General features: G+C 41.3%; 2 protein-coding genes and 1 non-coding gene across 6 annotated transcripts; 1 reads left to right on the top strand and 2 right to left on the bottom strand.

Moving 5' to 3' along the window:
- The first annotated feature begins 38456 nt into the window (after positions 1 to 38456).
- On the top strand, positions 38457 to 71181 carry DDIAS (DNA damage induced apoptosis suppressor). Its single transcript, XM_066253986.1, is given in 14 exon segments — positions 38457 to 38513; positions 44514 to 44592; positions 44595 to 44828; positions 44831 to 45109; positions 45634 to 45773; positions 45775 to 45838; positions 45841 to 46120; positions 46122 to 46174; positions 46177 to 46401; positions 46404 to 46517; positions 46520 to 46891; positions 46998 to 47108; positions 47111 to 47443; positions 71051 to 71181. Coding segments are annotated over 14 exon segments (2472 nt in total).
- RAB30 (RAB30, member RAS oncogene family) lies at positions 66470 to 179395 on the bottom strand. 4 transcript variants are annotated; one of them, XM_066249264.1, is made up of 6 exons: positions 179178 to 179395; positions 175964 to 175989; positions 87241 to 87341; positions 82679 to 82762; positions 77506 to 77689; positions 66470 to 71457 (listed from the first exon to the last, which is right to left on the bottom strand). In XM_066249264.1, the coding sequence occupies exons 3-6, from the start codon at positions 87331 to 87333 to the stop codon at positions 71207 to 71209; spliced, it is 612 nt and encodes a 203-aa protein (XP_066105361.1). In that variant the 5' UTR covers positions 87334 to 87341; positions 175964 to 175989; positions 179178 to 179395; the 3' UTR covers positions 66470 to 71206. The 4 variants fall into 4 exon arrangements, with proteins under 4 accessions (XP_066105361.1, XP_066105345.1, XP_066105371.1 ...); XM_066249248.1 differs by lacking the exon at positions 175964 to 175989 and having other exon boundaries at positions 179178 to 179394; XM_066249274.1 differs by lacking the exons at positions 175964 to 175989; positions 179178 to 179395 and adding an exon at positions 178839 to 178855.
- Positions 120199 to 120336, bottom strand: LOC136321256 (small nucleolar RNA SNORA29). Its single transcript, XR_010728530.1, has one exon. It is a non-coding gene; the product is annotated as a small nucleolar RNA SNORA29 (small nucleolar RNA).
- Positions 179396 to 248966: the final 69571 nt, after the last annotated feature.

The raw sequence follows: 248966 nt of genomic DNA, 5'->3' as shown, positions 1-248966 counted from the left end.
TAGCCAGAGCTTCCAACGATACAGAATGTGTTTTTGAGTTCAACTGCACCATCCTCCCTCACCTGCAGTTAGTGATTCATTCTGCAGACAATTTTTAATTGCTTTCCTCCTCTGCCAAAAACTACGAGGTAGTGGAATTACAATTGTTAACAAGAGGTACTGGAATTACAATTGTTAACAAGATAGATTCCCATCCTAATGGAACTTAAAACTTATGGATGGACTAAAGAGGAAAAACAAGGGAACCTATTGGAATTAGATTGGTCTGGGAGGAGCACTCTTGAGAAGATGACACTTAAATTGAGGCCTAAGAGATGAGAACGATCCAGCCACTCAACAGAGGAAAGAAAGAACATTCCACAGTGAATGGGTTATTCAAAGGCCCTGAGGCAGGAAAGAACTTGGTATCCTCAGGTTCAAGAACCAATGAAAAAAAACTATATTTCTGGAATATGTTCAGAAAGAATAGTTGTATGAGGTGAGTCTGGAGAGATCTGCAGGGACCAACCACACAGGAGGCTAATGCAGTAACGTGAGCAGGAGATAATGGTAGTTTGCATTAAGGTGGTGGCAGTATTTGGGGCGTAGTGGTTGGTGAGTGAATGATGGTTTTTAGATATGAGAATAGACGCAAGCATTTACCTATGGGTGTGATAGAGGAATGAAGGAAAGATGCCTCTGGGACATCCAAATACAGTTGACTCTCAGTTAAGCAGTTGAGATATGAAAGTCTGGAGCTTGCAAATATTGTACATACCTTTGTGTCACTTCATTGGCAATTATATATAGCCTTAGCCAATAGATTATAAATTCCTTGAACACAAGAGCCTGTTTGTTTTTTTTTCTGTCTGTAACCCTGTCACCTGCTCCTTCCCTAGAAGAGAACTGTACCTATCATAAATGCAATGGACAAACTATGTGTTGTACTCACTAAGATTTTCCTGGCTAATGTTGCAAAAATATTTTTCACCAATATTTCTTCAGATTAAAGAGGTTTTGTCTCTTTCTTTTTGTTTATTTAATTTTCTGTTTCCTGCTTGCCTCTCTCTTCCCTTTCTAGAATTTTCATATAAAGTTAGTAAATCTTTTTCAGGGACTTATTATGACTGCCTTTAGAAAAATTAGACAAATTATGTGTCCCTGAAGGAGACCATCAGAAAACACTTTAATTCTTATTTGTAGTTTATAGGTTAGATGTTTATTCTATAAAACACTTTTATGTAATTTCTCTCTTTTGGTCATCTTTAAAAATAGTTGTAAATCACTATTTGTAAAGTTATCGGACTTTCTACTCTCAGGTGTCACCCTGTTGGGCAGATAAAATGTATTATGCTCACTTTGTTAAAGAGGCCGTTGCCCAGGTGATATTAATGTGTGTTGAGAATTGTAGCCTGGGGCTTGGTTTTGGGATTAAGCCTTTCCCACCCTTTTTTGATGTAGGGTGGTACAATCCAATCATGCCTCAGAGGTGACTTTGTATTAGAGACTTCCCTACTTTGTATATTGGATTAGAGGTTGTGAAGCTACAGTATAAAGTGGGGGCAAAACCGGAGTTGGCTCTCTTGGTTCCTGAGGTTAGCATGAGAGGGCAGAGAGAGTAGAGCCAGCAGCGGAAGGAGGCCACGTGGAGGAGGCCAGGAGAAGCAGCCAAGATGGCGGAGTGCTGAGTGAGATGCCAGTTTGTGTAGAGTTTGTATCTGGGATAAGGAAGGAGATGGGGAACTGAGGAGAATAAGGCTGGTGAGCTAGAAACCTTTGATTCTAGGAAACTCGGATAAGTCAGTGGCTTTGTGAGCACTGAGTGTGATTGGGTTTTGGAGCCCACTGTGTATTTTTACTTGCCCGCTGGGTGCAAGGTAGGATTAAAGGCTATGGCCCATCAGTTTTTGGTTCCATGGTTTCTTTACCGACTGTCCGAATCCAATGCGAACCTGCATGGGCCAGGCGGTGGCTGTGATAGTGGCTCTGGCCGTGCCTGCTGGCTTTACACACCCATACTACCATCACAGGATCCAGAGTTGAAGTGACTGGACCTTCTGCCATCACAGGGAAAGAACCCTCCTCCCCTCACAAGAACCAAAGGTGATGTGACATGATCCCCAAATCTCACACTTTGCCTCACACTCACAGAACACAGAGCTGATATGACAGGACACCCTGATTTTACTGGATGAGACCCAATGCAACACTCATAGCACCAAGAGCTGTAGTGACTGGACACTCCATTCTCTCATATATAACCCTCTCCATGCTCACAGGACTCAGGGCTACCATGACAGGATCCCACACTCACAGGATCCAGAGGTAATGTCAGAGGACCCCATACTCTGTCAGGTGGAGCCACATTCCATACTAAATAAATCCGGAGATGATGTGAAAGGATCCCTAACTCTTTCATGAGAGAACTTACCCCACATTCAGAGGACTCAGAGCCGACATGACAGGACCCCCTACTTTCTCTAGAACTTCTCCCAACACTCAGAGAATCCAGAGCTGCTGTGACAGCATCCTCTATGCTCTCAGAGTGGAAGATCTTCACACGCTCAGAGCACACTTACAGGAAATGCATTTTTCTTCTGTCATCTAGTGTACTTCTTGGAAATAGCACCTATTTATTAAGCATCTGCTCTTAACATTTACCAGAGATCCCGTGAATCCCCCAAGGCCCAAGGCATCTTACATCATCCCTAGCTCAGGAGGTCTTATATACCCATAGCAGCCTAGCAGTGGGGCCCACTACTCTCTTAGGCAGGACTCCTCCCCATAGTGAGAGGATCCAAAGCTCATGTGACAGAACCCAGTATTCTCTCAAGTGGTACTTCTCTCCAAATTAATAGGGCTAAGAGCTGACCCTTGACTTTCACAGGAAGGCACTTTTCTCCACAGTCAGAGAACCCAGAGGCTATTGTCTCTGGTGGAACCATTTCCCACCCTCAGTAACATAGAGCCAATGTGACAGGACCACCCATTGTCAGATGGGAACACTAGGGCGGTTGTCAGGCCACCCTAATTTCACAGGTAGAGACCCCTCTTACACTCACAAGACCCAGTGCTGTAGTGACAGGACACTCCAGTCTGTCATCTCTGATCTTCCATACTCACATGATCCAGACCTGATGTCACAAGATCCCTCCCCTTGCTCAGAAGACCCAGAGCTGACATGACATGACCCTTGACTCTCTCTGGTGAGGAGCCAGAGCTCATGTTATAGGACCTCATAATCTCTGAGGTACTAATTCCAACACTCAGAGTACTTAGAGCTGCTGTGAGTGGACCCTCTGTCAGAATGGGACCTTTTCAACACTCTGGTGCACACTGTCATCTAGTGAACTTGTTTGGAATAACACCTGAGTTGAGGCCACCTGGAAATGTTCTGTTTTTGCTGCCATCTAATCTATTGTACATTTTGGGAATAGCACGTTTTAACTAGGCATTTGCTCTTGCCATTTTGCAAGGACACTTTGAAGGCACTATATATTATCCCTACCTCAGGAGGTCTAATATACCCATGATTTGTTTTTATCTCTGAGTCTCTCCTGCATGTGGGGTCTCTGACTCTTATGTATGTGAGATTCTCACACAGATGTATATCTTAAGTTTGGTTATTTTCCATTGCTAACCTGACTCATATCTATTTGATAATTAGACCCGGCACTAGAACCTTGAGGTTAGGTGGAAGTTTGTTTTTTCCCCTCTGTAATACTCATGGCAGAGGTCAGGAAGGTCCACACTGGATTCAGGCAGATGGTAGAGAAACTTCAGAGCCAGAAAGCATTGGGCCATTCCGATTTAGTAGAGTGTCATAACAGCAGACAAGCAAAGCAGCAGGGGAAAACATCTTCTCACGGCAGAAAGGAAACAAACAGCAAAAAATTTCCCCTCACAGTGGCAGGCAGGCAATCTGTCATCTATCCTGAGGGCAGGCACCCTCAGGTTAATGGATCTTAGCCTTACATAGACTATACACACTTGGCACTGACACGTGCTCAGGCACTAATCAGGCAAAGTATAAGCGAGCAATCCTAACACAGCTGTTCTCCCAACATTCCTCTTCTTTAGGGTTGCTCTCCTCACACTCTACATGACAGGTATCTTCCGTGATGGTCCCTGTGCAAGGCATGAGGTACATTACAGAAACAAACAGACTACAGCAACAGCACCTTATACAAGAACTATAATAATTACAAAGGTGCCCTTCACAGTATCTCCTTGAGCACTCTTCCCAGGGAATTAACTAGAGGCCCACCTCTAGCCCCGTACCCCACAGTAGGTGAGAGGGCCTGTATAGTCCAGGGCTATGTCCATTGAAACCACAAAGTGTCCTTGGTGCATCTCTGCATCTGGATGGGAACAGCTTCCCGGTGCAGGAGGGCCTCCACAAGTGCCGCAGTTCAACTGTCAAGGTTTCTTACAGTACTTTCCACAAGTGGCATGTCCATCCAGCAAGGGAGCCAGTGACCCCTCTGATCACAGTTCAGGAGTCCATTATACTGCTCAATGATCATTCCGTGATAGCCCAGCTGTCTGTGCAAATCACCAAGGTAAATGTCCATTACAGGCAACTAGTTATACAGCTCTTTATTAATGGATCTCAGCATCTTTTCCTAAGTGCTCTGTCCATTGCTGCAAGCCCCATCAAAACCCCTAAGTAGCCCTGGCCGGTTGGCTCAGTGGTAGAGCGTCGGCCTGGTGTGCAGAAGTCCCGGGTTCGATTCCCGGCCAGGGCACACAGGAGAAGCGCCCATTTGCTTCTCCACCCCTCCCCCTCTCCTTCCTCTCTGTCTCTCTCTTCCCCTCCCGCAGCCAAGGCTCCATTGGAGCAAAGATGGCCTGGGCACTGGGGATGGCTCTGTGGCCTCTGCCTCAGGCGCTAGAGTGGCTCTGGTAGCAACATAGCGACGCCCCGGGTGGGCAGAGCGTCGCCCCTTGGTGGGCGTGCTGAGTGGATCCCAATCGGGCACATGCAGGAGTCTGTCTGACTGTCTCTCCCCGTTTCCAGCTTCAGAAAACAAAAACAAACAAACAAAAAAAACCCTAAGTAAGCTTACATGGCCTGGTGGGGTCAAACACATCCAAGGCCTGTGCCACCTTGACAGTTCTTTTAGCTGCTACTGCTCAAAAAAAGCTCCTATTCTAATGCCAACATCTGCTTCACATTAGAAGGGGATCAATGAATTGCCAGTTTCACATGGGGCCTCTGTCCCCCTCAACCCATCCCCGTTTGATGTTCCCTCAGCTTTCCCTCTATTCAAACTGAAACAACAGGTCTTGGGTGGGGAATCCTCCTCTCCCTCAGCTGTCTTCAACAAGTAATCTTGCTACCATGCAACCTGAATGCCAGCCATTTTGGGGGGAGCTGCCAAGGCCACCCTCTTTCCCACTTTTTCAGTGGCTGAAACTTCTGTTTCCAGCTCAAGCTGTTGCCAAACCTCTAAAACAGGGGTCCCCAAACATTTTACACAGGGGGCCAGTTTACTGTCCCACTGACCACCAATGAAAGAGGTGCCCCTTCCGGAAGTGTGGCGGGGGCCAGATAAATGGCCTCAGGGGGCTGCATGTGGCCCACGGGCCCTAGTTTGGGGATGCCTGCTCTAAAAGGATATCATTAGACCTGCCATCTAATTTCTCTTTATCTGCCCCAGCTGCAATAAAATCTACCCATATTTGTGTTTAGGTAACCTTTACAGGCTCATTTCTCTTGTTACTTGAGGAGGCAGCACAGGCAGCTGCCTGCAGAACCTTACAGTCCTATTCTATCTCCAGCTCCTCCAAATCTGCCACTATCTGTGTGACTGCATTGATGGGCTGCCCCACATAGGGGCTCAAGATAGCCACTAGTGACCCGGAAAGGGCTGACAGGGTGCTACATAGAATAAGGTCCCTCATCTGGCCCACAGGACCTCAGGTTGAAAGCAGCATTCCTCATACCCAGTTCCCAGATGACCTTCTTCAGCTCAGTATGTGTCTGCCACTAACTCACTGCCCCCAGAAAGTCTTTAGCATTCTTCCAGACTGTACAGCCATTACCCATTCTAATAGGGTATGATTTCCTGGGTTGTCATGGCAGTTCTGAAGAAGCTGCCTCATGGAGGAGTGTGTGGTAATGGTGGCCAATTTCTCTCTGTTCCAGAGAGCATGATACCATGTCCCACAACCACAGCAACCAGGCTGCCAGAGGCTGGGTGGGTTTCTGCCTGAATTTTGCCCCCCACTCCATCAGGTTGCCTGGGTGTAGGGCTGGACCAGAGTGCTCCACTACCAGTGGAGGGGGTTGTGCCTGCCCCTGAGGCAATCTTGGCTGCTGAGTTTTTACCTTCTGGGCGACCACCAGCCGGGCTCTGAGTCTTCAGATGGCAGTTTCAGCCCAAACCTCCTCCTCAGAAGAGGAGAAGTTGGAAACGCCTGCTCCTGCTGACGCAGACACTTCACCAGCAGGGATGCTGCTCCTTCCTCAGCACTCACTTCAGCTCTTAAGGCTGCCAGCTCTCAGCCTGAAGCTGAAACTTGAGCTCTTGGATCCAAAATCCTTTCTCCAACAACTATTGCTGCCAATGTTCTGCTTCCAGGGGAAATTGCAGCTCACAAACCTGCAATTCCTTTCTCAGTGACCATTCTAATTCCAGGAGCTGTTGGTGTTCAGCCTTGAATTTCACACTGCAGTTCTTGAAAGCAGTCAGCCTTTATTCCAGCAACTGTTGTAGTTGACTCTGCTGTCAGTGCTCAATCTATAGCTCATCCAGGCAGTAGAACTTGGGCAGTCTCTCGCACAGAGCTTTCAGTTTCTGCTCACAGGGCTGTAAAAAAAACCCAACCCCCAACAGTAGCCAAAGGGAACAGCCACTCCTCTATCTCACCCTTCAAGGGTGTCAGCAGCTCCATACTGATGTGATCTGAATCCTGCCAACTATGCCAGATGTAATGTCATGGGCCAAGGCCAGGCAGATCCACATTGGATTCTGGCAGATGGTAGAGAAACTGTGGAGCCAGAAAGCATTGGGCCATACCCATTTAATAGCATCTCACATCTGTGGATGAGCAAACAAGCAGAGGAAAACCTCTCAGCAGCAAAAAATGTCCCCTCACAGTGGCAGGCAGGCAATCCACAATCCACCATCTGCCCTGAGGGCAAGCACCCATAGCCTACGTAGACTATACACACTTGTGCACTAATCAAGCAAAGTACAAGTGAGCAAGCCTAACACTACTCTTTTCTGAACACCTATGTAAGCAAGTAATTAGATATTTAATAGGAGGTACATTTTGTAAGTACATTAATGTCAGAGTTTTCTGAAAGATTTAACAATATTTTTTTTGTGACAGATACAGAAGGAGACAGAGGGACAAATAGGGACAGACAGACAAGGAGAGAGAGATGAGAAGCATCAATTCTTTGTTGTAGCACCTTAATTTCTCATTGATTGCTTTCTGATATGTGCCTTGACCAGGGGGCTGCAGCAGACCGAGTGACCCCTCCTTGCTCAAGCCAATGACCTTGGGCTCAAGCTAGCTGGTGAGCCTTGCTCAAAACAGATGAGCCCACGCTCATGCTGCTGACCTCAGGGTTTTGAACCTGGATCCTCCACATCCCAGTCCAATGCTCTATCCACTATGCCACTGCCTGGTCAGGCAACAATTTTTTTTTTTTTAAATGAGAGGAAGGAGATAGTGTGACAAACTCCTGTATGTGCCCCAACCGGGATCCACCCAGCAACCCCTGTCTGGGGCCAATGCTCTAATCAACTACATTATTCTTAGCATCTGAGGCTGATGTGCTCAGACCAACCAAGCTATCCTCAGCACCCAGGGTTGAAGCTAGAACTAATTGAGGAACTGGTTGCAGGAGGGGAAGAGAGAAGCAGATGGCTGCTTCTATTGTGTGCCATGACCAGGAATCGAACCTGGGAGATCCATACGCCAGGCTGACACTCTATCTTTGCCAAGGCCAAAATTTAATAATCTAACTAAACTAACTTATTCTTAGGACTGAATGAATGAATATATCAATGAAATATGGAACAATCTACTAATTTAGCTTGTGAGTGTAAAACTTTTATTTAAAACTTCAAAGGTGGCCCTGGCCTGTTGGCTCAGTGGTGGAGTGTCTGCCTGGCGTGCAGGAGTCCTGGGTTCGATTCCTGGTGAGGGCACACAGGAGAAGTGCCCATCTGCTTCTCCACCCCTCCCCCTCTCCTTCCTCTCTGTCTCTCCCTTCCCCTCCCGCAGCTGAGGCTCCATTGGAGCAAAGTTGGCCCGGGCACTGAGGATGGCTCTGTGGCCTCTGCCTCAGGCGCTAGAATGGCTCCGGTTGCAACAGAGCAACACCCCAGATGGGCAGAGCATCGCGCCCTAGTGGGCATGCTGGGTGGATCCCGGTCGGGTGCATGTGGGAGTCTGTCTGACTGCCTCCCCGTTTCCAACTTCAGAAAAATACAAAAACAAACAACCAAAAAAAAAAAAAAAAAAAAAAAACTTCAAAGGTGAAGATGAAGAGGGCCAAAGTTTTGTGCTTGACATGTGTTTAAGCTGGTTGTTAAGAAACAAAAGACTGGCCTTGGCTGGTTGGCTCAGCGGTAGAGCGTCGGCCTGGCGTGCGGGGAACCCGGGTTCGATTCCCGGCCAGGGCACACAGGAGAAGCGCCCATTTGCTTCTCCACCCCCCCCCCTCCTTCCTCTCTGTCTCTCTCTTCCCCTCCGGCAGCCAAGGCTGTATTGGAGCAAAGATGGCCCGGGCACTGGGGATGGCTCCTTGGCCTCTGCCCCAGGCGCTAGAGTGGCTCTGGTTGCAGCAGAGCGACGCCCCGGAGGGGCAGAGCATCGCCCCCTGGTGGGCAGAGCGCAGAGCATTGCCCCTGGTGGGCGTACCGGGTGGATCCCGGTTGGGCGCATGCGGGAGTCTGTCTGACTGTCTCTCCCCATTTCCAGCTTCAGAAAAATACAAAAAAAAAAAAAAAAGAAAGAAAGAAACAAAAGACTAAGGAAGACCTGTGATTTTTATCTGGTTTCTTCCTAAGATATTTCATTAGAAAAACTTGGTTTAGGAAGAGACTTTACCATAATTACCTTAGAAATTCAGACTCCAAGCAGGAGTTTGTTGACCCCCTTACCTTATCCATCATGTCCTGTGGTTTTTGGAGTTGCCTAACAAAAAAGTAACATTCCATATATGCTTCACTTTTTAAAAATCACCTACATATCACCCATTTCACCTCAAAGCTGTAAAAGCCTATTCTCCAATTATCCAAAATGTCTTATATACCCAGTATTACCTCATTGTCTTTGCTATTCTCTTGTTTATGAATTCCCCTTCCCATGTATTAAATTTTGAATATCTTCTCTTAATCTCATTATGTTGATTTGATGATTAGCTCCCACAGTATTGATCAGCCGACCATGTGAAATCACTGATTGGGGCACTGCTAGCTAATGGAAACTGCTGCAGCTTAGAGATCATGAACAACTGCCAGCAAAGGTAAGCATTATTTCTGTTCACTCTGACCTCCTTCCTGGTCTATTTCTGCAGGGTTTGGTAGAATTTAGAAGTGCTGTGACTTATTTTCCTGTCTTCTACATTTACAGTGGCATGGAAAAAAAATACTTTGAAGCTAGCTCCTTAGACTTAGAGTGTCTTGAGTTTTCTTTATTGAGTCATGAGTCTGTTTATGTTGTAAGAATCTAGTTCAGCTTCTGCACCTATCAATAGTATCTGGCAACTTGGGGTCTGCGGCCAGCTCCAGCTCCAGCTCTAGAGTCTGGGTATGGAGTCTTAGTTATGGATCTGGGTTCCATCTCCAAGGTCTGTAGTCTAGGCTTGAATCCTCATTCAGCTGTGGGTAATGAGTCTGGGGTCTCTTTGGGTGGTATGGCTTTATGTACTGGGTCCTGTGTTGGGTCCACATGTAGCTCAGGCTCCAGGGTCTCTTGTTTAGAATCTGGCATCTGGTTCCATCAGTCTCTGGCATTTGATGTCTGGCATTCTGGATTTAGGGTCTGGCTTTGGATTTGGGAACAGATTTATGTTTGGGGACCAAGGTCTGGTGTCTAGCTTTTGGTTAAGTGCCTATGTCCAGGATCCTAAGTTTGGCGCTGGTCTTTGGTTTCTACCAATCAATGGTTATTGTCTCCAATTCAATGCCAATAAGAGTCCCCAAATTTGGGTGCGGTAAATGTAGGAAACTTTATGCAGAGCAAATAGGTCATTTGTTTTAGGGCATGACTGTGAGAACAGCACAGCTATTGAGACGCTCAATATTGTTACAGGTTAATTATGAAGCGCTGTGGAACAGCTTAGCAGTGCTACCTCTCATTTATGAAGCATCTTGGCTGTGAGGAGTCCCTGGGGTGTGGCAACCCTGGGGCAAATTCTTTTTCAGCCTAGACAGCTCAGCTGTGCTTTTCTCTGCTCTGCCCTACGAGTTCCATTCTGGATTTATCATTTCTTCTTTGCTCTGTTTTGTCTAGACTTCACCAGTCAGTTCAACGCTAGAAGAACTTTGCAGGTCAGTGCAAACTTCTCCCTAATGTGAGGTTTGTGTAAGAAGCCTCTGTGTAGAATTGGCTATTAGACTCTTTATTTTTTGAAACCAGTTCTCCACCAGGAGCCCTTCTTAGTAGTTATCTTTTTTTCTTGGGATCTATATATCAGGTAAGTTTTACAGGGGTCTTGAGGTATGAGGTTAGGAGAGACCGGGAGGCATATTTTTCTATCTCAGCTCCAACGAGCTATTGAGGAGTAGAGGGGATTCCTGGGGAAGGAGGTATTAGAGACCTGGGGCAAAATATCCATTCAGGCTTGAGACCAGTGTGTAAGGGGCAGAAAGGGTCTTCCGGTAAGGGGCAAGGAAAGACCTTGAGGTGAATTATTTTTCCCTCCTGTCCCAGTAGAGCCCAAGCTCTATGTCAATCAGGCGTCCCTGATTCGACTTCCCTGTGCAGTGGGACACTCCTGCTTACCAGCAGGGCTGGCAGCCCCTTCGAGACTACTCTTGAGGCAGCTATGAGGATGCTACTGATAAGTGTCGACACTAACCGCCACCAGAGAAAAAGCCCGAGACCAACACACACAGGGTTAGTTGCAATAATCACACAGGCAATTTATTACTCACAGATCCTTTTGGTGTGCCTGGGTACAGCATAAGGGGGCCCCATCAGCGTGCACCTCTCGGCTGTCTTTGGTCAGAGCTCAAAGCGGCGTGGAGACAGTTCACGTTCACATTGGAGTCTGGGCCACTACCACAGCAGGGGGCCCCTCAACTTTAGTACCTTTTCTGGCCAACGTCTTCTAACAGGTGTCAATCTACAGGATTATCACCTCAAACCACCTTTTTGGGAGTTCCTTGCAGGGAACCCCCTTTTATGTTAATCTACTGAAATGTTTACATCAAGCCACTTTTTAAGATTTTCTTATTTACGTTAACTTACAAAGTTATGACACCAAGCCATTTCTCATCTATGTATAACTTCTCACACACATACTAACTGGGCCCTGCTCAAAAAAGTCATCTGTTTATCAAATTACAGAGATATCACACCAAGCCACTTCTTATCTTTTTTTTTTTTCTAATTTTTTTTTATTAAGATTTTTTTTTTCCCTGAAGTTGGAAACGGGGAGGCAGTCAGACAGACTCCTGCATGCGCCCGACTGGGATCCACCCAGCGTGCCCACCAGGGGGCGATGCTCTGCCCATCTGGGGCGTTGCTCTGTGGCGACCAGAGCCATTCTAGCACCTGAGGCAGAGACCATGGAGCCATCCTCAGCGCCTGGGCCAACTTTGCTCCAGTGGAGCCTTGGCTGCGGGAGGGGAAGAGAGAGACAGAGAGGAAGGATAGGGGGAGGGGTGGAGAAGCAAATGGGCGCTTCTCCTGTGTGCCCTGGCCAGGAATCGAACCTGGGACTCTTGCACACCAGGCTGACGCTCTACCACTGAGCCAACCGGCCAGGGCCCACTTCTTATCTATGTATAACTTCACACACATACACTAACTGGGCCCTGCTTGAAAGTCAGAGTCTGTTTATCACATCTACACCCACTATATTAATTCCTGTCCAATACATGGTATAACTTTATTTAATTTCTTTAATTATTTTTAATATTATATTTTAATTACTTTTATATATCTTTCATATTTTTGTTTTTTATATTTCTATATATTTAACTACTATAACATTATATTACTACAACATCTCCCCATACAGCTTGTAAGGGACTGAGGAGGTCATTGGTAAACAGGCAAGGAGAAACATGAAGGCAAATTCTCCCTCCTGGTGCCATCTGGAGTGTGAAGAACAGCATGGGTCTTGAGGTAACTGGCTAGCAGGGAGCTGGGTCTGCAGCACCACTTCTTGGCTTCACACTAGTGTGTGAGGACAGACTGGTCCCCCCTGAGGGTTGCTGAGAGATAAGGGGACTAACTTTTTTACAATGAAAAGAAGGACAAAAAAAATTGAAGAAAACAATATCTAAATAAAAGAAACATTTGTAATTATGCTTATTTGCCTATTAATTTTTAATAATAATTGTAAGAAAAAAGTACTCATTTAGATACAACAAATATGTCACATTACACGCAATGGATCAACTCTGCATCGATCGAATACAGACATTTACAGATTAGTCTTCCAATATCAAAAAGGAGGACATGTAGGAGGACACTTTTTGAGGGAGGACGGAACTTACAAAAGAAAGATTATCCTCCCTAAAGGAGGATGATTGGTAACCTTATAAGAGACCTAGATGCAAAATTTTTTATTACTGCTTTTGCCAGTGTTTGAGGAGTAGAGGGGGTCCCTGGGGTAGAGTGTGCAATTCAGCCAGCTGATGTGCTGTGACCACTTTGCCCAGGCTGGTTTCTTCCAAGCATTTCCTCTAGAGCAGTGGTCCCCAACCCCTGGGCCGCGGACTACGACCGGTCCGTGGGCCATTTGGTACTGGTCCGCAGAGAAAAAATAAATAACTTACATTATTTCTGTTTTATTTATATTTAAGTCTGAACAATGTTTTATTTTTTTTAAATGACCAGATTCCCTCTGTTATATCTGTCTAAGACTCATTCTTGACGCTTATCTCGTAAGTTCGACAATTATATTTAAAAACACCACAGTTTTTACGCTGGTCGTATAATTTTATTTTGTGTATTTATCTGTCCCACCCTAAAGGCTGGTCCATGAAAATATTTTCTAACATTAAACCAGTCCATGGCCCAAAAAAGGTTGGGGACCACTGCTCTAGAACGTTCCTGAGGCACACGTCCTCACTGCCAAATTTAAGTGAGCACTTCGGGTAGGAACCATTATCATGAGCGCTTCTTCAGGACAGGTTTGCCAGGGACACCTTTTTGGGGGGCCAATTTAAATGAGCACTTTCTACGCCTGCTAGCATCGTATTCAGGAGTATACTAGTTCCGGTCCCAGGTTATGGGAGCAGTTAGAGCAGAGAGTGACTACCTATGCAGCCTCAGAGTGTGTTGCAGCACCTGTTCTGAGAAAATTTTGTTCAGCTTAATAGCCACGTTGGCTCTGGGGGACGTGAGCCCGCACTTGTGTTTGGTTTACCTCGGTGCCCTCCCCCGCGCTTCCTAGGCATTGCCCAGGGCAAAAGGTGAGCAGAAGCTTCCTGTGTGCCAGGGCTGCTGCAGGATGGAGGCCAGGTTGTCAACCCTCCCATGACCCAGCAGAGAGGGTTTGATGTAAAAAATTGTTGGTTTTTCAGTTAGTTTTTAGTGTCATTTTGCCTGTGGTTGTCCAGCGTTTTCACCGCCATTTACACAGGTTAATTTTGGGGTTCTACATTCTGTTCCGTTGATCTCTGTGTCTGTTTTTATGCTAATACCAGCCTCTTATAGTCACTGTGGTGTTTTATTGGCATTATGATATACAATAGAAAATTGGAATTAAAAAATTCCATGATATCTACCACTCCTAGTGATCCAGGATACCCAAAACATAGTGGCTATTAAGTCTTCCCATCCCACCTTTTAATGTCATATGAACTTCCCTAAGGGTGACTAACTTCACCACTTTCGGTGAACTGGGTCTGTGTAGGATTTGCTCTGTAATGATTTTGGATGTCTTTTCTGCTTTTCCAACCTGGTATTGGCATGGTTGTTTCAAATAGTGATTTACTTCACAGTATCAGTATTCACTTAGCATAATACCCTCTAGGTCACAAAAGGTGAGATTTTGTTCTTTTTTGTGGCCACGTGATATGCCGTTGTATATATGTGCCACAGCATTTTATCTACTTGTCTATTGATGGGCACTTGCTTCCATAGCTTGGCTATTGTAAATAATGCTGCAGTGCACATAGGGAAGCAAATGTTCTTTTGAATTAGTGTTTTGGATTTCTTTGGATATCTACCCAGATATAGAATCACTGTGTCTTAAGGCAGTTCTATTTTAAACTTCTTGATGAATCTCCATACCATTTTCTACAGTGGCTTCACCAATCTCCATTCCCACCAACAGTGCACGAGGGTCCCCTTTTCTCTACATCCTTGCCAACACTTGTTGATTGATTGATGACAGCTTTCTGACAAGTGTGATGTGAGTTTTAATTTGCACTTTTCTGTTGATTAGTGATATTCAACATCATTTCATGTTCCAGGGTTTGGAACCGGCGACCTCAATGTTCCAGGTCGATGCTTTATCCATTGTGCCACCACAGGTCAGACCTAATATTTTTGCATGTATCTGTCTACTTTTCCCAATACCATTTATTGAATAGATTGGGGGGGGGGGTTGTTGTTGTTGTTTTTTACAGAGACAGGGAGAGAGAGAGAGAAGGGTAGACAGGGACAGACAGGAATGGAGAGATGAGAAACATCAATCATTAGTTTTTCGTTGAGCATTGCGACACCTTAGTTGATCACTGATTGCTTTCTCATATGTGCCTTGTCCACGGGCCTTCAGCAGACCGAGTAACCCTTTGCTCGAGCCAGTAACCTTGGGTCCAAGCTGGTGAGCTTTTTGCTCAAATCAGATGAGCCCACGCTCAAGGTGGCGACCCCGGAGTCTCGAACCTGGGTCCTCCGAATCCCAGTCTGATGCTCTATCCACTGTGCCACTGCCTGGTCAGCCTGAATAGATTGTGTTTACCCCATTGTATGTTCTTGACTCCTTTGTCAAATATTAATTAACCATAAAGATGTGGGTTTATTTCTGGGTTATCTATTCTGTTCCATTTATCTATATTTCTGTTTTTATACCAGAACCATGCTGTTTTGATTACTGTTGCCTTGTATTATAATTTGATATCAGGTAGCATAATTCCTCCAACTTTTTTCTTCTTTCTCAAGATTGTTGTGGCTATTTGGGATCTTTTGTAGTTCCATATAAATTTTTGGGTTATTTATTCTAGTTGTGTGAAATACATCATTGGCATTTTGATAGGAATTGTATAGAATCTATAGATTACTTTGAGTAGTATGGACATTTTAACATTAATTCTTTCTAATGAGCATAGTATATGCTTCCATTTATTTGTATGATCTATGTTTTTAAAGTGTTACATTAGTTGCTTGAGTTTAGGGAGGAAAGAGGAGAAGGAGAATAGTTAAAAGCCTACTGCCAGGACCCAGGTGACAGACTTTATGCCTTATAGCATGTGGTGGTAGTAGAGATGAAGATGAAAGATTGTATTCTGTGTACAGGGGATCCTCGGGTTATTTCACAGTTCCCATCTTACAACAGTGACATAACCCGAATTTTGGTATAAATCGAAACACACCCTAGCCTAAGTCACTTACCTATCCTAACACAGTTGTAAAATCATAATCTACAACATAAAAACACAACTAAGCTACAGAAAAAGGTAAAAGACATAAATATACTATACTGTACACTGTACTGCGTATTCTTCCGCTGCACACAACCAAACTAATTCACCCACATAGTCCATAAGTACGATGCTGATGGCGTAGGTTGAAACACTCATGTCTCAATTTTTTAAAGTTTTTATGGGAGTGAGCATTGTAAACTTGAAACATCATATGTCGAGACTGCCGTAATGCAAGGACCCTCTGTGTATTTCAAAAGGAAAGCAGAGAGGATGTGCTTACAGATAGGATGTGTATTTCTGTGAAAGAAAGGAAATTATGGACAACTCTAAGGTTTTTGGGGAATGGTGATAATGTTTATAATGATGGGGGAAATTGGGCATGGTATTTTGATGGGAATTGTGTTGACTCTATAGATTACTTTGAGCAGTATGGACATTTTAACAATGTTAATTCCACCTAGAAGGAGGAATTTTTAGGGTTTTTTTTTAAGGTTTTATTTATTCATTTTATTTTTTTATTTTTTAAAAAAAATTTTATTTATTTTTTATTTATTCATTTTAGAGAGGAGAGGGAGAGACAGAGAGAGTGAGAGAGAGGAGAGACAGAGAGAGAAGGGGGGAGGAGCTGGAAGCATCAACTCCCATATGTACCTTGACCAGACAAGCCTAGGGTTTCAAACCGGCGACCTCAGCATTTCCAGGTTGATGCTTTATCCACTGCACCACCACAGGTCAGGCCTATTTATTCATTTTAGAGAGAGGAGTGAGAGAGAGAAAGAGAGAGAGAGAGAGCAGGGTATAGGGAGAGAGAAGCAAGAAGCATCAACTTCCATATGTACCTTGACCAGACAGGCCCAGGGTTTTGAACCGGTGACCTCAGTGTTCCAGGTCTACATTTTATCCACTGTGCCACCACATGTCAAGCCAAAGGAGATTTTTTTTTTAAAGATTTTTACTTATTGATTTCACAGAAAGAGGAGGGGTTACGTGGGAAGTATCAATTCATAGTTACTTCACCTTAGTTGTTCATTGACACCCTGGCCTTGGTGAGGTAGCAGGGACTAAGGGAATGTTAGCTTCTGTATAATGAATAGCTAACTATGCTGCAGCACTGATATATGATTCTAACTTACATGGATAGAAACATGGAATCTTTTGCTATCTTCACTACCCATCACAACCTCCAGAGAAAGAAAACTGAAGACAAGAGGAACTAAGGTGATTTTACCTAGAGACTGGCCAGTAAAACTTTACATAAGGAGAGAAGTTACAGGTTGTGGCTGTTGGGAAGATATGTGGATTAGGTTTCTCTTGCAAGTCGCTCCTCTTCCATCTAACCAGTGTAGGATCTAAAAGATTGACTTAAGTGACTGCAGCTGTCTACAAAACAGGGAGGCACCGACATGAGCTCTGTGGTACCCTCTCTTAGTGCATCTCAGTGGGGCCAAACAAGCTGGGATTCTATCCAGATGTCATGGGAAGGACCTGAGCTCACATAGTCCCTAGCTAGAGCTCCCACGAGCCTATTTCAGCCAGCACTTTCTTCTACAGCATGTTTCTATGGATACAAAGCCTGGCCAATAAACACTTCACACAAATACAAACGTTTCAAGAAAAAATGCCTTTCAAATGGTTGGGGATTGTGTGTGTATGCATGTGTGCATGCCTGGCTGGTGAAGAGGGAAAATTGTGTTGGACAGTGTGGAAGAGTTGTATATTATACAGTAGAGTCACCTTCTGGAGAGTCAGGTTTAATTAGAGATAATATGATAAAGTAAAATAGAAAATAAAGAACAAGATAGTTTTTTGTTTTTTAAAAAATTCATTTTAGAGAGGAGAGAGAGTAAGAGAGAGAGAAAGGGGGGAGGAGCAGGAAGCATCAACTCCCATATGTGCCTGACCAGACAAGTGCAGGGTTTCAAACCAGCGACCTCAGCGTTCCAGGTCAGTGCTTTATCCACTGCGCCACCACAGGTCAGGCCAAGATGGTTTTGGTAAGGGACTCTTAGAGGGTACATTCATTTGTGTGACTTACAGTTTTATAGTTTTTGTATAAGCATACTTTTAAAGATATTTATGGCATAAATTAATTTTTTCGTTACCAATCAGGATTGCTCTTTGAATTGTTCAGTGAGAATGGAGGCTCCTCCCCAACTGTACAAATTCTTTTGGCTTTGGATGTGATCAGGTGAGGGGGTGGGCCCAGGAGCCTCATCGCACAGCTTTACTTGGAATCCAAAATTTCAACTTGTCTCATGTCACCGTTCCCCCCAAATTTAGCACAATTTATATATCTATTTATTTATTTTAGGTGAGAGGAGGGGAGATAGTGAGACAGACTCCCTCAAGCACTCAAGATCCACCTGGCAACCCCCATCTTGGGCCAATGCTTGAATCAACTAGCTATTTTTAGCACCTGAGGCTAACTCACTTGGACCAGCTGAGTTATCCTCAGTGCCCTGGCTGAGGCTCCCAAGGCTTTTGAGGCTCTTACCAGTCAAGCCACTGGCTGCAGGAGGAGAAGAGGAAGAGAAAGGGAAAGGGAAGGGAAGAGAAGCAGATGGTCACTTCTCTTATGTGCCCTGACCAGGAATCAAACCTAGGACATCCATGCACTGGACCAGCACTCTATCCACTGAGCCAACCAGCCAGGCCAGCACAATAATTTAAAATCTTCTTTTCCTTCTCCTCCCCTTTCTCCCTCATTAACACAATTTAATGATGTGTCCTTGTCTCTTCTCTGGGGAAATTCTTGATCTTCACTAGGGCTGCAGGTTTCCACGTTATCCTGTCTCTTCTCATTACTTACTCTGGTCTAGTAAGCTGAATTGTTTTTTCTTTCATGGACAGCTTTTTTGATATTTATCCATGGCACTTCTCAAAACTCACTTTAATAGGACAGCAATAAAAGTCAGGCTATACAAAAATAATTGCATCCTTCAGTCTCTGAGTTCGATATGCTTCCCCTCTTGTGACAAAGAGTTTCAAAGAACAACAGTAAGAAAGGAGGAAACAAAGGAAGGAAAGACAAGATAACACCCAGCCAGGAGAATCTCAGACTAGGGACTACTCATATATATTTCATTATTCAGACACTCCCTAATAGAACTCAGAAAAGAAGTTACAGGTGGAGTGAGCATACATGCCACGTTGCCTGGGCCATCCTGGTTTATATTATACTTACTATTCTCACATCCAACCCAGTTAGCATCATCTTTTATCCTCCAAAATGTCTAGATTTTTTTCACCCATAGAAAATAAGAGTTTTTTCACATCCAAATTGAATTGTACATTCTGAGAAATAATCACAGAATATGTGAAATTCAAGATTGTTTCTGTCTTTGGGAGATCTGACACTCAAACATCCAAGCTCAGAAACATTTATCAAGGAAATGTGTTTCAAACAGAGAACATTCACTCATCTTCAGGTAGGCATCTCATCTTGGTTTCCAGAGAAGTTACTAGACAGCTAGAATTTAGAAACTAAACCAAGCTCAGAGAAGAGACAATTTCTACTTAGAAGGACATTTGTGTGTTTGAGGATGGATGGGTGAGAAAGTGGGGATTTGAATGCCAATGAAGTTAATGCAATGCAGTGAAAAATAGAAGGACTTTGGAATCAGGCACGTTTTCAACCCATTTCTACTACTATCAGTTATAATGTAACCTCCCCAAGCCTCAGTTTCCTGATCTATACAATTAGGGTAATGAAATGGAGACCATACATGTGTAACTTAGGGGAGTTGCAATAATTAACCATAAAGTATAATGACTTGAACAGAATAGTAATGATACCTGATAGTTTAAAAAGTTTGTGTACCTAGTAGTCCTTCATATAAATTCATTCTAAGAACTTCATATTAATTTAATTTTCATGAGAATTTTACTCTTTTTTTTTTTTTTTTTTAATACAGAGAGAGAGTCAGATAGGGACAGACAGACAGGAACGGAGAGAGATGAGAAGCATCCATCATCAGTTTTTCATTGTGACACTTTAGTTATTCATTGATTGCTCTCTCACATGTGCCTTGACCAGGGGGCTACAGCAGACCGAGTGACCCCCTGCTCAAGCCAGTGACCCTGGGCTCAAGCTGGTGACCCTTGCCCAAACCAGATGAGCCTGCGCTCAAGCTGGCAACATTGGAGTCCCGAACCTGGGCCCTCTGCATCCCAGTCCGACACTACATCCACTGTGCCACCACCCTGTCAGGCGAGAACTTTACTCTTATCATTAGCATTTTACAGATAATGTATCTGACACTTTGAATGACTAAGGGCCCAAGAATGATGCAATCTAGATTTGACCCAGACAGGCTGGTTTTAGGGTTGTTCTTGGTATACATGTTAAGCATTACCTTAGTAGCTATTTTCTTTTCTTTTTTTTCTTTGACAGAGAGAGTCAGAAATAGGGACATATAGAGACAGACAGACAGGAAGGGAGAAAGATGAGAATCATCAATTTTTTGTTGCAACACCTTAGTTATTCAATGATTATCTTCTCATATGTGCCTTGACTGGGGGCTACAGCAGAGCGCTTGACCCCTTGTTCAAGCCAGTGACCTTGGGCTTCAAGCCAGTGACCTTTAGACTCAAGCCATTGACCGTGGGGTCATGTCTGTGATCCCACGCTCAAGCCAGCAACCCTGTGCACAAGCTGGTGAGCCTGCACTCAAGTCGGATGAGCCCGTGCTCAAGCTGGAGACCTCATGGTTTCAAATCTGGGTCCTCCATATCCCAGTTTGAAGCTCTATCCACTGTGCCACCACCTGGTAAGGCCTTAGTCACTACTTTCAATAGCTGTTTTCTGCCAAGCAAGCAACAGGTGTTATTAATATGAGCAAGGAAAAGAAAATAATTAATTGTAGTGAAATTTAAAAATGTACACAAATGAAAATACTTTAATTCGAAACATCCTATGTGGAGTATGTTTATGAAGCTGTAAGTTGGACTTCCATGTTCCTTACACATAAAAATATTTACATACATTAGTACATTTTATGTTACTTCTGATGGTAATACCATTTTAACTTATTTTTCTCTTTTGAAACTCTTGCAAAATACATTCATATGAGACAGGAACTCTTAAAATAGATATATATCACTGGATTCAACTATAACAAACACTACCTTAATTTAGGATCAGTAGAAAATATTGCAAATATGCTTTTCTCCCAGGACACTAGATTATCACTTCTTTGTTTGTAGACCCTAGGTTATAGTGGATGAACAGGACAGACCTTCCATTGGACTTTGTAAAAGGACATCATCCTGATGATCATTCAGCAGTGCCTCACCTGCCCTTCGGGAGAACTAGGGCCAATTAGCAAACACTTAGGCACCTAAGCTCTGTGCTTTCTGTTTACCTACTCTGAAACCCAAGGTTTAAGCTGACTTCCCACATGTATCAGTTTCACCAAGGAAGAGGGAACTTGTTGTTTTTCTAGTTCAAACCCCAATAAATTTAGTACTCCCTGCAGCAATCACCATCCATTTTTACTTGTAATAACAATATCTTCCTAACTCTTCCTTAGTTTTATTTATCAGTTCTCTGTCCTCTCTTATCTTTTCATGTCTCCTTTCTCCCTCCCTATTTCCACAAAGCTAATAATTATTACTAGTCTTAAATAGAGGCTTTTGAGCAAGAAAATTTGCAAGTTCTTCTCCTGTTGCCTGGGCCCCAGTCTCACTGATGATGACACTGTATAGGCTCACTGGACTATATAATAAAGTGTATTCTTGTTCTTTCTGTTTTCATTCTCTGTACTCTTCAAGCCATTATGATATACATCATCATAATCAACTTGATGGAAGCCATTTGAGGTATACAGATGATACAAAGATTTTCCTTTTTTAAAAAAGATATTGATTTTAGAGAGAGAGGAAGGGAGAGAGAGATAGACACAGAGAGAACATCAGTTTGTTATTCTACTTATTTATGCATTCATTGTTTGGTTCTTGTGTGTGCTCTGACTGGGGATTAAACCCACAACCTTGGTGTGTTGGGACGATACTACCAACTGAGCTACCCAGTGAAGGCAACAAAGATTTCTCTTTACTGGCCTCTGAAGATTAATACTCAGAGTTTGGTACAGCTTCTGGCATCAACTCAATTATGAATAAGTGATTATGAATGAATGATGCCGGAGAAATTTGTCCCAAATAGTTCCCAAGTCAGATGCATCCCCTATCTTCTAGTTCATTGTTTTTCCAGAACATTAGGTTAGAGGGTTTGTTCAAATATATCTCAATCATATAACAATTCTGCTGCTGACTAGAGTTGTCACTTAGAAGCTTTAATAAATCATTTTATCTTTGTGTGTATAACGTAACTAAGTCATGTAATTTTGCTCATTCTATTCAAGATGGTCTTGGTTAGATGTAATTGAGGAATTTGAGTTTGGCTAGTTTGGTAATCTCCTTTCACTAGAAAACAGGAACCAAAAAGCCAGGCAGCCTGTAATTAGAAAGCAGGCAACTATAGTTTATGGTCTGGGATTCTTATGTTTGATAACCACAGGTCAAAGCCCAGACATGTGGATCACCATCTGCCTGACTCATGAGTTTCCTGCAGCATCTCTGGTCATTTAGTTTAATTAACAAGGTATTTATTGCATGTTTACCAAGGCAACTCATTGTATTAAGTAGTTGGAGATACCAGCAAAAGATAAGACATGGCTTTTGATCAAAAGACAAGATAGGAATCTACTTGTAAACACATTTACAAGCAAATGGTAGAGGCAAAAGCACCAAGAATTCACTTTCTAATAGCAAAATTTACAAAAACCATCCAATAGAGAATCTCTCACTAGGCTGTTGACTAGAATATATTGTAATTATTCCAGTCTAACATCTCTCCAGCGTCCTATGGATAGTAACACTCTTTACTAAAGCAGCATAGCATTAGCATAGTGATTAGGAACATGGGCTTTGGCTATGTTCCTTGTTGATTGATGAAGTTTGAACAAGTTACCTGAGAAATGGAGAAAATATTAAAATTTACAAGATTTGGCAAGATAATGACAGTAACGAGTTTTACACAGTGTCAGCACATAGTAAGCACTCAATAGATGTTAGCTGTTTTAAAAATAAACAGAGGGGCCCTGGCCAGTTGGCTCAGTGGTAGAGCATCAGCCTGGCTTGCAGGAGTCCCGGGTTCAATTCCCGGCCAGGGCACACAGGAGAGGTGCCCATCTGCTTCTCCACCCCTCCCCCTCTCCTTCCTCTCTGTCTCTCTCTTCCCCTCCCGCAGCCCAGGCTCCATTGGAGCAAAGTTGGCTCGAGTACAGAGGATGGCTCCATGGCCTCTGCCTCAGGTACTAGAATGGCTCTGGTCGCAACATAGCAACACCCCAGATGGGCAGAGCATCGCCCCCTGGTGGGCATGCCGGGTGGATCCTGGTCAGGCGCATGCAGGAGTCTGTCTGACTGCCTCCCCGTTTCCAACTTCAGAAAAATACAAATAAATAAATAAATAAACAAACAGAGGATGAGCTAGCAGAACTGTTGCAGGATGTCATGTGTCACTTCCATAGGGTAGGATTTGTGTGAAAACAGAAATATGAAATGACAAATGCCCACCGTGAGGTTAAGACGCACCCACATCATTGGCATGTTCTTCATCCCCTAAAGGGTTTGTGCTGGCCAAGCTGTTTCTGTTTGAAAAGGCAGCAGGAACACCAAGCTTTCTTGGGATAACTCAGTTCCTTTTAGATGTTTCCCCATCCAGAAGCAATCAGATCTCAGAGCCATGTCATTACCAACTAGAGAAAGATACATGATGGAGCCAAATTCATGAACAAAGGATGATTTCTATTCATAAGTAGTGACAGACTCCTGAGGCTGGATGTTACATAAAATGAGTACAAGCGTTTCTTCCTGTGTTTGGTTCACTGGGAAGTATGAGTCTCATAACATAAGACATTAAGCAACATTTACTAATGGTATATTATATATTGAGAACTTCATTAAAAATTTACTGAGAATTAATTAAGAGCAGGTAATTTGCAGAAAGATCCATCCAGAATAAGGCAAAAACACTATTACTTTGTAATTTTATATGTAAAGATGTTCTTCAAATATTTTTGTATATATGCTTAATAATTCATATTTTTATTATTCCATTTCCCTATGGGGAGTGACTGTACAACTTGGTAGGATAGAAAGTGAAAGCTTTAATTAAAAATTACTTTCAAAGTAAGTGCTGACACATTCTGTATGTTCTGGAGCAAAAGTCTTAATTTACTTGATTCTCAGTGATCTCATTATAAAATGGGAAAATAATGCCTGATTCATTCACTTGTTCTGAAGATTGAGTTATAACCATTGGCTAGCACTCCATTTTCATCCTTGTATTAGGGTTCCAAGATTTCATTTGCATTCATGATGGGTATAAAGATGAAGACACATACACATACAAATATAGAAAATATATGTATAGAAAGTTTTTGATTGTTCATATAAGATTATCATGTTCACATACATGAGTGTACACCTATTTATGTACATAAATGTGAATATGATAATAATTTCATATGAAGGACCAAATTAATTTTATTTTTATGTGTTTGTGTGTGTGTGCTCTCCCAAAAATTATGAGCAAGGGAGGAGACTTATCCAGATAAGCTATCCATTGTTCTTTTGATTCCACATGTATGTGAAAGCACATGGTATTTGTCCTTCTCTGACTTATTTATTTCACTTAGCACAATAACCTCTGGGTCCATTCATGCTGTTGCAAATAGTAAGATTTTATTTATTTTTTTTTGTGACAGAGACAGAGAGAGGGACAGATAGGAACAAACAAACAGAAAGGGAGAGAGATGAGAACCATCAATTCTTTGTTGTGGCTCCTTAGTTGTTCATTGATTGCTTTCTCATATGTGCCTTGACTGGGGGGCTACAGCAGACCGAGTGACCCCTTTCTCAAGCCAGCAACCTTGGGCTCAAGCTGGTGAGCCTTGTTCACACCAGATGAGCCTGTGCTCAAGCCGGCAACCGCAGGGTTTCGAACCTGGGTCCTCCGTGTCCCAGTTCAACACTATCCACTGCGCCGATTTCATTCTTTTTTTCTGACTGAGTAGGGGCCATTATACAGGGTCCTCGGATTACAACACAGTTCTGTTCCTTCGACAGTAGTGTAACCGGAATTTTGGTGTAAGTCAAAACACACCCTAGCCTAACGCAGTGGAACACTTGTGCTTTTAACACAAAATGGTATATATAGGTAAGCGTACTGGGGGATGCCAACTCCCTCACTTATATGCCACATTACTGTGTATTCTTCCACCACGCACAGCCATACTAGTTCACCCATGTAGTCTGTAACTACAATGCTAACAGTGTAAGCCAAAACACTCACGTCTCAATTTTTTTAAGTTTTCATGGAATGAGCATTGTAAACTAAAAACGTTGTATGTAGAGACTGTCATAACCCAGGACCCTCTGTACAGTGATTGCAAATGTAGGTTTACAGTTATAAGTACATGAAACAGTTTGTTCTTATATTATTGTTTATTAATAATTGTATTACTTATTTGTATTACAACTGTAAACCTACTTGGGCCCACCCCAAATATATGCACCACAGCTTCTTTATACACTCCTCTATTGATGGGCTCTTAGGTTGCTTCCATTAAGTATACATTTTCTTAAGTATTCTTTATTATATTGTATGCATTGAACTTAATATGGGACTATAAATTTGGAAGGGACATTATATAATCATCTAGTCTAGGTATTCTTAACCTGAGGTCTATGAATATAGAATGTAGATGTATATGAATCTTCTAGTCCTGAAAATATATAAAGTATTGTGTGGTTGTGGTTACATGTGTGTTTTTCTAGGAGAGACTTCATTGGTTTCATCAGATTTCAGAACTTCATGACCAAGGAAACACTAAGAATCAATCATCTCACCACTTCTACTTCAGGGATATATATATAGATATACCAGAAAAATAAACAGGTGAAACCTGCTGTTTTAATTGGTATAAAAAAATAATAGGTAACAAATTTCAGTTATTATTTTAGATATTTTCAGAGGCTTTGTGAGATCAATACTATGTTTATAATTCTAAGATATTATTTCCCTTTTCACTCTCATTCTTTTACAAGTGCATAAAGGAGTTTTTTTTGTGTGTTTTTTTTTTAATTTATTTATTCATTTTATAGAGGAGAGGGAGAGACAGAGAGGGGGGGGGGGAGGAGCTGGAAGCATCAACTCCCATATGTGCCTTGACCAGGCAAGCCTAGGGTTTCAAACTGGCGACCTCAGCATTTCCAGGTCGACTCTTTATCCACTGCGCCACCACAGGTCAGGCCATAAAGGAGTTTTTGAGAGACTACATGACATGTGATATCACAACAGACTGAGCAGAAAAAGAGATAAAGTCAACCGTCTTTATTAAACCAAACATTAAAGAGATTTGCAAAACCTAAAACAATGCGACTCTTCTCATTAATTTATATTTTGGAACACATAGTTATTCTTCATAAAACTATGTTCTCCTTGTTAACCATGCAGTGGGTCTGTTATTTTTAATTAATTAATAAGTACTTTTTAAATTTATTAACTTTAATTTCTCTTTCATTTAATTTTTCATAATCAGTTTAAAATACCAGTAGATATTACTCACATAAACAAAAGCTCTTTAGTTTCCTCAATAATCTTAAGCATATAAAGTTTGAAAACTTCTATTTCATAACAAATGACATTTTGGAAATAGGAGTATATCTAGAAGTTAAATGAGGGGATTATAATTTGAGTGTGTTGTCTGTACCCTTGCTTCCCAAAGTGTGGATAGGGGAACAGCTGCATCCTAGGTATTGCCTAGGAGCTTGTTAGAAATGCAGGATCTTGGGCCTTGACCCAGACTTACTGAATCAGAATCTTCATTTTAATAAGATCCCAAGGTTATGTATATGCATATTAAAGTTCAAGCTCTGCCCTGGCCGGTTGGCTCAGCGGTAGAGCGTCGGCCTGGCGTGCGGGGGACCCGGGTTCGATTCCCGACCAGGGCACATAGGAGAAGCGCCCATTTGCTTCTCCACCCCCCCCTCCTCCCTCTCTGTTTCTCTCTTCCCCTCCCGCAGCCAAGGCTCCATTGGAGCAAAGATGGCTCCATTGGAGCAAAGATGGCCCGGGCGCTGGGGATGGCTCCTTGGCCTCTGCCCCAGGCACTAGAGTGGCTCTGGTCTCGGCAGAGCGACGCCCTGGAGGGGCAGAGCATCGCCCCCTGGTGGGCAGAGCGTCGCCCCTGGTGGGCTTGCCGGGTGGATCCCGGTTGGGCGCATGCGGGAGTCTGTCTGACTGTCTCTCCCCGTTTCCAGCTTCAGAAAAATACAAAAAAAAATGAAGTTCAAGCTCTGATGTGTTTTATTCCATACTAACATTTATTTATTTCAATTGAGCCTTATTTCTCAAGGATTAAAGGAAACTATAGACATAAATATCTGCATTATACATATATAAAACTACTGTATATGTAATTTAGTGTTTATATGCATTCATATTAGAAAACCTAGGTTTTGTTAGGCTATCATTGATATTCTATTTTTGAGATAGTTCATTATTAACCATATTTTTCTTAAGTTATCATAAGACATCAAACAAGAAAAATCTCCAGACTAGAAATCCCAAGCTTTGGATTTGGGTCACAAAATTTATTAACTTTGTCACTTTGGACAAAAATTCACTCCAATTACCCCATACATAAATGAGAATAAATGGCCTTGTTTACCTATCAGAATAAAATAACATATTTTACAAACATGTATTAACTCCCAAATGCTGATGTCTATTAACTATTCTAAGATTTGCTAAGAATTTTACATAAGACTTGAATAAATTATTAATATATATATATATATATATATCATTTAAAGAAATTATATTTATGGCCAAACTACAGCACAATCTCCAGATTTGGCGAAGATTATATAACTGGATTGGCATAGTCTATCCTCAGTGTAGCTGATAGTAATAATAACAACAAAAATAAGAATTAGCACCTATTTAATGATGACTCAATAACTTCTTTTAGGAAGGATTAACTTGTCTTTAAAATAGTCACTTTGGTAGCTATGGAGTTTAGGCTCCACCTAGCGGCTATCTGATAGCAATCAAATTTTTACAATTCTCTTTATTTTCTATTTGCATTTGCCATTCTTTTTTAAGCTAGATCAGCGATTTTCAGTGTGCCACAAGAATTTTTGAACTATGTTAATGCCTGACTATACATCTCTGTTTCCACACCACCACCCCCACACACAGTTTTTTAGTTAATTTTGGTGTTACTTAATTTAAATCAGTGAAGGCAGCTGTTATGAATAAAGAAATTCAAAAGAGATTGATCTGAAATAGTTTAAGAAGACTGTAAGTGGTATAGGAACATTTGTGAATATTTCTAGAATTTTTTTTTCACTGTTTCAGGTCTCATTGTCCAAAATGTGGTTCTATTGGTGAACCTGAAAATGCCAATTACAGAGAGAAACTTCCCTAAAAGTTGCAGAATCAAACAAATTATTTGGTGTTAACTGTTTTTTGAAGCTCCATTGATGAATTTTTTTTGGTCTTACAGCCACTGATTTCCAGAAGTAAGATTATTTAAAGCATTCTTTTTCCTAATTACTCCTTTAGTATATTAATAGAATTTGAAGATATGTGTTTTAAAGGTAATATGCATTTAGTAAAAGGATGATCACTCAACCTCAGATCATCAGTTCCTTTAAAATATTATCAAGATATAGATGTTCATTTCCTGAATACATATTGTGATATTAAACCAGGTTCCTTTTATTCAGGCCAACTAAGCTGTAACTACAATATTAAATTACAAAACTCTAATCTACCCCGGCCAGTTTTCTCAGTTGGCTAGACCATTATCTGGAAGCACAGAGGTTGCCAGTTCGATCCCCAGTCAGAGCACTTACAGGAACAGATTAATATGCCTGTCTCTTTCTCTCTCTCTCTCTCCCTTCGTCTCTCACTAAAATCAATAAATAAAATTAAAACAAAAGAAGAACACACCCTCTAATCCAAGTTAGAGAACATAGAACAAGAAAAGAAAATTGTTTCAAACTGAAGGATTATCCGAATTGTAGTTACCACTCAAGTTGCTAAAGTCCCTTGAGGGAGAAGAAGCATTTGTGGAAATAGTTGCATATCAGAAGTTGAAATTTTGTCATTTCTCTCATTTGCATTACAACTTTACTGCATAGTTTGACCTATTATGTTGTACTGAATATGCAAGGACATATATTGTTGTAAAGTACTGTACCTCACTTCCACAGGTTTATGTAGAGACATCAAGTCCAGATGAATTTTGAAGGATTTTATTGAAAGGAGGAAATTTATTAAAATGCCGGAAGCATATGACTAACACAGGACATTGCAGACCCAAATCATGCACGCCAAATACGTCTCAGAGGCTGATTATATACCCTTTGACCACATACAGGTTGGGGGGAGCATGACATCATAACACAAGCTTATAACATTTGTTTAGGGGATCCATAGAAACATTAAAACTTTTAAGGTAATACAATCAAAGACCTTTACACATCTTTTAGTGTCTTTCTCTCCTCCTTTGCCTAAAGGTATGTTACTCTCAGGATTCCAGGAATGGAAGAAGAGCCAAAATCAATGTAGGGTGGTATGTAAATTCTGTCTATTATTATAAGAGAAAAGAAGTTTCTCAGACAACCTTTATTTTATAGTTAAAACTAAATGACCCATTGTCCTTGTAAGTCAGGAAGCTTCTACATTCTTCTCCCTCCCCTCCCCAAGGAAAAGACAGGACAGAAAGCGTGACCTTTCCTTCTAAAATATCAATATACAATACGACATATCAGAATCTATGGCATGCAGCAAAAGCAGTGATAAGAGGGAAGTTCATATCACTTCAGGCATATATGAACAAACAAGAGAGAGCCCAAGTGAACCACTTAACTTCCCACCTTAAGGAACTAGAAAAAGAAGAACAAAGAAAACCCAAAACCAGCCAAAGAAAGGAGATAATAAAAATCAGAGCAGAAATAAATGAATTAGAGAACAGAAAAGCTATAGAAAAAATTAATAGAACAAGGAGCTGGTTCTTCGAAAAGATCAACAAAATTGACAAACCCTTGGCAAGACTTACCAAGGAAAAAAGAGAAAGAACTCATATAAACAAAATCCAAAATGAAAGAGGAGAAATCACCACGGACACCGTAGATATACAAAGAATTATTGTAGAATACTATGAAAAACTTTATGCCACTAAATTCAACAACCTAGAAGAAATGGATAAATTCCTAGAACAATACAACCTTCCTAGACTGAGTCAAGAAGAAGCAGAAAGCCTAAACAGACCTATCAGTAGAGAAGAAATAGAAAAAAAAACATTAAAAACCTCCCCAAAAATAAAAGTCCAGGACCTGACGGCTATACCAGCGAATTTTATCAAACATTCAAAGAAGACTTAGTTTCTATTCTACTCAAAGTCTTCCAAAAAATTGAAGAAGAAGCAATACTTCCAAACACATTTTATGAGGCCAACATAACCCTCATACCAAAACCAGGCAAGGATGGCACAAAAAAAGAAAATTACAGCCCAATATCTCTAATGAATACAGATGCTAAAATACTAAACAAAATACTAGCAAATCGAATACAACAACATATTAAAAAAAATAATACATCATGATCAAGTGGGATTCATCCCAGAATCTCAAGGATGGTTCAACATACGTAAAACGGTTAACGTAATACACCATATCAACAAAACAAAGAACAAAAACCACATGATCTTATCAATAGATGCAGAAAAGGCTTTCGATAAAATACAACACAATTTTATGTTTAAGACTCAACAAAATGGGTATAGAAGGAAAATATCTCAACATGATAAAGGCCATATATGATAAACCATCAGCTAACATCATATTAAATAGCACTAAACTGAAGGCTTTCCCCCTTAAATCAGGAACAAGACAGGGTTGTCCACTCTCTCCACTCTTATTTAATGTGGTACTAGAGGTTCTAGCCAGAGCAATCAGACAAGACAAAGAAATAAAAGGCATCCATATCGGAAAAGAAGAAGTAAAGGTATCACTTTTTGCAGATGATATGATCCTATACATCGAAAACCCCAAAGAATCCACAAAAAGACTACTAGAAACAATAAGCCAATACAGTAAGGTCGCAGGATACAAAATTAACATACGGAAGTCAATAGCCTTTCTATATGCCAACAATGAAACAATTGAGAACGAACTCAAAAGAATAATCCCCTTCACGATTGCAACAAAAAAAATAAAATACTTAGGAATAAACATAACAAAGAATGTAAAGGACTTATATAATGAAAACTATAAACCATTGTTAAGGGAAATCAAAAAAGATATAATGAGATGGAAGAATATACCTTGTTCTTGGCTAGGAAGAATAAATATAATCAAGATGGCTATATTACCCAAAGCAATATACAAATTTAATGCAATTCCCATCAAACTTCCAATGACGTTTTTTAAAGAAATAGAGCAAAAAATCATCAGATTTATATGGAACTATAAAAAACCCCAAATAGCCAAAGCAATCCTAAGGAAAAAGAATGAAGCTGGGGGCATTACAATACCTGACTTCAAACTATATTATAGGGCCACGACAATCAAAACAGCATGGTATTGGCAGAAAAATAGACACTCAGACCAATGGAACAGAATAGAAAGTCCAGAAATAAAACCACATATATATAGTCAAATAATTTTTGATAAAGGGGCCAACAACACACAATGGAGAAAAGAAAGCCTCTTCAATAAATGGTGCTGGGAAAACTGGAAAGCCACATGCAAAAGAATGAAACTGGACTACAGTCTCTCCCCCTGTACAAAAATTAACTCAAAATGGATCAAAGATCTAAACATAAGACCTGAAACAATTAAGTACATAGAAGAAGACATAGGTACTCAACTCATGGACCTGGGTTTTAAAGAGCATTTTATGAATTTGACTCCACAGGCAAGAGAAGTGAAGGCAAAAATTAATGAATGGGACTACATCAGACTAAGAAGTTTTTGCTCAACAAGAGAAACTGATAACAAAATAAACAGAAAGCTAACTAAATGGGAAATGATATTTTCAAACAACAGCTCAGATAAGGGCCTAATATCCAAAATATACAAAGAACTCATAAAACTCAACAACAAACAAACAATCCAATAAAAAATGGGAAGAGGATATGAATAGACACTTCTCCCAGGAAGAAATACAAATGGCCAACAGATATATGAAAAGATGCTCATCTTCTTTAGCTATTAGAGAAATGCAAATCAAAACTGCAATAAGATACCACCTCACATCTGTTCGATTAGCTATTATTAGCAAGACAGGTAATAGCAAATGTTGGAGAGGCTGTGGAGAAAAAGGAACCCTCATACACTGTTGGTGGGAATGTAAAGTAGTACAACCATTATGGAAGAAAGTATGGTGGTTCCTCAAAAAACTGAAAATAGAACTACCTTATGACCCAGCAATCCCTCTACTGGGTATATATCCCAAAAACTCAGAAACATTGATACGTAAAGACACATGCAGCCCCAGGTTCATTGCAGCATTGTTCACAGTGGCCAGGACATGGAAACAACCAAAAAGCCCATCAATAGATGACTGGATAAAGAAGATGTGGCACATATACACTATGGAATACTACTCAGCCATAAGAAATGATGACATCGGAACATTTACAGCAAAATGGTGGGATCTTGATAACATGATACGAAGCGAAATAAGTAAATCAGAAAAAAACAGGAACTGCATTATTCCATACGTAGGTGGGACATAAAAGTGAAACTAAGAGACATTGATAAGAGTGTGGTGGTTACGGGGGGGAGGGAGGAATGGGAGAGGGAAAGGGGGTGGGGAGGGGCACAAAGAAAACAAGATAGAAGGTGACAGAGGACAATCTGACTTTGGGTGGTGGGTATGCAACATAATTGAACGACAAGATAACCTGGACTTGTTATCTTTGAATATATGTATCCTGATTTATTGATGTCACCCCATTAAAAAATAAAATTATTAAAAAAAAATCAATATTAATTTTGCAGCTTTTTGGTACCTTACCACATTCCCCACTGGTTTTATAGCCTAAGTAAAATCTTTGACTTAATTTAATGGTAGAGCATGAGGCTGTTGAGTAAGAATATTAGCTTATAACACTAACAGATATTTAACAGACAGCATTAATAGCAATATAGTTTATTAACAAATGAATGTTACTGATTAATTTTTTATAAACTCTACAGACCTTCTGTAACTTATATAAAATTAACTGACTTTTTAAATTATCCCTTTCCTATTGGCAAAATCTTTTTCTAATTGGTTGCTAATAAAGCTTTAGTAACAAGGGTTTTAGTGAAGTTATTAAAATTTCCTAAAAACCCCACTAGTTTTATGTATCACCTTTATACTCATTTGAATTCCTATGTTCTGATTCTGAGGCATACTGAAAAAATATAAAAGAAACAACAAAATTAAAAGAGCCAGTGCTAACAGATACTATAACAAGTGTCCTAATACAACGAAGTGATTAAAGCCTATTATATTATCAAGCAAAGTCTTAATACAATGGAATCTAAAATAAAATTTTTACACTCTTAAGTGTTTTTAACATGTTAATGTAATTTCACCAAATCCATGTTGATATTATCATTGCTTCATATTATTTGTAAATGTAACCTAACCCCACTTCAGTCTGAGAACTGTCCCAAGGAGCAGGAGTTACACAGATTCAGGAAAAGTTCACAAGGCACTCGAGTTGTGGTCACATTTCCACACTTTGCAGCTAGAGTCTAAGTCCCAATAACCACTGCTTCTAGCTGGCAATGATTCAGGTAGACTGGAAAAGCCATCTGCAGCACATATGGAGGCAGAGCTTTCGTTTTCTTTAAACTGGAGAGATGAACCCAGGGGGCCTTTCCCTAGGGCTCTGCAACCATGGCATGGTGAAGAGAACCTTGGGATACACTATGCTGGGTGGCAGAGGTAGATTCATCTAAATTAGGAGCAGGTCCCAGCCTAAAATAGGCATGGGGCATTGAGACAAGAGGAATAAAGGAGATACTATACATTAAACAAAGCAGAAAATAGGATTATCAATATCCACAACAGAGATCTTCAAGGGATAAATAAAACCCAAATATTCAGGCTAGGTATAGTAAGTGGCCCTCATGTCCATAAGAAACAAGATCACTTTACATGCTACTAGGAAAAAATACCCTTGGGTCATCTGGTGTCTCAAGATGGGGACAACGGCCCTGGGCACCTTTAGCCTTCCATGGTAAGTTCCAGTAGGCTGGGCAAGGTCAGGTCACAGGTGGCTGGAGCAGGGCTGGAAGAGACTGAACCCTCCCTTAGAGGAGTGAGGGAGCAGCTTACCTTCTAGTGTCCCTTTCTCCTACAGCAAAGGCATGTCCCTGGTGAGGGACCGAGAAGCCTGGCCTTAGCTCAATGACCTTCTTTTCCATTCTTGAAGCAGGGCCCTGATGAGTCCTATGAATCCCTTTTGGGGGATTGGAGCCTTTAAGGGCATATGCCAAGAGCTGGTATTTTACCTGATCTCTTTTTGGGCTCTATTTTCCTTTTCTGTCCCTCTCTTGGTCAATATAGACCAGGGGTCGGGAACCTATGGCTCGCGAGCCAGATGTGGCTCTTTTGATGGCTGCATCTGGCTCGCAGACAAATCTTTAATTAAAAAAATGTTAAAAATATAAAACGGGGAGGGGGAGGAGCACAAAGAAAACTAGATAGAAGGTGACAGAGGACAATCTGACTTTGGGTGATGGGTATGCAGCACAATTGAATGGCAAGATAACCTGGACATGTTTTCTTTGAATATATGTGCCCTGATTTACCGATGTCACCCCATTAAAATTAATAAAAATTTATTTATAAAAAATGTATAAAACATTCTCATGTATTACAATCCATTCATTTCCTACAACTCATATTCATGGTTGTGGGTGGATGGAGCCAATCACAGCTGTCCTCTGGGACAACACCAAATTTTTATTGGATAATGCGTAATGTACACAGGTCATTGTATGGCTCTCATGGAATTACATTTTAAAATATGTGGCGTTCATGTCTCTCTCAGCCAAAAAGTTTCCTGACCCCTGTTATAGACCTTAAAAGCCATGCTCAGAAGATCTTGCTGAGGGGTTTGAGGGTCCTTATCTGCCTATATAAACTTTTTCTGTATATCTGGAACTGATTGGAAAAAGACAAAAACAGCATTATTAGCTGGATCAAATAAAAGAGGGTAGAAGTTTGCAGGAGAAACAAGGTTGGCACCTCCCGTAGGATTCCAGAGTCTCCCCGCTGCTGAATAACTCAGTACATTAGCATTCAAAAGAAATTTTTAAGTAAAAAGCATAATAAAAATAGATTTGCAGGAGTTCCAGGATATGACTTCCCCCTTTTTTATATTATTTACAATTGACCTTTAAGCATTTGTTGAGTACATTTTATTTATGCTGTAACTTTATTGTTAGGCTAATCAATAGTAATATTTGTCCCTCTGGGTTTTGGTAATTTAACACTGAACAATACTGCTTCAAAAATGATAATAAATTAAACATTATATAAAAAGACATTATTAATAATTATTACATATTCCCCAAATATCTAAACCAAGATTTCAATATCACAGGGCTATGAAACAGCAAATAAAAAGGAGAATTAACAAAAGGCTTTTGGAATAACATATACATTTCTAACATGGAAAATACTTTTTATACAATAAGGGATCCTTGGTACAAAAAGGAAGTCTTTGGATTTGGTAGGCTATACAATTTTATATGCCTTATTATTAATACAAGTTTAGTATAGTTTACAATAAGAGGATTGTAAACTACTATCCCAATGAACTATTGATTTACTGAGAAAAATAAGGAATGGTCAAAATGCACTATTTCATAACTAACCAGCTGGCAAAGAGAAATTAATCCTCTTTTTGACCTACAGTGCTTTACACTATTAAGTCAATATAAGGGTCGGGGAGCCTGGGATTCCTGGAGCAGGCTCCGGGAGCTGTGAGTGGAGCCTGCTGCTTCTATTTTTTTTTTTTTCTTTTCTCGCTATTTTTCCTGCAGTCAAGCAGGTTTCCTGCAGTCAACAATGGTTTTTCCTAAACATGAACTTAATCTAACCTGCTACCTGCAACTAACTGCCTTGTTCTGAGCAGCTTCCCAGTGCTATTTTCCCACAACAGAAGCAGCAAATTAAAAATATAAATTTTTACAAATTTACCTTCCCAACAGTGGGCTGCTTTAGCCTATATGAGGTTTTTAATTTCCCCACAATTTCCTGAAAATTCCTTTTACAATTTCTACTACTATGGTTAAAGCAGTAGGTCTCCCCTGTGAACCCCATGCCTTCCATGTCAGACAACAACCATGCCATACAAAGGAACTGAGAGACTTGGAAGGGACCCAACACCAGCCTTGGCCTCACGGGAGAGAGTTGGAACCCTTCTCCCAGTGCTAGTTTTGTACATTTTACATTTATTTTTTTTAATCCATCTTTTTTTTTTTTTTTTTTTTTTGTATTTTTCCGAAGCCAGAAACAGGGAGGCAGTCAGATAGACTCCCTGCATGCGCCCAACCGGGATCCACCCAGCACACCCACCAGGGGGCGATGCTCTGCCTACCCAGGGCATCGCTCTGTCACGACCAGAGCCATTCTAGCACCTGAGGCAGAGGCCACAGAGCCATCCTCAGTGCCCGGGCCATCTTTGCTCCAATGGAGCCTTGGCTGCGGGAGGGGGAGAGAGAGACAGAGGAAGGAGAGGGGGAAGGGTAGAGAAGCAGATGGGCGCTTCTCCTGTGTGCCCTGGCCGGGAATCAAACCCGGGACTCCTGCACGCCAGGGTGACGCTCTACCACTGAGCCAACCGGCCAGGGCCATTTATTTTTTTTATATAATTTTTTACACCAGTGGAGGGCAACAAGCCACCACGCCCAACCCATGGAGGGCCCACACTACCCTTATGTCTAGGGAGGGGAAGGGGAGATGCAGCTGGAGGCCCTGTTCCTGATAATTCTATTTCCTATAATCCTATTACTCATTCTAGAGTTTCAATTTATTTCAAGAAACTGATTACCAGCAAGGTCCACACCTCTGGTTTGTTAATTTTTAAATTTTTTAATTGGCCCTATTTTCATTTTTTAAGATTTTTCTAAAGCAAAGTTCTAATTTTTAATACTATTCCTACCCTGTATTTTCCAAATGGGCAAAACCTCTTCTGGTCAGTAGGTGGATATTTGAATATCTGAAACTAGTTTCTATTCTATATTTCCTCCAGTCACCTCACCCTTAACTGTCCCTGCCATTTTATTCCAGCGCCCTTCCCCTGCCACTCCGCACACAGCACGTCCAGGCCCTGCTTTCCACTTTTCTCTCACCCAAACCACTTACTTGCCAGCCCTTTTCCCAAGAGGCTGGAGAAACACTTCCCTTTCCATTCAGGGCTCCCAAAACCAATGACTCACCCGAGTTTCCTAGAATCAAAGGTTTCTACCTCACCAGCCTTCTTTTTCCATATTTAATGTCTGGGGCGCTGATTTACAAAATTGAAACTGTCCGGGAAAATCCAGGAATTAGCACACCAATAAAAGGCAAGAACAAGAAGACAGATAATAATTAGTACTCAGAATAAAGGATGTTTGGCTATAGAGATATTATTACACAAGACAAGGGGAAGGAGCCAACAGAAGAGAATAATTTCTTCAGGGGAGAAATCAGAGTGCTCTGAAGCCAGAGGTCTTGAATCCAAGAAAAGAGATTTTATAATTTGCAGGCTCCGTCAGATAGCCACTAACCTCATATGAAGTTTATAAATTTCCCTTTACTTTGCCCTTTGGTTTTAAGCCAGAAAGTTTCAATTTTTGCATGCAAGACACATTTAAACATTAAACAAAGACTTCACATACACAAATTAGAAATCAAGAAATTTAAATGAGCACACTTTACTTATTCCAATCAAAATTATACTGGATATTTTTCTGACAAAACAAAGAGACAAAACAGATAATTTACTATTTAAGTACACAGCTCAATAGTCAAGGGAAGGGGTTCCCTCCAGGGGCCTCTCAGGTGCTTGCAGGCTCAGGCACCAGAGATTTCCACTTACACACTAATCACTCGGGGTTTAGACAGAAACATTAAAAACAAAGACTGAGATCTTGACAAACACAAAGGTGTCCCTGGAAGTCTTGAGACAGGACTGATTAGCTCAGTATTAACTCAGTCCCTACTCAGGTCTCTTCCTGAGAGCACCCCCAAATGTCCCCACTAATGTCTCCCTCTGAGAGCACTACTAGATGTCTCCGGAAGTCCTGGGCAGGATGAAGTCCCCATTAATTGTCTCTGTAGAGCATAAACAGATGTCTCTAGAGGTCCAAGGCAGAACTGACTAACCTGGTTAGCTCAGTTCCCACTAATGTCCTCCTAGAGTATGAGCAGATATCCCTGGGAGTCAGAGGCAGGACCTAATTCCCACTAATTGTGCTTCCAGAGTACGACCAGACGTTGCCCAGAGGAGCCCAAGGCAGGACCCAAAAACTCTTCACCAACGTCTTGGTCTTGGAAAGCCCAGTGCACAAGTAAGATTGCGTCCAATTTTCATGCATGTATAGCCAGTAGCCATGGCCACCATCACAGCAGCCTGGCCCATGCAGGTTCGCATTGGATTCAAACAGTCGGTAAAGAAACAACGGAGCCAAAAACTGGTGGGCCAACATCTTTAATCCTAGCTTGCACCCGGCGGGCAAGTAAAAACACACACTGGGCTCCAAAACCCACTCACATTCAGTGCTCACAAAGCTACTGACTTATCCGAGTTTTCTAGAATCAAAGGTTTCTAGCTCACCAGACTTATTCACCTCTGTTCCCCATCTCCTTCCTTCTCCCTGCACAAACTCTGCACAAACTGGCTTCTCACTCAACACTCCACCATCTTGGCTGCTTCTCCTGGCCTCCTCCATGTGGCCTCTCTCTGCTCTCTCCTCTAATATTAATCTCAGGAACCAAGAGAGCAAGCTCCCATTCTGCCCCCATTTTATAGTGTAGATTCAAAATTTTTAATCCAATATACAAAATAAGGAAGTCTGTAATACAAAGTCACTTATCTGAGGCATGATGGGATTATACCACCCCACATCAAAAAGGGTGGGAAAGGCTTAGTCCTAAAACCAAGCCCCAGGCTACAAGGATCCTGCCTGCCCACAGCCTGCCCCCAACACACATTAATACCACCTGGGCGACAGCTTCCACGTGGGCAGCAGCATCTTTAACAAAGTGAGCATAATATATTTTATCTGCCCAACAATGCAGCAGATCCAGACAGACTAGTTCCAAACAGCAAAACAGAAGATTGACCCTACCTACACACCTCTGGAGTCCCAAACAGTAAAGCAGAAGGTCTGTTTTACCTACATATCTTCAAAGTCACAAACAGCAAAGCCACAGATCTGCCTTACCTACATACTAGTCCCAAACAGAAAAGCTATGTTGGGCAGATAAAATATATTATGCTCACTTTGTTGGAGATGGCACTGCCCACGTGGAGGCTGTTGCCCAGGTGATATTAATGTGTGTTTCTGTGGGCAGGCAGGATCTTTGTAGCCTGGGGCTTGGTTTTGGGATTAAGCCTTTCCCACCCTTTTTGATGTGGGCCGGTACAATCCCATCATGTCTCTGATAAGTGACTTTATATTAGAGACTTCCCTATTTTGTATATTGGATTAAAGGTTCTGATTTCTACACTATAAAATGGAGGCAGAACGGGAGCTTACGCTCTTGGTTTCTGAGATTAGTATTAGAGAGCAGAGAAAGGCCACGTGGAGGAGGCCAGGAGAAGCAGCCAAGATGGCAGAGTGTTGAGTGAGAAGCCAGTTGGTGCAGAGTTTGTGCAGGGAGAAGGAAGGAGATGGGGAACAGAGGTGAATAAGTCTGGTGAGCTAGAAACCTTTGATTCTAGAAAACTTGGATAAGTCAGTAGCTTTGTGAGCACTGAATGTGAGTGGGTTTTGGAGCCCAGTGTGTGTTTTTACTTGCCCGCCGGGTGCAAGCTAGAATTAAAGATGTTGGCCCACCAGTTTTTGGCTCCATTGTTTCTTTACCGACTGTCCGAATCCAATGCGAACCTGCATGGGCCAGGCTGCTGTGATGGTGGCCTTGGCTACTGGCTTTACAAGCTAGAATTCAGTAAAGCAAAAGAGTTGCTTTACCTACCTCCTTGATCTTTCTGCCAAATTGTCCAAATCATCGAATTTGGGAACCGGGAGCATCTGCTGAAGAACTGTCTGAACCCACAGGAAAATGGGAACCCTGACAACGTCTCAGGTGGCACATCTCCTCGAGATTCCAGCGGGGTCAGGCAGTCCTCCAGAGAGACCAGCTGATTCAGGGATTGTAAAGCCAAGAGGCACAGCCAGGGCCACTATCACAGCATCCACCTGGCCCATGCAGGTTCGCATTGGATTCGGACAGTCGGTAAAGAAACCATGGAGCCAAAAACTGGTGGGCCATAGCCTTTAATCCTACTTTGCACCCGGCGGGCAAGTAAAAATACACACTGGGCTCCAAAACCCCAGTCATATTCAGTGCTCACAAAGCTACTGATTTATCCAAGTTTCCTAGAATCAAAGGTTTCTAGCTCACCAGACTTATTCTCCTCAGTTCCCCATCTCCTTCCTTATCCCAGATACAAACTCTGTACAAACTGGCATCTCACTCAGCACTCCGCCATCTTGGCTGCTTTTCCTGGCCTTCTCCACGTGGCCTCCTCCCGCTGCTGGCTCTATTCTCTCTGCTCTCTCATGCTAACCTCAGGAACCAAGAGCCAAACTCTCATTCCGTCCCCATTTTATAGTGTAGAAATCCAAACCCTTAATCCAATATACAAAACAGGGAAGTCTCTAATACAAAGTCACCCTCTGAGGCATGATAGGATTGTACCGCCCTACATCAAAAAGGGTAGGAAAGGCTTAATCCCAAAACCAAGCCCCAGGCTAAAGGATTCTGCCTGCCTTTAGCCCACCCCAACACACATTAATATCACCTGAGTGACGGCCTCCTCCTGTTATCTTTAACAAAGTGAGCATAATACATTTTATCTGCCCAACAGGGATGTAAGGCCAGGAGCCATGGCTGTCACTATCAAAGCAGCCGCCTGGCCCATGCAGGTTCCCATTGGATGCAGGCAGATGGTAAAGAAACGGCAGAGTCGGAGGATGGTGGGCCATCCTATTTATTGGTGTCTCACCAAGACAGGCAAACCACAAAAGAAGACAAGGGAAAAGCAGAAAACCAGCTTTTCCCATGAAGGGCAAGGGATCAGGGAAGCCCCTGCAATTGTGATAGCAGGAACTGAGTGAGCAAGCTCCTGGTCTGTCCCACCTTACAGAGTAGAAAACCCAAAACCCTCAATCCAATATACAAACAAGGAAGTCTCCAATACAAAGTCACTTACTTATTCGAGGCATAATTGGATTCCTCATGAGAGTGCACCACCCAGATCATCCAATCAGTCAAGGGTGTGGGGAAAAGCTTAGTCCTAAAACCAAACCTTTGGCTACAACGACCTGACCTGCTTATAGCCTGTCCCCCACACCTAATATAAATCACAAGCGAGCAAACATATATATCATATTTACAAACCTATTTGACCAACAGGGGACCCTCTACCTGGTGACACAGAACACTGCAGCCCCATGTTGGGAGCCAAATTTTGTAAAGTACCGTACCTCACTTCCACAGGTTTATGTCAAGACACCAAGTCCAGATGAATTTTGAAGAATTTTATTGAAAGGAAATTTATTAATATGCTGGCCACATATGACTAACACAGGGCATTGCAGACCCAAATCGTGTGTGTCAAATACATCTCAGAGGCTGGTTATATACCCTTTGACCACATACAGGTTGGGGGGAGCATGAGATCATGACACAAGCTTATAACATTTGTTTAGGGGGTCCATAGAAACATTAAAACTTCTAAGGTAATACAATCAAAGACATTTACAAATCTTTTAGTGTCTATCTCCCCTCCTTTGCCTACAGGTATGTTACTCTCAGGATTCCAGGATGGGAGGAAGAGCCAAAAATCAATGTAGGGTGGTATGTAAATTCTGGCTCTTATTGTAAGAGAAAAGAAGTTTCTCAGACAACCTTTATTCTATACTTAAAACTAAATGACCCATTGTCCTTCTAAGTCAGGAAGCTTCTACATTCTTCTCCCTCCCCTCCCCAAGGAAAGGACAGGACAGAAAGCCTGACCTTTCCTCCTAAAATATCAATATTAATTTTGCAGCTTTTTAGTACCTTACCACATTATAAGCAACTGAAGCTTTTCCTCCCCCTCAGTCTTCTATCCTCCTTCCCTAACCCCTTGAGAGAAGAAATGTCTATCTCCCTAATGTTGAGGGCAAACTCATTTAAAGGAAGAAACTGCAGAGGGACCACTTCCATCCAGGATTGCTAGGAAAGAGGAAATACTTTTCTCTGAGGAAAAGGGCTAGAGATCCCACCACTCTTCCCACTGCTCCTTTTAAAATAATTGCTGGGCCTGATTACTAGGCAGGTGTCTACTTTATTCACACTTGATAGGTTATTTTGTTTTCCTAGCAATGGGAAACCAAAGGGAATAAAATGTCTAGCTCTGTAAGTTGCTTTTTTTTCTGTGACTCAAAATGTTCATGCTGCATTTAAAAATAATTGTTCATATCTTCTGACTTTATGGCAAGTTAAAATTTCAAAGTTTATCTTCATAATTTTTATTTTGTTTCTAACAACATACAGTCAGGCTTCTAATGAAATTCTAGGAACACTGGATAGAGATGCCACTTGGAACATATTAACTAAAGCAGTAGAGTGACGGTAATTGAAACTAGGTGTTTTATTTGTTTATTTTTTATATTTTTGTATTCTGTTACCATTTCCATTGTAATGAAATTATTTGAATTCTTTAAATAGCTTTTAGGAATTATAAATGTGAAATCTCGTAGAAGCAATTTAGACTGTATAAAATAGGCTAACCTGTGGTGGCTCAGTGGATAAAGCATTGACCTGGAACGCTGAGGTCACCAGTTTGAAACCCCAGGCTTGCCCAGTCAAGACACATATAGGAAGCAACTACTACAAGTTGATGCTTACCTCTTCTCCACACTGTTTCTCTCTCTCTCTCTCTCTCTCTCTCTCTCTCTCTCTCTCTCTTCTCCCCATCTCTCTCCCCCTCTATCTAAAAATCAATCAATATTTTTTTTATCTTAACTATGTAAATTTGAATGTGTTAGATATTGGATTATATATGTATTGACAACTCTACGTATAGGTTAGGAATGATAGCCTTAAATAATTTAAAAAGTGACTATAGTCAATGTGGCCAACTTTTTTACAATGAAAAGGAAGACAAAAATAAATTGAAAAAAACAATATTGTAAATAAAAGAAACATTTTATTCATTGCAACAATAATACACTATAATATGATAAATGCATAATAAAAACATTTGTAGCCTGACCAGGTGGTGGTGCAGTGGATAGAGCGTCAGACTGGGATGTGGAGGACCCAGGTTTGAGACCCTGAGGTTGCCTATTTGAGTATAGGCTCATCTGGTTTGAGCAAGGTTCACCAGCTTGAGCCCAAGGTCACTGGCTTGAGCAAGGAGTCACTCGGTCTACTGAACACCCCCCCCCCCATCAAGGTACATATGAGAAATCAATCAATGAACAACTAAGGAACCACAACAAAGAATTAATGTTTCTCATCTCTCTCCCTTCCTGCCTGTCTGTCCCTATCTGTCCCTCTCTCTGACTCTCTCTGTCTCTGCCACAAAAAAAAAAATTTTTGTAATATTTTATATTGTAATTATGCTTACATACCTATTAATTTTTTATAACAATTGTAAGAAAAAAGTATTTAGATACAAATACATCACATCACACACAATGGATCTACTGCATCTATCAAATACGGACATTTACAGATTAGTCTTCCAATATCAAAAAGGAGGACATGTAGGAGGACACTTTTCGAGGGAGGATGGAACTTACAAATGAAGGACTGCCCTCCCTAAAGGAGGACGACAGGTCACCTTACTATAGTAGAAGTTAAAAATAATGTACTGACTCTGAGGGAGTAATACCTTTCTGTCTTATCTGTGCAAATGGAACAAATGGAAATGTTATCCACACTGAAGTTAGGGTTTTAAAAACAGGAATGGAGCATTCAGTCAAAGAAAGTGAGAAAGACCCAGAGGCAAGGTGAAGCCAGGAGCTACAGAGCTTTTCTTTGTTCAAACCTTCATGGTTATCTTTTTTCTTTTTTAAAAACAGATAATAACATTCCCTTAAGTACTTAGAATTTAACGAAACTAATGAGAAATATAGTCCCTACCATTTTTTAAGCAACTACTATTTGCTAAGCACTGTATTTCTCCATGTGTGATTGCAAATACAATAATTTTGCATTTTTTCATCTAAGGCTCAGAAAGGTTCAACAAATTGTTCAAAGCGACAACATTAGTAAATGTTAGAACCAGATTGGAATACAAGTATCTTTACCCCAAGGTTGACTTCTCTTACTTAAACTGCTGTGCTTGTAACACTAGAGGAATTGAAATTATTTTAAGTCACCGTTGCACATTCTAGTCAAAGGAAGAAAATTTTATTTTCATGTAAATATATTTACTTCTTACACAGAATTTTGAAAATTAACATGGGCAAGGTTTAGATTCTAGTAACTTCTTAGAACAGTGCTGTGACCGCAGGAGAGGTAAAGCACTTGCCAGATTGTCCTACCAGCCCAGGGTGGTGCAGGCTTCACTGTCATTGACTATTTCCGGCAGCTTTTTCGGCTTTCCGATTTCAGAAAATGTCATAGTGGCTCCCACACACCTGATAGTCACTTACTTGCCTTAGAACCCTCAAGTATTGATGGCAGCAGCGTATGTGTCTTAGAGAGCAGTTCTTTTTCTGAGTCCCATGGCAGAGATGATTTTTTAATATTCTGTCAGCCATACTTAAACTCACTTCCACTGTTTCACAACTAACAGATGATGATAATTCCTCAGCTTCAGAACAAAGCCAGGCAGTTGATGCTCTTCCACAGAACAGAAATTGCATTTCCTTGGCAGAGGACACTGGTTCCAAGAGTTGCCATGGTGCTATTCAGTGTTCATGGAGCCTTGTTTCATAGATGGATTAAAAGAGTCCAGCACAAAGCTTGGATGAAAAACTTGGCTTACAAGCTCATCAGCCAAGTGCAGTACACAGCAGTCATCATGAAATTGGAGTTACTGGTTGAAGGGCCAGTAGCGGCAGCCACTGTCATAGCCGCCTGGCACATGCAGGTTCGCATTTGATTCAGATAGATTGTAATGAAACAATGGAGCCAAGAACTGGTGGGCCATAACCTTTATTCCTAACTAACGCTCGGCAAGCAAGTAGACACAAATACACTAGGCTCCAAAACCCACTCGTCCAGCACTCACAAAGCTACTGACACATTCGAGTTTTCCTAGAATCAAAGGCCCCACTAGCCTCACTCAGTCCGCTCTGCACACCTCCATTTTGGCTGCCTGCCTCCTCTGCAACCATGTGGCCTCTCTTTCAAAATGGCCTCCTAGCTCCTTCTTTTAAAACTTTTTGGTGTGAAAATCCCTCTTCCAGCACACATTAGCATAACCAAGCCCCTACCCAAGCAGAAAGGCAATTAGTCGTATCACCCGGGCGATGGCCATTCACATGGGCAGTGCCATTTTTAACAATAAAGGTGAGCAAAACCAGAAAAGACAGATTTTACAAACTTATTTGCCCAACCCTGGTTCCAATTTATTCCCCTTGAAAATGCGAGAACCCCATGAGCCAAGTAATACAATATCCTTTCACAGTGCAGTAGAAATTAAAAATAGAAATTCTCAGCGTGAGCTAACGTGTCACCAGTGTCATGATTCAGTACCTCCTCCTCCCTCCCCCGAACCTTCAGGAAAGACCTACTTGCTGTCCACCTTCTTCATCACTCAGACTTGGAGAGCTGGTGGTTTCCAGGATTATGACCCCAAGATTTGGGGTGACCTGCCATTCTTTAAAAGCTTAAACAAGTTTCTGGCAGTTATTGAAAGTGAGATTGCTCCAACTCAGACAGATGCCAGCAGCAGGAAGCATCCTCTAAGTAATAGCATTGATAAATTACATGCAAACCACAGCAATTTATCTGTGATTCCCTAGAGAACTACTAGAGCCTTGCATATACCGCTTGTAGCTTTAAGATCATCACAAGCAACAATCAAAGCAGACTCTGGCAAAGTAACTCCTTTCCAGTTGTGAAGCAAATCCAACTCCTAGTGTTCAAAAAGAGTCACAGCAGAGGCTGTCTCTGTGAGTAGAAATGGAAGAGAGGTATCTACATATTTTCTACCAAATGCTTATCTGTCATCTCAGTTTTCATCTTCAAAAGGTTTAGGAATAACATCTACTCTTTGGGGGTCTACCAGAATTTCACCACAGAGGGCTGCAATTTCTCTTAAACATAGTACTTCAAAGAGTAACCATTCTTGTCTCTATATCAAATATTTTGATGGGTGTGGAGAAAAATTGCTTTGGAAATGAGTAAAAAGTTGACAACTTTGTGTTCTAGGAAGTATAGTGCTGTTCCTGACCTTTGCAACTTAGAAAATAAACTATATAGTAGGTGGCTAGAGAGCCAAGGGACAGTCTTAGAATCTGCAGGAAACTTACGTGTCCCTTAGAAGCTCTGTGCAGTAATCCGAATAAAATTACAACTACATTGAAGGAAATGGCTTATAGACGTATTGATAATAATTTAACACAGAATGGTTTTACTGGTGATAGAGGTAGCTGCAATCCTTCTGCTAATCTCTTTGATGATCATGCTAAAGAAATGGATATTGCAGCAGAAATCACCAAAAAAAGAAAATCACAGGATATTTTGTTATAATGAGGATACTCTTTGGCAGAAAGTCATCATACAAAATCTGATTTTTCACTGAGTTCATTTTCTGAAAACTCCAGCCAATCTTCACAAAAATTATCCTTGCAGGACATGTCTGCCTCCATGTGTCCAAAGAAACTCTCTTGGCCTGACCTGTGGTGGCGCAGTGGACAAAGCATTGAACTGGAATACTGACAGTTCAAAACCCTGGGCTTGCCCAGTCATATGAGAAGCAACTACTAAAAAAACATGCTCTTCACCATATTTTCCATCAGATTCAGGAAATGATTTTGAAGATAACCAAGACTTTGTTCCATGTTCACAGTCAACTCCAGTTGCAGAATTCTCCCACGAAACCATTGGATGGCAGGAGATGTCAAGAAATTACCTGCCTTTTATTCAGATCCTGATGCTAAGTATTAAAAAAAAAATACAAGTATTTCCTCTAAAAATGAAGCATAGCAAGTCACTCTCAGAAATATGAAATATGAAAACAGCCAGAAATCCAGAAGCCCTGTTATTTCTGGTATGACACAAGCAGAGGTTTTTAACAGCTGTCCTATTGCTGACTGCCTTGAATCTGACATTGATGAATGGACCCCTTCTATTACAAAAAAAGTATTTCTTTCAGATATGCTTGGATTCCAAGCCATCGGTCTAAGGAAATACCCTGTTGCCTGTAATTCTCCTGATTAAACATATTATTGAAAAAGAAATTGAAACATTGAACAAAGAACCAATAAATATTTAACCAAGCCAAGGAGTTCAATTTAAAGAATATGCTTACAGCAATAGTTACAAATCAGAAAACTCCTGACTACAACAGTATGTGCTCAGGTTGAATGTCGAGCCTGACCAGGAGGTGGCGCAGTGGATAGAGCATCAAACTGGGATGCAGAGGACCCAGGTTCAAAACCCCAAGATCATCAGCTTGAGTGCAGGCTCATCCAGCTTGAGCATGGGATCATAGACACAATCCTATGGACACTGGCTTGAGCCCAAGGTCACTGGCTTGAGCAAAGGGTCACTCAGTCTGCTGTAGCCCCCTAGTCAAGACACACGTGAAAAAGCAATAAGCCTGACCAGGCGGTGGTGCAGTGGATAGAACGTCAGACTGGGATGCGGAGGACCCAGGTTCAAGACCCCAAGGTCACCAGCTTGAATGCAGGCTCATCTGGTTTGATCAGGGCTCACCAGCTTGGACCCAAGTTCGCTGGCTTGAGCAAGGGATTACTCGGTCTGCTGTGGCCCCACGGTCAAGGCACATAGGAGAAAGCAGTCAATGAACAACTAAGGTGTCACAACGAAAAACTAATGATTGATGCTTCTCATCTCTCTCTGTTCCTGTCTGTCTGTCTCTCTCTCTGACTCTCACTCTGTCTCTTTAAAAAAAAACAAGAACAACAACAACTAAGGTGCCACAACGAAGAATTGATGCTTCTCTCTCCCTTCATGACAGTCTGTTTCTGTCTATTCCCTATTCTGTCCCCCTCTCTGTCACTCTCTCTGTCTCTGTCACACACACACACACACACACAAATAAAAGAATTTCAAAAGAGTCAGTTTAGCCCTGGTGAGTTAGCTCAATGAATAGAACGTTGGCCCAGCATATGGACATCCCGGGTTGGATTCCCAGTCAGGGCACACAGGAGAAGCAACCATCTGCTTCTCTCCCTTTTCCTCCTCTCCCACAGCCAGTGGCTCAGTTGGTTCGAGTGTCAGTCCTGGGTGCTGAGGATAGTTCATTGGTCCAAGTATCAGCCTAAGGAGCTAAAAGTAGCTCAATTGATTCAAGCATCAGCCCCAGACTGTGCTTGTCGGTTGGATTGCAGTTGGGGTGGATGCAGGAGTCTGTCTCACTATCTTCCCTCCTCTCACCTAAAAAAAAAAAAGGAAGGGAAGAAGGGAGGGAGGAAGAGAGGGAGGGAGGGAGGGAGGAAGCAAGTAAGTTTTGGGACCAGGTTCTTATTCAGAAGTCAAATATTGCCCTGCATTTTCAGAAAATTGGCCACCTTCAGTGCCTGAATCTAAAAGTACTTGTTCTCTTGGCTTGTGGTGGCACAGTGGATAGAACTTTGGCCTGGAATGCTGAGGTAACTGGTTCGAAACCCTGGGCTTGCCCAGTCAAGGCACATACTACAAGCAAGCAATGAACATCTAAAGTGAAGCAACTATGAGTTGATACTTCTCACTCCCCTCGCCCCCATAAAATTAATAAATAAAATCTTTAGAAGTGCTTGGTCTCCTGAATTGTTTTTGTAAAAAAGTCAGCTGAACCTAGTGGCTGAATCCCCCCTTTTTTATTCATTTGAGAGATAGAGAGAGAGAGAGAGAGAGAAATATCAATTTGTTGTTCCATTTACTAATGCATTCATTGGTTGATTCTTGCATGGGCCCTGAGTCAGGATAGAACCAACAACTTTGGTGTATTGGGACAATGCTCTAACCAACTGAGCTACCTGGCTAGGGCTAACCTTTAAAAGTAAGTCTGTTTGGCCTGACCTGTGGTGGCGCAATGGATTAAGCGTCGACCTGGAAGAGCTGAGGTCGCGGGTTCAAAACCCTGGGCTTGCCTGGTCAAGGCACATATGGGAGTTGATGCTTCCAGCTCCTCCCCCCCTTCTCTCTCTGTCTCTCTCTCCTCTCTCTGACTCTCTCTCCCTCTCTCTCTCCTCTCTAAAAATGAATAAATAAAATAAAAAAATAAAAGATCACTGTCTGTGGTATATTAAATAAGTCAAAACAAATGACTGAAACAGAAAAGACAGGGAAGAAAAAAATTTTTTCTTAAGAAAAAAATAAATAAATAAATAAAGTAAGTCTGTTTGGAAACTTTGCCTCCACTGGCATGGAAAGTATTCTTGCCATTTTGAACACTTGCAGAGACACAAATAGAAAAGAGGTATTATTGTGCTGTTTAAAATGTTTGTAAAGTAGCCTGACCTGTGGTGGCGCAGTGGATAAAGCCTCGACCTGGAAATGCTGAGGTCGCCGGTTCGAAACCCTGGGCTTGCCTGGTCAAGGCACATATGGGAGTTGATGCTTCCAGCTCCTCCCCCCATCTCTCTCTCCTCTCTCTCTCTCTCTCTCCCTTTCTCTCCTCTCTAAAATGAATAAATAAAATAAAATAAATTAAAAAAATAAAGAATAAATTAAAAAAAAATGTTTGTAAAGTAGTTGTTTTTTTGTATTGTGTCCAGAATACTCTGATTCAGATAATTTGGCACTTTATATTATTGATTGTATGGTAGTAATGTTGTTAATTTTGCATGTTAAAATTATTATTAAACTCACATGTACATTTAGAAATAAAGCCTTTGCAAAGCAAAACTTAAAATCTTCATTAATTGTTCAGCTCAGTTCAGAAAAGGCCTGTGTGTTTTACACCAACTACTGGGTTGAGTTTGTCATACCAAGCTATACAATCACTGATCTCAAAAGATTTTGTTCTACTGGGTAAGACAAACATATTACAGACAATTTCACTACAATGCAGCAAATACAATGAACGAGATTTTTAATGGGTATTACAGACATTTATGTTGCTATGGGATTGTGATAGAGAAGCAGTTAACCCAGCAGAATCTGGGCTGGGGAGGAAGAAAGGTCAATAAATACTAAAGGTCTCTAAATACTCTTGGTATTTAGAGTTAAGTGTGAAACTGTCCTATTTTATTAAATAAATATTCATTATGTGCTTACTATAGTCAAGGTGCTGGGAACACAAAGCCAAGCTCTTCACCCTTAAGAAATTCATGATCTATAGAGTAAATACAATTATTATCTGATAAATTCTGTGACTGGAGATAAGTTTGAAGTCCTAATGGGAGCAAAAATCAGAAGCAATTTCTAGACAAGTTCTTAGCACCTCAGCTAAACCTTTTAGCTATGAAATCATTACTTTCTCTGTTGAGCTCCCCTTGCCATTCCCCACAGCAGCTATTCCACATCTTCATTCTCTTCATGACACCAACCTATGGCCACTCTTCGTGCCTCCTCCTCCGGGGCAAAGATTGGGGTCTCCTGGTATTTCCCCTGCTTCCCACACCTATGCCTGCCCACTTGTCTGTGTCTCTACTCACAGCTTCTTTCCTCTAATCTCAGAACATGGTGCCCACCTTCTATACTACCCACAAAATTTAGGGGATATTTTATAGCTTCATATTCATTTTGCAATATCCCTTAATTTTTGTGAGCAGTATCTTTCTAGTATTTGGCTGTTAAATACAACCGTCTGTCTTTACTTCCATTCAGTTGTTTCTTTCCCTCTCCCCAACTTTGTATTTTGAAAATTTACAAATACAGAGTTGAAAGAATAGAACAGTATACTAACAGAGCATCTATACATACCACTTAGATTCAGTTCTTTTTAACATTTCGCCTTTTCATATTTATGTATTTGCCTTCAATATGTCTGTATAGATGTAAGTTATTGCTGAGCCAGTTGAATTTAAGCTATAGATAGAATGATTCATCCCTCAATTTTCAACATAATTTTCCATAATATAAAGACTTTAACTTATAACTACAATATCATTATCACACCAAAGAAAAATAACAGTAATTCTCCAATATCTAACATTCAGCTCATATTCCAATTTTTCTACTTGTCCCTAAATTGTCTTATTATTGTTGATGTTGTTTAACCAGGATTTTGTTAGAGTTTGTTCTTGGTATATGGTTATGTCTCCTGTCTCTTTTTCTAGAGCTCTTATTCTCTGCCACATTAACTTTATGAAAAAGACCATTGTTTTATAGCAGGGGTCGGGAACCTATGGCTCGCAAGCCAGATGTGGCTCTTTTTATGGCTGCATTTGGCTCGCACACAAATCTTTAATAAAAAAATAATAACGTTAAAAATATAAAACATTCTCATGTATTACAATCCTGTCACTCATGTTTATGGTTGCAGGTGGCTAGAGCCAATCATAGCTGTCCTCTGGGACAACACCAAATTTTTATTGGATAATGCGTAACATACACGGGTCGTTTTATGGTTCTTATGGAATTACATTTTAAAATATGTGGTGTTCATGGCTCTCTCAGCCAAAAAGGTTCCCAACCCCTGTTTTATAGACTATCCTACATTTTAGATTTATGTGTTTGCTTTATTCTAGTATCCAGTGGTAGTCAACCTGGTCCCTAGCGCCCACTAGTGGGCATTCCAGCTTTCATGGTGGGTGGTAGCAGAGCAACCAAAGTAAAAATAAAAAGATGGATTTAACTATAGTAAGTTGTTTTATAAAGATTTATTCTGCCAAACTTAGTGAAAATCTGACATAAAGTACTTGGTAAGTAATTATTATTATATGCTTTAACTTGCTGTACCTCTTCTTTATAAATTTTATAAAGTAAAGTTACTTCCCTACTTTATGAATCACCATTACTGTGGAACCGGTGGGCGGTTAGAAAATGTTACTACTAGCAGAGTTACAAAAGTGGGCAGTAGGTATAAAAAGATTGACTACCCCTGTACTAAAGTTTCCAAGTATTAGAAGTTATGCAGGTTTTTGTGAGGATATAAATTTTTAACTCCTTTGAGTGAATACTAAAAAGTGTGATTTCTGGATTGTATGGCAAAAGTATATTTAGTATTTTAAGAAACTGCTGAATAGTACCTTTTTTTTTAGCAAGAGAGAATGAGAGAGAGAAGAAGAGAGAGAGATGAGAAACATCTATTCATAGTTGTGGCACTGTAGTTGTTTATTGATTGCTTTCTCATATGTGCCTTGACTAGGAGGCTCAGGCTGAGCCAGTGACCCCTTGCTCAAGTCAGTGACCTTGGGCTCAAGCCAGTGACCATGGGGTCATGTCAATAATCCCGCACTCAAACTGATGAGCCTGTGTTCAAACCAGTGACTTTGGGTTTGAACCTGGGACTTTAGTGACCCAGGTTGATGCTTTATCCACTGCACCACCACCAGTCAGGCTAACAACTGTACCATTTTGCATTCTTACCAGCAATGGAGTTCTTGTTGCTCCACATCATTACCAGCATTTAATGTTGTCAGTGTCCTGAATTTTGTCCATTCTAATAAGTATGTGGTTGCTATAATTTGCATTTTTCTGATGATATATGATGTTGAATATCTTTTCATATTTTTTGTTTTTCTACACTCACATTGTTTTACATTTTATTTTAGTAATATTTGTGTACTTGTGTCTGACCCCTGGTTGCACAGTGAGTAGAGCATTGACCTGGGAAGCTGAGGGCCCAGGTTCAAAACCCCAAGGTCATTGGCTTGAGCTTGGTCTCATCCGGCTTGAATGCAGGGTTGCCGGCTTGAGCACAGGATCTTCAGCATGATCTCGAGGTTGCTGGTTTTAGTCCAATAGTCACTGGCTTGAGCAAGGGGTCACTGGTTCAGCTGGAGGTCCCCCCCACTCCTGGTCAAGGCACGAATGCGCCATTGTGCATTCAACCCAAACAATAAGTTTGCCTTTCTGCAATACTTTTCCCATGCCAGATGCTTTGGAAATGTTGCACGTGGGAGTTTCAATGAATTGCATGTACGATGGCAATTTCAAAGTGGAATGAGCAGTTTTTCCACTTGGTAGCAATGTCGCAGCTATTCTGATGATGCAAGAGCTAAGGCTATATCATTTTGGGATCGAATTGCTGCCAGAATTAATCTAATTAGGAACATTTTACCAGTTCCTCCTGGCACATCTAAGAAGAAGATTTCTCCAACCCTGCTATTGACAGTTTGCATTATTTGATCATAAATGCCTTTTTGCTCAAGCATTAGCTTAGGAATATTTGATTGCACATACGACAAAAGATCACCTGTGTTGTAATTTTGTTCACCAAAAAAAAAAAACTATACTCACAAAATGAATACTATGGTAAACGACACAGCTCAATTCCAACACAATGTCACACAAAATAATTAAAATGAAAATAAGTAGAAATCTATGAAAATGTAATTTAACAATGCAGTTGAAAACATTGAAATGGAATTGTAAAATTGGAAATTTGTAAATCGTAAATGGATCGTAAATCGGAAACATTGTAACGGAATCGTAAAATATTTAGTATAGCGTGTGTTGCTTTTACGTCCAACAGATGGCGCTGTTTTTAAAAAAAGCATGTTTTTACCTGTCACAGTTGTGACATCTATATAATAGTAGGTATATAAAAACACAAGCCTATATAAAAACATGCATGTATTCGAATGCAACGTTGTGTCAATTTCAAAGCAATCGGTGAAGAACTTTTGGAGATTTAAGATTTTGTACAAACGAACATTTACATTTTTATTTATATAAATTTTAGAAAGAAGAAAGAGCATGGCTTCTGATTTCTTAGTTTCTGCGTTGCTTTGATCTGGGCTGCCTACATGGAAAATATATTTTTCAAGGCCCTTGTCTATATGAAAAATTTTATTTAAAAGTCTATTATAGCCTGACCAGGCGGTGGCGCAGTGGATAGAGCGTCAGACTGGGATGTGGAGGACCCAGGTTCGAGACCCTGAGGTCACCAGCTTGAGCATGAGCTCATCTGGTTTGAGCAAGGCTCACCAGCTTGAGCCCAAGGTTGCTGGCTCGAGCAAGGGGTCACTCGGTCTGCTGTAGCCCCCGTGTCAAGGCGCATATGAGAAATCAATCAATGAACAACTAAGGAACCGCAACAAAGAATTGATGTTTCTCATCTCTTTTTCTTCCTGTCTGTCTGTCCCTCTCTGACTCTCTCTGTTTCTCCCAAAAGGAAAAAATAAAAATTAAAAAACATAAAAATAAAAGTCTATTATAAAATTTATGGACTCATGTAAGCTAAAGTGGTTTGTCAATGAAGATTTAGAATAATGGATAGAGAAAAGGTGCATGTATTTTGTCCAGTCAGTACATGTAAAGATTTTTTTATAGTATACAGGTACCTAGTAAATAGTGCCTATATACTATAAGCCTAGGAAATAGTCTCATGTTCTTTATTGTCAAATGTGCCATTTCTGGCATACCTCCCACTGAAATAAGAGTAGGAATGCTATTATTACTCTGCCATGACTCTTAAGAACCTGTTTGTATTGAACCCTATAGATAATTATTCACTATGTTGCATTCATTGTGCCTGTGAATACTGACTTTCAGTGACTCTCTCTCAAGGATTGTTACTGTGCTTCATTGATGATTACCAAAAGTGCAAGTCTTATCCAGAATGGGAAGAATAGTTTATTTTCTGGTTATATTTACCATTTGGACTTTTGTAGCATAAACATAGAAAACATATTCCAATCATGTCTTTTCCTGAATGTTTTAAGCTGTAATTACTGTATTCCTTGCCACACTCAGGAAGAAAAGGCAAGAGGCCCATGGGTGGAGCAAGAAAAATGGTTTTATTTGTGCAGGGCATATCCATGCATTCATCAGCATGTCTTAAGCCAAGTCCTAGACAGAATAGTCACTATCAGTTGGAAACAGGAGAGGACATTTATTGGAAGAGCCAATTGGCTTTGGGAAACAAGTCCTGAAAAGCCTCAGGTGAGAGAGGTCTGGCTCAACGCAAGGTGCATAACCTGACTAGACGGGAAGGGTGACCTCCCTGGTACAAATGGACAAGGTAAAGAACACTGCCACCACCTTCACAAGTCTGGGAGTCTACAGACCAGAGGCGGCATCATAGATGGAACAGAGAAGTGACAGCCAATGCACAGCACACACACACACACACACTACAATACTAAGGCTCCATGGTGACCCTCGGTAGTCCAGAATTCTGAATTTAACCTGTGTCCAATATAATAGTCACTTAAAAGCAAGTCAGCCCCATTCTGACAGCCTAATCTCATGCTGTTGTGTGAAAGAAATATTGCTCAGCTAGTGAAAATGATCAGGAAAATCAGTCTCAGGAAAATTCTATAGGCACAGGAACCAGAGCTCCCTGGGGCATTTGGTCTACCAAGCATAGGTCAAAGGAGAGAAAATCTATTTTAGGCACCAAAGTGAGACTTAGAAAATCTCAGGACAGGTACTTGGCATCCAGGTCCTACATGGGGCCAAATCCAGTCTCAGGGTGCCTTGCTTAGTTAGTTCCAGGAACTGGAGGAGGATTTATAAAATCTTGAAGAAGGCAGTCTAAAGCACAAGTATTCTTAAGTGTGGATCCCTGCTTACTCGGGTCTTAAAAGTACCTGCCTTTTAAAAGATGATGCCTTAACTTAGTGTTCTTTTATTGTTCCTTCTACATGTATTCTTTGGTTGAATTCATTCACTCATCTATAGTAAGCACCCATAAGCTGTTTAATTCTAAGTCAATCTTCTATTTAGACTTTCTCCTGAGACCATGCTTGTATGTTAGTGTTTATGTTGTCATTTTAGCTCTAAGTATTTTATAATTTACCTGTGGTCTCTTAGACTTGTGAGGCTTTTTACAAATGTGTTTCTTAATTTCCAAACAAGAAAAGATTTTATATTTTTTTAGTCCTTCGAAATTTGTTGAAACTTCTTTAGTGGCCCAATCTATGACCAGTTTTTATGTTTTACATGTGTTTGAAAGCAGTTTTTGGGCAAAGAATTTTATATGTGTATACTATATTTGTTAATCATGTTGCTCAAATATATGTGTACTGATCTTTTTTCTGTCCTATTAATTACTGAAAGAGGGATTTAAAAATCTTCCTCTGTGATTGTGAATGTATGTGTTTCTCAGTTTTGTCAATTTTTATTTTATTTGGGAGGCTATTAGGTACAAATTCAATCTTGTTTTATCTTCCTAATTAGACTGAAAATTTCATCATGGAAGCCCCATTTTATTACTATGAATGTCTTTTGTCCTAAAATCTAATTCTTATCACTGTACTACACTGGCTTTGTTTTAGTTAATATTTGCAAGAGGTATTCGTTTTTACTTTTCATTTCTTTTTCAATATTTCTGTATCTTTTTGTCTTTGATTTGCTTCTTGTAAGCCTCACATAGTTAAGTTTTTTGGGGGGGTTTTGGGTTTTTTATTTATTTTTTACAGAGACAGAGAGTGAGTCAGAGAGAGGGATAGACAGGGACAGACAGACAGGAACTAAGAGAGATGAGAAGCATCAATCATTAGTTTTTCATTGCGCTTGCAACACCTTAGTTGTTCATTGATTGCTTTCTCATACATGCCTTGACCATGGGCCTTCAGCAGACTGAGTAACCCCTTGCTGGAGCCAGCAACCTTGGGTTCAAGCTGGTGGACTCCTGTTCAAACCAGATGAGCCTGCGCTCAAGCTGGCGACCTCAGGGTCTCGAACCTGGGTCCTCTGCATCCCAGTCCAATGCTCTATCCACTGTGCCACCGACTGGTCAGGCAATAGTTATGTTTTGTTTTGTTGTCCACTTTGACAATTTTTCCCTCTAACTGGAACATTAGTCCATTAACAATTAATGTAATGATTAAAATATATATTTGGATTTATTATACTTCTTATCTATTCTCTGTCTATTCAATATTTCTTTTATGCTATTTTCCCCCCTGATGATTATTAATTTTGTCATTTCTGTTCTCCTTTCTCCTAGATTTGGTAGTTAAATGCTGTTTCTGTTTTTACGCTAGTAATTACCACATACATACTTAGATTATAAAATACATATTGTCCTTTACTTATGATGTTTCAACTTGTATTTTTTTTTTTTACTTATGATGGTGTGAAAGTAACACAAATTCAGTAGAAACCATACTCCAGAATTTGAATTTTGATCTTTTCCTGGGCTAGCAATATACTGTAAGGATGAGCAGTGGCAGCAAGTGCAATTCCTAATCAACCCCAACCAGGAAGGTAAACAGCCAGTCCTCCATAGTGTACTGTCCCCCCAACATTTCCTAGATACTGTATTCAGTAAGTTGCCTGAGATATTCAACAGTCTATTCCAAAATGGGTTGTGTTAGGTGATTTTGCACAACCACAGGCTAATGTAAGTGCTCTTAATATGTTTAAGATAGGCTAGATTAAGCTCTGATGTTCAATAGATTAAGTGTATTAAATGCATTTTTTACTTAGAAATGCATAGGGGGCCCTGGCTGGTTGGCTCAGCAGTAGAGCGTCGGCCTGGCGTGCGGGAGTCCCGGGTTCAATTCCCAGCCAGGGCACACAGGAGAAGCGCCCATCTGCTTCTCCACTCCTCCCCCTCTCCTTCCTCTCTCTCTCTTCCCCTCCCGCAGCGAGGCTCCATTGGCGCAAAGATGGCCCGGGCACTGAGGATGGCTCTGTGGCCTCTGCCTCAGGTGCTAGAATGGCTCTGGTTGCAGCAGAGTGACACCTCAGAGGGGCAGAGCATCGCCCCCTGGTGGGCATGCCAGGTGGATCCCAGTCGGGCGCATGCAGGAGTCTGTCTGCCTCCCCATTTCCAGCTTTGGAAAAATGGGGAAAAAAATGCATAGGGTTTTTTTGTTTGTTTGTGTTTTGTTTTGTTTTGTTTTCGTATTTTTCCGAAGTTGGAAATAGGGAGGCAGTCAGACACACTCCTGCATGCACCCGACCGGGATCCGCCCAGCACGCCCACCAGGGGGCGATGCTCTGCCCATCTGGGGTGTTGCTCTGTTGCAACAAGAGCCATTCTAGCGCCTGAGGCAGAGGCCATGGAGCCATCCTCAGTGCCCGGGCCAACTTTGCTCCAATGGAGCCTTGGCTGCGGGAGGGGAAGAGAGAGACAGAGAGGAAGGAGAGGGGGAGGGGTGGAGAAGCAGATGGGTGCTTCTCCTGTGTGCCCTGGCCAGGAATTGGACCCGGGACTCTTGCATGCCAGGCCGACGCTCTACCACTGAGCCAACCGGCCAGGGTCTAAGAATGCGTAGTTTTAATTTACCATTGATTCATTGAGATGTAACACCATTATACTTTGAGGAGCATCTATGATTACAAAATCAACCAATCAAAAATACTATGAAAATAGAATTTGTCTAAGATCACTAAAAACAGAGACCCAAAAGTCAGCAGTAGCTACAAAAGCATTTTTCCACTCTTTGAAGATCTAAACTTAAGGTTTATGTGTTTGGGAAGATAGCCATAATTCATCTGGCCTTAACCAGATTACTGGTCTCAAGACTTGCAGTTTGGCTGGTACTAAATGAAGAGGTTGAATGAAAGCATTCGGTATAGAAATGTTTACCTGAAACCCATGTGTGTACTCTTATTGATCAATGTCACCCCATTAAATTTAATTTTCTACATAAAAAATAAGCCTTTGAAAAAATATTAATTTGAATAAGTTGAATGGACATGCTTAAAATGAACTGGAGTCAATAAATGCCATTGACAATGTGTTATAACTCCTTGATCTTGGGGTATTTCTTTCAGATATATCAAAGGGAAAGTGGATAGGATTACTCTAATATTAAACCTATAACTCTGAATAGCTGATCAGCCTGATTAATTGGACACCATCTGATATTGACTGAATGTTTGTGTTCCCCCAAAATTCATATGTTGAAACCTAATCCCCAATATGATGGTATTTGGAGGTGTGGCCTTTTGGAGGTGATTAGGTCATGAGGACAAAGCCCTCATGAATGGGATTAGTGCCTTATAAAAAGTGGGTGAGGGAGCTGTCTCACCCCTTCTGAGCATCAATAAGCTGGTGACCCTTGCCCAAACCAGATGAACCCATGCTCAAGCTGGTGACCTCGGGGTCTTGAACCTGGGTCCTCCACATCCCAGTCAGACGCTCTATCCACTGCGCCACCACCTGGTCAGGCATCAATAAACTTTTAATGTTAGGTCACATACTGTTGTTCTTAAGGTTTCATCTTTAAGATCAAAGTCAGAAAGCCTAGCCTGTATCTTTAAGCTTATTTTTACCTTGATGTGAAAACATAACTTCACTAGGAAGCCTGAATACATTCCAGATATAAAAGCCTATAGGATGTCTTATGTTATTAACGTGGTTTCCAGCAAGTAATAGAAATAAGATATTTCAACTCTTGAAATATTCAGAGGTGAGCACCTGGCCAAAAGCATAGGCATATGATGTGCTTTAAATATAGCTCCAGTTTTCATCTTTCAGCTGCAGATGAACTTAAGGGTATGCAGATAGCATATATCAGGTGTAGTTTGTGGATAGCAGATGTGGAATAATTGAGTCACTAATGATAGTGATCCTCAAGGTTTTTCAAAACATTGACTTCTAATTTGCCAAGGAATTGAGTAGCTGAAGCATTACATTGCCCAAATGAGAAGCACAAGGATCTAAACAGTTTACTGATTGGGGGATAAACCATATTTATACTTTACTCCAGTGATCTATAATGATTTGTACATGAGTAAGCATTTAAAAATCCTATTCAAGTTTGCAATTTCTCCCACATAACTAATGGAAAAACCAATGTGCAAGGTGAAATTACTTGTCTAAATTTTCTTAGTGGCAGAAAAACTAAACAAAATAGAATAAGTAAGAGTCATAGTTCCTCCTCCAGCTAGTTGCATTTCCCTTCCAGTCTTTTCTGCTTGACTTCTTAGGTCACATTAGAATCATATAAATTGTCAATATCTAACCGGTTTTGACCTACAAAAACAATTTCATGTGTTTTAATATTAATTATAGGACACTTAAAACCACAGCATGTGTAAATTCAGAAAAGAAATTTCTACAGACACATCATTTTAGTGAAGGTGCTCAAATAGCAAAAATGAGAGTTTCATAACAACTGCAGAGAAGCTGTCGTTAGACAATAACATTAAATTATTATGAATGATTTTGCAAATCCCAGTACTTTATTAATGTTAAATGATAATTTATAAGGTTACAGATTGTCTGTACTTATTAGTTAACTAAAGAACACCATGCCAGGGACCCCAAAATCATAGGTTTAATACTTTTGCCATCCTGTTAACTCTGCCGTGCTTCATGACCCACTGTACTCTTAACCCAAGATATTCATCTCTTAAATGCATATCCCAAGGCAGAGGATGAGATGGGGTTGAATTTCAAAAAAAGGTGAAAACCCATGACTTCTGCAGTGGTGAAAAGGGAAGTATAAAAGCAGGTTCCTGCACCTGCCATATAGTGTATGCTTAATAAATGGTGAATAAATGAATGGGTAAATGAATGAATGCCTTACTAGTAAGGCTTTTTTTTTTTTTTTTTTTTTTTTGGTATTTTTCTGAAGTTGGAAATGGGGAGGCAGTCAGACAGATTCCCGCATGTGCCCGACCGGGATCCACCCGGCATGCCCACCAGGAGGCGATGCTCTGCCCATCTGGGGCGTCACTCTGCTGCAACCAAAGCCATTTTAACGCCTGAGGCAGAGGCCACAGAGCCATCCTCAGAGCCCAGGCCAACTTTGCTCCAATGGAGCCTCGGCTGCGGGAGGGGAAGAGAGAGACAGAGAGGAAGGAGAGGGGGAGGGGTGGAGAAGCAGATGGGCACTTCTCCTGTGTGTCCTGGCCGGGAATCAAACCCGGGACTCCTGCACGCCAGGCTGACGCTTTACCACTGAGCCAACCAGCCAGGGGCAGTCATCTCGTTCTTAATTATGAAGGATAATATCTTGTGATATCTCTAAAGAATATAGAACTGTAGACCAGTGATGTCACAGTGGATAGATTATCAAACTGGAATGCTGAGTTCCCAGGTTCCAAACCCAGAAGTTGGCAGCTTGAACACAGGCTCATTCCACTTAAGTGCAGGCTCAGCAGCTTGAGCGTGGGATCATCAACCTGGCTCAGCCGGAGCCTTCCCTCCCCCATTAAGGCACATATGAGAAGCAATCGGTGAACAACTAAAGTGATGCAACTATGAGTTGATACTTCTCATCTCTCTGCCTTCCTCTCTCTCGCTCTCTCACTAAAAAGAAATAAAATAGGAATGTAGAACTGTATAATATGTTTTAGCTAGAAAGCACTGCTAGCTAAAGATATCTGCTCTAATGTCATACAGCTCCTGGGTGTCAGAACTGAAACTAGAATTTATGACTCCTTGTTCTCAGTGCAATAATATTTCCAATATATTGGATAACGCATCTTTCACACCATTAGAAATAACATATAGTTTTCACATCCTGAATATAGCAGAGTAATCTTATTTAATGTTTGAAGAGGCCTTAAAGATTATTCAATCTAGCCCCTTTACAGAGGAGGTGCAAAATCCATGGTGCAAAATATTAAAATGACTTTTCTGGTTTAACCAATTAGGGAATCAACAAACTGAGGTCTCCAGATGGCCAAAGCCAGAGCACCTTACATGTCATCCTGAAAGACATTAGTGTAATTAAAGCTTATTTGCTATTTACATACTCTGATAGCATATGATCCCCCAAATGTGGGCAAAAGGAAATGTTTATTTATATACGAGTACATGGGAAAGCGATTTCCCTTCATCTTTTTAAAAAATTCCATACAAAGAAAATTATTGATATATTTATCCTTTGCACACAAAATACATTCTTTTTACTTTGACTCTCAGTAGGAATTATTTTTAATAATAAACATTAAGCTATCATGGACAGTTGAGTGGTTTGGGTATTTGAGTCTTATTTTGAGAAGGAAAATCCAAATTTGAAAAGACAATCAATATATAATATAAAGGAAATTGTATATTAAAAGTGCTCCTTTGTTGAAACCTAGAAGATTGGTGAGTATTCCTCTCCAGCATGATTTGTAGTTGTCCTTGAAACAATGCAGAGGACTTCAGACATTCTATGATGACAACTCAATTTCTACAAGACTAAAGCATGAAATTGATCATCATATCTAAATGATAGGCTCATAGAAAAATTCTTATGGACATATTGGGGAGTTAGCAATTATTTATGGGTCTTTTTATTGAACAGTTGATTTAAGATTATAAATTGTATTCCCTAAGAAGGAATTTTAAGAAGTTCTGCTTAACAACACCCATGACTTGACTTGCTAGACCAACTGCTTTTAAGAAAGATGTGAAAACATGTCCACATAAAACTTGTAGGAAATGTTCATAGCAGCATTCTTTATCATAGCAAAAAGTGAAAACAACCCAAATATCTATCAACTGATAAATGGGCAAATAAAATGTGGTATATACCTACAATGGAATATGACTTAGCCATAAAATATAGATAGATAGATAGATAGATAGATAGATAGATAGATAGATAGATAGATAGATAGATAGAGATATATAATGATTCATGGTACATGAGACTTGAAAACATTATGCTAAATTTAGAAATAATTCAGCCTGACCAGGCGGTGGCGCAGTGGATAGAGCGTCGGACTGGGATGCGGAAGGACCTGGGTTCGAGACCCCGAGGTCGCCGGCTTGAGCTCTGGCTCATCTGGCTTGAGCAAAAAGTTCACCAGCTTGGACCCAAGGTCGCTGGCTCGAGCAAGGGGTCACTCGGTCAGCTGAAGGCCTGCAGTCAAGGCACATATGAGAAAGCAATCAAAGAACAACTAAGGTGTCGCAATAAAAAACTGATGATTGATGCTTCTCATCTCTCTGCGTTTCTGTCTGTCCCTATCTATCCCTCTCTGACTCTCTCTCTGTCCCTGTTAAAAAAAAAAGTTAGAAATAATTCAGACATAAAAAAATCACATAATGTATAATTCTATTTATATGAAATGTCCAGAATAGGCAAATCTGTAGAGACAGAAAGTAAATTAGTGCTTGCCAGATGCAGGGGGAAGAGAGAGTGAGAGTGACAGCTGATGAGTACAGAGTTTCTTTTTGGGATGATGGCTCTAGAGATAGTGGTAAAGGTTGTACAATTTTGTGAAAATACTAAATACCGATTTGTATGCTTAAAAGGGGTAAACTGTATGGTTCTAAGTACTTCCGTTGTAAGCATCTTTACTTGTCACTGTATAGACCATTGTAAGGGCTAGCTAAGGTTTATATATAACACAAAAATGGGAGTAACTGAAAGAACTTTGTCAATGGGAATATGAAACCAAACTGACTAGTTTAAATATGCTGTCTTCAACACATTAAGGCAATTGATTTGTCAATGAAGAAATGAGAACACACTGTCAACCAATTATTTTATCTTTTTTATAGTGGTTGGTTGATTCGTCAATGGAAAAATGAAACCAAACAAAAAACTAAAATTATTTTATCTTTTTTTTTTTTTTTACAGCAAAATGGTTTCATGAACAATTAATTATACAGCAAAAATATATTGTGGCCAAAATGTTTCCAGCAAAAATGTCTACTGCAAAAATTCCGTACACAGAATTATATGGTGTGTGAATTATACCTTATTTTTTAAAAGAGATATACAATTTCATTTAAAACATTTTGTTCAGATTTCTGTTTTCTAGCCCTCCTTTTTAATATTGATTAGGTTTTCACACAATCACATTTCTACAGAATGTTTTCAGCTAACTGCACTCAGGTCATTTTGGGCTTATAAATCTAAAAGGCTTATTATTAGGGAAAAAATAATCACATAAGACATGGTACAATATACTGTCAATATCTGCATATTAACATTTAAAATCAAGTATGTTTGCTTTGAAGCTGATGGTTAGATTTTATATACTGGTATGTTCAGGTATTACTGAAAGCCTGTGCTTAAAACCAATAGCCAAATATTAAGAATTGAGTTTATAAGATTTGATGACTCATATGGTTATTAAAACTATGTGTATGTTCAAGATCCATGTTTCAAAGAAAAAAGATAAGAAAATGGGGGTGGAGTTAAAGGATTGTTAAGTCTTTATAAAACAGCTCTAAATATTTTTACTAGCTGCAGAAAAGACCTCCAGAATGATATAATTTGCATTTATTTCATCCCTATACTAAAAGTCATGCATTAAAGTATATGCAACAATATATAGGGGGCACACCTTTTCCTTTGGATTATCAAAAATCTCTTAACTCTTTATTGTCTGAAATTTTGAACAGTGTTTTTCCCTGAAAACAGCAATTTTACTGACACACATTTATGTAGGTGTATCAGTGAGCAGAAATTAGAAGCCAGCATTTCACTCATTTGAAATTTTCTACAATAGGAACATGGAAGCCCCAATATGCCTTAAAGGGATGAAAGGATTTTAAAAATTATATAAATGAATTAACATTCATTGTCAAATAGCCTACAAGAAAGTTCCACTAGCATTCTGCAACTGTATAGGACAAATGAACATTTATTCTTAATGATTACATTTCAGAAAGCAATATGTTTAGCAGCTATTTTTTAGAGGGCATCAGGTCTTGCTATTGTTATTTAATCTAGGTCTAACTAACCCTAGACAAAAGCTATGCACCATTCAACCATCTAGTGACAAATTATCCTAATAGGCCAGGTTCTTATCTTTTGTTATTCTGTACATGAGTTTTTGCTTAATTGGTCATTTGGTATTCCAATTTTTATTTCAGAACTTAGTGCACACATAAATTTCGATGTTGGTAATTATGTCTATCAAATAATGTCATCTGTGAAATTAATTTCTAAAAACAGGTAACAAAATTAGAATTATGACTCCATTTTTACCAAAAGGAAGAAACAAGAGCCACACAACCAGAATAATCTTTAGAAACACACTTTGTTATCAATTATGTTATATAAAGAAAAAAATATGTGGATAATTCAGGAGTTAACTAACAGTAAGATTATGATCTAAATCTCATACCAAGAAGAAGCTAAGAGTTTATAAATACCTATCCTGACATTTCCTCAAGGAATAATTACCCCCTTAGTGAGCATTTCTGACTGACATTTTAAAAAATGAGGCAAAAGGGCAATAATAAATGGCAAACATGGCCCCTTAAAAGGTTAGGATCAACCCACTTTTCTTCCCATGAAGAATAGGATCAAGAAGAAAGAGGTTCAAATTGCACTGTGAGGTATTTCAGTAAGGAGGTTAGGTTTCCTGATAATGAGGAGTTTACAACCCTGGAATTGCCTGTTGGGAGAGAGGGATGGAAAGAGAATGCCTTTCCTTAAATATGTTAAAGAAATGAAGACTCTCTTGGGTAACAGTAATGCCCAAAGACAGACTGATGGGTCAAGAAGTGACTTTCTTTTATGGCTCTTTCAGAATTGGAGCTCTTTTCTTTGCTATCAAATAAGCGTTTTTTGTTTTGTCCTAAGGATCTGTACTTGCATTAGACCATACATCCAAAGTCTGCTCTTAAAAAAAAAGAACTAAGATTTGAGTTCTTACTGTTACTAAGTGCTGTACTTTCAATTTTTCTTATTTAATTTTCACAATAATACTGACAGGTATGTCTATCATAGATGAGAAAACTGATACTCAAGATTGTGCTTTGCATAAAGCTAATTCATGGCAGTACTAGTACTCCTAAAACACTAGCCCAGTAATTCCCCCTTCTGTACGCCTCCCTGCATTACTTACGTGTCAGAATCACTATCCACTGAGGATTCCATCAGGAAGTTGAATACAACATCTCCAAATATTCTGCTTTATCTCAGTGGGAAAGGAATATTTTGACTCATGCACCTCAGGAAGTCAATTAAAGAAGAGATGACTAGCTTTTATGCTCTGTCCCCTTAGCCAAAGAAATCAAAGGAATGCTCACCCAAACTCAAGTGTTTCTACTGATGCAAGACCAATGACCTTTATCAAGACCAATGAATCTATCGACCTTTATAAAGACCAATGAATCTATCAGCCTAGCAAAGATGCATGTTGTTTTACAGGTGGAGTCATTTGGGTCATGGGATTTATTAGCAACTGTTGCTTATAGTTATCTCTGATTTTCAAAGACCTGTGTTTTGTTACTTTTTACATAAAGCAATTTGGCATCCTTTCTGTTAAAATCATATTTTTCAGGTCATGTTTTTTCAAGAGAATCAAACCAAGTAACCAAATGTCATTTGATCTATTTTCAAATTAGATCCTGGGGACTGCTTTATGCCAGTAATCCACCAGCCCATCTTGGATGGCAACTGCAAAACTTCATGTTGGTGTATGTATGAGACCTTTAACTAAAGATTCTGCTCTACTAAAATGGCCTGTCCTGAAATGCTGAAGATACACCAATATTCACTAAACCTGCCTGGTCTATTTTTGGCAAGTGACAAATACACAATTTTCATTGTTTCATGTAACTTGCACTAAAACAATATATTTTTTTAAATTTTTAATTCAAGACCCAGTATATGACTTCAACAGGACATAAATGAATGGACTTGACAAAGAAATCCCAGCCTGGGGCATAATGGCATGTAGTGTTTTGGCCTAACAACATGTAACCAGCCTCCTTCCTGGAAGGGAGAATGCACTTTTGGTAAAAGAGGAAAGGTTTTTCTTTTTTAAACCATTATCTGCATGTCCACAAATATTTAATTGAACATCTTATGAGGGACAAAGCACTGCAACATTAGAATTTTAAGTTAATAGCTCATCTGGTTCAATGCCTAATCAGTTCTGGGAGCCTGTCTACATCGTCTTTGCTGAGTTCTTATCTAAACTCTGCTTGACAGACCATTGCTTAAGCAGCCCCTTTCAAGGTAAACCTCCTTTTTGAGCATGTTCTCCCTGACATGGAGCCCAAATCTGTGGCCTTATGGCCTCTATTTGATGGGCTTCATTATATCCCTCTGGACCACAGAGTCTTGTTCTAATGCACTAATTGTATTCCTCTTTCCCAAGCTAAATCTCTTAAAAATCCTTCAAGTATTCAAATGTCTTAAAAACTTAATTCCTTCACCATCTTTATTATGCCTCAGTTTGTTTTTAATTTCAAAGAATGGCTTCCAAGAATGATTGTAACATTCTAACGTCATGGACTTAGGAAAGGCGATGAAGTGCCATCTCCCTTGGTCTAACACTACTATATTAATTAGTTGTCTAAAGAGATAAGAAGTCAGTGTGCTCTCTACCCAATGTGAAGAATGTAAGGGAAAGCAGTTTTCCTTCCCAACACAAATAGGTTATGTGACAGAAATGAAATCTGAGAAGAAAACACATCCCTCTCTTATTCCAGAATTAGTCTTCAGCTATACTGCTTATATCTGAAGTGTAGATACAATTTTTTTTTCACTGCTTTTGATTTTCTAGTTAAAAGTCTTAAAAGTATTATTATACTTGTATTAAAGCACATCTGTCTGGACTATGGTTGAGGAAAGTAAATAACAGTGCAGTTAAAGACAACAACAAAAAGCCCCTAGATGAAAGGGCAAACCATAGGGGAGCTCTTCCAGAGGCTGCTGTGGCTTGGTTTATAAAAGATGTTTTAACTTTAGTCAGGAGACCAATTCATAATCACTTACAACTGGTTATTCAAAATGATTCATATTTTGAAAGTTGATGCTGAATCTGGAAGAATTATGGGATAGCTAAAAGGGTAAATGAGGCAAATCATTGCTCTAACACTGGGATTCACCAGTGTCCTACAAGGGCATACATTCATGAACAGAAGAAGAATCCAGTTTTTTATTAAATTGTCCCTTGATATTCCAAGAACTCTAAATTGCTTAAAATAAATAATCCGAACCCAGTATCTTATTTTGACCAGTGGCTTTTACCAAACCCTAGATCAGAAATTGACACACTGTCAAATCAATCCAGTTGACTTTTTTTGTTTTGTTTTGTTTTCTTGCCACTTAGGAAGAGATGCAAACATAAAATGACTAAAAGCATATCAAGGAATAAAAAGCCTTGCATAGGTAAAGGAGAAAGCACAAAATCCTTTGACAACGCAGTCTACACAAACCCTTAATAAATGATTAATATCAGCAAGCTATATGATTTCACACATTTTCCCAAATCTGACTACATGACATGAATATGATACATTTTCTCTGCCATATATTTAGTAACTTTATTAAAAGACAAAGATCACAGCAAAAATGGAAGTAGACATGGAGTCTGATAGTCTTGAGGTTAAGCCAAACTAAATTATGATAAAGTAACACTTTTTCATCCACCATTAAATGAGAAGTCATTTTTATTTTAGAAGACTCAGCTGAGCAAATATTTCCATGAAAGTAAGAACTGGTAGGCAAACCAGTAAGTTTAAGTCCTGGCCTGGGTCAAGATGACCATATTTAATTAGTGTCCTTTCTCAAGTTCTTTTTGAGAAATTTCTATTTAACAACAACAACAAAAAATGTCCCTCTTGACACTAAGTTATTTATTCAGCTATACTTATTAAGCACCTACAATATCATCAGGAATTATTCTCAAACTTGAGCTACATTAGTGAACAAGTGTCCATAAGGCCTAAAGGCCTAATCTAGACTTCACATACTAAGGGGTAAAAAGAAGAAACAGTTCTACATTCTCAAGTGTCCTGCTGATGGGCCATGGACGAGTGACTAAATTACAGAAAGGCTGGAAGGAGTAACAGCGAAGAAAGGGCCCAAGAGAAGAGCTTTCTAAAGTCTTCCAAGTGCAGCCAACAGTAGAGAAAGGGTGGTGAGCCTAAGAATAAGAATTTCAGAATGCAGGAGTAACTCTAGAAGCTGTTATTTTATATAAATGTATCCAATCTACAAAGTCCTTTCTTCTGAGTTCACAGAGCAACTTTATTTTCAATACATTTTCTGCTGTAAGACAAAGTTGGGTCATGATGTAGTCAAGTTACTGGACTTTTGCCCAATTAAAAGACAAAAAGTTCTTCTGCCCACCTTGATCAACTTGTGTTCTGAATACCTATAGTTGCTGGCTTAGTGGGGAAGACAAGGAGGGAAAGGCCACAGTTATAAATTATTTTGGTTGGTGTTTATTAAAATGATTTTTCTTTCCTGTAGAGATAGATTCTAAAATAAAAGCAATTCAAACTTTTGGGGTCTCTCTTACCCATATAATCAGGACAAACATAGTAGGGCCAACCAAAAATATCAGTCCCTTAAACAATATTTATAGCCACCAAGTGCAAGGGATGGGTCACTCTGAAACCTGCAAGAGAATTCTAGATATGCTTTATCAATATTGCATCTTGACATGACTCATTTCTTTTAAATAAGCTTTCAAACATCAATTGGACTGAGATTGCCACCACCAACAGAAACAGTGGAATTATATATTATATCCTATTCCATTACTCATTCCTCAGTTTGCTAAGCAGCAAGCTACATAAACATCTGACAGCATGAACAGTACACAGGTTTAATTATTTTCCCAATTTGCATTTATATCAGTGAACAAATTGGAAGGTATCAAAATATGGCACTGAAGAAATAACATATTCAGCAGCATGTCTTCCATTTTTGAATCCTGGTTTAAAATTGGCTTAAGTAAAGGCATATACACCTCCATTTGAATTGGAGATTTGCAGTAACATGCATATAAGGAAAGAAGGGAAAGACCAGGGAAGAAAGAAAGGAAAAAGAAAACAGGAAAGGATGTATGGTCTGAGGGTAACATTACTACACAAAGGAGGTAAAAAATGACAACTAAAGCTGCTTTCACAAGCAGACAGTTTCTAAGGTTATCACTGAAGATACAAAAATGGTTCATGAGAATTTTCATCTGTCTCTGTTTTCACTTATCATACTAAAAAATCTACAAAATCCTAAGTCTTGGTCTGTCCAAAAGACATAGTACCAGAAAGTAAAAGATGTGACCTGCTGTCAAGCACTGTGCTCTGCTTGGGCCTCTGCATGGCAGTCCATTAATCCACAGTATTTGGTCAGACCTGGTCTGTTTTCTCACACTCATAATGTCATGGAGCTAATCTTTTATTTAGAATGTTATCAACCATTCCTTTTTTTTTTTTTTTTTTTTTTTCATTTTTCAATCATTTTCATTTACTTCAAGGGCAGGAAAGATGAGAAAATAGAAGAAAATGGCAAGATTTAGAGAGGAACATGAAAGGAAGTATTCTCTTTTCTAACAAATCCACCCTAGAAAAGATAGTAATGAGACTTTGAGAAAGAGTGCTGATTCATGGACTTCCCTTATTGGTGTTTTTTTTTTATTTCTATGAAATACATTTAAAGACATCAATGTACTAAACGTTTGGTCTGTGAAATAGCGGAATCATTAGCACCAAAAGGAGTCATGGAGCTTATATATATTATTAAAACAATAATTGGTAACTGTTTGTCATGGGTAAAGGTTTCATTTCATTTTTACATCCCAAAGTTCTTGAAAGTGCCTGTGGACAAGAGAAATAACACTTTTCAAACTCTCCACGGGGTCATCAACACGCACCACAGAGACAGCACTTGGCCTTCCCAGTTTGGGTTTATCTGGTGGACAACAAAGCCAAGGCCCTCAGAAGCCCTAAAGAACTGCCCCCATGTGCACCCGCTGATGTGCGGGAGGGATTCCTCCAGACTATGTTCAGGAATCCGCTTTTGCTTGCTTTTTTAAAAAAACAAAAGCAACATGCTCTGCAGGTCATGGCGCGCCTAGTGCAATTTTCTCCTTGCTCTGACTCCAGACTGCGAAAGGATGAAACCATTATATGTTCTGCTAATTCCAGCCTGTGGACCAGGCCCTTGGCCTGCCACGCTGCGTAAACTCAGGAGTCACTGGAGTCAGAAGGTCCGAGAGCAGGAGGCACATCATCGTCAGAGCTCCCCAGCAATCTGTGGCCCATCGGGCCGCTGCTGATTCCTCTCACTTCTTGCCTCAGCCTTCAGTTGAAGTTACAACAAGTCAAATAGCTGATGCTTTTCCCTTCTCCAGGTAAGGGTGATGATACATTGTTCACAAGTGTGTTCTGCCTGGCTTCACTGATGAGGCGGCATGCTAGGTCAAGGAAGAGTTTCTCCACGTTATCAGATTCCTTGGCTGAGGTCTCCAGATAATACATGTCCTGGGCTTCTGAGAATTCTTCAGCTCTCTGCTGGGAGACCTCTCTCCTTTCAGCCAGGTCAATCTTGTTGCCTAAAACAATGATAAAATCAGAGAAGAAATCATCATTTGACTTTTGCAGACTCAGAAACATTAAAATTCAATTCCATATCTGCATTCACACCAGAGAGATGGGCAAGTAAAGCCAAGCCACTGGGAGTATAATTACTGGAATGTTTATTTGAAAATACCAATGCCACTTGTAATGGCAGAGAACTGGAAACAGCCCAAAATCCAGCAATTGGGCTCTAAATATATTATCATATACCCAACAGTTATTTGGAGTTATTTGCCACTGTAAAAAGCAATAAGGAACATCTCTATATGCTGCCAGGCAATGAGACACTAGGATATATTGTTAAGTGAATAAAGGAAAGTAGAAGAAAGTATATATAACATACCACTGTCTGTCTCAGAACAAGGAGGAAAAAATATATATGCACTGTTTATTTTTTAATGACAGAATAAACCAAAATCTTAATTTTAAATATAATGGTTACCCATGAAAGGAATAGGTTAAGGACTAAGGAAGGATAGAAACTAGACCTCTCTAGCTCTGGCCGGTTGGCTCAGCGGTAGAGCGTCGGCCTGGTGTGCGGGGGACCCGGGTTCGATTCCCAGCCAGGGCACATAGGAGAAGCGCCCATTTGCTTCTCCACTCCCCCCCCCTTCCTCTCTGTCTCTCTCTTCCCCTCCCACAGCCAAGGCTCCATTGAAGCAAAGATGGCCCGGGCACTGGGGATGGCTCCTTGGCCTCTGCCCCAAGCGCTAGAGTGGCTCTGGTCTTGGCAGAGCGAGGCCCCGGAGGGGCAGAGCATTGCCCCCTGGTGGGCAGAGCATCGCCCCTGGTGGGCGTGCCAGGTGGATCCCGGTTGGGCGCATGCGGGAGTCTATCTGACTGTCTCTCCCCGTTTCCAGCTTCAGAAAAAATACAAAAAAAAAAAAAAGAAACTAGACCTCTCTAAATATACCTTATTTATAGATTTGAATTTAGAATCTTATAAATGTTTTATGTAATTATATACTTATAATTATAATTAATATAAAATTAAATTTAAAAACAATTCCTAAAATTGAAAGCAAAATTAAACAAATGAACCTGCTTATCATGAAATGGCATAACCACAAAGAGAAACTATTCATATAAATTTAAGAGACAGTAATTTAACTATGCATCACCAGTCATACACCCCAAGAACAGAAAGAGTTGAAGGAAAATATCTTGAATTATTGCAGTAATCATCTTGTCAGGGGTAGTGCTGGCATGTTATTCTGAGGCTGCCATGAATGCTTTTGGGGATAAAGCAAATAAGTAATTATGCAGGTGTCACTAGGACAGGGATTTTTGGCATGAGAAAAAGGAAATAACAGATATAAGATTAATGAGGTTAAGTAAAATTTCTGAAGTTCTAAATAATAAATGAAAGTATCAGTATGAATAATACATGGTGTATTTTGTCTTTACAAAAATTTCTGGCCCTGGCTAGTGGTTCAGTGGATAGAGTGTTGGCTTGGTATATGGACATCCCAGGTTCAATTCCCAGTCAGGGCGCACAGGAGAAGTGACCATCTGCTTCTCCCCTCCTCCCTCTCCCCCTTCTCTCCCTCTTCCCCTCCCGCAGCCAGAAGCTCGATGGTTCGAGTGTCAGGCTCAGGTGCTGAGGATAGCTCTGTTGGAGTGCATCAGACTCAGGTGCTGAAAATAGCTCCGTACTCAAGCATCGGCCCAAGATGGGGTTGCAAGGCACATGCAGGAGTCTATCTCACTATCTTCCCTCCTCTCAACTAAAAAAAAAAATTCTACCTCTCTTCTCCAAGAAACCGGACAAAGGTGATATGTCAACTCTGTTACTTGACAACATTTTCTATGGTAAAAGTGACCCTGATTGGTAAATTCCATCTGACCTGGAAATTCTGTGTATGAATTATAAATACCTAATGTAAAGCCATAACTTTGGGCTTCCCTGAGTGTGGTGATTCTTCACTTGAAAAGACCCTGAAAGGTAGGCCTGTGGAGCTTATGTGAGATTGGCTCCTGTGGGCATTGAGGCTTTTAGACCAGGGCAGATTGTGAACCTTGAAGTGAGCCTTTTTTCCTCATACCTGAAGGGTCCTGGGAAGTTCTGGATAACTACATAGACTGCTATGAGGTCTACGTCCACTGAAGAAGCATGCCTGAGGCTGACCTATTAAGCTGTGTCTCCTGTCCTATACTCTTCTAACTGAATATGATGCCAATGTGAGTCAAAATATTTAGTAGAGCCTAATTCGATAACCCCTGTGAATTCTGACTATAGAATTCACTGCATATACACACACTAACTCTGCCTAATGAAAAGCCTAAAAGCAACAACCAACAAACTGGTAAAGAGAATGCCTATCATCTTGGTTGTGGCCTCTCAATACAACTTCCCATTGAAAAGAAACAGTACATCCTGAAGAAATGGGTAATTCCAGGTCTGGGGCAGGAAATGCACAAGATGTGCCTAGAATACTGTTATATCAGAAAACAAGAAAATTACCAGGTTCCTGGGGTCATGTCAAAAGGACTCAGAAACCCATTTGAAGAAGCTCCCACTAACAAAGTTGGGAGAGTTGGACAATTGATAATAATTGCAAGGGACTAAAATACATCAAATACATTTAAATATATAACTATATTCAAATATAAAAAACCTCAATAGTTACTTTTGGAAGATACTGGGGCACCAACTCAGTATCTTTTATTTTTTTTTAAGATTTCATTTATTGATTTTACAGAGAGGAGAGGAAGGAAGAGAAAGAATGGAGTGAAAACAGGAAGCATCTTTTGCTTCCCATATGTGCCTTGACCAGGCAAGCCCAGGGTCTTGAACCTGTGACCTCAGCATTGCAGGTCGACGCTTATCCACTGCGCCACCACAGGTCAGGCCCAACTCATTATCTTGAAAAATAGTAAATAAAAAAGAGTCACCCTGGCCTGTGGTAGCGTAGTGGGTAAAGTGTCAACCTGGGACACCGAGGTCACTAGTTTGAAACCCTGGGCTTTCCTGGTCAAAGCACATATGACAAGCAACAAACAAGCAATCATGAACAACTAAAGTGAAGCAACTATGAGTTGATACTTCTTGCTTTTCTCCTCTCTCTTCTTTCTATAAAATCTTTAAAAATGAGAAAACAGCATTTTTCTTGACTGTCCTCAGAATACCAACCATAAAGAGTTTTTACCAAAAAGAAAATAAACAAACACAAAAAACCCTGAATCTGACCTGGCCTCTAGATTTACCTACAAATCTGCAAGAAATACCGGTGGTGGAAGAGTCTGTCAAATGCACCCCAGCATGAAATAACAAAATTCAGACTTAATACTCTGAATTTTAGACAAATGCTTAAAAAGTAGGGTCTAAAGGGAAAAAATTGGAAGATAAGCTACAGATAAAAGGAAAATAAAAAAACAAAGAATCAATTACAACATGGACTTTATTTGGACCTTGATTTGAATAAACTAAAAAAAATTTTAGTCAATCAAGAAAATTTGAACATTGTCTAAATTTCTGATCTTATTAAAGAATTGTTAACTTTTTTATAAGTGAAATGTCATTGTGGTTAGGTTATTTAAAAAAATAATCTTATCCTTTAGAGATACACAGTGAGAACTGAAAGATGAATTAATACAACAGCTGCTTACAAACAACCTGAAGGGAAGGACAAACAGAATAGGTGGAGAACAGATCAATAAGATTGGCCATGAGCTGATAATTGTCAGAGCTGAGAGATGTGTACATGGGGTTCATTACACTGTTTCCTCTACTTTTGCTTAGGTTTGAAACTTTCCATAATAAAGGGTTACAAAAAAAGAGAGAAAGCCAGTGACTTTTTCCTACTGAACTATCTCCCTTCAAATTTTTTTTTAATTTTTATTTATTTTTTTATTTATTCATTTTAGAGAGGAGAGGGAGAAAAAGAGAGAGAGAGGAGAAACAGAGAGAGAGAAGGGGGGGGCTGGAAGCATCAACTCCCATATGTGCCTTGACCAGGCAAGCCCAGGGTTTCGAACCAGCGACCTCAGCATTTCCAGGTCGACGTTTTATCCACTGCGCCACCACAGGTCAGGCTTCCCCTCAAATTTTTATTTAACTTTGTTAGATTCCCAAGTAGTAATGCTTTGACTGAAGTTCTCAAAGGCTTTCTGTGGAATAGAAAGAAAGCCCAAGTTGAAAGCTGAGGGTTTTCAGGTGCTTCATGGCAAAGGTTCTCCAGTATGCAGAGGGTTTCCAGGACTGGGTATAGAGTATTAGTTCATAAAGAGGCAGATACCCAACACAACAGCCTGAAAGAAGAGTCCAGGAATTTGTTACAAAGCAGCATATTAATGCTGGACAGATGCGCTGGCTCAGTTGGTTAGAATGTCCTACCAACATACCAAGATTGCAGGTTTGATTCCCCATTCAGGACACATACAAGAATCAACCAATGACCCTGGCCAGGTGGCTCAGTGGATAAGCATTGTCCCACCACACTGAGGTCACGGGGTTGATCCCCAGTCAGGGCACATATGAGAAACAACCATTGAGTACCCAGCCAAATGGAACAACTAAGCAAAAGAGCAAGTTGATGCTTCTTTCTTTTGCTTGTAATTCCATTCTCTCTCTTTCCCCTGTATCTTCTTTCTCACTCTAAAATCAGTGGAAATTTTTTAAAAAAAGAATCAACCAATGAATGCATGGATGAGTGGAACAACAAGTTGATGTTTCTCTCTCTCTAAAAATTAACAAAAATAATAAGTAAAGTTGGATAAACACAGGGTTTAGGATAGATTTTATATGCCGTGTGACCCTGGGCAAGAAACTTCACCTCCCAGAGCCTTGATTTCTTCATCTGTTAATTAAAGATCAGGACACATAACAGTCTTAGTAGGATTCCTGGTGCTATAATGCTTACTATAAGGTGTTAACTTACCATTAGCCATACTTTATAACCTTTCTGAGGTTCTCTACCCAGATTTCCAATTCAGGTCTTGCTTGAATATACAGTAATGTTCCTTCTTAGGAAGAAAACATTTTTTTTTTTTTGTATTTTTCTGAAGCTGGAAACGGGGAGAGACAGACAGACTCCCGCATGCGCCTGACCGGGATCCACCCGGCACGCCCACCAGGGGGCGACGCTCTGCCCCTCTGGGGCGTCGCTCTGTTGCGATCAGAGCCATTCTAGCGCCTGAGGCAGAGGCCAAGGAGCCATCCCCAGCGCCCGGGCCATCTTTGCTCCAATGGAGCCTCGCTGCGGGAGGGGAAGAGAGAGACAGAGAGGAAGGAGAGGGGGAGGGGTGGAGAAGCAGATGGGCACTTCTCCTGTGTGCCCTGGCTGGGAATCGAACCCGGGACCCCTTGCACGCCAGGCCAACGCTCTACCACTGAGCCAACCAGCCAGGGCAAAGAAAACATTTTAACAACCATATATCATTAACATTTTCCCATCACCACTAGAGAAATTTTCAATGACCTGGTATTTGGTTGTAATTCCATTCTTAATCGGTTGTATTTGTCACCATAGAAAATCATGGGCTGTTTTCTGCTTTTCCCTCATACTAAACAGAGGTTCTACCCTCTTACAAAAAAGAAACAAACTGCAGAATTTTCCTTAGTAGAGTCGTTCTGAAAATTAGAATTTCTCAAGTCAGCATAAATATAAAGAGGGAAAAAAATCAGCCAAAGTCCACTTCTTAGGCAAAAAACAATTGATTCATAATGAATTCCTTACCAACATAAAAGATATATTTTAATTCTAGACCAGCAATTTCATGATCTCACGAATAGACATACAATAAAGTTTAGCAGCCACATAACTCCATGGCAGTATACCTTCTTCCCTACAGCTGACATTGACAGAAAAATCTATCTGCAGTACTTTCTCCTTTACTTTTCTAAACCATCACCATGGGATAGGACCTAGTTCATTTTCTCTTCAACTGCAGAACTTAATGTTCACTGCTTGAATTATATAGCTGTAGACTATATTCTTGGAAGGTACCAAGGCACAAGCTTTATGTGATTACAAATTCTCTGATGCCCCAAAAATCAATTTCCCGCATTAGCCCTTACTTACCGACTAGCACAGTGATGACCTTGTTGCTCGCATATTGTTCTATTTCCCGCAGCCACTCAGGAAGGCAACGGAAGGATTCCTCACAGGTTATGTCATAGGTGAGGATCAAGGCATTGGCGCTTCGGTAATAGCTCTGGGTAATGGACCGGAATCTCTCCTGACCGGCTGTGTCCCAGATCTGAAGCTGTACAGGCATACAAGGAGGGTCAGGTTGGAGAAGCAGAAAAGAAAGATACTTTAGAAGTGGGAACACTTTCACTCAAATAATTGCATAGTTATTTTCTGCCATAATAAAAAAGTACTAAAAAAATTTTTTTTAAATGTATATGTCTGGTTAAGGACAGGGGCTTGCTTTGGATATTTTCTTTGTTAGATTTAAAAGTTTCCCCTTTACTCTTTAAAAAAAGAAAAAGAAAACCCTTACTGAGCATTTATTATGTGTTCATCTCTATTCTAAGCACTCTATATGTCACAACACATAATTCCCACAATAACTATGAGGTAGGCACTTTTACTATATCCAAGTCTCACGTGAGGCATAGAGACACTAATTAACTTGCTCAACACCTCACAGCCAGTACGTTCACTCCAGGGCCAATTCCACCAGGCACTAGGGTCCCAGAGTCCATGCTCTGCGCCACAATGCCATAAAAAGTCAGGATACAGGGCAAGCTGCCATTCTGTGATTGTTGGCGTGTCAGTCAACAACTGGAGAGGGAGAAAATCCAACTTCACCACCTTTTCAAGTTCAAAATTCAAATGAATATATTAAGGTAGTATCTCTGTTAGTGAACAGGAACAATGCCACAGCAGACAAAAATAATAATTTTCCTCCAGTACTTCTAAGCTCTGTGACCTTGAGCAAGTCACTTAGTCTCTTAGGTTTCAGCAGTTTCTTTATGAAAAGAGGTTAATAAACATGTAAACCTGCTAAAAATTCAGTTTCCGAAATCATCTACCAGTTCTATGACCTAATAACTGATGGATCTCATAACAGAAAAAAATCACTTCTCCCCGAATTTCTCTGCACAGAGCAGAAGATACTGAAAGAGAACTGTTCTCCAGAGAGACCGCTGCGTGCAAAAGGCCTTGAGAAATGACAATAATAATAGTCTTCCCTTCTAATTGCATAAACTTCACGTAGCAAAATGCATTCACCCCGTTAACAGAACATCATTTCCTCAGAGAAGGCCTTCTGGTAGCCTCAGATTAGGCAGGTTCCCCTTCCCCATCCCCACCTCCCACCCCCACACAGGCTCTCGCAACCCATCTTGTTATTCTTCCTCATGGCACCTGACACATTTGAATCATTTATTTAGCTGTAATAATTTGTTTAATAGCTGTCTTTCTCACTAAACTGAAAGCTTCCTGAGGGGAATGTCAATGTCCATTTTACTTAGAGTTTTCCCTGCATCAAATAGAGTGTCTGGAAAATAGTAAGGTGTTCAAATATTTGTTGATGGTCTCACCTTACAACAATCCAATGGGTTAGGCAAGTTTGTGCCTCCCCTTCATTAACAGGAAACTCCATCTGCTAACTGGTTACTCACACAGCTGGGACTCAGACCCCAGGCCTCATTCCCAGGTGAGGACTCATTTCACACCACTGTGCTGAGTTTCTCCTGGAGACTGATTTAAATGTCCTGCAGCATCCCAAGAGGACAGGTCAGTTGATGTCACCCTCTGCTCATACCATCTTAGCCAAGGAAACATGGGTGACAAGTAACCCAATCAGTAGCACAAGGGCTGTCCTCTGATTTGGAGTTACTGCTACTCTGATGGTGTACGTGAAAGTTGTGTGCTAAAGGCGACCACACAGGAGCTCTGGCTTTTGCTGGGACAGAAGTTATTTCTCTGTTCTACCCCAAACACAGGGATGTGGTTGCCTTCTGAAAGGGTCTCAGAACAACAGGCAATTGTTTTAATGCCACATTGAACACTGAAATATGCTTGTGATGGGATTTTATACTATCCATCATTAGAAATCACTATGTTCTCATGATTGGCAGATCTTGAGAAGAGCTTTGAGAATTAAAGCCACTGAAACCTATTCTAAAAAAGTGACTGTATTGCCTTTGCCAAGATGTGTTCTCATAGGAGGCTAACTATTTCTAGCCTCATAGTTGAGTCTTGGGATCTCCATATCCCATTGCCTTCATCTTTCACCTTGGTTCCACCATTCTCTCTTCAATTCATTTGCTCCTTTTCAGCGTTTTTTTTGTTTGTTTGTTTGTTTGTTTGTTTGTTTTTGTGGCAGAGAGAGTCAGAGAGAGGGACAGACAGACAGGAAGGGAGAGAGATGAGAAGCATCAATTCTTCATTGCAGCATCTTATTGTTCATTGATTGCTTTCTCATATGTGACTTGACCGTGGGGCTACAGCAGACCGAGTGACCCCTTGCTCAAGCCAGCAACCTTGGGCTCAAGCTGGTGAGCCTTGCTCAAACCAGATAAGCCCGCGCTCAAGCTGGCGACCTCGGGGTCTCGAACCTGGGTCCTCCACATCCCAGTCCGATGCTCTATCCACTGCGCCACCACCAGGTCATGCCCTTTTCAGCATTTATAGCTCAGTAATATATGCAGAGCACTGTACTAAGCACAGTTAGGGTACAAAGATGAATAAAACACAATCCCTGATCTCAAAGGGCTCACAATCTATAGGGAAGATAAACACAACAGTAACTACCCATAATAAAATATGGGACATTCTTTTAAAGAGGCTCCAGCAGGAGAAAGTGCCTCCTAGTGTTGGTCTCATGCCAGTCATGTTCTCATTACCATAGCCATGGCCTTTCTAACTACTCACCTCCATCATGGGGCTGCGTGGTTCATCTGCTCTCTTCTTTACCCCACTACCTACACCTCTGTTGCCTCACTGTCACAATAACCTATTACAGTCATTGGTTTACTGGTGTGTCTCCTAGACTGAGTTCTGTAAGGGCAAGGACTGTCTTTTCCTTAACTTTATACTCCCAGTGCCTTCCTAACACGCTACATATTACATGATGGAAACATTTGAATAATGACTAACTGAATGACAAAGAATTGTGGAAATCACAAAGGAAGAATTAATTCTATGTATTGATTGGTAGGGTTTTAAAGAAGTTTTCATAGATAAATGTTTGAGCTAGAAGACAGTTACTCGGGAGCAAAGGTGATTTACCTAACACAGTGCTTGGAATGAAGCATCTACTATAACACAGGATAGATGAATAAATGGTCGAATGAACAAATAGATGTGTATACTTTCAAGACTCCTATCTATGCAAAATATACCTGGTTAGAGAGAAGTAAAAAAACTTCATTGCCATAATCTAAAGCTAAAATGTTCTGACCTAGCTTAGAGTTTTACTTATTAGGCATTTATTTACAATAGAAAAGCTTGTTCTTTATTTATTTTTTTATTATTCCATCTATTTATGCATTCATTGGTTGATTCCTGTGTGTGCCCTGACCGGGGATCAAACCTGCAACACTGGCATATAGGGACAATGCTACAACCAGCTGAGATACCCAGCCAAGGTGAAAAGCCTGTTCTTTTGCAGGAGGGACTATTTCTTCCTCAGCCCAGTTCATTCCCAGTGCTTGGCATACAGCAGGCACTAACATTTCTGGTCAACGGGATTCACTCAAACATATACATGGACATAAATGGGAAACCCAAACACTTGGAAGTAAAATGCCGAAACCAGTCATTATCTTTACTCAACTCCTGGAGGTGGCGTCCACCTGCGCTCTGCTGGAACAACAGACCGCTGCAAGCAGCTGCCCCTGCCAACACCTGCTCGGTGCACACTCTGTCTCCTGCTGATCCCCAGACCCCGGGGCCTTCTCCGCCCTGCCCCCCACCCCCAGCGCGCCATTTTCCTGAGCTTTCCAGCTGGCATTCATGTGGATTTTGCACCGTTTCTGTTTTCCAGAGCCCCGGCTCTTCGTCACTGTTGTACTTGGTATAAATGCTGCAGTAAGGAGCCACTCCATGGAGTCACCACTGGACAAGCTTCTGTCCCCATTCAGGAACCTTGTCCTAAACAGTTCTCTGTGTGTCTATGAAATGCTGCAAGAGACAGCACCCTGGAGCGTGTCTGCCCTTCCCTAAGCATTTGAAGGCAGGAGTGCAGGTACATATCGGGGAAGAATGCAAATGACAAGGACTCAAAACTTGGGAAGCTTGGGTTGGGATCTAGCTGGGATTCTGATGCCACAGTTTTCACTGTGCAGCTGATGCCGGAGTGGCAGCTTCTTTCCATGGGCCTCAGCCCTGGAAGATCTGACAGTGGAATTTCACTAACTCCAAGGGGCAAGTCTCTCTACCTTTCCATCACCTTCTTTCTTTCCTTGCTCCAAGGTGATCAGTTTCTGTGCCTCCATTCCTTCTCCTTTCATGGCAGGGCCGACTCCAGGGAGGCAACAGGGTGTACTAGCTCACAAAATGGTTCAGATCCTGCCTACCTCCTTTCTTAACTCTAAAGATAAATAAGTCACACAACCTCTCTGAAACCTATAAAATGAAGATGATTTACTATTTACTTCACAAGACTTATAGTAAGGATTAAGTTAAATAGGATAACACATGCAAAATCACCCAACAGAGGGACTGACACAGTAGATACTAGATAAACACTGTCTCCCTTCTCCTGTTATCAGACACCATAGTTCTTATAGGTACCAAACTATCTACAGGCCACAAAGGGGAAGGGACAGATGGTGGATCCCTCCTGAACCCCTCACTTAGTATTTCTCCCTTGCTAGGAATAGGGGGTATGATGGGAGACAGTAAAGGATACATGTGACTGAATAAGCCATAACCAATGTAGGAAGCCATTGGTTCTTTCATGGGGCTGCTACCTCAGAAGAGGTAGCACCACCTACTGGCCCAACTAAGGAGATCCCGAAAAGAAATTTCTTCCTTGTTTTTACATCCCTTCTGATGTGACAGAAGACAAGACAAGCTTGCATTAGCCCTTCTTTCTCTGTCTTCCCATCTGTGAATGCATTATCCAGAACCCCTATTTGCCCCCATAAAGGGAGTGACCTCTGTTTGCAAATAAGCTGTCATGGCTGAGTATATTATTTTCAATGTGGGTTTCAATTAGGAGATATGATAAATGTTATGAAAACACTGCTTCCTCTAACAGCACAATAAAAGCCTTATTGACCACTTAGCATCTTACCTTTACTTTTTCACCATTAATCTCCACTGTCTTAATCATAAAATCAACTCCAATTGTGGCTCCTTGACCTGGGGGGAAAAGACCCTAAAGAAGAAATAGTGGAATAATTAAGCAAATCTTTCATTTGAATGAAATTCTCTCCCCCCCCCCCCATCACTATTCATCACCAACCCCTTCCTTTGCCTGAGTTAACTAGTAGGAAAAAAGCTCTAGTTAGTGTCCTGGGAATCCTGTTTAATTTAACTTCACATGTATGTATGTTTTGAGGGAAGGCGAACGGAGGAAGAAAGAGGGAGAGAAATCCTAAAAGAAAAAGAAAGGGCCCTGGTCGGTTGGCTCAGAGGTAGAGCGTCGGCCTGGCGTACAGAAGTCCCAGGTTCGATTCCCGGCCAGGGCACACAGGAGAAGCGCCCATCTGCTTCTCCACCCCTCCCCCTCTCCTTCCTCTGTCTCTCTCTTCCCCTCCTGCAGCCGAGGCTCCACTGGAGCAAAGATGGCCCGGGCGCTGGGGATGGCTCCTTGGCCTCTGCCCCAGGCACTAGAGTGGCTCTGAGCGACGCCCCGGAGGGGCAGAGCATCGCCCCCTGGTCGCCCCCTGGTGGACAGAGCGTCGCCCCCTGGTGGGCGTGCCGGGTGGATCCCGGTCGGGCGCATGCGGGAGTCTGTCTGACTGTCTCTCCCCGTTTCCGGCTTCAGAAAAATACAGGAAAAAAAAAAGGAAAGAAAGCTAAAGGGGGACAAATAAGGGAGAATAAGACAGAGGGTGAAGGAAGAAAATTGGGGAAGGGCAGGAGGATCTGATTTCAAAAATGAAACAGAAAGAACAGGCACAAAGATAAGACTAAGAAGCATGGAGCCACAGGGATGATGGGATCAGGATTGTAGGGTGAGAGTGAACGGGCTGGTTCTCTGAAAGAGGTTTCAGTCTCGAGCGTGGACAGCAAGGGAGGTGAACAGCAGTAGAAGAGACCAACGAGAGCTCAGTGTGAGGAAAATGAACAGCCCAGAGAAGCTCTTGGGTTTCCCTCCACCCTGAGAGTGATAACTATGTAATTACATGAAATCAGGAATAATGACACTGGGAAGATAACTGAAGAACACAAAGTTATTCAGGGAGAAAGTCTAGGAGAAATACTAAACCATTAGGTGTAAATGAGCCGTAGGATCTCTGTGTGACATGAGGCAAACCAGTTCCCCTCTCTCGGCCTCAAACTCCATGAGTCTGTGACGAATGCAAGCATTTCAAAACAAAACAAAACAAAAAAACCCGCTTTATCTCAAGCTGGAAGCTACCCTAGAAAGATTCCACTAAAATAACATGTATAATGTAATTTACTCTTACATAATATTTCCTGTCAGCTTAGGGAGAGAGCTAGAATTCTATCATGAAAGAACCCTTCACCTACTTTCTCTTCTCTCTTTCCTTATATTCCAAAATTTCCAGAAATTAAAGTAAAATGGAATTTATTAGCTTTGGCAGCTAAAATTGGACCATCTTTAATTAAGGCCATTCCTGAGCAAGAGAATTCTTTAACTTAGTTTAAACTTAAAAGATTGAGCTTCAAACTAACAGGAAGTGTTCCATTGCATGTCTGCAAAAGATGTAAACATAAACATTCATAACTTTACTTACAAATATTGAATCAATTTTCTTTTATTTTGGTTTGGCTCAAACACAAGGCTGCCAAGCTTCAAGTTTATAGCTCCAGCTGTTTTGCAGTCTAACCAATGCCGAAAAATAAAACAAATCCTTCCCAACGTCTTCTCCTCTCCGTTTGTTCCCCAACTCCTCATGCCTCAAAAACAGCTGAATCCAATTCATTTCAACAGTCTACTAAATAACAAAAACAAACATAATCCTCTCTATGAAATACGAACTTTGGAGAGAGCTGAGGGGTGAAAAATAGAAATGAAAAATACGGGATGGTGTACTTATTGGTAAAAATTAGTGTTCAAATATGGAAGCATTTTTACCTATAATAACAAGGTTTGTGCTTTTTTAAAAAAGGCAAGATTCCTATGGTTTTAGAGGTTAGAACATGCAGAAGATAAAAAATTGATAAGGCCAAGAACCAGGAGACCTTGGTTCTAATACTAGCCTTGCCACTAACATGATATGAGATACTAAGAAGTTATGTCATCCCTCTGGACCTGAGTTTTTCATCCATAAAATGAGAGGAGTGGGCTGGATAATCTCTAAGAAATCTCCCGATAAGAAAAGGTTAAAGGAATTTTTGAAAAGGGGACTGAAAACTTCTCTACATCTCTGCAGTCTTGTCCTCCTGCCAAAAGCAGAAAAGATCAGCCTTCCCAGGTAGTGGTGCAGTGAATAGAGCGTCAGACTGGGACACAGATGACCCAGGTTCAAAACCCCGAGCTCACCAGCTTGAGTGTGGGGTCACTGACTTGAGCGTGGGATCATAGACATGACCCATGGTCACTGGCTTAAGCCCCCAAAGGTCGCTGGCTTGAGCAAGGGGTCACTCATTCTGCTGTAGCCCCCCAGTCAAGGCACATATGAAAAAGCCAACAATAACAGAACTAAGGTGCTACAATGAAGAATTGATGCTTTTCATCTCTCTCCCTTCCTGTCTGTCTGTCCCTATCATTCCCTCTCTCTCTGTCACTAAATAAATAAGTAAATAAATAAATAAATAAAGCAGAAAAGATCGCGAATGTTAGGCAGAAGGAAAACCAGTTGGAGTTTCCAATGTAATGCGAAGTTGTTTTGACTGAGAACAGGCACATGAGCTTGTTACTTTTGATTTCACCAGGCTAAAACTTAGTAAAAAGCATGAATTGTGTTGTGTCATTAAATATAATGGGGAAAACCTGGCAATTCCAAAGGTGGCTCTCTGTCCTAACGCTGTTTATCTTATCCAATCTGCCTCTCCAGTTTTCTACAGAACCAGACTGTTGTGGCTGAAAGGGGCTTTGGAGAGCACCAGGCCCCTCCTGTGCATGGAGGCGGGGAGGCCCAACAAAGGTGGGTAACTTACCCAGGCTCACAGGCCGAGCCAGGGGCAGAGCTGGGACTAGGACCCGTGTCCTGTCAAGCCAGTGTCCTTTCTCCGCACTGGGTTGCCCTCTGCCTCACATAGAAGAGCTAGTTCCAACTTTCCCAACTAGCACTTTATGAAAATGCAAGATGCATGCGTGATATCCTGAAAAGGATACCATTCATATCTTTTCCGGAAAAACACAAAAGAAGGTCAACCTCAGAATAATTTTCTACTATTTCTGTATAAAAACAAGTATATAATCTCTGGCAGAAATTCTCAAAAGGGCAGCACCAAAAGAACCGGTACTTAGATATTAAGATAAGTACTCAACCCAGAGGGAACATATTATTTAGTTCAAACAGTCCATCTCTGTTCTCATTTCATTCCCATTTAATAGATCTAGAAAAATCAGCATATTGGGTTCTGAACCAAAATGATTCTCTCAGTTTTCTGGGAGGACTTGAGAGGACATAGGCAGGGAGTTTGATTGGTTTAATTTGTATTTAAAAGATATATTTTAGGCTTGATTTGCTGTCCAGATTCATTTGTTTTCATCTTTAGATTATTAACTAATAATCTATTTATGAATCTAATAATCTATTTTTGATGCTGCACATTGAAAGCAAACGACTCGCCCCTTTCATTACAGGAAGCCAAAAGGGGCGTGGGAGGGAGGCGGTGACCACAGAGCCATGCTCCCTTGAGGTGGCTTAAAAAGCTCTAGTCTCTCAAAAAACTAAAAATGGAACTTCTTATGACCCAGCAATTCCACTTCTGGGAATATATCAAAAAAAACCGAAACACTAATTTGGAAGAATACATGCACCCCTAGGTTAATCAGCATTATTTACAACAGCCAAGATCTGGAGGCAGCACAGGTGTCTATCAGTAGATGAGTGGATAAAAAAGCTATGGTACATTTACACAATGGCTACTTCTCAGCTGTAAAATAGATGAAAATCTTACCTTTCATGACAGCAACGGTGGATCTGGAGAGCATTATGCTAAGTGAAATATGCCAGTCAGAAAAGGACAAGGACCATATGATCTCACTTATATGTGGAATCTAATGAACAAAGTGAACTAACAAGTAAAATAGACACAGATTCATTGATACAGAGAACAGCTGTCAGAGGAGAAGGGGGTTGTGGAGCTGGGTGAAAAAGGTGAAGGGATTAAGCAAAGAAAAGACTAGCAGACACATCAGTGTGGGGATTGCAGGAGGGGAAGAGGAGTATGGGAGGGGGAGGACGATAGGGGGAAAGATGGTGATGGAAGGAGACTTGACTTGGGGCGGTGAACACACACTACAGTGTACAGATGATGTATTAGCGAACTGTACATCTGAAACCTGTATAATTTTATTAACCAATGTCACCCCAATCAAGTCAATAAAAAAATAATAAGCCCTAGTCTAGGCTACAAAGCTGGTGCTCTTTCAAAGGCTGCGTTAATAACCGGCAGCCAGAGGCTGGCTATGGGCCAGACCTGTCCTATTAGTTCCTCCTAACCCGCAGGCCAGATGGAGAAAGCCAACCCTGGACTTCTGAGTTCTCTTACCTGAGTGAATCGTCGGACTAGGCACGTCTTCCCCACACCAGCATTGCCAATTAAAACAATTTTAAACAGGAAATCATAATCTTCCATACTCATTTACACAGCTGCAAGGCAAACAAACAGGCAAGAGTGAGACGGGGCCTGGTCAGACTTGCCCACAGAGCTCACGCTGCGCCGGCCCTGTCTCCTCGGGAACAACAGTCTGACTCATTTGAAGGGCAATTTAATGCTCCCCTCTGGTGACTCCACCAGCGAGACAGGAACATAGGTGTTTGGTCACAGATGGACTTCATTCCTTCCCAGCCACCTCACACCACAAAGAGTAAATGACACAGATGTTCTTTCACCTGGTGACCTTTATTCTTCCAAGTAGTCAGGCCACAGGTCGCTCATGTGATAAGATGGGTTTTCTTTTCACGTGGAAAGTACATTGCAAATCTACATGCAGACCAGTGGGGTGCAAGGAACCAGGGCAAAGGAGAGTCTGCCCACAGCTTCACAGTGGTTAGGTTGGGGCTGTGTATGCCTCTGGGCTGGGGGCTGGGAGACCGACTGAAGGCAAGAAGCCAGGAAGGAACGTTTCAGTCCCTCATAGACCTGGAGGTCCTAGGGCCTCCCCAATAGGAATTACCTCCATCTTTCTCTTCTCCCACCACCCACTGCCATCCGCCTCCTGCCCTCCACACCGATGCTGCAGGGCGTCCATAGTGCCATCCCCACTCTGAGGGGCTTTGGTGTATGTTACTTCCTCTGTCCAGGACGCCCCCCCTCCCACTCTTTCTGCATGATAAGGTCAATTCTTTAAGGTCCAATGCAGCTATCTCTTACTCTTTGAAATTCTCACTGATACTCTCCAAATAAAGTTAAACATGTTCATCATTGCTCTTTTCCCAAAATTCATTTGCTATGTACAGTTATTTGTTCAAATGTCTATCCCATCTGTGAAGGAAAGGACTACATCCTTTTTTTAAAAAAAAGATTTTATTTAGTAATTTTAGAGAGAGGAGACAGAAAGAGGTGAGGGGTAGGAGCTGGAAGCATTAACTCATAGTTGTTTCCCATATGTGCCTTGACGGGGCAAGCCCAGGGTTTCAAACTAATGACCTCATCATTCTAGGTCAACGCTCTATCCACTGCACCACCACAGGTCAGGCAATATTACATCTTTCAGCTCTGTTTTCCTAGCCTACAGGATAGAGTTACACCTAATAAATAACAACTCTAGAATTAATGAACAGTCATATTGCTTAAGTGTAGGCTTTAGTTTCTCCAATTGTGCGAAAAAGAATACTATACACTCTACTTAAGAGAACTGTTGCGAAGATGTAAAAAAAACAACAACTATATAAAAGAGCCTTGCTATCCATAAAGCCCTATCCTAGTGAAAACAATTGTAATCTATTGAGTACTGTTGGGCAGATAAAATATATTATGCTCACTTTGTTAAAGATGGCGCTGCCCACATAGATGCCCGTCGCCCAGGTGATATTAATGTGTGTTGGACGGGCTGTGGGCAGGCAGGATCCTTGTAGCCTGGGGCTTGGTTTTAGGACTAAGCCTTTCCCACACTTTTTGATGTGGGGTGGTACAATCCCATCATGCCTCAGACAAGTGACTTCGTATTAGAGACTTCCCTATTTTGCATATAAGATTAAAGGTTTTGATTTCTGCACTATAAAATTGGGCAGACCGGGAGCTTGCTCTCTTGATTCCTGAGATTATCATTTGAGCAGAGAGCAGAGTAAACCCATGTGGAGGAGAGTAGAGAGGCAGCCAAGATGGTGGAGTGCTAAAGGAGAAGCCAGTTAGTGCAGAGTTTGTGCAGAGAAGGAGATGGGGAACAAAGGAGAATGAAGCTGGTGAGGTAGACACCTTTGATTCTAGGAAACTCGGAGAAGTCAGTAGCTTTGTGAGCACTGAATGAGTGGGTTTTGGAGCCCAGTGTGTGTTTTTACTTGCCCGCCGGGTGCAAGCTAGGATTAAAGCTAATGGCCCACCAGTTCGTGGCTTCATGGTTTCATTACCATCTGTCCAAATCCAATGCGAACCTGCATGGACCAGGCAGCTGTGATGGTGGCCTTGGCCACTGGCTTCACAAGTACCTATGACAATACTGTGTAATCACCATGGGAAATACAGAGATGAGATTCTCTGCCTTCAAGACCAACATAAGAAATGTTAAACAACAAAGTTAAATTCAATTCAAATCAACAGCAGAGTTCAATTTATAAGGTGCAGGCAGAACAAGCCCAGCGGACTCCAGAGAAGAGAAAAGGTAACAGCAAGCCCAGGAGGGGGAGGGTACTCGGAGAGCTGCAGAAGCCTCGGGTCACTCCTACCAGCCAGCTGAAGCCTGAGCGGCTGTAGGGTTGCAGGCAGGAGAGCCCACTGTACTGAGACCTGTCAGGTAGCTGAGGAATCGATTCCCTGTGTGCAGAGGTGATTTCTATGTGGCTTTCAACTGGTCCTTGGGACACCCAAGCCACACGCAGCTGGCAGCACATGGGGTTCTGTGTCAGTTCATGGTATCATGAAAGAGAAACATTTTTCTGTCGAGACCTGGGTCTGTAAGAAGTCGTTACCCTTGCTGTATGCCAGGCAATGTACTTGGCACTTTATGTATGTTTCCATTTGTTTTCACAAGTCTATGAGGCTGGTATTTATTTATATTACCTAGTTTGCAAGTGATTAAACTGAAGTAAAGGACATTAAGAGAATAGCCTGAAGTAAGAAAGCTAGCCCTCAAGTTCAGAAGGCTATGTGTCATCAAAAGAACTTGAGCTTTGGAGCCAGAGAAACCTAGGTTCAAAACCTGACTGTACTACTGTTGGTCAAATAAGTTTGTAAATATGATATATATGTTTACTCGCTTATAGTTTGCATTGGGTGTGCAGGACAGGCTGTAAGCAGGCAGGGGCTTTATACCTAAGACTTAGTTTTAAGACTAAGCCTGTTCCACCCTTTTAATACTAAGATCTTTTCAAAACTAAGCTCTTCCCCACACCCTTGACTGTTGCATGATGTGGGGTGGTGCACTCCCGTGAGGAATCCCATTATGTCTCAGATAAGTGACTTTGTATCAGAGACTTCCTTGTTTGTATATTGGATGAAAGGTTTCGATTTCTACACTATAAAATGGGGCAGAGGAGCCCATGCTGGAGGAGAGCAGAGAAAGGCCACGTGGAGAAGAGGAGAAGCAGCCAAGATGGCAGAGTCCTGAAGGAGAAGCCAGTTTGTGCAGAGAGAAGGAGATGGGGAACAGAAGTGAATAAGGCTGGTGAGGTAGAAACCTTTGACTCTAGGAAACTCGGATAAGTCAGTGGCTTTGGGAGCCCTGAATGGAAAGAGAAGTGTTTTCCCACTGTGTGTATTTCTTTGTACTTCGCCGAGTGCAAGCTAGGATTAAAGCTAATGGCCCACCAGTTCTTGGCTCCATTGTTTCATTACCATCTGTCCGAATCACATGCAAACCTGCATGGGCCAGGCGGCTGTGATGGTGGCTGTGGCTACTGGCCATACAACTACCATCTATGTCTGTGCCTTTGGGCAAGTGAAAATTTTTTAGTCTTAACTTCACCATCAATAAAAGAGGGCTAATAACACCTGTATCACAGAGTTGTGATGCTTGAAGTAATTAATAAGAAACCCAAGGCCCTGGCCAGGTGTTCAGTGGATAAAGTGTTGACCTGGTGCACCAGAGTTCACAGATTCAACCCAGAGTTAGGGCACATATGAGAAGCAATCAATGAGTACACAACTAAATGGACCGATTAAGTGAAACAAGAGATTGATGCTCCTCTCCCTGCCTTCCCACCCCTTCCTCTTTCTCTTTCTCTCTGATCAATGGAAAAATGTTTTAAATAATAAAAAAATAAATAAAAAATAAGAAAACCCCCAAGAATAGATCCTGGCTCTTACTCAAAATCCACAATATGACTCACACATTTTCCATCGTCTGGTTTCTGCCGTCATTACTGCCAGTGCCATCTCTCACCACTCTCCTCACACCCCATGCTCTACGCCCACTGATTTCTTCAGTTTCTTAAACACCACTAGATTTTTCTTTTCAGACCTTCACATATACTATTCCTTCTGCACAGAACACAGAACACAACCTCCCCTCAGCGCCCCTAGCCTAGCTATCGTTTATTCCTCCTTCAGATCTCAGCTTAAACATCACTCTCTCGTGTGCGTCTCTGATTATGAGGGAGGAGAGGCACCCTGCTACATGCTCTCCCAACACCCTTCCCCTCTCCTTCAGTAACACTCACCATGCTTTACTATACTTAATCATATATATTGGTCTCACACACCAACACCATGCCTGAGCACCTTGGTCCTAAACACATACACACACGCACACACATGCACACGCAGGACCGTGAGCAGCGTGAGAATAACAAACAGTTCAGTCCTGATCCTAACCTGTCCCCGTCATTGTCATCATCATCATCTCACTCTATATTATTGATTCATTTCATTCTCCAAGTAAGCCTATCAGGTGGATGCTATTAGCATCCTAACTTGACAAATGGGGACACTGAAGCAGAACAGAAGGTAAATAAAAAGTTGTTAAGCCCTGGCCAGATAGTTCAGTTAGTTAGAGCTTCATCCTGAGGATCAAAGGTTGTAGGTTCAAACCCCAGTCAGGGCACATACAGGACCAGATTGATGTTTCTGTCTCTCTCTCCCTTCTTCTCTCTCTAAAATAAAAAATATATATATATTTTAAACCATGTCAGAAATGAAAACCTAAAAAAAAATGTTGCTGGACCTGTTGCGGTGCAGTGGATAAAACGTTGACCTAAAATGCTGAGGTTAGGCCCTGGCCAGTTGGCTCAGTGGTAGAGCGTCAGCCTGGCGTGCAGGAGTCCCAGGTTCGATTCCCGGCCAGGGCACACAGGAGAAGCGCCCATCTGCTTCTCCACCCCTCCCCCTCTCCTTCCTCTCTGTCTCTCTCTTCCCCTCCCGCAGCTAAGGCTCCACTGGAGCAAAGTTGGCCCAGGCACTGAGGTTGGCTCTATGGCCTCTGCCTCAGGCGCTAGAATGGTTCTGGTTGCAACAAAGCAACACCCCAGATGGGCAGAGCATCGCCCCCTGGTGGGCATGCCGGGTGGATCCCAGTCGGGCACATGCGGGAGTCTGTCTGACTGCCTCCCCATTTCCAGCTTTAGAAAAATACCAAAAAAAAAAAAATGCTGAGGTCACCAGTTCAAAACCTTGGGCTTTCCCAGTCAAGGCACATATGCTTCCTGCTCCCCTCTTTTTCTCTAACATCTCTCTAAAATCAATAAATAAAGTCTAAAAAGAAAAAGTTAAAGCCCCATGTAATGCTGGGTCCCATTTAAGCTGTGGAGCTGGGATTCAAACCCAGACAGCCTGGGTCCAGCACCCACTTCTTTGAACCAATACCCTGAGGTGCCTTTGACAATACCTGGGTCATAGTGGGAGCTTAAGAAAGATCTGATGAATTAAACAATAAAGGGTAAACACTTAAGAAGTATGATTTCCCTTTTTTCTCTTCTGGCTTCGAATGCAAAATGCTTTTCTACCACACTGTAGTAATCTAAACAAGAATCAAGGTCAAATTCTGAATAAAGTCTCAGGGACATAATATGTTAATTAAAGCTCAAACTAGTGACAGTGAAAAGAAAATAAAACTCAGAGACAAACACAAGGACAGCGGAAAGACTTGAGGCTCTGAGAACCCACAACTCACTGCTTCCATAGCCTGTGAACAGGAACACAGGACGGGGCTGCATTCTTTTTCTGTGCTCAGATTGTTTGCCCCACGTTTACTTCTCCATGTTTACAGAGGTCAAAAGAACAAGCAGGGAATCCAGAGGACAGCATCCCAATAAAAAGACCTGAGAAACAGGGCTCATAAGAGGAAGTTAACTGCCTATCAGGGGTCTCCAAACTTTTTACACAGGGGTCCAGTTCACTGTCCCTCAGACCATTGGAAGGCTGCCAAATACAGTGGTCCTCTCACTGACCACCAATGAAAGAGGTGCCCCTTCCAGAAGTGCAGTAGGGGCTGGATAAATGGCCTCAGGGGGCCACATTGCGGCCCGCGGGCCGTAGTTTGGGGACGCCTGCATCTCCATGAAAGAAAGGCAAAGAGTTACTTGGTCAGAGTCAACATTCATAGTCAAGCCTCATGTAGTTACCACTGGAGCAAGCCACAGAATGAAAATTAATGCCCTTCTCCTTTCTAAAAGAAATTACTGTAATGCTCTGTTGAATTTTTTTTTTTTAATATACATCTGGGGGAAAAGTGTTTGGTCTCTTTAAAAACGCAGGCTGTCTGCAGCTAACGCTGAGCTGTAAACTCCAGATTACCTGCTGTGGTAATTGTTTTATTTCTGATAGAAAACACAATACTGAATGAAACGCTCACAAAAATTCTCTGGAAACTGCACTCTGAGGAAGCCCACCTGTTCGGCAAGTGATAGAACAACTCAGGCATCACTGATCACCAGGGGATGGGGCAGCTTCCCCAGGAAGGGAAACTCATTCCGATGCAGTCAGTTACACCCAGCCCTAAATTGACAACAAACTCACACTTGTCTGGGGAGCAAACATGTGCCAAGATATGCTCCTGGCTGAGCAGTATTCTAGGAGTTTTATATTCTATTATTGTTAATCATAGTAATAGCTGACACTTACTCAATGTTCATGATACGCCAGGTCCTCTCTACATGTATTCACTCACTGAATCCTCATGACAACCCTATAAGGTAGGGATTATTATTAACACCCCTAGCTTTCAGAAGAGAAACTGAGGCACAGAGAGTTTATCCTAAACATGTTCAGCTAGTTAGTCTTAGGACCAGGATTCCAACCCAGAGCCAGTAAACTCCAAAGCCTAACTCCTGAAATAGGATGCCGCTGACCCTTGCCTCATAGTTGACAACACTGCTGTATCTGTACGAGGGCCGGAGGCTCGGCTACATGGAACGCCAGCCCCACTGAACTACAGTGCTCTAGAATCTCCCTGTTCTGGGAGCAGCACACCACATTGATAGGGTCTCACACTGATCCCACACCATACAAGCACTGCTCCTCACTGTGCCTTCTGAGCTCAGATTTCTTTCAGGAGCTAGACCCAGACTTTTCCCTGCATACCACCCCCACAACTCAGTCATCTTTCATCCATGTAACTACACCAGATGATATAAACAGTATCACTACTCAGATAAACAAGCAAAACCCCAAAGAGCATAATCTCCACAATAGCTCTAAATAAATGGATATATGCCTAGAATTTGAAAAGGAAAAATAGATGAAAAAAATGAGCTTAAAAAAAGATATAGGAAAATATACTTTGCAAAGCTTAAAAATTAAGTCTAAGCAATGTGACTTTATCAACATAAATCATTTATCGAGTGACCTTTTTAAAAACAAAACAAAACTGTATTCACTGTCATACATCACAATGTGTTCCCATCTGCCCTTCTGGTGTAGTGTAACAGATAAAGTCAAGGCTCCTGGTGAACAGAAGGCCAGATCCTTGTCCTGCCTTCTGATCCCCAGACCCAACCCAAGAAAGAGATACTTCAAGGACGTGTCCTTGTTCAAAGATCATGAGTCTCACTAGAGTCCTTTTCCCCTTCAGGGTCTCAACCCTGGTCTGTAAACTGAGGGGTCTAGGTAGATGGGTGCCACGACCCCTTCCCAGGACAGGGTGTGCTGCCCGTCTTATACCAAAGAGGCAGCATGATAATGACATCAAGAGACCTGAGCCTGCTACGGAACTGCGTATTTCCTCCTCCACAGAATGGGGATACTAGAACCTCTATCACTGAACTGCTTGGGAGGCAAATAAAATAATACATGGAATAGTAACCCTTTTTAAAATAGTCAAAAACTTTTAACCCTCTGACAGAGTCATATCTGATATTTACAGATCACAGAACATACAGCCAAAAGAAAAGGAATGAAAATCATCTATAATCTTTCCCTATCCACACTCATTACTGTGGTGACAGTTAATATTTTGGTATATATCCTTCTAGTTTTTTAATTTATATATACTCACATCTACGTGTATATTTTATAAATTTATGGTTTTTAAAAACAGAAACAGAACATTATACAAAGTTGTCATTTTTTTCTATAGAGGGGTATTGTCCCAAAACCCAAAATTAGAACTCATAGTCTATAAACAGAGACCGCAAGCATCCATTCGACATTCACTCCTGTGACCCTGAACTCTCCAGAATGGGGAGGCGTGGGTAGGGACATACCTTTGCGAAATACTACATGCCACAACAAAATGTTGGAGATGTAAAAGGTTCTAGAAATTTCTATAATGAAGAAAACTAGCTAACTCTGTTTAAGCCAGGATTTACCAAGCGTGATTTTAGGCCAGAAATCTTTCCTAACATCTTTGAACCTCCTTTGCTACTAGGGCTCCATGAAATGTGAGTGTGGTAAATGCTAGTTTACAGCATGTGAAATCAGGGCCATGCAGGCATGATTGCTAGATGAATGAAGGAAGAGAGCAAGGAAAGAAGGGAAGGAGGGAGGGAAAGAAGGAGAAATAGGACACCCAGTAAACATTACATATCTGAATTTCTAATAGCAGCACATTTTAATATATTTGTTCCAAACATGAGATGGACTTATGAATAAATTTTTAGTATAAAAGTGTGAACCAGATACTATGTGGGACAGACTTACACTAAAAAATTATTAGTTGTTCATTTGAAATTCAAATTTAACCGGGCATCTTATATTTCATCGGGCAATCCCACCCAGGGAAAATGTGAGTCGGCAAACCTAGGAGAAACAGGGGCCCTAAGCACAACCCCAGGCCCCCTGGAAGGTGTGGAGGGAGATGGGCAGAGCATAAGAAATAGAATGTGACGGGTGAATCCAAAACAACCAAACAAGGAATAAAAAGGGGCAAGTGACATTGAAGAAGGCATTACTAAGCAGGGGCTCTTTGGATGCAGGGCCACACTTTGGGAACCAGTCTCAGACTGGCAAACGGGGCTCTGCAGGCAAAGTCTCTCCCTCCTGGACAACCCCAGAGCAATGTAGACCTTCCTCCAAGTACATCTAGGCATGTGCCCTTGCCTGCTGGAGGGATGTGCTCTACCTATCTATTGCCCCTATGTCCTTAAGGAGAAGCATGCTTTAACAAGACACTCATGTCCGCTGTGCTCAAGATGTACAAGCTGAATTGAGCGCATTTGATCCATTTTTCACTCTAACAAGGTTCTGTCTCAGGAAGCTCATTATTGCCTAATTACTAGAAGGCAATTACTAAACATTACTATAATCAACTGCTGCAAGCTCACCTGCTTTACATCAGCTGTTAATTTCATATTATTTCAAAGTAATTACTCTCCTTGGCCAGAGAATTCAAACACCCACCTGCGCCACAGCTACTCCTCGTTCACCAGGCCATAATCTCCAGAATTTTTACATGGTCCTTATAGGTTACAACCGTTACACAATGCTTTAATAGATGTGATCTAACCTGGACCTGCAATGATCTCATGAATTGGTTCTTATCATTAAATATGCAGGTGAGGAAACTGAGGGTGTAGGTGATAAAGTGACTCACCCTAAGTCACACACTAGTGAGTTGCAAGGTGACCTCTACACCAGCCACCTAGAACTTCTCCCCTTTGCTGGAACACATGATGTAGTCCCAGGTTCCTGAGTATTTGGACCATGATTTGAACACTTAATATGTGCCAGGAACTATGCTAAATGTTTTTTCCATACTTAATCTTATTTAACCTTTTTAACAGCCTCATTATACAGATAAGAAAATTGAGTTTCAGAGAGGTTAATTAATTTGTTCAAAATTACAGTGAGTAAAAGTGCATGATTCAAAGCCCACATCTTTCTGGGAAAAAGTTAAATTGGAACTCTATCTCACTCTTTATGCTAGAATAAATTTCAGCTTTTTCTACTATCATGGGGCCTGTGGAGGCCTCTCAGGAACAGGACTTCTCTCACGAGGCCATTTTTGCCAGCTATAAGCAGGGTCTCTGGAACCAGAGGGAGCACACAGCTCCTTTTTTAGTGAGAGGAGGGGAGGCAGAGAGACAAGACTTCTGCATGCACCCCAACTGGGATCCACCCAGCAAGCCCACTAGGGGGCGATGCTCTGTCCATATGGGGCCCTAGCTCCATTGCAACAGGAGCCATGTTGTTTAACACCTGAGGTGGAGGCCAAGGAGCCATCCTCAGTGCCCAGGGCCAACTCGGTCTAATCGAGCCATGGCTGTAGGAAAGTAATGGGGGGGGGGGGGTAGCAGATGGGCACTTCTCCTGTGTGCCCTGACCCAGAATCAAACCAGGGACATCCACACACCGGGCCAAAGCTCTACCACTGAGCCAACTAGCAAGGGCACAGCTCTTCTTAAAATTGGTGTTTATGCTTGAGATGAAACTGAATTCCATCTAGGCAAGAGATGTGCTTATGTGTACAAGGCAAAGAACACAGTGACTCCTGGTGGCAAACCAAACAGAACCAGTCATCTTGGGAAAGGTAACGCACTCATGGGAACAGTGAATGGTTTGTGCTAAATTCTGAAGCAACCTTCCTGCTAAAGCCATTGGACACAGAATCCATGTAATGCTCTACCCCTCAAGATGTAAACTTATTGAAAAGTAAATAAATAAAATAGAGCCTGATCTATGGTGGTGCAAAGGATGGAGCACTGACCCCGAATGTTGAGGTTGCCAGCTCCAGACACTAAGGTCACCAGCTAGAGCACGGTTCTTTGGCTTGAGCACGGGATTGACAACACATCCCAAAGGTCGCCAGCTTGAGGTCACTGGCTTGAGCAAGAAGTCCCTGGCTTGGCTGAAGCCAGAGGTCCAATCCCTGGTCAAGGCACATAGGAGAAGCAATCAATGCATAACTGAAGTGAAAGCAACTACGAATTGATACTTCCCGCTCTCTCTTCCTTCCTCTCTCCTTTCCTTTCTCTTTTGCCCACCCACTTCCTAGCTTGCTCGCTCTCATAAATTTCTTTTAAATAATAAAATGGAGAGATAAATAAAATTCGAGAGGAATTAAAAATTTGGCCTTTTAAAGAGAAAAGCATGAAAGTACTAGAAGAAACCATGATATATACAAAATCTTAAAATGGGATGACCTTCTAAGAACTATTCAAAATAAAAGCCATAAATAAATAAATTGACCAATGTGACTACTTAAACTTTTTAAAAATTCTGCATGACAAAACAATAAAAAATGAACTGATTAAAATATCTGCAATGCGGCCCTGGCCGGTTGGCTCAGCGGTAGAGCGTCGGCCTAGTGTGCAGAGGACCCGGGTTCGATTCCCGGCCAGGGCACACAGGAGAAGCGCCCATTTGTTTCTCCACCCCTCTGCCGCGCCTTCCTCTCTGTCTCTCTCTTCCCCTCCCGCAGCCAAGGCTCCATTGGAGCAAAGATGGCCCGGGCGCTGGGGATGGCTCTGTGGCCTCTGCCTCAGGCGCTAGAGTGGCTCTGGTCGCAACATGGCGATGCCCAGGATGGGCAGAGCATTGCCCCCTGGTGGGCAGAGCGTTGCCCCATGGTGGGCGTGCCGGGTGGATCCCGGTCGGGCGCATGCGGGAGTCTGTCTGACTGTCTCTCCCTGTTTCCAGCTTCAGAAAAATGCAAAAAATAAAAATAAAAAAATAAAAAATAAAAAATAAATATCTGCAATGCACATAACTAAAGACTGACTTCCTTAAATAAAGAGTTTCTACAAATCAAGAAAAATTGAATAACAGAACAGAAAAAATGGGCAAAGGACATGAAGAGTTTATAAAACAGGAAACAAAAACGGTACTAACATTTTTAAATGATAAGCCTTACTCATAAGAGCAAATCAGACTCTAATGAATTTATACTTCATAATTATAAATTATAATCATATATTTTAATTTTAAATAAAAATTATGATTTATATTGAAAACTATAATGAATGTATAATCAGAAACCATTTTTCAGCAATGACTGGCAAAGTTCATTCTATACCAGAAAGAACATGGAGAAATGGGACCCTGGTATACTGATGATAGGAGGTAAATCAATGTCCCCTCTATGGAAAACAAAATTGATTTAAAACAAAAAGGCTATTACAAACCTTCCAACCCACTTCTAGGAATCTATCCTACACCTGAACTGATACATGTGTACGAAGGCACTGGAGTAGGATATTCATTACTGTAATGTTTGCAATGGCAAACATGAAACAGCCTGAACATCCAGAGCAGGAAAATGGTAGTACAGATTTTGGAAATGACATCAATGTACCATGCAGCCTGCTACAGACATCTGCAATGTGCATTAAGTAAAAGAAGAAAGGTGGAAAGTGGTGTGTATGGTATGAAAACAGCATATACTTATTTGTCTGTACACGCAGGAAGGATCCCTGGAAGGATACAAAGAAAACTAGCAACAGTGTCTGCCTCTGGGGAGGCTGTAGACCTAGCTCTTTCTAGAAAAGAAGATAACAGCCAACTCTTAGCAAATTATACTCTGTCCTTCTATTCAGTCTGTAGTGCTCAAAAGGCAAGCCAGTTTTCCCCACTGATTTGAAGTGGGGAGGAAAGGAGAGAGAGTATGTGTGTGCAAAAATGAGAGAGAGAAGGTTAGAGGACAAGAGACAGAGAGAGAGAGAAAGGGAGAGACAGAGGAAGTGGGGGAGAGAGAAGAATCAATTCACCTTTCCACTGAGTTGTTCCATTTAGTTGTGCCCTCTTGGATTGCTTTTTGTACTTGCCCTGACTGGGGATCAAACCAGCAACCTTAATGTGCTGGGATAATGCATAACTCACTGAGCAACCTGCCCAGGGCAAGCCATTTTGCTTTTTGTTTTTTGTTTTTGTTTTGTATTTTTTCTGAAGTGAGAAGCGGGAAGGCAGAGAGACAGACTCTCGCATGCACCAGACCAGGATCCACTTGGCAAGCCCACTAGGGAGCGATGCTCTGCCCATCTGGGGCATTGTTCCTCTGTTGCAACCTAAGCCATTCTAGCACTTGAGGCGGAGGCCATGGAGCCATCCTCAGCGCCCCCCCCCCCAAACCCTGGGCCAACTTTGCTCCAGTGGAGCCTTGGCTGCAGGAAGGAAGAGAGAGACAAAGAGACAGCAGAGGGGGAAAGGTAGAGAAGCAGATGGGTGCTTCTCTTGTGTGCACTGGCCGGGAATCAAACCTAGGACTTCCACACGGCGGACCGATGCTCTACCACTGAGCCAACCAGCCAGGGCAAGCCAGTTTTCTTAATACAGTGAGAGAGGCCCTTAAAAAAAGTCTGTTTTGAGTGCTGTGTTTCTGTCTTTCTGTCTTTTTCTTTGGCTGCTCTCCTGCACTTTCACATGACAGGGAAGGACCGTCCCACCCAGACTCTGGGGTTGCTTCCTCCAGTTAAGGATGTGTGGACCACAGTTCCTCTATTAAACCAGCACAGCAGGTCCCTGCACGGTAGTCATTCTTTCATACCGACTTCCTCAAACCAAGTATCCACCATATGACAGCCAAAACCAATGGGTGGAACAATAGTTTATTTGTGTCACTAATAAAAATAAAACTCTTGCAGAGGTGTGTCATGTCTTACTGCTCAGAAATTACTCTCACTGCATTCCGACACAGAATCTTCCTGAAGAAGCAGGAGGAGCCTGTCTTTTTCTCCTCATTTTAAAGATATGGATTTAAAATCAAGAGAGTGAGTTGCCTCAGGCCATGCAGCATGCCAGCAACAGTCAGAAGAGCATGCGTGGGTCCCCTGACTCTAAGCCAGACCTTTTGCTATGACACATAAGGTCTGCAAAGCTAACTCACTACTGAGCAAGGCCATGGTCATAACCACCAGGAAGGCCGGCATGGACCCATCAATGGGAGGGAGCTCAAAAGCAGCCCTTGGGAATATTTTTCAAGACATGTAAAAAGCAAAAATAAAGTAGGCCTGAGACCTCCACGATATGATTTTTAAAAGCAAAACAATAAAATATCTTACTATTTTATCCTTTGTGTAGATCATCTTTTATATTTTCCTATTTCATATAAATATATAATACATTCAGGATATCAGACATGTAAGGAAATTGAAAAAATTAAGCTTTGGACTAGCATTTCATCAGTAGTAACCAAAGCAAGTGTCTGAATCCCATTGTTGAAGTAACAGTGCTCTGTCACCTTCCACAGTGACAGGTGTCACTGCACTGAGCACAGATTTGGTGTCCTACAGAAGGGAAAGGAGAAGGGCGGGTGCTGTGTTGGACCCCCTCTCAGTGACTGCCCAGGCACAGCTATTTGTGCCGTAGCACTTGGGCGCAGGTGCTTCACAGTCTTGGATGCTCCTGGAAATTCTAGCACCTTGCTTCCTGGGGGAAAAGAGAGATACCCTCCCCACTCATAAATCCCTCACCAAGATGGAGAGATTCTGTCAGCAAATCACGTTTGCTGAACTGATCTAGAAAAGGCCCTTCCAGGCCCAACTTGCTGTTTCCGTCTTCTGCACAAGCAGGCCAGGCTCCCTCTGTGGTCCTCCTGCAACAATAAACAATACCACCAGCAAAGAGCTGGGGGAGGGTGTTTGTTCCGCTGGCCTGCTGTTGTTTTCTAAACTGGGGACTGTTCTAATCTTTCCTCTGCAGAAGCTTTCCTGTGCCTGTCTGGCTGGACAGGAAAGGCCTCCTTATCAGCATCTTCAGTCTCCTCCCCCAGGCTGAGCACACAAAGCAGCCTGGCCAGGCAGCCTGAGGTCCGGGTTGCAGCCCACAAGTGGGCTCAAGGCTTCCCTCCATCAGAGGGGCCCAAGGCCTACCAAGGACAGAAGTGCCTCCCTCCCTGTCAGAAAGAAGACTGTCACTCCAGGCTGAACCCCTGTCAGCTGTTTGCACAGATTCCCTCCTTACTATAAGCAGGGGAAGTAAAAGGGAAGAAAGTGTCCACATCTCTGGGACTCAAATGGATGAAGATAAAATAAAGGAATTATCTAGAGTTTGTGCAGCTTCTCAAGTAACTGACTCTTTGTCTAGACTAGTATGGGTGCTTTACACACACCCATTTCCCACTTGAAAAAGCCCTGTTGCCTGGGGCTGTTACCATCAATAGCTTTCAGATCTACTCAGCACCTTGGGTCTGGGTGTACTTTCCTAATTATCTTATCTGCACCTTAGCAAATCCCGACATAGAAGACAAGGTAGAAATTCTTTCTCGACATGGACCCCCCAAAACACAGACACACACACAAATAGCATGCCATGAGCAATCTGTCACCAAGGTCTGCAGATTATCTTTCAGAAATATGGCATGAATTCTCCCTCTGCTCCAGCTTGTCTCAACTGCGCCCACCTGGCTCAGGCCCTTGTCAGCTCTCACCCAGCCTGTCTCCTATGCACTTCCAACCAGGTGAAGTATAACATGGCACAATATTCCTCAATAGCAAGTTTTCCATTTTCAACAATGTCCATACTCTTTGACCTAGCAATTCTGGGTGGGGGACCTGATTGTCCTCTAAGGAATGATTCCACAACGTTCATAAAGATGTATTCACAAGAAAGTTCATTCTAAGGCCCTGGCCGGTTGGCTCAGTGGTAGAGCGTCGGCCTGGCATGTAGAAGTCCCGGGTTCGATTCCCGGCCAGGGCACACAGGAGAAGCGCCCATCTGCTTCTCCACCCCTCCCCCTCTCCTTCCTCTCTGTCTCTCTCTTCCCCTCCCGCAGCCAAGGCTCCATTGGAGCAAAGATGGCCCGGGCGCTGGGGATGGCTGCTTGGCCTCTGCCCCAGGCGCTGGGCTGGCTCTGGTTGCAGCAGAGCAACCCCTCGGAGGGGCAGAGCATTGCCCCCTGGTGGGCAGAGCATTGCCCCTGGTGGGCATGCCGGGTGGATCCTGGTCGGGCGGCGCATGCGGGAGTCTGTCTGACTGTCTCTCCCTGTTTCTAGCTTCAGAAAAATACAAAAAAAGAAAAGAAAGAAAGTTCATTCTAGTATTACGTAAATACCATATTTTCCCGTGTATAAGGTGCTCCCATGTATAAGACGCACCTTAATTTTGGGGCCCGAAATTTGAAAAAATATATTACTTGAGTTATTGAACTCAAGTTTTATTCATCATAAAATTCATACAACTCATCTGCACAAAAAAGCAGGAAATACAAGTAAAAAAAATCTACAACCACTGTATAAGACACACCCACTTTCAGACCCCAAATTTTTCGGAATAGGATGCATCTTATACATAGGGAATTACGGTAACACCCCCCACCACCACCATGGAGAAAGGAGTAAACCTCCATCCAATAATAGAAAAGATGTTATACATTTGTAGAGCCATGTGGTATAACATTATGAAATATATACTTGGAAGAAATACATTTTCAAGAAGCTTACCTCTGGGTGGTGAGATTACGGATAGTTTATTTCCTTCTTTATGTATTTATACCTTTTCTAAATTCTCTCCAATAAGCATGACATTAAGAAATAAAACACTTTGTTACCTGACCTGTGATGGCGCAGTGAATAAACATCTACTTGGAATGCTGAGGTTGCGGGTTCAATACCCCAGGCTTGTCTGGTCAAGGCACATATGACTAGCAACTACTACAGGTTGATGCTGCCTGCTCCTCATCCACTGCCTTTCTCTCTCTCTCTCTCTCTCTCTCTCTCTCCTCTCTCTAAAATCAATAAATAAAATCTTTAAGGAAAAATAAAAAAGAAATACTACACTTTGTTGAAATATCACAGGGGCTCAATACTGGCGAGGGAAACATGAGACAGACCCACAGGAACACAGCTAGTGGCTGTCCACACTCAGTCGGCTGTCCTAGAAATCATCTCACTTGGTACAAACCAAAACCAGTACAGAATTCCAAGCTTTTATGCACTGAGCTCACTGCTAGGAATTCACTTTAGGGAAAGAACTGAACAAATTAAAAATGCTAAAGAAACAAAACTGCTCATTACGTCTTCTCTAAGAGAATTGGAAACAATCCATATGTCGAACAAGAAATAGTTCAGTATGGAACATCAACACCATGGAATGCAAGGCAGCCATTAGATATGCCAATCATGAAAGCTATGTAGAAATATGAAATAATGTTGACAATAGGATGTAACATAGAAAGAATACACAAAGCTGCACTTGTCAGGGGGCTGCGGCTATGAAAAACAAGCATGTATGAGAACAAAGGCATTTCAAAAGGAAGAACATACTATATGTTGTGTTAGGATTATGGAATTACAAGGAGCTTATTGTTTTTTAAATTTTGTCCTTTTTTTAAACAAATGTCTAACATTGTGCATGTACCACAGACACATTTTTCAAAACTTAGAAAACAAAGAAAAGGGGAAAATAAATTACCCAAAGGAACACAATCACAGTCAGCGTATCACATGCTTCTCCCTGTCTCTTTTTTTACTGTATACTGGGTAGTTTGGTTTGGTTTTTATCACTGTAATCAGGTTAAGGTTTTCTTTAAAGTAGTTATAAAATCACATCAATTTTTTAAAAATCAGTGAACTTAACATAAAACTTGTAAGAGAAAATATTGTGGTAGGTTTTTTTAAAGCACTTTCAGGAGGACTGACCTAATATAATGTCTATTTGTAACAACAAAACAACAACAAACACAGAAATACTGCACCACTGTGACAGAACAGACAGATTGATCAAAGTTCCTAATACCTGCAGAAGACAGGCCAGGAACAGGGAGAGGACTGTGTTACTAAGGCTCACGGAGTTTGATATTAGAAGGAATTTTACCAGACTTTGAAAACAGAAAGATACGATAATAAACTATATGTTTTCAGATCAGAAAATGCTTGAAGGGATCAAATCCAATGAGTCACTGGGTCCAGAATACTTAACCTCCTTTACATCTCTCACATCCATGTTCTCCTGTCCACCTGCTCAAGCTTCACTGGGGCCAGCCTCTCGTCCCTGGGCAGCAGCTGCCACGTGCTGCCTGCTCTCTCTGCCTTCTTCCCACTTCCCCACTTCACAAAGACCTTCCTCCACCCTGCTGTCATCACACGTAGGCCTGACCTCCATCCACGCCACTCCTCTGGGGAGAGGAACAGGGATGGGGAAAATCACTATCTAAGCAACACGTGGGCTCCACCGCCCATTAGGTGAGTATGGGCCCTGGAGAAAGTGAGCGGGTAGCTGAGTCTGCTATTACCTCTGAGGGGCTCAGTTTCCATAGGAGTGCATTGCTTTTGTGCTTTTCAAACAACAGGGCCGCTCACTACAAACCAACTATTCGTCCCTGCCATGTGTGCCTCCCCAAGGCCATGCTCAGTTCCGAGGCTGGGAAGCTGCTGTGCTAACAGCAAACCTCACTCGGCCGCTCCTCACTTCCAGGGACAATGGAACTCAGCACTCTTTGCCTTAGATGCTTTCAGAAACAACCCCTGTACAAGCAGTGACATGACTCCACAGCAACCTTTTCAAAGAACTAATCTGACCATGTCGTTCCTCAAATCTCCACAGGGGCTCCTGCTATGTATACAGAGCCATCTGAAAGGAAGTCCAGTGCCCTGGTGATGAGGGTGCACTCAGAGCCACACCCCAGGACTCTGAGTCCTGCCTCTGCCTTTGCTGACTCTGGGCAACCTCCCTATCCTCTTTGTGCCTCAGTTTCTTTATTTGTAAACAGGGGTAACAGTACCTACACCCAGGGTTGCAATTAAAGGAATGAATAGAGTACAGCATGAGGAAGAGAACCTGGCATGGAGGAAGAGCTTCATACACGTTAAGTGCTGCTCCTGTCATTGTTATTGTTGGAGAAAGTTCACATTCCTTAGCAGGGCACAGAGAGCCATCACGGCTCAGACAGGTGCATCCCAGCAGCTTTGCTTCCCGTGGCCTTTGAGTTGCCAGCACCACTGTGACCACACAGCCACACCAGGCTCCCAGGGCACAGACATGAGGCAGGTTCATCCCTCTAGACCTTTACTCACATGCCCATTCTCTCTTTGCTGGCTGGTGAGTATCTCTGAAACCTTCCTTTCCCTCCACATGAATAAGCCACTCATTCCTTTGTGCCTCCGCTATAAGGAGACCCTCTGCATGACACTTTATTATCCTCACTGGTTTTTGTATCCTGCCTTCCCGACTAGGCCTTAAGGACAGAGATCCCTATGAATTCCTATCTATATCCCCATGGCCTGGCACTCAGCTGAGCCTAAATCAATATTTATTAAATAAATATAAAAGAGCCTAACCAGGCGGTGGCGCAGTGGATGGAGCATCAGACTGGGATGCGGAGGACCCAAGTTCGAGACCCCGAGATTGCCAGCTTGAGCGCGAACTCATCTGGCTTGAGCAAAAACCTCACCAGCTTGGCCTGACCAAGCAGTGGCGCAATGGATAGAGCGTCAGACTGGGATGCGGAAGACCCAGGTTCGAGACCCCGAGGTTGCCGGTTTGAGCACGGGCTCATCTGGCTTGAGCAAAAAGCTCGCCAGCTTGGACCCAAGGTCGCTGGCTCGAGCAAGGAGTTACTCGGTCTGCTGAAGGCCCACGGTCAAGACACATATGAGAAAGCAATCAATGAACAACTAAGGTGTCACAATGCGCAATGAAAAACTGATGATTGATGCTTCTCATCTCTCCATTCCTGTCTATGTGTCCCTGTCTATCCCTCACTCTGACTCTCTGTCTCTGTAAAAAAAAAGAAAAGAAAAGCTCACTAGCTTGGATCCAAGGTCACTGGCTTGAGCAAGGGGTCACTTGGTCTGCTGAAGACCCGTGGTCAAGGCACATATGAGAAAGCAATCAATGAACAACTAAGGTGTTGCAACGAAAAACCAATGATTGATGCTTCTCGTCTCTCTCCGTTCCTGTCTGTCCCTCTCTATCCCTCTCTCTGACTCTCTCTCTCTGTCTCCATAAAAAATAAATAAATAAATAAATAAATAAATAAATAAATAAATGCAAAAGAAAAAGTGAACAGAACACACAAAATCTGGGAATATTTTTCAGAGAACCTAAACAATGTGAGAGAAAATCAAACCCCCAAATACTTTGATCCTATGGAGAACTGGAAAAGATCAGATAACCGAAGGAAGAAGAAAATTATAATTTCCCAAGAGAAAGCCAACCAATGTTATAATGCAGTGTGTCTGTGTGTATTACATGGGTGATGGTGGGCAGAAGTGACATTAATAATGGTTCTTATGTTGACTATTCATTGAATAATGATTTTTTAAACTTCTTTAGAAAAAAAATAGAGCTGACAGGAAAGTGCCTTTTGCTTTGTCCAGAGTACAGGTTATTTAAATATAAAACACCACAGGGGATGCAGACTGCAAGAAAGAAAGACAACTAATCTTTGTTAACTGTCTATGATGAGCCAGATACGTTAAAAAAAATAGTGTCCATTTATTAAACACAGTGTACTACACATAGAACTATTCACTTTACATGTATTATCAAATTAAATAATGCAAGCCCTCAACAACTCAGAGACATAAGTATTAGCCTTTGCATTCTACAGATGAGAAAAACATATTTCACTCATTCTATACATCTGCACTGAACATCTATTACGTGCAAGTCACTGGTCCAGCAGCTACAGCAATGTAAGAGCCAAGTCCCCCTTTCATAAAACATACCTTCCAGGTGGGCAGAAAACAGAGCAATGAATGAATGGGGCAATAAGCATATACATAAATAAACAAGAAAAATATCAGATAGTGCTAATAGAATTAAAATAAAAGGAAGGGACAAAGGCTAACTAGGCAGCTATTGTAGACTGGCTGTCAGAGAAGGCCTCTCTGAGATGGCTGTATTTAAAATGATATGCGAATAAGAAAGACCCAAGCACATAAAGATGAAGAATGAGCCCTGGCCGGTTGGCTCAGCGGTAGAGCGTCAGCCTGGCATGCGGGGGACCAGGGTTCAATTCCCGGCCAGGGCACATAGAAGAAGCGCCCATTTACTTCTCCACCTCCCCCCTCCTTCCTCTCTGTCTCTCTCTTCCCCTCCCACAGCCGAGGCTCCATTGGAGCAAAGATGGCCCGGGCGCTGGGGATGGCTCCTTGGCCTCTGCCCCAGGCGCTAGAGTGGCTCTGGTCGCGGCAGAGCAACGCCCCGGAGGAGCAGAGCATCGCCCCCTGGTGGGCAGAGCATCGCCCCTGGTGGGCGTGCCGGGTGGATACCGGTCGGGCGCATGCGGGAGTCTGTCTGACTGTCTCTCCCCGTTTCCAGCTTCAGAAAAATACAAAAAAAAATAATAATAAAATAAAAAAGATGAAGAATGAAAGAAGAGCATTTCAAGCTGAAGGAACAGCTAGTACAAAGGCCCTAAAGTAAGAACGAACTTGGCATGGTCGTGGAACTAAAGCTGGAGTAATAAGGCTGGGCGCTTGGTCAAAAAGAAGAGGCCAAGACACGGACATGGGGCAGGTCACAGAGCTAGAGGAGTCTGGATGTCATCGAGTGCCATGGGGGGCCACCTGGAGGGATTTACAAAATGTGACCTAACCAATGAACAGTTGAAAAGATTTCTCTGGTCCTGTAAAGGAGGATATTGTGGTATGGAGAGAAGTAGAAACAAAGGGACTGGTTAAGAGGCCACTGCAAACAGTCCACGTGAGAGAGTGTGTGGCTGGGACTAGGGTGCTCGCAGTGCAGATGGAGGAAAGGAGACAAGTATGGGAATGGTTTTGAAGACAGAAAAGCTAAGACTTGCTAAAGAACTGGACAATGATGGGGAAGAAAGAAAATTAAAAGTGACACCTAGGTATTCTGGCTTGAGTACTTGGGGGGAATAGTGGCACCACTGACTAAGATGCTAGAGATCCTTCCTGATCTCTCCCTTTGAACATCTATGGCACTAAGTACTAGCTCTTGATTATATCAAGTCTTATAACTATTCTATGATTCAAATATCAGAGTGAGAGGAGCAGTATTTTTCAATAGGAAATTCAATTGTTGGCCATTGTTACTTTGAGAGGTCACTTAGTAGTGGAAAAGATTCAAGATGGATTTGAATTGAAATCGTGGCTCTGTTCCACCTCAGATAGATGTTAGGCATCTATCTGAACATGAGTCTGGATTCCAGAGAAAGTCTGAGGATTAAAATGCAAATGTAAAGATCATTAGCAAATGAATGTTATTAAAGCCATTGGCAAGAAGAGGTTATCTAGGAAAAGAGAATAAATAAAGGAGAGAAGGGGGCAGTTTCAGACTGGGGAGCAGACCACCATTTAGAGGCTGAGGAGAAGAGACTTGAAAGATAAAAAGAGACCCAGGAAAGTAGAATTTCCAAGAAAACAGTGATTGGCCTTGACAAATGCTGCTCAGAGAATAGGGAAGATTAAAAGAAAGCAGTGGCCTTAGATTTGGCAACATGAAGGTCATTAGTTGACCTTCAGACAAGACTAGTCCTGATAAAATGACAGGAAGAAATTAGAGTGAGGAGGAGAAATCAAAGCTAAAACTATGGACTTTTAAGTTTTACTGAGAAAAAGAAAAAAAAAACTAGAAGATAACTAGAGAAGGATATAATGTCAACAGTTTAAAATTAAATAATAAAAATAGAAAAGGTTTTGAGATTTGTTATTTTGCTTCCAGATAAGAAATATTAGAGCATGCTTGCTTGATACCAAGAATTACCCAAGGATGAGGGTAAATTTACTGATGGCAAAGAGAGAGGGCATAATTACAACATCAAATATCTATAAGACTAGTCTTAATGAAGTTAATAACATGCCCCAGATAAAAGAATTGGTAGGCAGAGAAGCTGGGATACTAATCCAGCTGTGTTATGATTCAAAGGAGCATCCTCTTTCCACCACACCATTGACTGTAGTATAACATAATAGTATTTGCAAAAAAATCCCAACTCCAGCTCTAGTCAGAATGCTTGGTTGTTTCAGAGTGTTGACCTGATGCACAAAGGTTGCCGGTATGATCCCTGGTCAGGGCCCATACAGGAACAGACTGATGTTTCTCTCTCTCTCTCTCTCTCTCTCTCTCTCTCTCTCTCTTCCTGTATCTCTCACTAAAATCAATAAATTTTTTAAAAAATTATTTAATCTCAACTCCAGTCTCTGAAATGAATTGTAACAGAGATTGAAGGAATATTTAGAGAATCTGTGAGCGCCAAAACAAACACACACTCCCTTCTTCTGTGTAAGCAAGCTCTGTTCCTCATACAGACTTCTAGTATTGCATTTTCACACAGATGGTTTATTGAAAATCTGGCTGTAGTCCTACTAGCTACAGGGCCCTCAACTGTTGCCCCTTTACGTTCACAGTAGGTTTGAGGAGAGGAAGAGGAACACTAACATCAATCTCAGTGCAGTGTAAGGGAGAACACTGCAGGGAGTGAACTCTCCATTGACTGTACTAAGGTAGTAGGAAGATTTTTTAAATGCCGGTTGTATGTTTATATTCAGCAAAAGTGAAGGTGGAAATTAAGGAACATGGTCACTTTTGTTTCCTTCCTCTTTACATGGCTATGTCAAAAAGAAGTGACCATGCCTATGCCTCGTCATGTTTCCCGTGCCCACTCCTACTCTACCACTTGGTGGCACAACCTGACTCCTCCAACCCCATCTTTATCTCACCTGGTTTCCCATCATCTGTTCTCGTTTGGCTCTTCCTTCAAGATGACATAGATCCCATCTCTCCCATGAAGTCCTTCCTAATCTCTCCCTTTGAACATCTATGGCACTAAGTACTAGCTCTTGATTATATCAAGTCTTATAACTATTCTATGATTCAAATATCAGAGTGAGAGGAGCAGTATTTTTCAATAGGAAATTCAATTGTTGGCCATTGTTACTTTGAGAGGTCACTTAGTAGTGGAAAAGATTCAAGATGGATTTGAATTGAAATCGTGGCTCTGTTCCACCTCTGACAAGCTGGGTCACATTCCCTCATCTAGAAAATGGGAATAATACTACCTTCTACCCATTACCTGGGTAGCTAAAATGTGCTAGACAGCTTCCTTTCATGCTGAAAACCCTATAATGGTTTCCCATAATTTTCCAAATCAAGTACAAAACTCTTCAACACGTTTAAAACATTGTCTCAACTTCTCCAGCCTCACTTCTCACCTATCTCACATCTCATACTCCACTAACAATAAATTCCAAGCAGTATTTCTCGCCCCATGCTTTTCTTTACTTATTTATATTTAGGAATGTATATATTAGTCTTTGGTCCCTTCAAACCCTGCACTCTTGCTCAGCCTTGCTCTTGGTTCTCCCATAATACCCTGATCACAGCTTCATTACTGTAGTACCCCCACTGTTTATAATTACTTATTTACAGGGCTATCTACTCCATAAAACTAGGGTTCCCTCTGGGAAAGGCCTGAGTTTAATTCATCTTTGTGTCCCCAGCACAGTGCCTGGTAATTTAGGTATTTACTCCTACTGTACCTTTCTGATGCCCTGTTTCTTCATCTATAAAATAGGAAGAATACCACCTGCTTGAAAGGTCGGAATTATGGTGTTGAGCAGATAAAATATATTATGCTTCCTTTGTTAAAGATGGCGCTGCCCACGAGGAGGCCGTCGCCCAGGTGATATTAATGTGTGTTGGGGGTGGGCTAAAGGCAGGCAGAATCCTTGTAGCCTGGGGCTTGGTTTTGGGATTAAGCCTTTCCCACCCTTTTTGATGTGGGGTGGCACAATCCTACCATGCCTCAGAAGGTGACTTTGTAGTATAGACTTCCCTATTTTGTATATTGGATTAAAGGTTTGGATTTCTACACTATAAAATAGGGGCAGAACGGGAGCTTGCTCTCTCGGTTCCTGGGATTAATATTAGAGGAGAGAGCAGAGAGGAGAGCAGAAAGAGGCCACGTGGAGGAGGCAAGGAGAAGCAGCCAAGATGGCGGAGTGTTGAGTGAGAAGCCAGTTTGTGCAGAGTTGTACCTGGGATAAGGAAGGAGATGGGGAACTGAGGAGAATAAGGCTGGTGAGCTAAAAACCTTTGATTCTAGGAAACTCGGATTAAGTCAGTAGCTTTGTGAGCACTGAATGTGAGTGGGTTTTGGAGCTCAGTGTGTGTTTTTACTTGCCCGCCGGGTGCAGGCTAGAATTAAAGAAAATGCCCATCAGTTTTTGGCTCCATTGTTTCTTTACTGACTGTCCGAATCCAATGCGAACCTGCATGGGTCAGGCTGCTGTGATGTCGGCCCTGGCCACTGGCTTTACATATGGTTAAGTGTTCAAAGCTGACCAGAGAGTGGCTGGCATACAACCAGCCTTCAGTACACTTGATTAATATTCTCAGCATCTCCTGATATAGCTTTCCTATTCTGTCCTCCAGGACCAGGCTCTGATGCTGGACCTGTGCCCTTGCTGTGAGCCCTCTCCCCCATCCATATCCCTCAGCAGTGAGAGTCTCAAGCTCCAGACCCATCTTGGGCTCCCGCCCCTGCTGGTGCCCTCTGGACTCTATGGATGACTCAGCCAAGGCACCAAATGCAGCACTGCAAACATGCCTTGAGCACCTTTGTACAAGGCAATGTCCCAGATGCCGTGGAAGTGATACGGCACGTATAAGGAATTTATGATCTCCTGTGGGTAGGGAAGAGGTAGGGAGACAATCACACAAATGAAGGCAGTGCAATGCAAAGAAGGAAAGGGTTATATATCTCTGGGGGAAGAGGAAAGCCTTGGCGGAAGTGGCATTTGAATTAGACTTCAAAGAATGAATTTAAGCTGAGGGGCTATTTCCAGAGTTGTGCATGTTTCACACAACACCAAGCTAAAATCATCTGCTCCTCAGATGAAAAGCAAATTTAGAAAGTCTGCCTACTGCATACCCCTCTAGGATCCCCACAATGCACAGCAGCAAGGCTCTGAGAAGTCCAGCAGTAAGGAACCCTATTTAACGTTGTTTAATCCAGCACCCAAGTTTGTTTGAAGACTAGTGCTCTATTTCTCCACCCTGGAGGATCATCATAGCATCTTGAGGAACATGCTTTAAGAAAAAAAGGGTTAATGCCCTGGCCAGCGGTGCAGTGGATAGAGCATTATCTGGAGCACCAAGTTTGCCAGTTCAATCCTGAGGTCACCAGCTCAACCCTAAGATCACCAGTTTGAGCCCCCATCAGGGCACATGTGAGAAGAAATCCATGGCACAACTTAGTGGAACAATGAATTGATGTTTCTCTCTGTCTGTCTCTCTCCCCAACCCCACCCCACTCCTCCTCCTTTCCTCTCTCTCGAAAGAAAAGAAGAAGAAAAAACAGACTAAGTGTCACCCTTGCAAAGTTATATTTTGCAATAGAACCTCTCATAGATAACACTTTAACACCAGATTTTTTTTAACAATGTAATCAGTAATTTAAAAAATTCTCCTGGGAGTGGGATGAGGGAGAAGGGAGTAAAGAAGGACAAATATATGGTGACAGAAAACTATTTGACTTTGGGTGATGGGCTCATAACGTAATTAGCTGTTCAAATGCTATAGAAATGTTTACCTAAAACCTATGTACTCTTTTTTTCTTTCTTTCTTTCTTTCTTTTTTTTTTTTTTTTTTTTTTGAGAGAGAGAGAGAGAGACGGGAACATTGAGCTGGTCCTGTATGTGCCCTGACTGGGGAATCGAACCGGCAACCTCCACGCTCCAGGACAACAGTCCAACAAACCAAGCTCTCCAGTCAGGGCTTAATTTTTACTGATTTTTAGAGACAGAGAGAGGAAGGGAGAGAGAGGGGAGGGGCAGGAAAAGCATTTGTTGTTCCACTCAGTTGTGCTTTTTCTGGTTGCTTCCCATATGTGCCCTGACTGGAAATCGAACCCACAACCTTGTTTCGGGATGACACTCTTAACCAACTGAGCTAATAGGCCAGGATCCTATGTACACTCATTGATCAATGTCACCCTATTAAACTTAATTTCTAAATAAAAAAAAATTTGTTTTCAAAGAAAAACTCCTCCTGGCATTTGCCCAAAGGGAAAAAGCAACGGAAAACTGTACAGAGAACTAAGTAGTTGTCAAAACAACACCCTCCTCTCTAGCGGGAGGTGGACTGTAGACCACAAACCTTTCTACCAAGGGAGGGGAACACGCATCTCTGACTGAACCCATTCCTTCTCTGGTAGGGTGTTTAAACTCTAAGACACCACCCCCCCAACCTGCTGACTGGGAATAAAACACCAGGCTTGAAAGCAAAGGGAACAGCGTTGCAAAACAAGAAGTCAGAAGACAAGGCAAGCTTTGCTCCTTCCTATTTAGCAAACAGTGGTGCCAGTGAGAGGCAAGAAGGAAAGGGCATTGTCTGCTGTCTGTCCCCACCCTGGAAGCACAGCGTGCAGTGATCCAGAATGAGTTATCAAATGTTTTCTGGGAGCGAGGCATTGTGCTCATGATTCAGGGAAAAACAAGACATAGTCAGACTCACAAATCCTGCCTCCCAGGGAAAACGGGCAGGTAAACAAACTGCAATGCAGCAGGCAAAGTGCAAGCAAACAACTCTATAATAAGAGGCGAGCACAGAATGCCAGCGAGGCACAAACACAGGGACGCCTTAACTTTGCCTAGACTCAAGGTCAGAAGAAAGGCGGCTGAAGTAAGAAGATCCTTCTTAGAAGACTGGAAGAGAGTTTTGAAGGCAAATAAATCCAAACAGTTTAAGTGAATAAAATAGGGTTATAGGGTTGAGCAGAATGGAGTAGGCAGAGCACGACTGGGGGAAGGGGGGGCGGGGCAGTCCATCTTCCCAAGACCACAGCACAGCAAACAGCTGCTTCTCATTTTGCCTGCTCCAGAAACCCCACAAAAAGTCAGCGGAATACTTTTCTTCCTAATAACAAAACTGTACAAGTACAGGGAAAAAGAAGACTGACTTAGCAAACTCTGAAATCTAAATCCTAGGCCAGATGCAGGGATGAGAATTGAGCCAATTTAAACCACAGAATCCTCCCAGGCCCAGGACCGACAGTACTGTGTACCCAGGGGTATCAGATGCCACAATCAAGAAGAGTGAAAACTGCTCAAAAAGAAGTTCGGTCCCTATATCCTCTCCCCAGGGGAAGATTCTAGAGGTTTAGTGTCTGGAAAACATAAAATAGAAATGTCTAGTGTTTGCTTTAAAATACTCTGGGAGAAGGGGCAGGGGATACAGATGAAATAAAAATGTCTATGAAGTGATCACTGGTGAACCTGGGTGATGGGAACATGGAGTTTCACTGTACTCTCTAGTTTTCTAAATCTTTGACATTTTCTATAATAAAAAGTAAGACTGTCTCTGGTCCAGAAGGACCCAGCATATTTGAAGGGCAATGTAACAAAGAGCACTCTGACTACTAAAGGTAGAGTGCCACACATCTTCCTGGCTACCGAGGTAGCACCACTCTCCACAGAAAGGAGTGTAAGTCTCATCCCGGGAGAACGCAGCCTGGGGCAAACCTGAGGGTGCCCCTTCAAGGCCCCCCCAAAGCAGCCCAGCCCAATCATGCTACAGTGAGGCCCAGAGTTAATGATCTCCATTTGATATTCAGTTTCCTGACAGTTTTTTGTTTTGTTTTGTTTTTTTGGTCAGCTTTATTAAGATATAATTCACACCCTGGCCAGGTAGCTTAGTTGGTTAGAGCAGTGGTCCCCAACCCCCGGGCCGCGGACTGGTACTGGTCCGCAGAGAAAGAATAAATAACTTACATTATTTCCGTTTTATTTATATTTAAGTCTGAACAATGTTTTATTTTTAAAAACAGTTTAAGTGAATGACCAGATTCCCTTTGTTACATCCATCTAAGACTCACTCTTGACGCTTGTCTCCGTCACGTGATACATTTATCCGTCCCACCCTAAAGGCCAGTCCGTGAAAATATTTTCTGACATTAAACCGGTCCGTGGCCCAAAAAAGGTTGGGGACCACTGGGTTAGAGCATTGTTCTGATGTGTGAGGTTTGCAGGTTCAATCCCTGGTCAGGATACATACAAGACGTAACCAATGAATGCACAACTAAGTGGAAAAACAAATTGAAGTCTCTCTCTTTCTCTCAATCTCTTTCTCTCCCTCTCTCCCCTTTCTTCTCTCTCTCTAAAATCAATTAAAAATTAATATATACACACTATATTTAATTAACTCACATAATCAATTTACCTTTTTAAAGTGTCCAATTTTATTTTTTAAAGAGAGAGAGATAGGAAGGAATAAACAGGGGGAGAAGGGAGATGAGAAGTATCAATTTGTTATTGCTTCACTTTAGTTGGTTATTGATTGTTTCTTATTTGTGCCTTGATTGGGGGGAGGCTCAAGTTGAGCTAGTGACAGCTTGCTCAAGCCAGCGACCTGGCGCTCAAGCCAGTGACCTTGTCTTTTAGCCAGCGACCTTTGGGCTTTAGCCAGTGCCCTTGAGATAATGTCAATGATGCCATGCTCAGGTCGATGATGCCATGCTCAGGTCGATGATGCTATGCTCAGGTCGATGATGCCATGCTCAGGTCAATGATGCTATGCTCAGGTCGATGATGCCATGCTCAGGTCAATGATGCTATGCTCAGGTCGATGATGCTATGCTCAGGTCGATGATGCTATGCTCAGGTCGATGATGCCATGCTCAGGTCGATGATGCCATGCTCAGGTCGATGATGCTATGCTCAGGTCGATGATGCTATGCTCAGGTCGATGATGCTATGCTCAGGTCAATGATGCTATGCTCAGGTCAATGATGCTATGCTCAGGTCGATGATGCTATGCTCAGGTCGATGATGCCATGCTCAGGTCGATGATGCTATGCTCAGGTCAATGATGCTATGCTCAGGTCGATGATGCTATGCTCAGGTCAATGATGCTATGCTCAGGTCGATGATGCTATGCTCAGGTAGATGATGCTATGCTCAGGTCGATGATGCCATGCTAAGGTCAATGATGCTATGCTCAGGTCGATGATGCTATGCTCAGGTCGATGATGCCATGCTCAAGCCCACAAGCCCACATTCTAGCCAGAGACCGTGGGATTTAGAACTGGGGCCCCCAGTGTCCACTGCACCACCATCAGTTTGGCATTAAAGTGTACACAATTCAATGGTGTTTAGTATACTCACAAAGTTGTACAACCATCACCACCAGAATGGTTTATTAAGATATAATACTAAGCTTTATTAAGATATAACTCACACACTCAATTCACTCTTTCAAAGTATACAATTCAGCAGGGTTTAGTATATTCACAGAGTTGTACAACCATCACCATAATCAATTTTAGAACTTTCCCATCACCCCAGAAAGAAACCCTGTACCCTTCATTCTACCCACTCTCTAGCCCCAGGCAACTACTATTCTATGTTCTGTCTCTATAGATTTTCCTATTCTGGATATTTCATATAAATGAAATCATATACTATAGGGTCTTTTGTGAGTGGCTTCTTTCACTTATCATAATGTCAAGGTTTTGACAGCCTTTTTTAAACCATTCCCCTTAATCAGGAGCAACACAGCCAAAGGTCACATTGAAAGTGACATCTTGGGAAAACCTCTAATAGAGATCTAGACCACAGCAAACACAAAAAGAGCAACTTGCAGGAAACAGATACTACGCAGGGGGTAAGTACCACTAATATTCTCACAAAAAGGATATAAAACTGCCACTACAAAGTAAAAATAGTATACTATAAAAAAGAAACACTTAGAGAACAAAAAAGAGCTCTTAGAAAGTGACAACTTGCCTAACCAAGCAGTGGTGCAGTGGATAGAGCATCAATCTGGGATGCTGAGGGCCCAGGTTCAAAACCCTGAGGTCACCAGCTTGAGCACAGGCTTATCTGGCTTAAGCGTGGGCTCACCAGCATGGGGTTGCTAGCCTGAGTGTGGGATCATAGACACGACCCCATGGTTGCTAGCTTGAAGCACAAGGTCGCTGGCTCGAGCCCAAGGTCACTGGCTTCAGCAAAGGGTCATTGGCTCAGCTGGAGCCCCCCAGTCAAAGCACATATGAGAAAGTAATCAATGAACAACTAAGATGCCACAACAGGTTGATGCTTCTCATCTCTCTCCCTTCCTGTCTGTCTGTCCCTGTCTCTCTCTCTCTCTCTCTCTCTCTCTCTCTCTCACACACACACACACACAATAAAAGACAACTTAATAATAAAAATTAAAAATTTGCCTGACCAGGCGGTGGTACAGTGGATAGAGTGTCGGACTGGGATGCCAAGGACCCAGGTTCGAAACCCCGAAGTCGCCAGCTTGAGCACGGGCTCATCTAGTTTGAACAAAAGCTCACTAGTTTGGACCCAAGGTTGCTGGCTCAAGCAAGGGGTTACTCTGTCTGCTGAAGGCCCATGGTCAAGGCACATGTGAGAAAGCAACCAATGAAACTAAGGTGTCGCAATGCGCAACAAAAAACTAATGATTGATTCTTCTCATCTCTCCGTTCCTGTCTGCCTGTCTCTATCCCTCTCTCTGACTCTCTCTCTCTGTCTCTGTGAAAAAAAAAAAAAGAAAAAACTAAATAAAAGGATTAAAAGATAAAGTAGAAGAATTCTCCTGGAGTGTAAGGATCAAAAAACAAAGATATAGAAAACAGGAGAAAGAAGCTAACATTCTAGAGGATTTGTACAAGGGTCCAATATCTGAATAAGAGATATTCCCAAGAAAGAGATAACAGAAAAAAGAAAAATCACAATAATATAACTCAACCAAACCTCAAAGAATTTAGGGGTACACCTTGTCAGGTTGAAAGGGTCCAGCACACTAAGCACCATGTGAAATTACTGTGAAATTGCAGAAACTGCAGAGAAGACTCTACAAACTGGAAGATGTCCTTCACCAAGCAGTAAACAAGAATCAGAGGCTCAAGTAGAAACAAGTAACAGAGGTTTCCAAAATAACTACCACATGAAGAAGCCAACCAGGTCAGAGAAGTATAACTCCAGGGAGAGGCATATTGGAGATGGTCATCACAACAAACCCACTGCCATTAAACTCTCTTTATTCTAACTATTTTAAATATATGATTATAAAATTTTCAAACATACTCAAAAGTAGACCCCCAATACCTATTACCCAGATTCAACAATTATGAACATTTTGACCTATTAACTTGATCTATCCTTTTCCCCCCCTATATTTTTCTTAGTAGAATATTTTAAAACAAACTCCACATTGTTTTACCCGTGTACTTCAGAACTCATCTTTTTTTTTACCCATTCTCTTTTATTTTATTTATTTATTTGTGACAGAGGAAGGGAGAGAGAGACAGGAGCATGGATCTGTTCCTGTATGTGCCCTGACCATGAATAGAACCCAGCAACCTCTGAGCTTCAGGATGGTGCTCTAGCCAACCAAGCTATCTGTGTGTCAGGGCTTTTTTTTTTTTTTTTTTTTTTTTTTTTTTTTTGAGAGAGAGAGAGACAGAAAAAGAGAGAGATGAGAAGCATCAACTCATAGTTGCATCACTTTAGTTGTTCAACTGCTTCTCATAAATGCCATGACTGGGGGGCTCAAGCTGAGCCAATGACCCCTTGCTCAAACCAGCAACCTTGGGATCATGTTATTGAGCACGTGCTCAAGCCAGCAAGTGACCTCAGGCTTTCAAACCTGGGTCCTTAGCATCCCAGGTCAGTGCTCTATCCACTGTGCCACCACCTGGTCAGGCTTGGTTATTATCCTTAAGCCACATTATTTTTTTCATGCCACTGACTTCTTGCAGAAGCCAAGTCATTTGTTCAATACTAAATTTATTTGTTTGCTTCCTTAGAGTGTAATTTAACTTCTCATCCTTTCCTCTATATTTCCAATAAGTCAGCTCTAGATGCTTGATAAGATTTAGGGGTCAGCTTTTACTTATTTATTTTTAATTTTTCCATTGATTTGAGAGTGGAGTATGTGAGGGGGGAAGGGAGAGAAAGAGAAGCAACAACTCTCTGTTCCACTTAGTTGTTCCATTTACTTGTGTACTCACTGACTGCTTCTTATATGTGCCCTGACTAGGGATTTAATCTACAACCTCAGCACACCAGGACGATGCTTTATCTACTGAGCAATCCAGCCAGGACCATAGGGGTTAACTTTTTTTTTTCTTTTCTGTTTAGCCATTTCATATAGGAGGAGGACACAGAAAAATCCTCCCTCTTCAGATCATGTCAGCATTAATCTATCCCATAAGCATAGCCACTAAAATCTATTATTAGTAGAAAGGGGTTAACTTTTAGATTAGAATATTCCACCTATGGAATATTCTACATACTCTCTTTTTAACCTGACAAATACAAATAAACTTGGTTCAAATTCTTTCCTGATTCTATTTGTCTTGACCACGTGCTGAAGTATCTGCTTGTCCCCTCCCTGCTGTCTATCTGGGTTAGTTGATGGCATTTACTTCATCCCACAGATGAGTTTGGCTTTAACTACTCCCTGAGTCACAGAGAAATGAGGAGCAGAAGAGGCAGAGCAGTCCATTCTCTGCGACCATATCCTACCAGATGCCCAATGCCTGGTCGTCACTACCACCCCATCCAGATGCCCCATCAGTGGTGAGTCTCACATTCCCTAGGATTCACATACAATCTTGCACATTGACACTTAAACCTTTTGGAACTCCCAGGGAAACTAAAGCCAGACTATACCCTGAGTAAATTCAGATTATTTTTAGATCTAGGAGTGTCAATGTCACCCTTTTCTTATAAAGCTTGCTAGATTTATGCTTGAATCTTTGTTTTAAAAAACTAAATAATAAGAGTAGGGAAGGAAAGAAGGACAAAAATATGATGATGAAAATGATTTGACTGGGTGATGGGCACACAATGCAATCAACAGTCCAAATGCTATAGAGATGTCTACCTGAAATTTATGTATTCTCATGGACCAATGTCACCCCATTAAATATAATTTCTAAAAAAAAAAAACAACTAAACAATATATAGTTTAGAAATACAAACATAGGCTATTAAACCATAAAGTCAGGGAATGATGAACACAAATGTTAAAATAATTATTGCTTCTGGTAAGGGAGGAAGAAGACACGATGTGGAGGCAGAGAGTACAGAGCAGCTAAGGCACCCAAAATACTTAATTTTATAAATTGGATGGTGGATAACCAGTTTTCATCCGATTATTCTTCTTTTAAACTGTAAATGTGGCCTGACCAGGCGGTGGTGCAGTGGATAGAGCATCGGACCAGGATGTGGAGGACCCAGTTTCGAGACTGCGAGGTCACCAGCTTGAGCGCAAGCTCCTCTGGTTTGAGCAAGGCTCACCAGCTTGAGGCCAGGGTCGCTGGCTCAAGCAAAGGGTCACTCGGTCTGCTGTAGCCCCCCGGTCAAGGCACATATGAGAAATCAATCAATGAACAACTAAGGAACCACAACAAAGAATTGATATTTCTCATCTCTCTCCCTTCCTGTCTGTCTGTCCCTATCTGTCCCTCTCTCTGACTCTCTCTGTCTCTGCCACAAAAAAAAAAAAAATTAATTAATAAATTAAACTGTAAATGTGTATTTAAAATACTCTTCGGTACGTATAATGTGTTCCATGTTCAGTATTTTGCGTGAGCGGTACACTGTGGCTGGAACACAAGGCTTGAAGCATAGAGTGAAAGGAGAAAAGACTGGAAATGTAGTCGACTATAAAATGAAGGCAACTGGGAGCCTCAGTGATGCTCCCATGGGAGTAATGTTGCTCTCTTGGGGTAGCATCAGGGAACATTAATACCTAAGATCAATTACAATGGCTTTCTCACAATCTATCCACCAAGAATGATGTCAAAAATCCTTTTCTTCCTACTAAGTTACCCAGAGATGAAATATCTGACATTGTAAGCCTTTCAGTGGGAAACATAATAATGTGTTGGTTTATTTTTCCAAAGAGAGGAGATTCAATTTGCCCTAGGGAACACGTCTGCCTCAAATTTTTAAATGACACAACAAATGTCCTAGGTGACAGAACTGGGATATAGCTTGGTGAGCTGGAGTGCCAGGTCAGATCCAGCCCAATTTATATCAATAGCTACCACTTACTGAGAACATATGCTATGCCAAGACCTTTACATAATTCATCTCATTTCATCCTCGCAGGCACTGGGGAGGTGAGACCCAGGAAAGTAACTTGCTCAAAGTCACAAAGCTTATCAATACTGGAGTCCTAATTTAAACCTGGGTTCTCAGATTAAAATTTCACTCCCAAGTGAGATTTATTTATTTATTTATTCATTTTAGAAAGGAAAGAGAGAGGGGGAGAGAGAGAGAGGAGAGAGAAGGGGGGAGGAACAGGAAGCATCAACTCCTATATGTGCCTTGACCAGGCAAGCCCAGGGTTTTGAACTGGCGACCTCAGCATTTCCAGGTCGACGCTTTATCCACTGCGCCACCACAGGTCAGGCCTCAAGTGAGATTTTTTTTTCAGCTACCAGAAACTAACATTTAAAAACTGAATCTTCTTTATTCAATCTGCCACCCTCAGAGAATTTACACCCAATCCTGATCTCTTTGGCCATATGAGGATTATCGGCACCTCAGAAAAATGATTAGGCCAGACTGATTTCATTCATGAATGTAACATTCGGGGGTCCTCTTGACACCTGCCAGGAAACTTCTGTCTACCCTCAAGAGCAAGTCTGTCATCAAGAACAGGCTGGAAGAGGATTTCTCTTTGCTACCCATTCCCAGCTCAGCTCTGTCTACCTCCCCATCTGTAGTTAAGACTGCAAAATCCAAGCTCTGCTGTTGTGGACAGGGGTCCCTTACACCACTTACACAAACGCTGCTCAACAAGACCCCTTACCCAGCCTGTTCCCCACCTTCAATTTTCTCTCATCCTCAGGGCCGCTGTGGTCTGACGGGTGTGTGAGGCTGACAGAACAGCACAACCGGCTCCAACGCCTAGTCATAGCCAACGGAGTATTCCAAAGACAGCCAGAGAATTTTAATGAAAACCAGAAAACTCCTGGCCGCTACGTCCAACTGCAGTTCAGGCCTGCCAGCCCCTCCTCCTGCAGCTGAGAATCCCTGAGCCAGCAATCGCGCCAAAGAGCAGAGAGAAAAATCCATTTTGCATTCAGCAGTCTTCCAGAGCAGCGTCTTTCTAGGGTCACTGAGGTGAGAGGCAAGGCACACGCTAATTGCAATAAGGCCCAGGGACTCTGAGAGGCACAGGGTGTGGCAGCAGCAGATCTGAGCCAACAAATTATGAAATAGTCATAAAAAAAAAGCAACTCTTTCTTCCTGCCAAAGCTATCTGAACACAGCTGCATACAAGGCTAGGGAGGAATCTCAACAAGCTTAAAGGGACCTCATTCCTCATTTCAGACAGTCAAGAACCAAAGGTAAAGGGAATGAGTGTTTTGAGCACTTACTTTGTGTCAGGTACTCTTATTTCATTCTACCTGCACTTTGAGGTGGGAATTATAAACTGCATGTAATATTAGAACACTGACTCAGAGGTCAGATAACTTGTCCCAAGTCACAGCTGGCAAGTGGTGAACCAAGACCCAAAGTTCAATATGGGTGAGACTCACCAGAAATGAACTCACAACCCTGACCTGTCCTGCCTAATAAAAAGAATCATCATTTACTGAACATCGGCTATGGGTCTGAAACTAAGCTAAGATGTGTCCATGCACTACCTCATCTAATCCTCACAGCAACCAAATAAGATAGGAATCATTAGTAACCTAATTTTCAATGAGGAAACTAAGGCAAGATGTTAAATAATTTAGCCAAGATCATGACATACCAGGATTTGATTCCAAATCTATCTCATTTTAGAGCCCCCACGTTAAAACACTCAGCCTCACAGCCCACAGAGGGAACCACATAGGCCATCATGCCAAGCAAGCAAGTTGCATAACCTTCTGCCCACTTCCCAGCAGGTAATCCATGATCCAGGGTTACCTGCTAATCTCTGAGCATTCCTCAGTGGGGGAAAAGAATCACTGGCTCTGGACAGGCTGACACTGACAGTGACATTTCCGCTTTCCCATGGGTGCTGCTGACACTGCGTGTGTGAAGGAGAAGGCCACCACCGTGATCCTGAGATGCTGTGAGTATGGAAGCTGACAACTCCCTTCTGCGGGTTCTGCTCCACAGGCCCATGTACCTCACAGCAACTCCACCGCCCCCTGCAAAACAGCTCACAGGCCTATTCTGTATTCTTAACAGGAGACCATGTGCCTCCTCTTAGAGCAACTGTGATTTCCCAAGGGAGACAACTGTCTAGACAGAGTGTCCCAATCCATCTTGACAAGAGACTGGACACAACACGGTCACGTTTGAGCATTTAGTTTCAGGCTGTGTGTTCAGTGGCCCAGTGAAGGCTCTGGGCTTGGCACCCCTGAGTTATCAGACTGAGCATCACTCAGCACAACTGATATCCTGGCTCAGAACTGTCTTCCCAGCTAGGCGAGTGTTGCCTCAGGGGAGTCACAGGCATCTTACACCCAGGCTGTGAGTCACGCACACACAGGCACACTGTATAAACAGTTTCATTAATCAGGCTGAAACTACACAGAACTCTTCTACACGTGTTCATAATTAAGCACCAGGCTTTGAAGTGGACTGAACACCTAACAGGTGCTAGGTAATGTGGCACGTACAGTCACAGCCGATATCTTAATCTTCACATCATTCTGTGAGGAAGATAAGATTGTTTTTATATAGGTGAGGCAACCGAAGCTCAGAGAGGCGATGTAATTTGCCCCAAGTTACACAGAAAGCAGCAAAGTTCCAATTCGACTTCAGTTTGAATATGACTGCACACCCTGACAGTCAATCATGAGGCCATTCATTATTCCTCAAACATTTATGGAACACCTCCTTTGGACATCTGTAGAGGATACGACTGCTAATGTGGTAGCCTAGGTCCACTCACCAAAGAACTTAAGCTCTCATGGGAGACAAGGCAAGGGGACCTGAAAGGTAAGTACAGGATGATGAGATTCAGGCCTCAGATGAGTGATGAAGACAGGCCTCTCTGAGAAAGCTGAGACCTGAAATGTGAGAATGAGCCAATCATTTGCACAGCTCAGAAAAGAAGAGCGCAGTCCTGGCCAAATAGTTTGGTTAGTTGGAGTATCATTCCAAAGTGCAGAGGTTGCTGGTTCCATCCCCAGTCAGGGCACACACAGGAACAGACTGATGTTCCTGTCTCTCTCCCTTCCTCTCTCTAAAATCAATAGTAAACATTTTTTAAAAGAAGAAGGAGGAAAGAAGAGAGCCGGGAGAAGGAACAGTGCCAGGGCCTCCTGCAGGAAACACTTGGCATGTCTGAAGAACAGAAAGGCCACCAGGGAAAGGGTGAGTGAGCAACAAGGAAGAAAGGATGTTTGAGATGAGGCAGGGCCTCGCTGACCACAGAAAAGAGTTTGGATTTTGTCATAAGGGCAATGGGAAATCAAAGGAGAGTTTTAATTAGGAGAATGAAAATCCGACTTGTGCCTTAAAGAGAGAATTCTGGTTACTGTGAGGAAGAGGGAGTGCAGGGAGGGGGCCAGTTAGGAACGAGGGCGGACACAGGAGAAGAGTTCAGCTGCCATAGGGAAGGGCTGTCTCCTGGTCAGAGCTGCAGAAAGTGAAGTGAGCTGCCCCGGGGTGCTGACGACTTGCCTGGCATTGGAAGCTTTAATGAACAATCCTGATGACCCCTTGGCTAGATGGTTACAGAACTCAATAATTGAGCAGGCAGATCTGCCTAAACCTAAAATCCTTCTAAACCCTAGGATTCTGTGGTTTTAAGTGACAATCTTTATTAATCTGACTTTCAGGACTAAAGTTTCCACAATAGAGCACAACTTTCTTTTAAAAGGCAAAAGAAACCTGACCAGGCAGTGGCACAGTGGATAGAGCGTTGGACTGGGATGCGGAAGGACCCAGGTTCGAGACCCCGAGGTTGCCAGCTTGAGCACGGGCTCATCCAGCTTGAGCACGGGCTCATCTGGCTTGAGCAAAAAGCTCACCAGCTTGGACCCAAGGTCGCTGGCTCAATTAAGGGGTTACTCGGTCTGCTGAAGGCCCGCGGTCAAGGCACATATGAGAAAGCAATCAATGAACAACTAAGGTGTCACAACAAAAAAACTGATGATTGATGCTTCTCATCTCTCTCCGTTCCTGTCTGTCTGTTTCTATCTATCCCTCTCTCTGACTCTCTCTCTGTCCCTGTGTAAAAAAAAAAAAAAAAAAAAAAAAAAGACAAATGAAAACAATATTTCAGCTTATTTTAGTCAATATACAGTGCCTCTTACTTTACCTCTAAGTATCAAACAATATGCTGAAAGGCTGTAATGTAGGTAAAAGGCACAGACTATGGGATCAAATAGCCCAGACCAGCTCTGTGATAGCTGGCAAGTTATTTAAATTCTTTAAGTCTTACTTTCTTTCTTTAAAAAATGGGGAAAATAATGCCCAATTCAGGATAATTGCTGCGAGGACCAAAGTCCAATGTCTAAAACATTCTAATAAGAATAATGACAACTGACATTTATTGAGCCTTTATTATATGCTAGCATGTACTATGTGATCTATGTGTATTTTTTGCATCTAATCTTTTCAAAAAACCCCAGAAGGTAGGCACTATTACTATCCCTGTATTAAAAATTAGGAAACAGATTTCTAGAGGTTAAGCAACTTATCCAAGAGTCATTTAGCTAGTTATTGCTGGAATTTAAAAAAAAAACAACAAGCAAATAAACAAACTTCAACAAAAGTTGGAAGAAAAAGAAAACCATATTTACATAATTTGAAAAAAAGATGTAACCTACTGTTAAATTTAACAAACAGTTCAATTCACCAACTAGACATTTAGTAAATATTTATTGAATGTATAAATGAATAATTGAACAAGTAAATCATTCCAACAAACATTTATTGAGTTCCTACCAGGCATAGCATCAAAAAAACTAAGGTTGCAGAGAATTTACATCAATTTAATTGAGGGTTTGCTATTAAAATCACAATCTTCAAGCTACAAATAAATTGCCAACATAATGACCCACAGTCCATAAAAGAAGGTCCTAAGAAGTATCATTCTCATACAGACCAAAAGTAGACTTTGGGGAGTCAAACTGTTAGTGGAGTGCTCAGAGCAGTTGGCAGAAGACAACGCACACAGTAAATGGAAGCCAAGAAGAAACAGTCTCAAAGAAAAGATGAGAAGAGGAGGCAGGATCTAAGAGAACAAAGCCTGCCTTAGTAACCAGGAGTTTGCTGATGAACTTCCTTAGAACTGTGGGAAGGAACACTAAGTCTCAAGGACATGTGGATGAATGGATTAAAGAGGAAGGGAACACAGTCTTATTAAAAGCATGGTGATAAAAAGGAGAGGGAACAGCCTGGTGAAAAGCAGAACTGCTGATAAGTATAGAACAGGCATGGCCAACATACGGCCCCTTGGGAATGAGTTTATGTGGCCCACGATTAAATTTTTAATATTCTCCGCTGCTTTAAAAATCTCAGCTACTCAGAAGCAGAAGCATCTTTGATTATTAGAAATTGAGATATTTAAGAAGATAGTGATACGCGGAAAAGAATTCCGCGTGTGACTAATCTAGGGTTAACTTCCAATAATTGGTCAAATGGATTCGCAATACTTCTTTATTTTTTTAAAAAAATTACATTATAAAGATTTACAACTTTTGTACTTGTCTGTACTCCATATGAACTATTTGACATTTAGTGGCGATGTGAAGCCCACATTCTTTTAGGCGGAGTTTGCCAGTGTGCACACAAGGTCAAACAATTCGTTATTTTTGTGGTCAAGTGTGCTGAATCAAGTGGCATTGTAGCATAGACAGTAGCTGCAGTTGATAACTGAAAACTGTCCAGGCTGTTTGTGAAACAAAATAATTGTTTTATTTGCGATATAACCCCTTCAAGCTCATTCTATTAATTAAATATTGTTTCAAATGATTGCAATACAGTTTGGATATTTAGATAGTATATAATTATATTTTTATTAAAATATTTTTTATTAAAATAATATTGTATATTAAATTTTTTCACCCACTTACATTTATTCATAAACAAATTACAAAATACAATTTTGTTTACTTAAATGAATCATTTTTGTATTTAACATTTTTTAATTTTAATATTTCATCCAGGTCGTGAAAAAAGTTTTCTTTCTAATCTGGCCCAGGGGCAAAAACTGTTGGCCATGCCTGGTAGAGAAGGTGAGGAACAGGAGCCAAAAGAAGAGAACTGAAGACAGAGACAGATAAAGGAAATGCAAGAAAGTACTAGGAGGAGCAGGTCTGGCCCGGTCCTTTAGTAAGTTAAGAGTGTCATCCCAATACGACAAGGTTGTAGGTTCAACTCCCAGATCAGGGCACATAAAAGAATCTATCAATGAATGCATAAATAAGTGGAACAACAAACATGTTTCTCTCTCTTTCTCTCCCCACCTCCCTCTCAAATCAACCAATAAAAAAAAATTTTTTTTTAGGTGAAAGGAGGGGAGATAGTGAAGCATACTCCTCCATGTGCCCCAATCACTGTCTACCACCCAGCAACCCCATCTGGGGCTAATGCTCCAATGAACCAAGCTATCCTCAGTGCCTGAGGCCAACATTCAGACCAGCCAAGCTATCCTTAGCATCTGAGGCCAAGGTTCCAACCAACTGAGCTATCCTCAGCACCCAGGGCCAACACTCTAACATCAAGCCATTAGCTGCAGGAAGGAAAGAGAGAAGGGGTGTGGGAAGCAGATGGTCACTTCTCCTATATGCCCTGACTAGAATCGAACCTGGGATATCCATAGACCAGGCTGACGCTCCATCCACTGAGCCACCAGCCAAGGTCAACCAATAAATAAATTTTTTTTAAAAAGAACTAGACCCAAGAAAGTAAAGAGGGGCAGGACAGATGCATCGAGAAAGAATACCCTTGGGGAAAGAGAGGTAATGTATGAACACAGTGAAAGTTACTCTAATTCAAGCTTGATGAATACAGACTGATAATAAGATAATATCATTTGAGCTTAAAAGGATATTAATTTTATTAGGCTACTCATAAATTGGTATTGAAAAGGACAGCCATCATTTGGACATAGGTTTACTGAGATGTGCTCATATTCTGCTTCTTAATCTAGGTGCTGGTTACACTGGTCTGCTCAGTTTGAAAATGTCATCAAGCTCTAAGCTTATATGTGCACTTCTCTGCGTGTTCATTATATTTCAATAAAAAGTTTTTATAAACCAAAATTAACTTAGAAGAATCACCACTCCTGTACTCTTCATTCAGTTTTCTTAAAAGTACTCAACATCAAGAACACTATATATTTCTTCAGACAGGCAACATTCCTTACCGTTCTTTTAGAGCCTCCACAGCACTAAATTTAAAACTACACAGTAGGTATCTAATAAATGCATGCTGATGTGATTGCAAGAACTTTAGCACCAAATGTCCAGACTTAATACAAAACTATCTCTAGGAAGTGACAATGTTACAATTGAGAAATCTGACAGAATCCACCTTAGCCAAGTGAGCATCACCAGTAGTGGAATAAACTCACACATGTGCCTCCCCTTGTGAAGCAAGGGGCAGTATACAATATAGCTATTTAAAGTTCTTGGCCCTGGCCGGCTGGCTCAGCGGTAGAGCGTCGGCCTGGCGTGCGGGGGACCCGAGTTCGATTCCCGGCCAGGGCACATAGGAGAAGCGCCCATTTGCTTCTCCACCCCCCCTCCTTCCTCTCTGTCTCTCTCTTCCCCTCCCGCAGCCAAGGCTCCATTGGAGCAAAGATAGCCCGGGCGCTGGGGATGGCTCCTTGGCCTCTGCCCCAGGCGCTAGAGTGGCTCTGGTCGTGGCAGAGCGACGCCCCGGAGGGGCAGAGCATCGCCCCCTGGTGGGCAGAGCATTGCCCCTGGTGGGCGTGCTGGGTGGATCCCGGTCGGGTGCATGCGGGAGTCTGTCTGACTGTCTCTCCCCATTTCCAGCTTCAGAAAATTACAAAAAAATAAAAATAAAAATAAATAAAATAAAATTCTTGCTAAGAATGTTTAACCTACATATAATTGTGGGGAAATAACTAGATAAATTCAGGTTGCAAATTATTATTATGAAAATAGGCCTGGAATCTTTTTCTTTCTTTCTTTATTCATTTTTAGAGAGGAGAGAGAGAGGGAGAGAGAGAAGGGGGGAGGAGCTGGAAGCATCAACTCCCATATGTGCCTTGACCAGGCAAGCGCAGGGTTTCGAACCAGCGACCTCAGCATTTCCAGGTCGACACGTTATCCACTGCGCCACCACAGGTCAGGCGGCCTGGAATCTTAATCAAAACAATATCAATGTCGCTCCTTGAGAAACAGTTGCAGCAGCTGAGCTCTGTCCCACTCACTCCTGCTCTTGACTCACTGCCATTGGCTCTGCCCTTACTCAGGTCAGTCAGGATGCCGCGAGGCAGCCATCGCTTTTAAAGACACCAGAAAGCCACTTGTGAAAACAGAGGTGGCAATTAACAGAATTAGAATTACCCTCACCAGCCCCAATTAAAGTCTGGAGAGGGTGTGTGCTGACTTGACCACAGGCACAAATAAAAAGAATCGCCAGCCTGACCAGGCAGTGGCGCAGTGGATAGAGCGTTGGACTGGGATGCAGAGGACCCGGGTTCGAGACCCCAAGGTCGCCAGCTTGAGCGCTGGCTCATCTGGTTTGTGCAAAAAGCCCACCAGCTTGAACCCAAGATCGCTGGCTCCAGCAAGGGGTTACTCAGTCTGCTGAAGGCCCGTGGTCAAGGCACATATGAGAAAGCAATCAAAGAACAACTAAGGTGTTGCAACGCGCAATGAAAAACTAATGATTGATGCTTCTTATCTCTCTCCGTTACTGTCTGTCTATCCCTCTCTCTGACTTACTCTCTGTCTCTGTAAAAAATTAATTTATTAATTAATTAAAATTTAAAAATAATAATAAAAAAAAGAATCGCCAAGTGAAAGGACCAGTCAGACGCCTACTAAGATTCTGAGAATCACTACATGAAGAGCTCCCAAAGAGGGGGGTTCTGAGACTCAGGATCTGTGTCAGATGTGGATCCACAAGTAACCCATTGATTTGCAAAGCCCTTCTGAGACTGTTAAGGAGATTATTTCCATCAGTATTGATGCAGCAGTTAAGGTTGAAGCCACCATTGCAGATGCTTAAATCAACCTTCTTGATAAATTGACGATCAGTTGTTTAAAAAGAAAACCAATGTCAAAATACAAAAGAGGGAAGTCCCTGACCAGTTGGCTCAGTGGATAGTCAGCCCAGTGTATGGATGTTCCAGGTTCGATTCCTGGTCAGGGCACACAACAGAGATGACCATCTGCTTCTCTCCCCCTCCATATCCTCCTTCTTTCCCTCTTCCCCTCCTACAGTCAGTGGCTCAATTTGTTCAAGCATTGGCCCCAGGCACTGAAGATAGCTTGGTTGCTCTGAGCATCAGCCTAAAGCACTAAAAATAGCTGGGGGGGGGGGGGGTTGCCAGGTGGATCCCGGTTGGGGCTCATGTAGGAGTCTGTCTCTGCCTCTCCTCCTCTCACTGAATTAAAAAAAAAAAAAAAGATTATACGGAAGAACTATCCAGTTGACTCACAGAATCATGAGCATTAATAAATAATTTTTTTTTAAGCCAACAGTTTTGGCATTGTTTGTTACTCTTGTTATGCAGCAAAAGTTAACTGATTATGAGATTTCCATATAGAATGTGTGTTACAGAATCAGTGTTAAGTTTCTAGGGCATGATAATGCTATTGTGTTGGTGTAGAGGAATATCTTTATACTTAGGAGATAAAGACTGACATATTTAGAGATGAAGTATCATGATGATGTCTGCTGCCAAAAAAATGTAAACCTGCATATTATGAAGATGAAGCAAATATGACAAAATGTTAAGAATTAGTACATCTAAGCTTTTTGAGTGTCCTTTGTACTAATCTGTTCATTTGAAATTTTTGAAAATAAAAACTTAGAAATAAAAATGCACAGCTACCTCCAGCACATGGTGACACGAACACTTATCTGGTAACAGAGCAGCCACCATATAGTGATCCTCTCGTTCTTGTTTGCCACCCTCCACCTCCTACTCCTTTACTGTGACTACTGCTGCCGAAGAGGGAGCTGGATAAACCAGGCTAGACCCTGACAGACTTAAAGGAAAGAATCATTAATAGATGAGATATGTTTAAAAGTGGGTATTAACAGAAAGCAATTACTCAGTGAGGTTTTTCTCCCTAATATAATCGGGAAAAAAAATGTGGCAGTTGCCTGAAACTTGAAAAGAGAAAAGCTTTGGCAAGGAACATGGGCAGGTCTTTGAATATTTTGTGTTAGAAAACAAATATTCATTTGTTTCTCTATTTTAAGGGATTTCTCAAATGCCTACTAATAAGAAGAGTATCTTGTATACACCCCTTCCCCATGAAAATCCCTCAAGATTCTTACCAACAGAGCCTGATTCTTTTTGTTCACAACCTAATGAAAGCCTCCTTTATTTAATTTGGATTTTCCTCCAAGTGATAAGCAGCAATTATTAATGCTATGTATTGCTTTTATGAACCAACCCTGGGGTCCAGATTCAAAGGTTATAGCTTTGAGCTGAAATCCAAGAACCTTGGCTTTTCCATGCCATAATGAGAAACTCTGCTTACAATGAATGGCAAACAATGCCCATGCTGTTCTTTATACAGAAAGCAGTAATCTAGGTAGAAAGGTGTTTTTTGTTTCTTTTTAGAACCATCTTTATAAATCTGTTAAAATGTCTTTGACTTCAAAAACCTCCAATTGTCTGACCTGTAGTGGTACAGTAAATAGAGGGTCAAACCAAAGTGCCAAGGTCACCAGTTTGAGAGAGGTTGCTGGCTTGATCCTGGGGTTACCAAGGTAGCTAGCTTGAGGCCACAGTCACTGGCTTTTCAATCCCATGGTTTCCAGATTGAGCCCAGGGTCACCAGCTCAATCCCAAGGTCTCCAGGTTGAACCTGGGGTCACCAGCTTGAGCCTGGGGTAGTTGACTCAGTCTTGGGGTCATTGGCTTGATCCTCAGTCCAGACACATTGAGAAGCAATCAATGGATGCACAACTATGTGGAACAAGATGATGCACCCCCCCCCCGTCTCTCCTTTTTCCTCCCTCCCTCCATCTCTCCCTCTTCCTCTATATAAATAATAAATTAATTTTAAAAAGAAAAACCTCTAAACAAACAAGCCTGTATATTACCATTACTGAGTAGGAAAAACACTCAGCTTATAAGAAAACATCACAAGGTACTGTACAGCTAATGAGTCCATTCTCATCTGTCAGAACTAATAAATTAATACAGCAAAGATATTTGTTTTGGTCATTATTTGACTCAAAGCCAAATCCTTGCCATGCTTTCTTACAAAATCCCCCAGTTCTCTAGCCCACGAACTCCAGGACACCTCAGACTATGGTTTGAAACTACAACTGTAAATTAAATGGTTGGGGTGGGGGTGGGGGATATGGTACTACATACAGAGAGAATCTTCCAGTTGCCTCGACAAACTTCAGAGATTCAGAGAAACCAACCAGGCTGCCACATCTTCAAGGAAGCTTTGATGTCCAAAGCTAATTCTGTGCACATTAATTCTCAAAACTGTTCAGTGGCAATGTAGACAGCTGCAGAGCAATGGGCTTTTCTGGTCCGCATCTGCATATAAGCTCATACAGCTGCTGAAAGGGTAAGACATCAGCAGACCTGGATATGGGTCTAGCTAGCCACTGAGTTCCTAGTCACTTTCACTAACAGTGACTGACAATGATTCATTCATTGTACAAAAATCTGTTGAGCAAATTTTACATGACAATCCCAGAGTGGGAAACATACAAGAAGGGAGCATGGCCCTGCTTATGTTCAGGCGCTCATACGCTAATGAAGAAACACAGTTCAAACACTTAGGCAAATTGGAGTAAAGGACTCCATACAAGTTTAATTTTTGGTTGGCTGGATGACTTTGGGCAAATTTTACTTAATCTGTTCAAGTTTAGTTTCCTCAGCTGTAAAATGGAAATGATAATTGTACCTATTATATTGGGGTACTGTCAGAATTAAATGAGAAAATATATATCATTACACATGTCAATAAACTTTCAATAAATACTAGCCATAATTATTATTCTTTTATTTTTTTGAGAGAGAGAGACCCATCAACTTGTTCCACTTAGTTGTGCACCCATTGATTTATTCTCATAAGTGCCCTGACTAGGGCTAGAACCAGCGACCTCATGGTCAAGCTAGTGCTCTTGGGATTGAACTGTCAAACTTGGGATAGATAGAGCTGGCAACCTCAGTGCTCCAGGATAATGCTCTATCCACTGTGCCACTAGCCAGGGCTATAATTGTTGTTCTTTACTATTATCTGGGTGGTTATACTAAGTATCTTTAAAGGTCCTCTACGACACTGAGATTCTAGGAATTATGTGACCCAGAAATTTAACATCTCTGGGCCTCCCTCTCTTTGCCTGTTAAATGAAAAAGTATATGTAGTCAAGTAATGTCTAAAGTCCTTTTAATTCTAGAATATTAAAAGGCACTATAATGACACTATATGATTTTGTTAGGTAGGATAGACAGTTACCAGGGAACGAAAAGGGAAGGAAAGAAACAAAGGGGGTTTATCTCACCCACTAAAAGGAGGGAGTCAGTAGTCTTAAGGTCTGCCAAAACAATATCACCAGATGTCCAGACAGCCTTGAAACCCAGTATGTTAGTCCCAACATCAAGAAAGGGAAGCCTTGAAACCCTATACATTAGACCCGATAACAGGGAAACAAAGCCTTGAAGCTAAGAGTATATAACTCCTAACACCCCAACAGGCAGGGTGCTCAGCTTGTGCCAAGTGTATACCTTTGCTTAATAAACTGCTTGCTTTGCTTGAATGCTGTGGTGTCTGTTGCATGAATTCATTCTCGCAAGCATGACAAGAACCGAGGATGGAGAAGCCCCCTTTGGGCTTGGGCTTTCTCTAGTGACAGTTTCAGCTGTGTCTGTGCCACTGCTTAGATAAACTAGTACAACAAAAAAACTGCCAAATAACCATCTTTCTCTGGTGGGGGTCTTGTTGTGCAAACCAATGTGTTTCAAGTGTGAAACAAGTGAGTTTGGTTTGCTTGCTTGTATTTTGCCAAATTGATACATTGGTGCAGGGCAGTGCCATGTGTATGGTCTATGGAAGGCTGCGGGTGCTTGCCCTCGGGGCGGCAGACTGCCAATAGCAGGTAGCCTGCCTGCTTGGGGAAGGGTGATAGTTTGCTACTGTTTGCCATGGAAGGGGTATTTCCACCCAGCCTGTTTTGCTGGAGAGTGCTGAGGGGCTTGGGAGCCCTGCTGAGGCTGGTGGAGGCCTGTGAGTCCAGTGACTCCAGAGGTGGTCAGGGTTTCAGAGCCCTGAGTGAGAAAGCAGCGGTCTTCCCTGCCTGTTTGCTCATCCGCCATTACAAGACTTTAATAAACAGAATGGCCCACCATTTTCTGGCTCCACAGTTCCTTTACTATCGCCTGAATCCAGTGTGAACCTGCATGGCCATGGCACCCGCCTCTGGCCTTACAGGCCTGAATCTTTTTTCACTTTAGTTTCTTTCATCTCATGACCCACCCGTGTGTATATATAGGATGTACATGAAGTATGAGTCACCAAAGAGAAAAACAAGCCAGTGGAGAGGAACCCAGGCCCCAGTCCCCTTTCTTTAGGAGGGGTAAAGACACCCAAAACATAAGGGGGAGGCACAGTGAATGAATGTACCCATGGGTACACAGAAGCACGCCACCTACCAAGGGAGGAGTGCCTTCTAGTGCCTCAGGGCACCCACCCCTTGTCTCCGTATGCCACTTTCCACATTGCCATCTGTTGGTCAAATAAGTTTGCAAATATGATGTATATGTTTGCTCACCTATAGTTTGCATTGGATGTAGGGGACAGGCTGTAAGCAGGCAGGGTCGTTATAGCCCAAGGCTTAGTTTTAAGACTAAGCCTTTCCCACCCTGGGGTGGTGCACTCTTATGAGGAATCCCATTTTGCCTCAGATAAGGGACTTTGTATCAGAGACTTCCTTGTTTGTATATTGGATTAAAGGTTTTGATTTCTACACTATAAAATGGGGCAGACCAGCAGCCTGCTCTCTGGGTTCCCGAGATTAGCATTAGAGGGGAGAGCAGAGAAAGACCACGTGGAGGAGAGGAGAAGCAGCCAAGATGGCAGAGTGCTGAAGGAGAAGCCAGTTTGTGCAGAGAGAAGGAGATGGGGAACAGAGGTGAATAAGGCTGGTGAGGTACAAACGTTTGATCCTAGGAAAACTCGGATAAGTCAGTGGCTTTGGAAGCCCTGAATGGAAAGGTGTTGGGCAGATAAAATGTATTATGCTCACTTTGTTAAAAATAGGCGCTGCCCACGTGAGGCTGTTGCCCAGGTGATATTAATGTGTGTTGAGAATCCTTGTAGCCTGGGGCTTGATTTTGGGATTAAGCCTTTCCCACCCTTTTTTGATGTGGGGTGGTACAATCCAATCATGCCTCAGAGAAGTGACTTTGTATTAGAGATTTCCCTGTTTTGTATATTGGACTAAGGGTTTGGATTTCTACACTATAAAATGGGGTCGGAGCGGGAGCTTGTGCTCTTGGTTCCTGAGATTATCATTAGAAGAGAGAGCAGAGGAGAGCAGAGAAAGGCCACGTGGAGGAGGCCAGGAAAAGCAACCAAGATGGCGGAGTGCTGAGTGAAATGCCAGTTTGTGTCGAGTTTGTATCTGGGATAAGGAAGGAGATGGGGAACTGAGGAGAATAAGGCCGGTGAGCTAGAAACCTTTGATTCTAGGAAACTCGGATAAGTCAGTGGCTTTGTGAGCACTGAATGTGATTGGGTTTTGGAACCCAGTGTGTGTTTTTACTTGCCCGCCGGGTGCAAGCTAGGATTAAAGAATATGGCCCACCAGTTTTTGGCTCCGTTGTTTCTTTACCAACTGTCCGAATCCAATGCGAACCTGCATAGGCCAGAAGGCTGCTGTGATGGTGGCCCTGGCTCTGGCCCTGGCTTCTGGCTTTACAAAAGGGAAGTGTTTTTCCACTGTGTGTATTTCTTGCTTGCCGGGTGCAAGCTAGGATTAAAGCTAACGACCCACCAGTTTTTGGCTCCACTGTTTCATTACTGTCTGTCCGAATCAAATGCGAACCTCCACAGCTAGGCGGCTGTGTCGGCGGCCATGGCTAATGGCTTTACACCATCTTATCTGCCTGCACCAGCAGCTACACAGATTGAGGCCTAGAGCTTTGTTGTGCTAATTTTGCATCCTCAGTCCCAAGCACAGTGCCTATAAGTGATAGGCACTTAGTAACTTAATAATTAACTAAAATTTATACTACCCTGAGGACCAGAACTAAACATTTGCAAAAAACTAGGCAGTTTGGGGGCCCTCTTAAGGGTCACCAATCAGCAGTGTCAAGAACTAGCTGAGTGACCATGGGGAGGGGGGCGGAGCTATGAGAGAGTGGAACCATTTCACCCTTCGGCTCTCAGTTGCCCCTTTGATTCTTTTTTTTTTTTCTTTTTTAATGAGGGAAATGGATTAGATCCAGGCTTGGCAAGCTAGTGTAGACAAAAGGGGCCACAAGCTGAATCTGACAAGCTCAAGGAGGCCTGCATGGTGGTCTTGCAAACTCAAAGACCTAAAGTAACTATATAGGATGGTCTGAAATTCAAACTTTCTAACTAAAAGCAGTTCAGGGCAGGTAGTCTTGTCCTAGGGAGGTATTTTTCTCTAACAATGGTCCGTGTTTACTTTAACTAAGCCTGTCTATTGTCCTTTATTTATTTATCTATAATAACATACCTGATAACATACCACACCTTTCAAATGTTAAAGTAACATGCCTTTGAAAGGTGACAGAAATCTTTTCCAGACCCCTCAGGGTGCAGCCACCACACTAAAGCAGAGCCCATAAATCCCCTCATTGTTGTTATTATCATGTTAATTGTTACCAGGGAAAGGGGGTTAGGGTGGAGGGGAGTAAAGAGGGACAAATATACAGTGATGAAAAATGATTTGACTTTGGGTGATGAACACACAATGTAATCAACAGTTCAAATGCTATAGAGATGTTTACCTGAAACCTATATACTCTTATTAATCAATGTCGCCCCATTAAATTTAATTTCTAAATTTAAAAAATTGTTAACTATCGTATACCTGCCTATGTAAAAGAAGTGTGTGTCTATACTTTTACTTTCTATCCAATCCCAAAGATTCTCCTCCCCCCATTTCCCCACACCTCTGTAATCCATCACCGTGGATTTCATGGAACCCCCCCCTTATGTCTTCCTCCCCCTTTGATTCTGATGTACAAAGTAAGTGGTGAACCTACCATTTTCCGGAACATTTTCTCAATCGATTGAGATTTTGCTTCCAAGCAATTGTGACAGTCTGGCTCAAATAAACTCACAAAAATTTTTACAGGTTTGGACATTTCTTATATGGACACTATGAAACTATGGCTCATGAACCAAATCCAGCCTACGTGACCCCGTCCAAGTTTAGAAAAATTTTTACATTTTTAAATGATTGTAAAAAAAAGCAAACAAAGAATAATACCATGAGAAGCTGTGTGTGGTCCCTTAAAATGAATATACTTATTCGCTGGCCCTTTACAGAATAAGCTTACTGGTCCTGGATAAGTTATCTCTAAGGTTCCTTCACACCTGGAAATTTTAGCATTCTAATTCTGTTGGATTTTCTTGAACAGTCCAATTCTGGCTCTTTGCACAGAGTATTCCCAAATCTGAAATATATTCAAGGCAGAGCAGGAGCTCAATTGTTATTTATTTAAATGGATTCTGCAGCAGTATACCTAAGAACTAATTCCCCCACCAAGAGGGTCAATGTGTATCAAATGAACGCCTAATAAATGCCCACAGGACTGACTCCTCACAACAAGGGGAACATGCAACTCATTGGCCTTTGGATGACAGCGGGCCCTGTACCAGCCTGGAGCTCAGATAACCAGGATTAAGGCTCACCTTGTTCCACCAAATAAAAAATACATTTAGCTATCCCCTGAACAAACCCCTTGGGCAAATTATAAAGCTATCTAGAAGTAGCTATCAGAAACACAGATCATGTGAGCAGATCATCTTAATAGCCATGGACCCAAGGGAATAAATCCCATCCACATTAAAGCATACAGAATAATTTAGCACACAACATTCTGTTTCTCTTTTCCTCTGTTGTTAAGAATATATAATACTAAAACAAGGAATTCACACAGTTATGTCAGGGCAGCAAGCCAAGGAAAGTCTAGAATATATGATCCTATTAACACTAATGGAAGTTGGAGCAAGGTAAAATAGAAAATAAAGCTCCCTGCCTCCACTCTCACTACACATCCTTCTCCAAAATAAATAACCAGCAATTACTCTTTTTAATGTTCCTCCTCTATATACCCATAAATCACTCCTGGGGTGCTTTCAAAGGATGACTTTCTTTCTCTCTCTTTTTTTTCTTTTTTCCTCTTCCCTTTGGGCTTCCTCTTTCTGTACGCTCACAAGGCATCCTCCTGAAGGGAGCGAGGGGTGCCTTTCTGACATCCCTCACTCGAGTATCTCCAGTACAAGTATAGCACACCCCAACCTCATTTTCTGTCAGACTGTCCTTAGAAATTACAAAGTTGATCTAGAGAGTCTGCCTTCTTTACTTCCCTCTAAAGAAGCTACTTGGAGCCCTGACCTGATAGCTCAGTTGGCTGGAGCATCATGCTGAAGCACAGAGGTTGCCAGTTAGATCCCTGGTCAGGGCACATACAGGAACAGATCAATGTTCCTGTTGTCTTTATCTCTCTCTCTCTCTCTCTCTCTCCTTTCCTCTCTCTCTAAAATCAATAAAATAAATGTTGGGCAGATAAAATATATTATGCTCACTTTGTTAAAGAGGGCACTGCCCATGTGGAAGCTCGTCGCCCAGGTGATATTAATGTGTGTTGGGGGTGGGCTGTGGGCAGGCAGGATACTTGTGGCCTGGGGCTTGGTTTTAGGACTAAGCCTTTCCCACCCTTTTTGATGTGGGGTGGTGCACTCTCATGAGGAATCCAATTATACCTCAGATAAGTGACTTTGTATCAGAGACTTCCTTGTTTGTATATTGGATTAAAGGTTTCGATTTCTATACTATAAAGTGGGGAAGACTGGGAGCATTAGAGAGGAGAGCAGAGAAAGGTCACGTGGAGGAGGCCAGGAGAAGCAGCCAAGATGGTGGAGTGTTGAAGGAGAAGCGAGTTTGTGCAGAGAGAAGGAGATGGGGAACAGAGGTGAGTAAGGCTGGTGAGGTAGGAACCTTTGATTCTAGGAAACTCGGATAAGTCAGTAGCTTTGTGAGCACTGAATGAGTGGGTTGTGGAGCCCAGTGTGTGTTTTTACTTGCCCGCTGGGTGCAAGCTAGGATTAAGGATGATGGCCCATGATGGCCCACCAGTTCTTGGCTCCGTTGTTTCATTACCATCTGTCCAAATCCAATGAGAACCTGGATGGGCCAGGTGGCTGTGATGATGGCCCCGGCAACTGGCTTTACAATAAACATTAAAAAAAATTTTGGACAAAAAAGAAGCTACTTGGAGCTCTCTCTCCTCTCAACTGACTAGAAGCCTGAAGGCACCCAACGCCCAATAATGAAGTGGATTCACACATGTAAAGCCAGTATCCACAGCCACCATCACAGCTGCCCAGCCCATGCAGGTTCGCATTGGATTCGAACAGTCAGTAAAGAAACAACAGAGCCAAAAACTGGTGGGCCAACATCTTTAATTCTAGCTTGCACCTGGTGGGCAAGTAAAAACACACACTGGGCTCCAAAACCCACTCACATTCAGTGCTCACAAAGCTACTGACTTATCCGAGTTTCCTAGAATCAAAGGTTTCTAGCTCACCAGACTTATTCACCTCTGTTTCCCATCTCCTTCCTTCTCCCTGCACAAACTCTGCACAAACTGGCTTCTCATTCAACACTCCGCCATCTTGGCTGCTTCTCCTGGCCTCCTCCACATGGCCTTTCTCTCCTCTCTCATCTAATATTAATCTCAGGAACCGAGAGAGAGCAAGCTCCTCTTCTGCCCTCATTTTATAGTGTAGAAATCCAAACCTTTAATCCAATATACAAAATAGGGAAGTCTCTACTACAAAGTCACTTATGTGAGTCATGGTGGGATTGTACCACCCCACATCAAAAAGGGTGGGAAAGGCTTAGTCCTAAAACCAAGCCCCAGGCTACAAGGATCCTGCCTGCCCACAGCCACCCCCAACACACATTAATATCACCTGGGTGATGGCCTCCACGTGGGCAGCGCCATTTTTAACAAAGTGAGCATAATATATATTATCTGCCCAACAACACATCTCACTCCCCACCCCCTACCTCAAGCACCATGCTCCAGATGCATTTGACCTGGAAGGTTAAAAAAAAATCCTGTATATCTCAATGGTTATTTCCATAATCTCCATAAACCAGAGGACAGAAAAATAAAGTTTGAATTGTCTTCCTGACTAATTAGGTAAGCTCTTCCTAAGAGCCAGAAGAGAGAGACAGACACTAACGCTCTACTGACTTCTATATGAACCTCAAAAAATTCCCTGTACTTCCCAGAGTCTTGTTTTCATGTGCTTTTCAATCAGTAAAAACTGGTTGAATCTTAGCTGAAAGATAAGAATAATCTTCATTTGAAATAAGGATCCAGCACTCAGTTATAAGTTTGGATTCCAGGAGTCTCTAAGGAAAAGCCCAGCAATAGCTATTCTCTGATCTTTGGTCCAAACAGCCTCACCCACATTTTCTCCAAATCTCATCACTGTAATCTCTGTTTCATGGACCCAGCATGGCCTGAGTGCCTGCATCAGCCCTTCCTGGCAGTTCCTGCTCTTCTCCTGAGGACCAAGTGATCCAGAGCAGCCACTAGAGCCTGAAAAAGCATCACACAGGCTCCTCTGGAAGGAGCCCAGGTAATTCCTGTACACAAATGCAGACTGCCTCCACCACAAGATAAAACTGCTATCTACTTATTTTATTTTTTTACAGAGACAGAGAGTGAGTCAGAGAGAGGGATAGACAGGAACAGACAGACAGGAACGGAGAGATGAGAAGCATCAATCATCAGTTTTTCGTTACAACACCTTAGTTGTTCATTGATTGCTCTCTCATATGTGCCTTGACCACGGGCCTGCAGCAGACCGAGTAACCCCTTGCTGGAGCCAGTGACCTTGGGTCCAAGCTGGTGAGCTTTTGCTCAAACCAGATGAGCTGGTGACCTCGGGGTCTCGAACCTGGGTCCTCTGCATCCCAGTCCGACGCTCTATCCACTGCGCCACCGCCTGGTCAGGCTATCTACTTATTTTTGAAACTAGAAATTCTGGAGTTAGAGCTGCCTGTCACCAATTCAGTCAACCTCATCTCAACCCCTTCTCCCAAGCCTGTCTTTTTTATAAGGGCAAGAACCTTGTAGGTAAGGGTTTTGGAATTTCAAGGGAAAGTTAATCAGATCATAGTCAAAGTTAACTGACAGTGTTTAGTCCTTGGAGCACAAAGGTTTTGCTTGCAGACCCCTGGGCCACAAAAGTGGACTGCTTGAAGATCCCTGGGACACAAAGGTGGATCGCTCACAGATCTCCTGGAGCACAAGAGCGGACTGCTTGCAGATCTTGTTAAGTAATGCAGGCCCACTCAGGCTTCCCAGCTCCTGGAACAAAGCCTCTGCCTGCATTGACCATGAAGCCCACTGACCACAACCAAAGCCACCATTATGCTAATTTATTGTTCCCAAGGGAGAGAGAGGGTGGGGTGGGAGAGAGATGAGAAGTATCAACTTGTAGTTGCAGTACTTTAGTTGTTCATTAATTGCTTCTCATACATACCTTTACCAGGGGTCTCCAGCCAAGCCAGTGAACACTTGCTCAAGCCAGCGACCTTCGACTCAAGTCAGTGACCATAGTATCATGTCAATGATCCTATGCTCAATCCAATGACCCGATGCTCAAGCTGGTGAGCCTTGAGTGACCTCAAGGCTTTGAACCTGGCACCTTGGCATCTCAGGTGATACACTACCCACTGAACCACCGCCAGCCAGGTTACTTAAGCAAAAATTTTAACTCCTGAGTTCCCCCTATTACTTTACCTCTATAACAGGCTTTGCAGACTATTTATTAATATTTGCACAAAAAAGAGATGCACATGTCCCTTTGAATGTGAAATTTTATAGAAAGTTTGAAGTGATTCAAATAGGCATTGGAAAACACACTGGCCTACTTATTATGATCAAATATATGGGAAAATTGCATGTTAGTACTCAAAATAGACTACTGTTTATTCTTTTAACAGTGTGCAATCATCTTGGCAAAGACAGTACATCATTTTCACTCCTCAAAGAATTGTCCATTACCTCTAGTTTCGGGGCCCTATATATCCTGTAAGGGCTTTAGTAACAGGACCTATGACCCTTCATTTACTCATTTGTTTCTATGATTACTTACCCACAATCCATTGCTTCTACTACCCCAGGATGTAAGTCCCTTGAAGACAAGGACCCCATCTATTCCTTCTTGAGCCCTCAGTGCCCAGCAGACTGCTTAGTACGGAGCAGATACTACATAACACCAGGATGGAAAAGGGGAAGGGGCGGTAAACATTAAAAGGGCAGAAACTGAATGCCTTATTCATTGTTCTCTGGCCTATAAATATTTTTTAATTAATGGATGGACTAAAGAAACAAAATAGGCCCTGGCCAGTTGGCTCAGTGGTAGAGCGTCGGCCTGGCATGCAGAAGTCCCGGGTTCGATTCCCGGCCAGGGCACACAGGAGGAGCGCCCATCTGCTTCTCCACCCCTCCCCCTCTCCTTCCTCTCTGTCTCTCTCTTCCCCTCCCGCAGCCAAGGCTCCATTGGAGCAAAGATGGCCCGGGTGCTGGGGATGGCTCCTTGGCCTCTGCCCCAGGCGCTAGAGTGGCTCTGGTCACAACAAAGCGACGCCCCGGAAGGGCAGAGCATCGCCTCCTGGTGGGCAGAACGTCGCCCCTGGTGGGCGTGCCGGGTGGATCCCGGTCGGACGCATGCGGGAGTCTGTCTGTCTGTCTCTCCCCATTTCCAGCTTCAGAAAAATACAAAAAAATAAAAAATAAAAAAAAATAAAAAAAAAAGAAACAAAATAGCAGTGGTACTGAGGCATGAAATAGTATAGAGCTTGGTTGTGAAGTAATAAATATCTTTCATTAATTCTAAAAACATTTTTTCTTACATTTTGACAGCTCGGAAATTTCCGATGGAAGGCATCTTGGCATTGTGTAATAGTTTATTTGGAACCTTATTTTCTTTTTCTTTCTCAGTGGTATATGTAATAGTCATATGTATTATAAATGATAATGTCAGAGATTCAGTGAAATATAATTGCTTGATGTAGCTGTGGTAAGAAGAATTGGAAAAACAACTATAAAAATGCACTAAATTTTCCACAAGACTAGAAACAAAAAGAGAGGTTAGGTCTTTTTAACGGTTGGCAAGTGGAGTAGCTGTCTCACAAGGATTCCTCCTTCTCTCAGTAGCCAAGTCGGTGCTAAATGACCCTGCCCTTTAGCCCACCACTGATTGGATCAAAAGTGGTCACATGATCCAGACTGAGCCAATCATTTCTCTTTGAGAATTTTTAGTTGGAGCCAATAAGAGTGTAGATCAGTTGTCTCTGCTGTTAACAACAGTGAGGTTAAGAGTTCAGAAACAATCGTGCCCATGCTCCCTATTGTACAGGAGAAACGCAAAGCCAAGAAACAGAATCTTGACATCATTTAAGTCTCTGTCTAGCTCAAACTAGCTACATGCTCACCAAACATTTCTTTTTCTTAATGGGCAATCAGGCCATATTTCCCAGCTTCCTTTACCATTATGGGGGGATCTTGTACTGGGTACTAATTGATGGAATGAGGACAGGAATGATATAAGCCACTTCTAGACCTGGTCCATGAGAACATCCCATGTGAGATCCTTCAGTCTCCTTCTTCATGTGCAGGTTAAAAGGAGAGAACTTTGAGACACCTAGAGAAGGAATCCACAGATAGAAGGAGCCTGGGTCCCTGTTGGCCAAATAAGTTTGTAAATATGATATATAAGTTTGCTCGCTTATAGTTTGCACTGGGTGTGGGGGACAGGCTGTAAGCAGGCAGGGTCATTATACCCTAAGGCTTAGTTTTAAGACTAAGCCTTTCCCACCCTAAGTGACTTTGTATCAGAGACTTCCTTGTTTGTATATTGTATTAAAGGTTTTGATTTCTATACTATAAAATGGGCAGACCGGGAGCTTGCTCTCTCTCAGTTCCTGAGATTAGCATTAGAGAGGAGAGCAGAGAAAGGCTACGTGGAGGAAAGGAGAAGCAGCCCAGATGGCGGAGTGCTGAAGGAGAAGCCAGTTTGTGCAGAGTTTGTGCAGAGAGAAGGAGATGGGGAACAGAGGTGAATAAGGCTGGTGAGGTAGGAACCTTTGATTCTAGGAAACTCGGATAAGTCAGTGGCTTTGGGAGCACTGAATGGAAAGGGAAGTATTTTCCCACTGTGTGTGTTTCTTGCCCACTGGGTGCAAGCTAGGATTAAAGCTAATGGCCCACCAGTTCTTGGCTCCGTGTTTCATTACCGTCTGTCCGAATCAAATGCGAACCTGCATGGGCCAGGCGGCTGTGATGGTGACCGTGGCTACTGGCTTTATAGTCCCTGAAGCAGAGAAAGTCACCTAACCAGGAAAAGCTATGTTGAACATCATAGTTGAACATCATACTTACCATGTTGAACTGCTATTCAAACAAAAATAAACCTGCGTTAAGCACTGAAATTTGGGGGTTGTTAGGGCAATTACCTGCTCTAATATCCCCTGGTTCCAGCTGCACCTTCCTATGCAGCTTACATGCAACACCTTAACGTTCTTCCCATAAATGCTCTCTTTGCCCAGGCTAGTTTGAGTTGGGTCTTTCAGTTACAACTCAAAGAGTTCTGAGGAACACAGTCAAGAAGAATAAACTGCAATCATTTGAAGTGACAGGAAGATAGAATAAAGCAACAATCCCAAGTGTCTAGGGAACACCTAGAAAGTTTCTCAAAACAGAGTAATAATTCCAACAAACTGATGACAATACACAAAAGACTCTTCAGTTTCCAAGGACTACTAGCACTAAAATCATGAATCATTTAGAGTAAGATACTCTCTCCCCCATTCTCATTTCATTACCAGAAGCTGTATCAAGCTTAAGGTTTACCTACTATCAGATACCTTCAGAGGTCCTCAACCATACAGAATCCTAACAAGCAATCATAACAGCAAAAAAAACCTCATTTATCATACATAGCCAGCTCTGCTATCCTATGATTTATTGGGAAATGGATCAACATACAGCTCCAAGAGTTAAAATAATTACTCTGGTGTAAACAGCTCTGTATCTAAGTGTACAACCCTGACCACAGTTTTCAAAGATAAATATTCAAGAATCAACAAAGCTTCTGGGAGCATTTATAAGACTATAAATGAAAAGATTACAAAAATAAACAAGAGAATGATGCCATGAACGCCCACTTGAGCAATGAAAAGATTTGCCAGGGACTGGGGCCAGTGATGACAGAGCATGCATCCTGCTCAGTTTCCAGAAATGTTTCTCATTGAGCCAAAACTAGTTTATAGCAGCAAGCATTGACATCTGTGATATATTCGATGGGCTTGTTATAAAGCACTTTTATACTCCATATTGAGTTACTTTACTCTCAGAACAACAGTATGAAGATGAGACTGTCATCAGTCCTTCATTTACAGCTAAGAGCTTAGACAGGTCAAGTGCTCATGGCCCCAGGGTTTGTGACTTGAGCCAAGATTTGAGGTCCAGTCTCCCAACCCCAGATCCTCTATCCATATCACTGTAGCCCAAACTATGAAATTCCAGAGCAGAGAAATGGCCTGGCTGAACGGGACCTTTTTCTCAGTGCCATAGTTCTTCAACCCATGTTGGAGGCTAATTGTCTGTTTCATGAAGCCATTTGTGGAAACTTTGCCGGGGGTTAAAGGGCCTGAGATAGATGCCTGGCCTGCCTCCAAAAGCAGCTGGGAAAATATCCCCTGACAAGACACCATAGCTTATGCCCACAGGGTAGCCTGAAGGGAAGAGGAGGGAGCCTGAGGCATGGTTAGAAGTGCTGAGACCTCCTGTGATTTTGTCAGAATCTCATAGCTGGAAGCCTCTGAGAGCCAGACAAGGTCTCTCAGGACTCCAAAGATAGAATCCTGAGAAAATAAGCTGAAGGTACACTTTGTTGGAGAGGGAGAGGGGATCAACTACATTGACTTAGCTGGCCTCAATCAGCATTCTCTCAGGTGATTTTCATGAGCCACTTGGAAAAGACAAATTGTCAAAATCAAACAATCATAAACTTCCTGGGAAAGGAAAAAAAAAAAGGAAAATAAAACATTTTAGTAAGACCCATTTATCCCTGGTAGCTGGTGATCCAACAACCCAGAAGGAAGACACAAGGAATGAGGGAGCTAACCTTCAGCATGTTAGAAAACGTCAAGAGCTGGCCTCTCCTATTGTTATTTTCTGGGCTCCAAGGATGAGAGGGAAGCCCTGACCACAGTGAAGTTCCTCTGGGAATAGAAAACCCAGGATCCTGAAGAAGCATGGTGTAGTGTAAGGGGCAAAAGCCTTTATTTTAACAACCAGTGCTTGAACCACTGTTCAGTTTCTAGTTAGCTGTGGCCTTAGCAAGTCATAACCTCTTTGAGCTTCAGTTTCTACATCTGTAAAGGAAAAAAACACCTGCCTGACCAGGTGGTGCCGCAGTGGGTAGAGGGTTGACCTGGAACGCTGAGGACCCAGGTTAGAAATCCCAAGGTCACCGGCTTGAGTGTGGACTCATCCAATTTGAGCACAGGCTCACCAGCTTGAGCATGGGGTTGCCAGCTTGAGTGTGAGATCATAGCCATGATCCCATGGTCTCTGGCCTGAGTCCAAGGTCGCTAGCTTGAGCAAGGGTTCACTGACTCGGCTTGAGCCCCCCAGTCAAGGCACATATATATGAGAAAGCAATTAATGAACAACTAAAGGTGCTGCAACTATAAGTTGATGCTTCCCATTTCTCTCCCTGTCTGTCTCTCTTGAAAAAAAAAAAAAAGATAAAAACACCTGTATTATAGGACTGTGGGGAGGATAAACAAAATTGTGAATCTAAGGGCATAGCACAGTGCCTGATACACAGTAGTTGCTCAATAAATGTTAGCTCCTACATTTTCTCCCTCAACCCTCATTTCCATTCCTTAGTATTGGAATTCTAATATTTAACCATTCTAATTATTATCAATCCACAGGTTCTTAGTAATCTTCAGAGACTTGTGTATATTATCCCATATCTTGACCATTTCACTTGTGTCTTTGAAATATAACTATCTATGACTTTAGCTAAACATACCAAATAACTTCATGCTTCCTAAATTTTCTTGAGAGAAAGAGAGCGATAGAAAGAGAGAAACAAACTAACTCCTACGTCTTTCTTCAACTTTATTATCTTTCTCCAATCTGAAAGAGAATCCAAACCTTATATATCTTTGGCACATAGCTATACTTAGCAATGATCAAATAGGCCTGACCAGTGATGGCGCAGTGGACAGAGTATTGACCTGGAACACTGAGGTCCCAGGTTGAAACTCCGAGGTCACTGGCTTGAGCACAGGCTCATCCAGCTTGAGCACGGGTTGCCAGCTTGAGCATGAGATTGTTGATGTGATCCCAAGGTCACTAGCTTGAGCAAGGAATCACTGGCTGAGCTGGAGCCCTCCAGTCAAGGCACATATGAGAAGCAATCAATGAACAACTTAAGTGACACAACTATGAGTTGATTCTTCTCATCTCTCTCCTTCCCTGTCTCTCTCTCTCTCTCTCTTCTCCTCTCTCTCAAAAACCAAATTAAACAAACAAAAAAACCCCACAAAGGTCAAATTCAACTAAACTTTATACAAGGCTTAAAATAAGGAGTTCTAACTTTACCAATGTTTTATTGAATTTAATAAATATGGCCATAGGACAACAGAAAGGATAAAGTTCTTTTGGTCTTCTTTATTATCTTCCTGATCTGTGGAATCATTTCCTCTTGACATCCTCTTACCCAAGAAAAGGCCAGGTGCCCCTCCTCTATGCTCCAATCTTCCGTATACACCATTACCAGCACTATGACCACACTGTACAATAATCATCTATAGTGTCTCCTTCACTAGGTTATAATCTCCTTTCAGGAAAAAATGGTGTTCTGCAAAATCTCAATTACCAGTACCCACCAGCATAGTACCTTGTATAGTAAATATTAAATTAGCATTGGATGGACACATTGATGGATGGTTGAAGGGAGGGATGAATAGGGCTTTTAATCTTGGAGAAACATTAAAAATAATCTGGCCTGGTCAGGTGGTGGCTCAGTGAATACAGTATCAGCCTGGGATGCTGAGGACCTGTAGGTTCAAAACCCAAGATCACCAGCTTAAGTGCAGGCTCACCACCTTGAGCGCGGGTCGCCAGCTTGAGCGTGAGATCATAGCCATGATCCCATGGTCGCTGGCTTGAGCCCAAAGGTCGCTGGTTTGAGCAAGGGGTCACTGGCTTGGCTGAAGCTCCCCAGTCAAGGCACATATGAGAAAGCAATCAATGAACAATTAAAGTGCTACAACTATGAGCTGCTGCTTCTCATTTCTCTCCCTTCCTGTCTGTCTGTCCCTCCCTCTCTCTTTCTTGCAAAAAATAAATAAATAGATAATAATAATCATTATCTGGTCTAATACAAGGTCTTCATTTCGCAGAGAAGGAAGGAGCCTCAGAGCTGTAAGGTAGCTCAGCCAAGGTAGCCTCAAAAGCAGCAAGAAGATGACAAGTGGTAGCAGTCACATGCCACTGTGACTGTGAGTTCAAAGACAATATCATTTCTCACTCATCCCCACAGGGCGGCAGTGTAGCTTGGTGGACACAGCATGGGCTCCAAAGGCAAAGTCTTGCTTCTGCTACCTATCAGTCATGTGACTTTGGGCAAGTTACTTCATCTCTGAGTCACTATTTCTGCATTCATTAATTGGGACTATTAATAACCTTAGAATTGTTCGGTTATTAAATCTGCCAACATACATAAAGCGCTAAGCATAGCAATCACTATGTGCTAAAAAATGTTTACTAAATGAATCATGAATGAGTCCCTGTCCAGCACACCACAGTCTCATGTTCTGGATTAGACTTTGCATTTAAGTTTCTGCCCACATGGAAGATGGCTGGGATACCCATAATTACAGAACCATGTACTTAGAGATTTGTTCCTTGCTGGGACTGGATCTTAAAGCAGCACCAAGTAGCCTCAAGAACTGTGCTCACTGTTCCCTTCACCTGGGTTGCCCTTTCCACCCTCCTCACTGCCACACAAATCTCCCCATCCTCTATTGCCCAGCTGTATTCACCCCAGCTAGGAGCCATCTCTCATTCCTATGACTTCATTAGACTTTCTGTTTTCACTAATTAGTTTCTACCACATACAAGAGGGTTGTTTCTGTTTGGGTTTCTTAATTTATGGTAAAATATACATAATATAAAATTTACCATCTTAACCATTTTTATGTGTACAGTTCTGTTAAGTATATATATTCACATTGCTAAGCAATCAATATCCAGAATTTTTCATTTAGCAAAACTGAAACTCTACACCCATTAAACAACAACTTCACAGTTGCTCCCTCCCACCCAGGCCCTGGCAACCACCATTCTACTTTGTGTTTCTATGAATTTGATGACTCTAGGTATATCAGTAACTGGAATTTCACCATATTTGTCCATTTGTGTCTGGTTTATTTCAGTTAGCATAATGACTTCAAGGTTCCTCCATGTTGTTGCACGTGTCAGAGTTGTCTTCCTTTTCAAGAGTGAATAACATTCTACTGTATGCACATACCACATTTTGCTTGTCCATTCATCTATTGATGGGCACCTGGGATGCTTCTACCTTTTGGCTACTGTGAATAATGTTGCTATGAACATGTGTACACGGGTGTTTCTGTTTTATCTCCTCTACTTGAGTGTGAACTTCTTAATGACAAAGACTGGGTCTCAATCATCGGATAGTTCTCAAGGTACCAGACAGGTGATGGCCACTCAATAAATAGCTATAAGTAAATAAAACAGGACTCTGCTCCAAACATGATGTAAAAACATATCATCTTCCACACACATTTGCAAAAGGGATGAATCACAGCAGAAAAGCACAGGCTTTGCAGAAAGACAGTCTTGATTTCTGATCCTGGATCTGCCTCCTACTTGTCATAGGATCCTAGGCATGTTACTAAAAGCCCCAGAGCTTTAACTTTCTCATGTAATTTTATCACAATTAAATGCTATAACTTATGTAAAGCAGCATAGCACTTGGCACATAAACTCAAAAACTGTTTGCCAGAATTATTATTATAAAGTTATATAATAAAAGTCACTTAGTATGCATATAAACATGCCATTTAGGTTCCTGACCATGAAAACTTTAAAAGCAAACAGCATGCAGTATTTTGAAATCAAACAATTTATGGCAAGGAATAGTCAAAACAGACACTGCCCTGGCCAGATAGCTTGGTTGGTTAGAGCATTGTTTTCAACCAGTATACCATGAGACATGGTCAGGTGTGCCGTGGGGAAATTAAACATAGGTCCCCAAACTATGGCCCACATGCTGGATACGGCCCGCAGAGGCTATTTATCCGGCACACCACCAGCGCCTCCATCCGAACATAAACATTCCCCTCACAATCCCTCCAGCTATCAGCAACAGAAAGAGTGGAGGCACAGGGAACGCTCACTGACCAATCACCTTCTAGGATTCATCCCGACCATTAGCGATGAACCAATAGTAGGCTGCCTCTCATCCACGCCCAGGAAGGTCCCCGCTTGGGCTGCTGCGCACTTGTCATTGTGTGGCCGTGGAGAGTAGTTGAAGCTGCTACTCCTCCCCATGGTCCCGATTTCTTATCCTGGTCAGGACTGGAGGTAAATGTTGCCACCACTAGATGAAGCCTCAGCCTCAGCTGGTTATCTCTATCCTGATGGTGTATATAGATATTTGACCTTTTTCTTTTTAAAAGAGGCCCCCAGCCCTGGCCGGTTGGCTCAGTGGTAGAGCGTTGACCTGGCGTGCAGAGGTCCCGGGTTTGATTCCCGGCCAGGGCACACAGGAGAGGCACCCATCTGCCTCTCCACCCCTCCCCCTCTCCTTCCTCTCTGTCTCTCTCTTCCCCTCCCGCAGTGAGGCTACATTGGAGCAAGGATGGCCCGGGCGCTGGGGATGGCTCCTTGGCCTCTGCCCCAGGCACTGGAGTGGCTCTGGTGGCAGCAGAGCGAAGCCCTGGAGGGGCAGAGCATCGCCCCCTGGTGGGCAGAGCATCGCCCCCTGGTGGGCATGCTGGGTGGATCCCGGTCGGGTGCATGCGGGAGTCTGTCTGACTGTCTCTCCCCGTTTCCAGCTTCAGAAAAATACAAAAATACAAAAAAAAAAAAAAAAGAGGCCCCCGCAGAGGGTGATATACAATGCATCACAATGTTATCTAATTTAAAGCTAAAATTTGCTGGTCTTCCTTTGGACAGTTTTTGGTTATCTGTTGCCAAGGAGTTCCCCATTCTGGCCAACAAAGCTATTTTGACATTGCTCCCGTTTTCAACCACATATCTATGTGAGCTGAGCTTCTCAAGCTTGACTGCGATAAAAACTAAAAACAGAGAGAGACTGAGAACTGTTGAGGAAGAGCTTCGTGTGTGTCTTTCTACCATTCCTGCCAGGATATCCCTTTTGTGTTCATCGAAACAGGCCCAGGTTTCACACTAGTGAGTATAAATACATTTAGAAACTATATTATTAACTATATGTATAATATGTACTGTGTTAGAGTGTCATTTTGTGTCATTTTGGTAGGTGGTGTGCCCCAGGATTTTGTAAATATAAAAAATGTGCCACGGCTCAAAAAAGGTTGAAAATCACTGGATTAGAGCATCGTACAAAAGCACAGAGGTTGCAGGTTTAATCCCTAGTCAGGGCACATACAAGAACAGATTGCTGTTTCTGTCTCTGTCTGTCTGTCTGTCTCCTTCCCTCGCTTTCTAAAATCAATAAACATTAATAGAAAAAAAAACAGACACTATTGCAGCAGTAATAATGAATCTGGACTGGTATCACTGAATGTGGAATCTGGGGCTATACAGTTGTAACTCTAGTAGTTGGAAATATTGTCACTTCAAAGGGACAGGCCTAATGTTCTACTAAGGGTCATCTCTCTTAGCAAAGCAGCCTGCCCAAGATCTCATAAATGTTTTTTAATCAGGATTATGCGAGGATTTTATTTATTTTTTTTGGGGGGGGTGTACCTCAGCTAAATCTATTTTGAATTTTTTTTTTTAAGTGAGAGGAGGGAGATAGTGAGACTCCTGCATGCACCCTGACCAGGATCCACCCGGCAACCCCTGTCTGAGACCAGTGCTCAAATCAACCAAGCTATCCTCAGTACCTGGAACGACACTTGAACCAGCCAAGCTACTGACTGCAGGAGGGGAAGAGAGAGAGAAGGAGAAAGGGTAGAGAAGCAGATGGTCACTTGTCATGTATACCCTGACAAGGAATTGAACCCGGGACGTCCATACACCAGGCCAACACTCCATCCACTGAGCTGACCAGCCAGGGCCAATCTATTTTGAATTTAATCTTCATGTTTTAAAGCTTTTAAGAAAAAAGATGAAAGAAAGAAATATATCTTTATTACTATTTCAGACAGAAATATTTATTTGAATGGCAGTTGAACTCCACACCCCACTCCCAGTTCCTCTAGGACAGGGGTCCCCAAACTATGGCCCGCGGGCCACATGCAGCCCCTTGAGGCCATTTATCCGGCCCCTGCCGCAATTCCAGAAGGGGCACCTCTTTCATTGGTGGTCAGTGAGAGGAGCACATTGACCATCTCATTAGCCAAAAGCAGGCCCATAGTTCCCATTGAAATACTGGTCAGTTTGTTGATTTAAATTTACTTGTTCTTTATTTTAAATATATTTGTTCCCGTTTTGTTTTTTTACTTTAAAATAAGATATGTGCAGTGTGCATAGGAATTTGTTCATAGTTTTTTTTTATAGTCCGGCCCTCCAACGGTCTGAGGGACAGTGAACTGGCCCCCTGTGTAAAAAGTTTGGGGACCCCTGCTCTAGGACATGAATTCCTATTGAGGTTGCTATCTGAATTTTCCAGACCAGAAACATTGCTTCCAAAGTTAACTCTTAAAAAGTAGAGTTTTAAGTATTAGAAGAAAAAGCTTATTCAAATTTTTTTTGTCTGCCAAAACAATTAGCTTTTGACATGGCTAATTAAAATAGCTGGGCAACAAAATCAGAAACTTGGTTGTGTGGTGAGTGGTGAGAAGGAGAGGGGAGGGGAGGGGAGGGGAGGGGAGGGGAGGGGAGGGGAGGGGAGGGGAGGGGAGGGGAGGGGAGGGGAGGGGAGAGGAGGGGAGGGGAGGGGAGGGGAGGGGAGGGGAGGGGAAAGTTGCCTGAATGCTCATCCTGGCCCCAATATGTCCCCAAGTTAACAGCCTCTAAATTTCCTAGGACAATTATGACTTCACAAAAATGTAACACTATAATAAGAAAATTTGTAAAATAGATAACTAAATGAGATTTGTATATATGTATATTTTATGACTTTGCAATTAAATGAATTTATAAATAAAGGAAAAAAATTGTCGAACCATGAATCCCAATTTTGGATTCTGAACAATACTATCATCACATGCCATGCATCAATTTTATTTATTTATTTTAATTAACTCATTTTAGAGAGGAGAGGGAGAGACAGAGAGAGAGAGAGGAGAGACAGAGAGAGAGAAGGGGGTAGGAGCTGGAAGCATCAACTCCCATATGTGCCTTGACCAGGCAAGCCCAGAGTTTTGAACTGGCGACCTCAGCATTTCCAGGTCGACGCTTTTCCACTGCGCCACCACAGGTCAGGCGCCATGTATCAATTTTAATCTGGCTCCCAAGCAATGGTGAAGAGCTACTGACCGCTTTGTCCAACTAAGGTGCTCACATGCACTTCGAGGCCCTCCAGGTGAGGGGCACCATGCTGAGACTTGACACATAGGGCCCTGTTTAATCCTCACAACAACCCTAAGCAATATAGGTACTGGCATCACCCCTCCCTCCTTTTTTACCTTTTGATTTTGAATTAATTTCATACATATCAAAAAAAAAGCAAAAAACAAAATACTAGGAATTCATGTATACCCTTCACTTGGATTATCTAAATGTTAACATTTTCCCACATTTGCTTTATCATTCTTCTGTAAATTGATATTATATTATCACTAACCACTTAATACTTCCTTCAAAATAAGGATATTCTCTTATATTTTCACAGTATAATTATCAAAATAAGAAAATTAATATTAAATAAGAATATTAATTAAATATTATACTATAATCTAATCTCAACCCTTATTCAAATTTCACCAAGTAATGTCCTTTATGGCAAAAGAAAATCATTTTCGGTCTGACCTCTGGTGGCACAGTGGATAAAGCGTCGACCTGGAAATGCTGAGGTCACCGGTTCGAAACCCTGGGCTTGCCTGGTCAAGGCACATATGGGAGTTGATGCTTCTAGCTCCTCCCCACCTTCTCTATCCGTCTCTCTCCTCTCTCTCTCCTTCTCTGTCTCTCTCTCTCCCTTTCTCTCTCCTCTCTAAAATGAATAAATAAAATTAAAAAAAAATTTTTTTTTTTAAGAAAAAAAAATCATTTTCTCTGGTCCAGTCCTATCCAGGATAATAAGATATACCTATTACTTTTTATGTGTCTTTAGTCACCTTTAATCTACAACAGAACTATTCCTCAGTCCTTGTCTTTCATGCTTGGCATTTTTAAGAAATACAGTACATTTATTTTGTAGAATGTTTCTCAGTTTGAGTGTATCTAATATTTCCTCATAATTAGATTCAGATTAGGCATTTTAGGCAGGAATGCCACACAAGTGACGCATCCTTCAAAGATGTTAATTTGTCTTATCACTGGAATTAACTTTGATCACTTACTAAAAATGGTGTCTGCCACCTTTCTCCACTGTAAACTCACTCTCTGCCCCTTTGTAATTAATAAGTATCTTCTGAGGAGACACATTAGACTAGGCTATTGTAGATGAGGAATCTGAGGCTCAGAGAAGTCGCAACTGGCCCAAGGTCACACATCTTAAAACTGCCAAGAACACAGATTCAAACTCCAGTCTGTAGGCTCCCATACTTTGTTTTCTTCTAAAGCATCCAATACCTCCTTCTAGACCTAAGCAGCCTTTTCTAATTCCCTCATCATGTATACTAGGGACTCCAATATGAGGAAATCATAGCACACAGAATCTTGGTATCTCCCTGGTCTTAAAAATTAACATGGTCTTGCCTGACCAGGTGGTGGCGCAGTGGATAGAGCGTCGGACTGGGATGCGGAAGGACCCAGGTTCGAGACCCCGAGGTCGCCAACTGAGCGCAGGCTCATCTGGCTTGAGCAAAGAGCTCACCAGCTTGGACCCAAGGTCGCTGGCTCCAGCAGGGGGGTTACTCGGTCTGCTGAAGGCCCACGGTCAAGGCACATGTGAGAAAGCAATCAATGAACAACTAAGAAGTTGCAACGTGCAAGGAGAAACTGATGATTGATGCTTCTCATCTCTCTCCATTCCTGTCTGTCTGTCCCTGTCTATCTCTGCCTCTGTAAAAACAAACAAACAAACAAACAAAAAACTAACATGGTCTTAGCCACTCTATTTCTAGAGCTGCTTCTAAAGTAAAAGAAATCCTCAGGCCAGCACTTTATTCCCAAGGCCCCCACACTCTGGGCAATGAACCTGGGAGAGCACTGGGGAAGGAAAAGTCAGCTGGTACTAAAAAGCAGACAAGGGAAATGTCTATGCATCAAGTACCCAGGCCAAACAAGGAAACCTTATTTGTCCCTACCCTAAGGCCACCTCACCACACCCTGACCCCTTGGCTAGCCATCTGAAACTTCTTTCTGAGCTGTCATTTCTTTCCAATTTTTTTGTTATAATTTTACTTTATTTTTGGAATAGATATTACATTGGTAATATATTCATGTGATTCAAAACCCAATGTGATATACCCATTAGAAAAGTTACAATAGAGATTATGTCAGAGTAATGGCGGGGTAGGAAGCGATACCGACAAATCTCCCCCAAAACTCAACAAGATCTTCAACCAGAAACAGAAAAACCTATCCTTGGAGCCTCCAGATGTTTTGCAATACACCCGAAGGTATGGTCAAGCAAAAAATTGGCTAAATATATAACCAAACCCCGAAGGAAATAGGGAGTAAGAAATGCTCCGCCTTCCTCACTAACCTAAACAGGGCGGCTTTCACTGGGAACTGAGAATATAGAAACTAAGGCGGGCAAAGGGGGTGAATAGATCCAGGCCACAGCACAAACGGCCGAACCAGGCTGTGGCACGGAGATCCAAGCCGAGGAAAAACTGTTCCTGTGGCAACCCGGACAATACAAGCTAACACTCGTGGCCAAACCCAGACAAAGAAAGACAAGTGGGGCAGCCATTTTCCCCGATCCCCTGGTCGGCGCGCAGATAGTGGGCGAGAGATTCCTTCCAAAGCCCCAGGAGTGGGCGCCCGTGTTATCCCACAGAGGGGCAGAGTCAGAGGCCCTTGTGTGGGCTGAAAGCGAAATCTCCGGACCGCCCGCCCCAGTACCCTGTAAAAGCCGTGCACGGGGAGGGAGCGAGAACTAATTCCAATGCTGGAACTTTTCCGTGCGGGTGGGGGTTTTACTCAGAGGGTGAGGCGGCCGGCCTGATATCCTGGTCTGCGCGCGCAGATACTGAGCGAGAGATTCCTCCGAGTGCCTCAGCAGTGTGCACCCATGTTATCCCACAGAAGGGCAGAGTCAGGGGCCTTTGTGTGGGCCAAAAGCGAAATCTCGGGCCGCCCCAGCGCCTTGCAAAAGCCGCGCACGGGGACGGAGCGAGAGCCAATTCCAACTCTGGAATTTTCCATGCAGGTGGGGGTTTCAATCAGAGTGTGAGACTGCCAGCCTTATATCCTGGTCTGCGCGCGCACAGATAGTGAGCGAGAGTTTCCTCCAAGCACCCTGGGAGTGGGCGCCTGCCCGTGTTACCGGACAGAGTGGCAGAGCCAGAGGTCTTTGAGTGGGCAGAAGCCCCGCCTGATTATGCTAGCATCTCTGACTGACTGAGTCTTACCCAGAGCCCTGTGCTGAGTGGGAATAGAGTGGGGAGTTGCCAGCTCTTTGAGCCTCTTATCTAGGCAGAGGCAGCAGCAACCCCATAGCTGGATTATCAGGCTACTAATTGAGGAAGGAAAGACTAGGAGAAAGGTTCCAGGAACACAGACTCTCTCACTGGCGGAGCCTATAAATGATAATGAGCCTCGACTGCCAACGAGACTAAAGCACAATACATGACATCGCCATAGAGACTTATCAACTGCAAATCTCTACCTGAGCGTGCCAAAGGGGCAGAACCCAGGGTACAGAGTCACCGACCAGGAAGAGGGAGAGAAAAGAAAAAGCAAGAAGATAACCTCTCAAAATCAAGAATAATCTGCAGACTTTATAACCTATCCCATTTTATTATATTTGTTCCTTTGTTTCTCTTATATTCATTCTTTTCTTTTTTTTTTTTTTGTATTTTTCTGAAGCTGGAAACGGGGAGGCAGTCAGACAGATTCCCACACGCACCCGACCAGGATCCACCCGGCACGCCCACCGGGGGGGTGCTCTGCCCATCCGGGGCGTCGCTCTGTCGCAACCAGAGCCACTCTAGAGCCTGCGTCAGAGGCCAAGGAGCCATCCCCAGCGCCCGGGCCATCTTTGCTCCAATGGAGCTTCGGCTGTGGGAGGGGAAGAGAGAGACAGAGAGGAAGGAGAGGAGGAGGGGTGGAGAAGCAGATGGGCGCTTCTCCTGTGTGCCCTGGCTGGGAATTGAACCTGGGACTTCCGCACGCCAGGCCGACGCTCTACCACTGAGCCAACCAGCCAGGGTTTATCTTCATTCTTGATTTTTTTTTTTCCCTCCTCCAATTTGGTTGATTAACTCTCTGCCGGTCTTACTCTCTCCTCTCCTTGAACTACACTACCCATAAGTGTTACATCTCCCATTATCTTTTCTTTCCTCTTCCTTTCTCTCTATGAGGGTTGCACTCCATAATCCTTAACTCTCTCTCTCTCTCCTCTTTTTTCTTTTTTCTTCTTTTAGTGGTTCCCTCTTTCTTTTTTTCTCACTCTCTCTCTTTCTTTTCTCCCTCTATATTAGTTTCTTCCTTTCTCCTTTACGTCTCCTCTCATTCAAACCTCAATAACGAACAAATTATCTTATCTGGGACTCAAACTTATGCTTGTGGCATTTTGGGGGTTTTTTACTTTACCTTTTTAACTCACTAGCAGTGCTCCCATTCCTGGCTCTCCATTTTATCTAGTTCTTATTCCACTAAATACAATAGTAATTTTTTAATTTGTCCCCCCATTTTCCTGCTTCCCTCTTATTCCTCTCATCATAACTCTTAGTCAAATAACACCTAAAAGAAAATCATTTTATTCTTGACCCAAATTTTTTCCTTATTTGCTTTTTGTGGGTCTATACCCCCTTCTTCTTCTTTTTTTTTTTTTTTTGTCCCTTTATTACTTTTCCCCAATTCAGGCCCTCCATTACAGGCATTGTTTGTTCTATTTAATACAATATAATTCACAGTTCAACACAAGATTTTCTCAAGAAAGAGGGGAGAGGAGAAGAGAGGAAAAAGGAGGGAGGGAATAATTTCCTTTCTTTTTAATTTTTATTTTATTTTTCTTTATTTCATTATTAATTTTTTTTTAAAAAACAACTCTTCAATTTTTTATTTTTTTAACTTTTTATTCTTTATTAAATCTCATTGATACTATCAACAAAACCACCCTCAGATGCTATTAAGGAAGAGAAAATCAAGTATCATGGATACAAAAGAAAAAGAGGTAACACAGCTAGATGAGGAAAAATCTATGGAGAAAAAATTTAATATATTGAAAACTTTGGAGCTAAATGTCAGAGAATTCAAGATAGAAATCCTAAAAATCCCCCAGATATACAAGAAAACACAGAAAGGCAATTTAGGGAGCTCAGAAAACAACTCAATGAACACAAAGAATATATGTCCAAGGAAATTGAAACTATAAAAACAAATCAAACAGAGATGAAAAACTCAATTCATGAGCTGAAAAATGAGGTAACAAGCTTAGCTAATAGAACAGGCCAGATAGAAGAGAGGATTAGTGAAATAGAAGACAAGCAACTTGAGGCACAACAGAGAGAAGAAGAAAGAGACTAAAAAATGAGATAGCCCTACAAAAATTATCTGACTCCATCAAAAAGAATAACATAAGAATAATAGGTATATCAGAGGGAGAAGAGAGAGAAAATGGAATGGAGAACATACTCAAACAAATAATAGATGAGACCTTCCCAAGCCTGTGGAAAGAACTAAAGCCTCAAATTCAAGAAGCAAACAGAACTCTGAGTTTTCTTAACCCCAACAAACCTACTCCAAGGCACATCATAATGAAATTAGCACAAACCAATGGCAAAGAAAAAATTCTCAAGGCAGCAAGGGAAAAGAAGAATACAACATATAAAGGAAGGCCCATTAGATTATCATCAGATTTCTCAGTAGAAACTCTACAAGCTAGAGGAGAGTGGACCCCAATATTTAAAGTCCTGAGAGGAACTTTCAGCCACGAATACTATCCCTATCAAAGCTATTCTTCAAATATGAAGGAGAAATAAAAACATTCACAGATACAGAAAAGATGAGGGAATTTATCATCAGAAAACCCCCACTCCAGGAATTACTAAAGGAGATACAAAGATACTCCAATCAGATACAAAGAACAAAAAAAAAAACAAAGCCACAAGTAAAAGCTCCAAGAAAAACACAATAAAACCAAATTTAAACTGTGACAACAACAAAAAGAAAGGGGGGGAGAAGATGGAGATTAACAGTAGCAAAGGACGATGGAGTGCAAAAGTACTCACAAAATAGTGCGATACAATGAACAGGGTAGGAACCCTTTTCATTACTTAAAGGTAACCACCATTGAAAAAACCACCACAGAAGCACATGAGATAAAAAAGATAGCAACAGAGGAAAGATGTATGGAATACAACCAAATAAAAACAAAACATAGAAAAACAAAAAAGAAGGATCAAACAAGACACAAAACTAACAGAAAGCAATTTATAAAATGGCAATAGGGAACTCACAAGTGTCAATAATTACACTAAATGTAAATGGATTAAACTCACCAATAAAAAGGCACAGAGTAGCAGAATGGATTAAAAAAGAAAATCCAACTGTATGCTGACTACAGGAAACTCATCTAAGTAACAAGGATAAAAACAAATTCAAAGTGAAAGGCTGGAAAACAATACTCCAAGCAAATAACATCCAAAAAAAAAGCAGGCGTAGCAATATTCATATCTGATAATGCTGACTACAAGACAGCAAAAGTACTCAGAGACAAAAATGGCCATTTCATAATGGCTAAGGGGACACTGAATCAAGAAGACATAACAATTCTTAATATATATGCACCAAACCAAGGAGCACCAAAATTTATAAGACAGCTACTTATTGACCTTAAAACAAAAACTGACAAAAATACAATCATACTTGGAGACCTCAATACACCGCTGACGGCTCTAGATCGGTCATCCAAACAGAGAATCAACAAAGATATAGTGGCCTTAAACAAAACACTAGAGCACCTGGATATGATAGACATCTACAGGACATTTCATCCCAAAGTGACTGAGTATACATTTTTCTCCAGTGTACATGGATATTCTCAAGAATTGACCATATGTTGGGCCACAAAAACAACATCAGCAAATTCAGAAAAATCGAAGTTGTACCAAGCATGTTTTCTGATCATAAAGCCTTGAAACTAGAATTCAACTGCAAAAAAGAGGGAAAAAATCCCACAAAAATGTGGAAACTAAACAACATACTTTTAAAAAATGAATGGGTCAAAGAAGAAATAAGTGCAGAGATCAAAAGATATATACAGACAAATGAAAATGACAATACAACATATCAGAATCTATGGGATGCAGCAAAAGTAGTGATAAGAGGGAAGTTCATATCACTTCAGGCATATATGAACAAACAAGAGAGAGCCCAAGTGAACCACTTCACTTCACACCTTAAGGAACTGGAAAAAGAAGAACAAAGACAACCCAAAACCAGCTGAAGAAAGGAGATAATAAAAATCAGAGCAGAAATAAATGAAATAGAGAACAGAAAAACTATAGAAAAAATTAATAGAAAGATCAACAAAATTGACAAACCCTTGGCAAGAGGTACGAAGGAAAAAAGAGAAAGAACTCATATAAACAAAATCCAAAATGAAAGAGGAGAAATCACCACGGACACCGTAGATATACAAAGAATTATTGTAGAATACTATGAAAAACTTTATGCCACAAATTCAACAACCTAGAAAAAATGGATAAATTCCTAGAACAATACAACCTTCCTAGACTGAGTCAAGAAGAAGCAGAAAGCCTAAACAGACCTATTAGTAGAGAAGAAATAGAAAAACCATTAAAAACCTCCCCAAAAATAAAAGTCCAGGCCCTGACGGCTATACCAGCGAATTTTATCAAACATTCAAAGAAGACTTAGTTCCTATTCTACTGAAAGTCTTCCAAAAAATTGAAGAAGAAGCAATACTTCCAAACACATTTTATGAGGCCAACATAACCCTCATACCAAAACCAGGCAAGGATAGCACAAAAAAAGAAAACTACAGACCAATATCTCTAATGAATACAGATACTAAAATACTAAATGAAATACTAGCAAATCGAATACAACAACATATTAAAAAAATAATACATCATGATCAAGTGGGATTCATCCCAGAATCTCAAGAATGGTTCAACATACGTAAAATGGTTAACGTAATACACCATATCAACAAAACAAAGAACAAAAACCACATGATCTTATCAATAGATGCAGAAAAGGCTTTTGATAAAATACAACACAATTTTATGTTTAAGACTCTCAACAAAATGGGTATAGAAGGAAAATATCTCAACATGATAAAGTCCATATATGATAAACCATTAACTAACATCATATTAAATGGCACTAAACTGAAGGCTTTCCTCCTTAAATCAGGAACAAGACAGGGTTGTCCACTCTCTCCACTCTTATTTAATGTGGTACTAGAGGTTCTAGCCAGAGCAATCAGACAAGACAAAGAAATAAAAGGCATCCATATTGGAAAAGAAGAAATAAAGGTATCACTTTTTGCAGATGGTATGATCCTATACATCGAAAACCCCAAAGAATCCACAAAAAGACTACTAGAAACAATAAACCAATACAGTAAGGTGGCAGGTTACAAAATTAACATACAGAAGTCAATAGCCTTTCTATATGCCAACAATGAAACAATTGAGAACGAACTCAAAAGAATAATCCCCTTCACGATTGCAACAAAAAAAATAAAATACTTAGGAATAAACATAACAAAGAATGTAAAGGACTTATATAATGAAAACTATAAACCATTGTTAAGGGAAATCAAAAAAGATATAATGAGATGGAAGAATATACCTTGTTCTTGGTTAGGAAGAATAAATATAATCAAGATGGCCATATTACCCAAAGCAATATACAAATTTAATGCAATTCCCATCAAAATTCCAATGACGTTTTTTAAAGAAATAGAGCAAAAAATCATCAGATTTATATGGAACTATAAAAAACCCCGAATAGCCAAAGCAATCCTAAAGAAAAAGAATGAAGCTGGGGGCATTACAATACCTGACTTCAAACTATATCATAGGGCCACAACAATCAAAACAGCATGGTATTGGCAGAAAAATAGACACTCAGACCAATGGAACAGAATAGAAAGTCCAGAAATAAAACCACATATAGTCAAATAATTTTTGATAAAGGGGCCAACAACACACAATGGAGAAAAGAAAGCCTCTTCAATAAATGGTGCTGGGAAAACTGGAAAGCCACATGCAAAAGAATGAAACTGGACTACAGTTTGTCCCCCTGTACTAAAATTAACTCAAAATGGATCAAAGATCTAAACGTAAGACCTGAAACAATTAAGTACACAGAAGAAGACATAGGTACTAAACTCATGGACCTGGGTTTTAAAGAGCATTTTATGAATTTGACTCCACAGGCAAGAGAAGTGAAGGCAAAAATTAATGAATGGGACTACATCAGACTAAGAAGTTTTTGCTCAGCAAGAGAAACTGATAACAAAATAAACAGACAGCCAACTAAATGGGAAATGATATTTTCAAACAACAGCTCATATAAGGGCCTAATATCCAAAATATACAAAGAACTCATAAAACTCAACAACAAACAAATAAACAATCCAATAAAAAAAATGGGAAGAGGACATGAACAGACACTTTTCCCAGGCAGAAATATAAATGGCCAACAGATATATGAAAAGATGCTCATCTTCTTTAATTATTAGAGAAATGCAAATCAAAACGGCAATGAGATACCACCTCACACCTGTTAGATTAGCTATTATTAACAAGACAGGTAATAGCAAATGTTGGAGAGGCTGTGGAGAAAAAGGAACCCTCATACACTGTTGGTGGGAATGTAAAGTAGTACAACCATTATGGAAGAAAGTATGGTGGTTCCTCAAAAAACTGAAAATAGAACTACCTTATGACCCAGCAATCCCTCTTTTGGGTATATACCCCCAAAACTCAGAAACATTGATACGTAAAGACACATGCAGCCCCATGTTCATTGCAGCATTGTTCACAGTGGCCAGGACATGGAAACAACCAAAAAGCCCGTCAATAGATGATTGGATAAAGAAGATGTGGCACATATACACTATGGAATACTACTCAGCAATAAGAAATGATGACATCGGATCATTTACAGCAAAATGGTGGGATCTTGATAACATTATACAAAGTGAAATAAGTAAATCAGAAAAAAACAGGAACTGCATTATTCCATTCGTAGGTGGGACATAATAGTGAAACTAAGAGATATTGATAAGAGTGTGGTGGTTATGGGGGAAGGGGGGAAAGGGAGAAGGAAAGGGGGAGGGGGAGGGGCATAAAGAAAACTAGATAGAAGGTGACAGAGGACAATCGGACTTTGGGTGATGGGTATGCAACATAATTGAACGACAAGATAACCTGGACTTGTTATCTTTGAATATATGTATCCTGATTTATTGATGTCGCCCCATTAAAAAAATAAAATTAGTTAATAAAAATAAAAAATAAAGTATTTACAGAAAAAAAAAGAAAAGTTACAATAAAAAAGGACAGATAATAACAAGTGTTGACAAAGATGTGGAGAAATTGCTATAGGGAATATAAAACAATGCAGCTACTTCTGAAAACAATTTGGCAATTCCTCCAAAGTTCAAACATAGAGTACCCAGTTGACCCAGCAATTGCACTCCTAGATATAGATGCTAATTAAATAACCCAGTGTCCACTTAAAAATCTGTATGCAAGTGTTTATAGCAGCATTATGCATAATAGCCAAAAAGTAGAAACAACCCAAATGTTCAACTGATAAATGAATAAATAATATATGGTATATTAATATAATTAAATATTATTTGGTAATAAAATAGGAATGGAGTACTAATCTATACTATAACACGATGATCCTTCAAATGATTATGCTAATGAAATAAACCATTTGCAGTATATGAAATGTCCAGAACAGGCAAATCTATAGAGACAGAAAGATAAATGGTTGCCTGGGGCTGGGGTCCTGGGGTGAGAAAAATGGCAAATGATTGCTAATGAGTACAAGCTTTTTGGGGGAGATAATGAAAATGTTCTAATTTGAGTCTACTGATGGTTTCACAAGTCTGTAAACATATTAAAAATCACTGAATTATACACTTTAAGTGAGTGAGTTGTGTGATATGTGAATTATATTACAATAAAGCTATTTAAAAATTCAGCATTATATAAAATAGTAAATTTTAGGAACCCTACTACACACACACACACACACACACACACACACACTCCACACTCCTACTGCCCCATACCATAACCACTTTGTTATTTTACATCCTTTCAGGGGTTCTTTGTGCAAAATGAAATATGTTTAGCCCCATTTCTTTCATAAAACATGCACTGTTCTCCCACCTCCCCTCTTTCACTTAGTCTATTCTTAGAGATCTTTCCGTATAAGTAACTGAAGAATACCTTAATTCCTGTTTGTAGTTTCATATTAATTTCCCCTTGTATTAATGTACTCATTTATTTAACCAGTTTCCCACTGATGCACACTTAAATTGTTTTAAATCATTTGCTATTACCAGCAATGATGCAATGCTTTTAACGTGGCTTCATCAGATGATTATTCTGCTCCTGGGTTGCCAGGAAGAGGCATAGTAGCAGGAACAACTTCTGAGTTAGTCACACTGGATTTGCCACTGGCCTTGCCTAACTAGCTATGTGATTCTGGGAAGATTAGCTGTACTTTCTGAGCCTTAATTTCCTCTCTTATAAAGTGGATAAAATCTTACTTACTTTATTAGGTTTCTTTTAGGGTTTAAGTAAAATAATATAGATACAATCTGTGTAACAAAAAGCAAAAGGTTGAAAATAATGACAGAAGGTTGGTAATGTATACTGCTCACAGAAATTAGGGAATCAGGGAATGTGCAGATACTCCAGTACTTTCAGCCTTTTGTATAGTGCATTTTCACCAATGAAATAAAAGTTGTTTTGCACCTCATTTACATAATCGAACAACTTTCTTTGACTTGTTTGCTTTTCTGATATTCTTATTTAATAAAAAAAATCATATGCTTCTTTTTATCGCTTCTTATTCATTTTGAAATATCCCCTAATTTCTGTGAGCAGTATAACACATTGGGTGAATAAAAGAATCCAGAAGTCCAAGTGATGCCAAAAAAAAAAAAAAAAAAAAAAAAGCCCTGGCCGGGTCGCTCAGTTGGTTACACCATTGTCCCAACATGTCAAGGTTATAGGTTCATTCCCTCCCTGTTCAGAGCACATACAAGAGTCAACCAATGATGGCATGGATAAGTGGAAAAACAAATTGATGTCTCTTTCTCCCTTCCTCTCTCTCTAAAATTCAATAAATAAATGTTTTTGAAAAAAGAAGAAGAGGGGAATTGATAGCTAATGAATCAGAAAAACACCAATATATACCAACTGACCTAAGCAAGGATTATCAATAGATGTTAAGAACCATTGGATGAGTTTGGCCTATGGTGGCGCAGTGGAGATAAGAATGTCCACGTGAAACGCTGAGGTCACCAGTTCAAAACCCTGGGCTTGCTGGTCAAGGCACATATGACAAGCAGTCAATGAACAACTAAAACGAAGCAATTACTTCTCGTCTCCACCCCCTTCCCTCTCTAAAATCAATAAATAAAATCTTTAAATAAAAAGAACCATTGGATGAAAGTTGTTAAGGAACTTAAGGTAAGATATCCTTATCTAAACAATCTCAAAGGATCACCCCACAGATAATGTTATTAATTACAAAGAGAAAAGGTTAACTTTACAATGCAGACCTCTGGCAATACCACCTCACCCAAGTAATCAAACCTCACAACACCAGCGACATTACAAACTCGCATTATGTGTCACCTAATGTGATGCAGAGGGAGGGATACAACATTCCCTATGGAGCATTCTTACCACAAGTTTAACCTGAGTCTAATAGTGAAGAAATAATCGGACAAATCCAACTCACAGTCTACAACAAGGCAACAGACTTGGAAACTTCCAATTTTCAATGTCATAAAAGACAAAAAAAGGCAAGGATACTGTGATATATTAAAGGAAACTAAAGAGACACAACTTATGTAATCCTTGATTACATCTTGGGTCCCCAAATAAAAGGTTATAAACAAAACTGGAACAACTAGGAAAATCTGAAAATATTATCGTTTCAATGTAATGGTATTATGGTTACATAGGAGAATGTCCTTGTTCTTTTTTTTTTTTTTTTAATATCTGATTCTTTTTTTTTTAATTTTTTTTTTTTACTTTATTTATTCATTTTTAGAGAGGAGAGAGAGACAGAGAGGGAGAGAGAGACAGAGAGAGAGAAGGGGGGAGGAGCTGGAAGCATCAACTCCCATATGTGCCTTGACCAGGCAAGCCCAGGGTTTCGAACCGGCGACCTCAGCATTTCCAGGTCGACGCTTTATCCACTGCGCCACCACAGGCCAGGCAATTATGTCCTTGTTCTTAAGAGATATATGCTTCAGTGCTTAGAGATAAAGTATTGTGATGTCTGCGACTCAGTTTGAAGTGGTTTAGAAAAAAATATATGTGTGTGCATGTGTAGATAAAGAAAGCAAATGAATCTAGATGAAGAGAGTATGGAATGTTCATTGTAATACTTTTGCAATTTTTCAGTATGTTCAAAAATTTTCAAAATAAGTTGAGGAAAAAAATCAAATAAAACACAGAAACCATCTGGCACCAAGTAGATGCTGCGACAGAGTTCATGATGGCTTCAGTTAACTCAATAGAGCCACAGAAAGCTCCTTCCCCCATGCCTGTAGGTAAAACAAACCCCATTAAAGTAAAGTCCACCAGCCAGTCCTGCCTTCGTCAAGTTTATACTTATGATCAGAAGGCAAGGCAAAAACAGGAAGCAGCTGGAGAAGCAGTATGGTTTTAGTTCCAGAAAATCTACCTAGGGCCCACAGCTGAAAAAAAATTTTTTTTTAACTAGGTAACTTAAAAAAAAAAGTTACTTAACCTCACAAAAAATTAGTTCCTCATTTATATGTAAAAACTGACCTAAAATTTACTGCCTGGGATTGAGAGAATAAGACGGTATAGTACTCATAATTTTAAAAGATGCTTTCATAAAGCAACTTTTTTTAATTTTTTTTTCTTTATTCATTTTTAGAGAGGAGAGAGAGAGGGAGAGAGAGAGAGACAGAGAGAGAGAATGGGGGAGGAGCTGGAAGCATCAACTCCCATATGTGCCTTGACCAGGCAAGCCCAGGGTTTCGAACCGGCGACCTCAGCATTTCCAGGTCGACGCATTATCCACTGCGCCACCACAGGTCAGGCTATAAAGCAACTTTTATTGAAGACCCTCTTTAAAAGATATGAATCTCCTAGAATAAAAGTGAGGAGAAGGAAAACTCCTGGATGGCCCCACCTTTGTTCTCCTATCAGAACACTTGGCACAGGACCTGCATTTAGCTTATGCTCACAAACGTTGGTTAAAGAAGTAACAAGGAACCTTTATGAGACAGACATCTTTGGGGCTACAAATTTCATTTAAGGAAAGAATATAAGCAGGCCCAGTCTGAGACAGCAGCACCTTCACAACAGCATATATTTATGTGCACATAAATTTGCCAAAATCTTTTATATACGTTATCTAATTTGAGCCTCATAATAATCCCCATTTCACAGATGAAGAAACAGCATTTTGAAAAGATAAATTACCCACTTAGCACACAACTCGAATTTGTGCTTGATCTGCTCAGCCACAAAAGAATGATAATAACTGGGCCCTGGTTGGGTAGCACAGTTGGTTAGAGCAATGTCCTGAATATGCCAACGTTAAGTGTTCAATCTCTGGTCAAGGCACTTACAAGAATCAATCAATGAATGCATAAATAAGTGAAACAACAAATTTATGTTTCTCCCTCTGTCTCCCTTCCTCCCTCTCTCCAAAATCAATAAATAAAATAAAATAAAATAAAAAAGAATGTAAATAACTGGCTAAAAAAATGGAAACAACGCACAGCTCATGATTCTTACAATCTCTTTCTCAGGGTCTCTGCTAGGGCAGAGTGAGTCACTGATCGCCGCTCCTAAACTCAGACCTTTTCTGCAGAAAAATGCCAAAAATCTGCCCTAGGAATGCTTCTATTGATACTCAGAAAGGTGAATAATTGGGCCATTTAACCATGTGCCATATATAAAAAGTGAGTCTTAAATTCCTCTTTCTAGTACGGTCGTGTGACTAAGATGGAGAGGAAGTAAGCAGAAGAGGTTATTTTCATCTGAAGGTTGATGGTGTCCACATTTTAACCATATCTCAAAAAATAAAATTTCCTGCAGAATTTTCTGGGGAAAATTCTTGGCTGCTCTATTCTTTCAGTTCAGTTTTTAAACGTCGTGCTGTGCTGCAGGCAGGGATAATGTAATTTACTTCTCTTTTTCAGGGGTTTCCATGTTATTTACATATCAACCTTTATTACAGCCATCACAAAAACAAGCAAGCATTCTGTGATTCCATTTTTCCCTACTTTCTGTCTACCCATCACAGCTCCCTTCCCTTAGTAAGAAAGTTTAGATCAAGTAGGTAATGGATTTTGCAAAGGTGTATAGAAATGATGGTCAAAAACTATCAATAAGAATTTAAATCAGGGAGCTATTAAAGGGGAACCATTCATGCCATTTAACTATTTCTATTCCTAGAAATGTATTATACAGAAATATTCCTACAAATTCATCACAAAAGGATGAATACTTAAATGCTCATTGCAGCAGTGTCCTACAGCCATTAAAATAGGTAAGTTAGAGCAACATGCATATATGTGGGACAAATGCCCAAAATACAATATATTAAGTTAAAGAAAGCAAGCAAAATAATATGTATTATACTAATATTATTAGTACACGTGTGAGGGAAAAATGACAGAGGATTATACATCAAAATCTCAACAGCTGATTATCCTTAGTGGGTAGAATTAGGGGAACTTTTCCTATGTAGTTCTTTGTGTATTTCTGTACTAAATTTTTATTAATGTTATATCTAGAATCAAAAAGATGCCTGAGCAGGTGGTGGCACAGTGGATAGAACATCACCTGGGACACTGAGGACCCAAGTTCGAAAGTCTAAGGTTGCCAGCTTGAGTGTGGGCTCACCAGCTTGAGTGCAGGGTCGCTGGCTTGAGCATGGAATCATAGACATGACCCCACAGTCACTAGCTTGAAGCCCAAGGTCACTATCTTGAGGCCAAGGTTGCTGGCTTGAGTAAGGGGTCACTGGCTGGGCTGGAGCCCCCCAGTCAAGGCACATGTGAGAAGCAATCAATGAGCAACTAAGATGCCACAACTATGAGTTGATGCTTCTCATCTCTCTCCCTCCTGTCTGTCTCTCTTGCTTAAAAACAAACAAACAAACAAAAAAAACAGAAACAAATTTAAGGTATATATTTATGTGCCCTTTCTTGTCCTTTCCTCTTCACTTTAAAAACAACTAGTTAGCAGCTCCACCTGCATTACTATCTCTAGTAATATCAAAGACAGAATGTATCTTAGCTTACAGAATAGACAGGATTGTGTTTAGAAAGGACTCAAGGATCACTTACAAGATCCCAAACAAATGGTATTCCAGCACACAGGCTGTTTAAATACTTGCAATGACCAAGAGAATCACCACCTTCTGAAGCAGACCTTGATGTCTTCTAGCTCTGCTGTAACATTCCCAAAGACGACTGATCTAGACACCAATACCCATACACGTCAAGCTAAGCAGATGGTACCATTGTCACATTCAAGAAAACTAACATTGTTACTGATTATCTAATAGGCAGCTCCCATTCAAATTTCCGCAACTGTCCCTAAAATGTCCTTTATAGCATTTTGTTTAAGCCCAGGATCCAATCAAGGCTTACATGTTGAATTTGATTGTCACAACTGTATTTTTTCTTCTTTTTCAAGTGAGAGGACAAGAGATAGGTGGCCTCCGCACGCACCCAGACCAGGATCCACCTGGCAACACCCCCCCCCTCCATCTAGGGCCAATGTTCTGCCCATGTGGGGCCATACTCCCAGTCGAGCCATTTTTAGCATCTGAGGCAGAGGTTCCAGAGGCTGATGTGCTGAAACCAAACAAGCCATGGCTGTGAGGGGGATCGGGGAGGAAGAAGCAGATGGTCACTTCTCCTGGGTACCCTGACCAGGAATCAAATCCAGGACATCCATACACCAGGCTGACGCGCTACCACTGAGCCACCTGGCCAGGGCCTGATTGTCACAACTCTTTAGCCTCCTTTAAGATCAGTTGCCCATACATTTTGTTTGATTTTGTTTCGTCTTTCATGACATTGACATTTTCAAAGACCACAGGCCAGCTGTTTTCACAGTATGTCCCACAATGTGGATTTGCCTGATTATTTCCTCATGATTAGATTTAGGTTAAATATTTGCAGCAACAATTCTCTACATCAGTAATGTGTACTTTCTATTGCATCAGGTTTTTCTAATTACACTAAATTATATTTTATTTATTCTTGTCACTGTGGGCACTAAGTAAGCATCAGCCAAAAAATACAATATTTAAAACAATAAATACATTTAACAGTAAAAACAGCTACCATTAGCCCCAGCTATATCAGGCATAGTGCCAGATTTTTAAAATATATTATTTCATTTAAACCACGTAACAATCTAGCAGAGAAATAGAGGTTCAAAAGAGTTAAGTAAGTTGCCTAAGGATACACATGTAGTGATAGAAAAACATGTATGCACATGTAAACTCACACATACACACACACTTTAACATATGATCTCAGGGGTTTATGGTTTCCCTGAGGATCCTCCAGGAACTGGTTAAGAACCCCTAATTTAGACTGAACTTGAGGAGGCCTATCTATTTTTTTTTTTTCTTTACAGAGACAGAGAGTCAGAGTGAGTGATAGACAGGGACAGACAGACAGGAACGGAGAGATGAGAAGCATCAATCATTAGTTTTTCATTGCGTATTGCGACACCTTAGTTGTTCATTGATTGCTTTCTCATATATGCCTTGACCATGGGCCTTCAGCAGACCGAGTAACCCCTTGCTTGAGCCAGCGGGTCCAAGTTGGTGAATTCTTGCTCAAACCAGATGAGCCCGTGCTCAAGCTGGCGACCTCAGGGTCTTGAACCTGGGTCTTCCGCATCCCAGTCTGATGCTCTATCCACTGCGCCACCACCTGGTCAGGCAACCTATCTAGTTTTTAAATGTGACTTCCAGTGGGAAAGAAACTGAAAATATATTAACTATGGTCCATATAAAAGTCTTCCATATAAAATCAGCCACATTTTCAAAACAGCCAAGAACATAGGACAATGGTTCCATAAATTATTTTAAGTGTTTTGATTGTTTTTCTGCTTTTAACTATTCTCCAACAAAGTGAGAAAAAGGTTAATAAATTTTCATAAAGCTAAATATATTTTTAGTTTTAAAATTATGCTTTTCCTACAACTTAAAAGACACGTTCAAGAAATATCTTCACCCTGGCCAGATGGCTCAGTGGTAGAGCATCAGCCCAGCATATGAACGTCCTGGGTTCAATTCCTGATCAGGGCACATAGGAGAAGTGACCATCTGCTTCTCCACCTCTCCCCGTCTCCCTTCTCTCTCTCTCTCTCTCTCTCTCTCTCTCTCTCTTCTCCTCCTGTAGCCATAGCTTGGTTGGAGCAAATTGGCCCCAGGTGCTGAGGATTCCATGGTTTCCCCTTATTCGCTAAAACAGCTCAGTTGCCCAGCAACAGAGCAACAGCCCAGATGGGGAGAGCACTGCCCAATAGAGGGCTTGCTGGGTGGATCTGTGTTGGGGCACATGTGGGTATCTGTCTCTCTGCTTCCCCACTTCTCACTTAAGAAAAAATAAAAAAAAATTTAAAAGATTAAAAAAATAAAAAATTTCTTTATTATATGCCTGACTGGTGGTTGCACAGTGGATAAAGCGTCAACCTGGAACTCTGAGGTCCCAGGTTCAAAACCCCAAGTCAAGACACATATGAGAAAGAATCAATGAACAACTAAAGTGCCACAACTACGAGTTAATGCTTCTCATCTCTCTCACTTCCTCTCTCTTCCTAAAAATAAATAAATAAATAAAAAATATCTGATAGAAAAACAACTATTGTCAACAGCTCACTGTATCTTAATATTTTGTAATTTTACTTATTTATAAAATTCAAAAATTTAAGACCTACTGATTTAGGGAACTAGATACATACAATTAAAATTATTTTTAAGAAACTAGCTTAAATAAAGGAAGTGCTGATCAAAAGGAAACCAGATCTGAAATATTTCTGAATTTCCCCAAAAGTCATCACAGAACATCTCAAAGGCTTCAGGTCTCAAGGACACATGTTAATGGATTTGTTAAAAGCATTTCACATTTGACATTTACATTTCTAATTGCCCTCTTCCCATATGTTGATATATCCTGCTTTTCAATGGGCCCTTAGTGACCTAGGTTAGTTGACTCAATCAACAAATATTCACAGGGTCCCTAATTTATGCAAGGTACTCTATTAGGTGCCTGGGGACCACAGTCTGGAGAGTTCTTTCTTGCCTTTATGTCTCAGGTCAAAAGTCACCAGCCATTTTATAGACACTATTCCTCCCACCAGGGAAGAAGAATAAAAGCCCCTCCGTGGGGCTGTGTTCTCCTACCAAGGCCTACATACCTCTCTGTATGTGATCACCTGAGCAAATTCTTCCAAAGTAAACACTATTTCATTCAATGCTATCTTCCTAGCACAGTGCACACGTAGCTGACGATCAGTATAAATTCATGGAATAGATATATTTAACAGATGAGGCAACTAAAGATCATAAAAAGAATAGGACATCTCCAACATCATACAGCTAATAAATAGTAGTATCCAGTCATAGAGCTCTCACCAGGGCTCTCTTCTGTTCCAGCATGCCACATCAAACATGCAGACAGGGAGAGAAAGCTCTCAGATGTCCTCCTGGAACTGCAAACTTAACATGTCCAAAAGTCACTTCTTGAAAAAAGCAAACAAAGATCTGGTCCCCATCCAGTATTCTCATTCTCTGTAAATGGCATCCCCAGTGGCTCAAGGAAAAACTTGAGTCATCTTGATTCTCTCTTCTCCCAATTCCCACATCCAATCAATTAACAATCTTATCAATTATAATATTCAAATTTGGCATCTCTCTAATGCAGGGGTAGTCAACCTTTTTATACCTACAGCCCACTTTTGTATCTGTTAGTAGTAAAATTTTCTAACCACCCAGCGATTTCACAGTAATGGTGATTTATAAAGTAGGGAAGTAACTTTACTTTATAAAATTTATAAAGCAGAGTAACAGCAAGTTAAAGCATATAATAATAATTATCAATACTTACCAAGTACTTTATGTCAGATTTTCACTAAATTTGGCAGAATAAATCTTTATAAAACGACTTACTATAGTTAAATCTATCTTTTTATTTATACTTTGGTTGCTCTGCTACCGCCCACCATGAAAGCTGGAACACCCACTAGTGGGAGGTAGGGACCAGGTTGACTACCCCTGCTCTAATGTCTTCCCTGTTCTCTAAACCCTCTGCACCATCCTAGATCCAAGACACCATTGTCGCTTATGTAGGCAACAAAAATGACTTACTATTTGATCTTCACACTTTTAGTATGGCCATTTTTCTCCAGTCTCTTCTCCACTTAACAGCCATACTGATATTTTTATATCTTTCTACATATGTAATTGACCTAGCTAATTAAAGGCCTTTACTAAGTTCCTGTTACTCTTAGGATAAAGGCCAAAATTCCCATGGCTCAGAAAACTGCCCACCTCTCCAGCCCCACTCTTTTACATTCTGGTCTCTTCTCCCACACACTGACTGACCTCCTTTCAAAACCTCATATTCATCACTTTATCCTTTGTACCTTGAACATGTAGTTCCCTCTGTCAGAAACCCTCTTTGAGCCCCTCTAGGAACCTCTCGTTGCCACCCTAAAGTATTTGTACTCACTTAAGTGACTCTTGAAATGTCACCTCCTACAAGAAAGACAAGGGGAGAGCACCAGTTAGGCACTCCTGTTCCATCATATAATACACCCCCTTTAGTCAGTAACATTCATCATACTTGCAATAATTTGTCCAATGATTGTCTCCCCTTTTAGAATGCAAACTCCATGAGGGCAAGAGGAGCTTCTTTTTTCACTGATGTATCTATAGACCTTAGAACACAGTAGTTGCTCAATTAATATTTGTTGTCAGGATGACAGGGTGGGGCCAGATTGTAGCAAGCTATGACATGAGGCCCAGTAAACCAAGTACCAAGGTTCATTACCCCTTTGCAAAGGGTAAACTGAGACAGAAAGAACTGCATAGTTTTCAAGGTCACAGAGATAGAATTTCTCCTCCCTAAAACACTAAAAAGTGTGGTTGGGAGAGAGAGCATTTTAGATGAATGTTAGAAATGAGAAGGTGATGACAGAGAAGTCTAGAATGACAGTTTCTGAATCTGCCTGTCACATTAGTTGTCTCTGCCAGACAGTCTTTAGACTTTCCATGCCTAGAGAAATGCTAATGTTAAACAAACAAATATAACTACTGCCACGCCCTTCTTTTAACAAGGGGGTATAAAATAACAAACTTCTTTCATCCACAAAGGAGAAGAAACCACAGGAGAGAAAGATGTTTTTGCTCAGTGACCCCCCTCCCTCAAAAAACAGCAGTTTTGCCACCTGGATAGTGCTCCTTAGCAATCAACAGAGAAGGGAGGGGAAAGATGCCTTCCTACAACTTACTGGAGGCAGGATAAGAAAAAGAAAGTATTAAATGAGGCAAAAAGCCATGTGAAATCTGCTTATTTGGGGGGAATCATTAGAATGTTTCATGTACAGCATTTAGAAAGTTTGCTAACCAATTGGCAGTTTTTTGTTTTTGATTTTGTTTTTGTTTTTGCAGGGGCAAAGAAAGAAGAAGCATCAACTCATAGTTGTGGCACTTAGTTGTTCACTGATTGCTTCTCATACATGCCTTGACCAGGGGGCTCCAGGTGAGCCAATGACCTCTTGCTCAAGCCAGTGACCATGGGGTCATGTCTATGATCCCACACTCAAGCCGGCGGCCCTGCACTTAAGCTGGTGAGCCTATGCTCAAGCCAATGACTTTGGAGTTTCGAACCTGGGACCTCAGCATCCCAGGTCAATGCTCTATTCACTGCAGCACCACCAATCAGGGCTACTGGCAGGTCTCAATGCAGGTAGCAACACAGTTGGCATGATCTCTACTGCATCATTTCATTGCTCACATGCTGCTTGGGGCCCGGTTATGGTCTGTCACAAAAGTCACAAACCAGGCCAAAGGGTCAGAGTCATTGTTGCTCATCTTGCCAAGCAACAACTGCAAGAAGAAGAAAAGACAAAGCCTCCTCAAGGAGAACTCTGTGGAATAAATGTTCACACTGTCTCACACAGTCTGGAGTTTCTGGGTGAGGCAGAGAAGGGGTGGAGAAGGTATTCAGAGACTGGAAAGAGACGTAAAGAAATAGATGTGATATACTGGAGATAAGAGGGAGATTCTGAAACCACAAAGGAAAAATGAGAATTGCAAATGGAGAAACAGGGAAAGAAACTGAAAGAACTTCAAGATAATGTAGATGGGTGGGAAAAGGAAGGTACCAGGACAAAAGGGTAAGGTGTCCAAAAAAAGCAGACTGCAAGCAAAACAGAGTCATGCAGGGATACAGAGCCAGGCAGTCCATCTTCTCCCAAATCCAAAAGCTGCTCATTGCATTCCAATAAATCACTCTACTACAAAGCCCGTACAATGGATTGTCCTTTGCTTTCAGTAACAAGCAGCATTAAACGAAGCATCACCCAGCTGTAACTTTGGAGATCTAAGTGTGTGAATTTAAAAAGAACAAAATCAGTTCAGCAGCAGAAGACTGCCAATAAAGACTTTCCCGCAATGCCTGACTTGACTACAAAAAGGTTTGGCATTTTAGAGTTAAGCATAAAGTACCAGTATTTCTCCTTCTTTAGACATTCCAAGAGGGGGGTGTGGTTGACCCTAAGTCCATTCATTTCCAAGGTTGTAGATCTCTCAGCTAAGACTGGCCTCATCTGTTCTTGAATCAGCCAACTGTTTATCTCAAAGTAACATATTTATTGCATTAATCATCCTAATAACTTACAAGAGCCAACATCATACAAGTCAGAATGCTTTCTGCCCCGTTAAACGTGTCAGTTCCTGTAAAAATAAAAAATAAAAAAAAACTACTACTATGTTCCTTGATTTTCTTGGCCAATAGCACTGTCCATGGGTTCCTTTCAGTAATGGCAAATGAAGGTTAACAGTGCTTCTAACTTTCCCCGTTCCTAATGCGTCAAAATGAACCCAGGTTTCCTTAATTATCCCTTCTCTAAACCGTTATTTGTGACTAGTAACTGTGCCTCAGGAAACAGCAACTCATTATGGTACCACTGCCAGTGGCATGGAGCCTATTGCAATGTAATTTAAAACACTCACACAAGCACAAATCTGTCGGCTCCACTTCCAAACAGTCCTGAAATCCTGAAATCCAGAGAACACTTAACGAAAAGGCTACTTGCAGCAGCCGAAGAGAAGCTTCCCCGAGACACGTGAAAATATTTGACTGGCACGGAGTGCACCATTAAAGGACACTGTCACCTCAAACCAGCAGAAAAGGCGAAGCAAACGACATAGACACATATGAAACAGAGCCCCACAAAACTTAACCTACTGAGAAGCACGCTCATCTTTAAAAAAGAATAGTGTGTGCTCGCCCAAGCAACACAGAAATGTTCTAAAGTAGTGCGACCACATTAAATCACTGTCTCCATTTCTCCCCACGCATCACCCCTTCCTACTCAAACCTCAGCACTCGGGGCGTTTGTGACAGGATTGCAGTCCTCTGCCTTCTTCTGATTTTCCAAGAGCACTTCCCAACATCCTCACCAGCCCAGCCCCCTCTCTCAGCTCAAAAAGATTGAGGGGAGTTGCGACTAGAAATTTGGCAAGAATCGGTCCTCCCGCGGGGGAAGGTTGCTGGAGTTCTTTGCAGTGACCCAAATTGCACAGGGCTTTAAGCTTAGCAGCGCTTGCAATCATCTCCCCAATCTTCTTCCCCCCACCTTCTTTCCAAAAGAAAGCCTTGAGAATTAAGCGGGAGGAATAACTTGGTAGAACCATTTGAATAAATCACTTTAACTCACCTGGTTTGGGATTTTTCTCCCCACCCCAGGCATAAACAGAAATGATGTGCGAGTCACGCACGCAACGTAAGGTGCTGCGATGTCTTAAGTCCAAGGGCTGGAGTCAGTCCCTGCCCTGATGCCGCCGCTACTCTTAGCTCAGCAGGAGCGAGCGGCAATCACTAGCCCAGCAGCAGCAGCAGGGGGGTGGATAGACCTTAGCACAATGAATGCAGTGGGGTTTTTGCAATGACATCATCCCTCTGTCCAAAAGGCCCCAATAATCATGCTCAGGAGCGCTGCATTCTGGGAATTGTAGTCTCTTTACGGCGTAACCGGACCCTGAGATTATTGCTGGAACTACAATGCCCAAAATGCGCCGCAGTCGGACGCACCCAGAGCGAAAGAAGGGAGCTAAGGAAGCTCGGCCGCCATGTTAGGCTTGCCGGAGGATTCTGCGGAGCTCGGCTGAGCGTTTTAGTCAGCGTGGAAGCCGAATGTTGGTGCACTGGGGACGGTGAGGTGGAGGACAAGCCCGCTGGAGATCCGGGGCCCGAACCTGGGAACCGAAGGGTAGAGCCTTCATCTGGGAACAGATGTCTGGCTGGAGGCGGCATCCAGAGATCAAATGGGCCTCGGCCTCACGGTCCTGCATGGGTTGCATAGACTCCCTGCGCTTCTTGCTCCATTTTCTAAGTAAGGTGTTGAGGGACTCAGTTCACAGGTGGCCTCCGAGTATCATTTGGACCCGCTAACGGGACTGGCGGGATGGTTGGTGTAACCGTGAGTGGAAAAATTCTGCTTGACCTTTTGACTAAAATTAAAGAAAGCAGGAATTGACCGCTCCCTACCATAAACCACTGAGAAATTTGCTTAGAGCTAGTTCACCGGAGGCAGCTCGACCACAACCAAAACTGCTTACCAAATAGGTATGTGTTCCTGATAAAGATAGGATAAGGAATAACGACTAACTGCCAACTCAGCTTCTGTAAACGGTTGCTTGCTTGCCTACCAAAGTATAAAAGCCCTTGCAAAAAGACTGAGAGTGCTCTTGGCTACCTCCTTGCCTTGAGCCCGCTCGCGAGTGTAATAAACTTTTTCTTCTGTTTTACCCACACACTTGGGTCTAGAGTCTTCGTGGTGCGCCCTCGGTCAACAGTTGGTATCTTTATTGGGTACCGGGACCCCTGGGCGGCGACCTTCTCGCCTGCGGTCGAACAAGCTTCCAATCACGGAGTTGGGCTGTCCCCTCCAAATTTACGTTTAACTTCTTAATTTGTTTTCCATTCTTTATTACACCCCCCCCCCAAGGTTTCGGACCTTCGTTGGTCTCTCATACAGAATGATTTGCGAAGGTGTCCAAAGAAATCAATGTTGGGAAGGTAGACAAGCTGCAAAAGGACAGAGGGATCTTTGGCGCTGCAATTAAAAGATAACAGGCCTATAAGAGAAACACACCCAGGTTGAAATGGCACCTTTGTACCTGTCAGCAAAAGCAAGGACATGTAGGACGGGGATATTATTGATGGACGGGCAATCTGTTCCCGAGTTGCATGGATCCCTGGTGAACTTAGAGTGCATGTACGCTAAACTACTGCAGAGATGGGATTGTTTATTGGCATGGATCACCAACCTATTTAAATTTGTGGTACTCCATATTTATAACTACTTTAACAACTAATTCTTTAAGTGGAACCAAATCACTGGTTTTTAAAAATTATCTTGTCTAGTATCAAATGAACAGTATTTTAAATCAATTGTATTACTAAAACAATACTCTGTGTTTATTTTTCAGAGTCTGTCTACACCGGTTGTAGTCAACCTGGTCCCCCCCCCCCCCGCCCACTAGTGGGCATTCCAGCTTTCATGGTGGGTGGTAGCGGAGCAACCAAAGGGCGCTGGGATTATATACTACTCCACTAACTGTTGGCCAGTCAAGATCAGGACAGTAGTCAGACTCTGTTACAGGGCATTTGTATTGGGACTGCACCTGACCTCTTTTGCAACCACCTGGCCCACATCCTCGAGCGGCCAGGTACCTGACCCCGGGTCTACACCTGCCGCCCGATCAGGTGGGCAGTTTATGACTGCTATTGTCGCCCAAAAACTAGCAGTTCATCATTTTATTACCTTGTAGACAAAGGACTCCATGGTTTGACACTTCTTTCTATGACAGAAACTGCCGGACAATGGAGACATCAATTAACTTATATTTTTGTCTCGATTCCCAGATTTTAGGGTAATAGGATGACATTTTAGGGAACCCCCCCCTTGGACTGCCAAAACTAGCTGATGTCTCGCTACTTCGCCCTGATCTCAAAGAAGTGATGCCATTGGCCAACACCCACTACATAAAATTTTATAAAACGCACCAACCACGGATACTCACTAACTTAGTCTTGTCTCGACAAACTCTCGCTCAACCACGACACTTGTAACGTCGTGGCCATGCAACAGACTTCAAGTGTGTAAGTTTTGTTCACGTTAGGTAAGTGAAGTTAAATCGCTACATAATCAAAACTAAAGTCAGTACGTAGTTAGATTTCTGAGAGCAAGCACGTGCTTACAGCTTCAAACAAAATATTGTGAAATATCATGAGCTCATGTCTCAAAAAAAAAATACACATGTGGCTATTCACCAGAGTATCTGAAGATGGGTTTCGTAGAATCTGTTGCAAATAAACAACATCCAATGTGTTTATTGTGCCATAAAACATTATCCAATGAGGCAATGAAGCCAAGTCGATTGCAATAACATCTTTCGACAAAGCATACAAATGACAAGGACAAGTCCATTGAATATTTTCAGGAAATATATAAAAAATTTCACAATCATTCAACTATTGTTGCATCATTTAAGAAACAACATACAGTGAACGAAGATAGATTAATTGCCACTCATCACTTTCACAAATAATTGCAAAAAGTGGTAAAAGCTATAATATTGGAGAAACTGTAATAATACCCTCTATAAAAGAATTCATCTCAACAGTAATGCATCAGGATATACCTCCTGAATGTTAAAAATGTTGCCCCTAAGCGATAGCACAGTAAAGTGACGAATTGATGAAATGGCAGTTAATGTTGAAAACAAACTTATAAGAATTATCCAAAACTCTTCATTTTCCATGCAATTGGTTGCATCTACCAGTGCAGATAATGATGCTTTATTGATGGCATATGTACGCTATTTTGATGAAAACAATATATTACGAGAAGAAATGCTATTCACAATAAATCTCATCACAGATAAAAAAGGATTATCTATATTTAATACTGTGAGAACATACTTTACAAAAAATAATATTCCTTTGAATAATATTGTTGCATGTGCTACTGATGGAGCACCATCAATGGTAAGTTGCTATTGTGGATTTGTTGCTTATTTGAAGCAGGAAGTGCCAAATGTTTTATGTATTCATTGTGTGGTGCACAGACAACATCGTGTAGGAAAACATCTAAGTACAAGTCTCCATCATTAACTATAATAATTCAAGCGTAAACAAGACCAAATCCAGTGCAAAGAATGATAGAATGTCAGGACAATAATGAAGATTTTATTAAGTTACTTTTGCACACAGAAGTTCGGTGGCTGTCAAGGGTACGTCTTTGGCTAGATTTGTAGCATTATATGATAGTGTCATACAATTTTTTGAAAGTAATAATGAGAGCAATCTGTGTCAACAGTTAAAAACAGTAAAGAATGATACCTTTGGCAGATATTTTCAAGAGATTTAATGATGTCAGTCTGCAGCTTCAAGGAGCTAATAAAACTCTTATAGATTGCCAAAGTATTGTGCTATTATTTATTGACAAACTTGAACTACTTCATCATAGTCTATTGAAGAGAGAATTTCATCAGTTTCCTCAATTATCATCTATAAAAGATGATGTAACTCCCGAGGATATTGACAGATTCAGTAGCCACCTCAACGAACTTAAATTGGACATGGAAAAACAATTTGAAGATATTTTGAAATTGAAGGTATATGACTGGATGAAAAATTCTTTTACTGCAGATATTGAAGAGGCTGATACAACTTGCCAAGAACTGTTAGAAATTAGATCTCATGAAGAAAGTAAACATAAATTTGACAGTGCTGGATATGAAAACCTATGGCAAAATAAAAAAAATGCCAATCTTATATTCAAATATGTGGAAAGTGGTATTCAGTTTATTGATACATTCTTCTACCTTATATCTTGTGGAATCAGGATTTAGTGCTGTTAATCATATAACTGACAAAGAAACTGCCCAAGATATATCCGAAGGGGAGACCTTTCGTTTGTTCCTCACAAAATTGAACTGGGTATTCAATATTTAGTTCCCAGCATCAGCCTCAGAATCTCACTAATAATTCAGTTAACTAATGTAATTTCTATGTATGCAAAGTATAAATAAAAAGATAGATTTAACTATAGTAAGTAGTTTTTTAAAGATTTATTCTGCCAAACTTAGCGAAAATTCAACATAAGGTACTTGGTAAGTTATTATTATATGCTTTAACTTGCTGTAACTCTGCTTTATAAATTTTATAAAGTTACTTCCCTACTTTATAAATCACCATTACTGTGGAACCGGTGGGCAGTTAGAAATTTTTACTACTAACAGAGATACAAAAGTGGGCAGTTAGTATAAAAAGGTTGACTACCCCTAGTCTACACTATAGAAAGATGGGAGATATTTTTTCTTCCTGAGGGTGTCTGAAGGATTAAAAATGCTGATATACTTTGTGCTCTTTTTCCTCCTCTTTTTTGCACCTTATTCTGAAAACAAAATTAACTAACTACTTTGGGTCAGTAAGATATGCACTTCACCAGTTAGGTGTTAATAAAACTGTCACTGATAAACAAATTCTCATATCAACGAAAGGCTAGGCACAGTGATTACAAATGATAAAAAAAAAGATAGAAATAGTCTCCTGAATGTATGCAGATGATAACTACAAAAACAGTTTCATGAGGAAATGATCTTCTATGTCATGTTTCTGGGAACATTTATCCATGAATACAACAATGGGAAGGACTCATGCAAATCTGTTATGATGGTAAGTATAGGAAAAAGACAAAAATGTTTACTATTTTATTTCTGGCCTTCAGTACAACTGTAAAAGTGTTTTAAACTTAATAAACATGAAGTAGACTAGACAGATTTACATTTAGGCTTAGTTTCAAACTCTTAAAAAATATTTAGGGGTTGTTCAGGGTGTTTTTGTGTCTTACACAAAATAATAGTGAATTTTGTAAGGTATTTCTTTATACAAGCAATAGCTTCCTTAATTTGAGTTACTATGAAAGACAGTTTAGTGGGAGAAAGAAACCCCAACAGGTTTTTCAGAATCTTATGAGTGGGTAATAAGACCTATGTAATAATGCACTGATTTCTACAATTTGTCATGTGTGGGGGTAGTTTGAAGTTTTTCCAGCCTTATATCCAATGGACATCTAGCCATAAAGAATTGAAACAAATCTAGATAATATCTACAAAAAGACTCAATGATATAACTCTTTAACTTTTTTTTTAACTCTTAAGAGGAAAAAAATCTATACTGCTTTATTTAGAAGTTTTGTTTATAAAATTCGTATTTGAGTAGTTGATAATGTCAACTTCATTAGGAATGCCTTAGATAGATACAGAAACCAACATTTTTTTTCATCTCAAAAGAATTAAGCATTAACTTTTTTTAATAAAAGTTTAGAAAAAATTATAAAGTTAAAAGTGTAAATGTAAGGTTCTGGGAGAGGGGGGCATAGAGGGTGAGGGGAAAGGTACAGGTGTGTCCCAGGGAGGGTGAATACAAGGACATTGATTTATTGCTTTTTTAGTAATTTTTTTATTACTTTGAGAGAGAAGGAAGAAAGGGGTGGGGGTGAGAGAGAAGGAAGTATCAACTCAGTTCCACATAGTTGTTCCGTTTAGTTGTGCATTCATTTGGTTGCTTCTCACATGTGCCCTAACTGGGTATCAAACCTGTGACCTCTGCATGCCAGGACAACACTGTATCCACTGACCAACTCAGCCAGAGTCCAGGACATTGATTTTTATTGTCATTATATGTGGCTCATTAAAGAGTATTGTATTGAGTCAGTTGCTGTTAGAGCAGTGCGTTTTTCAACAGGGTTAAATGTCAGGATCACCTATACAGCTCTAAAAATACATAGTTATTGCCCACATATCCCTGCCAAATTCTTCAGGGTTGGAACCAGCTATTGTGAGTTTTAAAAACTATAGATGACTGTAGGTAGGATAGAGGAGGCCTTCCCATCCCATAATTTTGTTTTCAGTGATGTGTTACACCAGTAATAAGTTTTGGCAAAGATTTTAGATTTATTACTAATCTGATTTTTTTTTTCTTTTTTACAGAGAGAGAGGGGGATAGGCAGGGACAGACAGGAATGGAGAGATGAGAAGCATCAGTCATTAGATTTTTGTTGCGCACTGTGACACCTTAGTTCAGGGGTCCCCAAACTACAGCCCGCGGGCCACATGCGGCCCCCTGAGGCCATTTATCTGGCCCACTCCGCACTTCCAGAAGGGGCACCTCTTTCTTTGGTGGTCAGTGAGAGGAGCATCCGCATCCTGTGCTCCTGGAGTACTGTATGTGGCGGCACCGCAAAGCGCTGAGTTGCTCACGTACAGTACTTCCAGTGACGCAGGACGCACGCGTCAGGGCTCCGGAAGCGCGTAATATCACTTGTTACGGCTAGCAGTGACAAATATGGAACCGGACAGTGACCATCTCATTAGCCAAAAGCAGGCCCATAGTTCCCATTGAAATACTGGTCAGTTTGTTGATTTAAATTTACTTGTTCTTTATTTTAAATATTGTATTTGTCGCCCTTTTATTTTTTTAATTTAAAATAAGATATGTGCAGTGTGCATAGGGATTTGTTCATAGTTTTTTTTATAGTCCGGCCCTCCAACTGTCTGAGAGACAGTGAACTGGCCCCCTGTGTAAAAAGTTTGGGGACCCCTGCCTTAGTTCATTGATTGCTTTCTCATATGTGCCTTGACCGTGGGCCTTCAGCAGACTGAGTAACCCCTTGCTCGAGCCAGTGACCTGGGGTTCAAGCTGGTGAGCTTTTGCTCAAACTAAATGAGCCCTTGCTCAAGCTGGCGACCTTGGGGTTTCAAACCTGGGTTCTCGGCATCCCAGTCCGATGCTCTATCCACTGCACCACCGCCTGGTCAGGCTATTCTGGAAATGTTTAAATGAGGAAATCGCCTAGTGATCAATTTATACTTAGTATTTGGGGAGGGAGGGATGAGATCAACTTTATTTTATTTTTAGTGACAAGAAGGGAGAGAGGTGGGAAGCATCAACTCATAGCAGAGCACTTAAGTTCATTGCTTTCTCATATGTGCCTTGACCAGGGGTTCCAGCTTAGCCAGCCACCCCCTTGCTCAAGCCAGCAACCATGGGGTCATGTTTTTGATTCAACACTCAAGCCAGGTGAGCCCATGTTCAAGCTCACAACCTCAGGGTTTTGAACCTGGATCCTCAGTGTCCCAGGTCACCACTATCCCCTGTTCCACCACCTAGTCAGGCAGAGATCAACTTGAGCCTTGAGAGTACCAAAATAACTTACCTAGGTATTTTTTAGAGTGGGGAGTTTAGTCTAATGCTAAGGAAGTGATAAGACACGTTTTCAGTAAAAGCTTGATGCTATGACAAAATTATGATAAAGCTATTCAGATATTTAGGCTCTGGCTGGCTGGCTGAGTGGATAAGGTGTTGGCCCAGAGTATGAATGTCCTGGGTTTAATTCGTGGTCGGGGCACATGGGAGAAGCAACCATCTGCTGCTCTCATCTCCTGCAGCCAGTGGCTCAATTGGTTTGAACACTGGCCCTAAGTGCTGAGGATAGCTCATTGGTCCCAGCATCAGCCTCAAGAGCTAGAAATAGCTAGTTGATGTGAGCATTAGCTCAAGACTGGTTGCCGGGTGAATCCCTGTTGGCATGTGTGGAAGTCTGTCTCTCTATTTCTCCTCTCACTTGGGGGGAAAAATAGCTATTCGGATATTTTTTTTTTAAACTGGGTGCATCTTTTTTTATTATTATTATTCATTTTTAGAGAGGAGAGAGGGCGAGAGAGAGAGAAGGGGGGAGGAACTGGAAGCATCAACTCCCACATGTGCCCTAACCAGGCAAGCCCAGGGTTTCGAACCAGCGACCTCAGCATTTCCAGGTCGACGCTTTATCCACTGCGCCATCACAGGTCAGGCTAGCTATTCGGATATTTAAAGTAAGTCTCTAGACAGTGGCAACCAGATAGTAGAATTTTCTGAAATTTTTAATAATTCCCTAAGTCTTAAATTTTAAAAATGATTTGTTATCTTAGTATTCTTGATATTTGGGTACATGCTATGTAACGTATCTTTTTTAGCTCCAAATTTGACTAGTATACTAAATTTGGAGTTTTTACATTCAAAATTCTGTAGCTTTTATCCATATCTGCTAAAGAATAAAGACAAAACTGTAACCTTTTTAATACTTCACATTTTAAACATTTTACTTTCAGTTAACATTCAGAAAATGAAAATGTTTTCTGGTCTTTGGTTGACCCACTGTTGTGTTTGTCGCAAATTGGCATAATTTTAACTTCTGGCTTTAATATGCCACTAAAGATAAAGTCTGTTCTCTTTATCCTATGATTTTCTCAGTTTTTATAGGTTTGGATAACTAAGGTTGCACTAGAAAAATTTTTTTTGCATATGAACATGAACTTAATGATAAATATAAATACCTTTATGAATATATCCATTTAACAAACTCACCACCTAATTTTACTTGGAAGCACCAAGGTAAAATGTTAAAGACCTCTTGCCTGACCAGGCAGTGGCACAGTGGATAGAGAATCAGACTGTGACACGGAGGACCCAAGTTTGAAACCCCAAGATCGCCGGTTTGAGCATGGACTCATCTGGCTTGAGCACGGGCTCACCAGTTTGAGCTAGGGGTTGCTGGTTTGAGCCCAAAGGTCGCTGGCTTGAGCAAGGGTCACTCACTCTGCTGTAGCCCCCTCGCCTCAAGGCATATATGAGAAAGCAATCAACTGAACAACCAACAACTAAATGCAACGAAGAATTGATGCTTCTTATGTCTCTCCCTGTCTGTCCCTTTCTGTTCCTCTCTCTGACTCGAAAAAAAAAAAAGTCCTCTTCATTGTAAGCCCTCTCTCATTTCATAATTCAGTCTTTCCGTTGTGTTCAATACCTCTTATTTCTGAAATTCCATGACATAGGTGCAAAATATTCTTAAATGTTTCTGTGTATATATATACAGTGAAGAATATAATCAATCACATGAACAAGTATTGCTTAACTAAGGTGTATAGTAGTTTTCTGAAGGAAATGAACAAGTTATATGATACATGTCTTCATCTAAAACATTTGAGAGTAAGATAGCCTTACAGTACTCTGGTACAGACTTATGGAAGTATCAATATTTTGGGAGTACATTTTTAACCAGTTCTAAATTCATTTCTTAATTAAGTATGGAATAATTACCAAGTACAAGGCTCTGGAGGTACAACAGTGACTGACTCTACAGACCATTAGACTCAACCTTTTTAGTGTTATTTTCAAAAGAAAATTTTAATGAAGTGCAGTATATTGGATTACAAAAGAGGCCAATAATGGTGAAACAATTATCAAGAATTAAAAATTTTGATATAGAAATACATATGCTTTATTAACTCATTAGTTAAGACATAGTGCTGCCTGTAATTACTGTAATTTTAACAGTGGTGAACAAATATTTCAAGTTGTCTGCAACATTTACTGCTAACACTTCTATTGCCTACATTCAAATTTTGTGGACGTTATTGAAAATAGAGATGTAATTTTTTTCCCATCCAAGTTAATGGACCCCCTAAATTTCATGAAACCGTGATTCACAACCCTAGTTAAAATTTTTAATGGTGGCCCTGGCCGGTTTGCTCAGTGGTAGAGCATCGGCCTGGTGTGCAGGAGTCCCGGGTTCGATTTCCGGCCAGAGCACACAGGAGAAGTGCCCATCTGCTTCTCCATCCCTCCCCCTCTCCTTCCTCTGTCTCTCTCTTCCCCTCCCTCAGCCAAGGCTCCATTGGAGCAAAGTTGGCACGGGCGCTGAGGATGGCTCCATGGCCTCTGCCTCAGGTACTAGAATGGCCCTGGTTGCAACAGAGCAATGCCCCAGATGGGCAGAGCATCGCCCCCTGGTGGGCATGCCAGGTGGATCCCAGTCGGGCGCTTGCAGGAGTCTGTCTGACTGCCTCCCCATTTCCAACTTCAGAAAAATACAAAAAAAATTTTTTTTAATGGCATGAACTTTTTCACTTGTATCTAAGGCCTGATTAAGAACTTGAGACCAGTGCACTGAAAAACTTGTGATGTCTGACCTCGTGTAATTCAAAATCAAATTATACCATAAAGTGGATTTAAGGAAGGTCTCATTTCTTCTGGTGAAGATGCAGATAATTTTTTTAATTGATTACTTAGCTCGGTTGGAGCATCGTCCCAAGGCACAAAGATTGCTGGTTCAATTCCCGGTCAGACCACATACAGGAGCAGCTCGATGTTTCTGTCTCTCCCTGCCTCTCTCACTTAATAAATTAAAATTTAAAAATAGAGAAGGAGAGCCTGACCAGGTGGTGGCGCAGTGGATAGAGCATTGGACTGGGATGCAGAGGACCCAGGTTCAAGACCCTGAGGTTGCCAGCTTGAGCACGGGCTCATCTGGTTTGAGCAAAGCTCACCAGCTTGGACCCAAGGTCACTGGCTCAAGCAAGGGGTTACTTGGTCTGCTGAAGGCCCACGGTCAAGGCACATATGAGAAAGCAATCAATGAACAACTAAGGTGTTGCAACGAAAAATAAACCTGATAATTGATGTTTCTCATTTCTCTCCGTTCCTGTCTGTCCCTATCTATCCCTCTCTCTGACTCTCTCTGTCTCTGTAAAAAAAAAAAAAAAAAAAAAAAAAAAAGGCAGAGAAACATTGATTTGTTTCACTTGTGTATGCATTCATTGGTTGATTCTTGTGTGTATCCTGATCAGGGGTCAAACCCACAACCTTGATGTATTGGGATGATGCTCTAACCAGCTGAGCTATCCAGTTAGGGCCACACAAACACTCTTTAGAGCATACTAAATTATCTCCTTTTGTTTCATTAGGAGCAATTAGAAAAAGAGGCAGCTTTATTGTCTAAAAGTATGTGTTTAGTATCCAAGTTGGTCTATATCCACTATACTTAGTACATAGTAATAGCTCAGAAATAGTAGAATGAATGAATGAATGAATGAACCTTTTCATAAGAGGCTCACAGTTTTGAGAATGTTAAATTCAAGGTACAACATAAAACCTCAGCAAGGTATAGTAAATACTAATTTTTATTTTTTTTTTGTATAAACAGATTGGAGGGGTTGTCTGTAACTCAGTGTGTCCTAGATAGAATTAAAAGGTAGGGCTAACTTCCTCAAGTGGTCCCACTGGTGTATAAGCTCCAGCAGGGAAGGTTTTTTCTGTTTTGTTCATTGAAGCTGATGTATTCCAAAGCCTAGGAAAGTTCCTGGCACACCCAACTAGTTTATCACCTAATTGCCTTTCAGTCTGTGGTACCTTTCTCACTGCTCAAGCATTTCACCATTAACCTACCTCCAACACGGAAGAGATTTTTGTCCGCAACAGTAAGCTTTATAAGTAATGTTGTTAGTATATTTTTAGCTACCACGTTCATAAGAATCACCTTCGGGTAAAAAAAAAAAAAATACTGATTTTTAGAGAGAGAGAAACATTGATTTGTTCCACTTATTCATACATTCATTGGTTAATTTGTATGTTCCCTGACGGGATCAAACCCACAAGTGGTATATTAGGACAGTGCTCTAACCAACTGTGCTAGCTGGCCAGAGCTCACCTCCATTTTTTTTTATTTTATTTATTTTGTATTTTTCTGAAGTTGGAAACAGGGAGGCAGTCAGACAGACTCCCGCATGCACCCGACCAGGATCCACCCGGCATGCCTACCAGGGGGTGATGCTCTGCCCATCTGGGGCCTTGCTCTGTTGCAACCAGAGCCATTCTAGCACCTGAGGCAGAGGCCACAGAGCCATCCTCAGCGCCCTGGCCAACTTTGCTCCAGTAGAGCCTTGGCTGCAGGAGGGGAAGAGAGAGAGAAGAAGGAGGGGGGGTGGGGAAGAAGATGGGCGCTTCTCCTGTGTGCCCTGGCTGGGAATCGAACCCGGGACTCCTGCACGCCAGACCGAAGCTCTACCACGGAGCCAACTGGCCAGGGCCTCATTTTTAAATTAAGGTACAAATCTGCTCAGGGTCACCCATTAACAAGTAGAGGAATTAAGAATAGAATCCAAGTTGTTGACTTTTAAAATCTACATGAGAACTACTACTATTATCTTCTAGGGGAAACGGACAAATTTAAGTTTCTTATTTGGCCAAGACTACAAATACAGTTTTTCCCCACATTTCCAAAAGGTGAAACAACCATATGAAACAAAAGTTCTGTAACTATTTAACCCTTTGAGTAGTGAGTTTTCATGCTTGCTGACCCCTGGGAGTGAGGTGGGGTTTTTTTTTTCAAAAAATGAAATTAGTTCCAGTTACAGTTTTATTAACTTAAAATCATGTTTGTTTGATAACCAATTTATGGAAATAAGAACATACATTTGCCTTTTTTAATGTTGCCTTACAGATTTTTAAAATAAGAATTTTTGTACGATCATACTGTGGATGGTCAGGAGGCACGAGGACGTACATGAAACGTTCATACTAAAAGGGTTAAAGCACATTTTTAAAAATAGATAAGCTGAAGGTTGTACTGCAATTTTTCTTTCACAATGTACTTGATATCTTTTTATCTTTTCTGCCCTCCAAGAAAAACATTTTAAGGTTTCTGGGGTTTGTGTTGGTAACCTTTCTCCTCCTCCACCTCTCATCAATATCAGTGGGTATATTTTCACATACCTTGTTTAGAAGGCTATAAAACATTTTAGTTTTACGAAAACGCTGTTGAGAGTGGGAAAAAAATGTTAAAGTGAATAGTGATTTTCAAGCCCTTTTAATCCACATGGGGCATGATGAACTGATAATCGCTAAATTATTGCATAATACATATACAAATTATTTCAATTCTGGCTCAGAAGCACTAATGTTCAATTCATAACATAAAGAAGTTAACATCTTACACATGAGGAAAACTGGGCAGCTGGGAACTATAGCCTGGTCTGATCTGTGCTGATGAAAAAAACCTCTTTGTAGGTTTTACCCATTCTTACTGGTGTGAGCATTCACTCATTTCACTACGGAAATACTACTTGATGTCAGCGCTGACCTAGACCCTGCTGGAGATGTTTCATAATATATAGTATATGGGCCTCATTGCCATCCTAAATGCCAATGATTTCTGAGTTTTCCATCACACCTGGTCCTAGGGGTTTAGTATAAGAGATTGTTGACCTGTAGTTATTTCATTCAGTACTAGTCACCTAGGTGATTAGGTATGTAAAACCATGAACAGTGACAGTGTGTCCTAGACTTTACAGAATAATTTTAATTTTTAGTATTTTATAATTTGTAGTTCTTGTGCAAGCCACATGATACAATTTTATATCTTGAAAATAATTATGGATATACTGCATCATTTAGTACTTGACTTGAAAAAGGCAGATCCAATTACTACTTGTAGACTTCAAACCACCTTTAAAATTCACGATGCTCCCCAAAGGCTGATTATGATGTCTAGGAAACAACTTGATTCTCCCTTCTGACACCCTTTTAGCACAAAGTTGCATAAACCAATAAGCTGCCTTTGGCAGCCAGATGTTATTGTTACCTGTTGTTAATATACTGTTTTACCTGACACGTAGACATGCAGCAGTTGTTTAATGGATAAATAAGATGTTACATTATAAAACAAGGATGATTTAATCCTTTAATAGTTGACTTATATTATCCCTTATCACCTGATTTTTTAGGGACAGATTCTGTGCTAGAGAGACTTTCAGACAATGAAATAGAACATGGTTGATAAAGTCCTTTAGGGCTTGGACAGGAAACTGAACTGGAATCCTTGATTCCCAGTGCAGAGAAAATCACGATATTTGAAAATAAAATCCTATGGATAGCTGGGTTTTGTGCCATTGTGTGTTTAATGCCATGACAATAAAGTCATCACTGTAACACTTCAGCTTATCTTCTAAAGGAAGCCTGCAAAATGAGTTTGTTTTTGGTGGTGTTAATTACTGTTTTCCTTTGGGACCTGGTTATGTAACAGATTTCTAAATGATGCAGGTTTGACAAAGGCAGTTTCATCCTCAATTTCTTTTAAAAGTATAGATATATATATACTACTCTACAATTAGATAAAGCATTTTCAGATAGACTACCTCCATCTGGTCTATTTTCCTGTCACCCAGTAATGTTTTCATCATCAGCCACAGTTCTATGAGGGGGTTCCTATTGCATACTACACCACTAATGTTCATAATGGATTAAGATAGGTTGAAGGCTTCCATAATTGACTGATACTCAGTCTTTCCCTACCTTCTGCCCTCCTATTTCCCACTTATGTTTGTACACTATTAACTACACTGCAAGTATATGGCCACCAAGTTGATCTTTGAGAACAAAACCTATACTGTATTTATTTTCACATTTCCTTCTGTGCTTAAAATAGGACTTTTGTTTCTTCAGCAGATATTCATTGAGTATCCACTAGGTGTCAGATATACTAGGTAGATTCTGGGGACACCAAGATAACTAGGCACAGACATGCCATTAGGAGGCTAACAGTCTCGTGGGGAAAAGGTGGAAAATGATCTGTAGCCAAAAAAACTGCAGTGGAGTAGGAGGTTTCCTGGTTTAAGAGCACTAATAACCATCATTTCCAAAAATACCTCCCCAATAAGTTTTCCTCTGACTAAATTTTCACCACTATAATATTTTTTAAAAAAGACCACTGTTGCCCTGGCCGGTTGGCTCAGCCGTAGAGCGTCGGCCTAGCGTGCGGAGGACCCGGGTTCGATTCCCGGCCAGGGCACATAGGAGAAGCGCCCATTTGCTTCTCCAACCCTCCGCCGCGCTTTCCTCTCTGTCTCTCTCTTCCCCTCCCGCAGCCAAGGCTCCATTGGAGCAAAGATGGCCCGGGCGCTGGGGATGGCTCTGTGGCCTCTGCCTCAGGCGCTAGAGTGGCTCTGGTCGCAACATGGCGACGCCCAGGATGGGCAGAGCACTGCCCCTGGTGGGCAGAGCGTCGCCCCTGGTGGGCGTGCCGGGTGGATCCCAGTCGGGCGCATGCGGGAGTCTGTCTGACTGTCTCTCCCTATTTCCAGCTTCAGAAAAATGAAAAAAAAAAAAAAAAAAAAAAAGACCATTGTTGCCCTGGCCAGTTGGCTCAGCGGTAGAGCGTTGGCCTGGCGTGCGGGGGACCCAGGTTCATTCCTGGCCAGGGCACATAGGAGAAGCGCCCATTTGCTTCTCCACCCCCCCCCCCCTCCTTCCTCTCTGTCTCTCTCTTCCCCTCCCGCAGCCAAGACTCCATTGGAGCAAAGATGGCCTGGGCACGCTGGGGATGGCTCCTTGGCCTCTGCCCCAGGCACTAGAGTGGCTCTGGTCGGGGCAGAGCGACGCCCCAGAGGGGCAGAGCATCGCCCCCTGGTGGGCGTGCCGGGTGGATCCCCGTCGGGCGCATGTGGGAGTCTGTCTGACTGTCTCTCCCTGTTTCCAGCTTCAGAAAAATACAAAAAAACAACAACAAAAAACAGACCACTGTTACTTCTGGGCAGGAAAAACTAAGGGGTATTAATGGGCTATGAAATTACTTTTTTCCTATCTTTTTTTTTTCCTTTTTGTACTTTTCTAAACTTGGAAACGGGGAGGCAGACTCCCACATGCGCCCAACGGAGATCCACCCAGCACGCCCACCAGGGGACGATGCTCCACCCATTCGGGGTGTTACTCTGTTGCGACCAGAGCCACTCTAGCGCCTGGGGCAGAGGCCATGGAGCCATCCCCAGCGCCAGGGCCAACCTTGCTCCAATGGAGCTTCAGCTGCAGGAGGGGAAGAGAGAAAACAGAGAGGAAGGAGAGGGGGAGGGGTGGAGAAGCAGATGGGCGCTTCTACTGTGTGCCCTGGCCGGGAATCGAACTCAGGACTCTTGCACGCCAGGCCGACGCTCTACCACTGAGCCAACCGGCCAGGGCCTTTTTCCCATCTTTTTAAATTTTTTTTTGTTAGTTAAATTTTAATACATTAAGAACTACTCTTTTGATGTATAATTCTGGCTTTTAACAAATGCAGAGTCATGTAATCACCACAATCAAGGTATGGAACAGTTCCATTGTCCCCCAAATTTTCTTGTGCTGCCTTTTTTAGTATTTTGTACTAAATTTTTATTTTTAAAAAGTAACATTTGAATGTTTCATGTACAACTTTTCTTTATTCAAAAAAGGCATTTGAAACAGTACTTTTTCTGATAAGCTCCTATAGAAATATAGATATCCAAGGAGGGGCTAAGTCATCATTCTGTTGTCATCTATACCTTAGTTTGTAGATCAAGCTGTTGAGAATTATTTAAGACTCAGGAAAAGGGTGCATGTGGTGTATGTAGTGTGCATGTGTTGGGCTAGAAAAAGGATGGGATCTGCGGATGGAGTTGGAGGTTAGGGCCTGGCAATCTGTTCTGAAAAATGTGCATGCACTGCTAGCTAGGAGTAGTGTGTTTTGTACTGTAAGTAGTATTAAGGGGCCTGGATTCTTAAAGATAGGAGGCATCAAGGAAAGAGATGAACTCTGTAGAGGGCTGGCCTTCATGTAAAGTTTGATCTGTCTTTATCTGAAGATACAGAATTGGGATTACAGTACTGACTCTACCAGTAACTTGTCTTGAAAAGTCACTTCCCCTCTCTGGGCTTCAATTTCATCATTTATAAAATATAAAGTTGGATTAAGTATATTCCGAAGTCCAATGCAGTGTTCACCAACTACAAGTAAAACTCTGTGTGTTTCCTGAGTTTCTGTCCTCCAGTTTTAACTGAAGAAACACGTGTAGGTAGGTAACAATAACCAAGCTCTAGCAAGCATTATGATCTCTTAAAATTTCATGTCAGTTGATGTCAGAAGTTGCAAAGTTAAGGCTGATCTGAACTAGACACTAGTGATAAGCTCTCTGATGCTCAGCCTTCTCTCATTTACAGAATGGTTGTGTATCATCTAATGTTCCTTGTCATTCTCACATATTATGACTATGAAACCTGTAAAAGTTCCCAGTGTTACTTCTCACTTCCTCTAGGTCTGTACCTGTTCTGATTTTGGATTTTTATTAGCCTCTATTTATTTAGCACCTTTTATGTGCCAGAACTTTTCACGTAAGGTATTTGACCTACATTATTTAAGGACTTTTATAGTGCTACTGTCCTTTATAGGTGTATATATTTGGAAATATCACACCATGCCTACTACTCCCATCCTGGATAAGATTTCTACAGCAACATCTCCTTTCAGTGAATATTAGTGCTACTGCACTAAAGGAGAGAAGAGGAGGAAGAGGTATGTGTTTTTAAGTTGATAAGTGAAGGGAAATGAACTAAAGGTTGAGGGCTTACTATGTGCTAGGTACTTTATACATGCCTTTCTTTTCCAGGCGATTGAGATAAGCAGGTAGGTAGAGAGACATCACAAAGGGACCCTGCTTGTTTTGATAACAAAAAAGGAAAATTATTTAATACCATAAATCACTGGAATTCTTCAGAATATTTGGTTTTCATGTTATTCTCCACTATGAGGGCACAGAGAACATAGTACATTTTTGTAGTGTACGGTGGATATTTGTTCAATGAATAGAGACTTTTCTCATGCCCTGGAGTAGTGGTTCTTAGGGTCCATGAATCTCTTAAAATTTTAGAAAAGCTATAAGCCCATGTATGATGTCACCACCTTCATATACACAAAAGGAACTATCCCTCTCACCCTAACCACCTTCATGTCTGCATTTAGAATGTTTTTAGCCCCTCTCTAATCCCTCCACGTGCCCTTAATTAGGAGCTCAGCCAGAAAATATATATTTCTAGGCATCCAGACAGCCTAAAAGCATAGTCCCATTAGTTTGCAGTGTTGGTCCTTTATAGGTCAGCAAAAATACCATGCCTCCTGAGCATTAACTAATGGTCATGTTGAGTTTTCTTTTTATGAGCAACGATTGTATTCAACTTGCTTTTAGGTTTATTGCTATGTCCTACAACCAAAGCATCAGCATTACATACTTATCTTTTCAAAGTTTTTGAAGTAGGGATTATGCGATTTTACAGATGAAGAAATTAAAGTGTATTCCAAAGCTTACCTTATATGAGTAACATACCTCTGGATTTCTATTTCTTTCCTCTCCCCATTCAGAAACCCACTTAAAACACTGTTAAACTAGTGTCCTGGTCAGTGAAATTTTATCTGGATAGAAAAATATGATGAAAAAATTTTCTTGTCTTATAGTGGAGAATGACATGTAAATCAAATACAATTGATCCTTGAACAATACCAGGGTTAGGGACACCGACCTCCTGTGTAGTGGAAAATTCAAGTATAGCTACAGTCACCTCTCCACACAGGGATTCCCAACTGAAGAGTTGACCCTTACAACAAGGGTTTAACTGGTCAATCGAAAAAAAATCCACATATAAAGTGGACCCATGTTGTTCAAGGGTCAACTGTAATTTTAAAAATTCCAAATATGATATAAGAACTACTCCATAAAGTTGTGAGGATCAGACTGGTTAAAGGTAAAGTAAATGTTGTATAAAAATCTAAGGTGGTTTTTTTTGTTGAAACATCAATCTTTGTTGCAGCTCCTTAAGTTGTTCATTGATTGATTTCTCATATGTGCCTTGACCAGGGGCTACAGCAGACCAAGTGACCCCTTGCTTGAGCCAGCGACCTTGGGCTCAAGCTGGTGAGCTTTTGCTCAAACCAGATGAGCCCGCACTCAAGCTGGCGAACTCGGGGTCTCGAACCTGGGTCCTCCACATCCCAGTCCAACACTGTCCACTGCGCCACTGCCTGGTCAGGCAAGTCTAAGGTTTTTTGTTTGTTTTGTTTTAAGATTTTATTTATTCATTTTAGAGAGGAGAGAGAGAGAGAGAGAGAGAGAGAGAGAGAGAGAGAGAGAGAAGGGAGGAGCAGGAAGCATCAACTCCCATATGTGCCTTGACCAAGCAAGCCCAGGGTTTTGAACCAGCGACCTCAGCGCTCCAGGTCGATGCTTTATCCACTGCGCCACCACAGGTCAGGCCAAGTCTAAGGTTTTTAACGCACATATGGCCCTTACCTTGATATAAAATCTCAGAACCTAATACAGTCTAACAAGATGCTTACCTTACCTAATCTCCAATAGTGTTGTCCCTTTTACACATGATGGCAACACTGCATCTCACCAGGCTTGTGATGGAACAAACTCAAGTTGTTTACTATTATTATTACCCTGGGAAATGGAGCTTTGATCAAATAAATTAATGTTTTGAGCACTTACTCTGTGCCATAGGCTTTTTAAGTTATACAAAAGCCTTCTGGGTGATACTGAGTTTCCATTGTTTATTTACCCAAAGCTACACAGTTACAGCTAACATTTGATGTTTTCCTGTAAGCAAAGTTTCATGATATATTTTTAAAAAATTTTATTTATTGATTATTATAGGGTGGGGGGGTTGCAGGAAGTATCAACTCATAGTTGCTTCATTTTAGTTGTTCATTGATTACTTGTCGTATGTGCCTTGACCAGGGTTTCAAACCAGCAACCTCAGCATTCCAGGTCAATGCTTTATCAACTGTGCTACCACACGCCAGGCAGAAGTTTGGTTGTTTTTTTTCACAGAGAGAGGTCAGAGAGAGGGATAGACAGGGACAGACAGACAGGAACTGAGAGATGAGAAGTATCGATCATTAGTTTTTCTTTGCACATTGCAACACCTTAATTGTTCATTGATTGCTTTCTCATATGTGCCTTGACCGCGGGCCTTCAGCAGACCGAGTAACCCCTTGCTCAAACCAGCGACCTTGGGCTCAAGCTGGTGAGCTTTTGCTCAAACCAGATGAGCCCTCTCTCAAGCTGGCGACCTCGGGTCTTGAACCTGGGTCTTCCGCATCCCAGTCCGACGCTCTATCTGCTGCGCCACCGCCCAGTCAGGCAGAAGTTTCTTAATGTTTATAACAACTCTCTGTAAAATACTTTTAATATTTTCATCCCTAATTTATCAATGAGAAAAATTGAAATTTAAAGAGATTGGACAATTTGTCTAACAATATTACAAAGCTAAAACTTTGAACTCTGCCTGATTTGACTCTAAAGTTTGTATTCCCTTCCAATACACTACCAAAGCTTCCAAGCATTATTATCCTTAATCATTGTTTTTGCATAAGTAAGTGTGCCTGTCTTGGAGATTGGAGGAGAATTACTTAGGGAGAGTTACTGGGCCATTTCTGAGAGATGGTGCCTCCCCCTGCAAACAGGTTTCTTGAGAAATCAGGTTGGAAGGATATGTAAGGCCGAGGAAGGTGGAGGTGGCATGTTTGAACCTGTTCAGGAACTGATTACATCTGAGCCTCTGGCCCATTAGCCTACGAGCTGACTCAGAGCTGGCTGATGGGCCAAAGCCCAGGCAGGTTGATTTCATGGGCTGTGTACTTCAAAGGATCTGATTCCTGGCACTGCTATGCACATTGCTTTTCAGAGGGCATAGTCAGATGGATGAAGGAACAGGATGGTCTCCATAAAGTGTTTGCAAAAGGCCTAGGCAGTGTTTGCTCTAAATCCAAATATACACAGCTTTGTTCTAGCCCTAAGCATGACTGATGATTGGGTATTTAAACCATAAGCGTTCCTCTACAGTAAACACAGCGGTTAAGAAAACGGCCTGAAGTTAGATTCTAATCTTAGTACCACTCAACTATGGATGAATAACTAGGCCTCAGTTTTCTTATGTTTGAAATGGCCATTAAGGTGTTACTTAATATGGTTGTTAAAATTAAACATATGTAAAGCATATACCGCAGTACCTGAGACATAGTAAACACTCTTGAAACATTATTCACTATTATTAAAAGATTTATTGATTTTACAGGGGAGGTGTGGAGAAAGGAGTATTAACTCATAGATGCTTCACATTAACTGTTTATTGGTTGCTCATTATCTGTGCCTTGACAGGGCAAACCAAGGGTTTTGAACTGGCAACCTCATTGCTCCAGGTTGACGCTCTATCCATTGTACCACCACAGGCCAGGATAGAAAACTCATTTTATAGGAGCTTAAAAAATTAATAATTTTTCATCTTTCACTTAATATATACTTAAAGAGTATTTATTATTTTGTTGTGTGGGAGGGATAGAGAAAACAGGTGTTTCATTGAACACCTAAAATGAGCCATATACAGTATATACATTTTTTTAGCTAAGGTAGTTCAAGAATTTTTTTTTTTTTTTTTTTTTTTTTACAGAGACAGAGAGAGAGTAAGAGAGAGGGATAGATAGGGACAGACAGACAGGAATGGAGAGAGATGAGAAGCATCAATCATTAGTTTTTCATTGTGGCACTTTAGTTGTTCATTGACTGCTTTCTCATATGTGCCTTGACCGTGGGGCTACAGCAGACCAAGTAACCTTTTGCTTGAGCCAGCGACCTTGGGTCCAAGCTGGTGAGCTTTGCTCAAACCAGATGAGCCCGCGCTTAAGCTGGCGACCTCGGGGTCTCAAACCTGGGTCCTCCACATCCCAGTCCAACACTATCCACTGCGCCACTGCCTGGTCAGGCAGTTCAGGAAATTTTTATTTTTCAAACTCCAAACTTATATTAGCAGAGCTAGCAGCTTAGAAGGCATCTTTGTGAATAGCATTTTGCTCTGTCATTCCTAAGAACTAGCCAGGAACTGGTTCAAACTAAGGAGAGTGGGTTTGGGATTGGGGCACCATACAAGTGAGCCAAATAAGTTATTTTTATTTTTTTAGATAGAGGCAGGGAGAGACAGAAAGAGAGGAACATTGGGCTGTTCCTGTATGTGCTCTGACCGGGGATCAAACCGGCAACCTCTGCACTTTGGGACAATGCTCCAACCAACTGAGCTATCCAGCCAGGGCTGAACCAAATATTTTAAATATATATAATCCCATTTAAGGTTCACAGAAACCCCATGAAGTATTTTCCCACTTTATAGATGAGATTCTAGATTGAGAGAGGTATAGTTACATGCCTAAGATCATATAATCAGCACCAATTCCAAAGCCTATGAAAAAGATAGGCTTTATCCCTACCAGAACGTGTTATTCAGCAGGCAGGCAGACATATAAACAAGTATGGACATTCAAAGTGGTGTTATTGAGGTTTATACCAGATGGCTTGGGAGCACAGAGGAGAGAAGGTGAACTTAGGGCATGGGTGAAGTAAAGGTAGTCCCTTTCACAGTAATAAATGCTAATAGTGGGGCTTTTGCTGGTAGAGAAGATAAGAGAGGTCTTCCTGAGTTTCTTCAAGTCACAATGAAAGAAGGATTAAAAGAAGGGTTTTCTGGAATTTCTCAAGTCAATATGACTGCCTTTTAGGTCTAGCATTGTAATTGCAGCAAATGTTATGGTTGCAAAAAAACAAACAAAAAACCTGTCTCCAGAGAAATCAGACTATGTTGTTTGCTTGAAGTGTAATGATGAAGGTTATTATGTAAATGCTGTCTCTTTACATCAGAATTGTCTGTCCTTTCTTGGGTTTTTGTCCTGAACTTAATATTAATAAAAACAACTAACTCTTATTGTATAATCATTAGGTACTAGTCAATACTATGTTCATAGGCCAGAACTCTTAACTAGAGATATGTAGAAGGCTTTGTCTAAGTCAGTACAGTACTCTTTCCCCCCTTATTTGTCGTTTCACTTTACAAGCTTTCAGTTACCTGCTGTCAACCATGGTCTCAAAATATTAAATGAAAAATTCCAGATTAAAAAAAATCATAAGTTTTAAATTGCACACCATTCTGAGTACTATGATGAAATCTTGCTCTTTCTCGCTCCATTCTTTCTGGGATGTGAGTCATTCCTTTGTCCAGCGTGTCCATACTGTATATGATACCCATCCCATTAGTGTGTTAATAGGCTGCTTAGTTATCAGATCTACTGTTGCAGTACCACAGTGCTTGTGTACAAATAACCGGTGTAGTAGTCTAACACATCACAGTGCCTATGTCATTCACCTCACTTCATCTCATCATGTAGGCATTGTATCATCTGACATCATCACAAGAAGGATGAGTACAGCACAGTAAGATATTTGACAGAGACCACATTCACATAACTATTGCAGTATATGGTTACAATTGTTCTTTTTTTATTTTTGATTTTATTTTTACCTTATTTTTATTAATTTTAATGCAGTGACATTGATAAATCAGGGTACATATGTTCCAAGAAAACATCTCCAGATTATTTTGACCTTTGATTATGCTGCATACCCCTCACTCAAAGTCACCTTCTATGTGGTTTTCTTTGTGCCAGTACCCTTCCCTCCCTCCCTCTCCTTCCTTGCCCTTTCCCCACCCCTCCATCCCACTCCCTGTTACCATCACATTCTTGTCCATGTCTCTGAGTCTCATTTTTATGTCCCATCTATGCATTGGTTCATATAGTTCTTAGTTTTTTTTCTGATTTACTTATTTCACTCCGTATGATGTTATCAAGGTCCATTCATGTTATTGTAAATGATCCGATGTAGTCATTTCTTATGGCTGAGTAGTATTCCATAGTATATATGTACCAAAGCTTTTTAATCCACTCATCCTCTGACGGACACTTGGGCTGTTTACAGATCTTCGCTATTGTGAACAATGCTGCTATAAACACGGGGGTGCATTTCTCCTTCTGAAACCGTTCTATGGTGTCCTTGGGGTATATTCCTAAAAGTGGGATGGCTGGGTCAAAAGGCAGTTCGATTTTCAGTTTTTTGAGGAATCTCCATACTGTTTTCCACAGAGGCTGCACCAGTCTGCATTCCCACCAGCAGTGCAGGAGGGTTCCCTTTTCTCCACATCCTCACCAGCACTTATTCTGTGTTGTTTTGTTGATGAGCGCCATTCTAACCGGTGTGAGGTGATATCTCATTGTGGTTTTAATTTGCATTTCTCTAATGATTAATGATGTTGAGCACTTTTTCATATGCCTATTGGCCATCTGTATATCCTCTTTGGAGAAGTGTCTATTCATTTCTTTTGCCCATTTTTTGATTGGATTGTTTGTCTTTCTGGTGTTGAGATTTACAAGTTCTTTATAAATTTTGGTTATTAACCCCTTATCAGACATACTGTCAAATATGTTCTCCCATTGTGTAGTTTGTCTTTTTATTCTGTTCTTATTGTCTTTGGCCGTGCAAAAGCTTTTTAGTTTGATATAGTCCCATTTGTTTATCTTGTCTTTTATTTCCCTTGCCCGTGGAGATAAATCAGCAAATATATCACTGCGAGAGATGTCAGAGAGCTTACTGCCTATGTTTTCTTCTAAGATGCTTATGGTTCCACGCCTTACATTTAAGTCTTTTATCCATTTTGAGTTTATTTTTGTGAATGGTGTAAGTTGTTGGTCTAGTTTCATTTTTTTGCAGGTTGCTGTCCAATTTTCCCAACACCATTTGTTGAAGAGGCTGTCTTTTCTCCATTGTATTTCCTTACCTCCTTTGTCAAATATCAGCTGTCCATAGAGCTGTGGGTTTATTTCTGGGTTCTCTGTTCTGTTCCATTGATCTATGTGCCTATTCTTATGCCAGTACCAGGCTGTTTTGAGTACAATGGCCTTGTAGTATAGCTTGATATCAGGAAGTGTGATACCTCCCCCTTTATTCTTCTTTTTTAAGATTGCTGAGGCTATTCGTGTTCTCTTTTGGTTCCATATAAATTTTTGGAATATGTGATCTATATCTTTAAAGTATGTCACTGGTATTTTAATTGGTTGCATTGAATTTATAAATTACTTTGGGTGATATAGACATTTTAATGATGTTTATTCTTCCTAACCGTGAGCATGGTATATGCTTCCACTTGTTTGTATCTTCCTTGATTTCTTTTTATCAATGTTTTATAATTTTTCGAGTACAAGTCTTTAGTCTCCTCGGTTAAATGTACTCCTAGGTACTTTATTTTTTTGGTTGTAATAATGAAGGGGATTGTTTCCTTAATTTCTCTTTCTGATTGTTCATTGTTGGTGTATAAAAATGCCTCTGATTTCTGAGTATTAATTTTATATCCTGCCACCTTGCTGAATTCATTTATCAGGTCCAGTAGTTTTTTGACTGAGACTTTAGGATTTTCTATATACAATATCATATCATCTGTAAATAATGATAGCTTTACTTCTTCTTTTCCAACTTGAATGCCTTTTATTTCTTCTTCTTGTCTGATTGCTGTGGCTAGGACTTCCAGGACTATGTTGAATAAGAGTGGTGAAAGGGGGCACCCCTGCCTTGTTCCTGATCTTAAGGGTATTGCTTTTAATTTTTGCTCATTGAGTATGATGTTGGCTGTGGGTTTCTCATAGATGGCTTTTATCATGTTTAGGTATGTTCCCTGTATTCCCACTTTGCTGAGAGTTTTGATCATAAATGGGTGCTGGATTTTATCAAATGCTTTTTCTGCATCTATTGAAATTATCATGTGATTTTTCTCCTTCCTTTCATTTATGTGATGAATAACATTGATAGATTTGCGAATATTGTACCAACCTTGCCTCCCCAGAATAAATCCCACTTGATCATGGTGTATGATTTTTTCCATATATTGTTGGATCTGGTTTGCTAATATTTTGTTGAGGATTTTAGCATCTATATTCATCAGGGATATTGGCCTATAATTTTCTTTCTTTGTGCTGTCTTTGCCTGGTTTTGGAATCAGAATTATGCTCGCCTCATAAAAGGAGCTTGGAAGTCTTCCTTCCTCTTGAATTTCTTGAAATAGCTTGAGAAGGATAAGAGTTAGTTCTTCTTTGAATAGTTGGTAGAATTCCGTTGTGAAGCCATCTGGCCCAGGACTTTTCTTTGTTGGGAGTTTTTTGATAACTGTTTCTATCTCATTTGGTGTAATTGGTCTGTTTAGGTTTTCTGATTCTTCCAGACTGATTTTTGGAAGATTGTATGTTTCAAGGAATTTGCCCATTTCATCTAGGTTGTCTAGTTTTTTGGCATACAGTTCTTCATAGTATTTTCTTACAATCCTTTGTATTTCTGTTGTGTCAGTTGTTATTTCCCCCCTCTCATTTCTAATTTTAGTTATTTGAGTCCTCTTTCTTATTCTTGGTGAGTCTAGTTAAAGGTTCATCAATCTTGTTTACCTTTTCAAAAAACCAGCTCCTAGTTTCATTGATCCTCTGTATTGTTTCTTTAGTCTCTATGTCATTTATTTCTGCTCTGATCTTTATTATTTCCTTCCTTCTACTACATTTAGGCTTTACTTGCCTTTCTTTTTCTACTTCTTTTAGATGCAGGGTTAAGTTGTTTAATTGAGCTTTTTCTAGCTTCTGAAAGTGTGCCTGTAGTGCTATGAACTTCCCTCTCAGTACTGCTTTTGCCATGTCCCATAAATTTTGAGTTGTTGTATGCTCGTTATCATTCGTTTCTAGGAATTTTTTTAATTCTTCTTTGATCTCATTCTTAATCCATTCTTTATTTAACAACCTGCTATTTAGTTTCCATGTGTTTGAGAATTTTTGAGCTTTTCTGTTGTGGTTGATTTCTAGTTTCATGCCATTGTGATTAGAGAAAGTGTTTGATATGATTTCAATCTTCTTAAATTTGTTGAGACCACTTTTGTGCCCTAACATGTGGTCCATCCTAGAGAATGTACCATGAGCACTTGAAAAGAATGTATATTCTGCTGCTTTAGGGTGAAAGGTTCTATAGATATATATTAAATCGAGTTGATCTAGTGTGTTCTTTAAGTCTGCTGTTTCTTTGTTAATTTTCTTTCTTGAGGATCTATCTAGTGATGTTAGTGGGGTATTAAAATCCCCTACTATTATAGTGTTGCTGTTGATCTCGCTCTTTATATCCATCAAAGTCTGCTTTATATATTTAGGTGCTCCTATATTAGGTGCATAGATATTTAAAATAGTTATATCTTCCTGTTGGATTACTCCCTTTATCATTATGTAGTGGCCTTCTTTATCTCTTACTATATTCTTTGTTTTAAAGTCCATTTTGTCTGATATAAGTATTGCTACCCCAGCTTTTTTTTCATTTCCATTTGCATGAAATGTTTTTTTCCATCCTTTTACCTTCAACCTATGTGCATCTTTTGTTTTAAGGTGTGTCTCTTGTAGCTGCATATGTACAGGTCCTGTTTTCTTATCCATGCAGCTACCCTATGTCTTTTGATTGGATCATTTAATCCATTTACATTTAGGGTTATTATTGACATGTAGTTGTTTATTGCCATTTTATTCTTTAAAGCTGTATTCCTCTTTTGCTATATTCTTTTCCCACTTTGATCTGTTTACACCAAGCGTCCCCAAACTACGGCCCGCGGGCCGCAATGCGGCCCCCTGAGGCCATTTATCCAGCCCCCACTGCACTTCTGGAAGGGGCACCTCTTTCATTGGTGGTCAGTGAGAGGACCACTGTATTTGGCAGCCCTCCAATGGTCTGAGGGACAGTGAACTGGCCCCCTGTGTAAAAAGTTTGGATACCCCTGGTTACACCATGCCCCTTAACATTTCCTGCAGCATTGGTTTGGTTGTAATGAATTCCTTGAGGTTTTTTTTTTGTCTGGGAAACTTTTTATTTCTCCTTCAATTTTAAATGATAGCCTTGCTGGATAAAGTAGTCTTGGTTGTAGGTTCTTGTTCTGCATTACTTTGAACATTTCTTGCCATTCCCTTCTGGCTTCAAGTATTTCTGTTGAGAAGTCTGATGTCATCCTATGGGGGCTCCTTTGTAGGTGTTAGCCTTTTTTTCTCTCACGGCTTTTAATATTTTCTCTTTATCATTTAGCTTTGGTATTTTAATTATGATGTGTCTTGGTGTAGGTTTCTTTGGGTTTCTTTTTAGTGGAGTTCTCTGTGCTTCTTGAATTTGTGAGAGTTTTTCCTGCATTAATTTAGGGAAGTTTTTAGCTATGATATGATTGAACAAAGCCTCTATCCCTTGTTCTTTCTCTTCTTCTTCAGGAACCCCTATGATGCGGATGTTATTTCTCTTTATGTTGTCACAGAGCTCTCTAAGAGTTTTCTCAGACTTTTTGAGTCTCTTTTCTTTTTTCTTCTCTGCTTTCATGCCTTCATTCCAGTTATCCTCCAACTCGCTGATTCGATCCTCAGCTGTATCCATCCTGTTTTTAATTCCTTCCATTGTGGTCTTCATTTCTGATATTGTATTTCTCATCTCTGACTGATTCTTTTTTAATATTTCAATATCCTTTTTTATACTTGCTATTTTTTAGGTGTTTGTGATGACCATCCATTGTTGTTCTAAGATTCCTAAGCATCCTTACAATCATTATTTTAAACTCTGCATCTGGAAGTTTGATTATTTCCATATCACTCAGTTCATCTCCTGAAGGTCTCTCTTGTGGTTTCATTTGGATTGCACTTCTTTGTCTTCGCATTGTGCCTACCCAGGGTGTTTTCTTTGTAGAGCTGGTTGAGTCTAGGCTTGGTGTTGTCTGCCTCTAGTTTTTACTTGTGTTGTTTCTAAGTCTTCTTGGGTTGGCATCAGCTATTATTTGTAATCCACTTTAGGATTTGGGCCGCTTTGAAGTCTTGATTTGTTTGTTTTCTTAACAGGTAATTGTCTTGTTTGCTGATCTCAGCAGGGGGCTTATTTGAAACTGTATCCAGGAATGCGCTGGGTGTGACCTGAGGCTCTGAAATCCTCTTCTGCCAGTTAATCTCTCTGGGGGCGGGTTGCTTTCTCAGCTTCAGTAGGGGGAGGTATATCTCAGATCTCCAAGGAGACCTGAGTTACTGCCCCTCCTCCCCACTTTTTGTTTTCAGCTGTGTCTTATTGCGCTGATTGGAGCTGGAGAGATGTCTGTATCTCTGTGACCTGGAAGTACTTTTGTATTTTGCTTTGTGAAAGGATCAGCCCCTCCCCCAGTTATGGCCGCCTCCAGCACTGAATGAGTCAGCTTTTTATGTCATCACCTATATTCCTCTCCCCCTCACCATCCGTCTTTCTCTTTCTCCTCTTTTTGGAAGACAAGCGGGCCCTTTCCACACACCTCGTTCCCTGGTTGCCAGGTAAGTGGCTGTGAGCAGTACTTATTGCTCTCCTCCTTGGAATTGAGAGCCCAGCCTCCCCCCACCCCCGTTCCTGTAAGCAGGGGAGATTCAGGCAGTCCCTACCAGGTTTGTTGTGGCTTGTGGCTTCTTCTTTGGTCCTTGATTTTGGAAGCTGTTCTTGTAGTCCAGATTTGGTTTTTCACGCTGATTGTTCATAAATTAGTTTATAATCCAGTTTGGTGGTGTGAGCTGGGAGTCTGTGCGTCTGCCTACTCCGCTACCATCTTCCATCTCCACAATTGTTCTTTTTTTTTTTTTATTGGTTATTGTTAATGTCTTACTGTGTCTAACTTATAAATTTAACTTTAGATATGTACAGGAAAAAACATATAGGATTCCATCCTATCTGCAATTTCAGTCATGTACTGGGGGTCTTGGAATAAATATATACCCTGCAGATAAGGGGGAACCAGTACATCTCAAATTAAGTGTACTTAATTTGGGCACACATTCTCAATATATGTAGATTACTTTACTAATATATGATGACCATTTATGAAATGTAGATAAAATCAAGAATAGTAAGAAATGAAATAAAGTTAAAATAAACTATTTCATTGCACGGGAAATAAGATTCTGTATTTGTTATTAATAGTGGACATAATATTTCAAATAGGCTACTTAATAGTTTGGGTTTTTTGGTCAATATATCAATTTTTATTAGATTCTCATAGTAAGTACTCTCATAATGTGACAGGTACTGAGTAAATTCTGCCTTTTTTTTTTTTTTTTTGTCCTTCAATTAACAGGGTTTTTTTTGGAGGGGGGTATTCCCAGCGATCTTTAAACCAGTAGCTCTATTTGTGAGATTTAATTTAGTGAAAGATTTATTTATTTATTACATTTTTTTTAGAGAGAAAGGAAGGCAGAGAAAGACAGGAACACCAAGCTGTTCTTGTATGTCCCCTAACCAGGGATCGAACCGGCAATCTCTGCTTTTTTTCTTTTTAAGATATTTGTAATACTTAGATATTGATTTGGATTTTTTATGACTTTATTCATTTTAGAGAGGGGAAAGAGAGAGAGAAGAGGAAAGAGCAGGAAGCATCACCTCCCATATGTGCCTTGTCCGGGCAAGCCCAGGGTTTCGAACAGACAACCTCAGCATTCCAGGTTGACACTTTATCCACTGCACCACCACAAGTCAGGCCACAACATCTGGGCTTTGAATTGATGCTCCAACCAATGAAGCTATCCAGCCAGTGCTTGAAAATTAGATTTTTAAAAATTTATAAATCTTTTTTTGAACTGCCATATGTCACTAAGTACTGAAAGTGAAAGAACCTCCATTTATACCTCATGTGACATGTGAGCATCAAGTATATGGACAGTGTGGGCATGCCAAATTCAACCCATGCTAATAGAGGTTAATATTTTTAATTACAATCATACATTGAAATTACAATAATTCTTAACACACCTCAGTGGATTGTCTTACAGAAGTCTACAACAGTGATATTCAACCCTATTCATCTCATGGCACACATAAACTAATTACTAACATTCTGCAGCATGTCAAAAAATATACTTTTTGCTAATCTGACAAAAAAATAGATATATAATTTTTTTTTTTTTTTTTTTTTTTTTAGTGAGAGGAAGGGAGAGAGATAAGAAGCATCAACTTGTAGTTGTGGCATCTTAGTTGTTCATTGACTGCTTTCACATATGTTCCTTGATTGGGGGGGCTTCAGCTAAGCCAGTGACCCCTTGCTCAAGCCAGCAAGCTTGAGCTCAACACAGTGACCTTGGGCTTCAAGCCAGAGGCCTTTAGGCTCAAACTGTGACCACTGGATCCTGTCGATGATCCCAGCTCAAGCTGTCAACCCACACTCAAGCTGGTGAGCCTGCGTTCAAGCTGGATGAGCCCACACTCAATCCAGCAACCTTAGAGTTTCAAACCTGGGACCTCAGTATCCACTGCACCACCACTAGTCAGGTGGAAAAAGTAATTATAATTTTCATTTATTCGCACTAGATGGCTATTGCTGTGTTGGTTGTTGTCATTTTTTTATTTGACAGTCTAAGGGGAAAGAAGTCAGTTCCCCTGACTAAATACCCAGGTATTGTATGCTTTAAACATTCTTGTGACACACCAGTGTACTGTGGCACACTCGTTGAAAATCACTGCTCTAGAGAGAACATTCTACTTTAGATATCAGTGTTCTAAGGAACAGAACCTGTAATGATAAAATAGGAATAACCAATCCCATCTTTAGCAATGATTGGTTGAAATTTATTTATGAATGACTAATGGGAAGGGTACAATATGACTTCCCAGGAAAACAGAAGAGTTGAACATAGCCAAACTTTCCAGTGTGGATTGTCTGTAAAAAAAGCATAACCTAATTTATCAAGTGCCTCAAATACATTCTAGTTTTAAGAAAAAGAGCCTTGTCAGACTTACTTAGATTTAATCCCAACTCTGCTATTTCCTAGCCATACAATTCTGGGAAAGCAACATCTTGGAATCTGTTTCTCACCTCTGAAATGAGAATGACTGATACCAGTACCTACCTCACTGAGAACTGTTTAATGTGATACTGTTAAACCTTCACTACATGCACAGAGGTGCTGAGCTAAACTCTACAAGAAATTTATTTAATCCTCACAATATAAGAATGTGGTGGAGACTAAATAGTTATTCACCAAAATATTTTCTTTTCCTCCTGGGCACATAAAAGGACTATATTTCCTGAACTCCTTGCTGCCACATTATTGTGTTCTGGCCAATGAGATATGGACAGAGTGATCAACATCACCTCCAGGCCTGATCCATGAACGTTTCCCTTGAAATTCTCCATGTTCTCTTCTGTCCCCTGTCAAAAGGTCCAGCAGAACCATTGGGTGCAAGGGCCTTTCCCTTACTTCCTCCATCTCCAACCTACATTAGACTGTGATGTGAGCCAAAAATAAATCCTTATTGTGTTAAGTCATTACGATGTGGGGGTTGTTTGTTACAGAAGTTCGTGCACACTAATATAACAAAGTGTGACAAGAACCGAAAGTAGAGAAAAAGAGATTGTTTACAGTGTCTGGCACATGATGTACAATAAAAAGGGTAATTAACCGGCCCTGGCCGGTTGGCTCAGCAGTAGAGCGTCGGCCTGGCGTGCGGGGGACCCGGGTTCGATTCCCGGCCAGGGCACATAGGAGAAGCACCCATTTGCTTCTCCACCCTGCCCTCCTTCCTCTCTGTCTCTCTCTTCCCCTCCCGCAGCCAAGGCTCCATTGGAGCAAAGATGGCCCCGGGGGCTGGGGATGGCTCCTTGGCCTCTGCCCCAGGCGCTAGAGTGGCTCTGGTCTCGGAAGAGCGACGCCCTGGAGGGGCAGAGCATCACCCCCTGGTGGGCAGAGCATCGCCCCTGGTGGGCGTGCGGGGTGGATCCCGGTCCAGCACATGTGGGAGTCTGACTGTCTCTCCCCGTTTCCAGCTTCAGAAAAAAAAAAAAAGTAATTAACCTCATTGACTTAAGAAAGATAACTGTTACTTTTTTTTTTTTTTTTTTACAGAGACAGAGAGAGAGTCAGAGAGAGGGATAGACAGGGACAGACAGACAGGAACAAAGAGATGAGAGGCATCAACCATTAGTTTTGCATTGCGCGTTGCGACACCTTAGTTGTTCATTGATTGATTTCTCATATATGTCTTGACCGCGGGCCTTCAGCAGACTGAGTAACCCCTTGCTCGAGCCAGCTACCTTGGGCTCAAGCCAGTGAGCTTTTTGCTCAAACCAGATGAGCCCGTGCTCAAGCTGGCAACCTCGGAGTCTCAAACCTGGGTCTTCCGCATCCCAGTCCAATGCTCTATCCACTGCGCCACCGCCTGGTCAAGCAACTGTTACTTTTATGAGATAGCTTATGTGCATCTATCTGTAAAAGTCCTTTGGATAAAGTGTAAGAAAATGTCAGGAATCCCTGATTTACACTCTGACTTCCAAAGGTTTTCCTAGACACCACTGAAAACACCTCAAGGAAAGAAGATTCCACCCATGCAGTACCTCACTCTCTATACTATAGAGTCTATAGCCTGCTTAATCAGCTCAAAACACATTTCTCTAAGTTTCAGAAAAGTGCACAGCAGTTATGAATACATTTTTCTATAATGCATTGAGAATCTTCCCTTCATGTTGGTGAGATTTTTTTGCTTTTATTTAAATCCAAGAGTTGAAATGTGTATTTTAGTCTTCTCTCTCAAGTTAGCCTATATATAGTCAATAGTTTTCTTCATTTTAACACATTTTCTGGTCATTACAGTACTTAACTAGAGCCATGTATTTATCTTAAGATTTTGAATTCCTATAATTTGGATTACCCTTGGTCTCTGAATGATCTCATGCCATACTTTGATCTAGCAACTATTATGTTTTCCTCTCTTTCCCTTTCATACTTATTTGTAAAATTGATTCCTATAGAATTACATGAATAACTACTTGGCTCTTGGCTTCCCATTTTCTTCTAAAATACAGGTGAATGATTTCTTCTTGACTTTGGCAAATCAGAGTATTAGCACAGCCTCCCAAGACTATTTGCTGCTATTCCCTTATCAAGCTTCTCACCTCAATCTTAGGTTTCCAAAATATGCAGGGGCTGGTAGTTGGTTTTGAAGCCTTGAGAAATGTTCACAAAAGCTAGAGGAAACAAACAGGCTTTGTGTTCAGACAAACCTGATTTCCAGTCCTGGAATCACCATCAACTACCTCTCTGTGACATTGGTCAGTTACTCAACTTTTTAGGAGTTGCAAGTAAAATGGAGATAGTAAATCCACTTTGTGAGATTGATGAGAAAGCCCACTTTGCAAAAATAAATGTATTTTTTAAAAAAGATTAAAAAAATAAATAAATGGATTACCCTTGGTATACAGGCTGATTTAATTTGTCATATGGATGGAAAAATCTTAATAAAATACTAGTGAGCCTGCATGGTGGTGGCACAGTGGATAGAGCATCGACCTGGAATGCTGAGGTCCCAGATTCAAAACCCTGAGTTTGCCAGCTTTAGTGCAGGGTTGCTGGCTTGAGTGTGGGATCGTTGACATGATTCTAAGGGTGCTGACCTGTGTCCAAGGTCACTGGCTTGAGCAAGGGGTCACTGGCTCAGCTTCAGTCCACCTGGTCAAGGCATGTATGAGAAGCAATCAATGAGCAAAAATGAATCAACTATTAGTTGTTGCTTCTCTCTTCCCTCTCCCTCTCTCTCTCTCTTCCCCCCCCGTCTCTTTCACTCTCAAAATCAATAAAGAAATAATAAAATTAATAAAATATATATACCAGTGAACCAAATATAAAAATAGGATGTGAGGGCAATCTGGCTATGACATCTGTCACCCCATTGATCGCCAGGGTTGATTCGGCTGATCTGGCTGGCTAGGAGGGGTCCCCTTCCTCCCTCACTGCTCAATGTGTATCCCTCCCAAAGCTGTGCGCTCGGTCAAAGGGGAAACCTTCCCCGCTAGAGGAGAGGACTGTTCTTTGGTCAAGGGTATACGAGTAGCTGCGCTCCCCTGCTAGACCCTCCAAACAAGTCTCAAATATAAAATAGACATCATAACCATGTATTAATATTTACATCAGGAATATAGGATTGGCTTAGTATTATTAAAAATCAGAAATGTAATTTGACCTCATTAGAAGATGGCGCTGTGAATAGAGCATTGGACTAGGATGCAGAAGACCCAGGTTCAAAACTCCAAGGTCGCTGGCTTGAGCAAGCGGTCACTCACTCCTGTAGCTGACTCCCCAGTCAAGGCACATGTGGGAAAGCAATCAATGAAGAACTAAGGTGCCGCAATGAAGAATTGATTCTTCTCATCTCCCTTCCTTCCTGTCTGTCTGTCCTTATCTGTCCCTCTTTCTGTCTCTCTGTCTCTGTCTCACATACACACACACGCACACATGATATTTCCTTTGTTCATTCTTTTATTTTTTTATTCAAGAGATTTTTAGTAAAGAGTAGTCTATGTATCAGGCCCTATGCTGGTCACTGAGAATGGAGAGAAATACATTATAAAGTAGCATTGCACAGGAATCTCTGCTGATCATCTAAGACATCACAGCTTTGGGAGCCCAAGTCTGTTCATTTAAAGGAAGATGGGGCAGACTACCAGGTAAGGTGGAAAAGGTATGAGTTTTGGCATCAAAGGAATTGAGTTTTCAATCTGTGTAAACTTAAACAAATCCTTAATATCTCTAAACCTCCATTTCTTCATCTGTTAAATGGAAATTATATACTTACTATGAACAGTTATTATGAAGATTCAATCCTGGACCTTCTCATGAAAATGATCTGGCTCTCTGCCCCTTCAACCTCTCCAAACCAAGATGCATTTTTTTCTCTTTTGTCATTTTGTTTTTCCTTTAAACCTGACTTAAGTTGGCTGTAAAAACTGCTCTCAAACATATAATAATAAAATAAAGAAGTGGGTGGTAGACACAGTGTACTTTGCCCCATCCAGGAAGTCACCCTCCACTCCTCTTCCCACACAGCCATCAATGTTTGAAGCACAGACTACAAAGGCCAGTCTTCATTGATCGTCCATAATCAAGCCTTTCAGGTCATCTCCGCTTAGTACATCAAAAGGAGCCCATTTGGTGCAGGTGGACTGCTTGCTTCCACATTATCTCATTATCCTCTAACTGTCAGACTAAGCAGAGTGAAAAGGGTCTGCTAAGGAAGTTGACTCTAAAGGAATGTGGAGCATGTCATTATTGGGCTCTTGATGTATCAAGACAAATGTCCTTTGTCCTCTTCTGGACAGTGATGCCATTGCTGCTTTGGATCCTGCTCGAAACACTGAGAGAGTTATTTTTTAATTTACTTATTTGTTTATTTAGTAAACATTTATTGACCACCGCTATGTGCCAGCTTTTGAGGGGAAAAGCAATAGGATAGATGGACAGACTACATCCCTATCCTCATGAAGTTAACATCTTACCAGGGTAGGTAGACCTAACAAACAAAATGAAGGAAATAAACAAGGAAATGTATAAAAGAGTAATTGGGTAGGATTAGCAGAATGGTCAGAGTAGGCCTTTCTGAGGAGGGAATATTTAAATTGAGCCCTGAGGTGCCAATTTTGTGAAGAGCCAGGAAAAAATTTTCTCAGCAGAGGAAAAAGTAAGTGTAAAGTCCTCTGAGTGGGGGGAAGGGTTTGATAGGTTTAGAGATATTAAAGGGTATGCAGTAAAAGTGGAGAGGGTGGAAGAAGACAAATTGAACAGGGTTTTATAAGCATGGACTATGGGTTTTACTTTAAGTGCAATTCAGTAAGTATTCGAGAAGCACTGATTGAGAGCCTATGTGTGCAGTTCTAAGCTCTGGGCATGTAGCCATAACACTCAAAGTAACTTTTGAAAGTTACATTCTAGCAGGCACTAATAGGCAGTAAACACAATAAGTAAAAGAACATTTTTACTTATTTTACTTGCTAAGGAGAATATTGTAACAAACTAAGAAAAGAAATTAAGAAGTATTGGGTTACAATTTTAGATAAGAGTGTCCAGAGAAGGCCTCCCTGAAAAAACATTGAAGTGTTCATGTGCTTTCTAGGGGCAGAGCCCTGAGCCACACTAATACAATATTTAGACATCAAGGAAATTCACCAGGAAAGGAGAATGGTAAGAAGAATCTGGAATAGTAAGAAAAAAATCAGACAAGTGTCGTGGAAGTTAGAAAATGTTTTAAGGAGGAGAGAACTCAACAGTGAAAAATGCTACAGATATTAAATAAAGATGAGGACTGAGATGATCATTAAATTTTGCTATGTGGAGATCATCGGTGACCTTGAGAAGAACAGTTTCACTGCTGTAGTGGAAGCAAAACCCTGATAGGAGTATGTTCAGGAGATAGTTGGAGGAAGGGAACAGGAGACTGTGAATATAGGCACTTTCAAGAAGTTCTGTCATGAGGTAAAGAGATGAAGTGGCCACCTGGGAAGATATATCAAAAGAGAGGTTTTCCTCCAACTTTTAAAAATGTTCCAACTTATAGAAAAGGTGAAAGAATAATACAATACCCATATACCCTTCTCCTAGTAACAGCAATTGTTGACATTTTTATACGTTTGCTTTCTCCCCAGAGAGAGGCATTTTTAAAAAATATTTTTCAATCCATGAAATATTATGTATATGCAAAAAGTTCACAAAACAAAACATATACCCCAATGAGTGATCACAAAGCAAGCACCCATGTAACTACCACCAATATCAACAAACAGAACGTCACAGGCATGCCTAATGCCCTTTGTGCCTCACCCCTCCCCCATCAAATGGTAACCACTAATCTGAACTTTTTTTTTTTTTACAGGGACAGAGAGAGAGTCAGAGAGAGGGATAGCTAGGGACAGACAGACAGGAACGGAGAGAGAGAGATGAGAAGCATCAATCATCAGTTTTTGTTGCAAAACCTTAGTTGTTCATTGATTGCTTTCTCATATGTGCCTTGACTGCGGGCCTTCAGCAGACAAAGTAACTCCTTGCTCGAGCCAGTGACCTTGGGTCCAAGCTGGTGAGCTTTTGCTCAAACCAGATGAGCCCACACTCAAGCTAGCAACAATGGAGTCTCGAACCTGGATCCTCTGCATCCTAGTCTGATGCTCCATCCACTGCACCACCACCTGGTCAGACCCAACCTGAACTTTTATATACAAGAATGTGTTTGTGTAAATCCCTTGATGCACATGTGCATACATTTCTTCTAGTGGGTATATTCCTAGGAGCAGAATTGATGTGTATATGCAATTTACTTCCATAGCTAATACTAAAGCGTTTTCCAACTTGCTGAACCAATTTATATTCTCATGAGCAAGGTATGAGTGCTGTTGCTCCACATCCTTTCCCTTCTTTTTCTTTTTTAATACTTACCATTTCAGTGGGTGTGTTGTGGCATACAGTTACGGTTTCTTTGTTGTTGTTTTTAAGATTTAATTTATTAATTTTAGAGAGTGGAGAGAGAAAGCAGGGGAGGAGCAGAAAGCATCAACTCATAGTAGTTGCTTCTCATATGTGCCTTGACCAGGGAGGCCTGGGGTTTCAAACCAACAACCTCAGCACTCCAAGTCAATGTTTTAACCACTGCGCCATCACAAGTCAGACTATAATTATGGTTTTAATTAACATTTCCTGGTGTTCTGGTCAGGTCGTTCAGTTAGTTAGAGCATCATCCTGACACGCTGAGATGAAGGGTTCAATCCCTAGTAAGGGCACATATAAGAATCAACCAAAAATGATACGAATGGGTAGAACAGCAAATCAATGTTTCCCTCTCTAACCCTTCCTCTCTATATAAAAATCAAATTTAAAAATAGTTTATTCTGTTTTATTTTTGTTTGTTTTTTATGCACGCACAAGAGAGAGAAGGAGGGAGGAAGGGAGAGAGATAAGAAGCATCAACTTGTAGTTACATCATTTTAGTTGTTCATTGGTTGCTTCTTATATGTGCTTTGGGGGGGAGTCTAGCTGAGCCAATGATGCCTTGCTCAAGACAGCGGACCTTGGGCTCTAACTGGTGAGCCTGTGCTCAGGCCGATGAGTCTGTTCTCAGGCCGGCAACCTCAGGGTTTCGAACCTGGGTCCACTGCTCCACCACCAGTCAGGCTAAAAATCGTTTTTAAAAAAACATTTCCCTGAACACTATGTTTATTGGCCATTTAAATATCCTCTTTTGTGAAGTGCCTGTTGAAGATTTTTGCCCGTTTATAAGATTGGTTTGTTTAACTTTGTTACTGATTTGCAGGTGTTTTTCTTACATACTAGCTGTAAATCCTAGCAGATTATGTGTGTTGCACATTGTCTTCTCTCAATCTGTGCTTTGCATTTTCATTTTCTTAGTGCTATCACTGGATACAAAGAAGTTCTTCATTTTAATGTAGTCAACTGGTTTGGGGGCTCTTTTTGTGCTTCCTGGTTCTGTTTAGGAACTTTTCATCTGCCTCTAGGTAGATACTCTCCTATGTAATCTCCTAGAAGTTGTATTCTTCTGATTTTCATATTTAAGGCTATAATCTACCTGGTGTTGAGTTTTGTATATTTGTATTATCTTTCCTTTTTATAACACATGGACATCTAATGACCCAGCACCATTTGTTGAAAGATGGTCCTTTCCCCACTGTTTTAAACTACTACTACCTTTGTTACAAATCTGCTCATGTAGTGTTTCTTTTCTGGGTTTTGTGTTCTATTCCACTGGTCCATTTTTCTTTCCTTGAACCATTTCTAGATGTTTGCAAAGATAATCATAGCCTTTGGGGGTTTATAATTACCTCTTTTCTTTAACTTAATATGACACCAGTTTCCTTCTTTATCCTTGACCAAATTTGAGAAATTTGAAAATTGTATTTTTGTGTTATTTTTCTGAAAAGTTACTGTGTAATTTCTCTACCTTTATTCCATAATTCAATGTCTGGGGAATTAATGTTTATTTATTTATAGTTAGATATTATTCTTCATATTCTTTATTTTGGTATAGTGGGGTATTTTTTAACTGTCTTCATTAAAGACTTAGTATATGAAATGTATAATGAGCTTTGGGAATAAAAGACTAAACAGAAACAGCCATGCAATCAATTACCTTGCTAGGCTCAGAAAACACTAGCTAGTTATAATGATGAAAGCATTTATCAATTGTAAAGGCTGAGAATAAAATAATAATACATATGGAAGGAAGCTAGCAAATTGATTAGTGTTGAGTGAAATATGAATACACAATTTCTCCAAGACAGACAATGATATAGAGTCAACTCTGTCAGATCATCCATAAAATCCAGTTCTAAATAATTGTATTTTTTTTCCAACAGCCCATTACTCTTCTAAAGTAGTTATTTTTATTATGTGTTCACAATCCCAATCCAATTTAACAGTCAATATAATTAATGAAGATGTTATTATTTTGGGGAGGCATTTTGGTGTAACATTTGAATGTGACTATATTTACAGTGTCAAAATTCTTATTGCAATTTGAAATGTTTCCCCAAATGAATTGCAGAGAAATGACAGGGGTGAAGGAAGAGGTTTTTTTCTGTAAAGAGGGTGACCCTGGTCAACTCAGAGTAGAGACAGCTGTTAATTATAATGGGTTCCTCTGAGAATTGTCATTTTTAAACTAAAACTGATGATATAGTAGCTCAGGGAATAATTCCTGGTGCTTTGTAAAGGCAGTGGGTAGTTTGCTTCCCTGCATGATGTAAGATAACTTTTTCTCCTAATATCCTTTATTTAATCTTAGAACAGTGGAAAGAGCATTGGTTTGCAGTCAGTATGTTTGACTTTCTCTTCTGATATAAATGGAAACAACCTAAATAGTTTTTATTTTGCACGTTACTTTTCTAATTTTGTTTTTAAATATTTAAATGGTTTTAATATTTTCTAATAAGATTATTGTGAAATTGAATAAATACCCATGTACGTTATTTTCTTTTATTCAATTTTCATGTATATAAAGGTGTATATAAACAAAAGCTTTTTCTTAGTGTTTAGTAATATTAGAGACCAAATTGCATATCATGTGTTCCCTTTCTTTTTAATCTATTACCTTGCCTAAATTACTTCTTTATTTCTTTTATATCTGACATTTATTGGGTCATCCAGTTCTTTTCATTCTGCTTCTGAAATAATTTCCATTGGTTTCATCATCTTCATTCTTTCTGGCGATGCCTTAGTTCAGAATGCTATCGTCTTTTTCCTAGATTATTGTAAAAACGTAGCTAATTTATTTCCCTCTCTTCAGTCTTGCCACTTCCAATCCATTTTCCACACTGTCCAGAGCGTCTCAAACACAGTTCTGATTATGCATCAACTTCTCTTGCCTAAATACTTTTAAAAAACTTTCCCCCATTGTTTTGAGGGGGGGGGGATGACAGAAAGAGAGAAAGAAGAATCATTTTGTTGTTCCATTTAGTTGTGCACTTATTGGTTGCTTCTCATATGTGTCCTGACCAAGTATTGAACCTGGTGACCTTGGCAGCCACAACAACATTCAATCTGCTGTGCCACTTGGCCAGGGCCAATACTATTTTTTTTAATTTATTGATTTGAGAGAGAGAGAAACATCAATTTGTTGTTCCAGTTATTTATGCATTCATTGGTTGATTCTTATAGGTACCCTGACTGGGAATTGAACCTGCAATCTTGTTATATCAGGATGACTCTCTAACCAACTGAGCTAGCCAGCCAGGGCTTTCCTAAATACTTTTAATGATCAATACTTATTGCACAGGCCTGTCTCCTTCATCTTTAATCTCTAATCTCTATGTTCTATGTTAACTGCCCTTCTATTAGCTTCTTTAATTTTCTGTGCTGGATTACATTATAGCAAACTTTCTATACAAAAAGATATAAAAGTGGCTTTTAAACATATGATAAAGATATTCAACTTGACTTAAAATAAGAGATCTGAAAAATAAAACTAAGTAAGGTACTTCTATCAGTTTGGCAAAGATCCAAAAGGTTGACATTATGTTATTTTGGCTAGGGTGTGGGAAAACATTCTCATACATTATTCATGGATGTGTAAATTGGTACTATATATTTGACAATATCTATAAAATATGACCATAACTTTGACCCAGCATCCTATTAATCCTACAGAAATATACATACAAAGACGTATGTGAAGACTATTCATTGCAGCATTGTAACAGAAAAAGATGAAGAATAAGCAGAGTATCCCCCAATAGGAAGATGGTTATGTAAATTGCAGTATAGACCTAAAATTTACTTCTACAGAGGCATTAAAAAGAATGATGCAATATCTGTGAACTGATATAGAAAGATTTCCAAAATAAAAACAAAGTGTAGAGCAGTATATGTAGGATGCTATCATTTGCATGTTTATATATCTTTAAAAAGATATATGTGCATATATATTAAGTACTAAAACATCTCTGGAATAATATATAAGAAATTGAAGGGAAGAGTTTGCCTCTGAAGAGGCTAAATAGGGACAAGAAGTAGTGGAGACCCTTTATACTCTTCAGAACTGTTTGATTTTTTTTTTCACCAAGCACATGAATTATTCTTCAAAAAAATAACAGAACAATGGTTAAGCATATTATGGCAGATCACCTGAAGATATATAAGTCTGGTATTGTTCTGCATCTCAAACAGTCCTATGAATTGCATTGTTTATCAGAGAGCTAAACGAATGATTGATGAAGTTGAGTACCTAGTTAAGGTCCTTGTTTCATTAAGAAGCAGAAGGCCCTGGCTGGTTGGCTCAGTGGTAGAGCATCGGCCTGGCGTACGGGAGTCCCGAGTTCAATTCCTGGCCAGGGCACACAGGAGAAGTGCCCATCTGCTTCTCCACCCCTCCCCCTCTCCTTCCTCTCTGTCTCTCTCTTCCCCTCCCGCAGCCAAGGCTCCATTGGAGCAAAGTTGGCCCGGACACTGAGGATGGCTCTGTGGCCTCTGCCTCAGGCGCTCAGATGGGCAGAGCATCGCCCCCTGGTGGGCATGCCAGGTGGATCCTGGTCAGGCGCATGCGGGAGTCTGACTGCCTCCCCGTTTCCAACTTCAGAAAAATACAAAAAAAAAAAAAAAGAAGAAGCAGAAAGGAGAGCATTTTCTTTTTAAAAAAATTATTTTTATTTATTCATTTTAGAGGGAGGGAGAGAGAGAGAGAGAGAGAGAGAGAGAGAGAGAGAGAAGGGGGGAGGATCAGGAAGCTTCAACTTCCATATGTGCCTTGACCAGGCAAGGCCAGGGTTTTGAACCGGCAACCTCAGCATTTCCAGGTCGACACTTTATCCACTGCGCCACCACAGGCCAGGCCAGGAGAGCATTTTCTCAGTCTGTTGAGCTCTTGCTTCCAAGAGTGTCCTCTGTTTGACTCAGGTAAACACTTATAACATTTTTCAAAAGAAAAAAAAGGAGAAGAAGAAGGAGGGGGAGGGGAAGGGGAAGGAGAAAGGGATGGGGATGGAGATGGGGAAGAGGAAGGAGAAGGAGGCGAAGGAGAAGAGGAAGAGATATGAGCCAATTACCTGGCACCACTTCTCCAAAGCCTGCCTTGAAAATATGTCAATTGTGAAAAATACCCCATTGTATTCTGAGTGTGACTCTGCTGTTTCCCCACTAGGTTGGAAGCTTCTTCAAAACAGGACCAATTCTGCCTGACCAGGTGGTGGTGCAGTAGATAGAGCATCAGACTGGGATGAGAAGGTCCCAGGTTTGAGACCCCGAGGTTGCCAGTTTGAGCACAGGCTCATCTGGTTTGAGCAAAGCTCACCAGCTTGGACCCAAGGTCGCTGGCTCAAGCAAGGGGTTACTCAGTCTGCTGTAGCCCCGTAGTCAAGGCACATATGAGAAAGCAATCAATGAACAACTAAGATGTCACAACGAAAAGCTAATGATTGATGCTTCTCATCTCTCTCCATTCCTGTTTGTCTGTCCCTATCTATCCCTCTCTCTGATTCTCTGTCTCTGTAAAACAAACAAACAAAAAAACAGGAGCAATTCAACATCACTAGTCATTAGAGAAATGCAAACTAAAACCACAATGAGAAATCACCTCACACAGTCAGAATGGTGCTCATCAACAAAACAACACAGAATAAGTGCTGGCGAGGATGTGGAGAAAAGGGAACCCTCCTGCACTGCTGGTGGGAATGCAGACTGGCGCAGCCACTGTGGAATAAAGTATGGAGATTTCTCAAAAAATTAAAAATGCATCTGCCTTTTGACCCAGCTATGCCACTTTTAGGAATATATCCCAAGAACATCACATCAATGATTCAAAAGGAGAAACCCACCCCATGTTTATGGCAGCATTGTTTACAATAGCAAAGATCTGGAAACAGCCCAAGTGTCCATCAGTGGATGAGTGGATTAAAAAGCACTGGTACATATATACAATGGAATACTATGGGGCCATGAGAAAGAAGTAAATCTTACCTTTGCGACAACATGGATGGACTGGAAACTATTATGTTAAGTGAAATAAGCCAGGCAGAGAAAGAAAAATACCATATGAATTCACTCATTTGAGGAATCCAATGAACAATATGAACTGAGGAACGGAATAGAGACAGAGGCGAGATCAAAGGGTCCAGAGGGAAAGCGGACAGAGGGGAAAGGGGATGATAGGATGGGATGAGAGCAGAAAAGCAAAACCGGGGGGAGGGTGTTGCGGGGAGGAGGACAAGGGGGATGTAGTAGGGAAATAGAGGGAAGGGGAGAGGTATTCAGGGGGATGCTAGAATCTATGTACATGCAATAAATTAAAATTAAACAAAAGAGCAATTTATCACTTATAAGTAATTATCACAATGACTGGCACATGTCAAATCATAAATAAAAGTTTATTGGCAAGAAGAGTTGGATGATTTCCCTTTTTCGTTTTCTTTTTCTTTTTTTTTCTTTTTTTTTTTTTAACTAAGAGGAAGAGAGATAAAGAGACAGACTCCCTCATGAACCCCAACCAGGATCCACCTGGCAATCCCTGTCTGGGGCTGATACTCGAATCAACCAAGGAATCCTCAGCATCCGGGACAGACGCTCAGACCAGTCAAGCCACTGGCTGTGAAAGGCGAAGAGGGATAAAAGGGTGAGAGGGATAGGAAGAGAAGTAGATGGTCGCTTCTAATGTGTGCCCTGACCAGGGATGGAATCTGGGGCCTCTGCACGCCAGGTGGATGCTCTATCTACTGAGCCAACCAGAGAGGGAAAGATGATTTTCTTTAAGCAACCATGTATTTATGAAATGTAAATACTAGAACCTGCCATGTTTTCCCCTAAAAGGTAGACTACTTTAATTTGTGTCTTCATCATACCAGACAATTATGAAGGAAAAGCAGATACTGATCGTAAACATTACAGCCACTAGGATTCAAGAAAAAGCTATTTTCTGTGTTTGGTTTTCCAGTGCATAACAAGAATAGTTCAAAACTTTCTAAAAATAATGTCTCTTCACATAGCTGATGGGGCCATGTGAGACTGACCCTGTGGTTAGCCTGTGAAACATTTTACTGGACTGCTTCTTGTTTCTAGTTCCCTTCGGACTTTTATCATGTGTCAGTGAAGAAGCATGTGTCCCCACCAGCTCCAGTGACCTGCCTCTGAGATGTGCAACACTGGCAGTTAGAGACTTTCTAGAGCAATCATCAACCCCTAAAAGGCATTTCTTCAAAGCCATATTCAAAGTTACTTCAAATTTTCCAAAATAGTGCTAAAAACAATGCTTAGTTTTCTGAATCAATATGAAAGATTTCTTGTGGAAATCTTTTATGGGTCACCCCTCATTTCCCAGCTTCTCTGGAAATATAGGTGAACCAATGGAGATCAAGGGGGTGAAGTTTGAGTCTATACAGGAACTTAAACGTTGGACTTATCAACTTAGAATCTCAGAGAATTCTTTTCTGTTTCACCTAGTCCTAGGCAAAGCAGAAAGGTGGTATGAAAATAGAGTGAACTGAAAGCAGGCAGACCACAATTTGAAACTAGGTTTTGTTAACAACCGGTCATGTAACCTTGGACAAATTACTTAACTTCTTTGAGGCTCTGTGTCCTCATTTTACAATGTTGTGGTGAGAATTTGATAGCTCATCATCAGCACATTTCCAGGTATACAGTAGGTACTCAAAAATTTTTGGTGAGCAAAATAAGTGAATAACATACAGTACTTACAATGACTGACACATGGAGAACTTTATTATTCATTTTCTTCCTTCTCTGCACCTTTCTTACTGTCAGTTTAGGCTATGTGTTGCCCTTTGGTGAATTTGTCTCCTTCAAAGTTGCTCCCAAAAGTCACCAAAGCTAATTTCTTTTTCTTTCCTTTTTTTTTTTTTTTAGGGAGAGAGAGAGACAGAGATAGGAAGAGAGAAAGATGAGAAGCATCAACTCATAGTTGCATCATTTTATTTGTCACTGATTGCCTCTCATACATGCCTTGACCAGGGAGCTTGAGCTGAGCCAGGGACCCCTTGCTCAAGCCAATGACCTTGGGCTCAAGCTAGTGACCTTGGGTTCAAGCCAGTAACCTTGTGCTTCAAGCCAGCGACCTTTGGACTCAAGCCAGTGACCATAGGATCATGTCGATGATCCCACGCCCAGACCGGTAACACTGTACTCAAACTGGTGGGCCTGTGATCAGTCTGGATGACCCCTTGCTCACTCCAGCAACCTCAGGGCTTTGAACCTGGGACCTCAGCGTCCCAGGTCATTGCTCTATCCATTGTGCTACCGTTGGTCAGGCCCAAAGATTATTTTTAACCATAAATAATAATAATAATAATAATAATAATAATAATTAAGGCAAAAAGGGATTATGTAGTGGAAATATAGCCACTTTAGCTTCCAAACCTTCGAGGGATATAACCTTGTGTTTCTATTTGTTTGGTCAAGAATAAATCTGGCCTGGCCCTGGCCAGTTGGCTCAGTGGTAGAGTGTTGGCCTGGCGTGCAGAGGTCCCGGGTTCAATTCCCAGCCAGGGCACACAGGAGAAGCACCCATCTGCTTCTTCACCCCCCTCCTTCCTCTCTGTCTCTCTCTTCCCCTCCTGCAGCCAAGGCTCCATTGGAGCAAAAAGATGGCCCAGGCGCTGGGGATGGCTCCTTGGCCTCTGCCCCAGGCACTAGAGTGGCTCTGGTCGCAACAGAGTGACGCCCCGGAGGGGCAGAGCATCGCCCCCTGGTGGGCGTGCCAGGTGGATCCCGGTCAGGCACATGCGGGAGTCTGTCGTCTGTCTGACTGTCTCTCCCCGTTTCCAGCTTCAGAAAAAAAAAAAAAAAGAATAAATCTGGCCTGACTAGGCGGTGGCGCAGTGGATAGAGCATCAGACTGGGATGTGGAGGACCCAGGTTTGAGACCTCGAGGTCACCAGCTTGAGCGTGGGCTCATCTGGTTTGAGCAAAGCTCACCAGCTTGGACCCAAGGTCACTGGCTCTAGCAAAGGGTTAATCAGTCTGCTGAAGGCCCGCGGTCAAGGCACATATGAGAAATCAATCAATGAACAACTAAGGAACCGCAACAAAGAATAGATGTTTCTCACCTCTCTCCCTTCCTGTCTGTCTGTCCTTATCTGTCCCTTTCTCTGACTCTCTCTGTCTCTGCCACAGAAGAAAAAGAACAAACCTGTCCAAGTGGGCAGGAGGTGGCAGAGAAGACGAGCTGCCACTGCCCTCACCCCTCCCCTCTCTGTAACCCCCAGCCCTGCCCCTGCAGGGATTTGAGAGCGTTCTCCCTTGACGGTCTTTCTTGCTCTCCTTCCAGTCTCTGCCCCCTACTGTCTGCTGAACCTCCCTGGGGATCAGGATCAGGTGCTTTTTTTCCCAGGGGAAAGGGAGGAGAGAAAGGAGAGGGGGAACCAAAGAATCTGTCCTAGAGAGGGGAAAGATGAGATTGGAGAAAGGGCAGAAGCAGGAAAGGCAAAGTTACCTTCATACGGTGGGGTTGTTTAGGGTCAGGCCCCAAGCATCACTGTCTAACTTGAGAACCTGTCAGGGGAAAACAAATCAAGGGGAGCAAAAGGAGCCACTCAGGCCAGATGCAGGACAAGAGCTGGGACTTCAGGATGCCAGGGTAAGTGGGGGATCCAGGGACTAGAGGTGCAGCCTGAGTGGGGGGAATGCGGCTGTAGTGTCTCGCCTTTCCTCTTCCACCCCAACTCCAGACCTGCCTTTTCTTTTCATCCCAATTCCCCCAGATAGAAGCTGTGGCCCTGGCCATGTTATTGTGCTTCTGCATCCTGTGCATGTTCCCTATCCTTTACTTCTTCCTCTTGTGTGGGTCCTTTGATGATAATAAGAATAAGAATAAGAATAATGAATAAATCTGTCCATTTGGTTTAGCAGAGAACATTTTAATTTTTAAAACTGTTTTTTTTAGTATAGTTTTGCAAAATTGATTAGAAACAACCAACATAGGGCAACTGTTACCAAACAGTACATTAAAATCTTCTTCCACTTTTATTATGAAGACACCATGGATCAGTAGTTGAGCACATAGCTTTAACCTTTGACCAACCTAGATTAGAGTTCAAAGTCTGTCACTTATTTTCCTTGTGAGCTTGGCAATTTACTTAACCAGTCTAAGCCTCAATGTGCTTATCTGCAAAATGTGGCTAATAAGAGGACCCACCTCATGGTTTTTATAAGGGTTGAATGAAATAATTACTATGCCTACCATGGTGCCTGGCACAGGATTCACTCTCAACAAATGGTGGTTATTATTATCATCAGCCCATTTACTATAACCCCACCAGATAGCTACTAGTATTACCTCTATTTCACAGATAAGGAATCAGTCTTAGATGACAAATATAAATATTTAGCATATCACCAGGCAAATGGTAAAAGCTCAAAATATGTGACCTTAAAAAGAGAGAAAAAAGTGGAGGGTTTGAGCAAAAAAGGACAAAGAGAGAGAGAGAGAGAGAGAGAGAGAGAGAGAGAGAAAACTCAGACACTAACAACAATGTGATGCTTGCTGAGGTGAAGGGGGAGGTGAAAGGGAGTATGTGGAATAAATGGTGATAGACAGAGACTTGACTTTCGCTGCTGAACACATAATACAGTGTACGGAAGATGTGTTGTAGATGTGTGCACCTGAAATCTGTATAGTTTTGTTAATCAGTGTCACTCCAATATATGTAATTTTAAAAAACTGATGGTTCTCAACCTGCAGATCAGGGTCTGTGATTAGAACTTCAAGCTGGGCACTGGCCTTTTATACTCTGCAGTCGTTTTGTGTAGAAAGAAGAAACTAAGAAACTGAAATAACCTGTTAACTTGTTTGTCTACTCCCATGTGCCAGAGTCCCCATACGGCAAGCACGTAGGCATTGTAGGTGCTCGGTAAATATTTGCTAATCAGCTACGCAGAGCAGTGAGCACACATGGGTTCTGTTCTAGGACTGGATCTTCCCTATCAGGCGCTGAGCCAGCTCCGGTTCCTGCCCCAAGCCACCTGTCTTCACTATAACTTCCTTCCTCATCTCAAAGCTTCAGGAAAATCAACACAAGCCTTCCTCACTGCAAAGGTGGAAGGACGTATGCCTTAAGCAGAATAATTGAGCCTTCCTTGAGATGTCAACCCTGCATCCAAAGATAAAAATACTGGGCTATTCACATCTAACTGAGGAACTGTGGTAAAGTCTTTATTAAAAGTAAGCACTAGAAAGACTATAACATTGTTGTAGATGAGCAGTGCTCATGTTGTTTTGGAAATGAATGTTTAAAGCCTGAATAAATCAATAATTGAAGCTTTGGAGACCTTAGTTTAAACAAACAGATATTTTTTACTTATATCAGAAATATAAATATGATCTTAAAAATGCATTTACAAATGATTGTTCTTGGTCAACTGGTAAAACAAACCCCCAATTTGAGAGTCCTTTTGGGGATCATAGTTTGTTTCTTGTTCTCTTCTTATATCTGCAACAGAATAAAAATGTAGGAAAGAACTTTGAAATTTTTTAAATGAAAGCATGTTTGAATGTCACTTTGTGCATTTCAAAGATAGAAGCGAAGGTCTAGAAAGAGGAATATTAAAATAGGTAATAGCAGCTTTAGAATCAGACATTCCTCAGCTAGAATGCTAAGTTCTGTCCCAATTACTAGTATATGAGGTTGAACAGGTAACACATACACACATACATATGATTGTAGTGAAGATTAAGTAGATGGAGACTGTAAGCTGCTTAGGACGGTGATCTTTATACAGGATATGTTCTGTTAAGTGGTAGTTTTTATTATCAGAGCAAGAAAGGTTAGAGTTAGAGGCCAAATCCCTTTATAATAAGTTCTCTTATCCAACAGCTCAAGTCCTTAGAAGGTGGCCCCCAGAAACAAGAGCTGCCACGGAAGGGGCTCTGAGTGACTCAAGGTGTGGCTCAAAGCACCTGTCCTTTAATTAATGGGTGGCCTTCAGCTTATTGCTACTTCCTTTGAATTAGATCTGCTTCTCAAAGCCAACTAAGCAAAGCCATGAAGATAAAGGAGACATCACTTCTTAATTACCCTGTTGCTCTTAGAAGCCACAGTTTTCATTCCCAATTAGATTCCATCTTAAATTGTTCTCCATATTTTTTCCCTGAGCTACTCTCATCTACCCCACTGTTGTAAGCTCCAACACTATCTTCTTCATTTTATAGTTTAGTGTCAAGGCCTGAATCCAGTACATAGTAGGTTCTCAATACATGCTCGTTAAATGACTGACTATAAGAATTAATTAAAGACTCAGCCCTGGCTGGGTTGCTCAGTGGATAGAGCATTGTCCTAGTACATGCAGGTTTGATTTTCAGTGTGAGCGCATATGAGAAACAAATACGGAATGCACAGCTAAATGGGCAAAATAAGTGGAACAGAACTAGTTGATGCTTCTCTCTCTCTCCCTCCACTCTCTCTAATCAATGGGAAAAAAAATGTTTTTTAAAAAGCTCATTGTAAGCTCCTGATGAAGCCCTCAAAGTACCCAGCACAGTGCAAAGCAATGCTCAGAAATAAATATTGATTAATTCATCTATTCCACATTTATCATCTCTTCCACATTTATCATCTCTTCCTCCTGCTTGATTTGCATTCTCTCTTCAAAACATGCCGGGAAGGTGAATTTTCCTGGCATGTTTTGCATTTAGCAGCAGTCACCAACTGCTAGCAGGAACTGCCGTATATTTAGAGACTTGTAGAATCTCCCCTACAGGTAGGATTTTCCAGATTTAGAAAAAAAAAACCCAGGACATCAAGTTTATTTGAATTTCAGATAAACAACAAATACATTTTTAGTATAAAAAGCTCCCATGAAATATTTGGGTAATACTATATTAAATTTTTTTTCACCACTTAACTGAAATTCAAATGTAACTGAGATCTGTATTTTATCTGACAACCCTCCTTAGATGGTCTCACTCCAAGCACTAATACCAACATACAAGTTGTCATTTCTTAAAACTACTCCTTTTAGACTCTGGCTCTTTAATTAGTCAGTTTCCAACACCCCTAAGGAGATAGCCAGTTCCTTCATCTTCCTTCAAGCACAGGCCTTGCTCAGTCATATGCTTGGGTAGAGAAAATCAAGCCCCCCAGTTTCCTACTTGATCTCAATGTTCTTTCATTCCGCCAGTGAGTTGTTCTTTTTCGTCTTAGCCATGGGATAGATGATTGTGGATTTTCCAATAGTGGCAAGAAATTAGAACATCCTAACACTATATTAGGTTTCACATGCACTGTACTTAAAACCAGTTCATCCTTACAAATCTCTCTGCCATTGTCATTGAAACAGAAACTTTAGCTTCTTCTCCAGACACTACATTTTGTATGTTGTTATCTAGTGCGCTGCGTCACAAAATCCTGGCTTTGTTCTTATTACTGTTAACTATTTTTTGTTGTTTTTCCTACAGAAATAATTCTTGGATCTGCCGGTTCGTTATGTCATCATCTGAGGCCTGGATTGCAAAGCAGCATACCAGCCCTTTGGCTCCCCATCTCCATGCGACTTCTAGCGAATCTATTCTTGTCCTTTTTTCACCTGGACTTCCCCTCTGGGAAAAGCTGGTGACTCTCTATTTCCTGTTTAATAAATCAACACCAGGCTCTACAGCCCAGCCTTAAAGGTCCCAAGCCTATGCACTGTCCTCTCTGTGTCTGCCTTCCGGACATTGATACAATCCAATTTATATCTGCCAATCCCTAGGCCTCATCCCTGTTTCTAGCTACATCAGCCCATCATTGTATTTACTTTGAGTCCATAAATCCCTTTCTCCTTTTCTGAATCAATCCACATTCCTTGTCTCCTTCAAAATCCAGCCCATTAGAAGATAACAAAGCCTATGTTGGGGGGGAGAAGGCCTTTCCAAAGGGAAAACAGCAAAAGAGGAAAACATAAAAAAATTATTCAATAGATTTGATTATACCAGAATTAGCTTGACCTGTGGTGGCACAGTGGATAGAGTGTCCACCTGGAATGCTGAGGTTGCCAGTTTAAAATGCTGGGTTTGCCCGATCAAGGTATATGCCACAAGCAACCAATGAACAACTAAAGTGAAGCAACTACACTTCTTGCTCCCCCACCCCTGCTCTGTAAAATCAATAATTAAAATCTTTATTTATTTATATTTTAGTGATAGCAGGGGAGGGCGGAAGGGAGATGAGAAGCATCAACTTGTAGTTGCGGCAGTTCAGTTGTTCATTGATTGCTTCTCACACATGCCTTGCAATGGTAGTGGTGGTGGGGGCTCCAGCTGAGCGAGTGACTCCTTGGGCTCAAACTGGCGACCTGTGGGTTTCAACACTCTGCACTCTATCCACTGTGCCATCACCAGTCTGGCATTTCTTTCTTTCTTTATTATTATTATTATTATTATTTTTAGAGAGAGAGAAAGGGAGAAAGAACTGGAAGCATCAACTCATAGTAGTTGCTTCTCGTATGTGCCTTGACCAGGCAAGCTGGTGACCTCAGCATTCCAAGTCAACACTTTATCCACTGAACTACCACTGGTCAGGCAATAAGTAAAATCTCTAAAATAAATAAATAAATAAAAGAATAAAAAGCTTCTTCAGGTCAAATATATTATAGGTCAGAATATATATATATTATAAACAAAACAAGAAAAACTAGGGGAAATATTTGCTATTTAAAATCAACAAAGTTACTATTCTTAATATGATTTTACAAATCAGTAAGAAAAACAAGGAAAAGATATTAGTATGTGACATTGACATACAATGTAGAAGAGGCAAAAGCATGAAAAACCTTAAACCTCAGTAGAATTAGAGAAATGCAAATTAAAATAACAATGAGCTTCCCTTTCTTTTTATCAAATGGGCATTTAAAAAAATGTTGATGCTCAATGTTGATTTGAATGTAAGAACAGAATCTTTCATACATTCTCTAGCAATCAATTTCAGGATGTTCTTTCTTGTACTTCTTTAAAATAGTATACATTTGAAAAACCTTATTACTTTTTACCCTACTAGCAGTGTTTTCCAATTTGTCTATAGTAAATATGTATCATTTTTACAATTAACAATATACATAAATGCATTTTTAAAATACTATAAAAATTAAAAGGAAGATGAGGAGGAAGGAGAAGGAAAATGCATTATTTTCATTTTGATTGACCCAGTTTAGGAATCTGATTGACACTAACTAGCTTTGATTAAACTTTCAAGCCTAGAATCCTCATCTCAGAGAGCTGTTGTGAAGATTAAAACAGGGCTCTATCCACTGCCCCACCACAGGTCAGATTAATTCTTGTGGTAGCCTGTTACCACAGTACCTACCTGACACTTTGTAAACATTCAAAAAATGGTGTAATCTATTATGATTTTGTTGTATCCTCAGCATACAGTTTCAGTGGTCTGCATATAGCAGATGCTAAATTAAAATATCTGACTGATGGTGTGCTTTTTATTTTTTATCTGTGCCTTTAATACTCTTTTCTACTGGCCCCATTCTGTCTTTTTCCTTTTCCTTTCCTCCCGCATGTTCCACATTTGTCCTATCCATCATCCCTTTTCTCCTTCTCATTACACTCCTTGTCTTATGGAACAATCTCTCACAAGCATTCTGAACAGCATTTTTCAGAACCCAATCCAAAGCCACTGATTTGTCACCCTTACCTGAAGGAATGACAGTGGGCCCCTGTCTTCTCTTCACTCGTTCCTTTTTTTATTAGTACCTGGCTTGAAACCCGTCTGTCCTGGGGATGCCTCCTGTGCGTGACCGCACCGGCGTCTGCTCACACTGCTGCTTCTTGGTGGGCTGTGCCATGTTTGTCTGCTGGCCTGTCTTTTCCTCCAGGCAGAAGCTAATTCTATGTTTCTTAGCATACTTCCTGCATGTTTGTGTTCATCAGTCTTATAAATTACATTTATAGCATTCACTAGTCAGCAAAATATCTTCCCTTCCTCTTCATTCCTCTTTTCATCTTTTCTACTCTTTTACCCTTCCCCTGGGAATATAATTATTATTCTTTTTTTCTCTCACATGAATTTGTATTTACTTTGGGAAAGTAACATGAATGCTTGTGCCCATGATCCACAGGCACAGTATTGACTATAAGTCCTTGTATCATCTCAGAAACATACACTAAACACTTTAGGGTGACCGATAAGATATAACAGCAGAATGTGGTCATGCAACAAGCACTGGATTCTCCCTGCCATATCCTCATAACTATTAAAGTATATGAGTATGGAGTTTGCTGTTAGGAAAGATTTGAATTCTGTTTCCAATAGTGTACTCTCTGAGCTTTAGTTTCTTTGACTGTAAAAGGAAGAGAATGACATCTCTCTCAAAAGGTGGGAATTAGATGTGTGTAAAGGATATAAAATACAATGTAGCACAGAATATGTACAGGGACACTCCCTAACATGGGGAAATGTGAATTTCCCCTTTCCTTTTCAGGATTCAATTATTCTGTGGGGATTTTTATAATCTAATGGGAAAAACCATTGATGAAGGAAACACTAAACTCAAAATGAATTTATCAAACATATAACACTTACCCTAAGTGCTTTGGAAACATTACCTCATTTAATCCTCCTAACTGGTCGATTATAACTCCAGTTTTAAGATGAGGAAACTGACATCCCTACAGGTGTCACAGTCAGAGGCGCCCAGGAAATCTGGTACTAGTGTCCATGCTCAAAACCACTGCATCACACTCTTCTCACTCCTGCCTTGTACATAAGCAGAAACTGAAGAAATGCATTCAAGTCTCTCTATCTCCCTTGACCAAAGTCAAAGAACCACCACACTTTCCGAGAAAAGCACCTTTTACCTATTCTTCAATCAAAACAGTTGGCTGCTGCCCTGGCCAGTTGGCTCAGTGGTAGAGCGTTGGCCTGGTGTGTGGAAGTCCTGGGTTCAATTCCCGGCCGAGGCACACAGAAGAAGCACCCATCTGCTTCTCCATTCTTCCCCCTCTCCTTTCTCTCTGTCTCTCTCTTCCCCTCCTGCAGCCAAGGCTCCACTGGAGCAAAGTTGGCCCAGGTGCTGAGGATGGCTCCATGGCCTCCATCTCAGGCACTAGAATGGCTCCAATTGCAACAGAGCAACGCCCCAGATGGGCAGAGCATCGCTCCCTAGAGGGTATGCCTGGTGGATCCTTGTCAGGCGCATGTGGGAGTCTATTTCTCTGCCTCCCCACTTCTCATTTCAGAAAAATACAAAAACAACAAACAAAACAAAACAAAAAAACACAGTTGGCTGCTTTGCACATAGGCTAAAATTCCAACCCAGTCTGGTACAGAGGAACCAGGGGAAAACTGAGTTATTTTTTACTGTCAAGGGTCTGGTTCCCCCAAGGCTAATGACTCTAATAATAAATGCCCCAAGTGTAAAGAGGATGACATTTTTTAAAATGTCTCTTTGGACTCCATGGTCTCTTTCAAAGAGACTTCATTTCAATATCCCCTTTTATATTTGTTTTCACATTTAATTCTCACAACTACTTTATAAAGTATCATTTATAGACCTAATTTATACTGACAGAGAAACTAGGGCTTCTAAATATTCAGTTCCCCAAGGTCAGCCTAGCCAGGAAGTGACTTAGGATTTGATTTTGAACTGTCCAAAACCACTGATGTTTCAGTTATCCACCTCTGAGATATGGTGATATCTATAAAGTTTGGCTGGGAATCTTCCCCTTATCCCAAGGGCCAGACACCTCATTGTGGAGTGAGGTCTGATGACTTATGTGAACCCAGGTGGGTTATGGTGTGTTAATCTACCTTTAGGAACATTTGGAAGCACTCTGTATTCTCAATTAATAATGAAAGCATAACTTTGGCAAGAACATTTTTTCTTAAAACAAAATGTTAAGAGTAAGTCTTGGGACACCAAGTTAGGAGCTCCAATTTAAAGCTATGATAAGGGGCAGAAAGTATTTTATTCCAGCCAGTCAGTGGTTCTACCCATCAAATTAATAATATCATACTACTTTGAAGGCTCAGACTGTCTATATAAAAGGACTCATTGTAGAAGCCCTAGACTTCAATTGTATTTAACCCTGATTCAGTAATGTTTGCATCTCATCTTACTGTGTAGGTTTTATTTTTTTTTTTATTTTTAATTATTTTTTGTATTTTTCCGAAGCTGGAAACGGGGAGAGACAGTCAGACAGACTCCTGCATGCGCCCGACTGGGATCCACCCGGCACGCCCACCAGGGGGCGACGCTCTGCCCATCAGGGGGCGATGCCTCGGCTGCGGGAGGGGAAGAGAGAGACAGAGAGGAAGGAGAGGGGGAGGGGTGGAGAAGCAGATGGGCGCTTCTCCTGTGTGCCCTGGCCGGGAATCGAACCCGGGACCCCTGCATGCCAGGCCGATGCTCTACCACTGAGCCAACCGGCCAGGGCTTACTGTGTAGGTTTTGCTGTGAGTGCCTCATTAAGACATTTGAGGATGTGGCTGAGAATATGCTTGATGACTCTGATGTAGTATGTCTTATTGAAATCATTATGGACACTGACTTTTCTTGAAGTAAACAATGTAACTATAACATCCACCGGAGACTTTCAGGAGTATAGATGTAACTTTATTGGCCAGTTTTACCTGCGCAGGGGCAAATTCCCGAGGTGTCCAGAGACACGGTGCTCACAAGGAGCTGCAGATGGGAATCGCACCTAGCGCTCATAGCTAAATCTTTTTATAAGCTAAGCAAGCAAGCCTAATACAGAAGCAGATGTGGCGGTAACCTATTTGCTAAGGGGGCTGCACATAGCATAGCAACAGGGGCTGGGGTCTAGCTCATTGGCGAATTCCAAACCTAAACTTCTGATAAGGGTCTTTTAACCAATAGAATGCAAACGTTTGTCTCTTTTTCTTTTTTTTTTTTTCTCTCTCTCTCAGCCTCCCAGAGTCCCTATCTGTCTCTGCTTCTTGAATGACCTTGGGCATGTTATTCCTAACAGAACAGGAGCAGGACCTGCCTGTAACCCTTAAGTTCCCTGTTCCATTAGTGCCCTGCTTATTTTCTGATCTTCTCTTGGTCCTTACAGTAACCACTAGAAATTTCACAAATTTATATTTTTAAGCAGAGTCTACACTGATTAAAAACGAGAATTTAAAATGATTCCATCTCAAGGCATATTTTTTCTTTTCTTTTTTTAAGTGAGGTAGGGAAAGATAAAGAGACAGAATCCCACATGTGCCCTGACCAGAATCCATCCAGCAACCCTCATCTGGGGCTGACACTGTGCCCATCGGGGGACATGCTGGCAACCAAGCTATTTTTAACACCTGAGGTAGAGGCTCCATGGAGCCATCCTCAGTACCCATGTGAACCACATCCTCAGGGCTGATGTGGTCCAATCAATCAATCCATGGCTGCAGAAGAGAGAAAGAGAGAAAGAGAGAGAGAGAATGGAGAGGAGGGAGAAGCAGATGGTCCCTCTCCTGTGTGCCCTGACTGCGAATTGAACCCAGGACATCCACAGGCTAGGTTGATGCTCTACTGCTGAGCCAACTGGCCAGGGCCTTAAGGCATATTTTTAATGAAAAAAATGAGAACTATCTGAATAAAAAATTAAAACATATCTGATACAGGAATCTATTATTGTTATTACTATTATTTTGTTTTGGAAATAAATGTGAAAATTCTTATAGTACTTGAAAAATAAGTTTTGTTTCTTTTATTGAAAAAAAAATACCATTAAAACAATCCTGGCAAAATTTGAACAAATGGTTTCTAACAATATGTAAAAGTTAAAGTATTCTTAGACAGGGGAAGGTCATAAATTGAAGCTAATAGCAAGGATAAATAAGTACACAATTTTTTTTTTTGAGAGAGAGAGAGGGAGAGAGAGGTAGGAAGGGAGAAAGATGAGAAACATCAACTCATAGTTGCGTCACTTTAGTTGTTCATTGATTACTTCTCATTCGTGTCTTGACCAGGAGGGGGGGACCTCCAGCTGAGCCAGTAACCCCTTGCTCAAGCCAGTGACCTTGGGCTCAAGCCAGTGACTATTGGACTAAAACCAGCAACCTTGAGATCATGCTGAAGATCCTGTGCTCAAGCCAGCAACCCTGCACTCAAGCCGGATGAGACCAAGCTCAAGCCAGTGACCTTGGGGTTTTGAACCTGGGCCCTTAGCTTCCCATGTCAATGTTCTACTCACTGTGCCACCACGGGTCAGACACAAGTACACAAATATTACTAAAATAAAATGTAAAACAATGTGAGTGTAGAAAAACAAAGAATATAAAAAGATACTCAACATCATATATCATCAGAAAAATGCAAATTATAGCAACCACACACCTATTAGAATGGACAAAATTCAGAACACTGACAACACTAAATGCTGGTAATGATGTGGAGCAACAGGAACTCCTTTGCTGGTAAGAATGCAAAATGGTACAGTTTAGCCTGACTGGTGATGGCGCAGTGGATAAAGCATAAACCTGGGTCACTAAAGTCCCAGTTTCAAACCCCAAGGTCACTGGTTTGAATACAGGCTCAACAGTTTGAGCGCGGGATTATCGACACGATCCCATGGTTACTGGCTTGAGTCCAAGGTCACTGACTTGAGCAAGGGGTCACTGGCTCAGCCTGAGCCCCCTAGTCAAGGCACATATGAAAAAGCAATCAATAAACAACTAAAGTGCCACAACTATGAATAGATGTTTCTCATCTCTCTCTTTTCTTCTCTCTCTCATTCTCTCTTGCTAAAAAAAAAGATACTATTCAGCAGTTTCTTAAAACACTAAATATACTTTTGCCATACAACCCAGAAATCATACTTTTTAGTATTCACTCAAAGGATCTGAAATTTTATATCTTCAAGAAAACCTGCATAACTTCTAAAACTTGGAAACTTTAGTACAGGGGTAGTATAACCTACCACCCCCTTTTGTATCTCTGTTAGTAGTAAAATTTTGTAACCGCCCACCGGTTCCACAGTAATGGTGATTTATAAAGTAGGGAAGTAACTTTACTTTATAAAATTTATAAAGCAGAGTAACAGCAAGTTAAAGCATATAATAATAATTACTTACCAAGTACTTTATGTCGGATTTTCGCTAAGTTTGGCAGAATAAATCTTTATAAAACAACTTACTATAGTTAAATCTATCTTTTTATTTATACTTTGGTTGCTCCACTACTGCCCACCATGAAAGCTGGAACGTCCACTAGTGGGCGGTAGGGACCAGGTTGACTACCACTGCTTAGTAGGTGAATGGATAAACCATGATACATGGAGACGATGGAACATTATTCAGTCCTAAATAGAAATGAGCTATCAAGCTGTGAAAGGACACGGAGGAATCCGAAATACTATTTTAAGTGAAAGAAACCAGCTTGAAAAGACTACATACTGTGTGATTTCAACTATAGGATTCTGGAAAAGGCAAATCTATGGTGTCATAAATGGTCAGTACTGTTAAGGGGAAGGAGGGATGAGTAGATAAAGCACAGAGAACTTTGAAGACAGTGAAACTACTTCGTATGATACTATAATGGTGTATAGATGTCGTTATACATTTGTCCAAACCCATAGTATGTACTACACCAAGTGTGAGCCCTAATGTAAACTATGGACTTTGGATAATAATGATGTGTCAAGGAAGGTACACCACTTGTAACAAATGTGCTACTCTGGTGGAGGATGTTGATAATGGGAGAAACTATGCTTGTGTGAGGACCAGGGTATGGGAAATCTCTGTACTCTCCTCTCAGGTTTTCTGTGAATCTAAAATTCATCTGGAAAATAAAGTTTATAGTAAAAAAATGAGAGTGGGCCCTGGTCAGGTAGCTCAGTTGGTTAAAACATTGTCCCAATATGTCAAGGTTGCAGGTTCAATTCTCAGTCAGAGTACAAACAAGAAACAACCAATGAATACATTAATAAGTGAAATAACAAATCAATGTCTTGCTCTCTCTCTCTCTTCCTCCCTCCTCTCTCTAAAAAATAAAATCAATAAATAAAATATTTTAAAATGAGAGAGAAACACTCTGGCCTGTGGTGGTGCAGTGGATACAGCATTGACTTGGAACACTAAGGTCACCAGTTTGAAACCCTGGGCTTGCCTGGTCAGGCCACATATGACAAGCAACCAATGAACAGCTAGAGTGAAGTAATTACTTACTGTTTTCCCTCCCTTCTTTCTCTGCAAAATCAATAAATAAAATCTTTTAAAAATATGAGAAACAAATAACATGATACAGGGCTTCAAAAAAGGAAGAATTTTAGTTAATTATGCATTTATTCATTTAATGGGCATTTATTGAGCACCTATTCCCAGGTACTGTGCTAATAAAAAAAGAATGTCATGAGGAAATTTTTTAATTATAAAGTATAATTGACATAATAACAATGGAAAATTTAAACTTAATATTATTGTTTGCCAATAATTACTTCCAGGACTTCAAAATTTGTCCACACCTGCTTGGAAGTGAACATGTTATAATGATGGAATTTTACATTAAATGATAGTTTAATGAAGGATGAAGGAAAAAAAAAACCCCAGGCATTTCTTCAGTGCCCACTAAATATTAAGCATTGTGATATCAGCTTTACAACTTTATCTCAATTCTTATAACCTCTGAGGAGGTAAGTGTTTTTACCTCTGATTTACACATGAGGAAGCTGAAGTTTAGCTATTGAAATAACTTGCCTGAAGTCACATACAAAGTGGTTGGGACTGTATTGAAATTAATTCTAGGCCCTGACCAGTTGGCTCAGTAGTAGAGTGCTCACCCTACATGTGAATGTCCTGGGTTTGATTCCTGGTCAAGGCACACAAGAGAGGAGACTATTTGCTTCTCCATCTTTTCCCTTCACCTTTCTCTCTCTCTCTCTTCCCCTCCCACAGCCATGGCTTGATTGGTTCAAGCAAAATGGCCAGGGCATTGAGGATGGCTCTGTGGAGCCTCCACATCAAATGTTAAAATAGCTTGGTTGCCGAGCAATGGTCTTTGATGAGAAGAGCATCTTTCTGTAGGGGGCTTTCCTTTGGGGCACATGTGGGAGTTTGTATCTCTGTCTCCTCTCCTCTCACTTAAAAAAAAAAAAGAAACTTAATTCTACTAGTTCTGTTCTGAGTAAATCAATACAGAAGTTTTAATAGTGGTTTCTCTATAGAAACAATAATTATAATCTCATGATTTGTTTAAATGTTTTAAAAGTTACTTTATTGTTTTTAGGAAAAATAAACAAGTTTTGTGGGAAAGGCTGTAGTTACCAACACATAGACTTCCCACAAAAAAAACAACCACGAAAGAGGAAACTCTCATAAATGTTCAATCCTTGCTTAAGAACCAACATTTTTTTCCCTTAGGATTTGTGGTTATCCCATTTATCTTGATATTCTTCCAATAATCAGATATTTCGCCTGGATAGACAGCCCTGTTCCCAGGGTATATTTATTGAGTTGATTATCAGTATCTTCAATGGGGAATATCAAGATAGTAATTGTTAAGCTTGAGGAAGTACAGTATTTCTGTTTTCTATTATTAACAGACCTCTGGAATTAAACTAGCCCAAAGAAAGAGACCAGAAAAACACTCTAGTAAATAGCAGATCAGGAATAAAATGGATGACTAATATTCTGAAATTACTCATGCTTTTAGAGTGCCGATTCATAAAATAAATTTGCATTATATTTCATGTTTTGTGACTTTCTACAAACGTTCCACTAGTCCTACTCTTGGGATAGAAATAAATTGAAATAGGAGCACACTCCATGAGGCTAGTTTCTAAAAAGAGAGCAGCGAGTGTGTTAATAAACAGAATTTAACTGAGTAAATTTTAAGATCTAATTTGATTTATTAAATAATTTATAAATTAGGTGATCTAGGAAGTAGAGACATTATATACTCCAAGGGGTTATGTTATATAAGATAGAAGGCTTTCATAGAAAAAAGGGTGAGAAAAATGAAAGTTCACAGAAGGAAAGAATTTCAAGTGACAGCAACTTTTCATTGTCTAAGCTGTAGTGCAGGGGTCCCCAAACTTTTTACACAGGGGGCCAGTTCACTGTCCCTCAGACTGTTGGAGGGCTAGACTATAAAAAAAAAACTATGAACAAATTCCTATGCACACTGCACATATCTTATTTTAAAGTAAAAAAACAAAACGGGAACAAATACAATATTTAAAATAAAGAACAAGTAAATTTATTTATTTATTTATTTATTTTTTTAATAAATTTTTATTAATGGTAATGGGATGACATTAATAAATCAGGGTACATATATTCAAAGAAAACATGTCTAGGTTATTTTGTCATCAAATTATGTTGCAAACCCCTCGCCCAAAGTCAGATTGTCCTCCGTCACCCTCTATCTAGTTCTCTGTGCCCCTCCCCCTCCCCCTAACTCTCTCCCTCCCTCCCTCCCATGTCCTCCCTCCCCCCCCACCCATGGTAACCACCACACTCTTGTCCATGTCTCTTAGTCTCATTTTTATGTTCCACCAATGTATGGAATCATGTAGTTCTTGTTTTTTTCTGATTTGCTTATTTCACTCCTTATAATGTTATCAAGATCCCACCATTTTGCTGTAAATGATCTGATGTCATCATTTCTTATGGCTGAGTAGTATTCCATAGTGTATATGTGCCACATCTTCTTTATCCAGTCTTCTATTGAAGGGCTTTTTGGTTGTTTCCATGTCTTGGCCACTGTGAACAGTGCTGCAATGAACATGGGGCTACATGTGTCTTCATGTATCAATGTTTCTGAGGTTTTGGGGTATATACCCAGTAGAGGGATTGCTGGGTCATAAGGTAGTTCTATTTGCAGTTTTTTGAGGAACCACCATACTTTCCTCCATAATGGTTGTACTACTTTACAGTCCCACCAACAGTGAATGAGGGTTCCTTTTTCTCCACAGCCTCTCCAACATTTGCTATTACCCGTCTTGTTGATAATAGCTAATCTAACAGGAGTGAGGTGGTATCTCATTGAAGTTTTGATTTGCATTTCTCTAATAACTAATGAAGCTGAGCATCTTTTCATATATCTGTTGGCCATTTGTATCTCTTCCTGGGAGAAGTGTCTGTTCATGTCCTCTTCCCATTTTTTTATTGGATTGTTTGTTTGTTTGTTGTTGAGTTTTATGAGTTCTTTGTAAATTTTGGATATTAGGCCCTTATCTGAGCTGTCGTTTGAAAATATCAGTTCCCATATAGTTGGCTGTCTGTTTATTTTGATATCAGTTTCTCTTGCTGAGCAAAAACTTTTAATTCTGATGTAGTCCCATTTATTTATCTTTGCCTTCACTTCTCTTGCCATTGGAGTCAAGTTCATAAAATAGAACAAGTAAATTTAAATCAACAAACTGACCAATATTTCAATGGGAACTATGCTCCTCTCACTGACCACCAATGAAAGAGGTGCCCCTTCCAGAAGTGCGGCGGGGGCCGGATAAATGGCCTAAGGGAGCCGCATGTGGCCCGTGGGCCTTAGTTTGGGGACCACTGCTGTAGTGTTTCCATTGGCTGGGCTTGTTGCTGGGTGAGAGAAAAATCTTCTTTTCTGCTGCTGGAGTAATAAGTATCTGCACTTTCTGTTTGGGAGTGCAAGGTGCTACTCTTCCGGTTGGAGTCTGTAATTGAATTCACCAACACTGTAATTGACATGGTCTTTCTGTGGGATAATTGAGGATGGGAGAGGTAGAATACGAGCGCTTCCTCTCAGGCCTTCCTGACTTTAGTTTTAGTTGTGGTCTTCTTTATTAATTAGGAGGTCGAGAGTGATCTAATGAAGAGTTGTCTGTTGGAAAGGTAGAACCATAATCAGGGAGAGTCAAACAGCATGATTAGGAGCAGGCTGGGAGGAGGCCTAAGGATGATGAGAAAGAATAGAAAAGAAGACCTGTGACAGAGAATTAGGACTGGATGCAAAACTAAGGTGGAAAAGGGGTCTGGCATTTCCACACTTGCCCCTGTGGCTGATAGTGCCCACACCCCTTTTGCTCAGTTTCCTGTTTGCCCCCTAGATCCACCCTGCACTTTCCCTCTCCACTCCACGCCTTCAGTGCTTTCCAGTGTTCAGTCAGGGAAGAATAAAGGGAAGCCCTGACCTGAGTGGGGCAGGGCAGGAAACGAGGGCAGAGTGGGGGTTATCCTCTTGCTTCCTCCCTGCAGGGCCACTTCTGGCTGCCTGAATCCCTCAACCAAAGTCACAGTTACTCTTGAGGGTACCATGTCTACACATCCCTCTTTTGTTCTATGTTCTGAAACGTCTCACTTCCCTTGTGTTTTGGCCTTTGAGTTGGTAATGACACAGCTACTACTTAGCCCCCAGGTTACTGCATTGTACCCTGTGGGATGCTGATCTTCACTTTTAACATAGTCCTTATGTAAATAAACCCTCTTTAGCTTTGAGGGTACCAGCTGTTTCACATTGGGATCTTGACTATTACACTTTCTAATATTTATTTTTCCTTTATTTGGAAGCAGAACGCTTATTTTTACCCAAGTGCATTGCTACTCATCCAAAAAACTATTTTTTTTAAGTTTCTCTTGTTGATAGGCAGGGTCACAGCAGTAGAAATGATATATAGTTCTTATATCTCTTTCAAAGGAAGAGGGTTCACCCTCTTTATTCCTCTTTCCTGCTGTCTAGATAATGATGTGTGTGATTCCTGGAGCCCCAGCATCTCTTGGAACATGATGATTAGCGCCACGCCCTAGAGATGGTGGAATAGAATGTTCAAAGGGGTCTAGGTCCCTGACAACTGAGAATTTGCTGTAATAACTCTAAATGACCTACCTATTTTGCATGAGAAATAAACTCTATATTGTGCAAGTTTCTGTTATATTAGGTTTTTCTGTTATGTACAGCCAAACAAATCCTAAGTAATGTATTTTTGTAACTGAGATTTTATGTTCTGGTTAGTTGTTTATATAACCTGTATCACCCCCTAGCATGTTCTATTTTTATTGCTTGCCTAGAAAGTAGGCTCCTTAAGGGCAGAGATTTTGCTTGTTTTGTTCTATCTCCAGCACTTTTTTTAAAGATTATATTTATTCACTTTTAGAAAGAGAGAGAGAGAGAGAGAAGGTGGGAGGAGCAGGAAGCAGCAACTCTCATGTGTGCCTTGACCAGGCAAGCCCAGGGTTTCGAACAAGCAACCTCAGCATTCCAGGTTGATGCTTTATCCACTGTGCCACCACAGATCAGGCTCTGGCACTTAGAACAGAGTTCACCTAACCAGGTGGTGGCATAGGGGATGGAGCGTCGACCTGGGATGCTGCTGAGGATCCAGGTTCAAAACGCGAGGTCACCGGCCTGAGCGCAGGGTTGCCAGCTTGAGCATGGGATCATAAGCGTGACTGCATGGTCGCTGGCTTGAGCCCAAAGGTCGCTGGCTTGAGCCCAAGGTCGCTGGCTTGAGCAAGGGGTCACCAGCTCAACTGGAGCCCCATGGTTAAGATGCATATGAGAAAGCAATCAATGAACAACTAAATAGTGCTGCAATAGGTTGATGCTTCTCATGTCTCCCTCTTTCTGGCTGTCTGTCTCTCTTTCTCTCTCGCAACAAAAAAAGAAAAAAGGCTTGCCTGGTCAAGGCACATATGGGAGTTGATGCTTCCAGCTCCTCCCCCCTGTCTCTCTCTCCTCTTTCTCTCCTCTCTAAAATGAATAAATAAAATAAAAAAATAATAAAAAAGAAAAAAAGAAAAAAGAACAGAGTTCACCATATTCACTAAATGAATGAAAAAAATGAATGAATGGTATCTGGTGCAGTCTGCAGAGGTGGGCACTGCTGACTGAAGGAGCTACACCAGGAAGTGCAACTCTTGTATTTATTAACATATGATGATTACACTGAAGTCTTATTGTTTTACACTTCTATGCCTTTGCATGAGCTCTTCATTCTGCCAGGAGTGCCTTTTCCCCTTGTTCACAAAGTATACTTCTCTTTATATCTCAAGTTTTAACTTAATCATCACCTTTTCCAGGACACTATTGTCCAATCAGTGCAAGTAGAGTGGATCTTTCTTTATTCAACTCTATTTTCAATTTTTAGTTGAACTACACATTTACCACACTGCATTGCATTAATTGTTTATATGTCTGCCTCCTTGACTAGACTCCGGGACCTTGAGGGTAAAGTCTATAACTTATTTATCTCTTTAAGATACCTAGCCTAAAGCCATGTCATGGTGAAACTCAGTATATGTATTCTGAGTTATTAGCAAGATGACCCAGCTGGATGTGAGGGCGATCTGGCTGCGACATCTGTCACCCCATTGATCACCAGGGTTGATTCGGCTGATCTGCCTGGCTAGGCGGGTGTCCCCTTCCTCCCTCACTGCTCCATGTGCGTCCCTCCCGAAGCTGCGAGCTCGGTCGAAGAGGACGACCTTCCCCGCTAGAGGAGAGGACCGTGCTTCGGTCAAGTTTATACGAGTAGCTGCGCTCCCCTGCTAGAACCTCCAAACAAGTCTCAAGCAAGATGACCCAGCTGAAGCTGTGACTTGATTCTTCTAGTGGTAGTAAAAACCATAAAGACACTTTTGAATTACTTGTTTAATTGAAAAAAAAATACTATGCTGGACTAGGCGAAGGACAACCTAGTTCCAATTGTGAAACTTGCTACCAGGTGACCTCTTTAAATATTTTTAGCCTCTTTGAACATCAAAGCCCTCAACTATAAACTGGGATATAATGATTTTACAGGGTTGTTGTGATCGAGTCCATGATTGTGGGTGAAAGTTCTTTGTAAATAAATTGGTAAATTTCAGACAAGAAAAACCTTAAATTAACCAAGTAAAGAGTTTGTCCTTTTTGAAACAGCAATGATCCCAGAATGTTTCCCTCCTCTAGGTGCAAAGACTTTATGTATGCTGTAGTTGAGATCAGTTCTCCTTATTCTCAGACCTTGAAGAGCATCCACTTTATCCTCTGCAAGCTGGGGCAACTTTTACATTTGGAGGCCCTTCATCTTGAATCAGTCTTCTCCCTCTGACATAGCTAGTTTGAGAGATGCCTATGTTTCTTTTAGGATTAATATTTATGACAAGACCTCTCCTTGTCCCCTGTGAATCCAAAACTAAATAGCAGCCAGAATTTGAGGCCTCCTTGGGCTTAAACCTCGGTAAATGTCTAGCACATGTTAGACTCCCTCCCCTCAGCCTCTCAAAATTGGGTCTTTTCAGTGTGACACAGTGTAACACTCACTTTGTTTTTCACTTGTCCTTGAGTCCAACCTTGATTTGCTCTAGCAGGAGAAAGACTTGGGCAATTAAGCCAGGGAGAGAGAATCCTTACTATCTGGTGGGAAGGGTGGAAGAAGGGGCTGGGGGAAGATTACATGACAGAAGAGTGTTTTATTGGCTACTCTTAGTCCTCAGCGATGTTTCATGGGCCTCACCTAGACTTATACTTTGATCAGCTGAAAAGAAGGTATCATTAATTTAGCCCTGGAATGCCATCTAGCAACGCTGATGACTTAATTGCTATAGCCTGATTCCTCTGGGCTGACTGCTCACAGCAGGTCCTGGCTGCTGTTGGGAGAACAGGAGCATTTTGCAAGTTTCTCCGGGTGCTCCTACTGTTTCTGTTTTCACGATGATTGTAACTACCTTTTCCCATTTTCCCTTATAGTGTCTATAATCTCAGGTTAGTTTTTGTATTAAAGTCTTCCTTTCCAGCCCTGGCCAAATACGCCACGGTTGTGGGTTCAATCCTAAGTCAGGGCACATAGACGAAGCAACCAGTGAATGCACAACGAAGTAGAACAACAAATCAGTGCCTCTCTCTCTCTCTCTCTCTCCCTTCTTTTATCTGTCTCTGAGATCAATAAATCAATTTTTAAAAATTAAAGTAAATGAAATGTCTTCCTTTCTAGGTCATAGGTGGCCTCCCGAACATGGGAACAGCAATGACATTCAGTGTTTCAAACTTCTACTTCTACCACAATTGCCATATTAAATCTTACTTCCTCACTTTTGCCCACTCTATCACCCTCACCTATAGTACTCTTTCTTTATTAATCTTTTTAAAAAGATTTTTTTTATTGATTTTAGAAAGAGAAGAGAAGGGGGAGGGAGAGAAGCATTAACTCATAGTAGTTGCTTCTTATATATGTCTTGACCAAGCAAGCCCAGGGTTTCAAACTGGCAACTTCAGCAGTCCAGGTCGGCATTCTTTATTACAGTAATCTTAAATCATCCTTCCACATCCAGTTCTCAAGAACCTAGGTCACCGGTTCAAAACCCTGAGTTTGCCCAGTTATGGCACATACCGGAAGCAACTACTATTACTAATATGAGTTGATACTTCCCACTCTCCCCCTACCCCTTCTTTCTCTCTCTCTCTCTCTCTCTCTCTCTCTCTCAAATCAATAAATAAAATCTTTTTTTAAAAAAGGAATTCATCTCAACTTTTCTGAAACTCCTATTATATGGTAGGCAGTGTTAGACTATGAGGACACAAAGGTTAGTGAAATGAGAATGTGGCTCCTGACCTCATGGAGCTCATATTCTTGGAAGGAAGGAAAGCAAGAATACTCATTGACTACAATGTGGTCAGAGATATCTCTTAATGGCAAGGGAAATACACATGACCAGAGAGTTTAGGGCAACTTATATATATATATATATATTTCCTACAAACCTGATTTAAAGCCCTGGCCGGTTGGCTCAGTGATAGAGCGTCGGCCAGGCATGCAGGAGTCCCAGGTTTGATTCCCGGCCAGGGCACACAGGAGAAGCGCCCATCTGCTTCTCCACCTCTCCCCCTCTCCTTCCTCTCTGTCTCTCTCTTCCTCTCCCGCAGCCAAGGCTCCATTGGAGCAAAAGTTGGCCCGGGCGCTGAAGATGGCTCTGTGGTCTCTGCCTCAGGTGCTAGAATGGCTCTGGTTGCAACAGAGCAATGCCCAGATGGGCAGAGCATCGCCCCCTGGTGGGCATGTTGGGTGGATCCCGGTCAGGCACATGCGGGAGTCTGTCTGACTGCCTCCCCATTTCCAACTTCAGAAAAATACAAAAATAACAAACAAACAGACAAACAAAAAACAACTGTTTGGAACCACTCAAGCCCACATTTATGTATATTTTCTGGGAACTCTTATACTTGGAGTCACTTAGCTTAGTTCATGTTATTTTTGGGTCTCAAACGGATTTAAGCCCATTGAATTTAGAAACCGTATACTTTTGTATCCCACCCATGGCAGATAGTATATTATTGAACATAATATTCACAAATATTTATTTGACTTAATAGTTGATTGCTTGATTTGGGATAGGATGGAGTTGGAGAAAGAGCTTGGACTAAGGAGTTAGGCATCACTGGGTTCTAATTTTAGCAATGGCATTTGTTACTGGTAGACTTTGGTAAGACATTTAGCCTCTCCGAGTCTCAGTTCTTCTTAAGATGTAGATGAGAACATCTTCCTCTGAAGTTATTATTTCATTGGATAGTTTAAGTGAAGTGCTTGGCTTTATTTAATTTTTTAAAAATTTACTTACTGATTTTAGTGAGAGGGAGGAAGGGAGGGAGACGGGAACATCGGTCTGCTCCTGTATGTGCCCTGACCAGGGATTGAACTGGCAACCTCTGGGCTTCGGGACAATGCTCTAACCAACCGAGCTAGCCAGCAGAGATGAAGTACCTCATTTTAAAGTAAAAACCTTGTTTTTT

The sequence above is a fragment of the Saccopteryx bilineata genome, chromosome 1 (genome assembly GCF_036850765.1).
Source record: "Saccopteryx bilineata isolate mSacBil1 chromosome 1, mSacBil1_pri_phased_curated, whole genome shotgun sequence".
In the NCBI taxonomy this organism is placed as follows: domain Eukaryota; kingdom Metazoa; phylum Chordata; class Mammalia; order Chiroptera; family Emballonuridae; genus Saccopteryx; species Saccopteryx bilineata.
The sequence above is the reverse complement of the archived record's forward strand: the minus strand, read 5'-3'. Positions and strand labels throughout refer to the sequence as shown.

Bases quoted from the DNA above. Each gene is read 5' to 3' on its own strand.
- RAB30 (XM_066249264.1), bottom strand. From the start codon at position 87,333: ATGAGTATGGAAGATTATGATTTCCTGTTTAAAATTGTTTTAATTGGC. The intron at 82,763-87,240 runs GTAAGAGAACTC...TTTCTTCTTTAG, and splicing joins TAGTCCGACGATTCACTCAG to GGTCTTTTCCCCCCAGGTCA. The intron at 71,458-77,505 runs GTAAGTAAGGGC...TCATTGTTTTAG, and splicing joins GGTCATCACTGTGCTAGTCG to GCAACAAGATTGACCTGGCT.